Raw genomic sequence first — 223,819 nt, forward strand, 5'->3', positions numbered from 1 at the left:
TACAAATAAATTATTTAATGAATAAGTTTACTTATATTTCAAAATTAATTAAATTTTCAAAAAGGCTGCTTTTAAAATTTTCAAAAACAGATGAACTTCAAAATGTTTCAATTTTAACTTTTATAAAATTTCAACTTTGAATGAATTTAATTAAAAATTTTAAAGAACTTTACTTAGATATTTGAAAATTTTTTTAAGGAATTTAATTAATTTCATAAATATCTAATAAAATCATCGCAGAAATAAAATTATTTTTAGCACAATTTTATTAAATTCGTAAAAAGAATTCAATTGTTTAAAAATTTGTTGATAAAATTCTTTATGAGAATTCAATTTTAAGAAAAATTCAATTGTTCAATAAATTATTTATTTTTGTATTTAAATAATTGAATTCTAATAAAAATTGATTTAAAAATGAATTTCAGTTAAAATTTTAGACAATAATTGAGTATTAAAAGCATTTTATTAAAAATTTTTATAAATAATTGAATTTTGAAAAGGTTTTTAATTAAAGTCTTCGAAAATCGGAATTTTTCATAATGTTAACTAACAATTCTATGCAAATTAATTTTTTTGAAAAAGTTGAATTGATTTTTTTTAAATTGTTTGAAGTTTTTATTTTCTAAATATATTTAATTGAAAAATTTCCGAATAATCAAAATTTCATAAAATTGAATTGTAAACAAATGAATTAAAAAATTCTCTAGAAACTTTTGCAAAAATTATTAAAAATAATTGATAATTGATAATTGATTTCACAAAAATTCAATTATTTACAAATTTTAAAAAAAATTATTTTATTACAATTTTGTATTATTTTTAATACAATTTTATTAAAATTCGTCGAAAGAATTCAATTATTTGAATATTTGTTGATAATATTCTTTATGAGAATTGAATGTTAAGAAAAGTTCAATTATTGAATAAATTATTATTATTTTATTTTTGTATTTAAATAATTGAATACAAATAAAAATTGTTTTAAAAATTAATTTTAGTTTAAATTTCACTGTAGAATTTCCGAATAATCGAAATTTCGTAAAATTAAATTGTATACAAATGGATTTGAAAATTCTCAAAAAAAATTTTCAAAAATTATTAAAAATAATGGATTTATAAAAGAATTGTAGTTAAAAACAATAAAAAAAATTGAATTTTGGAGAAGTTACAAATAATTGCAGAAATTTAATTATTTTCAAAAGTAATAAAATTCTTCGCAAAAATTAAATAATGTTAAAAATTTTTTAAATATTTTTGTCAAAATTTCAATTATCTTTATATTATGTAATAATATTCTTTTACAAAATTCAATTATTTTAAAAAATTTTTATTTAAATAAATAAATAGAGTAAATTGGAATATTTCTTAATATCAGGAAAAAGGAAAAATTTTGTTTGGAAATCAAGGAAAAATAAAATAAAATTTTTATCGTAACCCTGTTAATTTTTATTATCGATAATTTCTGTACAGATCATTTTGTAAATTTGAATTTTCCTGCCGCGAGTGGCGCCAACGCGGAAATTTCATAAACTTAAGGGCGTAGTTGCATGAAAAACTAATATTCAGCCAACCAGAGGCGAGTGATTTTTTACAGTGTCTTATTGGTCAAATAAATCCTAACCGTAAATTAGTTAGCCTTGCGATTTCTCTTTTTGTTCTCCTTGCTTTTCTATAGACGTATATATATTTATAAAAAAAGATTCAATAGTCAGTAGGAAATATTCTAGCTGAAGAAGGTTTTCTTTTGCAAACAAATTATGCTCTTGACGGAATGTGAAACACAAAATCAAAGTAAAAAATAGTTGTGTTTGTAATGATGGTAATTATAATAATTATATCGTCATAATTGAATTAAAATTTGTATAAATAGAAATAAATTCCTGTCAAAGATGATAGTTTAGATAAATTATTCATTGTTGCGACGAACAATTGTTTATTGAAAAAAAGGAAAGCGAATTTTTTGAAAATTTGTAACAAAAGAATTTTGAGCATTCTGTCAAGATTGATAAATTTAATTGGCTGAAGGGAACATGTCTATAATATATCAGTTGTTCTACCAATCGCATAAAGGAATTTCGTCTTTTTTTCCAATTTTCCGCTTGAGATCCGCAGCAATAGATCGCGCTTCGTTCGCACGTGAGGCTTTTTTCCCTCGAGTCGCCCATCTCGTGAACTTGCGTAATTCGAGGTTAATATCCGCGACCACAAGATGGCGTACATTATGCGACGCTACTTTGACGTCCCTGTTTAAAGTTAATATTATCGTTTCTGCTCGAAAAAATGTGAAAAATTACCGTCGGTCAAGTTACATTTGGTCTTCCTACGTTCTTAATGAATAATGTGGTGGACAGAAATTGTGTTAAATCGTTTGTTTGGACCAATCAAGGTATTTGGATCGGTGCACGCACTGTACGCGCGGTAGGCACCGCCGCGATTGGCCAACTTACGAAAGGATGGCTCCGTGAAAGAACATGGCTGCGACACAAGCCGAGAGCCAACAAAACGATGTGAATTTGAGTGAGTCCGTGAAATGCATTCAAAAACGTCCCCAAGTCATTGCGAATAGTTCAAGTGCTAGTGCGAAACAGCAGCTGGATCAGGAGCCGGCCGATAAAGCAGCCACCCGGGGCGCGGCCCAGCTGCTGAACTATGTGAAGCGCGCGGACTCAGGTTTCGAGATGAGTCAATACCGTGAGGACATTGGCGGACACACCGCCGCCGAGGTCAAATCTCCCCGCGAACCCCAACAGAACAACCCCCAGGACCAGCAGCAGTCCGTCAACGACGCCTCTGGTCCTGGCCATCCGGCGAATCATCCCTTTGCGCCCAATCGCGACTACTCCGACGAGTATGCATCAAACAAGAGCAACGAGTTCTCGAAACAACACGCCGACTATCCCGGCAAGCAAATGCCCAGTGAGCCCGAGCGAGGTGGTGTTGTTCATCATCAGAGCGAGATGGAGGAGCACTACAAGATAGAGCCGAGACTCGCTCACATTGGCGCCGGCCCCGGAGCCTTTCCCGGACAGCCCAGGTTCCTCTCGGGCCAGAGTATCTCCCAGGCCACGGGCCCAACCCCTACGCTTAATCAGCTGCTCCAGGCGTCCAGCCCCATGCATCGGTTTCACTCCAACTACCCCGGAATCGGACCCGAGTCCTATCAGCAGCCCTGGCCCATGCAGCGACCCCCCGTCGTTCCTCCTGTTTATCCTCAACCTGGACAACGACCTCCGCAAACGGTAATTATTTCTCAATTCACTCCAAATCTCCCCCTCAACATCCTTCTCTTCATATTTATTTATTTATAATAATCAAAGTTCCTTCATTTCATTGATAATATTAACAAAGTACAAGAAAAATCATTTTTTTCTGCATATTCTCAAAGTCAACAATTTGCTCTTCCTTTTTTCTATTTTTTCGCATTTTTACCATTCACTTCTTTGTTATTGTCATTATTATCCCATCATTGTTCCGGTGTTTCCGAGATGTAAATAATTTTTTCGTTAAAAAATGTAAAAAGGCAAAAAGTAGGAGAAAGTTTTCGAAAAACAATGATACGCTTCAATAGAAATATTTAATGGAATTATTGACGCGGTTTATTTTAAACTAAAATTGAAAGTTATTGAGAAATGCCTTTTTTTAGTGAATAATTAGAAAAAATTTATTTTCGAAAAAGAAAATTTTTTATTAGTTTTGAAATCAAAATCATTTACTAAAAATTAATAGAATTTCAATTTAATTAGTTTTTAGTTTTCTATTTTTTTCTATTTCTATTATTTTGTGCTCAAATTACAATTCGAATTAAAATTAAATTGTGATTGTTTACAAGAATGATGGTTGTCTAATTGTTTATTAAAATAGTTCAATAAAGTTCATCAAAATAGTACAAGAATAAATCCTACGTTTCTTTTTCAGATTTTTTCAATTTAAATTAATTACTATTCTTATTATTTTTATTTATTTTAATTAATTAATTAATTAATTAATTTTCTTTATTCATTTATTTTATTTATTTGTTTATTTGACTTGTTTATTAAATACTCTATGTTACAAGAAGGGGTTACACACAAGACTATCAATAATAAAATGAATACAATAAAAGAATCAACATAATAATAAAATAAACTAAAAATTAGCTATGTGAGCATTAAAAATTATATGCAAAGCATTAACAATTCGCTTGAGAGTTAAATAATTACACGAAGAAAGAAATGACAACCAGGATTCGATTCTAATTATTATATTTATTAATTACTGTTTATTATTGCTTATAATTATTAAAATTATCCAGTATAAATTTCGTTTTTTTTAATAATATTATACTCAACAATTTAATTTTAATTGTTGAGTATAATATTAAAAAGACAAATTTTGTCTTTTGTCTGCATTTGTTTGAATCATTTTCATTAAATTATCAAATTACTTCTTTACTCGACATAATATTTTTGTAATATTAACATTTATTGTTTATTATTTTTTGTAATATGTTAATATTTCATTTAAGGGAGAATCTGCCAAACAATCGGAACAAAAGTTAGTCCAATGTCATAATTTCGTATTTAAAAAAAAAAGTCAAATTAAATTGTAAACTCCTTTTGGTAGAAGCGAAAGGAATTTAATTTACTACATTTTGAAGTTATATTTGATTAAAAATTATAATTTTTTGTCAAAAAAATGATTTAAGTAACATAACCTAAAATTTAACAAATGTTTCTTAATGACAAAATTGTAATTTTTGATCAAATGGAACTTTTAATCATTTTAAATATTCAAAATTAAATTTTTCGCCTTTCCATCAAGACGAATTTAAAATTTAATTTGTGTTTTTCTTTTAAATTACGAAATTATGACATTGGAGTAACTTTTGATTTGACTGTCCGTCAAATTCTTCCTTAACAATTCACTTGAGAGTTGAAAAATTACACGAAGAAAGAAATGACAATCAGGATTCGATTCTAATTACTATTTATTATTGCTTATAATTATTAAAAATATCTAGTATAAATTTTCTTTTTTTTTAATGATATTACTCAACAATTAAATTTAGTTGTCTTTTCTCTCCATTTGTTTGAATCGTTAAATTATGTTTTCATTAAATTATCAAATTACTTTTTTACTCAATATTATATTTTTGTAATATTAACAATTTATTGTTTATTATTTTTTGTAATATTTTAATATTTCATTTAGGGAAGAATCTGACGGACAGTCAAATCAAAAGTTAGTCCAATGTCATGATTTCGTAATTTAAAAGAAAAAGACAAATTAAATTTTCAATTCCTCGTGGTAGAAAGGCGAAGAATTTAATTTTGAATATTTAAAACGATTAAAAGTTGCATTTGAATAAAAGTTACAATTTTCTGTCAATAAAAAAATTTGTTAAATTTTAGGTTATGTTACTTAAATGATTTATTATTGTCAAAAAATTATAATTTTTAGTCAAATATTACTTCGAAATGTAGAAAATTAAATTCTTCGCCTTTCTACCACGAGGAATTGAAAATTTAATTTGACTTTTTTTTTAAAATACGAAATTATGACATTGGACTAACTTTTGTTCCGATTGTTTGTCGGATTCTTCCCTAATATTCAGTATGGTCCTAAAGTTTTGAACGTTCAAATGAATGAAATTTATTTATTTCTAACTCAAATTAAATTTTTATTACAATACTTTTGCATCACTAGAAAGAAAATTCAATTTTTTAATTTTCTAAGTGAAATTTGAATTTTTTTACTTTTATTGCAATCAGTGATTTATGGAAATATTTTTACTAAATAATATTTCCTTCATTTGAACGTTTAAAACTTGTGTATCATTATTCAGTAAAAAAAATTCTATAGGAAAATATATTTCGGGTCAATATTCTATTTTTTTTTCTCCACAAATAATTTGGTTAAAAAATAAAAGCGATTTTTACTCACAATTTCTCTTTTTTTTTAAAAAAAATTGCTAAATTGCACAAAAAGAGAATTCGTTGTTTCTATTTTTTTTAAATTTGTTGAGTCAACCTAACCTTAAAACAATTCCTTTGAATATTGATTATGCTGCTTTGTCAAACTTTGAAAATTACTTAATTTGTTAACTATTCGTTTGACATCTCGTGTAAATGGAAAATAATTGATTTTTAATCGTAAATATTGCGAGGATATGAAAATTTATTGTCTTTCAAAGAAAATTCATTAGAAAGAAGAAAAATGAAAAGACTTGTTTTAATGTTTTTAATGAAAAGAGATGAAAATATCCTTGGAAAAAAAAGATATCGATAACCAATAAACGCTTGCTTTATTGAGAAATTAATTGCTTAATTGAACAATTAGCGCTCTAAAATATTTATATTGAAAATTTCTATTATTATTTTTTTTTATAATGAAATTCTTGACAATTTAGATTTTAGAGTTGGACAATTTTGCAAATAAGAAACAGTCTTTGCAATTTATATATTTTTTAAATAAATTAATTACAAATTTAAATAGTTATTTAGTTTCTTTATTTAAATTTGTAATTTTATTCAAGTGCAAAAAAAAAAATGAAAGAAATTTCGACTGAATTGGTAAATTGGTCTTATTTTGATACATGATGATTAATGTTGTTTTATTTTTTGTCAGGGTTCGCCACGATTGCACCCTGGACCAGGAGGTCCTTCTCCAACTCCCATGCCATATCAACCATACTCTCAACGTTACTCTTCGCCAGCGAGACCACACTCGCCCTATGGTCATCACCAGGTAACAAAACTTTTTCTTTTTTTTTTTTTTTTATTAAATGCACTTTTTTTTGCGAAAGAGAAACTAAATAAATAAATTTTTGTAGATCAACTCCTATACCCAGGGTGGACACCCGTCAAGTATATATTCAGATCAACGAGGATGGAATCAAGCTGGACCACCAAATCCACCACCTCCACCGACAAATCAAACCAACCCATCCAGTCAGTCTCCACAACGTGCTCTTTCACAATCTCCAGCACCGCCACCTTCTGCGTCGCCGCAGCCACAACCAACTGGTCAACCACAGGTACGAATTTACTATTACATTTCTGATAGTAATTTAACGAATATTCGAAAACTAATTTCAACCTAATTACAATATTCACAGAAAAAAATGCGAAAATTCGCAATAATGCCAAAAGTCGATAATTGGGTAAAATTTTGAATTGAGAGGCTTTAGCCTCTCGCAACTTTTCTAAAAACGAAATTCTTTTCAAATTCATCTGTAATTTTCATGTGCTTAGAATTTTAAAAAACTAATATTGTTACTTAAAAAACAATTGGTCAAAAATAACATGAATTTGATGCCAAAATAAATAAATCGTCGGAATATTTTTTCGTTTTTAAAAACGTTGCGGACTTCAGTCTTATTACTTTGAATGAAAAATTGGAGTACAGGTTTTTTTTAAAAACTAAGATCAGGTATATAAATAATGTAAAAAATATACTTCGAAAGTTAATTTTTTTCAAAATTTAATACTGTCTCAAATTTTAAATTTGTATGAAACAATTTTTTTTCTTGATTTTACACAAAGAGAGAATAAATATTAAGGGCATGTGTGGAACCAGACAACTTCAATTGATGCCTGTATTACTTTTTCCACCGGTTTTCTTAATGAAGAATCAGAGAAACAATCGGAACAAAAGTTAATTCGTTTCGTATTTTAAAAGAAAAAGACACTTTAATTTTTAAATTTTTTTGTGAAAGCGTAAAGAACTCAATTTTTAATATTTTGAACAATTTAAAGTTACATTTGAATAAAAATTACAATTTTCTGTTAATAAGAAACGATTTAGATTGCATAACCTAAAAGTTAACAAAACATTTCTTTATTGGCAAAGAATTGTAATTTTTATTCAAACGCAACTTTTAAATGTTTAAAATGTCGGAAATAAAAATACTAACTCTTCCACCAAAATAAATTTAAAATTAAATATATCTTTTTCTGTTAAAAGACGAAATTATGATATTGGACTAACATTTGTTTTGACTGTCCGTCAGAATCTTTCTTAAAAAATATAAACTTAATCTTGATAAAATTAAGGAAAATGTTATTTCAAACTTAAACGCAGACCTCTGGTCCAATTAATTCAAAAATTTATTTTAAAATATTATTTTTCGTTAAATAAAAAGTTTATTTTTCGAGAAGAAAATGCAGTGGAATAAAAATTAACATTCGAAAAATTGAATAAATATATTTTTCTATTTAAACATGAATTATTTTTGACAATTTTCGAAGAGAAATGACAATGGAATACAATTGATATTTAAAACATTTTAAAAAAATGAATGTTTAAATGGAAAAATATAAAGTTATTTAATTTTTTGTATGTTAATTTTTATTCGATTGCCTTTTCTTCTCGAAAAAAAACAAACTTTTTATTTAACGAAAAATAGAAACGAAAAGAAACGAAAAACTTAACGAAAAAATATTTTAAAGCAAATTTTTGAATTAATTGGTCCAGAGATCCATGCGTTTACGTTTGAAATAACATTTTCCTTAATTTTATCAAAAATTTCATATTTTTTAAAGAAACCTAATGAGAATAGTAATACATGTATCAATTGAAGTTAACAAGTTCCAAATGCCCTTAAATTTTGTAAAAGTATTTTACAAAATTTAAGGGAAAAAATGCGACTAAGCAAAATTTTTGATATAAAAAATTCTAAACTTTAAAAAAAACTGATGTGGAATTTTGTAAAGTTATATTAAAATTGAATTAGTATTCTTCATATTTGATATAACTGTACTAAATTTCACGTATATTTTTTTAATTTTTAGTATTTTTTATATCAAAATTTCGCTTTGTTGCATTTTGCCCAAAATTGTAAAATATTTTTACAAAATCTACTCTCTCTGTGTAGTAATTTATTTTTGTAAATTATGAAATTGTATCTTCCTAGTTTTTGACGTTTAAAAAAACGAATTTTTCAATTTTTTTCTTAAAAAATGTTTCTTTATAAATAAAGATGCTTTAATAGTGAAAAGGAATAATTTTATTGATTTAATGGATATTTAGTTTACTTTTCTCATTGACAGTATATAGTAGCTTCTGAAAATTTAAAAAGAAGTTTTCTAAAGTTTTAAACGTTCAAGTGAACGAAATTGTTTTTCTGTTTAAACGTTTTTAAAAATTACTGTACAAAAGAGAAAAATAATAAATAATATTACGAACGGTCAGAACAAAAGTTTGTCGAATGACATAATTTCAAAATTTAAAATCAAAAGACAAATTAAATTTAAAATGTTGAAGATTAAATACTTTATCCTTGAATCAAAAAGAATTTAAAATACTTTTTCTGAAAAATTGTTCAGAGAAAGCAGTTTAGTTTTTTATTTCGTTTAAAAAACGAAATAATGAAATTGGACTAATTTTTGTTTTCATTGTTAAAAAATGGGAAAATTTTGAACATTTAAAGTCAAACATTTACTTATTCAAGAAGTAATTTTTTAATAACAGAAATTTTTTTTTAATACAAATTAAATAAAGGAATTAAAAAAATATCGTCTTTTATTCGAACGTTCAAAACTTTAGGAAAACTATTAAAATCGAAAAAAATTTAAGTCAATAATTTTTTTTTCTGTTTTGAAGAGATTAATTTAAAACAAAAATTGAAATTACCCATTTGGGTTTCTTTTAATGAAAAGAAATAAAAATATTTTAATTAAAAAATATATTATTGTTGGAATTATTATTATTTCAATATTTTTGAATATTATTTTATTATTATTATTATTATTATTATTATTATTATTATTATTATTATTATTATTATTATTGTTGTTATTATTGTTATTATTGTTGCTATTATATTATTTCAATCATTATTTAACATTCTTTTAAATCTTAATATTATAACTATTTCTATATATTTAAGTTCATAAAATCTATATTGAAATTTTTTAATATTAAGAAAATTCGAAAACTGTTTTGAAAGTATTATTATAGGAGAACAAAATTTATTCAATTTTATACTATATATTAATAATTTATGTGAAATTATATTTTCTCTAAATTTTTTATTAGTAAAAATTAGTAAAAAGTAAGAATTAGTAAAAATGTTTACTAATTTGAATCAGTGGCTGACTTTTTGCTTATGAATCAGCAAATTTTCCTAATAAATTAGTAGAAATTACTATTTATTAGTAAAATTTACTATTTTTTAATTAAATTTTGCTAATAAATAGTAATTTCTATTAATTTATTGGTAAATTTCGTTAATTCAAAAGCAAAAAATCAGTATAATTTAAATTAGTAAACATTTTTACTAATTCAAATTTAGAGAGTATTTTATTATGCATTTTAAATGTAAAGTAATAAATTCGATTTGCAAAAATTACGAAACAGCAATAAGAAAGAAAAAAAAAATGGAAATTATTCCAGAATAGAAGTAGTTAATAATTTTTATATTTGTTTAAATTAATTGTTGATAAAATGTAATTAAAAAAAAAAATTTTTGCATAATTTAAAACTAACACACCGAGTATGCGGATACAATCAGTATAATCTAAATTCTGTTATAAAAATTTTGTGTGTGCAGAGTACACATTTGTTTGTCTTTTCTATTCAAAGGCTTTTAAATTTGTTCGCTTTTGTATTCGAAGGCTTTTGACTCTTAAGCTTTATTCATCAGGATGCTTAAAAAAAAAGAAAAAATTGGATGCTTTTTAAAATTCAGGGAGTTTAGAATCGTTAATTGCAAAATTTATTTTTGTATATTTAAGCTTTGTCGCTGATTAATGATTTATAAACATATGTTTTATTCATTATATTCATTGATGATTTCATTTCGTTTCGTTTCTTTTTTCCTTTCTCTTCATTCAATAAATTTTCATAAATGAAAAACTTTTGCAAACTGTAATTAATATTATATGTGTTTGTTAATCTGGTTAAAATTAGAATAGTTAAATAGAATTGAAAAAAATGAATTCAAATATAACAAAACTATTATACTTCAATTTTTTGTTTTTAAATTTACATTATTTAAAATTAATAAATAGAATTTTCTGTTTTTGAAATTATTTTCTATTTTCTGAGAGAAAATTTGTTCTCTCAAAATTGATGATATTAAAAATGAACTTGTTGGAAAATTTCTATTTTTGTTATTAAATTAAAAACTCGGCGAATAAATAAGTAAAAACAAATAGTTATTGAAATACATAAATTTGTGTTGAAAACTAATTTGTTTTTATTTTTTATTTCAGAATTTTCATAGTATGCAGCAACGATCAACAACTCCAAATACTCAAGGAATTGATTCAGGGGTAAGAATCATTTTTGATAATTAACAAACGCGATTTATTTAGAGACAAAGATTGAATTTTTTTTTGACAATAGAAATTGTTGGAAGAAACTTTCGAATTCAAAATAGCGAACATAGGAAATCAGGGTGGCCACATGTCAGTAAAGTCAGGAAAATGTCAGGAAAAATTTTTTTGTCAGGGCAATTAAAGAAATTAAGACGGTCATGCAATACATTTTTTGCTCTAAACAAAAAAATTTTTATCAGGGAAATTCGTTGTTATGTCAGTAAAATGTCAGGGAAATTGATAAAGTCAATCTTGCGGCCACCCTGGAAATAAATAAAAATAGAAGAACTATATAATTTAAAATTAAAGGGATGTCAAAGTAAATGCGATTTTTACGAAGAGCTTTAATGGAAAAATCGTATCTACTTTGCCATTTCCTTAATTAACAAACAAATTTATCGGAAAATTTTTCGAAAGTTAATTCTAATTTATAATAGTGAAAAAAATAATAATAATAACAATAATACTAATAATAATAAAAAATTACCATTTTTCACGAATTACGTAAAAATTTCGAATATTTTTACTAGATTATTATTACATTTATTTTGTTTTTTGGGATGCTTTCCAAGGAAAGAAACCGTACGCGACAAAAAATTGTTGGTTGTGTTCAGGAAAGTTTTTGCTTGATTTAAGATTAATTTCTAATTATCCCAACTTAAAAACAATTCTTATTAATTATTTAGTATACAAAATAGTTATTACAAATTGTTTTTGACTTCAGATAATTAAAAATGAATTTCAAATCTTTTAAATCAAGTAAAAACTTTCCTGAACATAACCTATAAATTTTTGACATACGTAAGGTCCTTTTCAATGGACAGCGACACAAATTATTCGTGAAGAATTTTTTTTTTCATAAAATTGGTAAAAGACTGTCATTTACATTGTAAATGACATTGTGACATTTCAAACCATATTTTTGATTGTTTGCATAAGTAATAATTTAAATTATTACAAATTGTTTGTGAAAAGAAACGTTTTGTTTTAAAGAAGACTATATCCATCATGAATCCAAATAATTTCCTAAATTAAAAGAAAAAGACAAATTAAATTTTAAATTCGTTTTTGTGGAAAGGGGAAAAATTTAATTTTGAAAACGATTGAAAGTTGCATTTGAATAAAAATTAGGTACAATTTTCTGTCAATAAGAAAAGTTTGTTAACCATTGTTATTCAATTTTTTTATTTAGCAATTCACTTGTTTATTTTTCTAAATAATTTCAAATCATAATTTTTTTGAATAAAAAGTATAAAGTACAAAAAAAATAATGATAAAATTATGATTTGAAATTAGTTTGAAAAATAAACAAGTGAATTTCCATAGAAAAAAAGTGAAAAACAATGGTATTTTTCTAGCATTTTCAACCTAAAACACAGTTTTTTTAAATTGCATAAAAAAAATAATAAAAATCATTTTTTTCATTCGCCAATTTTTTTGTGAATACACCGAGAGAAAATTATATTGAAATTTGTAAAAATATTTCACAATTTGGGGAAAAAATGCGACAAAGCGAAATTTTGGGATAAAAAATACTAAACTGTAAAAAAAACTTATGTGAAATTTATTATAATTATATATCAAATATAAGAATTTTGGTTAAATTTTAATATAACTACTAAATTTCATATTATTTCTTTCACTGTTTAGTATTTTCTATGTCAACATTTCGGTTTGTTGTACTTTTTCCTCAAATTGAAAAATACTTTTACAAAATTTAATATATATTTTCTCTAAGTGTATCTCTAAAAATTACTATATAATTAATAACCTTAAATTATTCTCGACAACTGTCACATGTTTTACTTGAGAATTTGGAAAACTAAATTAAAATAATGTAAATGTAAATAACAAAACATGTCCCTCTTGTTAGAGGCATCACGGAGAAAAATATAAAGTAACTTTTACTACTTTTATAGTAAAAAATTCCTGGTAATTTTTACTACTTTTGGAGTAAATTTTGCTACTTTCGAAGTAAATTTTACTAATTTTTACAAATATTTACTTCGAACGTAGCAAAATTTACTCCAAAAGTAGTAAAAATTACCGGAAATTTTTTGCTATAAAAGTAGTAAAAGTTACTTTATATTTTTCTCCGTGATGTTTTTTCTATTTTTATTTTAAAATAATTTTTTACTTTTCAACAAATATTCATTAGATGTAACACCTGAACAGAACACCAACGTTGGCGTTGAAACGTCGTGAAATTTAAAATAAAAATATTTCACTATTATGTCAACAAGAATAATCCTGACATACAATTCATTTATAAAATTAATTTCATGAAAGATTTAAATCATTTTCTTGATATAGTTAAAAATGTAGTTGAAGTCTCTTCTTAAAATGAAAATTTTGACTTAGAGAAAAATTACTTTTTTGATAATTGAATTAGGAACAAATAATAAATTATAAGAACAAAATTAGTGAAATTGTGTTATAAAAAATTTTGTTCAAAGTACCCTATAGTATTTGAAAAAAATGTCCAATAAGAGAAACAATTTAATTTCGTGTACGTGTAATAAAAATAATATTTTTTGAAAGTTTCGAAACGTGATTTTGAAAAAGAAAAACATGAAAAAAACGAATTGCGTTTCCTTGTCACGGGTTAGATATACCAACAAGTAACAAGTAGTGGCGGAAACGATTGTGTTTCTCAAACACATATGCAATCTCTTATCGTGCTTGGGTATTGGTAATCGTTGTTATGTATTGGACTCAGAGACCTAACCTAAAATCGCCTAAAACGTGTGTAAGGTTAGCGCGTATTGTATATGTAATGCATATATATATATAAAAGCCAAAGCCGCGTGGTCACATTGCCTAATTAAAAATGCAAAACAAATACATGTTACATTCAAAACCGTATTTTCCAATTTTCAAACATTACAATTCTCGGACTTTCTATTTCTGACTATTGCTTTTCAAAAAATGCCTTTTTTCAAAAATTAAATCAAAATTATTAAAAAAAAAAACCAACAAATAAATCAATCAAATAAAAAGGAAATTGATTTAGGAAAAAATTCTGTTTTTTTTTTCGCTGAGGGGAATTATCATATTTATGGATAAAACAAAAAAATGTTTATTAGCAATTATAGAAATAATTTTTTTGGTTAAAATTCTTGACTCTGGTTGAGTGTTGAAAATTTTGACGGGTGGCACGACAGGTAATCGAAATACGGTGTTATTTTCAGTTATATATTGAGAGAGAATGGGAAATATTTTTCGAAAATTTTCGAAATAAAAAGAGAGAGAAGGATAGAAAGTTGAAAACAGAATAGAGAATAAGAAATGGGGTGGTTTTGATCGGACGAGAAAGGAGTGGTTGTGGGAGAGAGAGAAGGAGGGAAAAAAGAGAGAAAGAGATGGTGTGGTGGTGCGGGAGGGACGGTAGGGGAGAGGCGACATGTTCGATTAGGGGGCGAGTCGCGCGGCCGCCGGAGCCCCAGATATTAGCGTGCGCCCCCCTCTCCCCTGCCTCTCCACGCTCCCCTTGCCATTGGTTCGCGCTCATTGCACATGGGCGCATGGACAGGTTAGAGTTGTTGTTGGCTTGTGTGCGAGTAAAGAGAGGCATGGCAGGCAACGTTGGTACCGTCATGGCCGGATTAAGGGCCGGCGCAAGCGTACCAAACTGGAGGAGTCCCCGATATATATAAAAGGGGTTCCAAAAATATTTTCCTCGCTTATATACTCGTTGACGGAGAGAGAGAAAATCTAGCTGAATTTCCAGTTTTTCAACGCTTCAGATTTCCGATCGATTCTCTAGTTTCTCTTAACTTTTTTTTCTCTCTCTCTCTCTCTATCTTTCTTCATTCTTTATTCTATATACTTATATACATTTTTCTAACAGTTTTTCTCGAAAAAAAAAGAAATTTTCTCATTTCTTTTCACATTTTTTTTTCCAATTAATAACGGAGCACTTAACTTTTTCATATTTTTTTTTCAAGTTTTCAACGATGTTGAAGCGTCGAGGGTTGAATTATATGGTGGGGATTAATAGAGGGAAATTGTCGGAGAATTAAGGGTGTGAATTTTTAAAGGGAAATTTTGAATTTTTCGATATTAAATATGAATGAGGAAATATTTGGGAAAGGAATTTTAAATATTGGAAAAATTGTTTTCTAGATAGTTCTATTGAATTGAATATTTAGAGTTCTTTTTTTATTGTACTCGGGATTTATATTTACTGTCGAATCGGTTTTCCGCAGTTTTATAGTTTTTATACTTCTGAAAATTGATACTATAGAATTATTTTTCGAATATTTTATTCCTACCTTTTCATCATAATAAAAGTCTTCTTTTTTTATTGATTTTAAATAGTTTGAGATTACACAATTTAAAACACTTTTTTTTAAAACTGTTTTGTTATTTAAAAGAGTTCGGCTTATATTTTCGAGTATATTAAAATTGATTTCAAAAATAGACAATATTAATTTTAATTGTTAATTTTCTTTTTAAATAATACTTCTTAAAACCTAAACTTCATTTGTTTGAAAAATGTGTTTTTACATTAAAAAACATTTGGTGATTCAAAATTTTTATTTTTACTATTATTGTAGCATTCTTTTTAGAAAAAAATGATTTTTCTTTTAAAAATGTATAGTTATATTACTATTTAAAAAGTAACATAAAATATTTTGATTTTTTAAAAATTGTTTTTAAATGAAATTATTAAAAACTTGTATAAATTTTCAAAATTTTAGGTTCTCAATATTTATGGCCATAAAAAGTATTAAAACATGTTTCCATTAATTTAATACGCATTTTATTTTATGGCCACAAAAATTGGAAACCTAAAATTTTGAAAATTTACGAGTTTTAAAATTTTTGTTTCAAAATAAATTTTCAAGAAAAAAACCATCAAACTTATTTTATGTCCAACATATTTTTTTAACTCTCCAGGTAAATGGAAAAATAAAAATTAATTACATTTTCATCTTTGAAAACCGAAAATAATAGTTTTTGTCGCTAAGCGTCAACGCTAACTTTAAAAACAAAAAATGCTTCAAAAATAGTAAATATAAAAATTAAGTCTCCAATTTTCTTAAATATAAATAAAAACACATTTAAAAAAAAATACGTATGGACCTTAAAAAATTCTATTTTTTTCAAAAACAAAAATTATTTTTTAAAAAGATTTTTTTTGACTAATTTTTATTTTATGAACATTTTGAATTCCTTCGCAGAAAATTGCAATAAAAATAATGTCAATTTCTATTAAATAAATCTTCATATAGTTGTTAATATATCTGGACCCCCCCCTTAATTTAAAAAGAATAGGAATTTTTTCCAAAAATTCATAAAAATTACAGTAAATATGAGTAAATATTTAAATAATCGTGGAAAAAATTACTATTTTCTAGAAAAATTTTGAAAATTAAATTTTATTTCTTTATTAAAAATCATAATGAGAATTTTTTCGGTCCTAAAATTAAAAATTAATTTAGCGATAATTTAATAATAATTTAATATTAAATTTAAAATTTCTAAGTAAAGCAAAATTAGGGGAAATTAAATTAATTATTTAATATTTGATTAGGAAATTTGGAAATAGAAGAGGGATTTTTGAATGTACGCTCTACCGTTATCGATTTTTGTATCCTGGCGAACATTTAAGCCTCTATACAGTGCTCGTTTATTATTACTCCAAAGTTTCAGATGTTAAATTAATTTCGTCTCTCATAGTTTTTTTCTACATTTTTTCCTTTTTTTTAAAAAATTTTTATTGCATCGAAATAATTATATTTGTGTTAATATAATTCTTTTTCTAAAATTCAAATAATAAATTCTTCAAAGAAAATTACGATTTTCTTTATTGAAAAAATATAGGTACTATTTTCTCCACTACACTTTGTGAGGCTTTCCTCTTTTGAAAATTCTTTTTCAAAAAATTTTCTAAAAACTTTTATTTGCTGAACGCTAAATTTTCACCTTGAATGTAGAATTTTTTCAAATAACACGTTTTGAAAAGTAATTGATTTTTGTATACATATAATATATTGACAAATGTCTAAGCTCCTTCAGCATCTATTAGTATATCTATTTGAAAATTCTGCAACGTTCTTAAAACTTTTTTTCTTTCTTTCTTTCTTTCCTTTTTTATCGCCTTTGAGAGGAGAATACTTTGAAAAAGTTTCAATATTCATTAAAGTGAAAATTAATAGGATTTCCCCCTCGTTTTTATTATTAATGAACATTAATAGATTCTCTTTATGAGTTTACATTTATGAATTTCTGGATTTAAAAATATATTATGTTGCGAGATTATTGAAATTCAGTGAAAAGTTGATTAGTTATTTATATGTATACACATTTGAAATGAGAACAAAAATCAATTATTGGTTAATTTGGAATACATTTGGTTATTTGTGAAATTTTATATTGAGATGTAGGTCAGGTAGAGGGGTTTTTTTTTCATCTTAATTTTATCGTTAATTTCAAGTATATAAAACTAAAGATAGAGAAAAGTTCATGACACAGGGTTTCAGGTCAAAATCAATTTCATTTTTCGTGTCAATTTAATTAGACGTAGTTTAACAATAAATTATTTACAGACTAACGGGTTTACTAATTATGTTAATTTTTATTAGCTGTATAGTGCTTTTTATGATTCTTTTCAATGAGTGTATTATTTTTTATTTTTTTTTTAATTTAAAGGAACTTTATCTGGTCAAAGATTTAAAAAATAGATTTTTCTTTTATTGCTTTAAAATATTCCTTAGTATCATAAAATTACTGTCCAAAAATATTTTTGAAAAAAACATGTAAAAGAAGAAAAGTTATAGCAATTTTTATGGTCGTTTCTTAACTCACTGTAATACATTATTATATGAAAAGTTTAAAAGCATTTTACTCGAAAACACATTTTTGAAAACAAGGAGACACTTTTCTTGAAATCTACTAAATCGATTTTAAAGAAACCAAACACCATTCGATTTTTTATCTAAGAAACTAGACAACAAACCACAATTTCACATTTTTACCGCCTGTTACTTTCTACAGGGGTAAATTGACCCAAAAACAGCATTTTTTCGAGTTTTTTAGAAAAATGTGTATGAAAAATAATTGTAAAACATTTGAAAAAATTGTTTTCGAGGTTTGTTGTCTAGAAAAAACCCTTATGAAGAGAATTTTTGTCTTCAGTTGCAAAAATGAACTAAAAATTCACAAACAAATTTTTTAATTCTCTTCTTTTAGTATTTAACAATATCCAAAAGGAATTTTTGCAATAACTATAATACATTATTTACAATAAGAGTTTAAAAAAGTGTGTTTTTTTTACCAATTCTGCACCAGAAAGTCTTCTTAGGGACCAGAAACGAGAAAAAATTTTAGGTTGTGTTTGCTAATTTAAAAATGAAAACACGTAAACAGAAATAACTTTCAGTGCAAATTAATGATATTTAAATCTTCATACATCTAAAGTATTCAATAAGAAAAACTTTTGGTTTTACAAAATTTAAGAAATAATTTTTAATGAAGGGAAAATGATCATAAACATAACCTAAAATTTATAAATTTTTGTAATTTTTCTTTTTAATAGTTTCGAAATTTCTCAGATTAATATTATTTTGAAATTCTTAAACTTTTTAGTGAATTTTTTAAAAATTCTGTGGGAAAACATGAAAATTTATTTTTGACGCATGCGTAATATTCAAAATTCTACTGAAACTTTCTGAAAAGTGACCTAAAAACATGTTTTCTAAAAACACTGAAAAAAAAACACGGAAAACCCTGAAAAAATTTGGTTTAAATAATCGATTACTTATCTAAAGTTAGCGTCGACGCTTATCTATTTTTTTTTAGTTTTTAATATTGAAACCGCACTAATTATTTTACTGCTTTTATTTACATAGAATTTTAAAACTTTGCATTCAAATATTTAATAATAAGATTAAGATTTTAATCTTTGAAAAAATCCTTAAAATTCTTTTTTTTTTATTTCGCAAAAAGAAAACAATGTTTTTGACGCTTAATGTCGACGCTAACTTCAAAGACCTTGGAAAACCCGGAATTTTGAATTTGGTTTTTTTTTAAAACCCTGATAATTCAACATTTACTTACAGTTAATAATTAATTTTTTTTAATATAAACAATAACATTATTTTTTAATAAAATATAAATTAAAAGTAGTAACAAAAATATTCTGATACATTTGAACGTTCAAAACATATTTTTATTTCCTTACTTGAACTGTAACGACTATAATTTAATTTAAAAATATAATTTATATAATTTAAATATTTATGTACCTAATAAATAAAATAAATAAATATTTATTTTAAGTAAATAATTTTTATTTTTATTTAGTATTACATTCTGTTTGCTTTTATAATACAAAAAATTGTTTGGTTAACAAAAATATTTATTCAAGTAAATATTTATTTAATAGTCAAGTAATCGATTATTTAAATAAAAAATAAAAAAAAATTTAGTGTAGGAGCAAAGAGATTAGTCATTTTTTACACTATTGAAACTTATCATTTTTTATTATATTTTTCCACTAATTTGAATACAAATAAAATAAATTGAAGTACAACAATTGATAATTGTTTCTAAAATTATATATTTTCTGTAATTTTTTTGTACTTTTTTGCACAAATTTTCATTTGAAAAAAGTGATGAACTTAAAATACCCTTTTCATCTCTGAAATATTAATTAATTTATTTGAAAATTTTATAACAGTTTAAATGAATAATATAAATGAAAAAGAATTTTCTCTTTTCGAAGAAATTTAATTTACCTCTTTCATTTTTAGTATTATTTTTCTCTATTAATAAATTTGAGGGCTGGAATATTATTTCTATTCAAACTCAAATTAAAAAATATTTGAAATTCTCGGAAAGTTTTTTTTTGGGAAATTTGTTTTGTAATTGAATTTGGAATGGAAAAGTATTTGAAAAAAAAGTAAAATTGAAAGTTTCTTTTTAGTTTTGTTTGATATTATTTGCGTTGGAAATTCAAAAACAAAATATTGTATCGATCCGACGGAATATAATGTTTTTGCCTCTAAACGTTAGACTTTTTTTCCGTCTATTCAAATTCAGTTACATGTTTGTTTGATTAATGAAATGCTTTTTTTTTGCTGTGTGGTGGTGGTGGGGTTGAGGAATATTTTTTTACTCCTCTCTCTCTCTCTCTTGCTATATGAAAAATATAAGCAGCAAGGTTGGGAATCAATGTTTCACCTAGGGCACAAATATTCCTGTAGCCAGCTCTGTATTTTGTGCATGAGCGAAGCAGTTGCGCGCGATTCTTTTCAATTGGAAGAGTGGGGATAAAGTTGACGGCTTCTCCCCACTCCTTGACCTTTCGCTCGCTCCTTCGGCTATATTCGGTTTGGCACATTTCGCTGTGTGGATATGTGCTGCCATGCTGTCAAGCTGTGTGTTGGTTCGGTTATACTGTACAACACTCTCTGCTCTGCGAACAGCGAATATGCCTTCAAAACGTGTATCATGTTGATAAATGCAATATTCCATTTCCCAACAGTGACTTCTGTTCACTCACAATCGAGCTTTTCAGACATTATAATAGAGAATGGAGGGATTTACAATTTAACATCTATCTCACTTATTTTCTGTCAGGAATAATTAAACGAATAATTTAGAGCTACTTATAAAACTTTCTCGAGTAGCGCTCACGAAAATAATTCAATATATATGTATATATTCTTGGCTGTGAAAATTGCATTTTCGCCTCGTTACTTGATTAGAAAATTTCATTGCTAGGAAAGCCAACATGGTAGATTCGAGAATTCAACGAATCAATAATACTCGTGATCAAATGCAATATTGTTTGAAGGGCATTTTAATTCATGACAAAGTTTCGAAATTTTCTTTTAATAATACAAAAATCGATACAAAATAATTATTTCTCTTATTTTTTCTTTATTTTTCATGATAAAAATTGTATATTTTTACACTGTTGTGAGAATTTTATTTGAAGCGGAAAATTACATTGGTTCGAGTTTTTCCTCCAAGTCGTTTTCTCTCTGTCCTTTGCCTTCTCTCTATAAACGTGATATTCTGTTTGGGATCTCTCGACTGTCCACGTGACAACGTGACACTTTTCGAGAGGTTTTACGACTCGTGTGAAACAGTCACGTGATCAGCCGCGAAGGCGCCACTGTTTGTACTGTAGATAAATTTTGCCACTCATGCAATCCTATAATTTACTTCGCAGGAGTTATTTGTCTGTTTTGTTAGAAACAAGTTGAAAAACAGGAGCTTTTTCAATTTTACTTTTTTACTGCAAAAAAATATTCTATTACTATTTTTTTTTATTTCTGTACAAAAATTACGCATACTTTTTTTTATCAGATTATCTTTGATAACATCTGTCAAAAAATGTCATACTGATATTTAATTTTTTTTTCAAATATTTATCTAATTTTTATCTCATCTTTTAGACTCGATAATTAGGAATTAAAAAAGTATTCAGTACTTTTTTATAATGTAATTCGAAATATTATGGATTTATTTTTTATTGATTAGTCAGTTGACACGGGTTGCTTCAAATATTACGTTTATTTGAGTAATTATTTAATCACAACAAATAGAATACGAAGAAATGCTCACGTATTTAGTGTAGAAATATTAAATTGACAGAATGTAGATAAACGTCATAGAGATTAATGGAAGTGGTGAAAAAATTTGAAAAAAAAATAGAACTTGAGTGGCAGGATAGCCAACTCGGCGCATGCGTTGTTGCTGAATTGTGATTGGCCAACAATAGCGGGTGATTTCAAAGTAAAAATAGTTTGTTTTAATAAAAATGGTATTTTAGTGGGGGGAAACAAAATAACTTTTCTAAAATAGGGAATTTTTGTTTTAATTGAGTAAATACAGGGTTGCCTCAGATCAGGGAAATCGGGGAAAAGTCAGGGATTTTTATTAAAAGTACTGGAAAAAATTAAATTTTTAGAATTCATTTCAAAATTAAAAATTTTTTTTGTTTGTCTCATAAACTATGAAATTACCACGAATTCTAATAATAATTTCTATTCTATTCTTCTGAAATTAGTTAAAATTTTTAATATTTAATTAGTTATTAAAAATAATGGATTTATAAAATTTTAGTTAAAAATACTAGAAAAAAATTGAATTTTGGATATGTTACAAGTAATTGCAGCAATTCAATTAGTTTCAAAAGTAATAAAAATTTTCTCAAAAATTCAATTATGTTCAAAAAATTTTTTAAATTCTCCTCAAACTTTCAATTATCTTTGTAAATATAATAAAATTCTTTTCCAAAATTCAATTATTTTCAAAAGTTTAATAAAATTCTTGTCAAAATTTAGATTGTTTTCAAAAATTTTCCTCAATTCAATGATTTTCAATATCTACTAATATCTAATCTAATATCTACTATTTAAATAAAATTTTCTAAAAAAATTCAATTTTTTAAAAAATTTTTAATAAAATTCTACTCACAACATTTATTTATTTTCATAAATAATAAAAATTCCACAGAAATCCAATTATTTGCATATTTTTTTACAGAGATTCAATTATTTTCAAAAATAATAAATTTTTTTTAGAAATTCAATTATTTTTCTATAAATAATAAAATTCATAGCAGAATGTAAATTTTAATACAATTTTATTCGAATTCCTTGAAAAATGTAATTATTCTTAAAAATTTTATTAAAATTCGTCGAAAAAATTCAATGTTTGAATTATTTAAAAATTTGTTGATAAAATCCTTTATGGAAATTGAATTTTAAGAAACATTCAATAAATTATTTATTTTTGTAATTAAATAATTGAATTCTCGTAAAATTTCTCATACAAATTGATTTAAAAATGAATTTCAGTCCTAATTTTAAATAACATTTAATATTAAAAGCATTTTGACATGAATAAATTATAATGGAAATAATTGAATTTCAAAAAAGTTTCAAATTATAATCCTTGTAAATTAAAATTTTTAAAAAAAATTATTTGAAGTTTTTATTTTTTAATTTAAATTTAATTGAAGAATTTCAATTATTTTTATAAATAATAAAATTCTTCTCCGAAGTTCAATTATTTTCAATAATTATTTTAAATAATTTTCCTGAATTCAATGATTTTTAATAACTACTATTTTTTAAAATAAAAATTCCAAAAGAATTTAATTATTTAAAAACATTTTGATAAAATTCTACGGAAACATTTAATTATTTTCATAAATAATATAAATTTTGCAAAAATTCAATTATTTTTATAAGTATTAAAATTTTTAACAAGGATTTTTTTTATTTTCATAAATAACACTTATCGAAGAATTATAATTATTTTTATAATACAATTTTGGTCGAATTCCTCGAAAAATGTAATTATCCATAAAAATTTTATTAAAATTTATCAAAAAATTCAATGATAAATAATAACTTTCTTTTTAGGAAGAATTCAATTATTATTTATTTTCGTAAATAAAATAAATTTCTTTTTAGAAATTCGATCAATTATTTTCATAAATAATAAAACTTATCGCAGAATTTCAATTATTTTTAATACAATTATATTAAAATTTGTCAAAAAAATTCAATTATTTTTAAAAAATGTTAATAAAATTCCATGCAAATATTTGGGAATTCAATTATTCACAAATTTTTTATAAATTTCTTCACAATAATTCCTATTATTTTTATAATTAACAAATTTTTTACAGAGATTATTCAATTATTTTTATAATTAACAAATTTTTTACAGAGATTCAAATATTTTCATAAATAATAAATTTCTTTTTAGGAATTCAATTATTTTCATAAATAATAAAACTCATCGCAGAATTTGAATTATTTTTAATACAATTTTTTATTAAAATTCTTCGAAAGAATATTCAATTATTTAAAAATTTGTTCATAACATTCTTTTTGAGAATTGAATTTTCAATAAATTATATTTATTTTTGTATTTAAATAATTGAATTCTTGTCGAATTTTTTAATAACAATTTTTTAAAAAATGATTTTCAGTTAAAATTTTAGATAATAATTGATTATGAAAAGCATTATTGTGCGAATTTTAAGAAATAATTGAATTTTGAAAAGGTTATAAATTAAAATCTTTGAAAATCTGAATTTTTCACAATTTTAACTAACAATCTGTAGAATTAATTTTTTTGAAAAAATTTAATTCCAATTCTTTTAAAATTATTTCTAGTTTTTAATTTCAATAATTATATTTAAAGGAAGAATTACCAATGAATCGAAATTTTGTAAAATTGAATTGTAAACATGGATTTGTAAATTCTCAAAGAACTTTTTAAAAATTATTAAATTTTAAATATTTGATTTAGAGAAGAATTTTACTTGGAAATTCTAGAAAATAATAATTGAATATTATTATTAGAAAACATGAAGAAATTGATTACTCCGAGTCAAAGACTCGGAGTGATCGATTTCTTCACGTTTTCTAATAAGTAATAAGTTCTAATAAGTTGTTGAATTTTAAAAGGTTTGAATTTGGAATTTTTGAAAGTCTTAATTCCTGTGGAAAATGATGATTAAATATTAAATAATTAAATATTTATTTAAAAATAGAAGTTATTAATATTTTTGAAAGCAATTCGTAAATAAATGTCTTAGAACATATTTTGGAGTGTCTAATAATTTTTAGAGTGAATCAGAATATTCTTTAGGGTCAGGAAAAAAGTTAAAATTTAATCTGTGAATAAGGGAAGAAGAAAATAAAATTTTTGTGGCAACCCTGAAATAGATTTAAATTCGTCATTCAGCAGAAAATATTTTTTTGAGTTTTCAAACAGAGCGCGCGTTTTTAAATAGCCAGTGAAATTTCTTCGTTGGTGTATGCGCAGTTGCATTAGAATGGTTAAAATTGAGGATAGTGTTGAAGGAGGCGAAGGGCGCACACAAGTGAATTTCGAACGAAAACGAACAGCAGGCAACGGTGAGTTTTGAATGTACGCGGTTGGAATTCTGGATTTACTTCGTAACATACGGATATTGAGCCGAGGATCAACGGAAATATACGAACGCTTGCCGCGCCACGAAAGAACGCCCTCGGTGAGCCTGTGCTAGACGCGAAATACTGAAATCCAAATGCCCCCAAGTCCGTGAAAAACAGACTTCGATCTTGATTTCCAAGAAACATTCTATTCCACAATAGGGAAAAATTACTCGCATCAATAAGTGACGCGTGAAATTCTCCGAGTGTTGGAAGTGTGTGCTTGTCGCGATCGTCGTTTGTGAAACATGCGAGGATTCGAAGTGAAACAGCCAAGTGAACCAAAGTGACTCTTGCTTTGCGCACAAGTGGGATTCGAGTAGAGAGAGAGTCAGACTGGCAGCGTCGAAATCGACGATGAAAATTCGTGAAAGAATATTGATATTTACGATTTATTTGATAATTTAAGAACGTTGTTGTTGATTAATAAAGTGAAATTTTCACGACATTTGGTTTGACCAGATTGTGCCGGAAAAATGTTTTCGAAAGTGCGTGATCGTGGCCGATGGGCGTAGTGTACTGTAGTGGTTTTTTTTCCAATGTGTATATAACCGCGACGACACGTATCAAGTGTGTGGGCTTACACACACATACACATACACACACACACACATGTATAGATATATATTACCATGAGCATTGAGCGCGTGTAAAATTGTACATGACGCGTGTTGTGTTATTATTCTCGTGGTCGTCGGGATGCATCGAATAAACTTATGGGATCACATTCTACCTAGGATAGGATATTCCTCCCAACAACCACCGGACCATATCAGTTGAATCCTAGTACGTATCTCCACTGTGTTCGCTCCTTTATGTTTCACGTCAATATTATACTGTATTTTACTAGTCACGTCATCTTCTCTGAATTCCTCGTTGAATTTTCACTTTTTTAGACACTAGTTATTATATTCTTGCTTATAAAAAGTGATAGTTGATAATTTCCAACTTGCTGACGTATAATTGTCAAAAAAAGTACTCATGATAATTTTACTCGAAAGGATTTTACCATTTTTCCCACTTATTTTTTTCTATAGCGTTTCTAGGTTAAGGAGGGGGAGTAAATTTCCATTTCTGTGAAAAAAATACTAGACAAGTTTACAATTTTCGTTCGGTATTATATTATTAGATGGGTTTTTGTTTACTTTCAGTTGAACAAATTTAATTTTTAATTAAACAGGGTCTTGTTAAGGGTAAATAATATTATTTTGAGAATAATTCTAGTGTTAAAAAAATATGGTTTAGTCATAAAACTCTAACTAGAATAGAAACAGTTATAATCAATTGTTGGAGAATCTGGCTGAATTTTTGGCTCGTATAAAAATTGTTAACAGTGCCTTGTGTAAATGTGGAAAAAGTAACAAAAACCTTAATCATGTTGTGTGGCAATGTTCATTCTATGTGAGTCAACGGTCAACTTTACCTAGAAAGCTATTTAATATGAAAATTTTCTTGACCCTGTGAATAGAAATATTCCTAAATTTTTTATAATTATAATATTCCCATTTATTATTATTCATTTTATTATTATTATTATTATTTATATTATTATATTATAAATATATAAAATTTATATAAATAAAATAGTTAATTAAAACATAATATAATTAAAATTCGTTATAAAATAATTTTCAGTTTTCATGGTATTTTGAATAAATTTGATAATATTTATGACAGTATTTAAAAAGTTGTAGTAAAATTTAAAAACGTTGCGAAACGAAAAAATTTTTTCTGTTTATTTACTATTAGTAAATGGTTATTAAAATATTAAGTTTTAAAATACATCTTAATTACCTGACACTAGGAGAGTGACCTTTTTTTTGTTTTTTTTTAATGTATATACTTTTCTCATAAACTCTGTGAAGTATACGTAGTACATCAGTTTGCGTAAAGAATAATTATTTCCCACGAATTGAAATTTATCTTGAGAAAATGTGTACAAAATGATGAACACAAGAAGTTAAAAAATTTGATCAAACAATTTTAATTATGGTTTATTTTAGATGGTATATTTTTTTAATTATTAGGCAATTTTTTTTTTTTAAAGCACAATTTAAAAAAAATTTAAAAACCCCAGGCCTCGGATATTATGACTTTCGACTATTATCAAATAATGCGATTTTTATTGACTTAATTTGAAAAATTGCGACTTTTTCGACATTTTTTTAAAAAATTTTGCGACAAAATAACAAATTTTTAGTAAAACTACAACTTATTTCGATTTTTATTAGTATGAAAAGTATAATAGACAAATTTTTGAAAAGTTAATTTGGAATCATTTTTCTAATTAAATTTTCGGAATATACAATTAAAAAGTATGAATAATTGAAATTTTGTAAAATTTAATTGTAAAATAATTGATTTTTTTTCAAGTATTTTATTATAAATTTTGAAAATCAACTTTTGAAGAATTTCAATTTGCAAAATTTTGAAAATAATTTAATTCTAAAAAATTTTAATGAAAAATCTTCAAGTGTAAATTTAATAAAAATGAAAATTAATCAAAATTAATTTCTAAAAGTTATATTTAAAATATTTTTGAAAAAAGTAATTCTCGAAATATTTCATTCTAATTTTTAAAATTCAATTATTTTCAAGATTTTCGATTACCTACATATTTCCGAAAATACAAATACAAAAAAAATTCAAATTCAAATAAATAAAAATAAAATGTAAATAATATTAAAATTTTTTACAATTATTTTTTAACATTTTGGAGATAATAATTATAATTATTCAAAATTTTTAATTAAAATTTTTCAAAAAAAAATAATTAGGTTTTTTTAAATTATACAAAACTTCTTTTTATAAATTCACTTATTTTCGAAAAATGACATTAGAATATTTATAAAAAACTATCAAATTTCAATTATTTTTCAAAGATTTTACCAAATTTCAATTATTTTTCAAAGGTTTTATCAAATTTCAATTATTTTTCAAGAATTTTACCAAATTTCAATTATTTTTCAAAGGTTTTATCACATTTTAATTATTTTATCAAATTTCAATTATTTTTCAAGAATTTTACCAAATTTCAATTATTTTTCAAAGATGTTATCAAATTTCAATTATTTTTCAAAGATTTTACCAAATTTCAATTATTTTTCAAAGGTTTTATCAAATTTCAATTATTTTTCAAGAATTTTACCAAATTTCAATTATTTTTCAAAGGTTTTATCACATTTTAATTATTTTATCAAATTTCAATTATTTTTCAAGAATTTTACCAAATTTCAATTATTTTTCAAAGATTTTATCAAATTTCAATTATTTTTCAAAGATTTTAGCAAATTTCAATTATTCTTCAAAGGTTTTATCACATTTCAATTATTGTTCAAAGATTTTATAAAATTTCAATTATTTTTCAAAGATTTTATCATATTTTAATTATTTTTTATAAGATTTAACCAAATTTCAATTATTTAAAAATATTTTTAAAAAAATTAATATTAAGTATTTGTTTATTAAAATTTTTGAAAATTTTCCTTCTTAAAAATATTTTTAAAAAAATGGACAGTTTCAATTATTATAAAAAATTAAATTTTTGTATTTAAATAATTGAATTCTCGAATAACTTTCGGAAAATTATTAAAAATGAATAGAGATAATTGATTGAGAGATGAAGTTTAGTTAAAGATTGTAGAAAATAATTGAATTTTTGAAGGTTTATAGTTGTGATTTTTAGAAATTATTAAATTTTAGGAGTCGACATTTTAAAAATTTTATTTCTCGTGAAAAAAGAAATAAGAAGTAAGTAACTTGAGATAAAAAAAGAAAGAAGTGTTTTTTTCTACTAGTTGAATTATTAATGTAATGTTTTTATTATGAAATACCGTAAATAAAAATACAATTAAATTTAAATCTCAGATAAGTGTTTTGATAATCATTGCAATGTGTCATTGACTTGTAAATTATTCTTTAAATAAAGTGAAATTCTGTTTTTTGAGAAATTAATTGTCGCTTGAAAAACTACTTCTTTTGTTCATGATTTTCTGTGAGTTAAAGTGCTGTGGCTATCAAATAACTGCTACATTCACTGACTACAATTTTGCAGTTATTGCAGTTTAACAACTGGAAGAAAATTTTTCACTTGTTGCATTTGAGGCACATTATTTTTATTCATTAATATCATTTTTTAGTTCTTCTTTTACGTTAAAAGTGACTATAAAAATTATAGTACGTAAATTTCACTCAAGCAAAAAATATTTTTCCAAAATTTTTAACGTTCAAATGAAAAAAATTTTTTTCTGTTTAAATATTTTTTAAAAATTACTATACAAAAGAGAATAGTAATTAAAATTGAATATTTATTTAATCAATAATTAATTTTTTTTAATATTATATATAATATAATAATAATTATAACAATAATTATATTATATAATATAATATAATAATTAATATTTTTAATATTTTACAAAATTATTTGTTTTACAAAATTAATACAAATTAAAAGAAGCAAAAAAAATTTAGGAACATTAACAAATTTGCTTATGAAGAGTAGATATTTTTGTAATCAAAAGTGTGGAAAAGATTTTATAAAGATTTATTTTATTTATTTATTTTATATGAAAATATTTGTTTATTTTCCAGGAATTGGTTTTTGACTATTGAAATACCATTTAAAAGGAAAAAAAAACTTTGGACAAAAATTAATTCGAGAAGAAAATACTTAATTTTTTTTAAATTCCTTACTTTTAATTAAAATTACGATAATTTATTTTTCCAACGGAATTTTGTTCTTATAATCTTATGACACGTGTATCATGGTTTAAGAATATTTTCATTTTTAATGTAAGATGTTTCTTTGAAAGCATAATAATTATAACATTTTCTAAATAATTTTTTATTTTAAATTGAATTGAAATATATATATATATATATATATATATATGTATATAAAATATATTGTCTAGGCTTAGATTAGCTTTTGACTTTGTATGTTTAAGAGTTGATGTAGGTCATATGAGATTTATTGATATCACAAAAAAATTAAAAATACATAAGGTATTTGTAATCATGTGTGTTACACACCTTGATAATAATTACATAATTTGTGTTTTTAAAGAGATTTCACACGTGCAGGGACAGTCAAACAATTTATTTTTAATTTTATTTCTCGCCTCCATAATTAAACAATATGTTGCGAAGTTCGGTTTTTTTTTTTAATAATTTTCATTTTGTGTACATTTTAGTTTTGTATTTTATTATGTTTAGTGTCCTGAAATTTGGGATTTTTTTTGATAATTTCATTTTTATAAATATTATTTTAGCAATAGAATTAATATTTATAAAAATATAAAATAATAAAAATCTGTCTTGTTTAACATTATTATGAACAATATTTATGAAGTTATAAATTATTGTTATTATTATTATTAAAATTATTATTATTATTACTATTATTACTATTATTGTTATCATTATTATTATTAATATTGTTGTTATTATTATTATTAATATTGTTGTTATTTCTACTTTGAATTTTATGAAAAAATGTAATTTGAAAAGTATAATTTATAATTTGTTTTACTTTGAATTTTAGGAATTATCTGGCCAAAATAGTAACGATAGTTCGAATGGACCTGCTGGTCCTGGAACACCAAATTCCCAGGGGATGAGGCCTACCCCTTCGCCTACAGGGTCCACAGGTTCTCGCTCGATGTCCCCTGCTGTCGGTAAGTTTAATATTATTTTTCGTATTTCGTCAAAAATTTACTTTTTGAGTAAGTCTAAGAATTCAAATATTAAAGTTTTTAGCTTTCACAGTCTCAACAATTTCTAGGATTTTTTATTTAAGAATTGACAAAATTATTGATTCTAAAGCAGAGCTGTTAAAAGTCATGATTCAATTTTTTTTTATTTGAATCAAATTCTTCCTGGAGCTTGGTTTTTTAGTAATGATAATAAGAAATTAATTTTACAATGAAAGCAACAAATAGTAGCTACTTTTATTTTTCTTAAGAAACTATTTAAACGAACACGTTGAAAAAATAAATTACTACCTTATTCAATTTAATTAACAGTTTTTATATTTAATAAGATATATTGGTTTTCTTGTGAGTTTTTTAGTTTTTGAATTTAAAACTTTAAACAAGAGTACTAGCAGAAGGATACAGAATTTAATTTCCAACAATTACAATTTTTTGGCAATAAGAAATATTTGTTAAATATTAGATTATGTTACTTAAATCGTTTCTTATTGATGGAAAATTGTAATTTTTATTCAAATGTAAATTTTAATTGTTTGAAATGTTCAACATTTAATTTTTCATGCTTCCACTAAATCGAATTAATTAATTTATCTTTTTTATATAAAATACGAAATCATGACTAATTTTTGCTATGAAACTGAATTTACCAAATTTTCGTTAACGCAAAAAGTGAAAAAAATATTTTTTAAAACCAAGAAGAAGAAGAAGAAGAAGAAAATTCTGAATTTTGGTGACTTTTGTTTGCCTCATAAACTAGAAAATTACCACTAATTCTGATATGAAACCTTCATTTTTGTCTATTTCTTACAATAATTTATTTCAAATAATTTAATTCTTTAAAAATAAACATAAAATTATTACTTAAAAATTATTTAATGAATAATTTTACTTAAATATTTCAAAACTAATTGACTTTTAAAAAAGTTGGATTTACAATATTTTTCTAAATTAATTATTTTCAAAATGTTTCAATTGGAAATTTTACAAATTATTGCAGAAATTCAATTATATTCAAAAAATTTTATTTTTTAAATTTCTGACAAAATTTCAATTATTTTTATAAATAATAAAATTCTTCTCCGAAATACAATTATTTTCAAAAATTTTAATAAAGTTCTTGTCAAAATTTCAATTATTTTTAAAAATTTTCCTTAATTCAATGATTTTTAATATCTAATATTTAAATAAAATTTTTCGAAAGAATTCAATTATTTAAAAAAATTTTTAATAAAATTCGACGCAATCATTTAATTATTTTCATATAAATAATAAAAATTTCACAGGAATTCAATTATTTACAAAATTTTTTTAAATGTCTTTATAATAATTCAATTATTTTCATAAATAATAAAATTTTTTCCAGGGATTCAATTATTTTTGAAAATAATTTAATTCCTAAAAAGAATTTTATTATTTATGAAAATAATTGAATAATGAATAAATTTTATGTTACAATTTTATTAAACTTCGTCAAAGGAATTCAATTATTTAAAAATTTGTTGATAAAAGTCTTTATGAGAATTCAATTTTGAGAATCATTCAATTATTCAATAAATTATTTGCTTTTGTATTTAAATAACTAAATTCTCCTAAAATTTTGCAATAAAAATTGATTTTAAATAGAATTACAGTTAAAGTTTTAGAAAATAATTTAAGAGAAATAATTAAAAAAGGTTTCAAATTAAAATCTTTGAAAATCCCAATTTTTCATACTTTTAACTAAGAATTCTGTAGAATTAATTTTTTTGAAAAAGTTTAAGGGTCAGTTTTACTAATACTGATTAAAAGTTAATCAATGATTAAATTCTTAATCAACAAATCATGAGCCGTTAAACTGGCTTTAATAATTAATTAACTTTTAATTGAAGTTGGTGGAATTAGCCCTAATTGAATTTTTTTGAAATTATTTGAAGTTTTTATTTTCCATTATATATTTATTTGGAGAATTTCCGAATAATGTAAATTTCGTAAAATTGACTTGTAAATAAATGGATTTGAAAATTCTCAAAAAACTTTTTCAAAACATTAAAAATAATTGAATCTAATTACTTTTAGAGTGAATCAGAATATTCTTTAGGGTCAGGAAAAAAATTAAAATTTTCTCTGGAAATCAGGGAAAAACAAAATTAAATTTTTTGGCAATCCTGTTTAATCTTTTTTTATTTCTTTTTGTCAACGCAAACGTTGGTAATTTTAGTTTCATTCATCTTTTGTTTCGATTTTTCTTTCAAGTTGGTTTAAATCATAACAGCTCTGTTTTAAAGGACTCTGAAGTTGGCGTCGAAGTTTTAAGAATGAAAACTATTTTTCGGGGCTTTTTCAAGGGCACTCTTTAAAACCACACTTGAAAAAATGTTTTCGTTTTTGTAAATTCATGAAAATAATTTTTTTTTTATTTTCCTCGTCGACACCAACTTTTGGGACCTAATTTTAATTCTTCAGAGAATTATATATGTATAAAAATTGTGAATTAATTTCTTGAATTTTGTTCATTAATTACTAATTTGTTGGTTAGTGGAATATTTGTAAAATATCGATACTTATTGTACTTGTCTTGCAGCAGGTCAGCAAAACGTTCAGATGCCTCCACGACCGTCAAGCAGTCAGTCAGATGGAAGTGGACCAGCACGAATGAGTCACTCCCCCATGGCTACTCAAGGTAAGGGAGATTTATCAAAAATTTAATTAGAATTCAGTAGAATTGATAATTAATAATTGATAATTAATAATTAATAATTTATTTGTTTGTTGAAATTAGGAGGATATCAACAACCCCTTGGTCCTTCACCGCACATGCATAGTTACAAAATGAATAGCAGCGGTCCCGGCGTGGTCCAACCAGGACCAGTGCCAACAGGACTTGGCGGTATTAATCCAATGAGTAGCGGAATGGGATATGCAGCAGGTGGGGCTGCCGCGAATCAACCTGGTGGCTACCCTGGACAGGGTGCTTATCCTCCTCCTCGGCCACACATGCAGTTTCCTCAGGGTTACCCGCCGCCAACAAACTCACAACCGCCGCCGAACAACCAATACCAATCAGCTAGATCAAACAATATGGTGCAATACCCTCCTTATCCGGTAAATTTCATTCAGACTTTTATTCACTGGCCAACCACAAAAGTTTCTGTCGTGTCTCCATTTTTTTTGTTTTAATTTTCTTTTTTAGTTTTTAACTTGAAAAACAGTGACAATTGGAAATTTTACGATTCATTTTTCGATTTACAAGAATGTAACTTGGAAAAATTATTGTTAAAATCGTAGAGAAATTACTTGGTAATTTCTGGGGCTGATGGTCCTGGAAAATTTGAAATTGTCTTGGAATTTGATGAAATGGTTTTAAAAATTTATTTCTTGAAAATTGAATTGATCAAATTTCAAATTGCCAATGTTAATATTCTTGCTACTTCTTTCTAATCATACAATTTGGATTAAAATTAAGAGCAGGGATCACAGTTCTCTTTTTTCTAATCTCCTTTATTTCTTCTCTTTTCCTTTTTGATTCCCTTAAATTAATCAAATTTCCCTAAACACCTAAAATCGGAAATATTCTCTCCTAGTTGCCTTTCTTTTAAGAAAAACTTACAAAAATTGACATTTTTTTGTAAGCTAGAAAAATTTTTGATTAAGTTAAGGAACAAAATTTTAACTTTTTGCAAACTTTACAAGGTTGCCTCTTTACTTGTTGCCACAAGGGAAAAGTCAGGAAATTTTATCAAAAGCACTGGAAAAATATTAAGTTTTTAGAATTCATAAGAAAATTTTGGATTTCGTTGTCAAGCAGCCGAATATTTTGAAAATATTGAAAAGATTTAATTCAGGGTGACTGTTGTTTTCTAAAGTTATTGGGTTTTTTGTATTGGAAAAATATTCAATTTCTAGAATTCATAAGAAAATTCTGAATTTTTGTTTCTATAAACTATAAAATTACCACAAATTCTAATACAAAACCTTCAATTTTTTCTACTTCTGCCAATAATCCCTTATAAATAACTTTATTTTTTAATAACTATCATAAAATTATTACTCAAAAATGATTTAATAAATAATTTGACTTAAATATTTCAAAATTAATTGAATTTTAAAAAATTTGCGTTTACAATTTTCATAAATAGATGAACTTGAAAAAGTTTTAATTAGAAATTTTAGAAAACTTCAATTTTCAATGAATTTAATTGGAAAGAACTTAGATTTTTGGAAAATTTTAATAAATCAAATTCTTTTGTAATTAGTTAAAGTTTTTAATATATTATTGAAGTAGTTATTAAAAATAATGAATTTATAAAAGAATTTGAGCTAAAAACACTAAAAAAAAATTGAATTTTGGAGAAGTTACAAATGATTGCAGAAATTAAATTATTAAATCAAAAATAAAATTCTACACAAACGTTTAATTATTTTCATAAACTGTCATAAATATTCAAAATTACACAGAAATTCTGTAACTGTATTTACAAATTTTTGATAAATTCCTTTGCAGTAATTCAAGTATTTAAGAAAATTCAAATTTATTACAGGATTTAATTATTTTTAATACAATTTCAATCATTTTTCTAGAAAAATGAAATTATTTTTAAAAATTTTATAAAAATTCATCAAAAAAATTTAATATTTAAAATTTTTTTAATAAAATTGTTTATTAAAATGCAATATTTTGAGAAACATTCAATTATTCAATTAAATTCTCGTAGAATTTACGAATAAAAATTTATTTAAAAATGAATTTCAGTTAAAATTTGAGATAATAATTGAATATTAAAAGCCTTATAACGTGAATTTTTAGAAATAATTGAATTTTTAAAACATTTCATAATTTTAACTTATTCTGTAGGATTTTTTTTTAAAGTTGAATTGAATTTTTTTGAAACTATTTGAAGTTCTTATTTTTTTATTTATATTTAATTGAAGAGTTTCCTAAAAATCGAAATTTCGTAAAATTGAATTGTAAACAAGTTGATTTGAAAATTCTTAAAGAACATTTTGAAAAATTATTAAAAAATTGATTTAATGAAAAATTTTAGTTTGAAATTCTAGAAAATAATAATTGAATTGAAATAATAAAAATAATTTTGAAGAAGTTATGATAACAATATTCTTGTAACATAAATTGAATTGAAATGATGAAAATAATTTTGATGAAGTTACAGTAATAATATTTTTAGAATATAAAATAATGATTTTATTAAGATTTGAATTTGAATAGATATTTTGAAAATTTTAATTTAATAATAATGATTATATATTTATTTAAAAAAGAAGTTCTTTAGTCAGGGAAAATGTCAAAATTTTGTCCGGATTTCATGAAAAAGTCAGGGTAAAGAAAATAAAATTTTTGTGTCAACCCTAATTATTAAGTAATTTATAAAAATTTATTAGTTATTTAATTTGATAAAAAATAAATATGGTTTTAAAAACCTGGAAAAATTCCGATTTTTAACCTGGAAAAGTCAGGGAATTTCAAATAAGTAAAAGCGTGGCAACCAAAGTTTTGAACAAAATTTTAATTATCCTACGTTTTCCTTTATGTAAAAATTGTTCCTTAGAAACAATATAAAATTTTTACTCAGCAATGCAGAATTTTAAATAATTGAAAAATTTGTTAAAGAGAGAAATTGAAAAAATAGAGAAAGAGAGAGATAAAAATGAGTCAGGGAATTTTGAAAATGAGATTTTGTGGCCGTCATGGTAAATAGAAAACTAATGAATTTTGTGTGAATTGAAATTGTGCCGTATTTACGACAATGATATTTTTTGCAGCATAAAATGGGCTTCAATAGTGTGTCGCCCGGCATGCCACCGAGTCCTGGGCCACCGCAAGTGTACGGCACCAGCGCTCCAGGAAGTATGGTGCCTCCGGGCAATCCGGGAATCGGAGGCATTGGCAATATGGGCCCGCCAACGAGTTCCATGGGACCACCGCCGCCGTCTCCGAATCACGTGAGCAATCAGCCACCGCCAAACGCAGCAGTGCCACATCCACATCCACCGGCAGCAACACCGCCCCTCAATCACGAGGGCAGCCCAATGCCACCACCAAGTACTACTCCAAATTCACATCCAACCCCAGCGCCCACACCTACCAGCCATAGTTCTGCCGATCTCTCAACGGAAACGTCGAATGACAGTGGAATTACTACCACTGCCTCAGGTAGATTTTCAATATTTAAAAATTCAAAATCAACAAAAACACTCGGACAATTAATTTTCAAAAAGTTGGTTTACTCCAACGTTTCGAAATCTGACCGATTTCCTTTTCAGGGAGTCTATAAAAATATTAAATAATATACAAAAAAAATTTTTTAACATTCTTCAATCATTATAAGTAACAGAATATAAATTGTACAATACGAAAATTTTTTAATAAATCAATCTAACATTCATTCATAAATAAGTAAATAGTAAAGGTATCATAATATCTTACCAAAAAATTAATAAAGAAACATTCGTCAACAAGTAAAAGTTAAGAACAATTTACCCTTCAAACGTCAAAAGAAAACATTGAGTTTGGAGTCATAACTAAAATAAATGAGAATCGAAATTATAACTAAACTAGCAAATGATACGCACGCCAATGCGCGGAACGTGGTATTCCATTTTTTATTATTATTATGTAAATTAAAAAATTTTCAAGAATAAACATCAATTCTTGAATGATTACAAATTTAAAATTCTTTAGAGCAATTCAATTATTTACAAAAAATCTAATAAAATGGTTTAAAAAGAATTAAAGTTTCTATGAATAATTTTAATATAATTTAATAGGAAGATCGTTAATTACAATTAACAATAAACACGATTATTTTAAAAACTTAAAAGAAATTTTTCTTAAAATTCAATTATTTTCAAAATTATCAGTCAAAATTATTATAGAAAAAATTTTTTAAAAATTATTATTTACAAGAATATTGAAATAAATTCTTCAAAACAATTCAATTACTTTAAAGAATTTTAATAAAAATGTTTCCAAGAATATAAATTATTTTCAATACCTACAATTTTAATTACATTTTCTTGAAAGAATTCAATTATTGAAAAAAGTGTTGATAAAATTCTTGAAATGAATTCAATTATTTTCAAATTTTTTCATAAATACTTAACAAGAATTCAATGATTTTCAGTACATTAGTTTAAAAATTTTAATCTTCTGAAAAGAAAAATTATTGAAAAGGTTAGATAACAAAAAAGCAAACAGCAACTAACTTCAAACTGTGAACAGATTACCGGACATATTGTTAAATATGTCAGTTACCATCTTTTTGTCCCAAGAAAGCGGAAATAAAATTAGTAAAAAGTCAGCGAATTTTCTTTTAAGAAATTCGGTTTTTTGAATTTTTTGATTATTTTTAATAATTTTTGATTTTCTACCAAAGGGTTGAGACTATTAAATAAGTAAAGTGTTTTTGAAGAGTCCAAAAATAATAAAGCTAAATGCAGTAAAAGGAAAGAAAAAATGTTGAATTTTAAGAAATTCGGTTTTTCGAAATTTTGATTATTTTAGATTTTTTACCAAAGGGTTGGAGACTATTAACTATGAACTGTTATTAACTTATTATTAACTATTAACAGGGTATCTAATAATCAGGGAAGTCAGGGAATGTAAGAGAATATGTCAGTTACTATATTTTAGTCCTAAGAAAGCAGAAATAAAATTAGTAAAAAGTCAGGGAAAGGTCATGGAAAAGTCAGGGAATTATTTTCTCAATCCTTGTTAGACGCCCTGTGAAGAGGAAATCGGTTAGATTTTGAAACGTTGGAGTAAACCAATTTTTAAAAAATTAATTGTCCGAATGTTTTCGTTTAATTTCCTTTATCTATCATTTTTTATAATTATTATCAAACATTTTTTTTTTAATTTAACTTGGAATTTTAATTTTTAAAAAGTTGAGTTCCACGGAAGAAAGTTAGTTTGACGACTGTGAAAACTTTATAAAAAAGCCTGGAAATAATTTTACTAATGAGTCATTCCATTATATTTCGATCAAAGTTAGTGCCGACTTATTTTTAAAAATTATAATACTTTGTAGGAATATTATTTAAGGTCTCAAGATCACGAAATGAAAAAAAATTTTATTAAAATTCTTGTTATTTATTGTCTATTTTTTTGACAATAGAAAATATTTTTAAAAAACTTACTAAGTATTTACTGGAAAATTGTAAAAAAAATTTTTGCAATTTGTCAAGACTGACTAGATTTAGTATTACAAATTATCTAAATTATTGATAAAAGTACATATTAAATGATATGAAAGAATACACAAAATATGATTTTAAATTTTATCTGCAAAATAACCAAATTTTACGAGTTTTGTTTACTAATTATGAGAAAGTAGAATCATTAAATTAAAAAAATACTTACGAAATATAGAGTTCTTGCTATGTTCTTTTAGATTTTCTTTAAACTTTTCTTCTTTTTTTTCTTAAATTTTTGAAGCATTTTTAAAAAAAACCATTGTTATTAAATTTTTTAAATATTTTTTTTATATGTTTATTTTTGTAAATAATTTCAAATCATAATTTTTTAAAATATAAAATACAAAAAAATTTTGTAAAATTATGATTTGAAATTATTTAGAAAAATAATGAAGTAAATTTCCATATTAAAAATGGAATGACTTTAATACAAATTTTTTGATTGATATTTGTTAAAAATAAGCGAATTTATTTGTTTAAATGGATTATTGTGTAAAAATAGAAAAAATAATAGATAAAAATTGGAGTTTACAAACTTACATATGCAATGTCAATTGTCACCACATTTTAATTACATTTTTCTAAAAAGTTTGTAAATTTAAAAAAATTATAGACGTGAAAATTTTGAAAATTCGATTTGATATGAATTTGCATAGAAACGGTTCAAATTGAATTTCTAATCAATGTGAAATTGGAAGTTTTTTTTTACACAGTTCTAGTGCAAATTATTCAATAGATCCAAATTTCTGCTGGACAAAATTTATTTAGTCCGAATTTCAATCAATTTTAATTTACTCTTTGATTTTGAAAGTGGGCGAAGTCGTCTGCTAATTAAAATCAGTAAGAATTTCTACTAATTTCAGAGTTATCACAATTCAGGAAATCAGGGAATTTATGGAAAAGTTAGGAAATTTTATCAAAAGTACTGAAAACATTATTAAATTTCTAAAACTGATGAAAAAGTTTTGATTTTTGTTGTCTAAGCAATTTAATTTTAGAAAAGTTGCGTTTGCAATTTTTATTAAATAATTGAATTTCAATTTTTGAACATCTTAATTTCTATGAAAAAATAATGATAATGCAGTATTGCCACATTCAGGGAATTTTATTGAATATAATTTAATAAAATCAAATTTTAATAGAATTCATAACAAATTTTTGAATTTGTACATTTTTGAACTTTTTAAAATTTATTTTTAAATGAAAAATTTACAAAACTGAAGTTTTATTGCTTACTGCTTGAAAAATAATATGTGTAAGTATTTTTCCAAACGTTGATCATAAATGTGAACTTCACTGACGTTAGAATTCCTCAAAACGAATTAATTTCAATTATCATTTTCTAGGATTTTCATTTATTAGAACTTCTATTTAATTAATCACCCATTACACCATTTTTCATGAATGATTTCTCCTTTAACAGAATTCTTCTTTAAAATAATATTTCCAAAGGCGAATTTTTAATTAGAATTTTTTTTATTTGCTCAAATGGTGTTTTTTTGCTTAATGCCGGTTAAATAAAGTTTGTTTAATTAAATATTCTGTCCTACTTACAAGGTTGCTACAGGTCAGGAAAATGTCGGGAGATTTTTTTTAACAAAAGTACTGGAAAAATATTAAATTTCCGAAATTAATACAAAACTTTTGCATTTTGATTTTCGAAAACGTTTTTCAAAAACTTGGAAAACTTTAATTTTCCTTGAATTTGTTTTCATCTTAAAAACTTTTGAATCACAATGCGAATTTTAAAATAATTTGATTTTTCTTATTTCTGTAAATAATTAAAATTTAGAATAACTTTTTCGAAGTTAGTAATTTTAATTGACATTGAAAGTTTTTAAATTAAAACAGTCGCAATTTTCATAATTAATTACATTTCAAAAGTTTTCAAATTAAAATTTTGAAAATTTTTAATTGATGTGAAGAAAATAATATTTATTTATTTATTTTAAATGTTTCTGAGAAATTTTAATTCAAGTTTTTAAAGGTACTTAAATTTTTTAAAAAAAGTTTATTGAAGAATTATCAAACTGATGCAAATTTTGTGAGAGTGAATTGAAAATAATTAAATTTGTTAAAGAATTTTAAGGTTTTTAAAAAATCGAATTCAGTGTGAATTTCAATTTAATGGTAATTTACAAAGAGTCTTAATCGAATGAATTTATGTTTGTTGGTGTAAAATGCAGCATTAAAGGGTCAAAATTGCATTAAAAATAACTTAGTTTTGAAAGATTTATTAAAAACAATTTTTATGAATTAGTTAATTTTAAAAATACTTATAATTAAAATTTTGTTTAAAAACTAAAGTTTCGAAAAATTGAAAATTTTTTTTTTAAATTCTGAACAATTGGTTTTTAAAATATTTCACTTACATTTTTCAAAGTTTATTGAATTTTTATAAACACGGAATTAAATTTTTTTTAAATAATTCAAATTTCTAAGGTGTCTATAAAAAATAATTGAATTCTTTAATAAATCTACAAAATTTTTTGGAAATGATGAAGGGAAGTTCGCTTCAGTATGACTAATTTTATTTTTAAAATAAATAACTACAAGTTTTAAATCAAAATTTTCTTTTTAAAAGTTATCTCTTTTAACCCTTCAAGTAAAAAACAATAACTTTCCTTGAAAAACATTGTTTAAAAATCAAATTTTAAAAAAATATTTTCCTCAAAGGGTTAATAATTGAACTCCCCCTTGAATTTTTTAAAATGATCAGGGAAAAAATTAAAATTCTGTCTGGAAATCAGAGAAGAACAAAGTCAAATTTTTGTGGCAATCCTGATTTAATAAAAATAACGTTAAATAAAAATGTTTTAAATTCTTTTTTTCACTTTACTGAAAATTTCTCTTAATTGTCATTACATGTGAAAATTTATAAAATTTATAAAAAAAAACATTAATACGAAATAATGATATATAAACTTTTCCTCCAATTTTGAATAGACAATTTGTGTTTCAACAATTTTAGTCTTTTTTTTTGTCGTTTTTTAACTCAAACTAAAAGAAAATATAAAAGTGAAAAAATATTTGGCCAATTTACAAAACATGATATTGTATAAAATGTGAAGCATTCAAAGAAAATAGTTTTGTAATTTATCAATTGAAGTGTTGAATTCTAAAAGGGCGCTTGTATAAACAAGCGTTCCCCTCCTCTTTATGACAAAATAGTTTTTTTTAAGTGGGAGAAGGGGGATTTTATGCGGCGGTCAGGCGTACAGAGCCAGGGGTAAACATTTTCGAGCGAAATTATTTTTTATAACCTTCCATGATTTAGCACGTAGCTCAATTTTTATTAGTCTACATTTTTTCATGATAGTATTTTCAAAATACAAAAAACGTAATTTTTCGAATATTTCGGTTTTTGGGGGAATTTGACAAATTTTGTCAATTTTAAATATTGCTAAATAATTAATTTATTATTCTTTTTTTTGCAAATTTGCATGATTCAAATTAATTTTTTTCGATAAAATAAAACTTCTAGAAAAATTCAGCATTTTTATATTTTATATTATAGTTAATTTTAAAGCATTTTTTGTGAACTTTTCAATTCCAAAACTCTTTTTTCGAAAAAAAATTATTTATTCCCACTTTAAAAAAAACCCTTATTTTTCATCCTTTACAGAAACTGCATATTTTTTATTTTTTTATAATTTTTATTGGAAAGCTGAGATATTTTCCAGTAAATTATGTAAAGATAAAAAATGTAGGCCTCGGATATGAAGACTTTTTCGACTTTTTTCGACTTTTTTCGACTTATCTTCAAAAATTGCGACTTTTTTTTACTTTTCTTTCAAATATTGCAAGAAAATGCCAACATTTTTAGTATAAAATGCAACTTTCTTCGATTTTTATAGTTCGAAAAACAAAATAACTAGACAAATCCTTCAAAAATTATTTTTTAATAATTTTTCTAATTAAATTTTCGAAATATATAATTAAAAAGATTTTGAATAATTGAAATTTTGTAAAATTTAATTGAAAATAATTGATTTTTTAGAAGTATTTTATTAGAATTTTTGAAAATCAACTTTTGCTGAATTTTAATTGCAAATTTTGAAAATAATTGAATTCTCAAAAATTTTAATGAAAAAACCCCAAGTGTAAATTTATGAAAGTGAAAATTAATGAAAATTATCTTCTAAAAATTAGGTATAATATTAAAATATTTTTGAAAAAAGTAATTCTTAGAATTTTTTTATTCTAATTTTTTTAAAATCAAATATTTTTAATTTTTTCAATTACATATTTCCAAACAATCGAATACATGCAAAAAATAATAACATTCAAATTTTTAGAATTATTTTTAACATTTTGGAGGAAACAATCATGTTTAAAATTTTTCAAAAAAATTGGTTTTTTTAATTTATACAAAAATTCTTTTAAGAAATTCAATTATTTTCGAAAAATTACATTAGAATATTAAAAAAAGATTTCTTAAAATTGTTTTATTATGATTTTTTAAGTTTCAATTATCCTCGAACAAAGTAAATTAAAATTTTTAAACATTTACTTCTTTAGATGACTTTTTAAAAATTCGGGGAAATCATGTTCATATTTATAATTAAAATTCTTTAAAAATTTGATTCATTTTTTGTATAGGTATTATCTTTCAAAAATTATTTAAAAATATAGGTATTTATTTATTTAAAAAAATTTATTCAAATTTTGATTAATTGAATTTAGAAATCATTGAGAGGTCAGGAAATACAAAATAAAATTTTTGTGACAACAGTAAATTAAATAAACGATTTTTTGGACCTTTTTGTATTTTTAATCGACTAAAGCGACTTTTTTGCGCTTGTTAAGTCGATCCGAGGCCTGAAAATGGGACAACAATGGGTTTTCAACATAATAAACAAAAAGTGTTTAAAAGGTTGGTTTTTGTTTATTTTCCTGAAAAGCCATTGTTTTTGTCCTAAAAATTTACATAATTTATTGGAAAAAATCTCAACTTTACAATAAAAATGATAAAAATTAAAGAAGATGTAGTTTTTGTGTAAGATAAAAAGTAAGGTTTATTTTTTTTTTTTTTTAAAGGGGTTAAAATTTTTTTTAAAAAAAAGCAGTTTTTGAACCGAAAATTTGACAAGATATGCTTTAAAATTCACTTTAAAAAATTGAAATTTGTCAAGTTTTGTCGAAACTGCATTCTGTTAAATAAATCACTTTAAAAAATCTTTATTAACTATAGTATAAAATTAATAATTTTTTCAATAAAAATTTTAACAATACATTTAAACGTCCATTAAGTGTATAATTAATTATAATGAGTATTGATTATTTTCGCGCAATAATTAAATAATGTTAAGTGAATTACAATAATGTATTCATTATGTTAATTCACTTCTATGAAAGCTTTTTCTATCGAATACAAAATGTCCTTTTTGGTATTTTTTGTGGAAAAATTTTCTTCTCTGTTTCATCAAACATTTTAATCGATTTAATAAAATAACTAATTTTTATCGAATTTTTAAATCAAAAGATCAAACTTTTATCCAAATGAAAATTAAAAAATTTTCTTTTCAAGAGAAACATTTTTTCTAACAATTTTTTGTTTTGACAACATTTTTTATTGCATTCTTTATTGCATTATGAAAATTCAAATCCATGTTTTATTTTTTGAATCATTTTTTGCTTTTGGTTTTCTTTTATTTTGAACATGAATTTTCAGTTATTGAGTATATTTCCATTTTTGAAAATATATTTTTAAAAAACCAAGAAAAGAAGATAGTTTTAGAAAGAAAATATTAAAATTTGATTTTGTTTAAACTTATTACCTTAAAAATAAGTTGTTGTGCAATTAGATTTTTTCATTTGACTTTTTAACATTTCGATATCACTTCAGAAGAAAATAATTATTTACAAGTAGCGAACTAAATTTTATGTTTGTAGTTTTAAATAAAAGGTACTTGTGATAAATTACGGTAAACTTGATTTATTTGATTTATTTTGTTACATAAGAAAGAAAACATAATTTCCAAAATTAATAATTAAACGAATTTTTTCTGAATAAAATTCTATTTCCCCAAATTGAAAAAATAATTTACAATTCGCAGAAAGAGTTATCAAATCTTGATAGAATTTTTTAAACTTATTTTTTAATCTAAAAATGTCACAAAAGTTGAACATAAAAGAAATTTTAAATAAAATGTTAAAAATGAATGGTGAAAATTTAAAAAAAAAATTCCAAGTAAGGAAAATAGAATTTTATTCAGAAGAAATTAAATGAAACGTCAATTTTGGAAATGAAATTTATGCAACGCCTTTGGTAAAAAAGTGAAGAAAAAAAATATTTTCATAATTAGAAAAAGAGGATCGGTTTATAAAAAATAAGTTTCTTTTTTTGCAACAGTAATTTTATTCCTAGAAAACTTTTCTAAATTTATTTGCAATAGATTATATCGACGTTCAATGAATCGTGAAGGTAAAGTTTGTTGTCAAACAAGCAATACAAAATTTAGATTTTACCATTTACCTTCTCCGAATAAAGGAAGACTTAGATTACGTTGAGGAAAGTTTAATTAAAATTCGTAGTACCTTTATCATCGAAGGACTATAATTTACACTTTACAATGAATATTAAGTTGATAATTAAATATGTAATATTTAATGTCAAGTTTAAATTGAAAATAGTTTATAGTTTAGGGCAATATTTCCCCTTTTTATCCTGTAGAAAAATCTTTAATTAAAGTAATAAAAAAAATACTGGACTATCAATTAAATTATTTTCAGCAATTATCAAAAAGGAAGTTGTCAAAAAAAATTTTTTTTTCTTTCTAAAGGACATAAAATATTTTAAAAAAAAAAATTCTAACTCGGTCAGGCAGTGACATCAATTGACAATCACTTGAATCAACAAACCGAGGCAGACATTTTATTCTCTTTTGGCTCACTGTCGTTAGATTTCAATCATTTCAACTCTGGATAGTGCTTGAAACTTATAATCGAATAATCTTCTGAAAAATAATAATTTTACGGCTTATGCTTTTTCTCCATCGATTTACAATTAATCGATTAATTGCTTTAATAATTGATTTAATAAGTGACGTTTTATCATGGTCTATATACCGAGAGGTAGAGGTAGAGGTAGAAAGAAAAAAAACATCACTGAATCAAATTTTTATTTTAAAGGTACTAAATTATTTGTTACATTTATTTATATTTTTATTAATGTATTTTTTAATTTTCTAAGTTTTCTAAAAAAAATTTTAGTGACATTCAGAAATTGACGTGAATCAATTGCAGGAATGGGGACATTTTTTTATTTATAATATTGTGTTTGTTTTGGTGAAATTTTAGTATTTTTAAGTAAAATATTTCTTTGAAATTTGGTGAACTTTGTTTTTATTATATTAATATTTTTTGTTTAAATATAAACTTGTTTCAGCCTTTTTTTAATTAATTTTGTGAAAAATTATGATTCTGTGTAATTATTGAATTTGAAAAAAAGTCCTTAATTTAGAGTATTTTATGTTATTTAAAATGCAAATGAAATATCCTTTATTTATGAGAAACATTTTTGCTTACAGGTACCACATCTATTAATGTTACGTCAACTTCAAGTGGAACAGTAACATCTGTGATAACGACGGGTCCCGATGGCACTTCCCTGGACGAAGGTTCTCAACAATCTACGTTATCGAATGCATCGGCCGGTTAGTATTTACTAATATTTTTTTTATGGCATAAGATGTTAAGGATTGAAGACACAATTTTCATTTATTAATTAGTCAATATATTATTTATTTATTATTATTATTATTTATACTTTGTTTTATAAGTAATATTATTAATTTTGAACAATTTGATTATCAGGGTTGCCACAAATCAAGGAAATGTTAGGAAATTATATTAAAAGTACTGGAAAAATATTAAATTTCTAGAATTAGTACAAAAATTTTGGTTTTTGGTGTATGAAGATATTTTTCAAAAACTTAAAAACCTTTAAATCTCCTTGCATGTTTGCACCTTAAAAACTTTTAATTCGCAATAAATTTTAAAATAAAACCCTGATTTTTTTCTTATTATTGTAAATAATTAATTGTGATTAACTTAGAGAGAAAATTTTAGTTGAAAACTATTCTAATTTACAGAAATAATTAAATTTCAGAAGGTTTTAAACTAAAATTTTCAAAAAGTTCATTTGTGTTGAAGAAATCAATAAAAATTAAGTATTTTAATTGAAAAATAATTTAAAACTGAAATTATTTTATTTAAAATGCTGATTTTGAAGATGCAATTTTTAGAAATAATTGAATTTTAGACGGTTTTGAACTAAAATTTCAATCAGCTGTGAAGGCAGTAATGTTTTTATTATTAAAATTTTGTTTAAAGACTGAAGTCTTGAAAAATTTTATTGAAAATTCCGAAGAAATTGGATTTTAAAATATTTTAATTTTATTTTTACAGATAATTTATTTATTATAAAGAAGGAATTGAAAGTTTTTTAAATAATTGAAATTTTATAAAATTTTGATTCAATTCCTACAATTGCATTTTTATTGAATAATATGTAATTAAAAATTTGTGAAATAATTTAAATTTCCTAAAATTCTATCTATTCAATTACAAAAAAATTTATTTTCCATACAATTCTATAATTGTATTGTTTGTAAAAATAATCGAGGGAAGTTTGCCGTCGTAAAAAATTTTATTTTTAAAATATAGGTAGACATTCTTAAATTTTTTAATCAATTGTTTGCTTCTAGAAACTATCGTTTTTTTAAAATGCATTCTTCTTGAATTATTTTTAATGGGGATGAGGGAAAAATTAAAAATTCTGTCAGGGAAATGACAAGAAAAACAAAATAAAATTTTTGTGGTAACCCTGATTATGATTAATAATACAAAATCAAAATTATATTTTTAGTTTATTATATTTCGGAATATAATATGCTGTCATCTCTACATTTTTTCTACAATTTTAAATATTGACATCTATTTAATCCATTTTGCCATCTATTCACCTTTTTCATGTTTGTTAACTATTCAATTTTTTTAAGAAGTTTTTTTTAAAGTTTTTGGACTTAGATTAATTTATGGATCACAAAATTAGAGATTTTTGTCTTTATTAAAAAATGATTTATTTGATCCAGGCTTTAATTTATCAAAGTTTTTTCATCCAATCAAAATTTACTTCAAATTTCAGTCGATCTTCATTTCAATTTTTTGAAGTATTTATTGGTTAAATTTATATTCAAATTAAATCGATTCAAATTCTACTTTTTTAAATTTCTTTAAACTTTATTTTATTGCTAAAAACATAATTATTAATTAAACTTTTAAAATATTTTAAATTTCACTCATTCAAAATTTTAAATTATCTAAATTTCAATCTATTTAATTATTTCAATCAAAAGAAAATTCTGTTGATCGAAACTTGGAAATATTTATCGAAATTTCAAATCAATCAATTTCAATCAATTTCAAATTTTCAAATCTATTTAAAGATTAATCAATTCAAATCCCAATCTATTAAATTTCGTTTGTTCAAATTTTATTTACTTTACTGGAACTTTACTGGAACAAATTCAACAATCACTAGGACTTAATTCTAAACGATTCAAATTTTCAACTATATATATTTAAGCTTTATTCGTTAATTTAAAGAAATTTTTTAATTTAATAAATTTTAATTTTAATAAACACAAATTTGTTATTTTTGTCCATTCATTTTTATTTGATTGACAGCATATTTTCGGTACTTTTTATTTTTGGTGTAACTTTTTTCATCGTATAATTTTTTATTTTTCGAATATTTTTTGAGGTCTATTCAATTTTTTTGAAGTCTACAATATTTTGAATTGTTGAAATTCTTTGCTTGGTAAATTAAAAAAATTGGTTATTAAAAATGTTGTTTTTTGTACTTTAAACAGCATCCGGAGAAGATCCAGCTTTTACACCAAAGGTTCGAAAAGAGTTACTGGGAGCTTATCACAGTCATTCAACAACTCCACAAAGCACAGTTCCATCTCCTGGTGCTGCTAGCATTAATTCAATCCACGAGGAATATCCAGACATGAATAGTCCAGGCTGGCCGCGCACACCTGCAAGTCCTGTACGTAATTTATCATTCTATTCTTTCACAATTTTCAATTCTTACTGAACGTTTTACGTTGTAACTGTTTGTCTTTTCTTTTTATTCAAAAATATTTCTATGTAGTAGAGACTTTATAATTTGAATTTTTTTTGTCTTTTACAGGTATTTAACAGTCATGTGCCTCAAGACCCTTACAGATCTAAGGTTAAAATTCTTTTTATGTATTACAATTGTGCTAATTTATAGTTTTAAGTATGTAACATGCTTTTCTAGTTTTAGGTTCTTTTACCCGTTAATTTGATTTAATCTACAAGAAAATTACGAGTTTTCAGGTTGATTTTATTACGTTGGTGAATGTGACGACTTTTATAATCAACGATTTAAAGGAAAAAATTTTTCTATTCAAATTTTTGGTTAAAAACTTTTTCTAACAATAATATTCTTCATCGACAATTCAAAAAAGAAAAATTTGGAGACAAAAAATATTGTTTTTTGGGTAAAAAATATTTTTTTCTTTTAATCATTGGAATATAAAAATTGTGAACTTCGTCAAAGTATTTTATCAATAAGTGTGAATTCACTAAGTTAGAGAATCAAAAAATAGATTAAAAAATTAAGTGTATGAAAAATGTTCATCTCTACGTTCAATATTTAATTAATTTTTAAGAAATTTAACTAAAGTAATTTAAAGAAGAATCGGAAGTAAAACTAGTATAACTCTATACTTTCGTAAATTTTTTAAATAAAAGAACTATTTAAGTTTGAATTTGTTGGAGAGAAAGAGATTTAATTTTTAGCATTTTGAACAATAACAGGGATCACAGTTTGTCACCTATTCACTTTTTTTTATCTATTTAAAATTTTGACACCTATTTCACTTATTTTGATAATTTCTTACCTTTTTCACATTTTTCATGATTCGATTAATTTTTATATGTACACCTAGCAGCGGCAATTGTGCGACCCCAATTTTTTTTATGACTATTAAATAACTTTTAACTTGAAAAATATAGTAACTAACATTTTTTTCTTTTTATTTTCAATAAACTAATAAAATTCTGAAAAAAATGACATCTTAACGACAAAAAATTTTAATTTTTCAATCAGATCTTTAACAAAAACCCCATTTTCAGTGATTTGCCTAATTTCTTTATATCTTCCGAAGAAATTAATGTTTTTTAACGTTCATAGGCTCATTTGAATCGTATTTTTTTATAGAATTAAAAATTTTTTATATTACAATTTATTTACGTTTTCTTTAAAAAATGCAAGTCACGAAAGTTGAATCACAAAATTATAAACATTTTTCAGGTACTTTTACAACTGAGAAATAATTTTCAAAACTCAAATATATGCTGAATACAAAACTATATTCGAAGTTTAAACATTTTTTTGAAATAACGCATTTTACTAATTCCTTTTTAGAATTTTAATAGTAATCAGCATTTTTCGAATTTTTTTGATACATTTGAATTTACAATGTGAAACACATAAAAAGCTCAGGATTCGTGAAAAAAATCCATTAGCTTAAAGATAAATTTATTTTAACATTCCTGAGATTAAATTAACTTAAACAATTCATTTAGTAACAGAATTTTGAATTTAATTCATCAAAAAATAAATTATCTAAAATTCAACATATTTTAATTTTAAGCTGGCGGAAATGAAATGAAATTTTATATTAAAATTATCAGAATTTCTATCTGTCTAAAAATTAATCGATTCAACTGTCATATTGTCCAAATTTCAATTTATTTAAGCTTTAATTTTATTGATAAAAAAATTTTATTTTCACTTTTTTCCAATAATTCACCTTTTTTTGACTATTTCTTCTGTGTTCCCAGTTATATTAAAAGTTGCATTTGAATATAAATTACAATTCGCTGTCAATAAGTAAAATTTATAAAATTTGTCGCCTACTTCGTTTCCAAATGACAGAAATTCAAAGTGTGACACAGATCAGGGAAATCAGAGAATGCAGGGAAAAGTTAGAGAATTTATCAAAAGTACTGGAAAAAGTATTGAATTTCTAGAATTGATAAAAAAAATTCTAGTTCTTGGGGTCCAGCGACTTTTGAATAAATTAAGAACATTTAATTCTTTTTGAATTTATTTTGTTCACCTTATAAACTCTAAAGTCACCACGTATTTTAATACAAATCCTTTAATTGTTTCTATTTTTCATAAGAATTGAACTTTAAACAATATGAAATTTGATTTATTTTAAATAACTTAATTCTTAAAGAACTTTCATAAAATTATTATTTGTAAATTATTTAGCGAAATCATTGTACTTGAAAATTTTTAAAATAATTGAATTTTGGAAGAGATGCGTTCGCAGGTTTTGTTGAAATAATTTAATTTCAGAAGGCTTAAAATTTGAAATTTTTGCAAATCTTAATTCCAATGGAAGAATGATAACAATGATTAAATATTTATTTTAAAAAAATTATTGATGTTTCGAATAATTTTACAATTGAATATATTAATTATTCTAGAGTGCTAATTATTCTTAAAGTGAATCAGAATATTCTTTAGGGTCAGGGAAAAAGTTGAAATTCTGTCTGAAAATCACGGAAAAACAAAAACAAATTTTTGTGACAACCCTGATGTTGTAATTTTTACTCAAATGCAATATTTAAATGTTTAAAACGGAAATTTACCCTCTTCCAAAAAGTATATTAAAGTTGACGCTCCTTTTTTTTAAAAATAGAAAAGTAGAATTGGAATAACTTTCGTTTCGAAAATGCGCTCTTTTAAACTTGAAAGATATTTTGATTAATTAAGGTAAAAATGAAAAGAAAACTAGAAAGCAAATGAATTTTAATTGTTAATGGATTTTTCAGAAACCTGATAGTTTAGCAAAACTGTACGAAATGGACGATTCGATAGAGCGAAGATCATGGCTGGATAAATTGGTGACATTTATGGAAGAGAAACGAACACCAATCACCAGTTGTCCCACAATCTCCAAGAACCCCCTCGATTTGTTTCGATTATACCTCTACGTGAAGGAAAGGGGGGGCTTCATGGAGGTATGCAAGGTGCAGTGTAGTTCCATCTAGCCCTCGGTGTCTTATCGTTTTTTATTTGTCTATGTATTGGTTTTTTTACATCTTATACTTCACGCATTTTCAGAGGTTAATCGTGAGCTTTTACCATTTCATTTTATTTTTTTTTTTTACCTTTTGATCTAGTTTCGTGAAACCACAATTTTCACTTCACGTATATCATCTCTATTAATGTCTTTTTTACTGTTTCAGTTAAATTAATATTTTCTTTACTGAAAATAGATTTGTTCATTTAATCATTTATTTTAGTTGTTTAATTTTATTCTTTATTTCAGGCTCTAAGCTGCAGGCCTCGGATAAAATGACTTTTTCAACCATTTTTTAAAAAAATGCGCCTTTCTTCGACTTATTTTAATAAAAGGCGACTTTTTCGACTATTTTTCAAAAATATTTTTCTGTAAAGTCTTACTTTTCTTTGCAAGTCTTAGCGCATAAAACAGGCTTCTTTACTCACTGTAAAGAAATAATTGTCAAATTACAACAATTGGTATTAAATTAGAACAAATTTTGGGTACTAAAGCTTTATTCGTTTTATTTCGATATTTAAAAAAGGCGTTAATTCGAGACCCTTTGTTCTAATTTGACGAATTTATTTACAGTGCTAAAAAGTGAAATTATTATTCCAGGGGGTCCAGCGGTCAGGAAAAAGTTCAGGAAATGTCAGGGAATTTTTTTGAAAGTCAAGGAAAATTTCTTTAAAATTATACAAGTATTAAAATTTTTTATGAAAATGAAAATTTTTAAATTTAACATTTGCTTTAAATTATTTTTTGTCACTTTCATTAGATAGTAATTTATTGTAAAAAATAGTAGTAACCATATTTTTGTCCCAAGAAAGCAAAAAAATAAGATTAGCAAAACGTCTGGGAAAAATCAAGAAAAATCAGGGAATTTTTTCTTAATCCTTGCTGAACACATTCATTAAAAGAAATTTAAAAAATTCAGACTTAAATATTTTTTAAAATTTATTTTTGAGTCGGTCTTATTTTTACACTTTTATAAGTTTTGACAATAAAAGATTTGCCGCAAGTCAAGAAAATCAAAGAAATTAGATCATTTTTGCTAAAGTTGTCAAAAATATCATATTTTTAGAAATTATACAAAAATTCTAGTTTTCGGTGTTCTTTGAGAATTCTGAGAACTTTAAATTGTACCTGAATTTTCTTTATCATCTTAGAAACTCAAAAAAAAATATAAACAGTTTCAGTTCACAATTTTCATTAAAAAATTGAATTTTTGCATTTAAATAACTGAATGCTCAAATAAGTTTCTAAAAATTATTAAAAATACTAAATTTAGAGGAGAATTTTTCTTAAAAATTTCAGAAAATAATTGAGTATTGGAATAGATGGTACAAATGTTTAAAAATTTAATTAAGTTTCAAAAGGTTTCAAATCAAAATTTTTGAAAATTTTAATTAGAAATTCTAAAAGAGTTACTTCTAAAAACTATAGTTGAAATTTTTTTAAAATGAGTTAAATTTTGGAATATCTATTATTCAATTAAAAAAATTCCGAATAATCAAAGTTTTTAATATTGAATTGAAAAGAATTAAATTTTAGACGAATTTTAAGTGAACTTTCTTATTTTTAAAACAATTAAACTCTTGAAGAACTTTCTGAAAATTAAGAAAAATAATTGATTTAGAAAAGAATTGTAGTTAAAAATTTTTGCAAAATAATTGAATTTTCAAGTTACAGTTTTTTGAAATATTTTACTTTAAATTTTTTTGAAAATAGTTGAATGTTCGAATATAAATTTAATTAAAAAATGTTCAAATAATCAAAATTTCGTAAATATGTGATGAAAACAATTGAATTGTAGTCTAATTTTAAGGGAAACTCCTTTTTTGTAAATAATTAAACTCTCGAAGAACTTTCTGACAATTATTAAAAATAATTGATTTAGAAAGAAAAATTTGGTCAAAAGTTCTGTAATATAATTGAATTTTAAAATTATGGTTTTTTGAAAAATTCTACTGTCAATTTATTTTTTAAACTGTTAAATGTTTGAATATAAATTTAATTAAAAAACTTTCGAATAATTGAAGTTCATAATATTAAATTGAAAAGAATTGAATTTTAGACCAATTTCAAGGGAAACTCTTTTTGTAAATAATTAAATTTCAAAAGGTTTCAAATTACAAATTTTTTGAAAATTTCGATTAATGTTTAATAATAAGTACTAGTAATATTTAAATACTTATTTTACAAAATTATTAAACTTTTGAATAAAAGTTATAAAAATTTTAGAAAATAATTGAATTTGAGAAGAATTACAGATTTAAATTTTAGAAATAATTAAGTTTTTATTATTGAAAAAATAAATTTTAGGTTTTTACATATTTTGTTACAGTGTTAAAAAATAATCGTGTTTGTTTATGAAAATGTTTAAGAACATATCAAAAATATAAAAATAAAAATAACAGAATATAAAATATAGAAAAATATGAAACTTAGAATTAAAGTTATTTGTTTAAGAAAAAAGTTGAATATGTATTTTAAGTTGATTTCTAGAAATGAGGGAAAAGTCAGGAAAATAGAAAATTGAATTTTTGTGCCATCTCTGAAAAAATGCCATTTTCGCCTTTTTTCATACTTTGAACCGACTATAACGACTTTTTTTGCGCCTTCGAATCGATCCGAGGCCTGTAAGCTTTTTGAATTTCAAAGCTTTGTGTATTGACTTTTTTCCTTTTCAGATATATATTTTTTTTAAATCATCTTTAAATATTTAAATATTTAGATTTAAGTATTTAAGTGTTTAGAGTTTTCTCAGTTTTTTGGTTTTTATTTAGTTGGTAATTTGTTTTTATTATTATTGAATAGATGTTAATTTTGTTTTGTCAATGTAATTGACAGTGTTTTTTATTAGTAGTTGATTATTTATTTTTAGTGGATATTTAAGTTTCACAATCTAGACTGTATTATAAAAAGAAAAAAAAATGTTCACGATGCCTCTTGTTACACGCTGATCAGTGTTATTTATTTTTGTGCACGATTGTGCATGATTAGTATTTTGATGTCAATCAAGTGTTTTATTTTTTTTTCCTTTTGTGATGTCCGTGTTTAAATCGCATAATCATCATTTCTCTATAAGTAGTCGCTCGTCATAATTTTTGGAAAAGAAAATTGCTCTCTAGGAACCCTGGTGCTATATGGAATTATTCTAATTTTGAGAGGAGAGAAAAAAAAGAGTAATAATATCATTACAATACTGGTAATTTAGATGTACTTATTTCACATAAAAATTTTTCTAATTTTTTTTTTCAAACTTGCATGCTTCGTAATGTTTTTTATATTCTATTTACATAAATATTTTTTTGGGTATTTTTCTTTTTTTCCTTATTCTCGCACAATTTATTTTCGTAGTTTTGTCCGTTTTTGTTTTTAATTATTATCTTATTTCGTAGTTTTGGGTTTATTGTTTTTTTTAAATTGTTTTTTTTTGGGTAGTGTTGTTTTTTGTTACTTATGTGTTTGTTTTTGTTCATTTTGTTTTTTATCATTTTTTTCCAATCATCTTGGCATATTTTTGTACTTTTTTAATTCGAAAGGCTTTTTTCTTTTTGTGTTTTGTGTGTGAAAAAAGTTTACATCTTTTCACAGTTTGTCTTTTTTATGGAAATAAAAAAAAAATGAAAGAAAGAAATGTTTGGAATAGAATTGTAGAATCGAGGTTTTTGAATTTTTCATTCACAGGTGACAAAGAACAAAACATGGAAGGACATTGCTGGACTGCTTGGAATTGGTGCGAGTAGCAGTGCCGCGTACACGTTGCGTAAACATTACACGAAGCATTTGCTGCCGTTCGAGTGTCACTTCGATCGGGGAGGCGTCGATCCACAGCCGATTATTAATCAGGTGGAGGCGGGTTCCAAGAAAAAAGGATCCAAAGGTACAGCATCCGTACCCTCGCCAGGTAGGTCAACGCAGACTTCGAGGCTGAAAGTTTATCGATAAAAAGAATTTTCGGCAACAAGTCGAGCGGTGACACTGGACAATTGTATTAAATGTAACTTTGTTTCCCTCGCTAGGTTCGTCAAACTCGCAGGACTCGTTTCCTGCCGCTGGCTCGAGTAGCACGTCCATGGATGGGTATGGAAGCTACCAAGGTAGCTATCCGGGCGGCGCTCCAGTCGGACCTGGAGGAGATTACACACCGCCACCTCCGAGACCTCCTAGCCAAAGTAGCGCACCTACACCTCATCAAGGTAAATCAAAACTCCTTTCTTATTCACTGTCAGGTCGCAGATAAAATTACTTTTTCAGGGTTATCAAATCGAACAATTCTCGATAAAGTCGAGCATATTGTCAAAATAACAATTAAAGTAATTACATTTTATAGTTTCATCTCACTATTTGCTTGACGTGCATAATTAATTAAAATCTTGGGAAATCAAAATTGCAAATACTTAAATTTGTTAAAGAAATTCTTTAGAAATTTAAAACAAGTACTAATTTTCAAAGAAATTTAATTTATAATTACATAATTAATTAATTTAATTTAATTTATAATAATTATATAATAATAATCGAGATAATCTGTCCTCACATAAATATAGTGTTTTTTGATTCCAAATTGTTTTTTAGTTCTAATTGTTATATCAAAAGTATGACAGTTAATTAATTTGTAAATAATAAAGTAAGTGAAATAAGAAAATTTAACCCAAATTTCAAAAACGCAATAAAGACGTACAGTTGCAATTTATGATTTTGAAAATAATTAAGTATTTTTTATGAATTATTTATTTTTTGTGGTTAGGTGGTTATTTTTTCTAAAAAAATATTTTCTAATCCTTTTTTATCTAAAAAAAAGCGATTTCTACTGAAATCTGTTATTTCTAAAAAAAATTTATGATTTTTAATATTTATTTTCCTAAAATTTGTAAAATTCTATAATTTTGATACAAGTTAGAAAATTGTTAAAAAAAATTAAGATTAAGAAGCAAAAACTATTTTGCGTATTTTCTATTTCTCAATTATAATTCTGTTTGCAAAATTGTAACTTTCTTTTTGAAAAAGATAAAAAAATTTTATAAAATTCATATTTCTTATCACAATTTTTTAACAAAATTCTGTTCTTTGAAGAAAAAGAAACAATAATTTGCATCATTTTTATACCAAAATTAATATATTTATAAAACATTTTTTTTTAGAAAATTTTTAATACTTTTAGGGAAAATTCCCTATAATTCCTATTTGTTAATGACGATTTTTAAGAAGATTATTTTAAAATTTTGTTGAAAAATTTGCATAATTTCTATTTTTTTATTATAATTTTTTTAACTAAATCTGAAGTTACTTTTTAGAATTAAAAAATTTTCATAACTTTTATTTTTTAATCCTACCTATTCATCGTCATTACAAAAATTGAATATTGTTAGAAAATAAATTTTTGAAAATTACCTTTATTAGAATAAGAAATTTCTAGAAAATGACCTTTATTAAGAGAAAGAAAATTAGAAAATCACCGTCATTAAAAACAAGTTTTTTAGAAATTCACCTTTATTAGAAATCGAATTTTTAGAAAATAAAAAATTAGAAAATATGTTTTAGATTTAGTATAAAAATATTAAAATTTTTTTTTTTTAATTATTAATTACATCATTTTCCTTTAAAATTTCTTAAAGTTTTGAATAATTTTAATCCAAAATTCTAAAAAAAAATAATTGAAGTTTGAAAGAATTACAGTTGCAATTTTTAGAAATAATTAAATTTCAATTTTAATTCCTGTGAAAAAGTAAATAAAAATAAGTTTTTAAATTTTTGTTTAACAAAAAGTATTGAAGTTTAGAATCCTAATTTAATTTAGAAATTCCGATAAAGTTTGTTGCTTAGAAAAATGTAATTAAAATTTTCTAAAAATAATTGTATTTCCGAAAATGATTTAAAAAATTGAAACAATTGAAAATTTTGTCAGATTTCATTGAAATTATTTTAATGAATTTTATTTGTTTACTTTTAAAAATTATTTTGAAATATAATCGTATTTTTGAAAAATTCTAAGTGAAAATTTGTTAAATAATTGAATATTCTCCTTTTTTTTTTAATTTAAAGAAAAACTTTTAGAAAAATTATATTTTTTAAAAAATAAAAAATTTTCATTGAATTTCAAAAAGAAAATCTTTTCAAGTAACAACGGGAAAGAAAATTTCATGTGTAGTTAGACTAGTTAGTAAATAATTAAATTTTATAAAGATTCAGAATCGAATGTATTCAAATTTGTCTGTTAGTGTAAAAAGCAGTATTAAAGGATTATGAAAAAAATTAAAATTCTCATTGAATTTTAAGGAAAATTCAGGAGAAACCAATTTAAAATTCTGTGACACACTCTTCTTTTTCGATTTATTTTAATAGAATTCAAATTGAATATCATTTATTAAAACAAATTTAAAAAATTTATAGGTTTCAATGTTTTTCTAAATTTATTTTCGAGTTGAACTTCGTTTTACATTTTCATGAATTTTAACAATAACAAGGTTGTGACAGGTCAAGAAAATAAGGGAAGTCAGTGAAATTTATTTTTAAAGTTGTGAAAAATATAAATTTCTGGAAATGTTACAAAAGTTCTAGTTTTTGGTGACCTTCGAAAATATTAAAAACTTTAAATTGTCATGAAATTTTCTCTTTCACTTTAAAAACTCTATAAGGCAACAACATTTTTGTTAAAAATTATTGACAATTTTTATTAAAAAAAAAAATTATAGTTAAAAATTATTGAAAATAATTGAAAACTGAAAGAGTTATAGAAGAAATTGAATTGCATTTGAAAATGCAATTTTTGAATATATATATTTCATTGAAAAATTTTCGAAAACATATGTAAGTCAAGATAATGTCAAACTATTTGATTGGTATCTGGAAATTAAGATAAGAAAAAAAATTTTTATAGGAGACTCAAATTACTAAAAACTAAAGAAAAACTAATGATATTCCAAATCAAATACTCTGAATTTAAACCCTTCTACTTATCAGAAAATGTTCTAAATAGTCTTATTCTGTTTCTAATTAAGTCTTCTGTAAAATTATGAAATAAAAGGAAAATTCATGTTTTATCCATTTTTTAATTGATTTAGAAAAGAATTTTAGTTAAAAATTCTAGAGAGTTTTTTTGAAATAATCGCGTTTTTTAAGAAAAAAAAATGAAAATAATTGAATTTTTCAAGAACAGAATTAGGGTTATTATCGGGAAAAGAAAAAAAGGTTTAAAATTTGTCTGGATGTTAGGGAAAGAAATATAAATATAAAAAAAATAATTTAATTACTTTGGGTCTTTTTTTAAAATTTAATTTCAATTTCAAAATTTTCGTGATTAATTTTGAATTAAAAGAAAAATGTGTTAATTTGAATGATTTTTTTTCTGTTTTTAGGAATGCAGCAAAGTAATTACCAAAATACTGGCTCCTTTCAAAATTATCCTCAAGAACAATACATTCGACCACAGGGTAGTGGAATGTCGCAGCAGGGAGAGTTCAATCAACCGTACACACCTCGGACGCATTATCCGCCTTACGTACCCGATTCTGAAAGGTTGGTTGGACTCCTTTTCTTTTTTCTTCAATTTACTAATGACTAGTCCACAAAACAGATTAGATTAGATTTCATGAAACTGTTTATCTACAAATTACGCTATTAAGTCGGAGGTAATGCCTCCAACACTTGCCGTAAACTTCTATTCATTGTATAGAGACAGTTCAGTATTTTCTCGTTACTTAGAAATTTCTCAATTCTTTTATTTTTCCAAACATACAGACATCGCACGTTTTTTCTCAATTTTTATTTCTTTTAATTTCGTCCCTACTTTGTCATTTCTTGAGTTTTAAATACAATTTCAAATTTCTTATTTACAATTTATTTTTAACTTTTTTTTTGTATTGAATTAAATTAAATAATTTGAAAGACAAATGTCTTTTTTAAATTTAGAATTTAGATCTTTAAGGTCACGTGTCCTATTTACTTTACCATTGTAAACACGTGACTACTGACTAATTGTTTAATTTCGAATTATTGATTCTACAATTTTAAAATTGTAGAATTTGATTTATTTATTTTCAATAATTTTCTTTGGTATGTTAAGAATTAGAAAATAAGAATTGTGATGACTGTATGTATGGGGATAGAATGAAAAAAAGGTGGACTAGTAAATTAGTTTAGAATAAATATGAATCTCTTGAGTGAAATGATAATAACTTGAAGCATTACAAAAAACGTAAGGTTTGTTCCAAATAGGGGATACTCTGGGGGTAACATGCCGCCGAACAGTGCCGGAAGTCAAGACATGTACAATAGGTATGCTGGCAATCAACAGCCGAGTAGTTATCCAACTGGAACTCCACCCGGTGCTCGCACCAACAATTACCCAGCGACGCCTCAGGGTCATCCGCCGAATGCACAACAACCGCCACCCTCGTGTCAACCATCTTCTTCTTCTTCGGCACAATCATCCGCTTCGTCGACATATTCCTGTCCTCAAGATTACTACAGACAAGAACAGGTGGGTTTCTTTTCCTAATCAAGTAGATTTTTGAAAACTTAATTTTAGTTTGAGAATAAAGTTTAAATAATTTAATTTCTCGCTTGTCTTTCAGAGTGGATATGGAGCTCCAGGTGGAAGTCAAATTTACCCCCCGGCAACAGCAGCTAATAAAAATATGCCGCCACCTCCACCAGGTCCTCAGCAACCAAGGCGACATCCAGACTTTGCCAAAGACCAGCAGTATCCTCAGTATAATCAGCAACGGCCGACCTATCCAGGTAGATTATTTTTTGCTACTGATATCTTTTTTTGATCCTTTTAAGTTAAGACACTTTACAATTGGTATTTTTGTCAGTTAAAAAAAAGTATTGCTAAATCAATTTAAATCATGTGATTTAGTTTAGTTCTTTTTTTTATTAAGTAAATTAAAATTTTTATTGTTAATGAAAGTAAAAGTAAAAAAAGAAAAGTAAAAATAAGTTTTTAAAGTAAAACGAAAATTCCAGTTTACTTTTATGATACAAATAGGCTTCGCACTCTTCTACTAAAACCTACTATTTACTACTTATTTACGATTTAATACTATTAGGATACTTTTTTATATTAGTGACACTAAACGCTACTTTTTTTATTTTGTTTTGAATTTACACTACTTTGAATCCGATAATAATTGAAATAAAGAAATTATTCTCAAAAATTTTACTGAACTTTGTAGAAACACTTCAACAAATTTTAATAAAATTCTTTAAAACAATACAATTATTTTGAAAAATGGTAAGAAAATTTTTCGTAAGAATTCAATTTTTTTTACAAATAATTAAATTCTTCGCTAAAGTTCAATTATTTTAGGAATCACAGTTAGCCCCCTTTTTTATCCCCTTAAATTAATAAAATCCAATAAAACACCTAAAATCATACATTTTCTCCCCTTTTCCCCTTATTTTTAAGAAAAACTTATAAAAATTGTCATTTTTTGTAAGTTAGGAAAATTGTTAGTAATGCTTAAAGAAATAAATTTTACTTTTCGCAAACTTTGGAAAAGTTTTATTTTTTTGAAACTTAAAAATCTTTCTAAATTATTTCTCAGAGTACTTTAAATTTAGAAATTTTTTCACAAAATGTAACAAATATGAAATAACTTTTGCTTCTAAGAAAAATCCAAATTGTTTGGAATTTTTTACAAATTGTATTATTTCCAGAATAAATTTCACTAAATTCAAAGTATATTTTATTAATTTTCAATAAAATTTACGACGGATGTTATAAAATTTTAATGATTTTTAATAAAAAAAATTTTCTATTTTCAATGTTAATTTTCTTATTTAAAAACTATTCAAATATTTATCGAACATTACAATTAACTATTAAAAACTATTTTTAAGTAAATTTTAGGTAGATACTATTTTTAAAGTAAATTTTTCTAATTTTTATCAAAAAAATTGTCTTTGAAAATACTAAAAGTTTCTCTGGAAATAACTATTTTTAATATTAAATTTTACTATTTTTGAAAGAAATTTTTCCAAGCCCCAAGTTAATTTTACTAATTTTTTTTCTGAAATTTACGTCGTATTTATATTAAAATTAATGTAATTTTAAAACAAGTAGGATGGTAATAAAAATTTCGATTAAACATTTAAAGAAAGTTACAGAGTATGGAAAAAGATAAAAAATATCAATATTTAACAGAAAAAGTTTAACAAAAAAAATAATTTGATTTTAAAAAGCTGCAATTAAAAGAAAAAGTAAAAAAAAAATTTTAATAAATTTCATGCGTTATCCTAATTTAATAATTTTTACTTCTTTTGGAAATTCACCCTTTTTTAAACTGAAAAATTTGAATTTTTGAAAAATAAAATCCTCCTTTTTTACCGAATATTACATGGAAAAATCACTGTAATCCCTATTATTTTCAGTATCTACTATTTTAATAAAATTTCACCAAAGAATTCAATTATTTAAAAACAATTTTAATAAAATTCTTTGCAAAAATTCTAATTATTTTCATTAATAATAAAATTTTTCTAGAAATTCAATTATTTGAAATGCAATTTTCATAAAATTGTTTGAAAGAAATTAATTATTTTAAAAAAATGTTGTATAATTCTTCGAAAGAAATCAATTATTTTTAATAAATATGATAAAATTTGTTTACAAGAATTAATTTTATTTTCTTGATACAATTGAAATTATTTTCCTTCAAAGAATTTAATTATTTAAAAAATTTTTAATAACAAATTTTTCAAAAACAAATTCAATTCCTGATTATTTTTAAAAAATTTAATAAAATGGTTTGCAATCATTTAATTATTTTCACAGAAAGTAAATGTTTCACAGGAATTAGATTATTTAAAAAAAATTCAATGTCGTTGCAAGAATTCAATTATTTTCCTGTTTTCAGAAATAATAAAATTCTTCGCAGAATTTTTATTATTTTTATACGTATACAACTTTAAATAGATTTCTCGAAAAACAAAATTATTTTAAAAAAATTTATTAGAACTCGTTGAAATTCAATTATTTTTTAAAATTTTGATAAAATACTTTATAACAATTCAGTGTTAAGAAATAATCAATTATTTAATCAATTTTTTATTTTTGTATTTAAATAATTGAATTCTCGTAGGATTTTCTAACAAAATTTTGTCAAATTTAATTGAAATACGTTTTATATTGTAAAGAATTTTATTTTTTTACTTTTAAAAATTATTTTTAAACATTATCTTATTTTTGAAGAATTCTAACTAAAAATTTGGAAAATAATTGAAGTTTAAAAAACTTTAGAATTGAAGATAAGATAAGGAAAAAATAAATATTTTTGATGGAAATTAGGAAAAAGTCAGGGAAATACTGAATCAAATTTTTGTGAATCGACTAAAACTAGTTTCTTTAGTCATCAAAGTTAATATTTTCGACAGCCACTTAACACTTTTTACTAGTTTTTCTTTATTATTAAAGCAACTTTTTGAAAAGAAACAGGGTGGCCGCAAGTCAGGGAAAAACTGGAAAACAGGGAAAAATCAGAGAATTTTGAAAATGAAATTTTGCGGACACTCTGAGTAATTATCGAGTGCGAAGTCTGTATAAGTTTGACAAAAATCGATGGGAGTTACGAAAAAAAACACAATCAAGTTTTGTGATGAAAAAAACTGAAGAAAATATAACCGAACATACAGTTTTCATTTTAAGTTTCCTGTACAAATAAAAGAGTTTTATCGAATTTTCTCTTTCGTGTTAATAAAACTAATGAAATTAGTTTTTAAAATGAGAAGTTTGTTTTTTCATTTAAAAATCAGGAGTGTTAGCCATTGAAATAATGATTGAGTGAGAAATTAAATTAATAATTCTAAGTAGAGAAAGAATAGAGCGGTTTATTAATTGTTTTGTTGTTTTGAATGAACAGGATGGCCAGGCGCGACAAATCAGTATAACAGTGGCACTGCAGGAGCTAGAGTTCAGTATCCTAGTCAGCAACCTCAACCGCAGTCACAACAACCACAACCACCACCGCCACAACCTCCGGTTGCTGCTGGTGCTCCTGCACCCTCTGTCGTTGCAGGCATTCCTAGCTCTCAGCAATGGGTCGGCCAACAGTCAACCAGGCCCACGGCCCAACCTAGTATCCCCATCTCTCACCCGCCGACACTTTGGGAACGTCACTATTCCAGTCAGCCGTCAACTTTGTATCCACCTCCGGGCTCACATCAGGTAACATTCATTCAATCTTCAATATAAATTCTTTATTTCAATTACTAACAATTGCAAACAATTGCAAAATTACAGGGTCAACTTGGCATAAATCCTATGCTCAATCAACAGCCAGCACCGAAAAGAGAAATTGCATTCCCATCTGACAGCGTTGAAGCGGTCACACCATTATTGTACAAACGACGAAAATTAACGCGCACAGACGTTGCGCCAGTGGAGGCCTGGCGAGTTATGATGGCGTTACGGTCAGGACTTCTCGCTGAGAGCTGTTGGGCACTGGATGTTTTGAACATTCTTTTATTCGACGACTCTTCGGTAGGTGTTCGTTTTTGTAACTTACTCGACATTTTGTTTATTTTACGATTCAAATTTTGAATTTTTTTTGCTTTTCTAACTTTATTTTTCTAATCTTTAATTATTGAGTTCAATCAGGGCTGCTACGGTCCTGGAAAAGCTAGAATTTTCTTAGCCAGGAAAAACCTGTGAAAATCGAAGATTTTTCTGAAATGTTTTTAAAAATTACTTCCTAAACTTGAATTATGCATATTTCGAATTCTCAATATTAAAATTCTTGATATTTATTTCTGATTTTTAAAAGTTCTCTGGAAATCACGAAAATCATAGAAAGGACCTGGAACTTTTAAAAGTTTATACATTTTTCAAGATATCCTTTTTTTTCCTTTGATAATTTCCTCATTTTTCAAACTCACATTTTTGTGAAATTTTAAAACTTTTTAATGCTGTTTTTTAAAGTTTGTGCCAAAAAGCAAAACCTATTTTTCGACTCAAGTACGCGAGGTACTACTGCGTTATAAATTTGAAATTGATTTAAATGTCGTGGAAATTATTCTCAAAATTTCACTGGAATTTTATGAAAAATGACTTGGAAAAAAGCTGGAAAAAGAATGGAATTTTAAACTAGGCTTTTTGTAGGAAACCTTGCAAATTCTTCTTCGAATGTATTGCAATTTGCTATTAAAAATTTTTATTTTCAAAGTAAATTTTATTACTTCTGAAGAACATTTTTTTTTAATTTTCATAGAGAAGTTTCCTTTTTAACTATTAAAGGTTATTATGAAAGTAAGAATTTTTAGTAGCAAATTTTACAACTTTTGGAGAAAATTTTACTAATTTTTACAGAAATTTACTTTGGATATTCTTTGCAAAATTTCAATTATTTTCAAAAAAATTTTCCTCAATTCACTGATTTTCAATATCTACTATTTTAATAAAATTTTTCAAAAGAATTCAATTATTTAAAAAAAATGTTGATAAAAATTCTAAGCAAACATTAAATTATTTTCATAAATAATTAAATTTTTTTCAAAAATTCAATTATTTTCATGAATAATAAAACTCATCATAGAATTTTAATTATTTTTAATACAATTTTAATTGAATTTCTCGAAAAATTTAATTATTCTTGAAAATTTCATTTAAATTCCTCAAAAAAATTTAATTTTGTTGATAAAATTCTTTATGCAGATTCAATTTCGAGAAACATTCATTTATTCAATAAATGATTTATTTTTGTATTTAAATAACTGAATTCTCGTAGAATTTTCCAATAAAAATGGATTTAAAAATGAATATCAGTTAAAATTTTAGATAATTGAATATTAAAAGCATTATGGCATGAATTTTTAAAAATAATTGATAACTAAATTCTTTCGAAGTGTTTTAATAACATTTTTAAAAATAATTACATTTTTCGAAGAATTTACTTAAAATTATATATATAATAATCGTCGTGATTCCAGATTTCCGGATCTCTGTCCACACTTGAAGTTAGTTATAGTTATTCTTTTGTTTTTTATACGTTTTAATAGAAAATAGAAATATACATATACATATACATACATTATAATAATCGTAAGTTTCCTTTCCGTTAGCAAATTACACAGGCCTGCAAATTTTGGCTTAGTTCTGTTACAGAAAAAGAGGTAGGTGATTCTTATAGCTTTTTTGACGTAGAATACGAATCCGATTTCCAAAATGGCCCATCACGTCAGGATTTCTTGTAATATTGCCTTAAATAGCCAAAAAATGGCTATTTTGGCCACTTTTCGGAATTTTTTTTGGTTAACCAAAATTTTTTTTTTTAATTTGCAAAATTGCATCGTATAGTACTATATCTAAGCTTTAAAATCCATTTTTCAAAATTGCTTTACGATTTTCTAAAAAAAAGTTATGTAGATTTGAAATTTTTTTATTTAGAAAAATGTAGGTATAAAGTAGTTCAAAATGGCATTTAATTTTAAATCTACATAACTTTTTTTTAAAAAATCGTAACGCAATTTTGAAAAATGGGTTTTAAAGCTTAGATATAGTACTATACGATGCAATTTTGAAAATTGAAAAAAAAAATTTTGGTTCACCAAAAAAAATTCCGAAAAGTGGCCAAAATAGCCATTTTTTGGCTATTTAAGGCAATATTACAAGAAATCCTGACGTGATGGGCCATTTTGGAAATCGGATTCGTATTCTACGTCAAAAAAGCTATAAGAATCACCTACCACTTTTCTGTAACAGAACTAAGCCAAATTTGCAGGCCTGTGTTATCTGCATTCATTTGTTTGTTTTGAAAATTTAATTTTGTGGGTTAAGTATTGGCATTTTTTATATATTTTTTAATCTCAAACTTTTTAATGTGGAAAATACTTTACTTATTAAATTGTCTCGACTCTTTGGTAAAAAATCAAAAATTATCAAAAATTCGAAAAAATTCAAAAATCCGATTTTCTTAAAATTCAACATTTTTTCTTCTCTTTTATGGGATTTAGCTTCATTATTTTTGTGCCTTTGGAAAATACTTTACTTATTAAATTGTCTCGACTCTTTGGTAAAAAATCTAAAATTATCGAAAATTATCAAAAATTCAAAAATCCGAATTTCTTAAAATTCAACATTTTATCTTCTCTTTTATGGGATTTAGCTTCATTATTTTTGTGCTTTTGGAAAATACTTTACTTATTAAATTGTCTCGACTCTTTGGTAAAAAATCTAAAATTATCGAAAATTATCAAAAATTCAAAAATCCGAATTTCTTAAAATTCAACATTTTTTCCTCTCTTTTATAGAATTTAGCTTCGTTATTTTTGTGCTTTTGGAAAATACTTTACTTATTTAATAGTCTCGAATCTTTGGTAAAAAATCAAAAATTATCAAAAATTCGAAAAAATTCAAAAATCCGATTTTCTTAAAATTCAACATTTTATCTTCTCTTTTATGGGATTTAGCTTCATTATTTTTGTGCTTTTGGAAAATACTTTACTTATTAAATTGTCTCGACTCTTTGGTAAAAAATCTAAAATTATCGAAAATTATCAAAAATTCAAAAATCCGAATTTCTTAAAATTCAACATTTTTTCCTCTCTTTTATAGAATTTAGCTTCGTTATTTTTGTGCTTTTGGAAAATACTTTACTTATTTAATAGTCTCGAATCTTTGGTAAAAAATCAAAAATTATCAAAAATTCGAAAAAATTCAAAAATCCGATTTTCTTAAAATTCAACATTTTTTCTTCTCTTTTATGGGATTTAGCTTCATTATTTTTGTGCTTTTGGAAAATACTTTACTTATTAAATTGTCTCGACTCTTTAGTAAAAAATCTAAAATTATCAAAAATTATCAAAAATTCAAAAATCCAAATTTCTTAAAATTCAACATTTTTTCCTCTCTTTTATAGAATTTAGCTTCGTTATTTTTGTGCTTTTGGAAAATACTTTACTTATTTAATAGTCTCGAATCTTTGGTAAAAAATCAAAAATTATCAAAAATTCGAAAAAATTCAAAAATCCGATTTTCTTAAAATTCAACATTTTTTCTTCTCTTTTATGGGATTTAGCTTTATTATTTTTGTGCTTTTGGAAAATACTTTACTTATTAAATTGTCTCGCCTCTTTAGTAAAAAATCTAAAATTATCAAAAATTCGAAAAAATTCAAAAATCCGTTTTTCTTAAAATTCAACATTTTTTCCTCTCTTTTATAGGATTTAGCTTCATTATTTTTGTGCTTTTGGAAAATACTTTACTTATTAAATTGTCTCGACTCTTTGGTAAAAAATGTGAAATTATCGAAAATTATCAAAAATTCAAAAATCCGATTTTCTTAAAATTCAACATTTTTTCCTCTCTTTTATAGAATTTAGCTTTATTATTTTTGTACTTTTAAAAAATACTTTACTTATTAAATTGTCTCGACTCTTTAGTAAAAAATCTAAAATTATCAAAAATTATCAAAAATTCAAAAATCCGAATTTCTTAAAATTCAACATTTTTTCCTCTCTTTTATAGAATTCAGCTTCGTTATTTTTGTGCTTTTGGAAAATACTTTACTTATTAAATTGTCTCGACTCTTTAGTAAAAAATCTAAAATTATCAAAAATTCGAAAAAATTCAAAAATCCGTTTTTCTTAAAATTCAATATTTTTTCCTCTCTTTTATAGGATTTAGCTTCATTATTTTTGTGCTTTTGGAAAATATTTTACTTATTAAATTGTCTCGACTCTTTGGTAAAAAATCTAAAATTATCAAAAATTCGAAAAAATTCAAAAATCCGATTTTCTTAAAATTCAACATTTTTTCTTCTCTTTTATGGGATTTAGCTTCATTATTTTTGTGCTTTTGGAAAATACTTTATATATTTAATAGTCTCGACTCTTTGGTAAAAAATCTAAAATTATCAAAAATTCGAAAAATTTCAAAAATCCGATTTTCTTAAAATTCAACATTTTTTCTTCTTTTTTATGGGATTTAGCTTCATTATTTTTGTGCTTTTGGAAAATACTTTACTTATTAAATTGTCTCGACTCTTTGGTAAAAAATCTAAAATTATCAAAAATTCGAAAAAATTCAAAAATCCGATTTTCTTAAAATTCAACATTTTTTCTTCTCTTTTATGGGATTTAGCTTCATTATTTTTGTGCTTTTGGAAAATACTTTATATATTTAATAGTCTCGACTCTTTGGTAAAAAATCTAAAATTATCAAAAATTCGAAAAATTTCAAAAATCCGATTTTCTTAAAATTCAACATTTTTTCTTCTCTTTTATGGGATTTAGCTTCATTATTTTTGTGCTTTTGGAAAATACTTTATATATTTAATAGTCTCGACTCTTTGGTAAAAAATCTAAAATTATCAAAAATTCGAAAAATTTCAAAAATCCGTTTTTCTTAAAATTCAACATTTTTTCTTCTTTTTTATGGGATTTAGCTTCATTATTTTTGTGCTTTTGGAAAATACTTTACTTATTAAATTGTCTCGACTCTTTGGTAAAAAATCTAAAATTATCAAAAATTCAAAAATCCGATTTTCTTAAAACTCAACATTTTTTCTTCTCTTTTATGGGATTTAGCTTCATTATTTTTGTGCTTTTGGAAAATACTTTACTTATTAAATTGTCTCGACTCTTTAGTAAAAAATCTAAAATTATCAAAAATTATCAAAAATTCAAAAATCCGAATTTCTTAAAATTCAACATTTTTTCCTCTCTTTTATAGAATTTAGCTTCGTTATTTTTGTGCTTTTGGAAAATACTTTACTTATTTAATAGTCTCGAATCTTTGGTAAAAAATCAAAAATTATCAAAAATTCGAAAAAATTCAAAAATCCGATTTTCTTAAAATTCAACATTTTTTCTTCTCTTTTATGGGATTTAGCTTCATTATTTTTGTGCTTTTAAAAAATACTTTACTTATTAAATTGTCTCGACTCTTTAGTAAAAAATCTAAAATTATCAAAAATTATCAAAAATTCAAAAATCCGAATTTCTTAAAATTCAACATTTTTTCCTCTCTTTTATAGGATTTAGCTTCATTATTTTTGTGCTTTTGGAAAATACTTTACTTATTAAATTGTCTCGACTCTTTGGTAAAAAATGTGAAATTATCGAAAATTATCAAAAATTCAAAAATCCGAATTTCTTAAAATTCAACATTTTTTCTTCTCTCTTATGGGATTTAGCTTCATTATTTTTGTGCTTTTGGAAAATACTTTACTTATTAAATTGTCTCGACTCTTTGGTAAAAAATCTAAAATTATCAAAAATTCGAAAAAATTCAAAAATCCGATTTTCTTAAAACTCAACATTTTTTCTTCTCTTTTATGGGATTTAGCTTCATTATTTTTGTGCTTTTGGAAAATACTTTACTTATTAAATTGTCTCGACTCTTTGGTAAAAAATCTAAAATTATCAAAAATTAGAAAAAATTCAAAAATCCGATTTTCTTAAAATTCAACATTTTTTCTTCTCTTTTATGGGATTTAGCTTCATTATTTTTGTGCTTTTGGAAAATACTTTACTTATTAAATTGTCTCGACTCTTTGGTAAAAAATCTAAAATTATCAAAAATTCGAAAAAATTCAAAAATTTGATTTTCTTAAAATTCAACATTTTTTCTTCTCTTTTATGAGATTTAGCTTCATTATTTTTGTGCTTTTGGAAAATACTTTACTTATTAAATTGTCTCGACTCTTTGGTAAAAAATCTAAAATTATCAAAAATTCGAAAAAATTCAAAAATCCGATTTTCTTAAAATTTAACATTTTTTCTTCTCTTTTATGGGATTTAGCTTTATTATTTTTGTGCCTTTAGAAAATACTTTACTTATTAAATTGTCTCGACTCTTTGGTACAAAATGTGAAATTATCGAAAATTATCAAAAATTCAAAAATCCGATTTTCTTAAAATTCAACATATTTTCTTCTCTTTTACGGGATTTAGCTTCATTATTTTTGTGCTTTTGGAAAATACTTTACTTATTAAATTGTCTCGACTCTTTGGTAAAAAATCTAAAATTATCAAAAATTCGAAAAAATTCAAAAATCCGATTTTCTTAAAATTCAACATTTTTTCTTCTCTTTTATGGGATTTAGCTTCATTATTTTTGTGCTTTTGGAAAATACTTTATATATTTAATAGTCTCGACTCTTTGGTAAAAAATCTAAAATTATCAAAATTTCGAAAAATTTCAAAAATCCGATTTTCTTAAAATTCAACATTTTTTCTTCTCTTTTATGGGATTTAGCTTCATTATTTTTGTGCTTTTGGAAAATACTTTATATATTTAATAGTCTCGACTCTTTGGTAAAAAATCTAAAATTATCAAAAATTCGAAAAATTTCAAAAATCCGTTTTTCTTAAAATTCAACATTTTTTCTTCTTTTTTATGGGATTTAGCTTCATTATTTTTGTGCTTTTGGAAAATACTTTACTTATTAAATTGTCTCGACTCTTTGGTAAAAAATCTAAAATTATCAAAAATTCGAAAAAATTCAAAAATCCGATTTTCTTAAAACTCAACATTTTTTCTTCTCTTTTATGGGATTTAGCTTCATTATTTTTGTGCTTTTGGAAAATACTTTACTTATTAAATTGTCTCGACTCTTTAGTAAAAAATCTAAAATTATCAAAAATTATCAAAAATTCAAAAATCCGAATTTCTTAAAATTCAACATTTTTTCCTCTCTTTTATAGAATTTAGCTTCGTTATTTTTGTGCTTTTGGAAAATACTTTACTTATTTAATAGTCTCGAATCTTTGGTAAAAAATCAAAAATTATCAAAAATTCGAAAAAATTCAAAAATCCGATTTTCTTAAAATTCAACATTTTTTCTTCCCTTTTATGGGATTTAGCTTCATTATTTTTGTGCTTTTGGAAAATACTTTACTTATTAAATTGTCTCGACTCTTTGGTAAAAAATCTAAAATTATCAAAAATTCGAAAAAATTCAAAAATCCGATTTTCTTAAAATTTAACATTTTTTCTTCTCTTTTATGGGATTTAGCTTTATTATTTTTGTGCCTTTAGAAAATACTTTACTTATTAAATTGTCTCGACTCTTTGGTACAAAATGTGAAATTATCGAAAATTATCAAAAATTCAAAAATCCGATTTTCTTAAAATTCAACATATTTTCTTCTCTTTTACGGGATTTAGCTTCATTATTTTTGTGCTTTTGGAAAATACTTTACTTATTAAATTGTCTCGACTCTTTGGTAAAAAATCTAAAATTATCAAAAATTCGAAAAAATTCAAAAATCCGATTTTCTTAAAATTCAACATTTTTTCTTTTCTTTTATGGGATTTAGCTTCATTATTTTTGTGCTTTTGGAAAATACTTTATATATTTAATAGTCTCGACTCTTTGGTAAAAAATCTAAAATTATCAAAAATTCGAAAAATTTCAAAAATCCGATTTTCTTAAAATTCAACATTTTTTCTTCTCTTTTATGGGATTTAGCTTCATTATTTTTGTGCTTTTGGAAAATACTTTATATATTTAATAGTCTCGACTCTTTGGTAAAAAATCTAAAATTATCAAAAATTCGAAAAATTTCAAAAATCCGTTTTTCTTAAAATTCAACATTTTTTCTTCTTTTTTATGGGATTTAGCTTCATTATTTTTGTGCTTTTGGAAAATACTTTACTTATTAAATTGTCTCGACTCTTTGGTAAAAAATCTAAAATTATCAAAAATTCGAAAAAATTCAAAAATCCGATTTTCTTAAAACTCAACATTTTTTCTTCTCTTTTATGGGATTTAGCTTCATTATTTTTGTGCTTTTGGAAAATACTTTACTTATTAAATTGTCTCGACTCTTTAGTAAAAAATCTAAAATTATCAAAAATTATCAAAAATTCAAAAATCCGAATTTCTTAAAATTCAACATTTTTTCCTCTCTTTTATAGAATTTAGCTTCGTTATTTTTGTGCTTTTGGAAAATACTTTACTTATTTAATAGTCTCGAATCTTTGGTAAAAAATCAAAAATTATCAAAAATTCGAAAAAATTCAAAAATCCGATTTTCTTAAAATTCAACATTTTTTCTTCTCTTTTATGGGATTTAGCTTCATTATTTTTGTGCTTTTAAAAAATACTTTACTTATTAAATTGTCTCGACTCTTTAGTAAAAAATCTAAAATTATCAAAAATTCGAAAAAATTCAAAAATCCGTTTTTCTTAAAATTCAACATTTTTTCTTCTTTTTTATGGGATTTAGCTTCATTATTTTTGTGCTTTTGGAAAATACTTTACTTATTAAATTGTCTCGACTCTTTGGAAAAAAATAAAAAATTATTAAAAATTATCAAAAATCCGAAAAATTGAATTTCTTAAAATTCAACATTTTTTTTCTCTTTTATACCATTTAGCTTTATTATTATTTGAATTTTTATTCAAGAGAAAAAATGGAAAACTGAAAAAATTTAGAATTTTTTAAAAATTACAGGCCTTTTCCATGATTTCCCTGATTTCCAGAAGCCTTTTAAAAATTCCTTACCATTTCCATGATTTCCATGATTTCCAGATTCTGTAGGAACCCTGCTTTTGTCTGACTTTCTTGTAAATTATTGAATTCAGTGATTTCTGGGGTGAATTTGGTTAAGTTGTAAATTGATTAATTTCTATTTGAATTCGTTTTTTTTGAATGTAGAAAATGTGATGTTAATTTAATTCTTTTTTCGTTATGCACGGCAAAAAATATTTAGCTGGATGATTTACAGATTTCACTTTAGTAGCGAAATTATTTAGTGCTTCAATTAATACTTTCGTTATTCTCGAGAAACTTATCGCTATTTCAAGTAAAACTTTTTTCAGTGTGTAATAATTATTATTTCTTTAAAAAGTATTTGATTTAAAATTGCTTTATAAAATAAGCAATGCAAAAGATGACCCAGATACTAATTGTAATTGTTCTAACCATAGTTTAAGTCTAGTAATGTAAATTCTATTTAAATTGAGACCATTGAGTGAAATTATTTGAACTTTAGTTAGTTAAATCTCTTTGTTAGGTTATAATAATTATTTCTTTAAAATTTTTTAAATTGTTTAAAATAAGCAGCCCCATATAACATTCCCGCGCGCTTGAGCGCGGATAGTTTGGCTAGTTATATTAAAATAATTGAAATCCTGTGAAGAATTTTATTAATTTATGAAAGTAACTGAATTCTTCCAAGGAATTTTTTCAAATTTTTTTTTAAATAATTGAAATAATGTAAAGAATCTTATTTATGAAAATAATTAAATTCCGGCAACGAATTTTTTCAAATTTTTTTTTAAATAATTGAATTCATGTGAAAAATTTTATTACTTATAAAAATAATTGAATTCCTGCAACGAATTTTATAATAATTTTTTTTGTAAATAATTTAAGTTTTTTTGAAATATTTTATGGAAATTTAAATTTTTGTAAAACATGAAGATATCAATTACTCCGAGTTTTCGACTCGGAGTGATTGATGTCTTCATGTTTTATAATAATATTTTTATAAGTTGTTGAATTTTAAAAATGTTTGAATTTGAATGTTTTGAAGAATTTTAATTCCTGTAGAAAAATAATAATTAAATACTTATTTAAAAATTTAGTTATTGATGTTTGCGAATAATTTTACAATTTAAGAAATTCGTAAGTAAATGTAATAGAATATTTTTTTTATCTGATAATTTTTAAAGTTAATCAGAATATTCTTTAGGGCCAGGGGAAAAGTCAAAATTTTGTCTGTAAATCAGGGAAAACAAAATTAATTTTTTCTGGTAACTCTGATTTTATATTTGGACCTAGAATTTTTCATAATGGTCTGGAAAACTTGAAACTTTGAAACCGTAGCAACCTTGCTCACTGACACAATTCTATTTCTTTTTAAAATTTTTGATTTTTGTATTTTACTAGAAAATATCTACTATTTTGAAAAATTAAATTAATATTTTCTTTTTTCCCCAGGTGAGTTACTTCGGACTGACGCATCTACCTGGACTTCTAGACGTTCTATTAGAGCATTTTTCACGCTCGCTCTCTGACATGTTCGAATCGTCAACGGCAGACGAGGAGCGATACTGGGGTCAGACAGTGGACGGCCCCGAAGTTGATCTTGGCTCAGTGGTTCGGCCCATTGACCCAGAGGATCGTACCAAACTACTCTCGACCTCCAACTACACCTTCCTCTCCAGACGCGGTCGTCCAGTGAAAATGGTGCCCCGGGACGACGAGATATTCGTCCTGGACAGCCGAAGATCCTGGGACCATCAAGACTGCGAGGTGGAAACGGAGCCCTGGCAAGTGGAGAGCAACACCACCAAGTACATCGTCACCTGCTTTCAGTCCGAGACCGGCACTGTACCATTCGCCCGGCACTTGCGAGACGAGAAGCCGCCCCTTCTGCAGAAGGAGGTCGAGAGCATCGACTCGAAGGACGAGATAAAAGTGTCCGAGTCCTCGACCGACAACTCCGAGTCACATCGAAAAACCGAGCAAGTCAGTGACAAGCCAAAGGACACCGGCGAGCGCAAGCAGGAGAAGAAGAAAAAGACGAAATCCATCAGCGACGTTCTTTCCAGGATCAAGAAGGAGCCCGTCGAAATGAATGATCTCACGCGGGAGCTCTTCGAGAAGAAGAACGACAGTTCAAGGAAAGAGTGCGAGGTTGACTCGAGTAAAGCCAACAACAACGTCGGGGAGCATTTTGTCGAGTTGCCGAAAGACGAGGAGGAGTCACTTCCGAATCAAAACGGCCTCAGCGATTCGACGAGCACCCTGGACTCGGAGAAGCGGGAAATCAAGGTCGAGGCCGACGAGGAGGTTAGCGAAGAAAAAGAGGGACCAAGATTGAAGATTAAAGACCCGGCCGGCACGCTGAAGAGGCGGCGAATAAGCGACTACGAGGACGAGAGCTACTCGAGAGACGAGGCGAGTCTCTACCTCGTCACCGAGACGCAGAACAGCCTCGCCCAGCGCTGCGTCTGCCTCTCGACGATCCTCAGGAACATGACCTTCATACCGGGCAACGAGGGCGAGTTCGCCAAGAACGTCACGTTCCTCAGCCTCCTCGGCAAGCTGCTGCTGCTGCACCACGAGCACCCGGTGCGGACACTCAAGACCCGCAACTACGACCGCGAGGAGGACGCCGACTTTGCCGACTCGTGCAGCAGCCTCCAGGGCGAAAGCGAGTGGTGGTGGAACTTCCTGCACCACATCAGGGAGAACGTGCTGGTGATGTCGGCGAACATTGCCGGCCACTTGGATCTCAGTCAGCATCCGGAGGAGATATCGCGGCCGGTGCTCGACGGCCTGCTGCACTGGGCCGTGTGTCCGGCGGCGCACGGCCAGGACCCCTTCCCAACGGTGAGCCTCAACTCGTCCCTCTCGCCGCAGAGGCTCGCGCTCGAGGCCCTCTGCAAGCTCTGCGTCACCGAGAGCAACGTCGACCTCGTCGTGGCGACGCCGCCTTACTCGCGACTCCAGAGACTCTGCTCGGTCCTCACGCGCCTCCTCTGCCGCAGTGAAGAACAATGCCTGCGGGAGTTTAGTGTGAACCTTTTGTATTTCCTGTCGGCGGCCGACAGCGGCGTGGCGCGCAGCATCGCCCTGCAGACGCCGTGCGTCGCCCTCCTCGTGGCGTTCATCGAGCAGGCGGAGAACAGCGCGCTGCAGGTCGCCAACCAGCACGGCCTGCCGGCGCTGCGCGACAACCCCGAGTCGATGGGCACCAGCCTCGACATGCTGCGCCGCGCCGCCGGCACGCTCCTCAACCTCGCGAGGCACCCCGACAATCGGACTTTATTGCTGCAGCACGAGTCGCGAATGCTCGCGCTCGTCATGAGCCAAATCCTCGATCAACAAGTGGCGGCTATAGTAGCGCGAGTTCTTTTCCAGTGCTCGAGGAGCGGTGTCACGTCGTAACTCGAGCGTTACACGCAGCCCCGTTTTATTTTCTTCGTAGAGAAAAAACAGACTATTCGTTTTTGAACATTCAAAAAAAAAAAAAAACTGTGACGCGATTGTAGTTTTATATATAAACAAACAAGTATAAGGAAATAAAAAAAAATAAAATAAATGCTAATTATCGGTGTTAGCGCCATTGGTATACCTTTCAATTTGTGAATTGGAATAATATCGATAGTGTAATGTAAGATATTCAATAGTCGAGAAATATATGAATGGGAGATAGCTAAAAAATGAGAGAATATTGCAGAGTGTTAGATTAGAAAAGAGGGTGGGGGGGGAGAACGGGAAAAAAACTAAAGGATAGGAAAATTTAGAGTGAAGGGGGGAATGTTGAGAATTTGAGAGAGAAAAAAGATTACGAAACAAGAGAGTTGAGAAAGTGTCTGAGAGAACAAAAAAAGAGTGAATGAATAATTCCGAAAAAACAGCAGCTGCATAATAATATATAAAAAAAAGCCACCAATAAAAAAAAAATGCAACTCGCGTCGTGCGATGTGTTATATCGTGGATTACGATTATATATATAAATATATAATAATATAATGCAAATTTTTATATTTGCATGTTTTTGTGCTGTAATTAGCGAGTAATTAAGGTATTTTGTAGATAACACACACTTCCATTGAATCTTATTCGGTTCGTGTCATCAAAAATTGTCTGATGGCACTCCAAATATTATGCGTGGATTAGACCCACAAGTCTCGACATTTAACAAACAAAAAACAGGCAGTAAAATAAAAATTTTTGATGCGATTGATAAGAAAACGTACAAGTGTGAAAGAAATTGAATGAATTTTTTTAAAAACAAATTTGTTACGTGTGATACGTAAATTTGGCCGGGTGTGGGGGAAGGGAGGGAGGGAAACGGAAAAGTAAGGTGTGCGTGGGATTTTTTTTTTGTGGTGTAACGGGGAATTGGGGGACAGGGTCTACCAGACACTAGCTTAAGCGAACTAACGAGTAGTCATTCGCTTGCACTTTAGCAAAAGAATGAAATTCTTCCGTTCTTTATACATATGCATATATTTTATTTTATTTAATATAAAAAAAAACAAAATGATGAAAGAAGGCGATGATTTTTAAAGAAAAAAAAACCCTCTCGTGCGTTAAATACGAGAAAAAAAAGTGGAATAGCGATGATAATTTTGTTTTATAATAATAATATTGCAAATAAAAGGAGCGTCTCGATGTGTAAAAAGTGGACTAATTAGAAATTCCGAGACAAGGGCAAAAGTGCTAAATTTTGAACTCCTGATTAAGATTAATAAAAAAAAAATTATCATCGATTGTACAAACGACGCTAATTTGTAAAAAAAAATAATGATTATGATAATGATGACGATGAATTATGAGAAAGAAAATCATGATTTGATTTTCGAGTATAGGAAAAAAAAAGAGAACGGTTTACGGACGGTCCTTATTAATAATTCGACTTTGGTCGAAGAAAAAAATTTAAAAAAAAAAACTTCTCTCGAAGAAGTGTATTTGAACTATAAGGATGATAAAGAGCACTTCCCTTGAATCCGACATCTCCCCCCAACCCCGAAATATCCTACTCTATAGACATCTTAATACGTGTAGCTCTTAAATTATTTACTTTAGTTCGAGTGAAGATGCCTGTAAGTGTAATTTACTAAGACTTTTTGTAAATAAATTATGAAATAAACTAGACGTACTTTATCCAGTGATCTGCAATCTAACTTCAGAAAAAAAAGCGAATAAATTACGCAATTGTAGGAAGATTTATCGTCTCTCCTTTGCATCGTCTCTTAATAAGATTTATTGTAGAGAATTAGTTGAAATATACATCAATCTGACATAGTTGAGTTTTTTAACATTTTATGAATCATCACGAGGACAAGTACTGCTCTCCATGTTTAGGATCATGGCAATGTTTATCTTACGACAGAGCCACTCCAATATTGCGTTTTCCTTACTTTCCAAGTACCAATCGACCACTGATAACTTCTCGTCCTGGAATTTTCAGAAACAAAAAAAAGCGACATTACTTTCTTTTCTTTTCATCAAAATGACGATTTTTGTTGATCAGTTTCTTTTGTAATTGTTAATAGCGTTTATTATTTCGTTTACTGATTTTTTGTTTCAACTGGTTGTTGAATTCAATTGTAAAATTAAATTGATTTTGTTGCAATTTTCTACTTTAGGGAAACATTGTAATAAGTGTAAATTTTTATTATAAAATATGATTCTACTTCGATATTAATTAATATTGATTCAACGTGTAATATATATAAATATATATTATATATCAGTAATGATTAATTAATATTAATTATTTTAGTATAATTCATATTAAAATTTCGATTACTACTAGGAAATAGTATTTGAGAATGTTTGGCGATTATGTTTCGCTACTAATTAAAATTGACATTTTTGAATTACGTGCGTTGAAAACTTTTTTATAATTTACTAAGAATAGTATTGTTAATTTAATAGAGTAAGATTTTATAGAAATTACAAAGATTAGAAAAATAATGGAAATTTTTATTACGCTGAGTATTTTCAGTAATTCGGAAATTATTTCTATTTTCGAATATTATTTTTATTTTTATTTATTTGTACATTCATTTCCCGTTTTAACTTTTTCTGAACAACAAAAAAATTCTCTTTTCAACTTTTTACGACTTCTGTTAATAAAATGAGACTTTTTCGATTTTTTTTTATATATTGCAACAAAATACCAGTTTTATTGTAAAAAATGCAATTTTCATAATGTGAAAAATAACTAGTGTCAAAAATTGTCCTCTAAAATGTCTTATTTTTTTACAAGCTTAAAAAATCCAAGTCCTACAAAGTGAAATTACCATTAATTAGAATTAATTTAAAAATTTAGGTTTAATTATTTTTTAAAACTTATTTTTAAGTTGGACTTGCTTTTACATTTTATAAATTTCAAAAATAAAAGAGTAGAGGAAAAATATCAAATTTCTAGAAATGATAAAAAAGTTTTGACTTTTAGTGTCTTCTGTAAATAATAAAAACTTTGAAATTGAATTTTATTTACTTTAAATACTCTAAATAAAAGAGTTACAGTTTACAATTTTTACAAAAAAGAAATTGAATTTTTGTATAATTAAATAATTGAATTCTAGAAGAAGCTTCTAAAAATTATTTAAAAAAATAATTGAATTTAGAAAAGAATTTTTGTTAAAAATTCTTGAAAATAATTGACAATTGAAAGAGAAGTTATGGTAGAAATTAGAAAAAGTTAAATTTCGAAAGATCAAAATTATTCCTACGACCAAAGAAAATATTAAAGGATTCATTTTCACTAATTTCTAATTCAAAAGATCTCTGAAATTGAAATTTTTGAAAATTTGCATAATTTTTATTAAAAATTCTGAAAACTAAGTCTTTTTAAATATATTACTTCAAAATTTTTTTTAAATTAGTTGAATTTTTGAATATATTTCATTGAAAAATTTTCCAATAATGGAAATTTTATAAAATTGTTTCAATAAAATTTTATTAACAAATGAATTTCGATGGTATTTTAAGTGAACTTTCTTTTCTTCGAATAATTCAATTTTCAAAAATCTTTCACAAAATGATTCCAAATAATTGATTTTGAGAAGAGTTTTTTTATTTAAAAATTCTAGAAGATTTTCTAAATTTAAAATTCTAAATTAAAAATTCTAGAAGAATTTTGCAGAATTTACAGGAATACCTAATATTTAGAAATATGTCAATAAATTTCAGAAGATTTAAAATTAAAAATTTTCTAAAATTTCAATTCATATGGAAGTTTAATAACATTTAAATATTTATTTTAAAAGATTGTTAAACTTTAGAAAAATTTTAGTAAATAGTAAGTATTTAGAATTGAAGTTATATTCGGAATAAGGGAAAAAGTTAACAGTTTTTCCTCAAATCAGGGAAAAGTCAGAAAAATAGAAAACCAAAATTTTGTGATAATCCTGAATTAATGTGTTTTTTGAATTTTTTTTGTACTTTGAATCGACTACCGAAAACGAATTTCTTTCGTCTTAAAGTAAATCTAAGGCCTGAATTTCGGCACTAACTGAAATTAACATTTATGAATTACGTGTTAAAATTTTTGTTTAATTTACTAAGAATAGTTTTTTACTTCAACAGAATAAATCAGTAAATAAATCATTATTGATTTTATCAAAATTGCAAATAGACTAGAAATAAAATGGAAAGTTTAATTTCGCTCTTGCAAAATATTTCTATTTTTAAATATTAATTTCAATGTTTTAATTTATTTCCCAAAGAAAACATTGTTCTTCATGATTAATAAAAGATACGTATATTTATAAAGCTAAAAGTGTTAAAAAAGGATTATTTTAATATTTTACTTTTTACAAGTCCAAAATTTAGTTTTCTGTTGTTTGGTTTTTGTAAAAATAACAGCTTTTTATTAAATAACAAAAACATGACTAAAAGTCTTATTTCTTTTACGAATGCAATTAATTTTAAAATTGAATTTTTTTATTCAAAGTACAAAAGAAAGTTTTTGTCATTTATTCATTTTTCTGTTTAATATTTTTTCTTTTATGTTTTTTTCTCATTTCTTGGTTTTCTATTATTTAATGCATGAATTACATATTATTGTCGCATATTTTGTTTAGAAAATAAACTAATAAAATGACAATAATTTCTCCTAAAGGCGACAAGAGAGAATTTTTTGCATGTAGCGTTTTACTTCGATTTTTAATGTTTTATGACTGTTTTATTTTTTTACTAAAAAATATTAATATCAACTGATTAGTAATTAATTTTCTCATTACCGGATACTTTTATATGTAATTTGATTAATTTACATTTTTTTTCCTTGTGGATACCTATTATAATATAATTTGAAATCAATTTTTCTAATTTAAATATTTGATTTATTATCAAGTTAATTAGTATATTTAATTATTTATTTATTAATAGATCAACTTTAAAATATTGTTTCCATTTTTTGTGAAAAATGTTTATTTTTATGATAATCTTCTAATTTTTATTTTTAACGTTTCTAAATTGAATAAAATTATTTTTTTCAAACAATTTATCGAAACAATTTTTAGTAAAGGCAAATTGAAATAAATTGAAATAACTGATGTAATATCGTTGAAAAATATTTACCTTATTGATGCGGAGAACAATTTTATTACCCAGTACAACAGGTGGCTCGCAAAGTTGATTGATATCAATGCTCCATTCAATAGTCCAAGGGTCTCCTACACTTCTGTGTTCAATTAGAAATATCCTCCTGGTTTAAAAAAAGAACGTAGGAAATTGTTGAGAATTTTAGACAAAACGAAATGGATTTTAAATATAAAGGTAAGATATTCAATATTATTTACATTCAAAGACTGATTTTATTTTTTTTTTCGTTTGTGCATATAATTTTTGATTAGTTTTAGAGATAAATACCTGAATGTTACAAGAGCAACGTGTTTTCCATCTTGAGAAAGTGCCGAGTGTGCCCAGTATGAATCTTTGTGAGAGTAACAGCTTTTATTTATAACATTCAATAAGTGCAATCCCTTCGCTTTGTGATATGAGTAGAGTTCCACACCCTGAAACGGAAAATTAAATTCTAAAATAAAAGTTTTATTTTTTTCTTTTACAATCTTTAATAATTTGAGATTTTATTTTTTATGAACGAAAAATATAACTGAAAAATTACATTTTTTTGAGGAGGAACAATTTTTTCAAATTTTGTTTTTTGTATCATATTTTTCTTATTTTTATAAAAAATAAAGAAGGTAGATAATTTTTATAAAAAGAAATATTAATAATTTTTTCGACGTTTTAAGTTAGTTGTCTGCTTTTTTGATTCCTAGTTTTTTAATAATTTTTCCTTTTAGATATTTTCAATTTTTAAATTAATCTTATTGGAAATAATTGAATTCTTGCGAAGAATTATATTAAAATTTTTGGAAATCCTAATTAAATTCTTTTGAAGAATTTCTTTAAGTTTTTTGAAAAAAATGTAGTTTTTTTTAATAATTTTAATTGAAAAATTTGAAAATAATTGATTTCCTTTGAAGAATTTCATTATTTATGAAAATTATTGAATTTTTGCTAAGAATTTTATTAAAATTTTTTATAATCCTAATTAAATTCTTTTGAAGAATTTTTTCAAGTTTTTTGAAAAAATCTAGTTTTTTTTAATAATTTTAATTGAAAAATTTGAAAATAATAGAATTGAACAAAGAATTTTTTTCAGCTTTTTAAAGTAATCGTGTCTGTTAACAATTATAATTAAATATTTGATTATTGAAGTTTATTAAAGTTGTACTGAAAATAATTGAATTCCTGCAAAAAATATTTTACTATATATTTTCAAAAATAATTGAATTCTTCCTAAAAAATTTATTAAAAATTTGAAAATAATAAACAGTAAGTAATTTTGTACTTAGTAAGTGAATTTTTTAATTTCTGAGTTTGAATTATTAAAAAATTGAAGTTTATATTTAAAAATAAAAAATTTTGTAATTTACATAATTTCTTAATAAATGTCTTTCTAAATTCTTTCAATTTTTGCTAAAAACCAAATCAACCTTTTAATAAATTAAAAAAAATATTCTTTTCTTAAATTAAAATACTTTCATTTCAAAGTTAATGATCTAATTGAAAATAAAAAATAGTACGAAATTTTATGGCAAAATTGAAATAATTTATAATGAATAGTTCAATATTATAAATGTAATGTAAAATTTAAAAGTCAAGTAATAATTTGGTAAATACTCACGGAATAAGGATCGATGTATCGTGGTAATCTTGCTCTCGCTACGAATTTGTAACCCATTTCTTGAGCTCTGAAACAAAATTAATTTTCTTTTAGTTATAAAAATTTATGTTTGCAGTTAAGAAAATAAGAAAATATTTGTTTAAAGCATAATTGAATTTTACTTTTATTAAATAATTTTTAATTAAGGTGGAAATCGCAACCCATCTAAATTTTTGTTGTTTAAGGGTGGTCAACTTTTAACTGACAATTTTGAGTATTTGAAATTATACTTTAAAAAATTAAAAAACAATTAAATAAAACTCGAGATTTTCGAGAAATTAAAATTTAAACTTTGTAATTTTCAGTATTTCTAATTGTCAATTTTTTTTTATAAAATGTGCTTCTTTCATGATTCTGCAAAATCAATCGTATGGATCTTGAAAAATTTTAAATGTTTGAAAAAATAAAATTTCGAAAATCATCAAAAATATATTTTTTTAAATTTTAATAATAAAGAATAAATTTAGGTCTTAAGTAACGCCCGAGAAAAAATTGCCGCACCTCAATGTAATTATTGAAAGGTTGAAATTTCATCAATTTTTATACAAGTGAAAAATTGTCGTGAAAATTATTTTTAAATTTTCTTCAACGAAAAAAGAACCTTTTAATTGTGTCGGTTATGAGCTCTGGATAAATATGAAAAGTACTGCCTTCCTTCTTGGTTAGTCTCAGTAAACTTTTTCCAATTGTTTTAAAAAAGCATCTCAATTCTTCCTGATGTGTACCTGAAAGAAGTTTTCCAGAAAATTAAAAAGCATTTCATTATAATTAGAAAATGTAAAAATATAGACAAATAAAAGACTTACTGTCAGTCGGCTTTATAATTAAGCCTGAAAGTTGTATTTCCATGTCGACAGAGAAAGAATTATTAATCATAAAAACTTCTAAAGGTTCGTCTTTATTTTCAAAGTATGAATTTCCTGTCTGAAATTACGAATAATTTGATTAAATTTGGAAATCTGTTGAAATATTTATTTATTTATTTAGTAATAATACGAAACTAAAATGCTTCTTTTCGAATATTTAATATGTAGAATTCAAATTTAATTTTTATTAGTATTTAAAAAATTGTACTCACTTTTGTAGTAAAAATATTACTTTCGGCTTCTTGAAAAGTAAAATGGCTAGACTGCATTGTATCTAAAGTTGAATATCCCAAAAGGCACGAGATATCGTAGCTCAATTTTTCCGCGAATTCATCCTCGCATGTCATTATCTTTAAAAATAAAAATAATTATTTTTATCAACTTTAAAAATATTCGTATAATTCATTTCATATCTCAGGAATCACAGTTAGGCCCTTTTTTTATCAATTCCTCTTTTTTCTTCTTTTCCTCTTTTTTATCTCCTTAAATTAATAAAATTCCCGTAAATAACTGAAAATTATGCATATTCTCTCCTATTTCCTTTTTCTTAAAAAAAACTTATAAAAATTGTCTTTTCTTTATAAATTTGAAAACTTGTAGTTTTTTAAAACTTAAAAATCTTTTTAATCTCTAAAAAAAATTCGAAAATTATTTAACAAAATGTAATGTTATGTTTGTACAAATTCTATACATAATATTAAACATGAAAAAATCACTGTGATCCCTGGTTTCTAAAAAAATATGCAACTTACAGAATTCGATTCATAGCTGCTTTCTTCGGGAGATTTAAAATTATATCCATACGGATTCCCTAAAACTGTCACCGAAAGTATTAAAACATTAAATTGTTGCATAATTTTTCCAGTGTAATAATGCCAGATATTTGAAATGCACTGTCTGCTATTTAGTTTTTGAAAATCTGTTTCATAAGCTGGTAATCTGCAAGACAAATTTGATTTTTAGAAATATTTTTAATAGTCACTTAATATTTATTAGGTAATATTTATAAAGAAATAAACCTGAATTCTGCATTTTTCTCGAATGCTCCTTTACAGGCGTAATCGTACATGCATCTTACAAAACTACAATAATCCGATAATTCTCCAATTTGATTGGCATTAAATCCATTAGTGTCGGCCAAAAGTTTCAAATGTATCGTGATCGGCGAAATGTACAAATGCTCAATAATGCCATTCCTTTGGCTCTCAAAGATCTATAAATAAATAATAATTATTACATATTTGAGAATGAAAATAAAAAATTTTTTTAAAATATAATAAATTATATTTAGATTATTTATTATACTTAGATAATTAGTTACCTTTTCCTTGTTACAAAATGGAGACGTGCGAATATTGGAGAGATCCTTTCGTAGTCTTGTAGCAATTGAATGTTTCGTTTCAAGCTTCTTTGGAAACAGATTGTTTATCAAGGATATTAAAAAGCATTCTTGCAAATTCAGACTGAATTCTCTAACAATTAAATTTACTTCCCTGCGAAGGAAAAAATTCAAGTTAATTAAAATTCAAATTTCTACTTACATGTTAAATAATATATTTTAATATTCAAAATAATTTTTATTTTTACTGTTTAAATTAAATGTAGATTAACGATAAACATGAATTTCAAAATCTAGTCGATTTTGAAATCCATGTGGAAAAAATAAAAATTCAAAAATGGTAAAAATTCATTTCATTTTATGACCATTGAATTCCTCAAAAAAATTTCCACAATACTTTTGATGGAATATTTTCTTTCTAAAATTAAAAATATGGTTATACCCTCCACTTAATGTTAAAAATGATGTTTCAAAAAAAAAAAACATTAACTCTTTTTTCAACAAATAAATCATATTTTCTATTTTTTACAAAAATTTGGAAAAAAATGAATTAATCTTTTTAAAAAAAAAAATTGATTCTACAGAATTGTTAGTTAAAATTATGAAAAATTCAGATTTACAAAGATTTTAATTTGAAACCTTTTTAAAATTCAATTATTTCTAAAAATTCATGATATAATGCTTTTAATATCCAATTATTATCTAAAATTTCGATTTTATTGAATAATTGAATGTTTCTCAAAATTTTCTCAACAAATTTTGTAAATAATTGAATTCTTTGACGAATTTTAATAAAAATTTTAAGAATAATTATACATTATTTTCTCGAGAAATCTGATTAAAATTTTATTAAAATTTAGTTTTAGAGAAGAATTTTATTATTTATAAAAATAATGAAGATAATTGAAATTTCAACAAGAAGTTTGAAAAAATTTTTGAACATGTTATGAATTTGGAATTTTTTAAAAATGTTTCTAACTAAAATTATTATTTAAATCCATTATTTTTAATAATCTGAGTTATTCTTTAAAATTTCTAATTAAATTCATTAAAAATTAAGTTTCTAAAATTTCAAATTAAAACCTTTTGGAGTTCATCTATATTTATGACAATTGTAAATGCATTTTTTTTAAAATTCAATTAATTTTGAAATATTTAAGTAAAATTATTCATTAAATAATTTATAAGTTATAATTTTGATAGTTCTTCAAGAATTAAGTTATTTAAAAAGAAATTATTGTCAGAAATAGAAAAAAATTGAAGGTTTTGTATTAGAATTTATGTTTGAGGCAAACAAAAAAAAAAATAAAAATTGAGAATTTTTATATTGAATTCTAAGAATTTAATTTTTTCCAGTACTTTTAATAAAAATCCCGCAGACTTTTTCCTGACCAATTATCAAAATATGTATTTTTATTCTCACTTACTTAAAAATATTGCGCGTAGCTTTGAATTGTTTCAAACAACAAAATTCAATGAAATGCTTCAATTTTCGATTCTCCATTAAACGCGTTAGGGACTTTTGCGAGGACGTATGCAGCATAACTGGGAATGAGACTTTTTGCAATTGATTGTCAATCTGGAAAGAAACAAATTTGTTAAATAATTCATTTGACAATTAATTTTAATAGTAGGTAGGCAGTGGCAGTTTTAGTTTTTCCTTTTTTTTTTGTTAGTAAAAAATCGCACCTGCATTCTGTGAAGATAACCCTGAAGGTACGTGAAGGTTGCTGAATTTCTATAGTGAAACCAAATTCCCGGCGAGTAGGTTCTTCGAAGTTTTCCAAAGAACGGTTTTGTCATGTACATCTTGGAGAGGTCAATCTAAAAAAAGGAAATTTTTAAAGAGTGAACATAATTTCCTTTTCATTTAATTAACGTGTGATTTGCCAAATTTATTTTAAGATAAGTATAGAATAAACTGTAATTTAAATAATTTTTACATCTATAAAGTTTTCAAATTGGGCCTTCTTAGCGTCATTCGTGTATTTTTTCTCGATCCACGCGCTTAATTCCAAAGTAAGCGATTTCCACTTTTGTCCGACGAAAACTTCCCAATGAGCCGCTGAATCCATTATACTTGCAAGTGCCAATTCTCTACAGTCTTCATTCGTATTTGATACCTTTGGATAAAAAAAATTCACAAAAATTTTAACAAAAAATCGAAAATCAAATTTAATGAAAATTAGTTTTAAAAAATTATATTAAAATCTTTTTTAAAAGAGATATGTAAATAAAACTTTGCACAAATATATTTTACAAAAAAAATTTTTTTGAAAAATTGTTGTTCTTTCTTTGAAAGTATTTTTATTTTTAAAGAGTAAATGTGGTGAAATTTTCACTTACGAGACTGAGACCAATTCCTGAAATAGTGAAGAAAATTTCCCTTTCGCTGATTTCGGGATCGACGATACTTCTCACTTTTATGAATATATTTTCATCTTGAGTAAACATTAGGACCCTTTGCTCTCCCTCCGTGTAGCTCACCCAGTAAACTGTTGTTTTACTACTTTGCACTTGGTCCAATTTCAAGGGATCTATCTCAGCATCACTGTCTGTATCCTCATTGCTGCTTCCACCCAAAATCGAGGTCTTTTCCTCTAAGACAAGTTTCTTCGATAGAGATGTCGAGGATCGCTTCAAAGTTCGGAAAAATACAATTTCTTCTCCATATCCATTCTGAAAATTTTTAAAAGGAAAATTAAAATTTTCTTTTTGCAAAGTCACAAAAATTGGATAAATTTTTATTATTTTTTAATAAATAAATAAATTTCTGTAAATTTACATGCTTAAATTTTATTCTTTTTACATTCTCATAAAAAATGAGAAGGTCTTGAATTTGCGCGATTTTAAGCAATGTCTAATTTTTTATAAAAAAAATACATTACTGAAATTTTGTAATTTATATAAATTTGTAAATAGAAAAAAATTATTTAGCCTTAATAGTCGCTTACTTGACTAAATGGAATAGATTTTTTTTAATAACCACAATTTTGAGAACATACAATTTTCAATTTAAGAAAAAATACCAAAAATTGTTAAAATAATAAAAAGTTTTTTTTTTTTTTGAAATGAAAAATTAAAATATAGTGAGACCTTTGAGAACTGAGCGATAAATCCTTTTGTTTTGCTACTGTAGACATTCCAAATAAGCATTCTGTCCTTAGTTGGATTGTCCCAGGTGTAGAGCAAGCTTTGCAGCGGATTCAGAAGAGTCGCTTGTCCCAAATTAATTTGATTAATTTTCAAAAATAATTCAGCGCACAAATTGTCGATTCTCACGGGTGCGTCGCCGTCTTGGAATCTTTCAAACGTTATGTTAAAAGGTGAACTGCTTCCTCCTTCAATAGTAACTGACATCGCCGTCTAAAACATTTCAATAATTTAGATTTTTTTAAATTGAACTAAAAAATTATACATTTGAAATTTAATTTAATTTTAGTTTTGTGTCGGCTGCAAACTAAATTAAACAAACTGAATTTAATGTTGTGTCTATTTTAAACTAAATTAACAAACTGAATTTAATTTCGTGTTGATTCGAAACTGAATTATTAACAAAATGAATTTAATTTCGTGTCGATTTGAAACTAAAGTTTGAAAAACTTAAATATTTAGTGTCAATCACAAAATCATAAAAACTAAATCTTTGCTTGAATACTTTTTCATTTTTAAATTCAGTTTCCTAATTTAGTTTGTGGATTGAGTTTCGAGTCGACACGAAACTTAACTTAATTTAGTTTTTTATCAACTCAGAAACTGAAATGAAACTAGATTTTCGTGACGGTCCTAGATTTAAAAATAAAATTTTTAATTTTTTTTTTTTTTTTTTTTAAATTTAAATAAAATTCTTTAAAGAATAAAATAAATTCAAAAATGAATTTTAAGAAATTTTAAGAATATTAATACATAAATTTAAAAGAAATTCTAAAATCAAAAATTAACAATTTAGTGAAATTTGAAGATCATTGTGTATAAGAAGAGTAGAAATTAAAAGAAGCAAAAATAAATTGCTAACTAGTTAATTCTAATTAATAATTATTATAAACAAATATGCCAAAAGCACGTTTCGCACTCGAAAATTAATCTTAATAAAGTATCAAAAAGTAGTTTTAAAACTGAAAAAAGTAGTAAAAAGTAGTAATCAAAAAATTAAATTTGAAGCCTAAAAAAATTCATTTTTGTTAGTCAATTCACAAAAATTGAATTATTTTCCAAATTTTTGGTTAAAAATAGAATTATATTTAAAAAATAATTTTTTAAAGTAAAAAAATAAAATTCTTTAAAGAATAAAATTTATTTTAATTAAATTTGATAAAATTTGCTTGAAAATTCAATTTAATCTCGATTTTTAAATTGTTTAGGCGAATGTATCTTCAATAAAATTTTAAATATAATTTTTCAAAAGACTAATTTTTTTCATAATTTCTAAATTAAACTATTAAAAACTTAAATAAGTTTTATTCAATAAATATTAAAATTAATAATTTAATTATATTCTTTAAAATAAATAATAAAATTTAAAATTTAATTTTTCTTTAAAATAAGTATTTAAATATTATTAATTTTAGAGCAATTAAAATTTTCAGATTTCAATGTAAAAATCTTTTGAAATTTACTTAAAAATTCGTACAATAACGCTTTTAATATTCAATCATTATATCTAGAATTTAAACGGAAATTCCTATTCAAATCAATTCTTGTCAGAAATGCAAAAATTAATAACTGATTTAATAATTAATTAATTAATAAAATTGAATTCTAATAAGGATTTTTCTCAAAAATGTTATCAAAAATTGAATTCTATCGAAGAATTTTAAGAACATTTTTAAGAATAATTTCATTTTTCGAGAAATTTATATAAAATTGTATTAAAAATAATTGAAATCCTGCGAAGAATTTTATTATTTTAATGAAAATAGATGAATCCTTGCATTGGATTTTATTAAATTTCTTTTAAGTAATTGCATTTCTGTGAAGAATTTTATTATTTGTGAAAATAATTGAATTCTTGCGAAGAAATTTTTATTAGGTACAATTATTTAAAAATAATTGAATCCTTTTGAAAAATTTCTTATTAAAAATTTTGAAAATAATTAAGTTTTTTCAAGCAATTTAATTAATATCTTTCGGTAAATTTTATAAAAACTGTTTTAAAACAACTGATTTCTTTCAAAAAAATTTATGAAAATTTTATTTCAAATAATTGAATTTTTGAAAAGAATTTTATTAAAATTTTAACTGAAATTAATTCTCAAATTAAATCTTGTCAGAAGAATAATTGAATTCTTGCAAAGAATTTTTATTAAAATTGTTAAAAAATAATTGAATCTTTTTAAAAAAAATTTTTGTTAGAAATTTTCACAATAATTAAGTTTTTTCAAGGAATGTAATTAATTTCTTTCGTAAAATTTTATAAAAAAATATTTTAAATAATTAATTTCTTTTTCAACAAATTTTATGAAAATCTTATTTCAAATAATTAAAATTTTTGAAAGAATTTTATTAAATTTTTTTAAAATAATTTCTTTTGTGAAATTTTATTAAAATAGTCGACATTGAAAAAAAAAAATTGGATTTTAGCGAAGAATTTTATTATTTCTGAAAATAATTAAATTCTTGCGAAAAAGTTTCTTAAAATTTTTGAAAATAATTGTATCGTTTTGAAAAATTTTTTAAATAAAATTAAGTTTTTTCAAGCAATCTAATTAATTTTTTTCTGAGAATTTTATAAAAAATTTTTTAAATAATTCATATTCTTGAAAAATTTGTATGAAAATCTTATTTCAAATAATTGAATTTTTGGAAAGAATTATATTAAATATTTTCTTAAATAACTGAATTCTTTTGTAAAATTTTACTAAATTAGTAGGTATTAGAAATAATTGTATGTCAGCAAATAATTTTATTATTTATGAGAATAATTAAATTCTTACGAAAAAGTTTCTTCAAATTTTTGAAAATAATTGAATCGTTTCAATGAATTTTATTAAAGTTTTTTGAATTGTTTCGAAGATGTTTATGAAAATTGGTGAGAATAAATTTTAGTTCAACTATTAGAGGATTTGAAGTGGAAAATGACACTTTTCAAAGTTACCCCATTATCCATTCTGAGAACAGTTTTGCCGACAGTCGTCATGTCAAAGTGTTGAGATACCAATTGACTATTTTTCCATTTGACCCGCATTTTCATTGACTCCGTGTACGGCCAAAATGCCATTCCCTGTCCCGGAAGTAGATCATTCCACAAATCGGCTTCCTCATTTTCCTCCATGAATCGCAGAGCTTTCTTTGTTTTATTATTGCAATAAAAATAGGGCAAGAATGTGACGATTCTCGTGAAAATTGGCGCCAAATGGGAAATTGAACTTTCCGACAGAATGCGATATTTCCTTCGCCTCTCGATGTCTCTGCATAAAATCAACGACATCGAGCTAATCCCATCTAAATTGAACGATGGCGACCATCCTGATTGTTGGGCCTTCAGTCTCACCATTCGTTTTCTTCTTTTTTCTTTTTGCGTGAATACCACGAGTTCATTTTCCGGGATATCGTACATCACATTTGTGTGAGATTCCTGTTTTGGAGAACATTTTTATTATTTTTTATTCTTTTACTTTTGTTGTAAAGTTAAATGGTATTTAAGACAATTTTTTTTAATATTTAGAATAATTTCTGTCAATTTTTGCCAAGAAGTCTCATGTTTTTCTTTTTCTTTTATTTTTTCTGTCTAATTAAACTGAGTTTGAAGAATTAGTATTTTTTTTTTAATTCAAAATTTTCCATTACATTCAAATTTTGTGTGTATTTTCAAAATTGAAAAATTGAAACTAAATTTTTTAAAACTTTTTAAACTCCTGACTTACAAATTTTTGAGTGTTTCTGTTATAATCGTTTGTCGAACTTTTGAATTCAATTTATCAATTTTATGCATAACTTCTTTCCTAAATCAATTTTTGACTATGATTCTTAATGATTTTTAGAAAATTATTCAAGAATTATTATTTAAATACTAAGTTTTAAATTATTTAAATACAAAAATTCATTACTTATGTTTTAATTTTTATTTAATTATTCACAGGCCTCGAAATTAGGATTATTCGAAAGTTTTGCAATTAAATAATATAAACTCAATAATTCAACTAATTTCTAAAAAAAAATTTCTCATTAATCCAAAAATCAAATTTTTAAAAATTTTTATTTCAAACCTTTTGTAGTTTAATTCTTTCAAAAATTTTTTACTGTAACTCTCCTAATATTCAAAAATTTTCTAGAACTTTTCATTAAATTTTTTCTAAATCATAATTAATTTTAATCATTTTTAAAAAGTTAAAATTATTCAAAAGTCAAATTTAAAAAAAAAATTTTACTTGAAACGATTTGAAATTTAATATTATAAAAAGTTTTAACTATAACTCCTTCTAATATTCAATTATTTTCTAGAATTTTGAATTTAAATTCTTTTCTGAATAAATTAATCATTCTTAATGAATGTTAGAAAATTCAATTTTTTTTATAAAAGCAGCAAAAATATCTGTTTATGATTTTTTCTAAACTTTTTAATATAAAATATATAAAATTCAGTGTCAATTTTAGGTTTTTCCGTATTTTTAAAATATATCAAATATTTGAATCATTTCTAGAAATTTTATATTTTTCCACTACTTTGGATAAAGTTTTCTAACTTCTGTAACTTTCCTGACCTGCGACAATACTGTTATTGTCAAAATTCATAGAAATGTTAAAATAAATTTAAATTTCAAAAAAAGTTAAACTCAAAAGTGAAATTTTGAAAATTCTTTAAAACTAAATTTTTTAATTATTGTTTTAATGAACATGTGAAAGAAAAGTCGCATTGCAATGAATTTTATTGCAATTTTTGAAAATAATTGAATTTTATTACTTTTGAAAATAATTGAATTCTTGTGATCAATATTGTTATTTATGAAAATAATTGACTTCCTTCGAATGATTTTTCTATTTATGAAAATAATTAAATCTGATTAAATCCTTAAAGGAATTTTAAAATTTATAAAAATAATTAAATTACTGCGAAGAATTTAATGTCAAATTTTAAAACATTTGATTGTTTCGAAAAAATGTATTCTCAGGAAATTAACATATTTTAATTTTATATGAACTCAATTATTTAAAATAGAAATTTTAAATAGGTAATTGAGTTCCTTTGAAATTTTCATTTTGTTGGAAAATAATTGAATTTTTGTGTAGAATTTTATTAAAATTTTTGTTTAACAATTGAATTCTTTTGAGAAATTTTATTAAAATAGTAGAATATGTATTAAAAATCATTGAATTAAGACAAATTTTTGAAAATAATTGAATTCTTGCGATGAATATTGTTATTTGTGAAAACAATTGAATTTTGCAATGAATTTTATTAAAATTTTTGAATATAATTAAATTTCGACGAAGAATTTTGCAATTTATAAAGATAATTGAAATATCAACGAGTTTTTTTTTAATTTTTGAAAATAATTGAATTTCTGGAAAGAATTATGATATTTATTAAGATAGTTGAATTCTTTCAAAGAATTATGTTAAAATTTTTAAAATTGAAACTAATTTCAACAGAATTGAAATTAAAAGTTTTCAAAAAAAACTTCATTAAATGATTTATAAGTAATAACTTTATGACAGTTCTTCAATAGAATTGAGTTATTTAAAATAAATTATGTCAGAAATAGAAAAAATTTAAGGTTTTTTTTTTAGAATTCGTGGTCATTTCATAGTTTATGGGGCAAACAAAAAGACACAAAAATTCATAAATTTCTTATAAATTCTAAACATTTAATTTTTTCCAGTACTTTTAATAAAAATTCCTGACTTTTCCCTCATTTTCCTGACCAATTCCCTAACTTTTTCCTGAATTCCCTGATTTCTCTGACCAGTGGAATTCCTGAAATTGGGAATTTCATTAAATTGACGTCAATTTTATGTCAATTTCACAAAAAATTGAGATTTAATATACAAGTAAATTAACTTAATAAATTACAATAATAATAATTATTCCAAATAATAAACTCTTAAAAAAATGGTCAAATTTCTGAAAAATTTTGAGTATTGATAATAATAGTAGAAATTGACGATTTCTCTTCGGGTGATAATAAAAAATCTTTCTCTTATGAAATGCTTTTGGCAAAAATTGATATAGAAAAAATGGAAAGTTTTTCTGTTTTTTGAATTATTTACATACCCTGATACTGAGAGGTAGACCAGTCTTATTTACAATCCAATACTGTGCATAAATATCAACAATCCAATTTGTAAGTTTATTCAGTTCGACACACAGCAAAAATGGTTTGGTAAATTCTGATTCACTATCGCTAAACATTTTTATAAATTTCTTCTCTAAACTAGACGTCAACTGAAGCGTTCCACACCACTGAGTACCCAAATAGTTTTGAATCTGAAAAAGATTTCATTGTTAGACAAAAATTCAATATTTTGTCAATATGATTATCAATTATTTATTAAAAATAATTAATTTCAATATTAAATAGACAGAATGTCCAAGAATTCGAGATTTATTGAAATAATTTTGCTGTTTTTTGTTTTAATTTTAATAAAAAAGTTCTGAACTTGTTGGACAATGTCTATGATTATTTATATAGTTTTTTTAGATTCTTTTGGAGTAGAGTGAGTACCTTAAAAATAATCTGTATAGCGCTATTGCATTTTATACAATAAATACTTATTTTCTCCCCGGGCTCGATTCGCATCTCGTAATCCACACTGGGTATACTTATATCTATGACAAAAGGCAACTTATTTTCAAATATAAGAGGCGGTAGCATTCGTATCAGGTACTCTGGAACTTGGCTTTTTGTTTGACTCGATGTCTGACTTTTCGAGCATATCACTTTTACTCCAAACACCGTTGGAGAATTGCTTTCTTTTACTTTACAATAAATATCCTTAGGAACATATAAATCATCACTCAATTCCCTCCAACTTAGTCCTTCGTCACTAACTTCATACTTCTTATCACTGTCAACATTCAAACAGAAAGTATTTTATTTTTAATTAAATATTCCATTTTATTATTTTCATAATTATTTTATTTATTAACCAGCATTAAATACGCGCGTTCTCATTTACAATGTATTTTTATTATTAAAGTTTAAAAAATAATAATTAAAGAAAAAATAGTAAAACAAACATTGTAATTATTAAATAGAAATTATGTCAATTTTTTTCCCGATTTCTAAAAAGTCTAAATTTTCTTAAAAATTGTGATTAAAAAATAAGAAATTATGCAAATTTTTTCAGCTTTTTTTTAATAATACCTGTTTAACATTTTGTTAAATCATTTTCCAATTTTTTAGAAATGGTAATAGAATGAAATGTATAATTACGCTTTGTCAGATAAATTTTTTTAAACAAAACATTCATGTTTTAATAGAAAAAAAATTAAAAAATTTTGCGTAATCTTGATTTGTCAATTATTATTTTTACAATATTACAAGACGATATTTTTTTAGAAAAGGAAAAAAAATGCATAATTTCTCTTTCTCAATGACCATTTTTGAATAATATTAAAAGTTTTCATTAAAAATAAAGAAAAAAGTTTGCTGACTTTCTACTTTATTAATATTTACAATTTCTACCTTATTTCAACACTTGGCACAACAAAGCAAAAAAGATCTATTAATAATAATCGTTGTATTCCGCTAATCTATTCGGAGATTTAAATTAGTTTATGTTTGCTACTTCATTTCCTAAATTTTGTAATAACTTTTCTTTTTAAAAGTTATGAATTTTAAAATTAATCTACTGAATATCATTGAGTTCTTACAAAGAATTTTATAAAAAAAATTAGAAAATATTTAGAGTCTTGTTATTAAAATTTTTGAAAATAATTTAATTCTTGGCAAGAATTTTATTAAATATTTTAGAAAATAATTCTTTGAAACAATTTTGTTACAGTTTTCGTAAATAGTTAAAATTTTGATTAATTTCTTTAAATTTCATGAAAATAATGCAGTTTTTAAAATAATTTTAATTGAAAATTTTGAAATTTACAAAGAATTTTAACAAATCTTTAGAGAATAATTGAATTTTTTAAAAAATTTTTTTTAAATAATTGCATCTATTCGACAAATTTTTATAAAAATTGAATTGAAAATAATTGAATGTTTCCAAGAATTTTATCAAAATTTTAGGAAAGAATTAAATTATCTCTCGAAAAACTGTATTAAAAATTTTTAAAAATAGTTGAATCTTTTCGTGAAATTTTATTAAAATTGTTTTGAAAATAATTTAATGTTTCGAAGAATTTTATGAAAAAACTTTAGGAAATAATTGAATTCTTTGGAAAAAGTTTATTAATAATTTTAAAAAATAGATAATTTGATTACTTTCCTGAAATTTTATTAAAATTGAATTAAAAATAATTGAATGTTTCGAAGAATTTTATCAATACTTTAGGAAATAATTAAATTCCTTCGAAAATTTGTATTAAAATTTTTTTTTAAATAATTGAATCCTTTTGTGAAATTTTATTAAAATTGTTTGGAAAATAATTGAATGTTTAGAAGAATTTTATTAAAACTTTAGGAAATAATTCAATTTTTTCGAAAAATTTTATTAAAATTGTTTTGAAAATAATTGGATTTCTGTGAAGAATTTTATCAAAACTTTGGAAAATAATTAAATTCTTTCAAAAAAATTTTATCAAAAATTAAAATAAAAATTGATTCCTTTCGAGAAATTTTATTTAAATTGTTTTGAAAATAATTGAAGTTCCGCGATGAATTTTACTCAATATAAAAATAACTCTGAATTCTTCCAAAGAATGGTATCATTTATGAGAATAATTGAATTCTTGCATAAAATGTTATTAGAATTTTTTGAATATAATAAACAAGAATAATTCAACTTTTTTTAAAATTAATATTAATTTGAATCTATCACTCGGTGGTAATGGTATTTAATAATATTGATCGCTTGATCAATCACTCCCAGTAAGTCAAAAAAAAAAAAAAAAATTACGTTTCAACGGTTGAAATGTAAAAATTAATTTTCTAATTTTTTATTTTTTTGACTAACTCGGAGTGATCGATCAAGCTATCAATATTATTTTTCAAAATTATTAAAAATTACTAATTAAAATTCAAAACATTCAACAAGAAAAATTAACAAAAAATGAAGAGACAAAAACTGTCTTTAAACTGCGAACATTTATTCGGAACCAGAAGATTATTAATATAGAAGGTAGAAGATTATTAATGTCAGGATTAATAATAAAATAATAAATTGTAATAAATAAGAAAACTCACTCTAAATATGCAGGTAACAAATATATCGGAAAGTGATAAGCAATGAACAAAGGAACATTGTAGGTTTCATCTGGTTCGATAATTGTCATTCTCATATTGTCATCAAATGGATTCAAAGCCTGTCCTATGTGCGCTATTTGTAGTTTTTCCATTAATTGCTTTTTATAATGTAGGCCTATTGCGTAGGAGGTTTCATTGCGTATCTACAAATTTTTAATAATAATTAATAGTATCAAATTTCTTTTAAAAATCTCAAAAATAGAAATTATTCATTTTACCTGTAGTGGAGAGTGAACCGAAATGGTTCTATGTAATTGGCTATCGATCATTGTTTCGACGATTAAATGATATCGAATACCATTTTTAATTGGATGCAATGATATTTGATTGCATCCTCGCCTTCTTGGACAGTAAATTTGAACGTCATCGAAACCTTTCAAAATGCAATGAAAATCAGAAATTAATATTTAAAAAAAAACCAAATATAAAATATTCTTAATTACGAATGATAATTTATCTCTTTCAAGTTTATCTTTTTATTTTTATTTTATTCAGGCTTTTTTATAGCAAAAATTTCTAAAATATTAGAAATGTACCTTCCACCATGATTCGAAGACGCTCAGACGTTATCTTCTTATAAATATTAACTAACGATTCATCGGCAAACGGTGGAAACATTTGCAAAGCACCATCCTGAGAAACTTCATTTTGCTCCAACATTTCACTGTCTATATTCACAATACTAGAGGGGCTTGTTATTTTAGAAAGAGATTCATTTTCCGGACTGCTCGGCACACTCGGCGGGGAATTTGCTTCGTGAAAACTTTTAGCTGCAATTAGGCGTGTCTGATTTTCCGAGTTTTCCTAATTGAACAAAGAACAACAAAATTATAATTTCCAAATTATATTATTTTATCACAATTTTTCGAATTAATTTTTCTGCTTTTTTCAACTTTGGAAGAAATTATGAGCGATATTGAGAAGAGAAAAATGATTACCTTTTCTTTGACAAGAAATTGAACTGTACTTTCACATCCTATATTATTTTGTAAATTAAGTTTTCCACTCTTAGTGACCACTATTGGAATATCGCATTTTGTCTTCAAGTACGTGCTGTAAATTAATTCCATCAGTGCAATTGTATTAGGCGAGACGGTTAAATCTAATTTATCTTTTGCATTTATGATAAAATATGTGGCTCGAGTGTTCCTTTTAATTGGTGTTTCAATGACGGTATTGTCTGCAAAATTAAGTCGCTATTAATTCTCATGCATCTCAAATTACTCTCATTAATAAATAAACATAATAATAATAATAATAACAACAATGTTAATAATAATTATAATAATAACAGGGATCACAGTATTTTTTTCTTTGAAATAGGTGTAAAAGTGAATGATTTTTGAAAAATAGGACAAAAAGGTGAAAAAAAAATTACATAAAATAAACTTCTTGCAAAATAAGTAATTTTTATATATTGAGATTTTGAATAACTTTATTTTTTCTTCAAAATTGAAATTGAAATTTTTTTAAATGTAACAATAAGACTGACAATTTTTTATTAATAAAAGTTAGAAATAAATAAAATTTCGATTGATTGAAATTTAGATTCTTTGAAATTCTTTATGTCCCTAAAGTTTAGAAAATTTAAATTAAAGGAAATTTATTTATTTCCCTTCTAAAGTTCAAATTTATTATAATAACGTTTTACGTTACGTTTGAAAAAAATAATTTACAAACTTTGCAAATATTTAATTCAGTTTTTATTTTTTTATTGAAGTAAATAATTTTTCTAAATATTTATATCATATTTATTTCTTTATTTATTATACCCAAAAGAAAATAGATAAAATAGACCAAAAAAATATAAAATTATATCGAAAAGATGATAGATTTTTCAATTTTATTGTGTAATTGAAAAAGTTTTAAATAATTGAAATTTTGTAAAATTTTTTGAAAAAAACTGAATTTTAAAAAAGAATTTTTTTGAAAAATATTAAAAATTATGAAGTTTTTGAAGATTTTTAATTACAAATATTGAAAATATAAGATTTCTCCAAAATTCTAATCCGAAGCCTAAAAAAAGTAGATTTTTGAAAAATTTCAATTTACTTTTTCTGGAGAAAATTGAAATTTTAAAAATTAATGATAAAAAATTAGTTTTTTTTAAAGATATTAGAATGTTATTTTTAGAAAATAATTCAATTTTTTTTAAAAAGTGTTTGGACAATTTAAAAACCTAAACGATTTTTGAAGAATTTCAGTTAAAATTTTTTAAGAATGATTTTTTTCCCCAAAATTTTAAAAATATTTCTAAAACAGAAATTTTAAAAACAAAGTGAAAGGTAGAAAAAAGTAATTGAAAATTTTAAAAATAATTGAATTTTAAGAAATTATAATGACAAATTCTAAGAATTAATTTGTTAACAAAATATTTTTAATATAATTTTTTAAGTTAATTTTCATTAAATTTAGTTTTTAAATTTTCATTTGAAGATTTTTCATTAAAACTTTTGAGAATTTAATTATTTTCAAAATCTGCAATTAAAATTCTTCAAAATTTAATTTTCAAAAATTTTAATGAAATACTTTCAAAAAATCAAAAGTTTTCAATAAAATTTTAGAAAATTCCAATTATTTAAAAACTTTATGATTATATATTTCGAAAATTGAATTATCTTAAAAGAATATTAAAAAAATGAAAAATAATGAAAGATTAAACTATATTTATTTTTCGTACTATGAAAATCGAAAGAAGTTCCATTTTATACCAAAAAAGTGGTATTTTGTTGTAAAGTTTGGAAGAAAAGTCAAAATTGTCGCATTTTTTGAAAATATGTCGAAAAAGTCTTAAAAAGTCCAAAAAGTAATTTTTTCGAGGCCTGTTTTTATGAATAAAATATATAATTCATAAAAATTATGTTTATAAGAAAATAAAAAAAAAGTTTTTAAACTTTCGCCGAATTGTTTTTAAAATATAAATAAATAAAATAATTTATTATAAACTGTAAATTGAAATGATTGCATCTGAGATTAATTGACTTTAGAGTTTGAAATTTACTTTGTTCAAAAATTTAGATAATTTAAATTTCAATCAACTGAATTTATAGCTGAATTGAAAATAAGATGAATTGAAATTCTAAAGATTAATAATTTTAAATAATTAAATTCAAAGTCAATTTAGATTTTAATCGATGAAAGTTTTGAAAAATTAAGATTAAGATTTATTAAAATGTAAATTAATTAAAAGCTTTATAAACTAAATTTTCGATTGCAAATATTTGTAAAATCTATAAAATAGACCAAATTAGGTAAAAATTAACGAAATAGATGAAAAAATTTTCAAAAGATTTAAAAAGGTGACAGTTTGGGAAAAGTGATTTTTCAATTAATTTACTTGGCTCTGCGAGACATTCAGGTGTCAGTTCCAAGCCCTCGTCTTCGTATTTACTGGACTCGTCGGACTCACTTCCCTCCTCATCGCTTGTGTCCTTATTAAAAAGATGACTAAAGGTCTTTGCCAATTTTTCCGATTCACTATTATTGTCTGAATCCGAATCATCACATTCGAAATTATAATTTAGCTCTGAAAACAATACTTCATGTCAATTTTTTTTCTTTTCATTCTGAATTTAAAAATCTTAAATATTAAATCCTAAATTATACCAGTTATTTTTGATGGAGTTGCATGAGCTGGGGGAATAAAAACCATATCTTCATTATTCTCGTCTTCACTACTATCCATCTCTCGTTTCTTCTTCTTTGAAACTATTTTTCTCAAGGGCTGTTGAGAATAGTTTAGCCAAGAACTTAGTGAATAAGCTTCGTCTTGGTACATCTGAAAAAGAATTTATTTAGTTTATTCGTTAAAAATACAACAATTATATTAATGTAGATTTTGAAAATTAAAAATTGATTAATTATAAAAACGTACCTTAAATGTTAACGTCCATGGTATATATTGACAATTATTTTCTGGACACAGACCAATGAATGGTTCCCACAGCTTAGTATTAACATTAAAACAATAGACATAGATTTTCACACTAGATTGCATTTGGAAATTGGGACTATCCCAATCAGAGACACTTCCACTAATTTCCGAATCTCCTTTTAATAGCGAAATTCGTTCGACGGTCTCTTCCATTTCCAATTGCACGTGAATTGATACAGGTTTTAATTCGAAATATCTTACTTGTCTATCACATTCAGATATATTTAACGAGTGACTAGAGAAATCTGAAAAAAAGAAATTTGTATAAAACAAAATTATTAAATTAAACAAATTCAGAAATTAAATTAATCATTAAAAAAATAAATTAAAATTAAGATATTCGAGAATTTTTTCCAAACCTTTCTCAGTTTCTTTGAATGGAATATGGGACACGGGTTTCGGTGACCAGAGATCGTTGTGTGAATTAGAATCCCTATTGATTGTTTGTGAAGTTAATTCGCAGTCGCTTCTTTTAAAGAAGTTTAAAGTTTCACTAAAAATCTAAAAAAGAGAATTGCATTATTATTTTGTTTTTTCCTATTTTTTTTTTAAATCTACAGGCCTCGAATCAACTTTTTCCAGACTTTTTCATGATTTCTAGAAAAATTCTTAATTTTTTCCGTTATTCCAATAGTAACTTCAATTTTAAGATTTGTAAAATTCAATTATATTCAAATAAGTTATTGAAATTTTTTAACATTATTTTTTTAAAAATAGGTAAATTATAACTTCTCCAAAATTCTATCATTTTCAAAACTTCAATTAATTTCACGAAAATTTCAACTAATATTTTTTAACTGTTAATAAAAGTTAGGATTCAAAATTTTAATTTTCACAAATTTGATATCGAAACCTTTCAAAACGTAATTATTTCTATAAATATACCTATAGATACTATAATTCTTCAAAAATTCAATTATTTTCTCAAATTTTTAGAAATTTTTTAGAAATTTTTTTTTAAAATTCTTATTTTGGATAATTTTGAAAACTTCTTAAAGAATTCAATAATTCAAAAAAAATAGTTAAATAAAAACAATGTTCACTTAAAAATAAAAATCGTCCAAAATTCAATTATTTTTAATTCCATTTTTCGATGTAATGAATAAATTTCATAGACATTTTCTAAGGAAAAAATTAGAAAATATTTTATTTTCCATAATTTGTGTTTTTTTTTAACTTTTACAATTTTAAATCATAATTGAATTATTTCGAAGAATTTTAATAAAAATTTTTGAAAGTAATTGAGTATCTTTAACGAATTTAATTAAAATTGCACTAAAATTAATTGAATTCTTCTAAAGTGTTTTATAAAAATTTTTGAAAATAATTGAATTCTTTCGAGGAATTTTATAAAAATTTTTTAAAAGTATTATTGAATTCTATAAAACCACATTTTATTAAAATTTTATTGAAAATAATTGATTTCCTCTTAAAAGAATTTTATTATTTATGAATTTAGTTAAAATTGTATTGAAAATAAGTGAATTCTTTCGACAAATTTTATTAAAATTTGTAAAAAAAAAATCGAATTTTATTAAAATTGTAATGAAAATAATTAAATTCCTTCGAAGAATTATATTATTTATAAAAATAGTTGAATTCTTGAGAAGAATTTTATTATTTATGAAAATAATTGAATTGTTTCAAAAAATTTTATTAATATTTTTGGAAATAATAAAAAATAATAGGTAATAATTGATTAGTTTTGAAAACAAAATCAATTTTTCAAATTTAATTATTTTTGAAAACAAAATCAATTTTTCAAATTTAATTATTTTTAAAAACTTTTACTATATAACTCTGCCAATATTTAATTGTGTTTAGAATTTTTTGTTTAGAATTTAGAATTTTTAACGAAAATTGTTTTTTAAAATAATTATTTTTAATAATTTTTAGAAAGATAGAACAATAATTTTTCTTTTCAGGACAAAAGTTATTTTTATACGCTTAGAGACTGGAAAAAAATAAACCTCTTTTAAGAAAAATATTTGAGTGTAGTTATTTTTCACCCTGTGAAAATGAAAATAACTTACTTTTTTAATTTTTTAAACCAAAAAAGTGGAATTTTGTTGCAACGTGTGGAGGAAAAATCGAATTTTATCAAAATAAGAAGAAAAAAGACGTAAAGTCATATTATCCGAGGCCTGAATTTGTTTTAAGGACATGTCAATTTTTTCTATTTTAGAGAAAGTTGAACACTACGAAAAGACGTTTTTTTCTGTCATTTATATAAGAAAAAGAACTTTTGTTTATATCCTAAATGTTTATTTTTAAACCACTTCAATAATTATTATATTTTATTTTCTATGTTCAAATTAATTTCATAAAATTATATCATAATTTTGATTAATATTGAATTTTTGAATTACCTCCGTAAAAGTGCAAATTGTCCCAACAGAAAGATGTAAATTAATCGAACTGACAATTGCATTAATTTGAATTTCTTGAATTTTTTCCTTCCGACAGATTTCCACATCACATGGAAGTAAAACCCAGTGCGGTGATTGTCGAAGATATCGTTGCTGACTTTTGCTCTTGGCTCGTACATCCGACAATGTGCAGACAATTGACGAGGAGCCTTTGTGACGACTCGATTCAATCATCAATTCCGCTTGGAACAAAATTGCGTGAGCATTACTTGCACTCAGATCGCCAAACAAAAGCAGCTCCGGCTTTCGAATTCTGATTGAAATCGAAGAACCTTAAATTTAAAAAGAATTTTATTATTATTTATTTTTATATTCAATAGAAACTTATATTTTTTTATTTAATATTTACTAAAAAAATTATTTTTTATATATTTTAGAAATAAATTGACGGTGTAAACTTGCTAAATCACATTCTGGTGATTATTTCATCCCCAGTCTAAAAAGTTTATAAATAAGAAAAACTACGAAGCAAAAAAATAATTTGTTTATTAAGAATCTCTCTTTTTAATAAACAAATTATTTTTTATGTAAGTTGAAGTTTTATTACAACAAATAATAATTTTATTTTTTGCAAGTTTTATTTTAAGTTATTTCTAGGGACAGAAATTTTCCAAAATGCAGATTGGTTTATATTCTAAATCAGCGAAATTATAAATAAATGATAAAAGAAATAGAAATATAAATAAAAGTAGTAAATTTTTAAATAAAATATAATTTTCTAAATCATACTTCCAACTTCTTTTCCTTCAATAAATACCTGTTTGTTCTTCTGCGAATAAAGTGGGATCCAGCGGAGTGTGGGTTTCCTGTTTTATAGCAGTTGTCTGAAAAGTAATTGAAAATTGAAAATAAACTAATTATTTATACAATTAATTTGAAATAAAGCTTATCAATTTTATACAATTATAAATTTGTTTTTTTTTCTTTTATTTGAATTTGTGAAATTTAAAGAAAACTTGATTTTGAAATTATCAATTTTTCTTCAACGTATAAATTTCCCTTTATAAGAAATTTAATTCAAAAAATCATTTTTGTCGCACTTTTAAAATGATTGTTAATTTATTTATTTAAATTAAGAAAATTACTAATCATTATACTTTAAAAGCTAAATTTTGGATTTTGGATTTGACAACAATTTGGAAAAAGAAAAAAAAACAAAAATTTAATAATTTTGTCATATTTTTCCCTTTTTTCTACAAAAACTCGATAATTTTGTTTTTAAATTATTAAAAATAAAAAATTTGTTTTTAAAAAATTCTACGAAATTTCCAGTTGTTTAAAATTTTTTTAATTGTTTTCAAGAATTCAATTATATTCAAAAGTATTTTTTAGAAAAATAAATTTTTTCAGAATTTCTAAATTCACTTATTGAAAATTTTAATTATTTTCCTTACACTTTCCTCTAAATATAACAATTCAACTAATTACAAAAATTTGATGTTAACATTTTTCAAAAAACTAATTTCTTCAGAATGCTAATTAAATTTATTTAAAATTTAGATTTTCAAAAATTTTAATTTTAGATCAAGAATTATTATTTATTTCTACTTTTTTAATTTTAATAAAATTCTTCGAAACAATTTAATTATTTTCAAAAACTTTAATGAGATTCTTTACAGGAATTTAATTATTTTCAATACAATTTTAATCAAACTTTTCAAAAGAATTCAATTTTTATTCTCAAAAAGTTTTGATAAAATTCTGGAAAGAATTTTTTAAAGAAAAATCGAAAAAGTCACAATTTATCAAAATAAGTCGACCAAAGTGACATTTTTGGAAAAAAAATTTTAGAAACTACTATTTTGAATAAACTTGAAAATAATCAAAAAGTCATAATAAAAAATTTTATTGTCAAAAGCAAGCTCCTTTCTCACTGTAAAAAATTGATGAAATATTTATATTTTTTTATATAAAAGGAAAATCATGTAAAACAAAGTTTTTACTTTGTAAAAACAAACTTTTTCGAAAAAAATATTAATTTCCATTTTCGTACTTACAATTTCGTTATCATAGCCCTCGTAACCCTCGTTGATGAGACCCTCGTCAATTTGCTCCGCTGGTATCGAATCCAAGAAGTATTGAACTAAATTTAACAGAAATGGAATACACAAATTGACACGAGATTCTTCAACCAGCATATCGAAGCAAGTATCGCCCGTTGATGTTCTAGCGAAAGAAAAGTCCAATGCTGCAGGCATCGATATGTAAACTCCCGAGTCAGAATTAATTCCCATTCGTTTCGCCGGTGACTGAATAATTCTACAAAAAAAAGCAAAACGAAATATTAAAATTTTTCGAATTTCAAAAATCAATTTTAAACAAATTTTGCATTTTTTATAAAAATGATAATCATACTTTTTAACGATTGCTCCTCGTTTACGCATATCTTCCAATTCACAACTTCGAACCGAAACTTTTATCGTCATACTCTTATTATTAAAAAGCTCGAGTGACGAACTTATTTCTCCAAAAACAAGTTTACACAGTCCATGATTTAAGTCTCTTACAGGTGAACTTAGAACCTAAAAAGATTCAGTTTTTTTTAAAGAAAAGTAAAATTGGAAAGTTACAGGGTTGCCACAAAAATTGGATTAATTTATTTTTCCCTGATTTCTAGGCAGAACTTTGATTTTTTCCCCGACTCTAAAGAATATTTTAATTTACTCTCAAAATTCGGAACATCAACAGTTTTTTTCAAAATATTTAATCATTATCACTTTTCCTTAGGAATTATGATTTTTAAAAGTTTCAAATTTCAAATCTTTTGAAATTCAATAATTTTTAAGAACTACTGTAACTTACAAAAAAATGTTTTCAAGATTTGAATTCAATTGTTTTCTAAAATTTTTAACTAAAATTCCTCTCTAATTAAATTATTATTTTTGATAATTTTTGAGAAAAGTTCTTGAAAATTTAATTATTTATTTAAAAAAAAAGTTCACCTAAAATATTTCTGAAATCCACTTGTTTACAATTCAATTTTATGAAATTTCAATTATTCAAAAATGTTTCCATTAAGTATACATTCTTCAACATTTTTAATTAAAAGCTTTTAAAATTCAACTTTTCCAAAACTTGTTTTATGTAGAACTAAAAAAATTCATTTTTAGAAAATTCATATCACGTTTGTTCTAATTAGTTGAAATTTTTACTAATTCAAATTTACAGAATAAGTTTTGTCATAATATTATTGCAAAAAAATTTAGAAATCAATTTATTTTAACTATTTTGCGTGTTAATATGTGACATTTTTTTATTTTAAAAGATAAAATTTTTGATAACTTTTTATATTAATTTTAGTAATTTTTCAAACTTTTTATAATTTTGTATCTGAAATAATTTAATTTTTACATAGAATTTAATTATAATTTTAGAAAATAATTTAATTGTTTTTAAGTTTTTATGGAAATTTTGATGAAAATAATAACATTTGTGGAATTCAATTAAAATTCTATTGAAAATAATTAAATTCTTAGATATAAAGAATTTTTTAGAAATTTTTAAAAATAATTTGAATCTTTTTGAGTAATTTTATTAAAATTATATTAAAAATAATTGAATTCTTGCAAATTTTTTCGATCAATTTAGTAACAATTGTATTTTAAATAATTTAATTGTTTTGAAGAATTTTATTAAAGTTGAATGTTTTTAAATTTTGAATCTAAAATTATTAAAAAATTGCAGTTGATGCTTGAAAATGAATAATTAAATTTTATTTATAAAAAGTGAAAGCGTAACTCTTATGAAATTCAATTATTTTTTTAACGTTTAAAGAAAAATATTGTTGCTAGACAACAAAATTCAGAATTTTCCTATAAATTTCAGAAATTGAATATTTCTCCAGTACTTTTGAAAAAATTTCCTGACCTGTGGCAACCCTGAATTAGTTATTCGATTTTAACTAATTAGTTAATTAATTATTAATAATTAATTAGATAATAAATTATTTATTAATAAATAGTTAATTAATTATTGATTCATTCGTGAAAAATGTTCAGTTAAAAGCTCTGTGTGTAAAACTAATTAAAATAATTAAATAATATAATAATGATTATTCAGTCGTCAAATAATTAAAAATTAAAGTTAACTTTAATTTTTTAATATTCTTTTTGAATTTTGTCCAATTTTTAATTAAATAAATAATAAACCCGACAAAATTGAAAAAGAAACATTAAAAAATTCCGCAAAATAATTAGAAAAAGTGTAATTAAAAAAAAGCAGAATTAATAAGAGCAGATAACTGAAAGAAATAATAATAATGAAAATAAAAGAAAACTAACGTGCTTCGTGTTTTAATGAAAAGTGTTTTTGTTTTTCTTTAATTGGCTCTCGAGCGAAAAGTACCTCCTCTGTGTCTGAGAATAAATTAAGTTGCAATCCATCTAAATTCACTTTTAGACTTATTTCGCAAACTGGATTTTCATTTTGTGAAAAAAATACTTCCAATTTCTTGACAATTGCATCTTCTGTTTTTGTCGATTTATTTCCCGACGAATCAACATCGTAGCCTAAAAATTTGCGTGCCAAAAATGTCTTCGACAAATTCTCCTCCCATAATGAGAAAATTGATGTTAAATCTTTTTGTCCTAAATTCGTGGTTATCGCATCAATTGAACCTTGAATGTGACATAGACACTGATCGTCCATTTTACGACCAATAATATTGCGATCAATTATTTTTCTTTTTATGTCGAAACGAATTTGAATTGGTTCAACTATTGGTTCCTGTTAATGTAAATTTAATAAATTATTTAAATTATTCTTTAGAAAAAACACTTATTTTCGTTTTTCTATTTTGTATTTTACATTTTTGTATTTTTCATTATTTCTATTTTCTATTTTGTTGCAAAATAAAATTGTGTGAATCTTACTTGAATTTCCAAATTTCCACCAAGTGTCATTATTGCTCTGGACAAAATCATTGCATTCAATTTTATCAAAATATTATCCAGCACACAAAGATTTGATTCGTTATTGACTTTGCTGTGCTTTGTCAATTCACTTATTTTTAGAAAATTTTCTATCGTCAAATTACCTGGAAAGAGAAATTTTTTCAGTAATTTAATCTTTAATAATTATTTATTTTGAATTTCTTTCGTAATTTAAATTTAAATAATATTTTAAAAATATTTTCTTGTTTTATTTTTAATCTGAACTTTAGTTTTCTTTATTTACAAACTTAATTCAATTTAAATTTTTTCATTAAAATTAAAATTAATATCTTGAAATTAAAATGATTTCGGATTTCAAATACTCACCAATATCGAAAACCAAAAGATTTGGATAATCTTTTTTTTGTGGAAGAAGAAATGTAGGTCCTTGAAGATCAATTGAGACTTGAAGTTTAATTTCGCTTTTCATAAATTCCGTGATACTCCAAAAGAATAAATTTTTCAAGTGCCCGGAAACTCGGGAATGGAGAAAATTTACAAATGGATGGAGAAAATTCTGTGGGAAAAATTGAGAGGTTTTTTTTTCAATTTAATTACTTATTATAATAAATAAAATAAAAATTAATAGAATTTTTTTAATATTAGACAGGATTCGTACTTGATAATTTGTTTTTAAAAAGTAGCAAAAAGTATCTTTAAGACTAAAAATTAAAAAAGTTGTAGAAAAAGTAGCTATCGAAAAATAAAATTTGATAGCAAGAAAAACTCGTTTTAGACAATTAGCAAAAATCACAAAAATTTTATTCTGTGTTTTATTTTCCTGACTTTTTTCTAATTTTTGCAAAATTCAATTATTTTCCAAACTTTTATTTTAAATTCTTCAAAAATGCGATTATATTAAAAGAATAATTTTAAAAGTGTAGAAATTAAAATTCTTTAAAATACAAAATTTATTTTAATTAAGTTTGACAAATTTTTCAAGCAATTGGAAATTTAATTCAATCTTTTTAAATTATTCAAGTTTTTCGAAACACTAATTTTTTCCAAAGTTTCTAAATTAAATTACATTCAAAACTTAAAAAACTTTTGTTAAATAAATATTCAAATACTTATTTCTTTTTAGACCGGAATTAAAATATTTTAAGTGATTTCAATGCAAAATCCTTTTGTAATTTAAATATTTCTAAAAATAACAATTCTAATTCTTCCAAAATTAAATCATTTTTTGTTAACATTTTTAAAAAGAATTATTCAATAATAAATTAATAAAGTCCTTAACGTCTTTGTCTAAATGTCTTCGTTTATCTTATTATAAATTAATAATTTTTCAAAATTTAAATATTATAACAGTTTTTCAACACTAAAAATAATTTTCAAAAATTTCGATTTAAAAATTTTTTGAAATAATGAAATTTAATTATTTTTAAAAATAACAAAACTTTTGAATTCAATTATTTAATAGAAAAATAAAAAATTTATTGAATAATTGAATATTTCTAAAAAATAAATTCTTCTAAAGATTTTTGTCAAAAATTCATTTAAAATTGTTTAAAAATAATTGAAATCATGCGATGAATTTTATACTTTATAAAAATAATTGTAATTTTTGCAACGAATTTCATTAAAAATTTTTTAAATAATTTAATTTTTGAAAAAAATAGTAGATATTGAAAATAATAATTGAATTTCGAAAAATTGTTAAAAATTGAATCGTTTTAAGGAAATTTATTACAATTTTTTTTTAATTGTTTCTTAAGGATTTTATGAAATTTTTTGAGAATAATATTTTGATTTCAACTATTAGCGAATTTAAAGTAGTGCAAATTTTTAAAGAAAGAGAAAAAAGTAGCTTTTAGTTACACAAATAAAAAAAAAGTATCCAAAAAGTAGCAAATCGAAAAAAAAAATTGTAAATAGTAAGTTTTTGTAGATTAGACGAAAAATAAAAAATTTTACACTCAAAGTTGAAAAAATAAATATTGAGTAAATTTTACATACCTGACAATCGCAGAGAATTTTAGAAATAAAGACACAATTTATCCTGCCGATGGAAAGTTTGAAACTTCCATCAGACATAATTTTTTCATTTTTTGCATCGAGTTCAGAATATTTGTATAATTTTGGAGTGTGCCTCACGTATTTTAAATCAAATACTTTGTCATCCTCATTGGTTAGAATCTGCAAGTTTTTTTTTTTTTAACGAAAATAATTATCAGAAATGTGAAAAAAATTAATAGTTAACAAAAGAAATCGACATATTTTTTTCTTTTTTAGAAAAGTATCAATCAATTAGTTTATATTTTTTATAGAAGAAATGAAAAATGTTTTAACTATTTTTATAAATAAAATAAAATAAGTAAAATAAAATTTTTTTTAGTTTTTTAAGGGACATTATTTCTAAAATTTTTTCCAATTTTCAATTACCTTCGAAAAAAGAGTAACACTGCTCAAATCCTCAATTGTTAAACTCGTGAGATGTGCTCTTAACATCATTCTTTCATTGGCATTGTAAATACAGTCATTCTCCAAGCCCATAATTTTAAAAATCAAAAAATCTGAATCTTTGCTGCAGAGTTTTAGAACAAAAGTATTGAGTCTGATGGAATAACTCAATTTGATTGCACCTAAAATCAAAAATTAAAAATTAACCATACAATCACAAATATATTGAAACAATTTCGAAAAATTGAATTAAAATATTAATTGGTAAATGAAAAGTGAAAAATTTGCTTACCAGGTGGAATTGGAGGATCGCATTCCGTTTTTATAAAAAGAACAGCGTTGCGCTTAACCATGTCCACAATATTTTGAATATTTTGACTATAACAAATTCTAAAAGAAGAAATAGAAAAATCGTATTTTTCATTATTTAAATTTTATTAAACAATATTTTGAATATTGACTCTAGTTTCCAAATAGTTAATAAAAAAATTGTAATAATTTGCACCTACTTGTATAAATTGGAATAATAATTATTCAATTTCATAAAAGCTTGTCGGTGAAAAACGACATTTAAATTCATAATATTAACAGTTAAAGATCGTTCCACATTGCGAAAATGCGCTTTGAAGTCTGGACAATTGGCTTTAACCTGTGACAAAAAATTACAGAGCAATTAAAAACCTAACTTATTTTTCAATAAAATTAATTAATCAAAATTATTTTCTCCGAAACGTCGTATTCAATTTTTTATTACGTAAATTACAAAAAATCTATTTTTAAAACATCAATTTTAATTTCTACATAATTTCAGATTCAACATTAATTAAATAATTGAATCAATAAATAAAAAGTTAATAAAATATTTTCTTCTCTAATTTTATTTTCTTTTCTATTTTATTTTCCATTCTCTATTTTTTATTTTGGATATACTTTAAGGTGCAAAAAAAGTCGTTTATTTTATTCAGAAATGTCACGAAATTTTCTTTTATTTTCCTGAGTTTTCCCTGATTTTTAGAAAAGTTTTTAACTTTTCCCTAATTCTAACAATTATAATTCAAAGTTTTTGTGAAATTCAATTTCTGTCAAATAATTATTTCATATTTTTTAAACATTTTTCTTCAAAAAACACAATTACTTTTAGAAATTGTAAAAAAAATTTAAAACATAAAATTTAATTCAATAATAAAAATTTAATTATTCCTAAAAATTACTATTGTAACGTCTCCAAAATTCAATTATTTTTTTAAAAAAATGTTATCTGAAATTCTTTTCTAAGTTTGAAATTAGTTGTTTTTGTTTAATTTTTTGTTTTGTAAACTTTTTAAATCATTTTTCTCTTAAATGTTTGGAATGATAAAATTATTGCATTAAAAATAATTGAATTCTTATCAAGTATTTTATTAAAATTTGTGAAAATAATAATTGTCTTCTTACGAAGAATTTTATTAAAATTTTTAAAAAAATTGAATTATTCCGAGAAATTTTATTAAAATTGTAATGAAACTAATTGAATTCCTGTAAAGAATTTTATTAAAATTTTTGAAAATAATTGAATTCTCTCGATAAATTTTATACAAATTGTATTGAAAATAATTGAATTCATGGAAAGAATTTTATTATTGAATTGTGTCGATGCATTTTTTTTTTCAAATTTCTGTAAGTAATTGAATTCTTTCAAGGAATTTAATTAAAAAAATATTGAAAATAATTAAAATCTAATAAACAAATTTTATTAAACTTTTTGTAAATAATAAAATTCTTTCAAAAAATTTCATTAAAAATAAATTAAATTTAAAAGAAATTGAAATAAAATTGAATTCTTTTAAAGAATTTTATTACAATTTTTGAAAATAATTGAAATCTTTCCAAGAATTTCATTAAAATTTTTTAAAATAATTGAATTGTTTAGAAGAATTTTTTTGAATTTTTTAAATAATTATTTTAATTGCAAATTTTTAAAGTATAATTAAATTTTACGAAGACTTTCTTTCAAGTTTTTTTTTAAAAAGTAAAAGTCATTACAAATTTTATTATTTTATAAAATTTTTTTATAAATAATTGAATTCTTTCGAGAAATTTTATATAAATTATACTGTAAATAATTGAATTCTTGTGAAGAATTTCATTAACAATTTTGAAAATAATTGAATTGTTTCAAAGAATTTTTTTTAAATTTCTGTAAATAATTAAATTCTTCCAAGAAATTTAATAAAAAATATACTGAAAGTAAATAATTAAAATCGAATATCTAAAAAAATTTTATTAAAATTTTTGTAAATAATAAAATTTTTACGAGAAATTTCATTTAAAATTTAATTAAATTAAAATTGACTTCTTCTAAAGAATTTTATTAAAATTTTTGAAAATAATTGAATTGCTTCAAAGAAATCTATTATAACTTATGGAAAATAATTAATAATGATTAATTAGTTTATAAGTCAATTTTATAAATTTTTGAATCTGACTTTGTTTAAAAATAGAAGTTTAATTTCAAACTAAAAAATTTTGTAATTTGCATAATAATAATAAAAAATTGTAATTGAGAACTAGAAAATTATTATAATGTATAAAATAAATTTCGTACCTTACGATACGAAACAGAACAAACTTCATACTGTCCATCAGTGGAGACTAGTTCTAAATATGATCCCGTTACACCAGCTTCGGTTTTATCAGCTAAAAGAATGGTACCAATTCCCGATTGAAGGGCAAATCCATATTCCATAATGGCAGACTCAAAATACAAAGTGCAGAATTTCAAAATCAAATAGGGTTTTTGTCTTCCAGTTGTGGTCATGTAACCAAAATGAAAAGAGAGCTGAAAATCATCAAAAGAAAAGTTTCAAAGAAAAGTTCGTAATTTGGATCAAATTTTCTCAAAAAAAATCAATGTTGACAATGCGTCTGCAGACCCAACTGTAAATAGAAAAACAAAGTAAATTAGAAAATTAATAACAAACCTCGCCAATAACGAATCTTAGCAGTAAATTAATTCGATTTTGAGGTGAAACAATGTCATCAAAACCTGATACATTCGTCATTCGGAATAATTGTTCCAAGTCTTCTTCGCTTATTTCAGATGATACAACGCTCCTAGAAAATGGAATTAATTTTAATTAAATCAATTAAATTCTTATTACAAAGTTCTACGAAAATTTTAATGAAATTAATTTTTTTATCATTAAATTGTGAAATTAAAATTTATTGAAATTAATTTTTAAAATCGGATTGAATTAAAATTGAAATGTGCTTGAAATTTACTTTTCCTTCTCCAATTTGGCGAAATTTTGTAAATCTTTCATGATGCAGTGGGACATGTTGTGGGCGACAACAGTCGAAGATAAAGCAACGACTGAACGTACTCTAATTAATTTATCTGTCGTTGATGTGAAATCGGGTTTCGGTTCCTTGACACTTTTCAGATAATCAGTTTTTATGGCGTCAATATCCTCCTGACTGGGTATCGCAAGGAGATTTAGAAAATCTACAAGCGACACCAGTCTATTTTCGGATAAATTAAATTTCAATTGCGACACTGAGACATTTACTTTCATCCTGTAAACAAATTTAATTGACATATTTTCAAATATTCATTTCTAAAAAAAATTCATTAACAGCCTGTGACTGTTAGAAATTTACTGTTCATTTTTCGATTATTTTTCTCTTAAAATAATAAATAAATAAAGTTAGTTTCGTTTGAAAAATTCTAAAAAAAATGAATTTTGTCACAAATTATAATTATAAAGTATTTTATAAAAATTAATTTTAAAAAATGTTAAAACTTTTGCTCATCTTAATTTATTCAATGGATACATTTTTAACTATATCAAAAAAATGATACAAATCTTCAATAAAATTATTTTTATAATAATTTTTTGAGAGGAATTCAATGGTCAGACAATTTTTTACCCCTTTTATTTATTACTAAAAAATGTTACGTGCGCTAGCGAGCGGAACCTGACATTCAATTTATTATTATTATTATTATGCAAATTAAAATTTTTTTTTCAAATATGAATTTTTGAATAATTTCAGATTCAAATTTTAAATAACTTAATTATTAACTAATTTAATAATTAATTATTCTTGTTTATTAATTTCAAAAATTTTAATAAAATCCTTCGAAACAATTCAATTATTTTTTTGAAATGGTACAATTCTTCGAAAAAATTCAATTATATTTATAAATGTAGTAAAATTCCTTGCAAAAATTCAGTTATATTCCAAACATTTTCACGAAAGAATTAAATTTTTTTTTCTTAATTTGTTATAAAATTTTTTAAGAGAATAATTGAATGTTTCTTAAAATTAAATTCTCATAAAAAATTTTAAAAACAAATTTGTAAACAATTAAATTTTTTCGACGAATTATAATGAAATTTTTAAAAATAACTGCATTTTCCGAAAAATTTATTTGAAACTGTTTTAAAAATAATTGAATTATTGCAAAGAAATTTATAAAAAATTTGTAAATAATTGAATTCCTGTGATATTTTTATTATTTATGAAAATAATTAAATGTTTGCGTAGACTTTTATTGAAATTTGTTTTAAATAATTAAATTCGTTTGGAAAATTTTATTAAAATAAATTGAGAATCATTGAATTGTGGAAAAATTTTTGAAAATAATTGAAAGTTTGACAACAATTACATTCAAATTTTTGATGATAATTGAATTTCGGAGAAGAATTTTATTATTTATAAAGATAATTGAAATTTTCAGGAGAATTTTTTTAAAAAATTGCATTTCTGCGAAGAATTTTATTACTTTTGAAAATAATTGAATTTCTATGACGAGTTTTATTATTTGTAAAAATAATTGAGTTCCTAAAAAGAATTTTATAATTTATGAAAAAATAATTGAATGTTTGAGTAAAATTTTATTAATTTTTTTTTTGAAATAATTGAATTCTTTCGGAAAACTTTATTAAAATTGTAAATATTGAAAATCATTAAATTCGGAAAAAGTTTTGTAAAGTATTGAAGAAAAAGAATTTTATTAAAATTTTTGTAAATAATTGAATTTCGGAGAAAAATTTTATTACTTTTGAAAATAATTGAAATTTTGACGAGAATTTTAAAAAAAGTTTTGAACGTAATTGAATTTCTTTGAAATTTGTATTGTTTATTATTAAATGTTTGTGTACAATTTCATCAAACTTTGTTTAAACCTTACAATTTGTTTGGAAAATTTTATTAAAATACATTGAAAATCATTAAATTCAAGAAAATTTATGAAAATAATTGAAATTTTGCCAAGAATTTCATTAAAATTTTTGGAAATAATTGAATTTCCGAGAAAAATTTTATTATTTATAAAGATAACTGAAATTCTGACGAGAATTTTTTTAAAACGTTTTAACATAATTGAATTTCTGCGAAGAAATTTTATAATTTTGAAAATAATTGAATTTCTGTGATTAATTTTATTATTTATAAAAATAATTGAGTTCCTAAACATAATTTTATTATTTATGAAAATAATTAAATTTTTTGCGTAGAATTTTATCAATATTTTTTTTAAATAATTAAATTCTTTTGGAAAATTGTATTAAAATAGATTGAAAATCCAAAATTTCCAAAGATTTTAATTTAAAAATCTTTTAAAATTTAATTACTTCATAAAATTCCCGTTATAATGCTTCTTTTATTCAATTATTATCTAAAATTTGAAGTGAAATTCAATTTTAAATCAATTCTTATTACAAAGTTTTACGAAAATTGAATTATTTAAATAAAAAAATAAATAATTTATTGAATAAGTGAATATTTTTTATAAAAATGAATTCTTATGAAGAACTTTATCGAAATTTTGTTTAAATAATTGAATTCTTTCGAAGAATTTTAATAAAAATTTTTAAGAATTTTGTAGAAATTTGAAGAATTTGAAGAATTCATTAAAAATTTTATTAAAAATAATTGAATTCCTGAGAAAAATTTTATTATTTATAGAAATAATTGAATTTTTCTGAAGAACTTTAAATTTTTTTTTAATAATTTGAATTGTTGCGAAGAATTTTATAAAAATCTTTTTAAATGATAAATTTTTTTCGAAAAATTTTATTATTTATGAAAATATTTGAATATTTGCAGAGAATTTTATAAAAATTGCTTTTAAATAATTCAATTCTTTTGTGAATTTCTTTATTACCTAGATATTGAAAATAATTGAATTTCAAAATATTTTTAATTAAAGTAGTAGATATTGAAAATAGTTGAATTTCAAAAAGTTTTTGAAAATAATTGAATAGTTTGAAAGAATTTTATTAAAATTTTTTGAATTGTTTCTAAGAATTTCATTGTAACTTTTGAGAATAATTTTTTTATTCCTACTATTGGCGAATTTAAAGTAGTGCAAATTCTCAAACATAGAAAAAAGTAGCTTTTAGTGTCACGAATCTAAAAAAATATTCAAATAGTATCAAATCGTAAAAAAAGTAGTAAATAGTAAATTTTAGTAGATGAGTTTCGTACTCATCTACTAAAATTTATTTCTCTCAAAAAATTACTATACAAAATAATAATTTTATGTAAGATTTAAATAATTTTCTTGATATAGTTAAAAATGTAGACGAACCCTCCGTTTAAGAGAAGTAATGGTCGAAAAATTAACATTGAAGATCTAAAAGTCACATGCTGTTAAATCTCTCAATTTCAAAAAAATATCTTTTTAAAAAATAATATGTGAATAATATTACTTAGGCAAAACTCGATATTCGGGTTTAATACTGGAAGAAATGGTGACACTCGCTTGTAATTTCGGTATCAAATGATTTTCCGATTCTTTTCGTCTTCTTATGTCTCGCCAGTCGTCGCCTGTTTTCGATTATTTTTCATTTTAATGCAATTTACGGAAAAAAATTACAAATTGCATTCGTTTTTTTGGAATAATGGGGAGTGGAAAATTTTCTCACCAGTATGACAAAGAAGGACTTGACCATCTGAAAACACCATATGAAGTCTATCAAAAAGTAATTCCTCCAATTCCATGAGTGTCGCATCTTCTAATTGCGTGTCAGCTGCTTGTAATTCAGTTTTCAGCGTCATTCTCCCAGAGTCGAGAAGAAGTACATATCCCTCTCTGTAATTAAAGTTTTTTATTAAATTATTACACAGTTTTCTATATCCCGTCTTTTAAATTAGATTAGAAGCGTTAAATTAAATTAAATTGATTATTAACTTCTCGAGAACGATAAATTAACATTCAATGAAAATTAAAAAAAAAATATTAAATTAAATTTAAATTAAATGTTAAATTAAAAAAAATTCATTTAATTAAAATTATTTTTTAATTTATTTGATTTGAATTCACTTTGAATTAATTTAATTTCAATTAACTTATTCAAATTCGTTTTAATTGAATTAAATTTCAATTTAGATGTTAATAAAAAAAAAGTATAGAATGAAAATAAAAATGAAATGCATAATTAGCAGACAAAATTTGTTACGTACTTTTGCAAGGATCCGTATTGTGGAAAAACAATGTAAGGACCTTTTATGTCGACTTTTAAATTAATCCTCAATTGACGACTTAATATTCGATGGACTAACTTTTCAATTTTATTTTTCGCCCTTGAACACATTTTGTACGTGGATGATGTTGCTTGTTTCATTTGAGCGTCATTTATTTTAAAAAAATTTATTATTTCCGACACCGAGTACTGAAAAATAATTTTTTTAAATTGTTAAAATTTAGTAATAATTGTTTCCATTAAATAATAATTAATAATAGAAAAACTAAAAATTAAGAAACTAATCCCTCCATTATTTTCAAAAATTTCAGTAAAATTATTAAAAAATTCAATTATTTTTGATTGAATTCTAGAAAATTTCTATTAATTAAAAACTTTTCAATTACTTGTTTATAAAAATTCAATAACCTTTAAAAAATAGAATTAAAATATTTAAAAAAACTAATTTTTTGGAATTTTAAATAAAATATTTCGAAACCTCTATATTATTAAAAATAATTTAAAATTTTACTAAATTAATGAAAATTTTAACTGAAACTATTTTGGAATTAAATTATTCTAGATGCAATTTGGATCCTTCAATAATGCTTTTTACACTAAAAAAAATATATGAATTTAACCCTGTTAAATAATTTTTATTGACATTAATTTTATTATTTTATTATTAAATGATAAGCATAAAATATTTGTCAGTAACAATATAAAATGACTAAATAGTAAATAAGAATTAAATTTGCATCTTACGTGGTGATAAGTTACTTCGATGGGTTCCAACGATATGGATATATCGTAATTGAAATCTGAATTTAATGGCTTCTTTTCGAAATCTATGGAGAGAAAATTCGGCGCTGCGCTTCCTGAAAAAAATTAAATTAATTAGGTACATAAAATTAATTATTTTCAAAAGTAATAAAATTCTTCGCAAAAATTCAATTACGTTCAAATTTTTTTTTAAATTCTCGTTAAAATTTTAATTATTTTCAAAAGTAATAACATTTTTCTCCGAAATTAAATTATTTACAAAAATTCAAAATAAAATTCTTATTTTTCAATAAATTTCTTTACAAAACTTTTTCCCAAATTCAATGATTTTCAATATCTACAATTTTCATAAAGTTTTCCAAAAGAATTCAATTATTTCAAAAAAATTTTAATAAAATTTTACTCAAACATTCAATTATTTACATAAATAATAAAATTCTGTTTAGAAATTCAATTATTTTTACAAATAATAAAACTCATCATAGAAATTCAATTATTTTCAAAAGTAATAAAATTCTTCGCAGAAATGCAATTTTTTAAAAAAATTCTCCTGAAAATTTCAATTATCTTTATAAATAATAAAATTCTTCTCCCAAATTTAAATATTTTTAAAAATTTTAATGAAATTGCTGACAAACTTTCAATTATTTTCAAAATTTTTTTTTATAATTCAATGATTCTCAATTTATTTTAATAAAAATTTCCAAAAGAATTCAATTATTTAAAATAAATTTTAATAAAAGTCTACGCAAACATTTAATTATTTTCATAAACAATAAAAACATCACAGGAATTCAATTATTTACCAATTTTTTGTAAATTTCTTTGCAATAATTAAATTATTTTTTATTCTTAATACAATTTTAATCTAATAATTCCTTGAGAAATTGAATTATTATTTTTAAAATTTTCATTAAAATTCGTCGAAAGAATTCAATTATTTGAAAATTTGTTGATAAAATTCTTTATGAGAATGCAATTTTAAGAAACATTCAATTATTTATTAAATTATTTATTTTTGTATTCAAATAATTGAATTCTCGTTGAATTTTCTATTAAAAATTGATTTAAAAATGAATTTCAATTAAAACTTTAAATAATAATTGAATATTAAAAGCAATTTTGAGAAATAATTGAATTTTGAAAAAGTTAAAAAAAAAATAATTTGAATTTTTTATACTTTTAACTAACAATTCTGTAGAATTTTTTTTTTAAATTTTTAAATCCAATTCTTTTGAAATTATTTGATGTTTTTATTTTCTAAAATATATTTAATTGGAGAATTTCCGAAAATTGAAAATTTTAATTTTTCTTACTTTTAACTAACTATTCTGTAGAAGAATTAATTTTTAAAAAAAAATTTATTTCAATTTTACTTGAAATTTTTATTTTCTAATATATATATTTAATTTTAGAATTTCCGATTAATTGAAATTATGTAAAATTGAATTGTAATCAAATAAATTTAAAAATTCTCAAAGAACTTTTTCAAAAATTATTAAAGCAATGGATTTATAGAAGAATTTTTAGTTAAAAACACTAAAAAAATTTAATCTTGGAGAAATTACAAAATTATTGCAGAAATTCAATTATTTTCAAAAGTATGTGATAAAATTCTTCGCAGAAATTTAATAAAATTCTTTTTAGAAATTCAATTATTTTCATAAATAATAAAATTCATCGCAGAATTTCAATTATTTTTAATACAATTTTAATTGAGTTCTTCAAAAAATGTAATCATTCTTAAAAATGTTATTAATATTCGTCAAAAGAATTTAATTATTTAAAATTTTTTTTGATAACATTTTTTATGAGAATTCAATTTTAAAAGAAACATTCAATTATTTAATAAATTTTTTTTTATATTATAATAATTGATTTCTAGTATAATTTTCTAATAAAATAATTGAAATTTCGTAAAATTGAATATTGTAAAGTGTAAACAAATTAATTTGAAAATTCTCAAAGAACTTTTTGCAAAATTATTAATAATAATTTATTTAAAGAAGAATTTTACTTTTAAAAAATTCTAGAAAATAATAATTGAATTGAAGTGATGAAAATAATTTTGAAAAAGTTACAGTAACAATATTCTTGTAAAATAAAATAATGATTTTATCACTCGGTCATTCTTAATTATTATATTCTTCTATGTTGTTGAATTTCAGAAAGGTATTAATTTGAATGTTTTGAAGAATTTTAATTTCTACGGAAAAAGTAATAATGATTAAATATTTATTTAAAAATAAAGTTGTTGATGAAGTTATTGATGTTTTCGAATAATTTTCCAAATAAATGTAATAGAACATTTTTTTGTGTATCTAATCATTTTTAGAGTGAATCAGAATATTCTTTAGAGTAAGGGAAAAGTTAAAATTTTTTCTAGTAATCAGGGAAGAACAAAATATTCATACCTGTTAAAACATTGTCAGCTGTAACTAAAGGAACCAATTCATTCTCGCAAGAAACTCCTTCGATAACAATACTTTCAGCTCGGGTAGAAATTTTATATGTTGATAATTCAGGATGTTTTTCAACACTTGCCAGAAATTGAGTCATTGATAAAACTAGTATTTCTTTGTCGTTGCTTAAAAGACTCAGTGAATAATTTGCTAAAGTAAAATTGTACTTGTGATCTGAAAAATAGAGAAAAAATTAAAATTAGAAAATAATTTATAGATTACAATATTCAATCAGAAGAGAATTTATAGATTACAATATACAATTAGAAAATAATTTAAAATTATAAATTTAAATTATTAATCATTTACAATTTACAAAATTTACAATTAATAATTTACAAAATCTTGAATTATTGTTACCTAAAGGTTTAGTTAGTTTATCGCCTTTTCCCTTTCCATCTAAATCGTTGCAATTGAATCCAAGATACTTTCCATTCTTTTGATCATTGTCTTGCGTTTTTGTTTCGTTTCTAACAACTAATCTAACTGTCGATTCTTCAGCTTCTATGGAAATGAGATCGGGGTTTTTGTTTTTCAATTCAATTTTTGCATGTTCTCGCGCTATGACGATATTCAAAATTGATAATGTGTCTTCGTATTTTTGCAAATCCATTTTTAATTCCGTGTCATTTGGCTTTAAAAGATGTTGCATGTAAACTTCCTTATAACGTTTGTAATTCGCTCTATGGGCTTGAATTCTCCTCCAAGTGTACGGTCGTACATTTTGCTCCAGAACAATACAATGCGTATATTTCCACCAGGCTTTCGCGTTTCCCTTTATCGTGCAATTCGAATGATACTTTTTGTGATGCCTGAAAATGTAAAAATTCTAAATTATTATCACATTTTTTTAATATTGATGACTTTCTTCATCTTCAAGTATTTTCGGGAGCAAAAATCTTTTTAATTCTGAAAAATCAATTTCTCCTTTTAATTAAAACAGATATTTTTAATATTGATAAAAAATATTAACCGATGACTCTTAATTTGCAAAGGGATGAAATTTATTATTTGCTTGAAGTAAAAATTGATTAATTGTAAATTAAAAAAAAAAAAAAAATTCAAATATACTCGCCTACTTATTGTTGCTCGATGCAGTGAATCGTAAAGTCTTAGGAACGTGACGTATTGATCTTTGGAAATTTGCATTGCAACGTCTTGCAAAACAATGTCAACTAACATTCGAGAATCCCTCGTTTCCGTTGCTTTACTGATGATTATCTTTATCTTTGTTGTTAATGGTTTTACCACTTGAATAAAATAACAGTTTATTAAATTTATTCAAATTACCTGCAACAATCTGACAAAATTTAATGCCAGAAATCGAAAAAATTTCCAAAAGAGTTACTCTTGTTTTTTAATTGCTCTTTACAGTAAGAAAATGTTTATTAATTAAAATAATTATTTACAATGACTAATGAATTTTAAGCAATAATTTTCTATTATTTTCTCCAATTCTAGTTATTATTTATTGATCTTATTATTATTCTTTTTATAAATATTTATATTTGTTTTTAAATTAATTAATTAATTTTATTAAATTAAAATAAATACAAAAAATACATATAAATATAAAAATGTTAATACATTTTTATATTTTTTTAAATATTTTTTTAATAGGTAATATTTACAATAATCTCATTTAAATCTTTGCAAATGCTAGCAATAAGTTTTTACAGAAAATTCTGGATAAAATATTCTAAAATTATTATTAAAATTTAATTAGTTAATATTAATTTTGATTCTTCTTTCAATGAATAATTTAGACCAACTTACAAAATTGAAATTCCTGATCGTTTAAACCAAACTTTTGAAGTGATCGTCGCATTGTATCTTTCCAATCGACAATTGATTCAAAGTCCCAAAATGCGGGGTTACTTCTTAATGCGGATTCAGACTGAGGATCCATGTAGATGCAAAATGATTCGACTCTTATTAATTGATAAATTGTTGTTGAATTCGTTGGAGTGACGCCAGGTTTCCATTTACTAAAAATTAATTTTATTAGACGAATAATAAAAATAATAATAATTGTTTATTACAAAAACTTCAATTATTATTATTACTTATTAAAAATTAACTGTTTGTATTTAGAAATTATTTTCCAAATTTTTAGTTACAATTCTTCAAAAAATACAATGATATTTAAAAATAATTTTTTAAAGTGTGAAAATAAAATTCTTTGAAATATAAAATTTAGATATTTTAATGAAAGAGAAAATTTTATAATTTTTCAATTTCGAGGAGTTTTTATGCGAAATGAATGATAATAATTTAACAATTAAAACAATTATTTTCGGGAATTCAAATATTTAAAAAAATTTTTGTAATTTGCATAATAATAATTATTATATAATTAAAGTAAAGAATTGGAAAATTACTTATTTGTTGTGGCCATTGTAAGACTTTGCATACAAATTCCGCAAGCACTTTGCACTTTATTGGCGAATCTCTCCTCATATCTCACGTGCACATTATTCACAGTGATTTGAAAATTTTTTACAAGTGACGATAAAAAATTATCAAATATCCCAGAAGGAAAACCTAAACAAAGAGAATTCAGAAATTTTTATTTTTAACTTTTTAAACTAAAGAGAATTCGAAGATTTCTTTTTTTTTAATAAAAAAATTTGTAGTAAATCGCAAATTGTGTAATGTAATTAAAATTAAAATTTGAAAACCTACCTGGACCTAAAAATGCTTCCCTCTCGAGATCTTCCAATATCTTTTTCTTTGTCGCTCTTATCAATCGCTTGTGTACTTCGGAATCGTAGTTTCCGAAGACTTCGGAAACTGCCACTATATATACATCCTAAAACATTAAATTAGTGAATTAATTCATTAATAATTATCTAAATAAATTAATTAACATAATAACTAACAAAATTATTTATTTAGCAACCTCATCCTGTCACCTCTCAAAGAATATTATTTACTTTAAATAAAAATATAAATTTAAAAAAAATATATAGAATTTTATTGAAACTTTACAAAATAATAAAATATTAGCGAAGAATTTAATTAGAATTCCTTAAGAGAATTAAAATTCTTGCGAAGAATTTTATTAATTATGAAAATACCTAATTCAATTCTAGTAAATAATTTTATCAACATTTTTCAAAGTACCTAATTGAAATTTCTGCTTAGAATTTTATTAAAATTATTTTATTTAAAACAATAAATTATAAATTCCAGACAAAAATTTTATAAATTATGAAAATACCTACCTAATTTGCTAAGGATTTTTAAAAATTTTTCGAAAGTACATAATTGAATTTTTTCGAGGAATTTCAAAAAATTAAATTGAAACTGTTTCAATTCTCATAAAGAACTTAATCACAATTTTTCCAAATAATTTGAATTTGTGCGAAGAATTTTATCAAATTGTTTTAAATAATTGAAATCTTTCAAGAAATGTTATTAATTACGAAAATAATTGAAATCTTAGTAAGAATTTTCTTAAAATTATAAATTAAAAATAAGTGAATTCTTATAAAAAATTTTTTCAAAATTTTTCAAAATAATTGAATTTTTGCGAAAAATTTTATTATCTTTGGAAAAGAATTAAATTTTTTTTTGCTTTATAAAAAATTTTATTGAATCTTTTCAAAGTAATACAATTTTTGCAAAGAATTTTTTTTAAATTCTGTAAAATAATTGAATTTTTGTGAAGAACTTTATTATAATTACGAATATAATTCAATTCTCATTCAAGTATTTTTTTTTTAAATTTTAATTTCAATTCTGTTGAAAATATAGTTTTAATTTTTTAATTTTTAACGCAATTCTTTGAAAAAAATTCAACTACTTTAATAAATATTAAAATTCTTTCTAGAAATTCAATTATTTTCAAAAGGTTAAAAAAAAATTCTCGTCAACATTTCAATTTTTCGCCAAAATTCAATTATATTCAGGAATTTTTATAAAATTCATTGTAAAATTCAATTATTTTAATAAATAACAATATTCAACACAAGAATTCAATTATTTTTTAAAATTAATAAAATTCTTCGCATAAATTCAATTATTTTCAAAAAGTCTAAAAAAATTGTCGTCAACATTTCAATTATCTTTAAAAATAAATAGCAAAATTCTTCGACAAAATTCAATTATTTTCTGGAATTTTAATAAAATCCATTGCAAAATTCAATTATTTTCATAAATAATAGTATTCATCACAAGAATACAATTATTTTCAAAATTAATAAAATTAATTTATTTTCAATAATTTTAATCAAATTTCATGGCAAAATTTCAAAAATTTTTCTTAATTCATTGAAATTATTAAACAAAAATTTTGATAATATTCTACACGAACATTCAATTATTTTACAAAAAAATAAAAATTTCACAGGAATTCAATTATTTAAAATAAAAATTACTTCATAAAATTCTTCGCAATAATTCAATTATTTTCATAAATAATAAAATTCTTTTTAATACAATTTTAATCGAATTTCTCGATATATATCATGATTCTTGAAAATTTTTTTAAAATTCGTCGAAAGAATTCAATTATTTAAAAATTTATTGATACAATTCTTTATGAGAATTCAATTTTAAAAAACATTCAATTATACAATAAATTATATGTTTTTGTATTTAAATAATTGAATTCTCGTAGAATTTAAAAAAAAATTGATTTAAAAATTAATTTCAGTTAAAATTTTGAAAAGGTTTCAAATTGAAATCTTTCAAAATTTAAATTTTTCATATTTTTAATTAACAATTCTGCAGAATTAATTTTTTTGAAAAAATTTAATTGATTTTTTTTAAATTATTTGAAGTTTACATTCTGTAATATATATTTAATTGAAGAATTTCCGAATAATCGAAATTTCAGGTAAAATTGAGTTGTAAACAAATTGATTGGGAAATTCTCAAAGAACTTTTTCAAAAATTATTGAAAATAATTAATTTGAAGAAGAATTTTAGTTACAAATTCTAAAAAATAATTATTAAATTGAAATGATAAACATTATTTTAAAGAAGTTATAATTTAACAATTTTATATTTTTCTTTTGAAATTATTCCAAAATTGAAATTAATAGAGATTTGAAAATAAAAAATTTGTTTAATTTGTATAATAATAAGTGAAATACCGTGTCTTGCGAGTAATATTTTCTAATTAATAAGAATTAATTAATTTTTAATTAATTTTTTAATAACATGTAAATAATTAAATATTATTTGTAATATTGTTTACGAAATTATTATTAACTTTTTCATAAATGTTATTTTTATTATTATTATTTTCATTATCAGAAGATTCTGTATCAAAATAGAGTTTACGAAAAAAACGTCGCATTTTGTCAAAGAGGGGTAACATATTGAACGATTTTTCATTCGAATTTTTAACATTTGCTTCACATTCCAAAGTAATTTAATATCAGAAATTTTCAATTTAATCAAATTCCAATTTATGGGAATTTATTTCTCTATTCTAGATCGATAATCGTAGAAGTTGCGAAATCACTTTTGAATGACAAATATGGAATGATAAAAAATGAAAAAAAAAAAATCACACACCGGTAGAAAAAATAATTGTTGCTTTCCTTTTAAACACTAATTTTAAAATATTTACACTTACCTCGACACAGAGGATAATTGGTTGCGAAAATAATCCGGCCCATGGTATTTTTAATGATATTTTTCCAATTAATCCAAGTTCAACTCTAATTGGTAGGCCAAGTTGATACTTAAAAAAAAATATAAATCTATTTTTATTATAAATTCATAAAAATTAGTAAAAAGAAAAAAAAAATTTTTTTCAAGAAATAAAAAACTTACCAGAGCTTCTGGTTTCAGTCTTAGATCTGACAGGTATGTATCGCCAGAGAAAATACCAACATTAAAATCCTCTGTGTCCAAGTCTTCGACATACTTGCCAAGAAATCGATTAAGAATCGCGGCTACGGCTCCTTCGAACATTTTTTTCTTCTTTTATTATTAAATTTCACTTTTAATCGAATTAGAGATGACAAAACGGAAAATTGAATTTTGATCTAACTATGTATACTACTATTATATATCTGGCACCCTTTTTGATTATAACCTCATTGAATCCTTAGCTGCGATTATTGTAACAATGCGCACATGCGCCGAGAACAACATTACTTTATTGATCTTTTATTTTACAAAATGGTATAAAAGACATACGATACTAAAAAAGCGATGACACCAAAGAGAGAAATATTGCTGAAAGGGTCGTTTAAAATTATTTTCACCCCCTCGTAGTGTTTGATCTGTCACGTTCACTCCATCTGTCAAAATGTCATTTTGTAAACACAGGAAATTTTACACATTTTTCAATATAATTAATCAACTGTCACCACTATTGATTAGAGGCAAAGGGAAGATGATTAAAAATTCTTTGATTCGTTTTCCTTTTTATTGTTTATCAAAACTTCTTTGTTATTTAAAAAAGAAATTAAAAATTCATGTTTTTAAATTGTATGACGAAGGAGGAAATTTCAAACGTTCCCGGTTTGTCGTCTGCTAAAATTGTTTACAGCGCCATCTGTAGTAAATGTGTGTAAAAAAATCTTTTACATGGTGTGTAATACCATGCTGGTGCTGGAGATGTATATTCTAACCTATACATGAAATTTTTTCTTTAATTATTTAACAATTTTTTGTTAATTAATTGTTGTCTTTACAAAATGTTGTCACGAATGTCATTCAGTGTTGCTGCTCAAAATGTTACTAAATCACAATCTTTTATCAAGGTAAATTATATTTTAAAACAACAACAAATTCACACGGTATTTACAAAATTGTTGAATTGACTGACAATTCACAATTTTAAGAAATTAAGTTTGAATTTTGTTATTATTAATTAGTTTGTTAATCTTTAACGTACGAGGCTTTTTATAAAACAAGGTAAATAAAACGAAAACATTCGAACAATGATTCAAATATATTTGAGGAGCAAGTTTTCAAAAGCTGATAAATCCATTTTTTAAAAAAGTCGAGATAAACATAAATTTAATAATTTAAAGACCTCACAGAACGTCCTGTCACTGTTAAATTTAGAAAAAAAAATTCAGAGAGACTATGAAAAAATATAGAAAATTAAAATAGGTAATTAGGTATAAAGAATAATTTAAGAGTCAGAAAAATTATAATAATGAAAGTTAAAAATTAATAAAGTAAAGTAAAACGCAAAAATTGAAAAAATCCAAAGAAATAATTAAATATTTGAAGTTAGGATTACATTAAATTAATAGTTAGGAAGAAAATAAGTATCAATCAATTTTATTCTGCTTTATAAAAAATACATTTTTGTAGCAGGAGATTCCGCCGTTTACATTATAAAGAAAAAAAATAAAAGCTCTCAAAGAAAATAAGTAGATAATAATTATAATAATAAATAATAATCAACTAAAAAAAATAAATATATAAAATTAGTAAAAATTGGAAAATAAAAATAATAAATAATCAATATGGTTTTTAAAAAATGATTACTTCCAATTTAATTTGGGGAAAAATTGTAGGAACCATTTATTTGAATCTATATACTTAAGTAATAATTTTTAAAAACGTTTTGAAAACAAAAATAATGTCTTAATTTTCTTTGAAAATAATTGAAAATTGTAAGAATTATAGATGGAAATTAGAAAAAATTAAATTTTAAATAGTCTAAAATTGAAATTTTTGGAAATTCGAATTTTGAATAATTTAAATTATAAAAATTCTAAAGACAAATTTCACTTCAAATTCTTTTTTTAAATCAATTGAATTTTTGAATGGATTTAATTGAAAAACTTTGGAGTAATTGAAATTTCGTAAAATTGAATTAAAAACAATTGAATTTTAGACTGTATTTTGAGTGAATTTTATTTTTTTTAATAATACAATGTTTTTCAAAAAATCTTCTTAAAAATTATTTAAAATAATTAATTTAGAGAAAAGTTTTAGTTACCAGTTCTAGAAAAGAATTTAATTTTGGAGAATTTAAAATTATCATTTTTAAAAATATTTTAATTAAAGAGTATTTTCTTTTAGTCGATTTTTGGAAGACAGGTGAATAAAACACATTCACTTTTTTAACGACTATTTTTAAAAATAATTAAATTTCAAAAAGGTTTTCGTGAAAAAATTTATATCGATGTAGAAGTTTAATAATATTTTTGAATATTTATTTAAAATTGTTATACTTTTAAAGAATTTTAGTTAATAGTAAATATTAAAATATTCATTAAACAAAATTATAGAAGTTTTCGATTACTTACTGAATTTAGAAATTCTGAAAAAAATTAGGTTTTTGGAAAATTTTAATTAAAATTTGTTGAATATAATTATTAATTCAAAAGTTTTGATACATTTTTTTTTATAAAAATTCAAATATTTTATAAAAATTTAATTTACTCTTTCCTGAGAATTGTACAATTTTTCCAAAGAATTCAAATATTTTCAAAAATTTTAATAAAATACTGGGAAGAACACAATTATTTAAAAAAAAATTTAAAACAAATTTAATAATCATATTTTTCATACAATTATTATTTAACACTATTAAAAAATCGACATTATTTTCAACAAATTTAAAGAAATTCTTTTAATTAATTATTTTTGAAAACTCTCATAAAATTTTTGAAAAAAATTGTAATATTTGTCATAAATTAAAAATAAAATTCTTCGCAGTAATTCAATTATTTTCAATGCAATTTTAATAACATTTCTCGAAAGAATTGAATTATTTAACACATTTTTTGATAAAATTATTAATAAGAGTTCATTTATTTTGAATGTATTAATTTTTAAATTTGAAATCTTATTTTAGAAGAAAAATTATTAAAAAAACTTAAGAAACAAAAAAGCAGACAAGAACAACTACATAACTGCGAATAGATTACCAGAATAAAACGATTTTTAAAGAAGATTTTTGAAAACAATTAAAAATTTTTTAAACCATTGGAAATTTTGTGAAATTTTTTTCAAACAAATTTTATATTTAAAAGAATTTCAAAACAATTTTTAAGAATAATCATATTTTTTTTGTAGAAAAAAATGAAAAGATATGAAAATATTCTTTAAATAATTCAAGTTTACAATTTTAGAATTGATGTTATAATAAGAGGAAAAATTAAAAATTTGTACAGAAATCAGAAAAATGTCAGAGAAATAGAAAATCAAATTTTAATTATAATCTAAAATAAAATAAACGATTTTCTTGAATTTTATTTTCGTACTTTGAATCGACTAAAAAGGGTTTTTTTGCGCCTTGAAGTCGATCCAAGGCCTGGAATTGTTTCATTTTCTACAATAATTATTAACACAAGAATATTAACAAATTTTTTCAGTTTCAGAACAAAACTACAAATCGATCTTTACATTTAATTTGCCGAACACGAATATTACCGGCGCCAAATATTTTCAAGTCTAAAACAAATGTGGAATTAAATTTCATTCGTCATGCAAGTAAAAAAGAGATTGTTGACACTTTTGGTTTTATACCCGAAGCACCAAGTGAGAATAAGAGACATTATTATTTAATAAAATTATGTTTTACAAAATATTAATTACTGACTTGAAAAATAATTATTGCAGTGCCTGAAACGATTATTGAACCTGAAGTGGCTGAAAAAATTAGTGAAATTGCAAGTGCTGGTCTAGGAAGTTACTGGACACCTGTGGGTTGTGTACAAAATACATTAGAATTTTTACACTCAACTTTAGAAATTCCTTGGTGGGCATCTATAATCGCACGTAAATTTTCAAATTATATTTTTTCGTTCAAACAAATTCATTGATTGTATTTTGACTTACTATTAATAATTAATAATTAATAATTATTAATTTATACTTATTAATCTTAAGAAATAAATATGTCAAGTTTCATTAAAAAAAAATTATAATATAATAACTCTTTTATCGAGTTCTTAAATAAAAAAAAATTATTATTATTTCAGTCACTGTTGTTGTGCGATTAGCGTGTTTTCCACTGGTGATAAAGGCACAAAAAGCGACAGCAGAGTTATCTAAATATCTGCCCGAAATTCTAAATATACAAGATAAAATAACGAGAGCTCGGAAAGCAGGAGATAAAGAAGCAGGTGATTTTATAGAATAATATTTTCTTATTCGTTTAATTATATTAACAGGCCTCGGATTTTATGACTTTTTCTATGTTCAAAAAATGCGCCTTTTTTATTTTTTTTCCAAATATTGCAACAAAATATCGCATTTTTAGTATAAAATGTAACTTATTTCGTCTAAAGTTCGGAGGTTTCAGTCAGGGTTGCCACAAATATTTTTATTTTATTTTTCCCTGACTTTTCCCTGATTTCCAGAAAAAAATTTCACTTTTTCCCTGACCCTAAAGAATATTCTGATTCACTCTCAAAATTATTAGATACTCAAAAAAAATGTTCTATTACATTTATTTACAAACTTCTTTAATTGTAAAATTATTTAAAAACATCAATAACTTCTTTCTTAAATAAATATTAAATCATTATTATTTTTCGGTAGGAATTAAAATTCTTCAAAATATTCAAATTTAAACCATTTTGAAATTCAACAACTTATAAGAATATTATTACAAAACATGATTAATTATTTACAAAAATTCTTCGCAAGAATTCAATTATTTTTACAAGAAGTACAATTTCACAAAAAAATTGAATTATTTAAAAAAATGTAATAAAATTCGTTTTGCAAGAATTCAATTATTTTCTTAAATAATAAATCGATTATTCGGTAATTCATTTTTAAATCAACTTTTATTAGAAAATTCTAAAAAAATTCAATTATTTAAATTAAAAAATAAATAATTTATTGAATAATTGAATGATGGTTAAAATTGAATTCTCATAAAGAATTTTATCAATAAAATTTTAAATAATTGAATTCGTTTGACAAATTTTAATAAAATTTTTAAGAATAATTTCATTTATCGAGGAATTTGATTAAAATATTGTATAAAAAATAATTCATAAAAATAATAATAATTAAATAAATAATTAAAATTTTCATAAAATAATTGAATGTTGGAGAAAAATTTTTATTATTTATATAAATAATTGAATTCTTACAACGAATTTTATTCAAGTTTGTAAAAATAATTGAATTTTGGTGAAGAATTTTATTATTTATAAAAATAATTGAATTCTTAAAAAGAACTATGTTAAATTTTTTTAAATAATTAAATTCTTGCGACGAATTTTATAAAAATATTTTTAAATAATTGATAATTTTCGAAAATTTTTATGAAATTAATTATATTTTAACTAATTGAATTCCTGTGAAAATTGTATTACTTATGGAAATAATGGAATTATTTTGAATTGATTTATTAAAAATTGAATAATTGAATTCCTACGAAATTTTGACAAGAATTTTATTAAAATTCTTAAATATAATTGAATTTCGATGAAGAATTTTATTATTTATAAAGATAATTGAAATTTTGACAATATTTCTTTTTTAATTTTTGAACATAATTGAATTTCTGCGAAGAATTTTATTATTTTGAAAATAATTTAATTCTTCCAACGAATTTTATTCAAGTTTATAAAAGTAATTGAATTTCGGTGAAAAATTTTATTATTTATAAAAATAATTGAATTCATGAAAATATTTTATAAAAATCTTTTTATATAATTGATGTTTCGAAAAATTTTATGAAATTTTGTATTTTAAATAATTGAATTCCTGTGAAAATTTTATTACTTATATGAAAATAATTGAATTATTTCAAAGAAATTTATTAAATATTGAATAATTGAATTCCTGTGGAATTTTGACAAGAATTTTATTAAAAGTTTTAAAAATAATTGAATTTCGATGAAGAATTTTATTATTTATAAAGATAATTGAAATTTTGACGAGAATTTTTTTTTAATTTTTGAACATAATTGAAATTTTGCGAAGAATTTTTGTAACTTTTGAAAATAATTGAATTTCTGTACTCATTTGTAACTTTTCCAAAATCCAATTTTTTTCTGTATTTTTAACTGAAATTCTTCTATCAATTTAGTATTTATGAAAATTGTAAAAATTATTTATAAAATAATTTGTAAGTCATAATTTTATGATCGTTTTTGAAAAATTAAGTTATTTAAAAAAAAATTATTGTCAGAAATTGAAAAAATTGAAGGTTTTGTATTAAAATTCGAGGTAATTTCATAATTTACGAGGCAAAAAAGAAAAAAATTCAGAGTTTTCTCATGAATTTTAAAAATTCAATTTTTTCCAGTACTTTTAGTAAAAATCCCTGACTTTTCCCTGATTTCCCTGACCTGTGGCAACCCTGTCAGTGTAATTAAATTTTCGAAATATACCATTATTAAAAAGATTTTGAATAATTGAAATTTTTTTTAATTTAATTGAAAATCATTGATTTCTTTCCAGTATTTTTTATTATAAATTTTGAAAATCAACTTTTGAAGAATTTTAATTCAGAATTTTGAAAATAATTGAATTCTCACAATTTTTAAAAGAAAAACCTTCAAGTGTAAATTAAAAAATGAAAATTAGCTTCTAAAAATTATCTATTATTAAAAAGATCAGAAGAATAAAAAATTAAAGTTTTGTGACGACACTGAATTAAATAAACGACTGTTTCGACTTTTTTTCTATTTTAAATTGACTAAAGCGACTTTTTTTGCACCTTAAAGTCGATCCGAGGCCTTTAATTGATTTAGAGATGAAATTTAGTTTGAAAGTTGTTGAAAATAACTGAATTTTAGAAAGATTAGACTTTTAATTTTTTAAAAATTATTAAATTTCAGAAAGTTTTAAATTGAAATTTTGCAAATTTTTTTTTTGTGGAAAAACAAATAGGTATTTAAATATTTAATTATTTGAATATTAACGCGACAGGTTCGTTAATATATTTAATAAAATTATTTAAGTTTTGAATAATTGAATTTAGAAATCAGCGAAAGGTGAGGGGAGTAGAAAATAAAATTTTTCGACTTTTTTTTGTATTTTCAATTGACTAAAGCGACTTTTTTTTAACCTTAAAGTAGATACGAGGCCTGTATTAATTTTTCTTTTAGTTGAACGATACGCAATTGAATTACACCGTGCGGTGAACGGTAAAGAACTTATTCCTTTTAAACCTTTTGTTCCATCAGTCATACAAGTAAGTTCAGAAAATAATAAATTTAATCAATTCGACAATTTTCTTTTTTTTAAGTCAATAATGCTAAATAATTGTTTACGATTTTCAGGGATCACTTGCTTTGTCAGTATTTTTAGCTCTTCAAGGAATGGCAAAAGTTCCTTTGAAAAGTATGGAGGAAGGGGGTATATTCTGGTTCACAAATCTTTGCGTTAACGATCCTTATTATATATTGCCTTTAATGAGCTGTGCAACGCTAACACTGCTATTGAAAAGTTCTTTAAATACAATGCCAATGGATAAAATAACGAAAAAATTGTTTATATTTGTTATGCCTATTGGCATTCTCTTCTTCATTAAGTCATTCCCAGCGGTGTGTAAATATATTTATAATTTTAATGTTAATCGTAAGCAATGGGGCGCATGAATATTTCTCAAATGTCATTTGAAAATTAATATTTTTGCCCTTTCACAAAAATGAATTTAAAATTTAATTTCTCTTTTTCTTTTAAAATATTGTTCCGATTGTTTGTCGGATTCTTTATATAATTTAATTTATTTTTTGTTGTGTTTAATAAATTATTTTCATTGTTTCTTTAAATTATAAAACTTTTCCCTATTTATATTCGAAGATTATATAAACATTTTTGCAATTTTTTTAAACGAATGTCTTATATTTTTAGAGTACTCTTGTGTACTGGGTGACGACAAATTCTGTTACACTTTTACAACATCACGTGTTAAAAATTCCTTCTGTTAAAAACTATTATGGTCTTCCGAGTTTTGAAAATACTGAAAAAAATGTGGTGTCACCTGGAAATTTTCTAGAAAGTCTTCACAGCAGTAAGTTTCAATTTACTCTCTTAACATTGTGTAAGACTATTTAATATTTTTCTGAAAGTTTTAGATAATATTAATTAGAATGATAATGGCAATACTTTTCTTTGAATTAAATATTTTTTTAGACGTGGAAAACATGAAAGTTACACAACAATTCAATGAGAGAATTTATCTTCAAAATATGGAAAAAACTAAATACAAAAGGCAACAGACTAAAGTTCCTGAACAAAAGAAAATGAAACGTTAAATGTAAATAAATTTGTGAAAATCGTATTGCGTGTTGAAATTGTATTTATATATGATAAATAATGTATAAATTAGAAAAAAGAATTATTAAAATAACATTTGATTTATTATATTTTTAACAACACATTTAAAATTTTTTTAAAAGTATACATTTTAAGCCTTTTGAACTTGGAATAGTTTAGAGGAAAAGTTTACTTATAATTCTACTCGTATACACTGATTAATTACTTCGAGGAGATGATTATTTTCGAGGGCAGCTGCAACACGTTCCTTATCGGCGAGTTGTTTATTTATTGCCAATTCGGAAGCGTGTGTTCCAGGTGTAATTTCAACTGTGACTTTAAATCTTGCTGGTAATGCCCGTAAAAGTTGAACTCTTATTGAAAGGCCGATTAACGTGGCCATACTACAGTGAGGAATTGTTGGTGTGAATTTTACTAAAACTGCATTATTCTTATTGTCCACCTGTGGATAATTTTTCATTTATAGTTTCAAAAATAAATAGTTTGCTAACTAAACATTTTTATTATATATTTTCAGATATTACAAGCCTCGGATCTACTTTCAAACATAAAAAAAGTCTCTTTAGTCGATTAAAAATACAAAAAAAGTCGAAAATAAAATTTAAAAAATTTCAAATTCTGAAAGTACTTCTAAAGAATTCAATTATTTAAATACAAAAATTCAATTTTTATAATAATTGAAACCGTTCATTTTTCTTTTTAAAGATATTAAGGTAGAATATATTCAAAAAATTTTAATAAATAAATTCGTAAAATTAACTTTTTAAAAATATTTCTAAATAATTTTTGAAAGACGCAATAGTTTTACAATTACATAAAAATTAAAAATTTTTTTTTTAAACTTAAATTTGGTAAAATCTTTTTAAAAAATAATTTAAATTTAGTAAAATTTTTGAAAAATAATTAAAATTTGCAATGAATTTTAATTAAATTCCTTAAAATAATTAAATTTGGCAAAAGTTTTAATAAAATTTTTGAAAATAATTGAATCTTGCAAAGAGTTTTATTAAAATTATAGATGAATTAGAATTTTAATAAAATTTCAGAAAAAATTGAATTTTGCAAAGGGGGCCCCGTCCATAAACTACGTCACGCCTTAGAGAGAGGCGGGGTGGAATTCATTTTTTGTGACGTTCTGTAGAAAAAATGGCGCTAAAGCATGTAAAATTTGTGACGTGGGTAGGGGGGGGGGGGTGGAAAAATTAGGCAAAATAGTGTGACGTAGTTTATGAACGGCCCCAAAGAGTTTTATTAAAATTCATGAAAATAATTGAATTTTTCAATAAATTTAAAAAAAATCCTGAAAATTGAATTTAGACAAAAATTTTATTAAAATTCCTGAAAATAATTGAATTTTGCAACGAATTTTAATAAAATTCCCTAAAATAATTAAATTTTGCAAAAAAATTTATTAAGCAAATAAATAATTGAGTTTTTAAATAATATTAAAAAAATAATCAAATTTTTGATGAATTTTAATTATAAATAATTACTTTCTTAAAACTATTTTAATATTTTCATTTTTTAACGAATTTACACTTGAAGATTATTCATTAAAATTTTTAAAAATTCAATTATTTCCAAAATTATCAATAAAATATCTATAATAGTTAATTTTCAAAAATTTTAATAAAATACTTGAAAAAAATGATTTATTTTCAATTAATTTTACTAAATTTCAATTATTCAAAATCTTTTTAATTGTATATTTCAAAAATTTAATTAGAAAAAATTTTCAAAAACAATTTTTGAAACATTTATCTACAGTTTTTTATACTGCGCGTAAAAATCGAAAAAAGTTTTTTAATATAAGTCGATAAAAGTCGCATTATTTAAAAATAGTCGAAAAAGTCGAAAAAATCACAATATCCGAGGCCTGCAATTCTAAGAAATCTTTTTTTTTAAATATTCTAATGTAATTTATTCGAAAATAATTGAATTTCTTAAAAGAATTTTTGTATAAATTTAAAAAAATCTAAGCCATTTTTTTAGAATTTTAATTAAAAATTTTCACAATGATTGTTTTCTCCAAAATGTTAAAAATAATCTTGAAAAATTTTAAATGTTTGTATTATTTTTTGTACCTGTGTATTTGAATTTTCGTAATTATGTTTTTAAAAATATTGATGATTCTTCATTAAATTTTTTGAAAATTTAATTATTTTCAAAAAATTTGCAATTAAACTTCTTCAAAAGTTGATTTTCAAAAATTGTAATAATTGAAAAAAATCAATTATTTAAATTAAATTTTACAAAATTTCAATTATTCCAAATCTTTTTAATTGTATATTTTGAAAATTTAATAAGAAAATTTATTCATAAATAATTTTTGAAAGATTTGTCTATATAGTTATTTTTCACACCTTAAAAATCGAAATTAATTGCAATTTATACTAAAAATATGGTATTTTGTAGCAATATTTGGAAGAAAAGTCGAGAAAGTCGCAATTTTTGAAAATAGTCGAAAAAAGTCGAAAAAGTCAGAATATCCGAGGCCTGATATTATGTTCTCTTACTTCAATAAGATCCTCTTCGACGACTTTTAATTCCTCGAGAGTTAAAGGATGTTCCGGATCGTTTATGTTCCTGACGATGTCTGTGGGCAACGAGAAAATTTATAATAACAATACAGATAAGACTTTTTATTTATTTATTTTATTAGTTAATTTATCTTCAGAAATCTTTATACTAGTCAAAAAAATTTCTTCAGATTTTGGTTATAATTTTTTCTAAAATATAATGACATTAAAATTCACAAACAATTTTAAAGAAAAAAATTAATGTGTTTGAATATGTTCGCACTTTGCAGTTACATAGTTTTTGTTTGCTTAGCTAAATAACTTTTTTAAAAATAATATTTCTTTTTAAATGTTTTAAATTTTAAAATTAATGCACTGAAAATTACTGAATTCTTGCAAAGTTGTTATCAAGAAATTTGAAAATAATTAAAGTCATTTGAAAGGGTTATATTAAAAAATTTTAAATAATTGTATTCTCTCGAGAAAATTTAGTTAAAATTGTATTGAAAATAATTAAATTCTCACAAAAAATCTGGCAGCTCTATTTCTAATTAAAATTTGTAATTATTATTAATTAATTAGCAAATCAAAATAAAATTTTGAATAACAAAATAATTTAACAAATTTTTAATTCAATAATAATTAAATGCAAAAGTAAAAAAAATTGTAAATAGGTAATAGTTTAAAAAATTATTTATGGAACTGTATAGTACACATAAACGACAATGTAATTTTTATTTAAAAAAAAGTAGCTGAATTATTCATACCGAAAACTTCACGTGAGTCGAATTCGTCGACAACGTCTTCATTTTCATCATCAGCTGTCACTTTCCTCTCATCAAGTTTTTTATACAATGTAGGGTTAACATTTTCTAATTGTTCTGCATTGTTTTTGTCACCCGAATAAACAAAATAATTATTCATGGTACAGTGTCAAAATAATGTAAAGACACTTTCATAAATGTAATTTTTAACGAGTGTAAAATTGGCACAATACCAGAGGAAATAATGATTTCATCAATTGTAATCGTTTAATAGCCTTTTAATCACTTTTTATTGTTTGGTAATTAATATTTAATTATTTATTCAAGTTATAGGTTAAAGAGCTACTTTGCTATATCCCCGTCAAGAAGACTATATACAGGAGAACCAACTCGCCTGCTTGTTCATAGAGAGCAGTGGTCCCGTTTTTAACGGACGACTGGGCGTACTACCCCGAGGCGCACTAGTCTTCTGCACATCGCAACACATGCATAACTGTATAAACTCTATCTGTGTATCTTTAAATAATGTGTGTTTGTTTTGTTTACAATTTTCTTGGTTATGTGCAAGTTCTGTGACAGTTGATTTTGAAAACACTAAATGAAATGCCATAAAAGAGTTTGTATCTTCTGAAATATTTTTGCTTGATTTCATCTTTATTAGTTTTTATAATTTATAAATCTCTTTTAAAATCTTTGAAATATCGTAGAGCGTTAAATCCGAAAACTTAGTTCAGTTGGAAAAATTCCTCTTTGGAGGTTATGGTTAACCTCAAATACAATGCTATAACAGAAATAAATATAATTGCAGCAATAATAAATATATAATAAATTATATATTACAATAGGATAGATAATAATTTATAATATAACATACCCTTTTTTTATTGTAAGATAAAAAATGGTTATGAAAATCCCATTACAACTTTTATTATTTAAATTAACACTCTTCATCAATACGAATCATAATTAAAAACACTAGTGTTAAATACACTTCTCACTTTTATTAGAAATTTCTGTATTAAAAATATTAAGTTCACTTAATATTTACACTTATTATTCAATATGAGGGGATAATAAAAACTTGCAGCTGTTACAGCTGTCAGATGGAATATATATAAAATATACACAGTTATGCATGTGTTGAGGTGTGCAGAAGACTAGTGCGCCTCGGGGTAGTACACCCAATCGTCCGTTAAAATCGGGACCATCGGAAATACTCGAGTTGTTCCTCCTGTATATAGTCTTCTTGATCCCCGTCAATACAAAACAGAAAGCTGAACGATGCGCATGCGCAAATTTGGCAGCCATATTGCTGCAGGGAAAACTTCAAAAATAATTTTATTTTTACAATATTCAAGAAAATGTTTATTAACATTTAAAAAAAATTTATTTGTTTTATTTATTATTTATTTTAATTTAAACGGACAGAAAACAAAATTTATGCCCAAATACAAAGTATTAATTACAATAACTATTTCAGTAAACGTAATTAATGTTAAAAAAATTGTCATTATTGAGAAAACGAAATTCTGCAAATTGTTTTCCTTTTTTTTATAAAAAATTAGAACTTTGTAGGTAATGACAAATATAAAATATATATATCCATTTTGCATTATTTCTGTTTATCAATCATAATTTTGTTTTACAAAAAGAAGAAAAATGTTTGCATAATTCTTATTTTTTATAATCACATTTTTTGTACAAAATTCTGTTTCTTTTTAAAAAGGAAATAATTTGCACCATATTCGATTTTTCAATTACAATTTTTTCAAACAAAATTCAAAGATTTCTTAGAAATAAAAAAATAGAATTTTTATAAATTCAAAAAAATTTTTTTTTTAGCAATTTTTTAATTTTTGAAAAAATTGATTTTTGACTGATTCTATTTCAATTTATGCAGGGCAAATAGGTTGAAAATTCTAAATCAATGTTAAAGGTGATTTTTCTTGTTCTGAGCTATGAGTGTTTGAAAATTTTAGGACATATCGTGATTTTAGAGCTAAACAGCTGATGACAAATTATTTTCAAATCTTTCTAGTTTTTGCAAAAATTAATATTTTTCAATTTTTTTTCTTGATTTTAGTAGTATTTTTGATACTTTTTCTTTGCAAACTTGAAAATATGAAAAATTTTGAAAATTAACAAAATGCCGGACATTTTTCGAAAAATCAAAAAAATTATTTTCTCAAAAACATCATTTTTTATTTTTCTTAAAATTTTTGTGTGATTACTAGATGAAAAAAGGAACTATTTTCAAAAGGTTTCATGTCCGCCAAAACTGTTTGGAAGTCGCTATAATTTTAAGATCACAGCACAGAAACTTTCCTAAAAATTTATTAAATATTTACTTGCAATATTCGGAATATTCAATTGCAATGTTTATTGAAAGTTGTGTAAAGATTTAAATGTCCCGATTAAATAAATGTTTAGCGCGAAACTTTCCTGAACATTTAAATGATATTTTCGCCTAATTATAATTATCCCAGAGTTTAATAAAAAATATTTCATTTGTAAAAATATTATTTTTTTTGCCTCTGTAGCTTATCTCCCAAAGATCCTTGAAAAAAAAGTGTCCCGTGGTGAACAAGATAACAATTGATAGAATCATCTGAGATCAAAAAGTTAAATAGATTCTGTTAGTGTATGAAAAAATGTACTCTTTGATCGAAGGAATTAAAAAATTATCACTTTTTGACAAAATGAAAGCCAAAAAAAAGTTCATTTTTATGAAAAAGAAATCGTCTTCAAATGTTGATTAAAATTATGATTTTATTTAAAAAACCTACGATCAAGGACAGCAAAAAGTAGTTGTTGAGCTTGTGTGAAAATTAGAGCTAAATCGGTTTAGCGGTTTTTGAGAAATCGTGTTCACCGACTTGAAAAAAATAGTTTTGATAAAAGCGAGTTTAAAGCGTCATAAACAGTTTACATTGAGTTAAATTTTTTTTTTAAACTTACATTGAATCATCTATTCAAGGCCCATATATTGAGTCTTCCACTCCTGTTGCAGCTTTCAGAAAATGCAAAAAAATCGATTTTTTGAAAATCGTGACTGCATATATAACCCCTTAAAGTGAATTTATACTATTTTTGAAAAATTCATCTAACATTTTGAATTCTTTAAAATCAACACCGTAATTGTAATCAGCAACCCCAAAATCCCAAGTAATAATCATTAACATTTTATTAGTAATAATAAACAATATTTGGACTACATATTCTTAAAGCGTAATTCCTCTTGAAAAAAAGAAGGAATAGTATAAAAGTTTCGTCTCGAAAAACTGAGAGTTTCGCGAGAAAAACAATGAAAAATTGAAAACAATTGAATATTATGTTCTCATCTCTTTTCTTTTATGAAATGACGCAGATTCTCGTTGTGCATCACTAACTCAAAAATACTTAAAAATATTAAATTTTTAAAGGAGATTTATATTTGTCTTATGGGAGTGAAGAAGTTGAGGTGAGTGTCGCAGACTTAAAGGATTTGAGTCTTCATAATAAGACTACAAAAAAATTTAATGAAGAAATTGGTGAAAATATTGATGCAAAATAAAGGAACAGAGTTTTGAACTAATATTACCACTTCGTTGAGAACGCAATTTGGTCTAAATTTGCTAGGGGCTTAGTGAATGTGTATAGACAGAGAACTGATTTACTCTTAAATTATTATCATGATATTATACACTGATCCAATATGTGCAAGTATTCGATTCATAGTGAAGCACCTAGACTTGTATATTAAAGAGAAGGGAGAAAGTGGCATCACTATAAATACTTGACCGTGACTTTGAAAGTATTAAAGATACAGCATCGATTTAAAGTTGTTATTGTGGAGTCAGGTTCTTTGAACCTAATAGTGTCTCTATTTACTACAATCATGAAGGTCCTGGTAAGTAATAATTTTTCGTCAAATAACACGTCCACTTTCCAAAAAGAGAGAAACTACCGTTTACAAAAGCCATGTAAGACTTAAAATTAATTTTTTCTGTAAATAAAAATTATTTGTAATAGAGCATAATGTACTATACAATATCTTTATGATTTCTAAGCAAAGGGTGTTATACTATCCGGTTAATGGAGTTGATGACTTATGGTATATTTTTCCATAAAATGTAATTTTAGATTTAATTTTTTTTTGACAATTGTCAAAACTTAAGTGTACTAAATATTTATAATACGATTTATAATTCTCTCTATGAATATAATTTCCAAAAGTTCATGAAAGAGAAAAAATCTTTATTATTTTATTTCTTTTAACTAAAAAATATGTTTTTATTATGAAAACAAAACAAGTTATATTACGTTATAAAAATATGAACATACCTTTGACCAAAAATTAATTCTCCTGATTATTGAACTCGTTATTAATTAATTAATTGCACAGAAAAACATGAATTATTTTAACTTTTGCATTAATAAGAATATTGAGTCATTTACAAAATGCCACGAAAAAAAAATTTTTCACTCAAATTTGCAATTAGTATCGTTACTGACATGAGAGTTGAAGAAATGGAATAAATATTATATTTTAATAAATTTTTTCGAAGCAAAAAATAGTAAGGTTGGATATTTGATTAATTTCAATTAGTTCTCTTGTCAATCTTTATTGCACCTAGAATTTTAATATGACAAAGTTTACATATATGCTTTTAGTGTTTTTATCTGTCAATTTTCAGATAAATTAAAAAAATCCCCGGGTTCAATTTCCACAATGTAATATTTTGATGAACTGGGTAGCATTGGTATATGACAAATATTACCTTCTACCTGGAAATTTTGCAAATAATTAATAATATTTACAGATATTTGCGTCCTTAGTGGTGGGTATATTTGGAAGTTACGAGAGTGATCATGGGACAACGACTTATCATGAAACGCAAAAGCCTGTCGAGATACCAATTTACAAAAAGTACGCTATTCCAATTCCTCATCCGATACCAGTTGCTGTCCCACAACAAATAAAAGTACCGATTCCTCAACCCTACCAAGTTCAGGTGCCCGTTCCACATCCAGTCCCAGTAGAAGTCGTAAAACGCATCGAAATACCAATAGAGAAGCCGGAGCCTTACATTGTTGAAAAAAAGGTATTATTTTAACTTCTTTAATTAATAAATTTCAAACTTATAGCCAGATTGATTTTTTGAAATTTGTTCTTTTATTACTATTATTGTTATTATCAGTATTGTATTATATATACATTATACTATTATTTTGCGCCATTCAGGTACCTTACATAGTGGAAAAGCCTTATGCTGTGACAGTGGAAAAACATTTTCCGGTGCCAATTCCAAAACCATATCCTGTGCATGTTCCAGTTTATAAACATGTTTTTCACCATCAGAGCAAAGGACACGGCTGGAAGCACTATTAATCTCTAAAATAAGAAAATAATTAGTAGTTGGAAAATAGTAAACCAAAATATATACAACTGACTATGTGTGTACTTCAGAGTGTACACGTACATATTCATTGTTCAAAATGTTTTAAAAAAACTCTTTAATTATATTAAGTTATGAAGCATGTAATTTAAATTTTGTACATAATATTTTAAGATTGATGTAAAGTAAATATAGATTTACTTCCGTTTGGTAATATTAGTATATTAGAGAATTAATCCTTTATAATTTTGGTTAATTTATTCTTGAGGCTTATTTTCAAAAAAAGTTCTATTTAATGACATTTAAAATGTTTAAATAAAATAAATAAATTTGATGTTAATCGAAATTGTCTGAATTTCTCTATAGTTTAGTTAACCCAAAACGTTGCTATAAGTCTTTCATTGAGTGACACGAATGACCGCAGTCGATATTCCCATCACTGCATTCATAGTTTTTTACGTGGTGTCTTCCGTGACTACGCCACATTCACATCTTTTTTCTTAATAAGAGCTTCTTTTTTAGCATCAATAATGTTTTATTGTTATATATTTATTGCGGGATGCATGAATATTCCACAAATTACAAAGAACCAAAAAGTCTTTTAACAGATAAATATTTAACTTAATTGAATAGAATTAGGATTCAACAGAATTAACGTTTAATAGAATTGATACTTAACAGAATGTCATCAACATAATTGTCATGCAACAAAATTAACGTTTAACAGAATTGACACTTAATAGAATTGACATCGAACAGAATTGTCATATAACAGAATTGACATGCACCACCCAGTAAAAAAAAACTAATTCAAATGGATTGAAATGAATTAAGATTTTTGGTAGAAAGCGGGATTCATTCAAGCTCTTTGTATATTCGATTGAATTTAATTATTCAATTTGGCTGAAGTTGTGCAAACGAATTCGCATTCGTAATAAATGACCAAGGCATGCATTGAATTCGAGCTGACGAATTAAAAAAAATTAAAGGCCCCAAAACTTGTCCATTGAATTAGTATATGAATAGAAGGTTTGGAAGTTCAATACAGTTTGACGAATAATTCAGGAAAATTGCAACATAGCTCCAATTCGTATTTGTCACAAAGCGGGATTCACTGAAACTCTTTGTGAATTCTTTTTAATTTATTTCAATTAGTTTTTGTTTACTGGGCAGAGTTGACATTTAACAGAATTGACATTTAATACAATTGACAATTCTGTTAAATGTCAATTTTGTTGCATGACAATTGTGTTAAATATTTTTCTCTTAAACGACTTTTTGGTGTTTTAGAGTCTAATCGGATTGTATCCGATGACATTACGCAGCGTCAATTTGCTATTTTGCATTTTGTTGACAATTCTTTTTCATTATTGTAGTTGTTATCGTCATAATTTTCCGTTAAAACTGTTATCGATCTTTATATTCATTTCTATTAAACGACGATTGAAGTGATTGTCGGTCATTTTTTATATACTGATCTCTTGCACTAAGAGGTTCTGTCATCCACGTCCTCCACTGAAACCGATTCTATAATAACTCGACGATTTTTCATTAACATCTTATGTCTATATTTAATACTTCAGCATCATCAATCTTTTGACGTTTTTGATTAGCACTTTAGATTTCTTTACAGTTGATTATAATTACAAGGACAAAATACAATAAGTTTATCTATCTATATTAATAAAATCAGACTTCTGTGTGTACATTGCTCCAAACTTGAAAATTTTTATATATTTTTTCGTTTTGAGACATTAGATTTCGAAAAATGTAAAAAAAAATTTCTGTCTGTCTGTCTGTATGTAAAACTTTGTTCGCGCATCAATATTGAAAACGGTTTAACTAATTTAAGTCAAATTTGGCATTCTATTAGGTATTAACGTAACTTAAAATCATACCCGAGTCGAAATTTAAGCCCTACTTTCACCCTGAATTTTCAGGGTCTATTGAGTGTTAGGAGTAGTAAAGTAGGGTCTAATTCTAATACAATTAGACCCTACTTTGACTCCCAAAATAGGCGGAAATTTGCCAATCTTCCATTTGGAGAAGCAAAGGAGGGTCTACTTCTAAGAAACCTATACCGTACTTTTAAACCTCGTAGACCCTACTTTCATACTCCTAGACCCTACATTCTAAAAGAAAATTTAGAATTATTTTTTAATGCATTACTTGAAACACTGCAAATGCAAAAAGTACTCCAAATTCATAAATACTGATGTGTTTTATAGCGTCTATATACACTTCGTGTATATAGACGCTATAAAACACATAAAATTCCACTTTTACTCATCCCTAGTGCTTCAATTGAATCTGAGCAAATCTTCAAATTTTTCTTTTTCTAATTGTAGGGTCTAGGAGTATGAAAGTAGGGTCTACGAGGTTTAAAAGTACGGTATAGGTTTCTTAGAAGTAGACCCTCCTTTGCTGCTCCAAATGGAAGATTGGCAAATTTCAGCCTGTTTTGGGAGTCAAAGTAGGGTCTAGTTTTTAAAAATTGTATTGAAATCAGACCCTACTTTACGACTGCTAAACCTGAATAGGCCCTACATTTTCAGAGGCTAAGTAGGGTCTAAATTTCGACTCGGGTAGCCTTATCCGATTAAAAAATATAAACTTGAACGAAAGTTATGACATTTTTCCAAAAAATTCAAAAAATAAAAAAAATGCAAATTTTTTATTTTTTGTAAAATAAATGCAAAACTATCCTTAGCTAACTTTTTCAGATAAATACAACCTATTTCTATAATAAAATTTTTAAAAAAATACGTATTTTGAAATTTTTTTTTTCGATACGGTTTTTTGAATTTTTGATAATTTTTGATAATTTTAGATTTTTTACCAAATTGTGGAGAATATTAAATAAGTAAAGTGTTTTTGAAGAGCACAAAAATAATGAAGCTAAATGCCACGAAAAAGAAGGAAAAATGTTGAATTTTAAGAAATTCGGTTTTTTGAATTTTTGCTAATTTTCCACAATTTTAGATTTTTTACCAAATTGTGGAGAATATTAAATAAGTAAGGTGCTATTCAAGAGCACAAAAATAATGAAGCTGAATGCCATAAAAAAGAAGGAAAAATGTTGAATTTTAAGAAATTCGGTTTTTTGAATTTTTGCTAATTTTCCACAATTTTAGATTTTTTACCAAAGGGTGGACACTATTAAATAAGTAAGGTGCTATTCAAGAGCACAAAAATAATGAAGCTGAATGCCATAAAAAAGAAGGAAAAATGTTGAATTTTAAAAAATTCGGTTTTTTGAATTTTTGCTAATTTTCCAAAATTTTAGATTTTGTACCAAAGGGTGGAGACTATTAAATAAGTAAAGTATTTTTTAAGAGCACAAAAATAATGAAGCTGAATGCCATAAAAAAGAAGGAAAAATGTTGAATTTTAAGAAATTCGGTTTTTCGAAATTTTGACAATTTCTTTTTTCGGAGTAATATCAAAAAAGAAAATAAAACTATGTACCTAAAAATTCAACACCTAATTAACTTCTAAAGTAAAACATTTCTTAAAATATTTTAGGGTGTTAAATGTACTCATATCTACTAAAAATCATACATAACATTGAAAATAGAAGACAAAAAATGATTATTTTACGATGTATTTAATTCACAATATAGCCCTATATTTTTGTTTGACACGTATAATATGTGGAAGGAGGTTAACTGGATGTTTAAGTATTTTGAAAGAGTAAAGTGTTGATCTTAGAGCGGATTAATCGAAGTTTAGGAGTACCCTACTTTTACCAGAGCACTTTATTTACAAACTGAAGCAATTACTTCATTCGTCATAGCAAAAATATTTATAATTGCTCAGCTATCCTTTTCATAACAAATTGTCTACATGGACAAATTCATCAAATTGTATAATTTAATGTTTAAATTAAAAAAATGTTGAAACAACTGTATATATGTTAATATAATCAATTAATTAACATTATCCCAATGGGAAATCGACAAGTTTTTTTATTGGCTAATTTACTAGTTTCCAATAAAAGGCCAATATTAAAATTATATTTTATTTTAATATTTAACATTAATTAACAAAAATTTTCATATTTAGCAATAATTACTTTTTAATTGTCTATGAATAAATGAATTTTTTTTTATAAATTTATATTAAATTTTTTCAATAATTACATTAACAAAGAACGGTAAGAAATAAGGATACTATAATTAATAACTCCTAATTTTTCTAAGAGTGAAAAGGGGATGTTGATCAGCAACTCCAGCGCGAGTTATGTCGTCATTGCTCTTTGCGGTGTTAACATTCAGAAAAAGTTATAGCTTTTAAAATGCGTCTTTTGTTGTGAAGCCGGTTATTTTAAAATGGCATTAATAATAAGGAATAAAACAAACTCTACAACTTTTCAAATGCCCCTTTTCTCTCCATGAAAATAAAAAACATGAAATTGAACATATTTATTTTGATACATAAATTTCATCCTATTTTTTTTATAGGTTTAGTGATATTTAGATGTTTAACTTTTAAAATAATGACATAACCAGAAAAGTAAAAACATAATTTTATATAAAACATTATATTATGTTTTTCAGAACTTTTCCTTTCCTGTATCCTATTTTGACTCATGAATGAAATGAACAACAAATTGCCTATGAACACCTACATTTTTGTTTAAGTCTAAGTTTATTGCCTAGTAGGCACAGGGACATGGGGGTGTCTATTGGATGTCTACGTCTGTTCATAGGACGTTCTGTGTTTGAAAAAAGAATAAATGTGTAGAACTTCTGTGTACCTGACATGGTAACTAATTTTTTTAAACCTTGTTTTTAGTAAAACTTCGTTCTTATAAATAGTTTCTATTTCAACATCCTTCTGTATTTATTCGTTTCGAAACCTATATGTCAAAAGTAAGAGAACTTATTTAAATTAAGGCTCTGACACATTGCGTACACGAAATAATAGTAAAATTCCTTAAAAATTAGATGACAGTAAATTTGTAAATTTAGTAAATTTTTCCAAAAAAGTCCAAAAAAATCTCTACGAAATAACCAGAAAACAGATTTATGCTATTTTCAAAAAATTGATTTTACATAAAACTTTAAAAGACGTATATATCTTGAAAAAAGTTCCATAAAAATTTTAAAATTCGGAAAACAAATGTATCACCCTCAAACTCAGCGCCTGTAGGCTATTACGGCATAATGGAGATTTATTCAGGAAATATCTGGGAGCGACCATTGCATCATATGTATCGACCACTTTTTATACTTCTTAAGGGAATTTCATTAGGCATCGTTGGACTCAACTGAATGAGAAACTTGCTCTATCCAAATGGGGCACAAGTTTATAAATCGAGGAGCAATCACAAAATACTTTTAGTTTCACATGAGCAGCGGATACTAACATTTATTGAATGAAGCATCTAATTTAGTTTATAACCATGCTTAAAATTTCGGTGAGTGAAATATTTTTTTATCGATCTTAATATTTGTTGAAGTTGTTAGACGTTGTTTGCTTCATTACAAAAGTGAACATGGAAAATAAAAATGTTCATCAGAACATTAATAATAATTATTATACAATTCATTTTTAAATACAATTATAAATCTTTAATAATTATCAAATGGTAAACTGGTAAAATTAGGTGGATGATAAATTAACAACTGTTCTAACAAATTTTTTAAAAGTACACATTATTCAAGGATAGAAAATTTATTAATTTATCAAATATTCATTCAGTTAATGTTTCTAATTTTATTTTTTGATGTTATTTTGTAAGGGAAATAACACTGTCCTGCAAATTTAAACTTTTTATCTGCGAATAAAATGGGACAGTGTTTTTGAAATGATTTTTCGTGATAGACACGAAGAAAGGATCAAAAGTATCACCTCAAGTTTTTTAAAAAAGACTTAAAACCTATAAGAGTATAATATTTTTAAATTTTTGAAAAATTGTGCAGCTAAAGTCTGACCCCTTTGTGCAGGGGGTGTGTTTATATATTAGGGTACAAAAAGAAATGTGATTAAGGGTTTTCAGGGTCTTTCTTTTCAAACTTAAATCAAATTTAAAAAATTCAAAATAGTGGTTTTAATATGACGGACATAAAATTTTTGACATTCAGTAAATTAAAATTTTTTTTTATTAAATGTTTCTTTTCAAAATAACAATAGTTTACTTTAATACATAATGTATTTATTATTTTTTTAATGTCAAAATGGTAAAAGGATTACCTTGTGGGCACTGGGACATGGGATGTTTTTAGGACATCATTAGGACGTCTATTTCCTTTATGTTTTTGGGTGTCGCTGAGTTAAAATTCGATATTCATTTTACCCCAACTCGTCAGGCTTTTGACACAATTTCTGAAAGATATTTTAGTTACACAAAAGAAATCTGATTCAGGTTTCGATGTCAGGAAATATTTTATATACGTTTTTGGGATCGCTGAAACCGAATCTTAGGTCCGCTTTACCCTACTTCAAAAGGATTTTGGGATACCCTCAAGAAAGGCATGTTAGTTTAATCATTGATTAACTTTTAATCTGAGTTGGTGAAACTGTCCCTTAGAAGATTTTTATGTTGTTCCATTTTTTATTGGTTTAGCTAGAACTGTTTTTGACGTTATTTCAAAATCCTGATGTGATGGGGGTAAAATGGACTTTGAATTCGGTTTTAACGATTCCAAAAAACGTATAGTGTATTTAACATATGACAGTTGACAGTTTAGTAAATAAGTTGAAACAACTTTTAAAAAATGTTTTTGGAAACCTTAAAAAAAAATTAAAAAATAAGTCATTTGAATAAGAAGTAAAACGTGTCAGTATTTTTGCGAACGATCTGACGAACAGTACTTTAAATAAAAAATTGTATTTCAGATTTTAGTGCTACTGTGTCTCTCCCGTGTCTATTCAGAAACGGTAGAAAAGGTCTCAATAGAGAAAGAAACAGATGTAGAGAAATCGAAAAGACATGCTTCTCATCCAGAACCCTGTCCTCCAGAACACACTAGTTCTCAAATATGGAAACCTGAAATTAAAGTTAGTTTTCAAGCAATGCCTCTTATTATTCATTCGTAAACAACTTTAAACTTAAGCCAATGTTTATTGTTCAAAGCAAGCCATAAATTTTGTGAAACCATTGCCAACTGGATGGCAATCAAAATCTTCTGGATGGGAACAACAAAAATGGCAATCACCTTCTACAGGATGGCAGCCTAAATCTTCAGGATGGGATCAACAAAAATGGCAACCAATGCCATCAGGTTGGCAATCAATGCTAACAAGGAAAGTACAACCCTTATCAAGTGGTTGGGAAAAACAAAAATGGCAGCCAACATCTTCAGGATGGAATCAGCAAAAATGGCAAGCACCTTCCACAGGATGGCAGCCTAAATCATCTGGTTGGGATCAACAAAAATGGCAACCACCAACGACAGGGTGGCAGCCTAAATCTTCTGGTTGGAATCAACAAAAATGGCAACCACCTTCTACAGGATGGCAGCCTAAGTCTTCTGGATGGGATCAACAAAAATGGAAACCAGCGACGACAGGGTGGCAGCCTAAGTCTTCTGGATGGGATCAACAAAAATGGCAACCACCTTCTACAGGATGGCAGCCTAAATCTTCAGGATGGGATCAACAAAAATGGAAACCAGCGACGACAGGGTGGCAGCCTAAATCTTCTGGTTGGGATCAACAAAAATGGCAACCACCCTCTACAGGATGGCAGCCTAAATCTTCAGGATGGGAGCAACAAAAATGGCAACCACCTTCTACAGGATGGCAGCCTAAATCTTCAGGATGGGAGCAACAAAAATGGCAACCATCAACGACAGGGTGGCAGCAACCGAAAGTCAATCTGCACAAACCAATGTTTGAATATGCCCCAATGTACCACCAACCAATGATACATAAATCCTGGGCCTCGAATTGGCAGGAACCATGCCCTGAACAACATGCTCCACTACCACTTATGCATCACATTAAAATACCTCAAATAAATTACATTAAACCTCAAATACAGCCTGTTGTTCATTTGCCACCTGTACAAAATAAGGTTTGGGAGGAGCCTTGTGATTGAAACGTTACTCAAATCTTTTCACTGGCTTCTTCATTACCAATCAAAGTCTTAAGAAAGAATCTTGTCTCATTAAAATAAAATATTCTGTCATTTTGATTTTAACACATCTCTCAAAAATCTTATTGTTTGCAAATGTATTATTTTTGACCCATTCAATGATGTACAACTTAGTTTTAATTTTGTATTTATTTCTACGATACGTATGAAAGTGACCAGGCAACGAGTAAAAAGGTATTCATCATTAAAAGTCTTTTTTCTACCACAAAAAGAAAAACAATTGCAGTTTTATTTAATTCTTTTTATCCTCTCCTTACTACTTCATTTCAAATTAATCGTACATTTTAATAAAATTTATTTGAAGAAATATCTAATTTAAAAAGATACAGAAAAATAATCTGAGCAATACAATAGTTTTGATAAAAAAGTCAAATTAATACTTGATAATCGTGATGACGGCAAAAAATCAAATTCGAAAAAATGCTTTAAACTTTTAAGGATCAGATGTATGCAATATTTGAAGTTTAGAATTATTTTGAACTATTAAGGCGGTGTCAAAGTGAATTGGATTTTTGCATTGAGCTTCAATGGGAAAATCGCATCGACTTTGACATCCAAAAAACAAATATTTTTTGACAAAAACATTTGATAATAGACATATCTTATGGCTTAGGAATCCCTCTTTTAAATAATTTTTGAATTTCTAAATAATCTTACCATGATAATTTTTCTATTATCTTTTCTATTATACAATATTCACATATTTTTATTACTGCCTTTATATAGTAAACGCAACATTGAAAAAGTAACATTTACGAAGTAAATTATTAACAATTTATTAACAATAACAATCTTAATTTTATTCAAAACATAAATAAGAAGTAATAATTTTTATTAAGTAATAATTTATTATCACTAAATATTTATTAATAAGAGTATAAATATTGCAAAACCGTTTTGCACACAGTTTTATGTTTATTATCAATGTTTACAGAGACCAACTCTTGAAGTTGCTCCGTAAATATTGTATATAGTCAATTCTTTCATGCGACTTTACAGAGTGTCTATTTTCTATATATTTATATAATCTAAATTATTTCTTTTTATAACTTAGAAAGAAGTCTCTTTTTACAGTGAAAAATGTCAAATTTTTGGAATTCATCATTAATGGTCTAATGCCAATGCTTTCCTTTTGATGAGTGTTGGTACACATGTTTGTAAATAGGTACATGTACTGTATAAGGCTTTACAACGGGATAAGAGAATTTTTTTTCCACGTAAACAGGATAAGGTTTTTCCACGACGTATGGTACCTGAAAAGGTTATATTTTGTTAATGAAAAATAATAAAAATCTAAAAAAAATAGTGAGAATTAACATTACAGTTTGAACGATAAAACTAATGAAAGCGTTTATTAAACAACTGAAATGTTGTTAGTTTTGATGGCTGTGTATAAATTAAAAAAGATAGGTTGACAATTTTTTTTAAAAGATCTTGAAAATTAAAAAAAATTATGAAAAATTATTATGGGGTGCTGTAACCTACTTGTTAAACTAAATCAGTGCTGCATGACAGTATATAAAAGTTTGATTTGAATTATGCAGATATCAATCATACTTTAGTTGTTAATCCTTTCACTGTTTTTTTAAGATAAACGGTATTCTTTTTCTATTGTATTTTTATTATGGAAAAATAAAGCAATATCAAAACAGCATAGAAGTAATGTTGGCTGCTTAGTTTAGAAAATTTTATTTATCTTAAAGTTGTAAATATAATTTGTAAAATAATTTTGAAAAATACAAATTTTCTATTGTTGCTAATATATTTATTCTGTTTCTAAACTTACGTGCTTTTCCACTACATATGGTTCAGGTTTTTCAACTGGGATTTCTATGTGTTTGATAACTTCAACTGGATATGGTTGAGATATCTCTATTGGCACTTGGTATGGTTGAGGAATTGGTATCCTAATTTCTTGTGGTACTTTGACTATTACAGGATGTGGAATTGGTATAGCTGAAATCAGAATATTTATACTATGCTGTATGAAAGTATTTAAATATTATGAATTTAATCTAGACAAAGTAAATAAAATATCTTTGATTTCCAAATATGTCTTAATTAAGAGAAGTTAAGTTGAATGTTCCTTATCGCAAAGAAATCAGATCACTTTAATTTGTTTTAAGGGAGTAGGACGACCGATATTGTGTATGCTGTTCATTATGGAATAGATGTCCAAAGGTGCCATCAATATATTACGTAACACTATTTTTGATCCCCCTTTTCCCATGCAGTGCCACTAGACTCGATTGTAATGATTGCGGAGGCGGAAGTGCAAGAATGCGGATTTCCATTTGAAAAACGGAATTTTTAAAAATAGATTTTAAAACACTATGCAGTTTTCTAAAAATCAAAACTAGTTATGAAACTTTATTAATTATATTCGACATGAATTTTTTTTACATAAATACTTATTTATGAGCAAAAATTACATTTGTTAAATTGATATTGTTTATTTTTATATAGTAAGTAAAATGAAAATTCTTATAAATTTTTACCTTTTGATTTTGTATTAAATGAATAAACCACATTATTACTTATAGCATATGGCTCTAACTGTTTTAAAATAGTACGTAATAAAATTAAAATTATTTGAAAAAAATTACGACTATAGTCAAAAATATGGAATTTTTCGTTATTCGCATTTGTCAATGCGGATTGCGGATGACGGTCTCATTTTGCGATGTTAAGTGCGGAAATGCGGTATATCTGTCAACACTTGTATACCATGTTACACAGTATTAAGTACATTAACACCATCTTTACTGCAGGTTGTCACACATTGCTTGACACCTCCCCCTTGGTGGGGGAGGTCTATTGATAAATTAAACATTATTCAATGTAAAAAAATTAATAATAAATGCAGTTACGTAAAATTATAAATAATTATAAATCAATAAATTTCAAAACTAAAAAAAAAATATTTTTGCACAAATTTTTTGGTTTTTCAAAATCAAACTTCGTACTAAAATGTTATTCGGGTAGCTATGTAAATACTAATCTGAATTTTGGAGAATTGACCGAAATCGCTTGAAAGTCGTTACTTGGGGGACGCATGATTATTCTCCAAATGTCATTTTTCCGAAATGTCATTTTACCGAACTGCACTTTTGCGAATAGTCATTTTTGCGAGAAGCCAATTTTGCGAAATGTCACTTTTGCGAATTGTCATTTTTGCGAAAAGCTATTTTTGCGAATTGTCATTTTTGCGAATGGCCATTTTTACGAATTGTCAATTTTCTGAAAAGTCATTTTTGCGAATCGTCATTTTTGCGAATTGTCACTTCTGCGAATCGCCATTTTTACGAATAGCCATTTTTGCGAATTGTCATTTTTGCAAACCGACATTTTTACGAATTGTCAATTTTCCGAAAAGTCATTTTTGCGAATCGCCATTTTTACGAATTGTCAATTTTCCGAAAAGTCATTTTTGCGAAAAATACAATAGTGAATTTATAGACCTACAAGTTTTCTATTGTATTTTTCGCAAAAATGACAATTCGCAAAAATGACTTTTCGGAAATTTGACAATTCGTAAAAATGTCGATTCGCAAATATGACTTTTCGGAAAATTGACAATTCGCAAAAATGGCGATTCGCAAAAATGACAATTCGCAAAAATAACAATTCGTAAAAATAACTTTTCGCAAAAATGACTATTCGCAAAAATGACAATTTGTAAAAATGGCAATTTGTAAAAATGGCGATTCGCAAAAGTGACAATTCGCAAAAATGACATTTCTCAAAAATGACAATTCGCAAAAATGTCAATTCGCAAAAATGGCAATTCGTAAAAATGGCGATTCGCAAAAATGACAATTCGCAAAAATAGCTTTTCGATAAAATGACAATTTGCAAAAGTGGCATTTCGCAAAAGTGCAGTTCGGTAAAATGACATTTCGGAAAAATGACATTTGGGGAATAATCATGCGCCCCGTTACTTGGGGGTTTTTGGGGTCGCTGATTACGAATATTAAGTTACTTTTATTTCATTAACATTATTTTCTTAAATAACTGTACCGTCAGCATTGCACGATCGGATTTATTGCATCTTATAGCCCTTAATAAAAAACTGTAATTAATTAAAAATGATTTCAAATTTTTAATCAGCGATTTTGATCAATTCTCAAAAATTTGTCAGCCATATTGGATCGGCCATATTGAATTTTTCACGAACGTTACTATTATTTGTAAAGAGAATAAAAAATTACATAATATACGATTATAATTATTGTTTATTAACAATAGATAAAATATTCAAAAGAAAATATCAAAATTTAATTTTTCAAAATTTCCTCAAATTCGCTTAAAACTTGTTATTTGGGGGTTAATAATGCGCTCTTTTGGTCACTCTATTGACAGAACAATAATTATTTTAAATATGTTTTTGAAAAATTTTGACAACAGGTACAAAATTATGAACACTATCTAATTAATTAAATGTACGTCAAAATCGAATTTCATTGTTTTTTTATTTTAATTTTTTTAATAAACTTTGATCCACACAAGATTAATAAAGTTATTTACTAATACATGAAATCAATAATTTTAAAACTCACCATATTTTTTATATATAGGAATATTTACGGGTTTAGTTTTCTCCTCATACGTTGTATCGACATGATCAGGATAATCAGCAGACACCAAAAAAATGCAAGCGAAGAAAATAATCTGCAATTGAAATCTCCGATATTTAATCTTTCACTTCACGTACACATGAGGAAAATTATTGTCTTTATTCACAATAGACAATAAAAGTGCACTTTAATTACAGTATTTTGCTTTAGAAATTTCCTATTAACATTTTCTTCCTGAATCATATATATGACTGGAAATTTTTATTAAACAATTTTTTTATTTTGCAAAAAAAATTTTTAAATTTTGTGATTCTTTTGTTTAACTTATCCAACACACTTTTTTATTTCTACAAAATAGTTTAATTATTATAATTAATATATATTAATTTGAATCAGTGAAAGTTTCAATTTTTAAATTAAATTTAATTAGTTTTTTGTCTTTTCCTATTTTATATAACAAATAATTGTAAATAAAATTAATAATCAGTAATTCAATTCCGGCTATCTCAGTTAGTAAAATGTTATTAACTCGCAATCCCTTTCACTGTGAATTAGTGCAATTTCACTAATTCAGGTAAATCAGAAATTTTAAATCTAATGAATTAATATTTTGGCTACTTTCTTTTCCCCCATGGTCATTAAAATCAAAATAAATAATTTTCTAATATTTATTTTAATGTATTACTGTATAAGAATCAGTCATTAATTGTTGGAAGTGGAAATTTAATTGCTGTAAATAAATAAATAAATAAATAAATTTAAGAGATTAACATTAAGTTTAATAATGCTTAAAATACTTGGAAAGAATTTTAGTGTGATTTGTTTTTTGTACTTAATATTTCTTGTGTTTTTAAATGTTTATTTAGATTTTAGTGACAATGGGATTAGAAGAAAACGAGATAAAATATTAATTTATTTCGATTTAAAGCTGAAAAGATGTATTGTTGTATTTTCGTTTTGAGAAAATTCTTACGATTTGATTCATGATAGAACTTTTTGGAGGAAGTAGAATATTGACACTGTTTTATGTCCAGTTGAAAGATTGAGTTTATATACACTTCGAATTCTATCACCTTTCACTTGAATCCTCTTTTGTACTATCTCTTCCGCTTGGGATTATTATGGTATTGGTATTACAAATGTTCCAACTGTATAAAAATTTTTAAGTATCTAACTGCACTATGGAAGAACAATTATCGTCACAACAGTTCTTATTGTATTTGGATGATTGTTAATTGATTCAAAACTTGTCTTAGAATTCTGTTAAAGAAGTCAACATTATTTGTTAACTAAAATAATTGCACGCTATTACATCTTTGTAATTAAAAAATTACATCAAATTAGCGAAGATCAAGTAGTACTCTTCAACAATTTTCTCTCTAATTGATAATAATGATTGTATCACAACAATGAAAATAAACTCCTAATCTGAAAACGATTAATAACCAATTAAAAAAATAAAGACAAAATTGAACATAAGAAAATTATTATTCAATTTCATTAACCCTTTGACACAACCATTAAGAAAATAACATACCCCATATACCCCTGTTGAGAGCTGTGCGCGGTAATCATAAATGCACTTTCATTATTTAAATAAACTAATAATTCATTCAAATAAAAACAGTGTAATGAAAAATGTTGTTGAGAACTCATATGCATGCATTACTTTCATTGTGAGATAATTTTTTAATACAAAGAAACAGTGTTTTAGTGCACAATTTCTGAGACTTCTTGCAATACTTTTATTAATTTTGATTTGAAAACGTTTTTTCAGTCGACACTTCTAACAAATATTTAAAGATAATAAAATATGAATATTTTACAACAGAAAATGTAGTAAATCGTAAACACCTTAAGAGAACGTTGATTTACTTGAATAAGAAATTAATTGTTATATGGCTTTTTTAAATATTCTTTTTTCATTTAGAGAATATAGAAGGAAGTAATCAATGCATTTACTTTCGCCTGGACTTTTTTAATTTCGTTCTTTTTCATTAACTATATGCTTTTATATTCTCATACTGTGTGCGCCATTACATTATAGCAATAGCATTATAAATTTTCTCGAGATCTCTTGAAATATTTTGATTGATTTTATTCGACAAATTTTTTATTAATGTAAGATTCAATCACAAGATAAACAAGATAAATGTGCTTATTTGTAACAATGAATACTCTCCCTTCCGTGTTTGAGGTTTCTATTATATAGTTCGCAATTTTAAAAAAATATAAATGATTATGCTAAACTTTAATCTTTTTTTATTATTCCCTCCTGAAAGCTTTGAACGAACTTTTTATCAAAATAAATCTATAAAATATATTTGTTTATTTGCGATTATAAGTAATAATATATAAATTGTTTTTTTTAACTATATGAATAACAAATTTAAATTCATTTTTAAAAAAGTTTATAAATGCATTTCTTTCGTTTCAGATGTATAGTCCATTACGTTTCGATTAAGGTGATTGTGTAATCTGTTTATAGTATGAAATAGAACGAGTTATGATAAAATTTTTATTACTTTTCTCAAAATATGTTTGTAAAATATAGAAAGTGTAGACTAAGTGTTTTAGTGTTAGTTCATTTATATTTTGATTAAAGTGATTCCAGAAGTTTTTAAATTGTTATTATGTGCAATGATTCTGTTTGCTTTCTGCTGCACTAAAGAAATAATAATTTAATAAACTTTTTTAGTTCTATTACCATAAGCTTTAAATTGTTTATCTACATTTTTATTATTACTTTCCGGGGTTTTATAAATCTAAACCTCACTTTTTATTCCCCAGCTAATAAAATTCCCCCCTTTTTGCTGTACGTATAGCCGACTTTTGTTACAAGTACAAGTTCTGTAAATATTAAACAGATTTTTCAATTTATTTCTATTACATGGTCTATTTTCATTGTTTAACACATAATTTAATGTTACTTTATCAAGTTCGCAATAATTAAAATATAAAATATTTTCACGCTTGTCCGGGGCTACCCGACAAATTGTTGAAGGTTAGGATTTTAATACTCGAATGTTTGTCCTTATTTTTCTCTTAAAAGGTTTGATTATTTTACAAATGATTTTATATTCAAGATTGAATGAAGCTTTCTGTTTGATATAAAAAAATTTAATTGATATTACAAAAACATGAAAACAAATTTTATTTACCAAAAAGCTTAAGTGTCCGGGGCTATATATACCATTCTCTTTTTATAAAATGACAAGTTTACATGGATATCTTTGTATTTGCATTCTTCTTTTTGCAAGCTAAACGATTGACATTGATAAACTATCATTTGTTGTGTGAACTTTTGTGATGTAATAATAATTGAGGGCCTCATCAAATATCTGGATATGCGCTCGACGGCACGCGCTTATACCAGTCTGCAAGCAGTGAATGGCCCCAGGGGCACTCACTACTTCTGAAGTTTTTATTGCTTTTAACACGTTGAATATGAACAACTGTCAATGATTTCTAGAAACGGCATAAAACGCTTACTCAGTTATTATAATTGATTTTTATATTCAACGTGCTGAAAGGCAATAAAATTTTTAAAAAAGGATGAGTGTCAATTAAGGTCATTTTTGGATCCTGATAAAATTTTGAATTTTAAAAATCTGATGTCAGATTTGTAATGAGTGACATTTAAATCCCGTGTAATGAGTTTCAAGCGAATCTGACATGATCTGATTAATATTTTAAAAAGTCATCATCATATTTTCATTGAAAAATTCAAAAACCCATGTATTTTGCAATTTCTAAGTTGAGTTATTTTCCTGAGTTCTTCACAAACCAAAAAACAATTTTAGGGGATTTTCAAGCATGCTTGAAAGATCAAATTTTTCATAATATAAGCTGATTTTATCGGGACTTCATATTATTAATATAATATTTTACGATGAACCAACGTAAATATTCATAAGTTAAAATTTCACTGTTCCTTCCGCTTCACATATATTTTTTAAGAAGTATTCCTTGAATTGATTACATTTCTTATAAAATTCGTTTTTTCTTTTTCTTTATATTTACATTGTTTCTCCTAATAAATATAATTAACCTATTAAAAAATAATCGTTTTTAATTAGATAAGTGTAAAGTACATTCATGTGTATATGCATAAATTTTTACATTAACAAAGCAAAATAATCTTTAAACAAAAAACTAATGTTACTTTTCTCATTGTCACTTTTACTTTCTTAATACAAGGTCGAAAGTAGAATCATCTTAAAAAACCAAATAAAAATGTAACTAAAACTGCTTTCTCCAAGTAATTGATATATGAAAGTACTTCTGAATTACGTCAAGTACAAATTTCAGTACCAAAACTAGTTAAAAAGTAATTTAATTCTAATAACTTTCGTACAATATAAAAATATTATTACGGGATATACAGCTAAGTTTAATTATTATACTTTGTATACATTATATTTTGTCTTTTGCAATAAGCGTCTTTTATTACATTAATATACTTTCACGGAAGGCAATCAACAAATTTACAGCAAAAAATTTCAATGGTAGCTTTTAAAGTTTTTAATTTCTTTTCAAATTTTAGATTAGCAATTTAAATACTCCCTCATAGAGAATTGATATACAACAAACGAAAAATCTCAATTGGATTGACAACGCAACAACGCTTATATCCGAACATCAATGAACATGTACAAGAAAATTAATATGTTTATGTACGTGAAAATGAATTTAAAGATTATTACAGTAACATGTGGCTGAACATTCACAAGTCATGTACGTGAAATTGTACATGTTACATGCGCCAAAAAAACAAGCACATGAACATGCATGTATATATAAATTTTGAAACGGGTATGTATGCGTGTGTGTGGATGTTACTTGTGAATATGATAACTTGAAGAGTTTTTTACGAATTAGACTAAAAATAATATCTCAAAATCTTATAATATATCTTATTTTTTATAAAGAATAAAAATTTTTTCGCTGATCGCAAAGATCAAGAAAAATGTTCTTGTTTTAAACATGGTTACTTTCACGAGGAGAGAAATTTAAAAAAAAATCGAATGATTCTAAATATGATATCGTGTTGGTGATGCGTTATATTTTAGAAAACTTGTAATGTGATCCACATAAAATTTGTATTTAAGCAGTGAATCGATTGAGAATCGAACCTTGAAATATAAGTACAAAATGAAATGTGAAAAAGCAAATAGAAAGCATGACAGGTTCTTAAAGCAAAACGAAGATTGGTTTAATTCTAAACGTAATTTAACACTTATAACATAAAATTATCAGTCATATACTACGCAGTGTGAGTATATAAAATCTTACACTGGATTGGTAGTCAGCGACATTAAAAACTCTTATATAGTTTCATTAAATAAAAATAAGTTTTTACATTTTACGTTGTACTGAATGAACCTGGTCTTAAAATGAGTAGCGTAAGCTATTAAAATATAGCATATTTTTGTAGGCATCATTCAGGTTGGGATCCACATTATGATCACAGCTAATTGCCTCTCTTATTTTCTGAAACCAGGAATTCATGTTTTCATCAGTAATGATTTCATCATCGTCTAGAATTCTCTATTGACTCAAGCTCAGGGTAACAAGAGGGATTATCGTGCCACTGTATCTTAGTATCAGTTGCATAATTAAAGTAGTTACGCTTGCTGGGTGTAAAATCATGATACCTCGGATTAGCGTTGAAAAACATGACATATCGTCGTTTGGTTTCTCAAACTATTAATGAAAGTACTCATAAGTACACCGTAGAAGTCAATAATATTGTGAAACTCATTAGCCTCTCTGGTCAGTCTAGCAATCACCGAATTTAATTTTAATTTCTTAACTAATCTGAAGAATGAATTATCAAAATCATCTATTAATGTAAGTATTTTATTCTTTTGTTTTCTTCAAGAGTTGAATTTTCTAACACTATTTGGCATTTGTTTCAAAATTCTTGAAGAGAACTACTATTCAAATTACCAACACTAACAACCAATAATTGTACCGGATTTCGGGGAAAAGATGGTCGACTATAAAATTTCGCTAACATCTTAGAAGGTTCATGTATGAAAGAATGATCCAACGTTGCATTGAAAAATATAACACTGTTAAAAATTTAGGGAGTTATCGGACTCGGGAGTTAGGAGAGAAATTTTTCGAGTTAAAAATCAACTCCAAAAGAGAGTTAATTTACTAACTCCCTTCATCAACACCTGCGCGAGTTATTTATTCCTTGGGGAGTTGGCACTTGGGTGTAAAGTTTTAACTCTCTTTATCCAACTCCCCTGGCATTAACTCCCCAATGGGTGCGACTTTTATAGAATCCCCTGGGAAGTTAAAATTTAACTTCATTTTTTTACAGTGTAGACATTTTATTTATAGTTTAATCAACACATTTCAAATTCGTAATCAAGGTAGTTAAACTATGCCTATGCTTACTATTATACCACTTTCTTTTTATACCGTGTACACATATTTGAAGAAGTAACTAAAGAGGTTCGACATGCTTGGGATACTGATAATGAATCGCTTGAAAAATCTTAAATGTAACGTCGATGGCTCTTACAGGAGATTCTACGTTATATAAAAGGTTGTATACTGAGGTATAATCCTCAGTGATATCCCAGTGGGCAGTAGGATGTCTTAAAGATATCCAAAGAATGTTCTAAAATGTCCAAGTTAACTTTTCATGTCCTTGGGGTATGAAAAATACGACCATAAGCTGTCTATAAGAAGTTCCATGTCTGAACCAGAGACCTCTTTCAAATTTCTCTGGAATGTCCATAAGACATACTTGAAACATTTTTGTGTCATGTTTAGTATTAGTATTAATTAAATGAGCAATTGCAATATTATTGATAAACAAGACCAATAGATGAGATGGAGAAGATTGAGCAAACTTACCAAATGATGATCATTGAATAGCAGCGCAAATATTCTTCTATAAATGATATTCCTAGTGATGGGAACAGCACACTAAATCAAAAATAATTAAAAAGTAAATATTTAATTAACTATAAAGCGCGTTACAACGATGCAAAAGGATGCGTCGAAGCGCAAGAAGCTCACACACACATACACGCGTTGATTTACGTTTACAGAAAGAGATCTCGCAGATCTCTTCGGTGTACGAAGGCACGCTTCTCTCTGATGAGAGAATCGCTCGAGATCGTCATCGTAATCCATGACACGTTTCGTGTGTGACCCGATGACACCCGAATATATAATTCGGTTAATTAGCGAAGGTTGCGGTACCTTATGGGCTATCGCTGGACGGTAAAAGGTACGAAAAGTTTTACCAAATTGAAGTTTTGCATAATGGATCTGGGCTTGGCCAAGCGGTCGCATGTTAACCAGTCCAAAAAGTATCATAAAAGTTTGAGCATTGTTACTGCATCAAAAAACGTGACACACAATGATGAGAGAAAAAGATTATAGTTATAAAAAAATTCAATTCAATTCTCAATATTTTGCTATGCAAATTTGGAAAAATATTGTTCAAATATTGCAGTATTAGTATTATATGAAAAAAAATTAACTCTCTCTGTGTCGCTATATAAAATTTTTTTTGAAAAATATGCATTTCTTTCATCAACTTAACCTTACCCTCTTAATATATTTAAAAGCATATTGATAACTCGTAGAAACAAATTCTCCACTTACCCCACTAGCACACTTCACAAAAAGACTAAGATATTGTTAACAAAACTTAATAATTTAAAAAAAACGAATACAATATTCGTGTGCAAATAAAATACTTTTTCTTAGTGAAATTAAAGAAAAGAAAATATGATTACAAAACCAGGTTTCTGCGAAATGATCTAATGAAAAAAATAATAGATACGTGATGCATACTAGATCTAACATTGTCTAGTCAGTTTGTGACAGTGGGTCTTCTTGGTCGACAGCTAAGTGATTTGAATAATTTGTTTTTAAAATAATACTAATTCGCCACTTAGCCCCACCCTACTCCATTATACTGATAAACAGAAATTTAATAATAGCTGTTAATTCAGAAATTCTAATAAATATGCTATTATAATTATTATTAATTTTTCGTTGTAAAATGGTACATAAATTTCAATTGGCTGAAAATTATAATATTTAACACGAAATAATGATAAAAATTATTTCTCTAATTTTAGTTTATAATTATGTTAATAAAACATTGAATGTAAAAGAGAGATATAGTTTAAACTGAACTACAATAATATATTAAACACCATTTGATTTCATTACCCTGTGATGAATCAACTTTCTCACATTATCAAAACGTTTCAAGATTTAGTCAATTTTTTAGTGAATAAAATATTATTACATTGCCAGAATAGAGAAATAGAGCAATAAATGGTAAAATTAATGTATTACCTGTTAAGTTTTTATAGAGAAATAGATAGTTACAATGCCCTGGTCACTTCCTTTCGCTGAGAAACAATTGCATTATAGCAGCGCACCTCAAAGGAGAATTTCCAAGGGAAGATCTCATTCAATATTAGATTGTCGACAGTGAAAGTTTTCATACTATATTAAGATGAGAAATGCTTCAATATATATCAGTCCCTGAAAACACCTCTCAGCAACAACACATTCGTTACCAATTCTATTGACACGTGTTCAATCATGATTGAACTTGTGAGTAATAATAACAACAACGACGCGTCCTAGGAAAATAATATTAAATTTAATTGTTCTAAAGAAACCTTCTTATTTAAAACAAGTGCCTATAATTGTTCAAATTTGTTACATTTTCAATTATAAATACTGATTCAAAAATTGTTTTAAAAGAACAGAATAAATCAAACTTTTTTGTCTTGAAGCTTGTAATAAATAAGTTGCAAAATAATTTGGTTTTGAGAAATGAGAATTATTTTTTGATTATTGCAGATTTTTTTTACCTTAGTAAGTATGGTAGCAGCTTCTCCAATTACCATTACCGAATTTCAAGGAAGATATTATTTACCATTTTTCAACAATTATCAAAACATCGAAAGATCAGATAGTTATGCTGCAGCCACTGAAACTGAAGGATATAATGATGATGTAACAGGAACAGACCCGCATTATTTTTCTGGGGAAAATTCTGGAGGTCAGATTGAAACCAGTGGTGGTGGCGGCTATGAAGGACAACATGATTATTCTTCCTACGCTGATTACGGAAATTACCACGGTTCTAATGGTAATCCTCATGGCCTTGAAGACCACGGGAACAATTACGTTCACAGTGTTCCTGTGTCCGAACATGTAGAGGTCACTAAACCAATTGCCATTCCAGTTTATAAAGATATTGGTACGTTAAAAATTTTATTATTTAATGTCAATTTTAAAATAAATTAAAACCCATTTCTTTAACAATTATTATTTCATCTACTGAATTTAGTTAGTTTTGCATATTAATTCTTCAGGGTTTAAATTATTTTTGATTTTTTTATGTAAATTATACATTACCATTGGAAATTATCGGTACGGCTCCATGCGCAAGCTCGAAAAACAAACTAATCTTTAAATCACGATTTTTCTGTTAAAACAATGGTCAAAGAATTAATAAGTGTATACCATCTGAAAGCTGTAATATTCTACGGTAAATGATATACAATTGAAAATTTTAATAAATTACACAAAGATTTTAGCAATTGACAAATTAAAAAAAATTAAATAGTCAATAACCATTTAAAATTGACTAAATCAATGCATTTGTCCAAAAACGTGCTCTGACATTTATAATGATATCTAGCGAACCAAATAAGATATTTAAACTTTTTTGGTCTTAAATTAATTATGTGACTTGAAGGACGACCCCTATGTAAGTTTAAAATTTTTTCTGCAATGTTTAAAAAATATGCCAGAGTTTAAAAAAATGTCGAACTTTTTTTTATTTTTTTCAAATTTGTCAATTGCTAAAATTTTTGTGTAATTAATTAAAAATTTTAATTATATATAATTTAATATAGAATATTATAATCTTTTCAGTTGTATGTTTGTTAATTTTCTGACATTTGTTTTTACAGAGACTCACTTTTCGTGCACTTAATATTAAATTTACAATTTTTACAAAAGTGATAGAACAGAGATGTTTGAATATTTCTGAAAGCTTTCTATTTCATTTTAAGTATTAATAAGTATAATAAGCCTAAATTCCTGAAAATTGTATATAATATTTTAATATACCATTTGACTGTAATTTGAGGTTTTACAATGCCAAATATGTTTTATTTTCTAAAATAATCTTCTCAGAGAGTCAATAGTTCACAGGTTTATAATTAATAATTTTTTAATTCCAGAAATATCTACTGATCTATTATAATAAATAACAAATTTACGATTATTCAATTTGCAAAGACTCTATAAATGTCATGGTAAAATGAGGAAACTATATTATGTATTTACAATATATAGATTCACTTAATATGACTACATAAAAGTAAATTGTTTGAAAATAACTCATTTTAATGTTTAAATTGAAAATTTTTCATTTTTGTTGAATGAAAGTTCTCTTTTTCTTCAGTGAATATCTTTTGTAGAAAAAATGAATTCTAATAAATACTTTTGAGCTTAATTTATATTTAAACTAAAATGATAATTAACAAAGTTTTTTTAAAATAAAATTAGCTTACTTTAAGCGTAGGAGATGAAATTAATTAATGTTCAAGTTCAGAATATTCCTAAGTAGGCATTCGTTAATATAAAAAAGAAAATACAATTACAACACATAATCACACTCAATACTTAAATAATTGTTAATGTTTTTATAGCTTTTTTTCAATGAAATAATTATTAGCTGTTGTTGATGCGTGAGCAAAATCTCAGAAAGCTATGAATGTTACCAACATGATTCGATAAATTTAATTAATTCCACCAGGCTAAAAATAAGCTTATCTAATGTAAATAACTTTATTAATAATTAATTAAATATGATAAACATTTCTCGAGAATCACCCATATATTTGAAAATCATATTTTAAGAATAATATGTCACTAATTAGCGATTAACTTACAACGATAACTACTTATCGTTATTTTTATTTATGAATAATTAATTGTTAACAGGAATACCAGTTCCTCAGCCAGTGAAGATCAATGTGCCTCATCCAGTGGCAATTGGCGTTAATCAACCATACCCAGTTGCAGTTCCTGTCGCGAGGCCAGTTCCTATTCAAATTATAAAAACCATAGCTGTTCCTGTTGAAAAGAAGGTTCCTTATCCTGTAGAAAAACATATACCTGTTCCTGTTGAGAAACCTGTACCTATAACAATTGAAAGACACATTCCTGTGCCACTTGTGAAACCTTATCCAATTAAAATTCCTATTTATAAAACAATCTATCATCATGCTAAGGGCCACAGTCATGTTCATAGTCACTAGAAACTTTATTTTTGTTTTAGTATTCAATAAATTTTAAACATCAAAAAGTGACCAAATTTGAGAAATATAAATTTTCTATTTCTGACATTGAGTTAAAATTTTAATGAAAATTTAAATATGAAATTTTTGTGAAAGGTTTAAATTAGATTTCTGAAAATAATACAGAAAATTTTACTAATAATTTTTTTAGAAATATTGAAACAAGAATTCTACAGAAACTGATTTTAAAAAATTGTTTACAGTATTTTTGAACTATTTTGAATTTTCTGTTTATTAAATATGACAAAAAAGGAAATTTTTAAAAATCACTGTTCAATATATTTTTACTACAAATGTCTATTTCTTCTTAAAAGATTTTTTAAATATCGTATACATATACATCCCTCTGGGCACGGAAACGTTTTTGTTCTAGAAACGTTCCTAAAACGTTTTTAGAAAGTTTTGTGTCCGCTACATAACAGCTAAAGAACGTCCAATGTTCTAAAAACGTTTTTAGAACATAAAACGTTTTTAAATCGTTATGTGGAGGAAATAAAACGTTCTAAAAACGTTTTAGGAACGTTTCTAGAACAAAGACATTTCCGTGCCCAGAGGGATTGACACAAAAGAATTACTCAATCTTCGATTACGTCAATGTTTGTTATAGTTATTGATATTGTACATAGTGATATTGTTGATCAACACGTTATATTGTTAAGTTTTTTGTTTATACTACTGAATATTTTTAAATAAACATTCTAAAAAAATAAAAAAAACATGTCTTTTCTTGTAGACTATATTCAGCTCAAAATTATAGGATCAAAATGTTTTATATTATTTGATAAATGCTTACTATAGTAGAGAATACATTTTGCAATCACAATTCTTAACAAAATGAATAAGTATCAAATTTTGTTTTACAGCAAAAATAAACACATAATAAAACCCCGTCTTATGGTACTTTCATGTAATTTGCTTTTTATTATCGTTTTCGATTCCACGCATTCTGTGAAACGTCTGATTATTATAGAATTTGTGACTGATAATAATCAATTAATTATTATCTTGAATTTAGTTTTAAACATATGTGCATTGAATAACAATATTCCTAAAGAATTTGAATCCTACGTGTGGTGACATGTTTTTACCACAATAAATAAATAATAATAATAATTCCGATTTAATATAAATAAATCAATGAAACACAGCTTTTAAATAAACAAAGAATTTATTCCTCGAAGCTGGAATCAGGATACATGAATCGCCAAATTAAATTATATTTTGAGATGCCGAATTCTCAAACAGATAAAGTGCATCTTCACACTTTGGACCCAAAACGGCAACTGCCCAAGTCACCCCTTGGAAAACCGCGCTTTCCTTCGGAGTCGCCAAATTCCTCTCCCTCGCTGTCCCCGACTAGCCTAGATCATATGGTTATCATATGGTCCTTGAACCGCCTAAAACTCAGAGTCTCCTTTGTCCAGTGAAATAAGACCCAAAGTTGTTGTCAAGCCAGTTTAAGACATTTCACAAAAATTTCCTTTCCGACATACGATACACATTTTTCTGAAACTTGGTGTAAATGTAGTGTTGTGTAAGGGAAGAAAGAGGAAAGCTAACAATTTAAATGCTTTATCTTCCCCAGAATATTTTTCAAAAAATATTTATGTCGACTTTGAAACTAACCGAAATATTGAATCTTTTGTCCTGCAGCGCACATCCTTGGACTTAAGTATTACGTAAGCATTTCAGGGTGAGGAGAGGTCTAGCTATTGCTTACTTTCATTAGAAAAAATAATTTGGGAAATTGTTGTCCTAATATGATAAAAAAAAATTTCTAAAATATTATAGCTATATAAAAAAAATTGTAGAAAGTAATGGGGGTTAAAATTTTAAATAACACTGCCATATTCAAATCCATATAACTATTATAAAACTTTATAGATTTTAATTTTTCTTTCATAAATTTAAAGCATTTTTCATGTACTTTCTAAAAGTTTTACAAACAATTTTTTAAAAAAACTTTTAACCCCCTTTTAAAAAGGGTAAAAGCTCTCTGCATTTTACATCCGGTTGAGATTGTCATAAAAAATAATAGAAACATGTTTCTTCACATTGTCATTTGAGAGGAAAAATTTGCATTCGGTTTGATTTCCAAACTTTAAATTTATTAAATGAACAATTATATTAATTATAATACATTTTGTAACACGTGGCTGCTTAGCGTCTCTCCTTGCACGTGGTCGGTAGCCTTCTAACTTGTCCCTTATCTGCGTTCGGGCTGCATTCAGTGCTTCCCTCTATACACTACAATATCCAATGCTATTCAATGGTCGAATCAAACCAGAAAAATATCTTCTTAAAATAATCTTTTGTTTCATAAACATAATTATTAAACTATATAATAAAGTAATATCAACACGGAGAGAAGATAGTTATAGTGGGTAAAACGGAGTCTAGAATGAGAGAGGGTGTGAACTTGTTTTTAATGTTTTAATTAATAATAATTTTATAATCAGATTATTTATCAAAATTATATTATAATAATATGTCATTACAGATTTTTTCTATACTCTTAATTTGTTATTTGTCACAGTTTATCTATTAGTGAATGCGCATTTATAATTTACTTAATTATCAATTCTAACAACATTGAAATAGTCTCACGCAACACTATTTGCTCATGTAGTGCGAGAGAGACACTAAAAACAGCGCGAGTGCTGTTGGGTTAAAGAGTAAAATTGATGCTTACGAACATGAAATATGAAATTTTGGTTAAAATGTGAAAAGAATGAAAGACAACCAGACTGTATACTGTCGATTTACTATACTATATGATTTAGGGTGTTTTAGAAGTTAGTGCTGTGACCACACAAGATTTCATATTTTTGTTCGAAATCGGCATTTTTGAACTTTAAAAACAAATCAGTCTTCTGGATTAGAATGGCAAATCGTGTCAATAAACGATAGTTTAAAAAATTCAGGAGGACAGAATTCACGCTAACAAAATAGAATTCGCCGTAAACTTCCAATATTATGGTTTTTATACGAAAACGTATTGGGTTTAATTTACCACCATTTTTGTTTACTTACGGTCAATACTTTTTTTAGTGGGTACAGAAGATTTTTCTTCTGAACCTGTTTATGGAGTGCGGATTCATTATTATTATTATTATAACTTTACTTTTGATATGGTAAATTAGTGTTTAGATATATATATATATATTTGAATTGGAGAAAATGCAAAGACAACTCAAATAAGTTTATTTCATTCGCAAGTTAAAACTTAAAAGTCTTTAAAATTGACAGGTACATTTAAATATCCGTTATAGCATTGTATTATTGTAAATGCAATTTCATGAAAAGTGATCACTTTCATTTATACGAACATATAAAAAGGATACCTTAAAGAAAGTAAAACAAACTGAATGGGCGTTCACCGGACGTTCACTGAACTTAAATTGGATCGCGTTTATCTAGCTACACTTGTAATTTAGATGCATCTAACAAAATTTGATTGCATCGCATTTCACATATGTATATGCAAGGAATATATGATTTATTTTTAATTCCTTTTTTTCCCGATGATTAGCGAATCGAGCACAAGAGTCTATTAAATCCGGTTTCCAACATGCTGTGCATCTTTCCGGCATGAGTGGGAGAAAGTGTTACCTATAAAAACTGATGCTCTTATTAGTGACATTCATAGTGCCTGATTAACTAATAAGTAACTATTAAACTTCAAATTTACTGATTTCCAAAGAAAATGTTTTTAATTGTAAGTAAAATGCTAAGGTTATATAGTTCGTGACAGTTTGCGTTAAAGTTTGAAGGAAATATATTCAATTGTCATGAATGGTCACGACTATTAAATAGTAAATATTATTTGTTAAAGAAAAGTAATTAAAACTTGATGCATTATAAAGGAATATTTAAGGCAAAAAACTAGGTTTTTGTCATATATATATTAGTGAGAAGTTTAGTGATGCTTTGAAAATTATTTTGAAAGAGAAGAATTTTAAATAATTACACAGTGCTATAGAAAAAAGTTTTTTCATCTTACGTTGGTTATAATCTTTGACGGATTTGGATTTAGGGGAGACCGGTGTGTAATGGATAATTTCAATTTATTTAAAAGCGACAACTTGAAATCATTTTGTAAATAATTTCTAAAAATACAAAATTGAGGATAAGTATTTTTTATTGATTTGATTCTTCTGAATGCGATGGTGTAGTTTATTTTTATATTTTTAAAGTGTTTTAAGAGTTATGTGAAAATGGCGTAGAAAAAAAAACAAAAAGTAAAAAGTGATCCACTGCGACCCGGTCTCCCCTACGTATCTACCTACCTTGGTAGAAATTAAGTACTCAGATAGCACAACTTATAGAAACCGAACCCCTAACTAAGAAGTAAATATTAGAACAAAATTGAAAACGGACAGCGGATTCGTGCTCAGCGGCCCAAAATACATGGGGGTAGATTACTCTTATCTCCTAACCCTGACACTTTTTTATTTTTGTGTGGCTGTGTATTTATATAAAGTATTTTACATTATTTAAATGCTTATAGAATTTATTACTTTATTTCTAGTTAATTATTGGGTCCTTCGTTTCTGAAACAACCTTGGCCAATTACAGAGCAGATTCTCAGTTATATAAATGGCAAACGTAAGTCTATTATAGTTTTTCTGGATTGTTTATGTTTAAAAAAAATTATATTCTGTTTTCTTTCAAACATTGCTATTTAATTTCAATTTTACTTAAATAAATAAATAAATTGAAAAGTTTCAATAACAAAAATTAAATATTCCATGTAATTCTTTAATTAATGTATTATTTTGTTGTTTAGTGTAATAACAAGAAAGGATCAACGTTTAAATAAAGCAAAGAGTTTTCTTTCATCAGCCAACAGTAGAGTCGACAATATGGGGATTTTAAAAAATTCAATCATTCCTACAACACCAACATTATTTAGGGCTTTAAGAAATAGTAATATTAAAGGACATTTTATTAAAAAAGAAAATGATTTAAAAAGAGGTGAGACATCGTATCAAAAACATACCACAAGACCGTATAACCCAACTGTTTTAACGTTGGGACCATCAGGTGACATCAAAAGTCAAGTAAAAGCTTCTGATTTAAAACATGAACCTAATGGATTAACGTATAATCCAACTATTATAACGCTAGGACCAAAAGGTAACATCAAAAGTCAAATAAAGGCTTCTGAGTTAAAATCTGAACTAAATGGATTAAATAAAGGCTACGACTCTGCTATGAAAGTTATGGAATCATCTGATAGTATGAAGAACTATATTCCTGTTTCAACATTTAGAGGTTCTAGTGGACATGATTCGTCAATATCACATGATACCATCAATACCTTTTCGCCTTCATACTATAGCGGTACCAATAAATATGGTTCTCCTCTTTTTAGTGCTACTGGTACCAATGGATATAAATCCTCTAATTCAGAAACAGATGTAAATAATCATGGTTCGTCAATTTCATCAGTTGGTAAATACAATAGTTATGGAAATCTTATTCCTTCGGGAAGTAGTGCCAGTAGCTACGGTTCTCTGAACCCATCAAAACCAATCACGAACAGCTATAATTCATTGTTAATTTCTTCAAAAAATGGTGCTAACAGTTATAGTTCTCCTATTTCATCAGGTAAATGTTCATGGAAATAATTTAATTATCAAATTTTAAAAATTCCGTAAATAAGTCATAATATCTTGACAACAATAATAAATATAGAAAAAAACTTTATTATAAGTATAAAAATTGCAAGATTCTGCATTTTATTGAAATCATATATTCAAATGTAACATCTTAAAATAAATTTTTCAATTTATGAGGAAGTGATACCGGCAAATATGGCTCATCATCATACAGTCATACCAGCAGTTATGGATCTCCGGACTCATCTGAAAAGACGTTAGGTGGGAGTAATACTTACAGTTCTTCTTCTTCTTCTTCTTTATCATCTTCTTTGTCAGACCCATCATATAGTGGTGCCAATAGTTATGGTATTCCTTTAGCACCTACTGGTGCACCTTCAAATACTGTGACTGCTCCTATCTATAAGAACGTTGGTATGTATTAAAAACAAAATTGCTGTTTAAAACATTAATGATTTACTTTTGAGTAATAATTTTTTGAAACGTATCATCCAAAACCCCAAGAATTTTGATTAGTGCACAATAGATATATGGACTTGAACATGACAATATTATTAAAATTTGTGAAATTTCTACTCAATCAGTTGGTGTGAAAATTGAAATTACTCAAAAAGAGATAAAAGTATTCAGTTTCTTTGTTTGATTTTTATAAATTTTATGTGTTTCAGTTCAACAACCGGTAGAAGTTGAAATGGAACATCCAATTGTGTTTGGTGAATCTCAACATTATCCTATTCATGTACCAGTTTCTCATCCGGTTCCAGTGCCCGTAATAAGAACAATAGCTGTTCCTGTGGAAAAGAAGGTTCCGTTTCCAGTTGAAAAAATTGTTCCATATGCTGTTGAAAAACATATTCCATACACAATTGAAAAGAATATTCCGGTACCAGTAGAAAGACCATATCCAATTCATGTTCCTGTTTATAGACATATTTATCATCGGTATAAAGGACATGGCCATCGTATGGGATAAAGGAGTATTAAAAACATATGCTTAATTGAACTTTGTATAATTTTCTACCCAATAAGATAATTTTATTATGAAAATATAAAGCGTTTCTACAACTTCAGAAAAATATTATAGGGTTTAGTAAAAATAAAACGTAATTTTTTCCATTGGCTCAAGAAACTAGTCATTTTAAATTAAATTAATTAAATCTGTGAAAACTACAATTGTAAATTATAATCAGATTAAAATTCATAAAAAATAAAGTCGTTTATTAACCTCTCATATAACTAGAGTACTATTACGACGTAAGTATACAAGACTTGTATCATATACTATAGATGTTCTGGTACTATATCAACCATACAGTACATAAAGTACAGTCTGGTACTGTGCCAGATAGTATACTAGGATTGGGTACATTTCTTCGTAGCGTAACCCATTTTTTAAAAAGGTTTATTTTTTTATGTTTTTTTATTAAAGCAATTAAATGTTAATTTTATTAAACAATTACAATCAATAACAGGAATACAAAGTAAAATAATCTTATTGCAATCAAAAGTAGTACAATTTCGTAGAATATAGATTTTTACAAAATTACAATATGTGCTACCTATTTAAGGTGAGAGTAATAAATAAAAAATCCGTCAAAATTCTGCATGAAGTTTTGTAAATTTATTAAACCTTCTTTGCCACAATGTGTGGTCCGTGAAAAAAGCGCAACAACAGACTCTATGTGTTATTAGTATACAATTTCCCTCTGTGTATCACATGCCAGGTTGCAATTTTTTATATATCGTATTTGCCTTCTAAAATCACTCCTACTACAATTCTCAAGTCATCCATTGCTTTATAGAAATTGGGGATTGGAATTGTTATATTATCTTCTATTTCTACGGCTTTATGAGTTTTATCGGAAATAGCTTCAATTTTTTTTTCCTGTACTTTAAGCTCTTCAGCTGGTCGCATTCTGTTATATGATGTGTTGATGTCTATAATCAATCGAGTTTTTCAAGGATAAACCTAAAATAATTGCAGTTAAATTGTTATTTTTTGAAGTTATTTTCATCTTCACTTATTTCAATATCATATTAGTTTTAGCATTTTTCATTATGTTGTGGAGCTCATCTTCTGTTAAAATGTTTTTTTTTTATCACTTATCTTGCATATTTTTGGACCTAAGCCGAATGTTGAAAAATGTGTAGTGTTTTCGGTATTACGAACTATAAGGTCGGGAAATGAAAATTATCATACATACAGTATTTTATTTAGATATTTTTAAAAAATTGTAATTTTCAATGTTTTATAAAAATTTGAATAACTTCTAAAATAATGAACGCTTTCTAATGATCTTAAGCTTATTTTAAAGGTCATTTTCTGCAGAATAAGAATTACTTATAGGCTTTAACGTGCAATTTTTTCTTAAAAAATGCAGGTCGTTAAATTTGGACCAAAAAAATTCAAAAAATTTGAAATAATCTTATTAACAAAAACATAATTTTTAAAATTCAAACATATTTTTTTTTATTAAATTCTCTTGAAAAATCTTCACCTTATCATGTTTTATATATTTTCTAGAATAGTTTTTAGTACAAAAAAAAAGCATTTCAAATTTTTTGAATTTTCTTATCTAATTTTGACGCGACCTATGCATTTTCTAAGAAAATAATTACAAGTTAATACCTACAATGTTGTCCAAATAAATTCTGAAAGATCTTGTTATTTTCACAATTTTATCTTTTATTATTTTTCTTTTTCTTTCAAAAAATAAAACAAAAAAAATTTTAGTTTCCATAAATTTTATGTTCTAAATAGTTTTTCATTCACCTGCAATTGCGTGGTCTCTCAATTCTTAATGGTAGTGTATTACATGTTATTTAGGCACATTTGAATAAAATTTTGCAAAAAATACTATAACTAAGACGGAAGTATAAATTTTGTTTTTTAAAATCAAAAATTTTCAAATTAAAAATTTAAAAATTTTTTTTAATTACTAAAATTTTTTTAATTATTAAATTTTTTGTGGATTGCCTTTAAACTGTCTATATAATTGAGTATTATACATGTTATTTAGTCATATTTTAGTATACTTTTGTAAAAATTACTATCCTACAAGATTTCAGTACTGAAATGCTTTTAAGGGCATCCGGGAAAAATCGAGCCCAAAAAGTGTTTTCCCGCGTGTCGTCTCACTCCTAAATAATTAGAGATATTTAGTTCGGATTTATCATGATAATTATGGGAATTCATGATGATAAAGAATATTCTCGAAAATTGCAAGTAATTTTTGAAATAAATATTGAAAAACGAAATTACAAAAGTTGGATTTTTGGCGAAAGTGAGAGGCAATATGGCGGCGAGCACACAGACAAGTGGATCTATGTGTCAGTGGTCAAGGAGGTGGCGCCAATTCTCGGAAGTGGTCGCTAGTTGAACTGAGGGAAATGTATTAACCTCAAATTACTCCACTTTCAATCGTTAATAAAATAATTTCCTCGCAAAATTATTGCAAAAACGGAGAGGGCCGCTCCTCGGAGAGTCTTCCTCTATCACCCCTCTAAATATGAACCCGAAATATTTTATCCTCTCAAAATGAGACGTCTATACTGAACCGTTCAAAACCCCCTTTTTCCGTATATTTAAACAATTTTTTTCAATAATTATTTATCAAAATTTCTCTAAAATCCGAGAGGACCGCTGGTCCCAGCGCATTTCTCTATATTTACCAAAAAATCCCGGCTCAAAATATTCTTTTCTTTTCAAATGAGACGTCTATCACGAAACCAGTATTATTTCCCGGATGCCCTTAATATCAAAATATAGAAAAAATTATAATTGTTACCAATTACTGTCAGTCTTAATTTAGTAGTATTTTTGTGGTCTGTGATTAAGATTTTGACGACAAAATATTGCAATTTAGATTTATTTATTTATTCCATTCATCCAATATTTTTTAATTGAAAAAACTTCATAAATATTCAAAATTTCATTTGTTAGTGAAAATGTTTAACTTTCAGTATAATGTTAATACTTATTTTGTATATATTACAAGAATAAAAACCATAACAATTTTTTGTTAAAAAACGCCTTAAGCAAAGCTAATACTAAACTATAAACATCACGAGTGTATCTCTGGTAGTAAGTTTAAGGGGAATGATAGGTGAAATTTTAACTTTTCGATATTTAAGCTGTTAAGATGCAACAATTTTTTTTCTCCTGTTATTTAAGATCTAAATTAATTCTTTATTATTAGAATTAAAAAAATTATTTTCGACCATCTTCAAAATTTTATTTTTGGAAAAAATAAATATTTTTTCAAATCCATATTGAATAATTGTTTAGAATCATAAAATAACGTATGAAACATTTGTCAATGAAGAATTATTAAAAAAGAAGTTAAATTTTTAAAGTTACACCAGTAAAATTTAAACCAATTAAAATTGACCTCATTTTGAGTATCAAATTTTTTTACCTTACTTCAGTATACCTAAAATCATATTATACAACAAAAAATTTTCAAAAGTAACTGCTTGAACTGCTTTAGGAGTTTTTTTATTTTTCAAAAACATTAATTTTGTGAAAAAAAAAATTTTTCAAAATCCATACGATTGATTGTTTACAGTAAAAAGAACAGTAAAAATTTTTCAAAATTCCGAGTTTTATTGTAAAAATATTAACTATTATACTAATCCATACCCTTGATTATCATAAATGAATGAGTGATAATAATTTGAATGTTGTTAGCTAACACATTTTTGCATTTACTTACACACAATGTAAAAATGGAAATTTAAATTATTAAAAAAAAAAATTATTAAAATTAAATTATTAAATTAAATTATTAAAATTTAAATTATTGTTAAGTCTGTAGTTGTAGAAATTGTAAAAATGATGTGTTTGAGATCTTTTGGAAGTTATAACATATTTTACTATTATTATTTTTTTCATCCCATTATTGTATTTTCCGTTGTGTAATATGTATAACTACATGATTATACAATAAATTGTTGTTAGGGATGAAAAAGTCGTCTACATAGTCATCCAGACACTATCATACCGGAAATATACTATTATCAAATTATTTATTGAACTCTAAGATAAAATCATAATTCGAGTGCAATAACATTAACGAATAGAGTGGACACGTAGTAATTGTACTGTGTCAGAGGTTTCGCCTTCAATTGTCATTAGAGAAACAAGACCTGTAATTTAGTCAAACAATCCGGATATTTATCGACAACCGTAATAGTTTTAATTGATTCCATCATTACAGCTCAAAAGTATATAACCTGTGCTCTGACTAGGTTCAGTATCAGAATCATAATCTCCAAGAATCAACGAAGATGAGGGCTTTTCTCTTGGTAACAAAATTCTAAAAATTTATTTATTGTTCTCATTTTACTATTTTTTGAATATTTTATGTTGCTTAATTGTTAATTATTATTAATCCATTATTTAACCCTGAAAGTATTATATATTTCAAAACTATTTTTTCCATTTGCTACCCTGATAGCATCCGAATATTCTGGATGTTCATTAGTCTGAAGAAATTAGGATATTCCTAGGATGTCCCAGAAATCCTAGAATTCTATTAGGGTATAGACATTTTAAACATATTTTAAAATTAATTCCCGAATTAAATTAAATGAATTGTTTTTTTTAACCAAAGTAATTGTTATGTACATAGCTTTGTAATCGTAAGTCTTTGACTCATTTGAGTATTTTTGATAATTTTAAAGCGACTATTCTTAATTTTTGTATTAATTTTTGAAATTAAGTAATTTTCATTTTCATTTAAATTGTATTAATGAAATAATTTTATTTTCGTAGGTCTCTTTATTAGTTGCCTTGATATTGGTAGCAGACTCAAATCCAATTGCAGGATCAAATAAGAAGGCAAAACGAGGAGTATCATTTTTCCCAAGGGGTTACGATATTTATGGGGTTATACCAGCGTTTACCTCTACATGGAATCCCACGAATTACGAACAATCGGCCTGGGATTCTTCTTTAAATTCTGATCTAGCATTAGGACAAATACAACTGCACTCCACGCACAACATTGCTCTTCAAGTATTCTCACTCATTTAATCATATGAATTAATATCTGAATAGCCATTTGATAGAATTTTAGAATTTCTAAATTATCATTTGACCAAAATTGTAAAATAGTCGAATGAACAACCAACAAACACAAGTTCTAAATTTGATCAATAATAAAAAATATCAAGAAAAATGCAATTGATTAATTATTATTGTAGGTAACATGTAATATGACTGTACATGCTTCTTCTTAGTTGCTACTTTAACTATGGCTTAAAATTTGTGTTTATTGATTATTTGTACAGCCATTTGCAGTTTCAATCAAATCACAATTGAGTATTATAAAAATTATATAAATAAAATCAGTTTGGAAAATAAAGAATTGAACAAAGAAGAAAGATATAAAAAAATAAAGCAAAAATCAGTTTATAAGAAAGCGGATAAATGAGGTTTTACAACGAAAAAGAAATAAAGAATTAATTATTATTAAATGTATTAAACACAGGCTTTGAATGATCCTCACCCTGGAACACCGAGCATTGTTTATTCACCGGAAATTTTACGCTCAGTTCAACAGGCAAAAGAAGCAAATTATAATGTTCTTGTGGCTCAACACAGAGTTGAAGAGGCGAAACAAGCAACAATTCTACAGCAAAGATTAGCAATAGCTAGAGAAGCTGCAGCTCGTGAAGCAGCTCACAGGTAAAACAAATCAATATAATACATTTGCATTATTTGTATAAATGTTAATCCCCACTCTGTCATCTAAAAACTAATAGAAAATAGAAAAACTAGTATGAAAATAACTAATGAAATGAAGACTAGTTGCCTTTCAAAAATGTTAATAAATTATAATTATTAACACCTTACTAACAAAAGAATATCCTCAGAATATTTAAAAGGTATACTAAGGATTTTTCTAGGATATCCTGTGAATATCTCTAGGACATCCAAAAGATTGTACATACTAGAGATATTACAATTTTCTCTAGGAGCAATTGCAATTTTAATATACATCGACTCGAAAACTTTATTTAACGCAGATAAAATAATTTGACGTTTTGTTAAAATTGCAGATCAGCAGAAATTTCCGCTCATGCTCAAGAGGAAGCGAGAGCCAGTGCAAAACAATTAGTAGCTCTACAACAAAAATTAGCGACTTTAAAAGATTCTGTAGCTGCAGCACAGAGAGTAGCTGCTGCAAGAGAAGCCGCGGCAGCTGCAGCAATACAACGAAATGCAGCTGACACTGCTGCAGAATTAAGAAAGCAAGATGTAGATAAACAAATCACTACTAGTGAAAGAGAGGCCAAGGTGAGAGAATTTTTTAAACTTGAACTTTAACGTAAAAGATAACAAACTTTTTGTATATATGCAAGTCAGAAACTTATAATCAGTAAATTATATTCTTTGTCATAAATATATATTTTTAGCTGATTTTTTCTATATTGATTGTTTAATGAAGCAAACAATATAAATGCATTCATTAATGCATCAATTCTTTTATAACTTTTTTTACATGTTTATTAGCCCATTTAATTTCCGACCACAAAAGGGCAATAACAATTAAAAATTATTAAATATCAAAGGACGTTAAAGATTATTAATAAAAAAAAGTAATATTCTGACAATTGTTTCGTGAAAAATTCTGGGAAAATTCAAATAATAATATTATTGTTACTCAGGCTCGAGATTTAATTGCGGCTAAGGAAAACGCTATTGCCAACGCTTTACAAAATTCGGCAACAGGAAAACCAGCGCATCGTCCTTGGGGTTAAATTTTTTGTTTTGAAATAATCATTTATGCACATCATATAATCGCAAAATCATAATCAAACATTAATCAAATATCTGACTTATGATTGTGTTATAAAGGCATTTGTATAAGGGTCATATTTAGAATCATTTTATAATATACACTTTTTTTCTATATATTCAAAATATTCGATAAAAGATAGTGTATTTTACTATTATAGAAATAAAAACTAATTGTTTTTAATAAAATTGTGCAGTTTTTTAATATAATTTCCAACTCCTTTTTCAAAAATATTTATTTTATAAGTTGAAAACAGTATTAACACAGTATCATTAACTACTACTTATCAGTAATGTTAATATTAATTATCTAAGTATATGGGCATGAAAATGGTAAGTATAAAAAAAAATTCCTTAACATTGTTTCAAAATTATAAAAGTTCATGGAACACAATTTTAGTAGCTTTCAGCCATAATTTAAAGTTTCTGAAATTTTGTATTTTTTAAACTCTTGAATTTGAAAAATTTCTTTCTCTAACAAGAAAATCCAATACTTGATAAACCAAATTAATGCGAGTTAATTTAATTAATTTTCTATTGATATTCTATCAAGTTTAAATTTTTTGAAAAATTTATTTATAATCTACAAAGATTTGTCTATCTTTATATAATCTTCTAATTCTTATATTTAAAGTTCTTCCTTGTTAAAAAACGTATTTAATTTTGTCTTCAAGTTTTGGTTAAACAGTGCATGTATATTTTATAATTATATTTTAACGTAATTAAATAATTTCAACATATATATTTATAATATATATCAAATTAAAGTTCAGAATCTAACGTTTATTTTTTACTTATATTTGTTTAAAATAAGATAAAAAAAAGTTAATGAAATTATTAATAAAAATAGTATTATCAATGAGAGTAAAAATTCAATTCATCTCCGAAGTCTTGTTTTCTAAATAATAACATCATATTTTTTAACGTTGTAAACATAATATATAAAAAAAAAATAAAAAAAATAAAAATATAATAAAATAAAAAATAATAAAAAAAAAAAATAAAAAATAAATAAAAATAAAAACAATAATAAATAATAATAATAAAAATATTTTATGATTAAAACTAAAAATATTGTTTACAAAAATTGTAATATGTTTAAAATTATAAAAAACGAGAATTTTTCCATTAAATTATCAATTCATCTTCGAAGCCTTTTTATATTTGATAGGCGTTTTCTTTTGTTTTTAATTTTTTAATCATTGATTTGGAATATTTAACCCTCAAATTAAATTATTTATTTAATAAAAATGAAATAGGTAAGCATAAAGTGTAATAAATTAAAACATAACAATTTATTATTTAAAATAAAATATTCCTACCGAGTTTTTTTTTTTTACAAAATAATTAATTCTATTAATATTATAAACTCAACCTCTAGAACACATGATAATAAAATGTTGCTGAAGGTCTTATTTCTGGAAATTAATTTTGCGCAACTTATATTTTTATCTTTAAACATCTTCAAAACTTATTTTTATGAAAAAAAGTAAAAAAAAAGAATAATTTCATTTTTTAGAACTTCAACCAAAAAAGGGTCCCTTTCAGGAGAATCACCCATATATTGTATATATTTTATTCATACGCAATGACATTTATCTGTCTTATGCAACACAAACAATCGCGTAAAAATAAATAAAATAGTTACGTATCGTAAATCACAGCAATAAAGCATTTTCTTAAACTCATTTTTTTCATTTTTTAATAATAAACTTTTTTTTACCTCGCATTTGTATAAAGAGGAGAAACATTGAGTGGAATAAGAAGTGATCGAAACCGTGAATAAGTAAGAATAAGATAATTTCCATAATTTGCTGCAAAGTTTTCACAAACTGAATTCACTTTATAGCCATTTTCGAATATTTTTCAGACTTCGAAAGTAAAGTAAACTTTGGAAATTAAAGGTTATGAAATGTTCAATTGTTTTTACATAATATTTTCTCAATCACAAAATTAATTTAGGAAACAAAGTGGCGTGAGGCAAAACTGGAAAAACTTTTGACTCTCTAAAATACTGTAAAAAAAATTTGTACATAAATTATAGCATTATATGCGTCTATCAGAATACAACAAAGAATAACTGAGAAAAAAATGAGACGCATGATTATTCCCCAAATTTCCCCAAATGTCATTTTACCGAACTGTCATTTTACCAAATTGCATTTATCTGAACTGTCATTTTAACGAAATGTCACTTTTGCGAATCGACATTTTTACGAATTGTCACTTTAGCGAAAAGTCATTTTTGCGAAATATCATTTTTACGAATTGTCATTTTTACGAATTGTCATTTTTACGAATCGTTATTGTTCCGAAATGTCATTTTTTCCAATTATTATTTTTACGAAATATCATTTTTGCGAATCGACATTTTTACGAATTGTCACTTTTGCGAAAAGTCATTTTTTCGAAATATCATTTTTACGAATTGTCACTTTTGCGAAATATCATTTTTACGAATTGTCATTTTTACGAATTATCATTTATGCGAACTGTCATTTTTACGAATTGTCATTTTTACGAAATGTCACTGTTGCGAATTGTCATTTTTGCGAAAATTAATATAGTAAATCTATATATATATATATATGCATACAAGTTTACTATAGCAATTTTCGCAAAAATGACAATTCGCAACAGTGACATTTCGTAAAAATGACAATTCGAAAAAATGACTTTTCGCTAAAGTGACAATTCGTAAAAATGGCGATTCGCAAAAGTGGCATTTCGTTAAAATAACAGTTCGGATAAATGCAATTCGGTAAAATGACAGTTCGGTCAAATGACATTTGGGGAATAATCATGCGCCTTGAAAAAAAATTACATGAAAGCCACTGTTCTAAGCGTTGAAATCTTGAATTTTTGTCTCCTTGGATATCCCTGGATTCTGCCACACTCACTAAATAACGCAGAGAAAAAGAAGATTTTTCTGAAAAAGTATTTTTATTGAATTGTTATTATTATATTTGTTCTTTTTCTAAAATTCTATAAGTGTAATAATTAGATATCAAAAACTTGTTCCAATTTTTTCTCATAAATACAGATATTTTAATTTTGCAATAGTTCATTTAACATTTTTACTGCTACATATATTATACTTATAATTCCTTAATTTTCAGTCACTTTACATTATATTAAATCCATTAAAATAATCACTACGAAATTCGCTTTTAACTTATTTTGAAACTTTCTTATAATAATCCTAAATATTTTACTTTTGAGAAATTTATCAAATTAATTATTAATAATAGATAAATATTTGAATAAATTTTTTGAATTTCTTAAGATTATTTAGGTTTATCAAGAAAATTGTTTATTTAATTCTAATTTTATTCTTTGTGGGGAGAAAAAATTGTAATCATCTTCGGTGACAAATGCTACATTATTTAATGTTTGAGATGGACGAAAAGATTTCTCTGTTATCGCTAATGGCTTAGTTTCCTTTTTTAAAGGAATCTGTTGATGGGAATTGTCTTTTTTGAACCTAGATAAAGAATCAGAGTTTTTTGGAATTTTGTGTCCAAAAGACTTGTCATAAATTTGAAAGTTTAATTTCGATTCTTCTTCCTCATTGTTTCTGGAAATAGGGATTTTTGATCCACCTTTTACAGCACCTTTTATATTTTTGTCACTTTTTGGTGAATTTTTCCTTTTATTGTATTTTAAAATATCTGGAACGCTTGATCGGTCTTGTGCAAATTCTGAAATGTGTAAAATTGTAAATCTTTTAAATAAATTGTATTTATAAGCAATAAAGATATAAAATATTTAATTTGTAAGATTTATAGAATTTTGTTTGAGAAATTTAATTTTTCAAAAATGTTAAATTAAATTGATAACATACTGGTTTTTAGGCCTTCATTCAGGTAGGGAAGATTAAATTTCTGTTGAAACTGCGAATCATAATTTTTTATATTTGGCAGACCTTTATCAGAAGAAAAACTAACATCATCGTCTATTTGTTTTTCAAATTTCTTCGATTCCTCTTCATCGTCACTTTCATCGTATTCAGAACTTGGTGAATTTATAGAAGCGTATTGCTTCGAAGTATAATCATCGTCTTCTGATGAATTCGATTCTACCGAATAACGATTTTCAGGCCTATTATGGTTTACGAATTTGTCAAACATACTGATTTTATCATCAAATGGTTGAAAAACAAATTTGCCCATTGGTGGCATATGTTTAAATTCAGGCTCGTCTAAAGAAAAACTTTCTCTAGAATCTTCATCACTGTTGATCTGTGCTTTTGAATTTTCATTTTCCTCTGAACTACCATATTCTTGTCCAGCAGAGTTGTAGCCTGGAAATAAAAATTTGTTATGCTTACAAGAAATTACTAAATTTTTTTTTTTATATTTTTCTTGTGTTTTTGTGTGTATAAAATGTGTCCAAAAATAGAGGCTTTTGAGATAAATTAAGATAAAGAACCAAAAAATAAAAAAAATAAAATATAAAAAAAATAAAATATTAATAAATATTAATTATATAAAATATAAAATTTATATTCTGGTAATTTTAAATTAACTATAAATTCTACATTAAATTTAATCTTGCCTCATCATTATGTAAAATAATAAAAAATATCCTACACTACCTATCAAAGTTAAGAGACCACCCATTTTCAGATGAATGAAAAACATTTAAAAACATAAAATTTATGGAAACTAAAATTTTTTTCTCTATATTTTTTGAAAAATGATAAAATTTTGAAGAGAACAAGATCTTTCAGAAGTCATTTGTCCAATATTTTATTTAGATATATATTTTTAAAAAATTGTCATTTTCAATGTTTTATAAAAATTCTAATAACTTCTAAAATAATGAACGCTTTTTAATGATTTTAAGCTTATTTTAAAGGTCATTTTCTACAGAATGAGAAATACTTATAGGCATTAACGTGTAATTTTTTTCTTAGAAAATGCAGGTCATCAAAGTTAGACAAAAAAATTGAAGAAATTTGAAATAATTTTTTTGTACTAAAAACTATTCTAGAAAATATATAAAACATGATTTAGTGTAGATTTTTTAAGAGAATTTAATAAAAAAATATATTTGAATGTTAAAAATTATTTTTCTGTTAATAAGAATATTTCAAATTTCTTGAACCTTTTTTGTCTAAATTTGTCGACCTTCATTTTTTAAGAAAAAAATTACACGTTAATGCCTATAAGTAATTCTCATTCTGTAGAAAATTACCTTTAAAATAAACTTCAGATAATTAAAAAGTGTTTAATATTTTAGAAGTTATTCAAATTTTTGTAAAACATTGAAAATGACGATTTTTTAAAAAATATCTAAATAAAATAATGGCCAAATGACTTTTGTAAGGTCTTATTCTTTTCAAAATTTTATCATCTTTAAAAAGTCAATTCATCTTGTGTTGGCATCTGTTCCAAATCTCAGCTCAAATGGCAGGTTTTATAAATTTTTTTTTTTGAAACGGCACGTTTTTCACGACTAGTCTGAATTGGCAGCTTTCTACACCCAACCGACGAAATATAAAAAAAATATCTATTGGGATCCTGGCATGGGGTCTAATAATAATTTTTTATGTTAAAAATTTAAAAAAAATTTTTTTTTTTTAATTTTTTTAAATCATTTGTTATAAACAAATGAATAAAAATTAATTTTCATAAAAACTGATAGCACCATTCGATTCTACGCGAAAAACTACTACGAGATCATATATTACATAATTTTTAAAAAAAGTCCTATTGTTGTAAAAACGTTAAAAATAATGAGCCTGCATTCATACTGCATGAGGTCTAAGAATACTCTTTGACGTTAAAAATTTTGTTTAAAAAAATTTTTAACATCAAAAACTGTCCTAATTAAACTAATTTTGCTTAAAATAAATTTTTAACGTCAAAAACTATCTTTAGACCTCATGCAGTATAAATGCAGACTAATTGTTTATAACATTTTTACAACATTTTTACAACAATAAGCCTTTTTTAAAAAAATTATGTAATATATGTTCTCGTTGTAGTTTTTCTCGTATAGAATCGAATGGCCTTATCAGTTTTTTATGAAAATTAATTTTTATTCATTGTTTATAACAAATTATTTTTAAAAAATTATTTAAAAAAAAATTTTTTTTTTTAAATTTTTAAATAAAAATTTTTAACGTCAAAAATCATTATTAGACCCTATGCCAGGATCCTAATAGTTACTTTTTTATATATGCGTTCCTGTGCTCATGGGAATTAATGGGTTAATAAAAAATTATTAAAAATTTGTAAGACAATTTTTTTGGCGTCTTTATCCCCATTTTTCTTAAGATTCTTTATTTTTTTGTTTTGCACTCATGGTTCTCAAAGTAAACGTTTCATGCTTTTATTTAACACCTTATACAAGTCTCTATCATGTCAGGTTAAACAGAAAAGAATCTTAAAAACCGCCTTTTAATTCCACGTTTTTCAAAATCCTAACGTGCTAGGCAAAATTCGGATCCGTTATCGTGTTATGCGGACGAAAATGCATTGAAAACTTTTCTAACAATTATAAATAAGAAAATTTTGAAAGATATTTAATGCCTTTTCACTTAAAGGTTGTTTTTAAGTGAATTACCTTAAGCAAATTTACCTCAGTATTTTTCGGCCCTACTTTCCTAAAATGATTGATTTTTTATGTCTGCAGACAAATTTTTTACTTTATTGGACAGTATTATTAAAAATACTGATATAAACAATTTTCTAATAATAAATTGTAATGTTAAAATTTGATGGTATAATTTTTTTTAAACTTTTTGTCGTTGCTAACTAATTGTAGCTCCAGCAACATATGTCATACAATTTCTAGGAAAGTACATACAAGATCGAGAATCTAGAGCTAATAGTTTGTATGCAAAATTATTAACTTTTAGAAAAGCTCGAATGTAACTTGATATTTGACATGTTTTTTAAAAAAAAAATCCTGACGTGATAAAGGAAATGTAATTTTTCATTTGGATCGAGTGTACCAAAATATAAATAACTATGGTATTTCATTTTTCGCGAGAGATAGTTTTATATAGGGTTGAATAATTTCTGTTCAATCTATTACAAACCGTCATCTAAATCATCATTTTCCTCCACGCTTTCTTGTGATTCTTCATCATCCTTTCCATCATGCTGTGGTGGAGCAGGTTTCTTTTTATCAATAACCTCAACGTCAGTTCGAATCCTTTCAAAAGGATTGTGTCCAGTTTGAACATGCATCCTATCGACAGGTCCATTATTCGGATTAAAATGTAACTGCGGTTGGTTCGTGAGAAACTGATATGCCCCAGAAGGATGTACAAAGTCACTTCGCGAATGTGCCGGAATACTCGCTCCTTTATATTGCGGAAATTGAGGAGTACTACTTGATGTTTGAACCGGCAGAATCTGACGTTGTTGCTGAAGATCCTGAAGAGTTAAAAACGGTTGATTTCTACTCTCCGTTCCGAAATCAAAAGGAATTCCAAAATTCGGAGCTTGAAAATTAAAGCCATTGTCAGTATTAAATAAAACCGGTTGTGACTCCTGTCCTTCAATGAATCCTGAAAATTGTGTATTGTGTGTTGGCAAGGAAGTAGATAAACTCTCGTAGGATTGAGACGATGGCGGTAAATTGATTTCAGTCTGATGAGTCGGTGAGAATATTTGTTGCGAATTTTGTAAACCCACGTGCTGAGTATTTTCAACTGCATTCTGAGTTGGGGGATTTAATGTTCTAAAAGAATTGCTATTTAGATTTTGAAAGGAATTTTGAGCGAAAGGTCCTTGATCGAATAGGCTATTTTGAAAGGAGCTTTGACCGAATCCTTTGAAAGTTTGATCAGAGGATGTAAACTGTGATCCGCCATCAACGAAAGGAGAATCGAATCTGTCATGAGGTGTTGTAACGTAATTGATTGGTGTTGCTGAACTACCAACGTATTCTACATTTGAGTCACTGTAAATAGGTCCATTTGAGGATAAATCTTTGGAATTACTATTATCCTGATTTTTGGGATATTTATAATTCTCCTTAGAAGGAGAGTCATAAGATTTAGCCCTTGAATTCGATGCCTGGGGTCCATAAACATTGGAAAAATCTCTATATTCCTTATTTCTGCCTGAACTATATGGAGGACTTCTTTTTGCATTACTAAAATCGGGTTCGAAAGAACTTGGCTTTTTTGTTGTTGGCTCATCGCTTTCAAAATTAGAAGGATCAATGTTATATTGAGTATCTTCCTCCTCCTCCTCTTTATTTTGTGTCTCTTCCTCTTCTTCGAAGGATGTGCTCCCGATATTGAAAGCTGTATCATCATTAAAGTTTTCACTGTCAAGACTAAAGGTTGGTGTATCTACATCAAAAGAAGAACTTTCCTTAATCTTAGGACTAACGATACCAAAACTAGGATTATTTTTTATTCCCGAATCTTCAATACCAAAAGAAGTTGATTTGATATCAATGTCATCAATATCAAACTCATCTTTATTTATAGGTCTACTGTCTCTAAATCCTGAAAATGAATCTGCATAAATGCCTCCAGATGGTTCGTCAAAAGTTGAAAGAGAACCGCCAAAGGATGGACTGTCTTGTCTTTTACTGATATCAGTCGGAGTATTAATGGATTGTTTCGATGTTCTTCGATTTAATTTTGATGTTTGTGATTCATTGGTTATTGGTTTCGTTAGATCAATGACTTTTGAAACTGTGTAGGTGATTGGTATTTTTGTTGTTTTATTGTAGGTATATGAAGATACTAGAGATGCTATCGAGAGCAACATTATCTTTAGGATCTGCAAAATATTCATAATCTTTATCAATTATAAAATTCAAACTATAAAAAAATCGAAATGATAAATTAGCCATTTATAAGAATTTAAGAATCAAAAAAATGTATATTGAAAGAATGTGTCTGAATTTTCGGTGATATCAAAGAATTGAATCTGAGTTGTTATTATTGTAGACATGTAACACTTATGCACATAACACATTATTCCAGAATACACTTTTTTAAATCCAGTTGTTCTAAACACTAAACATATGTACAATACGTAATCACTCAAAAATATATAGAATAAAATTTTTAGTTTGTTAAACGAAGGAATAAATTATCAAACTAACAAATTAAAACTTTAAAATTTTAAAAATATATTTAATATTTATTTCTCTTGTAATGGAAAGATAAGTGAAAAATCTTCACGTACTAGCATGGTATTCATTTAGACGAGTTGACAGATACAAAAGTTTAATCCTAACTGTACTGTGCTTAGGTTTCGCTTTCTTTTATATTCTCTGTTTAGTGGTGCGAAACAATTTGAACAAATTACACTTTTCAGAAAGTGACAAAAACCAAGGCAAAGAAAAAAAAAATGCCTAATCTCTTTGCCTCTCTCTTTATGGATGTACGACATAAACCAGCCACGCCATTGGCACCTTTATGCTTTGATTTAAATTTTTTCAGCGAATTAATATTTTATCACCTCCAAAGGTGGTAGACTACTTTAGTCGTGAAAAATGTCTATTATAAAACTATGATTATGGGTGGTTTGTGGTTTACTTTCAACTTCTCCATTATATTTCATAACAAAGTACTTCCTCGACATTAATAATACAATTTTTTTTTTGAAATAACAAGAATAAATGAAAAATAGAACAAATATTTCGTGATAATGTCCGCTACTTTAGATCCGCTATTTTAAAATTTTTAATTTTGCAAAATCGAATATTTCTCAAAGAGTGGCCTATTTTCAAAATATAAAAAATAGTGTTTGATAAATTTTTACTTTCTATCATTTTGACAAGTTTGAAATAAATTTGTGTTTTATAGGAGGAAATTTTCTTTGTTAGTCAAAAGTATCTGCAAAATAAAATCAATCAATATAATAGTTATGTATATTTGAAAGTAACAGTATCACATAATAAAACCTCCCTACTTTCTTCAAAGTTTTTTTTAAATGAGCTATAATATTTTAAAGATTTGTTACCTTCATGTATAAAAACAATTTACTAAAGTTAGAAGCTAACACCAACAGCATCTGGATATTAAGGATTCGTGCATGAAAACTAAATATTTTGCCCTTTGAACTCATATCTCTGTAATTAACTGTTTTAGAGAAATTCCATTTGTGTCAACTGCACTACTTGTCAACCGCACCTAGTCTCCTCTATACGCAAGGATGATGGGTAATGTTTAGAATCGTACCTAAATATGACAATATTATAATACAACAATTTTTAAAGCGTTTACTCTATAGAATGAGTACGAAATATTGAACCCTACCTGACAATTTTAATATCAAACCCCTCAATAAAATACTTTTTAAAACTTCTAATTTTTTAAATTTTTAATAATTTTAAAATTTTAAAATTTTTAATTTTTTTTAAAAATTTTTAATAACTTTTAAATAACTGACCATCATGATGACAGAATGTTGATCATCATATACCAAAGATAAGTCCTTATTAATGTTCATCAAACTTAAAGAAAACCCAAAATAGATATCAACAATTTTTCTAACAAACATGATTTTTGGATTCTTGGTCAGAAACAGAAAATTGAATTTTTAAATATCTAGTAAAACAATGCTTCGCTGAAGAGTAATATAATATTATTATAATACAACAATTAAGTAAAGAATTATTAAAATTTTTTTTTTACACTTTTAGTGTCATAATTTTTTGAAATATAAAAGGCGAAATATTCCAAGTGAATTCTTGCAACGATAATTTGAAATGAACTGGAAATTATAATTTCCTGTTCTATAGTAGCTGCTTTAATTGCTTTTAGAGTTTTAGGATAATAATGAATGATGTAAACGAAATTGTTTTCTAGTTCATGATTAGTTTCGTCAGTGATATTTACTGGTATTGTAATAATATTAGTTTCTGTAGATTAACGGTTCAGGTGTTAAAAATTTCGTGATTTATGAATCGTGCAAGATTCACGGGTAATTAAATTTCGTGAGAATTCATGCGTGACAAATCTATTTCACTAGGTGTAAAAAAAAAGTTTGAATTTATGTGAGGTAACATTGTCAGGACAGAAACCACAAATGTGTCAAATTTATAGATGAGATAGTATTTTTTTTAGTAATCGACCTTTAGTGTTAATTGATTTTAATTTCACTTTCATTTAATTCACAGCATTTGGATTTGTAGCAATATTGATCTCATTACTTCAATCCTAGCAAACATATAGATGCGTCTGTGTATTTTTTTAGTTAAAGTTTATTAAGAAAACTTATTAATAAAATAGTTTAGATTTGTTAAAGTTAAAAGGCTTGAAGAAAGAAATGATCATATATTAAATATAATATTTAATATTAAATAATTTGTCCCCAGGTAAAAATGATTCGTACGAAATTCGTACGTATTTCGTTCCGAAATCCGTCCAGATTCGTACGGAATTCCTATCGAAATTGGTATGAAATTACTAGCGAAATTCGTGTGGCGTTTTGAAACGTTTTTTCGCACGAATATTCGTGCGAATAATACCCGGATTTTTTAAAATGGATTTTCAAGAAATATTTTTGTTCGGAAATCCGTATGGAAATTCGCAGGGAATAATTTTTGACAATTTCTTCAAAAATTTTCGGTCTAATTTCCATACGAAATTCGTACGAAATTCGAGCGAATTACGAACGAATTTATTTTGAAAAACTTTTATAAAATTCTGCTCGGAAATTCGTATGGAATTACGCACGAAATGTCAGCCAAAAATTTCCTCAAAAAATTCGACGAAATTTCCATACGAAATTCGTACGAAATTCAAGCGAAGAATGAACGAGTGTATTTTGAAAATTTTCTATAAAATTCTGCTCGGAAATTCGTATGGAATTCCGCACGAAATGTCACCTAAAAATTCCCTCAAAAATTTTCGACGAAATTTCCATAAGAAATTCGTACAAAATTCGAGCGAAGAACAAACGAATGTATTTTGAAAATTTTTTATAAAATTCTGCTCGGAAATTCGTACGTAATTCCGCACGAAATGTCACCTAAAAATTTCTTTTAAAATTGTCAGCGAAATTTCCATATGAAATTCGTACGAAATTCGAGCGAATTACGAACGAATTTATTTTGGAAATGTGGCCGAAAATTTTAAAAGAAATTTTTGGCTGACATTTCGTGCGGAATTCCGTACGAATTTCCGAGCAGAATTTTATAAAAATTGACTAAAATAAATCCGGTGGTAATTCGCTCGAATTTCATACGAATTTCGTATGGAAATTTCGCCGAAAACTTTTGAGGGAATTTTTAGCTGACATTTCGTGCGGATTCCATACGAATTGCCGAGCAGAATTTTTTAAAAATTTTCCAAAATAAATCTGTTCGTAATTCGATTGAATTTTGTACGAAATTCGTAAGGAAATTTGTCCGAAAATTTTTTTAAGAAATTGTCAAACGAATTTCCGTGTGAATTTCCATACGGATTTCTGAACGAAACATCTTTTTTAAAATCCATTTTAATAAATCCGGGTACTATTCGCACGAATATTCGTGCGAAAAAACGTTTCAAAACGCCACACGAATTTCGCTAGTAATTTCATACGAATTCGATAGGAATTCTGTACGAATCTGGCCGGATATAAAGTGTGAAAATATAATAAGTATAATCTAGACTTTAGTTTTTAAATAAGGAGAATAAAAATAATATTGCCATTAAAAATAATTAATCAAATTAGGGATCTGGATAAAATAACTTGACGGACGCTCATACACACGCTCTAATGTCAGTAGGGAAGCAGTGCCCTGAGGCACTCACTGGTACTTGACTGGCGTTATGTTATCGTGATCATCCGAAAGATAGTTGACTTATTTAATCCAATTGATAATGAAAATATACATATGTGTCAAAATTTTTCAAAAATAGCACTTTGAAAATAGTTTAAAAATTATATTCATGGCATGAACTTTTTTTTTTGTTTTCTTAAGCAGAAATTTGTTTATTATATTAAGGAAGCTAAATGGTCATGAAATGAACAACTTTTGTTTAGAATTAACATAAGATTTATAAATGTTTTAAAAAATTTACAATTTTTACATTACTTGGAGGTTTATTGGGTTTCTGATAATTAGTATACGTCAGATTTCAAGAATTATAATGGCGAATCCGGTATATCGAAAAAAAATTTAAATTTCAATGATTTCTCGAGGATTTTCAAGGTTTCTGATGACAAATATAATGTTAGATTTTAAAAATGGAAAATGGTGAATCGAATACATTGGTTAAAACTTAAAACACCCGAGAAACGAATTTCAATCACATTCATCTAAATTTGATTATTTTTGTCAATCTTATTTGAATTATTTTTTAAATCTGTAGACTGCGTGGAGCGGAAGCCCCAAGAAGAAAATCGTTTTTCAAGAACTGCTCTGACGGCGCCATTTTGTAATAATTTTCAATAAAAAATTTTTTTTAATCTTCAAAACCAAAAAAAATCTTGAAGTTAAACGTTTAATTCAAGCCTCTTGTATTTAATCACAGCAGTCCAAAAAACACTTCAAACAAAATATGTCACTAAAAGTATCAATAAATAAATTCACTTTGTAACAAAGACTGTACTTAAAATAAAAATTTTTACCAAAAATTAACTATTCTTAATCAAAAATCTTTGTTTAAAGACACGCTTAAATTTGAAAGTTCGAGAGTAAAAACTTTTCTGTGCCATATGAGAATGTGATGAAAATTGGGCGTGTTTCTTTTTAAAATCTAGTCGCTTAATGATCAATTAAATATATTAAATTCATAAATGAATTCTTATATTTTAATTAAGAACGAAAAACATTAATCAAATAATAAATAATTTTACATTTAGAAGAATTAAATGCACATTTTTAATTTGAAGAGAAAAGAATAAGCTAATGAGAACACAGGACATCTATTCGTCATAACTAATAGGATAGGTGATAGGTGATCCGCATATCTACAGCTTCTTCTCTTACAGTCCTCAATAATACAAAAAGTATTTAATAATAGAATAAGAATAGTAGTAAAATAGACGATACTAAATTATTATAATTAATTTCATACGATTTTTTAACAATACCAATAAATTTGGTGTAACAAGCAGGCCGGAAAGATAAATTTGGATTAATTTATTAACTCATACTATAATGTTAGTGGAAGAAACCAACCCCGCGTACCTATATATAGGAAAAGCATTTTCAGTGAAAGTAACTATCGGCTTCATTTTATTTCATTTTATTTATTTTAAGCCAATATACAAAGATGAAAGATTTGTAATGATTTGAAGTTAATTTTGCTCTAATTAAACAATTAGCTTAATTTATTTCCTATGTATGTGCATTTTAAAAATAAAACATTATTTAAAATAATAACGTAGTCTTCAAACAATAAATGTCATTTTAAACAAGCGCTCTTTCTATTTTATTTTGTGATTTACTAAGTTTTAAAATAATTGCTCTTGTGAATAATATTTTTTTATTTATAGGAGCCATAAAACTGCCAACGTCAATCGATAATTTGCTTATAATAATTTTATAAATACCTAAACAAAATGCGATACATCTGAACCAATTGGTATTAACAGTTTTTAAAAATTTTACATTTTGTGATAATTTGTTGAAACAACTACTTATTGTTGAACAATTGGAAATTAAAAACAAAACAACAGTTATTTCTTCTTTTCAATTTGCTTATAACTAATGTATTTTTTCTCGTTAATATTAATAAATATTATTAAATAAATTTTAATAAATATATAATAGATAATAAATTAATGAAAAAATTAATAAAACATATAAAATATAAAAATTGAACAAAAAAACTAAAAACAATAAACTATTAATAGCATCATTCATTGTTTATACTTTTCAACCTATTTAGTCTCTAATGTTCAAATGAAAAAAATTTCTTCAATTTAATAATAAAAGACTATCAAATAGGCATGATGCCAGAAAACAATTTTTCAAAATTCAAAATAACATAAAAAAATTCTACTTAACTTTTTTTTTAACTTAAATGCTTCAGTAAAAAAAAGTGATACTATTACAAGAAAAACTATTATTTTCTAATGTTACTTAACAATATTATAAATAATTTACTTTAATAAATTAAAAGCAATGAACCAAAGTAGGTAATAAAATAAAATTATTTTAAGCAATCGTTTTGTTTTTTTGCTATCAGAATTTTATAAACATTTTGTTTAAAAAATTTGCAAACTATCAAGTGCAACAGTAGAAAAATATGATTTTTTATAATATATATTGTCCTCTAATAATCAAAATGTTTATTGATGGTATTAATTTTCATTTAGCATTATTTGGTGATATTTACAATTTTTATCCATTTGTTATTACAACTAAACATATTAATATAATAATTTTTCAAAATTTTAATTTTTACTAATAAATTATTCGTTTAGGACAAAATTAGTATTTTAGTTAGTTAATTAGTTAGTAAGTTAGTTAGTAAATTAGTTAGTAAGTTAGTTAGTAAATTAGTTAGTAAGTTAGTAAGTAAATTAGTAAGTTAGTTAGTAACTAAGTTAGTAAGTTAGTTTAAAACTAAGTTAGTAAGTTAGTTAGTAACTAAGTTAGTCAGTTAGTTAGTTAGTTAGTTAGTTAGTTAGTTAGTAACAAGGTTTTAAGGTTTAACAAAGTTATAAACAATTTTGATAAAGAAAACTGTTCAGAGTAAAAAAAATTGTTCTCTCTTCAACACTAAAATTTTTTGTCATTAAAATAAAAACTAAAGGATCAAGTTTCTTTAAAATTAATAAACCATGTTAAGCAATATTATTAACTAGTTTTATAAACAATTTGCAAACTTTAAAGGACAATCGTAGAAGAAAGGTTTTTTAATTATATATTGCCCTCTTGACTTCAAAAATAGGTGTCTTAAATAAGTGGGACAAAATTGTCTAAGACACTAAAAGTGTCTTACTTTAAAACACTTTCGTATTTTTTGCCTGTGTTGAAATCAAAATGTTTGTTGAAGGTATAAACTTCATTTAAAATTATTTAGCAATATTGATTTTTATGAATTCCTTGAATATTATGGTACAATTCTCAGACAATTTTTTAGGAGTCTACGCAACACAATTTACAATATAGATAATAATTAAGTGTCAGAGCGTCGCTTATTGTAAATCTTAAATTTATAATCTTATATCTTATATTAAGGGCCAGTTTCACTAACTCTAAATTGAAAGTTAATCAATGATTATAAAGTCATTTTAATCACCCATGATTGGTCGGTTAAGGATTTAATCATTGATGAAATTTTAATCGCAGTTGGGTGAAACTGGCCCTAAGTAAATTTTTACGAAAGGACACTGACCATTTATATGTTAAGTAAATAAATATTTAAAAATGTTATAAACAAAATGGAAAACTTTAATTACTCGCTGTATGTGTTTCCCACTGTTTTTAGATTTAATGCATTAATTTTACTTAATTTTAAATGCTAATACCTACACTCATATTTAGCTAAAGACGATGATATTTATTTAATTAAGTATCTAATTTACCACCCAACGAATATTTAGCTAAAAAAACTATATTTTACTTAAAAACAATTTTTAAATTAACACAAAAGTTTATTTAAAAATACCCTATAATTAATTACGGGTTCTTTAAATAAAGTTTGATGAAGTAGAAAAAGAAGTACGTTGAACTTAACGTACTTCCTCTATATCACTTTTCTATCTTCTTATAAACGTATTATTCACGTTTTACTTTTTGCAGCGCGTTATATTATGCTGACAATCCAGGAAAAAAAACGAAATGATTACAAGCAAAAAAGAAATAAAATCCACTAAATTAAGTTTGTCACCTCTTACTTAAAAGTGTGAAAAAAAAAGTTATTTAAGTCTCTCATTGTGAAGACATTGGAGAAATTAGCAAAGAAATTGCATTAAATATTCGATATTTAGTAACCAGTTTATTTGGAGTTGAATTTCTCTTGGGGTTCGATTTGGTCTTTAAGAGCGCGCCACAACTTTTTGGCAAATGCGTCATCTTCTTTTACAAAATCGACAAGAGAATAAGCATTCAACTCGTTGTGCGGTGAAATTATACTGCGTCCTCCTCGCTCACGAGAAACCGAAGGCATATAAGGTGGGATGCTGTTGTCTCTACTTCATCAGTACCAAACATACAAGATTCATCTTCTGAGTCAGCAGGTTTAAGAATTTGTTCACCATGCGGTCCGCCTGGACACATGTAAGTTGCAATTAAATTAATTGTTCCTAATTCGCTTTCTAATCAAACTGTGCGTTCTAATTCCTTTAATTTACATCGCAACTCAATCTCTAATCTACGCGTCTTGATCACCTGTAATTTTCGGACTTTGTTTGCTCACTCTCTATGGACTCATTGTGCAGCCGTTTAGTTCTAACATTATCATTTACTGAATGTCTGACAATCAGCCAAGCATGCCAAACGTTAAGGGAACAACTTATGCATGAAGTTTACATTTTGCCTCGCATTTTGCTGCCATTCTTTTATTGTCAAGTTCACAGCATTCATAGAAAACTTCTCGAATAATCACTTACTAACTAAAACATAATTCAATTGTTTCGCTTTCATTCATAAATAACAATTCACTTAATATTTGAATGTAGATTTATATTCGATACATTAAATTATAATATATTCGATCATATTTGTATTCCTAAATAAATTATCCTAGAGATTAGAATGAAATTTTCAAAATCAGTGCCAATGAAACGTGATTGATTTAATTAAGTTTTATAACTTTATGTCGTTTGATAAAGAGTGTAATTAACTGACATGAATTAGTTGTTGATAATAGTAATCAAGTTTGTTAAAATTGTCGATTTACGGTTGAAATTAGTGCCATATATTACCATGAGAGACAAACTTGTTCAATATGAGTAATCCATTTGTGGGACACTAGGAAATCGCTGTTCCACTTTTGGTTTTTCCTTTCATAAACGAAATTTATGTGGTTTTCTAGTTAACCTGGTTATGATATCAGCCTAGAAATTTAATCTTCTTTTATAAGAATTATTCCTTTGATATTTATAAACAATTTCTTTACAATGAAACATTTCTTTTAGATTGAAACATTTCTGTTAGATTGAAACATTTCTTTTTGATTAAAACATTTCTTTTTTATTAAAACATTTCTTTTTTATTAAAACATTTCTTTTAGATTAAAAATTATTTTAGATTAAAAATTATTTTTCTTTCAGTTTTGTGTTCTTTATATATTTAATGAAATGTTTGTAATCAATAATTCTTTGCATATCAATGTTTCACTTTTTGTTTCTAACCTTTGATTATATTCTTATTATGTTTACTCAAATCTTCATTTTTATTCTCTTACTTTCTCTTCATTCCAGTACTACCATCACCGTTGCTCAAGTTTCTGAAAAACTTGTTTCTCTTTGATTCCCTTATCGCATTCAATCATCCTCTTTTTCGGCTACTATGCCCCACAACTTTTTCTTTCTGCTCATTCTTATAATTTTTTTCGTTATCTTCATTTCTCTATTTTCTTCTTTTTATCCTTCTTTTTATACTTTTAATTTTTATTCTAGTTTTAAATTGTTTCATTTTCTTCAGGTTCTATTATCAACTTCTATAATCTTTATCTTTTTTTCTATTTCTTAACTTTTTCCTTCATTACATTTTTCTTTTTACAATACAACTATACTCTGTTCTTTTTGTCCTTATATACATTTCTTTTCATCCCCTTTTTTTTATTTTTCATTATAGTATCACTACCACTTTGTTTCTTTCTCTTTCTGTTTCTACTTTTTTTAAATAATTGACCCTCAGTTTTTTTTTATTGTATTATTAAATTTTTATCAAATTTAATATGTTCAAATTTAATATGTTCTCCAAAAAATCATTTTTTAAATTCAAGACATTATAAATTTTTAAATATTACAATCTTAATCATAATTAATGGAGTTTATCAAATTAGAAATTTAACAATCTTCTTTATTTTTAATGTTTTATTGTAAATATTACATACATAGCTAATTTTATTATTTATTTTGAATAATATTCGCTCATATAAACGAATATTGCTATATACCTGCAAAATTTTAATATTTATCTATAACATGTATAAAGAAAACAAACAAATAAGAAAGGTGAGATGATATACATTATTAGGAGAAGAGTAAACAACCGTTAAGTTCCAATGCATCAATATTTTAATTACAAATTTAGAATAAGTGTTTGTATACTTTCTTCCACTTGATTAAATTTAGAATAAGTGTCTGTATACTTTCTTTCACTTGATCTGCGCTCTTCCGTTATTGTGCTCCTTTCAAAAATTTTTTATTATCATCTCTTCGACTTGTGCAAGTAATAAACCTAATTTAAATAACTTAAAAATAATCATCCAAGTAGAACGTAATATTACTTTGATATTACTGCAATGTTACATGCAATATTAGTAATGTTACGTGAAATATTAGTAAAGTTACATGTAACATTAGTAATGTTAAAATGTAATATTAGTAATGTTAAAATGTAATATTAGTAATGTTACAATGTAATATTAGTAATGTTACAATACCTACTATATTATTAATAAAAGTAAAATGTAATATTAAAGTATTGTTAGAGGTGATGTTTATGTAATATCTAAGTAATACTTTTGTTGAGACAACATTGACTCAACATTTTATTACATCAAGATTTTATTATATTCTAACTTCAATATTCAAAATTAAAAAAATTTTGTTCAAAGAAATGATTTTTTTGATAAAAATAAAAAAAAAATTTCTTAGGATTTTAAAAATCCTTCTGTCAGTTTTGAGATATTTAGGTATATGATAAATAAAGGTATAAATTTTTATCAAAATTTTTAAATATAATTAGTAATTTTTAAAATAATAGAATTTAAAAATTTTCTAATTTAAATTCATGTTGAAAACACTACAAAAAATCAATTTTAAAATAATTACAAAAAATAATTAAAAAAAAATAAAATTCTTCTTACAAAATTCAACTATGTTCAAAATTTAAAAAAATTCTCGTAAAAATCCCAATTGACTTTATAAATAAAAAAATTCTTCTCCAAATATAAAAAATATTAAAAATTTTTCCTAAGAATTCAATTATTTCCAAAAAATAATAAAATTTTTTAAAAAAATTTCAATTATTTCAAAGATTTTAATCAAAATTTTTTGTAAAGAATGTAATTTTTTTATAAATAATTAAATTTTTCTATAGGTAATTTAATTATTTTTTAAAATTTTAACAAAATTCTTTACAAAAATTCAATTATTTTCATAAATAATAAAATTCTTCTGACGAATTCAAGTATTTCAAAAAAATAATAAAATTTTTGTAAAGAATTAAATTATATTTATAAATAAGTAAATTTTTTTTAGGGGATTTCAATTTTTTTTTATAAATAATTAAATTTTTCAGGGGAATTCAATTATTTTTTAAAATTTTAACAAAATTCTTCATAAAAATTCAATTATTTTCATAAGTAAGAAAATTCTTGTGAGGAATTCAATTATTTCAAAGATCTTAATCAATTTTTTGAAAAGAATTGAATTAATTTCATAAAAATAATAAAATTCTTTTGAGAAATTAAATTATTTTTAACAATAATAAAATTGTTTGCAAAATTTGAATGATTTAAAAGATTTTAATCAATTTTTTGGGCAAGAATTCAATTAATTTTCTAAATAATAACATTTTTCTGAAGAATCTAATTTTTTTTTCAATTAAAATTGATGCAAAAATTTAATTATTTCTGTAAATAATAAAATACAATGTAGAATTTTAATTATTTTTTCATACAATTTTAAATAAATCCGCGAAAAGTGGAATTATTTAAAAAAAAATTTATTAAAATATATTTATAAAATAAAAAATCTGATGTAAAAACAAAATTCATTTTTTCGAAAAAATTTTTGAATAAAAATAATAGAATTTTTTAAATAATTGCAGAAATTCAATTATTTGAAGAAAAAATTCTTGTCCTAATTTCAATAATTTTTAACAAATTTTCTAATTTTAACGATTTTCAATATCTACTATTTTAATAAAATTTCCCAAAAATAATTCAATTATTTAGAAAAAATTGAATGTCTTAATTTCTGTGGAAAATCTTGTTCCAAAAATAAAATTATAAATATAAATTGTGCAAATATTTTTCTTCTTTTTCTAAAACAAAATAATAATTTTGTTCAAAAAATTGTGATTCATAAACAGAAATAATGCAAAATAAATAGATTTTCTATTTCTTAATCACAGTTGTTTAACAATTTTCTAATTTTCTTTAGAAGTAAAGAACAAAAATAATTTCAATTTGACAAAACATAATATTTAAGAAAATTTTAGTCTTTTAATGAAAAGATGTGAAAAAAATTCTGATGATTTCTATTTGTCATTAAAATTTTGAATTAATTATTATAAAATAAAAATAATTATAACATAATAATATAATATGCATACAATCTTTCTAATGTTAACAAAAAATAAAAGTATTTAAATAAAAGACAACTTCAGAGTGTGAGGGACAGAAAAAGTGAATGAATGAAAGAATGAAAGAACATTCAAATTAATATAGTTAATTAGTTGCAGTTGTGTTATATTTTCGATTAATTAGCAGTTTTTAAATATTTTTTTTAATTCCTAAATTTACTAAACTGACTTAGCTGTGAAACTTCCTCACTGAGATAGGGTACTAAAACTATAGTTGGCCATGTATGACAGCACCACGCATAACTTTGAAAAGTTTTCAGTATATGTTTAGACTGTGCTTGTATTATGTGTTTCCTTCTTTACAATTTTGTATTTCCCGCGGGAAACAAGGATCTCTTCGCGTCCGTGTTGGCTATTGTAGCATTTTTCATAGAAGAAGGAAGTCATTAAAACAAACAAATAACAAGTATCAAAGAACTTTTCTTATTTTCGTTGAAACTTGGAACATTATTTCTAAGGTAAGTTAGTTTCCTTAAATATAAATATATGAAAAACAATTTATTATATGTAATATTATTATAAGAAAAACAATTATAATGGTTTCTACTGTTAATGTCAAAATATAAGTTTCAAAGAAGTATTCTTTTACGGTTATATTTTAGTAGTGCAAAGTGTTAAGTATGGCACATTTAATAAAAATTCAAATATTGTTGTACTATTTTTGTATCAGCAATTTCTTTTTTTTTTTTTTTTGCTTGCAATATTTCATTTCATCCTGATTTAGCTTTAGAAAATGTTGATTATACTCACAAGTTGCTTGTCAAATTCTTTAAAAATCAGCCGTCTACTTTACGGAGAAGAACACAAGTCATTAATCATCGTAATCTTATTTATTTACAAGATAATGTTAAATATGCGTAAAAACCCATTTGACTTTTAATTCCGTATTTCTATTTGAAAGTTATTTAGAAAAATTGAAACGCATAATAATATTAATATTAAAGTAATATTAAAGTAAAATGAATTACAAAGTATGATAATTTATAAAACTGATTATATTACAGATTGGCATGAAGAAGAGCATGAATCCCTTATAGTTAAATGAAGATAAAATCCAGTCTGATGTTACTAAATTGGCAAACGCATTTAGTAATGAAAAATATAAACTAACATGTATTCGTATAATTTAAAATTTTTCATTACTTAATCTCGTTTTCTGAGCTTGGAGTTGAAAACAGCAATTCTAGAAGAGGTACTTAATTTAACACTCTGAGAGAAGTGCGAGACTTCAGACGCGCAGCTATATATACCTTAGTCTTTGCTTTTTTGCTGGGTGGAACTAAAGCTGTCTCATATTCTGGTGATTTAACGCCCTTAATGCGACGTCTCAATTTGTAAGCTATTTAAGTACCGCTACGGGGCATCACACGACTCACAAGGGAGCTCAGCGTTCCTGAATCGTTGGTTCATATGAGAACCACAATTAATACTCTCTTTGGAAGTCTGAAGTTCCTTGATTCTCTAACTGTACAGTTTGTAATTTATTTTCTAAAATATTTTTGTCACAGGTAAAGATATAGCAAAGAAATAATTGTCAGTGATTTAATTTAAAAACTCAAAAAAGTTAATTAAGGTAAATTTAGCAAATTAAGGTAAACTTAGCAAATTGTGGTAACGTTTCCAAGATATGTTGACGCAACATTGCATGGTAATTTTAAAATACATTATACTATTATAATAATTATATATTAATATTATATTCATGTATAATATATCGAATTCTTATTGAAATTATATCTTTTTCTTTTAGATGCATTTTATACAAAGAGACCAAACAAAACCACATTTGAAATTATAAGCAGGATGAATGGTTGGCTGTCAAGGGTCATTGATTGAAATGGTGGGCACAGAGAAAAGAACAGGAAGAAAGTTATTGCAAGCGAAACTTTGGACGTCGAACGCGCAAATCTGCTTTGTAAAATGTTAAATGTATTGTAAAAAGAATGTAAAATGTTTGCTTGTCATGCATTAATATCAATAACGTTTTGTTCCTTTTCAAAACTAATACTTTGTTATTGAAAAATAAACAAGAACTTTTTTTTAAAAATTGCAATTCAAGATTTCATGCTAGACCCATACTTGTCACTAAAATTAGTTAAAAGTCACTGTTTAACTGACAATCACTGAGACTGATTTTTAGTTTTTGCAATCTGTAAAAATAACTGATTGTCATGCTTTAATTACCATCAGTTATATTTAACTAAAAGATTGTGAGATAAAAAAATAGTTAAAGAGATTAAAGTTGATGATCATAGTATTGTTAAGGAATTTGGCCATTTGTTCAAAAATACTGAACTACTGAATACTAAATACTACTAAATACTACTAAATACTATGAATACTGTTTTTTTCATGTTCTTAATTAACAAAGTTATAAGTACAATTAGCTAACTTTTGAGCGAGGGATCAATATAAATATGAAGTACAATCACAAAGTATATATGTAACGGGCAGAATTTGTCGAATACTGTTTTTTCCCCCAACAGGACAGATATTTACTGTTACTGGTACGCGTAATTGTGGAGAAAGTGTTTCCGATTTTCTATCATATACGGAACCGTATCTTTGTGATTCACTCAAGTCACTTGGAATACAAGAGACTGAGCAGATGCTTTTAAGCAAAATAGTGAAAGTTTTGTACCCAGAATAACATTTTAAATATCTCAACTCACCTCCGTTTGTTAGATAACCAGCGTCTTCATTCAAGAATCTTTCTTTTTTGATAATCTGACTATATATAAGAAAAAAGGATTCAAAAAGGACACGAATTTTATTGACATATCCTATCTTATTATTACGTATTAATAGACACTTGGGACCTTATTTAGTAGTGGTTAAAACATTTATGTGGATCCTAGGTATAAAATTTGTTATCCATTATAGAAGTTAATCAATAAAGAAAAATACGAAAGATAAAGGAACATATTAAATCTATTATTGAGAAAGCAAGAATAAATTACTATTAATCTCTTTTCCTTTTGATACATCTTAATATTTCAAGGTCCAGTAAAGCTGACATACAATCAGAGTCAAGGCTGCATCATAGTTTCAAAAATTTTTATATTAATACAATGCGAAAGTATTACAATAGTCGAAAATGATTTTTGCTAATTTTATGAAATCTTCACGTATTAAGTTGTCCAGAATTTGGAAATCATACACAAACTAATCTAACTTTTTAATTGTAAATATCTTATTAACATTTGTCAACTAAAAAATCAGATCTCGAACTTTAAACGTTTATTTAAATGTTAAAAATGAATTAAAACTTATATTTAAAGACGTTTCCACTTTTCCTATACAAAAAGTGTTGAAATACATTTTGCACTGATCAAAGCGTAACGGTTGCGTAGATCTGAGTTTGTTCTTTTCAATTTTAATCTAAATATATTATAATACCTCAAGTGATTTCTCTATAATTTTTGTGAACATAATTAAGATGTTTATTAATCATTTACATGTATTCCAGTCTTGGAAAGTAAAATAATGCTTACCGCATATTTGATAAGTTAATTTTGTTAAAGCATTAATGACTAAGTTGAACTTTATTTGCAGGTTATTTGCACGCTACTGGTTGTCGGAAGAACTCAGGCGCTACGATCACAATTGCACGAGAGTGAAAGGAAAGCAGGGGTCGAAGACATCTCGAATCACGATTCTTTACTTGACCTTGATAAAGAACTCAAGTATGACCTCAAGAATAAAAACATTTCCGTTCTGCCTCCGATATTTCTCTTTGAATATACGAACGGTACCAACGTGACAAATGATGATAAATCAAAAAGAACGATAGATGGAGTCCTAGGTTATGGTTTTCAATCAAATAATATTAATTCCGGTCATTATAATTATTATTTTCCCGCTGGTAAGTCCGGAACGTCAGTCAGCATTGAAGAATCCATCAGTCCATTTCTACCAAAAACTATTGTTGAACCTGAAAATAATTCCGAAATTCAATACGACGGTGATAGACAAAAAAATTATTTCGTTAATCAGAAATCGAATAGTAATTCAAATCAGGAATTACCGCATTATGATCAAACACAAGCATTTTTTAGACAGAGGACAAAGTTGCTAAAAACATCGGCTGATTTGGAAACTTATCAAGAAGCTCCAATAATTCCGAATGCTCAATTAAGTACGTATACAACGGAAAGTCCGGGACTTTCGGCCTACAACTCGTTTTCAACAACTGTAAAGTCAAATTTGGAAGTGACCACTTACTCTGGCCAAGAGAATAATGGACTAACAGAGAGTTCAACACCAGAATCACTTTTGGACATCACGCCAGCTGCATATCGAGCGAAATATCGATTCCGTCCTTACAGCAATCCAAGGCCTTCAGCTTCCGAACACAGAAATCCTAGTCTTCAGGAAGATTACTATTCTGAACCCGAGCACGATTTAAGTAGCTATCCCAAATACTCCGTGGAAAATGGTGTCAAATACGAACACAAAATCGTTTGGAAATATCCTGATGGAAGGGTCTCTGATACACCTCCAACTTCCTATGTCACCTACTCGAAACCTACTCCAAAAACGGTTACATCTTCTAATTTTCAAACTAATACTTATAAAGAAAAATCTAACTTTCCACCAATCACACATAATTACAATCCTAGTCAAGCGATATACTCTCAAAAACCAGCACAGTTTCTGAAAGATGACACAAAATTGAAGAGTAATCAATATCCTCAGTCTGCATTTACAGATTCAAATTACGAATCAGGACATGCGGATTCTCCATTACCAACTCATAAGATAGTTTATCAGAATTCCTTCAATATGAAACCAGGCACAAGGCATCGTTTTTCATCAAATTTAGGCCATCGTCTAAATCAGAGAATTTCGTACAATTCCGCGAAAACCGTTAGACCAATTTCCAAGTATGCCATTAATAGTCCAAATCCAGAGTATATTGAGACAACAGAAAATCCTGGAAAAATTGATTCGGAAAAAGTCACAAACGAAGCTCAAGATTATTTCAACAAAATGTATAATGAAGCAAAATTTCCGAAAAATAGTTACGGCCATAAAATTGCCGATCCTCAATATGATGATTTATTGAAGTATAATCCGTCAATTTCACAGTACATCAAGAATCCATCGTCGATATTGAACGCTCAGCCGACATTTGTCCAGGCTGGAAATTCATTGATTCCGGTGATAATTCTTCGTGTTGACGGTGCGCCACCAGTACGACAGAAAGCAACTCCCAATATTAATTTGAAGGCTTTATTGCAACAATATCTAACGCAATATGCACAGAGTCTCAATGAAATGAGTAAGGATTCATCCTACGATTTAGGAAATGATTATGTAAGAACAAAATCTAAGGAAGGAAATCCCATTTCGGATTTGACGGAATTCACTCAGAATTTAAGTCAGTATTCTAATAGTCCGGATATTGCTGCTGGATTTCAAAATAAATTTACCCATAATAATCGTTATGACAGAAGACATTATCAATCTAGTAATTATGTTCCGATTATAAAGCAAGGTCAACGATTCATGGAAGATGAGGCTAAAATGATTGAGACCGTTAACAGATATACGAGTCAGGGTAGGAAAGCTCAGAAAATAAAGAATGTTGAAATTATCGATGATCCGCGATACACAACTTATCATAGAAGCTAAATTTTTCGAGAATGGAAGATTTTAATTTTTTTAAATAGATTAAAACTGAAAGAAATGTTTTTTTATTTAAAAAAGGGACTTCGACGTTTAAAATTTACTGGAAAAATGTTTAATTTGTGAGAGTATTATTTTTCAACTGTTCATATTTTCTTTTAATTTTAAGGCAATCGACAATTCAAACAGATAAATTAGTTCTACTGTCCTAAATTTTTTGATTCAAATAATCAATTACACTGGAGATGGAGTGCTGCTCGAGAGGACACCGCTCGAGTGAATTCACAAGTAAACCTATACCTAATTGTAATTCTACGATTTTAATGAAACTTGGTACTTTCGTAGAACCCACAGAAATAACAGGATCCGTATTTTTTATATCTTCCAATCATAAAAGTTTAAGGGTTGGAAGTACTTCTTGTATTGACGAAAATCTTCAAAAAGAATGAAAATGCGCAACACAATAAGTGAAAATAATTTCCATAATTCTTTTATGTAGGATTTTTCTGGATCATTTATTTTGAACATAAGATCCAAAATCAAAAATTTCAAATAGCGAATCTAAAAAGTTAAGATATGAGAATTATAGAAATTTATTTCTCTAAGTTTTTTACTACACATGTACTTATTTTTAATAATTTTTTTTTGTTTGATCAATTCAGGGGATAGTTTCATAAAAATCGTCGTGTTACATTTGCATTTGTCAGTAAGCAACTTTTTTGACTTAGAAAAATAATTTTGCCTTTAATAAAAATTTAAAGTGTTATTTACTTTTTGTGATAAATTTTTATGTTTTGAATGCATAGAGAATCCCAGACGAGGGTATAGAGGTTTAACTCTCCTGCGCATAAAGCCGAGTACAATCGTCCCAACTAAACTGTAACTGTATGCATAAGGACGAGTGCTGTGTCGCTCAATAACTTTTGCCCACCCTACTGCAATTAAGGGCATTATAGAAAGTTTTATATTTTATTTTCTGTTGAAGTTACGAAAGTCGAAAAAGGTCTCATTAGAAAGCTCATTTTTTGAGCAAACAAACCAATTTAACATGTTATTTATGTAATTGTTTTCAATAATTTTGACTTTCAAATAATTACAAAACTTTTAATTGTTACTATAATGATCATATTTTAATAAGTTTTGACATTAAATCTCAATTTCACAATGATGAATGGAACCATGTGCTTGACTGCAACGTAATTATCTGTAATATTTTTCCTAAATTTAACACTTTTAAGTGTTATAAACACTTTTGAAAGTGTTTATGATTAAAATTTTCAAAGTGTTTATATTAATACTTTTAAGTGTTATTAAAAGGAATGATGATAAAGTTTTGGCCAAATTAACATACTGTATCAACGACCTAGTAAAAAATAAGTGTCAAACTAAAACTTAAGAAAGAAAGTTAAGTTACTCTGATAATACAGTATTCACATTGAAAAAAAATTAATTAACGAAATCAAACTAAATTTTGATGAATTTTAAAATTTAGTTAATGTTCTATTTAGATGAAAATCAATTAGAATTTAAAAAATTGACTTTAGATTGTTTCTAATATTTGATTCATAATTAAATTTCACTGACTAAGAAGTTATAAAAAGTAAGTTACAAATGTATAATTACAGTTATAACTTCTTTATCACAGCGACATCAGAAGCATGTCCTAAAGATTTCTGTCTAATACTCATTTTGATAAGCAGCATAAGCGAGCAAAATTGACCCTACTAGGTATCACTATGTTTTCTGTCATTACAAATTGGTTCAATTTGACACACAACATAAGTAAATCCAAGAATTTTTGTAATTCGGTGCTGAAGAGGTGAAATGAATTTTTAAAAAGTTGTTTATAATGTATATACACGTATGAACAGAATAGTTTCTTCGGTTGAAAATGTAAAGTCGTTCTTTCATCAAAAACTGTTTGTACGATAAATTGTGCACCACAATAGCCATCATGGTAGGATGCACGTCAATAAGACGCAAGGTACCGTTTTTTAAAAAAACCTTTTAGTAAAATATTTTAATAATTATAATTAAGCTATTATGTACTCATCTTATTTATCTATTTTGTGTACCTGAACTCACAGAAACTATTTCCTTACTCTGTTGAAAAAATAAGCATGCAATTACACTTGCAATATTATAATAATGTAATATATCATATCATTAAAAAATACTTGTATCTTCACTTGTAAATCCCGTTTCAAATTCACATGTGTAAAAAAATTTGTAATTTCACGTGCAATTTAACACGTAATTCATCATACAATTCTACATATAATAGCGCATGATATTACATGTGTGATTACATACATATTTTTCAATAGGGTAAAGTTAGTAAAGTATATGATGAATTTTCAAATAACTGACATTTTTGCGATAGATTAAATATTGATAATCTTCTATTTCATACAGAAGACTATATTTAATATTTTATCTCAAAATTTAATCTTTACTGTGCCATGTGAAGTCTAATTCTCATGAATTCAAAAATTTTCTTTTTCTACGTAGAAAATATGAAAATGATAAAAATATTGATTACTTTATGAAAACTGAATATTATATATCTTTAAGCAGAGACTGACATTTTATAATTTATATTTTTTATGGTAATTAACTCAAAAAAATTTCTGTAAGATTTTTAGCATTATGAACATGCAGAAATGATAGTTATTTGTAAATCACCAGTATCTGTGTTAAATTTGTCAACCTCTGTATCTATAATATAAGTATAATTGATAAGGTTTTTAATTTTTGACTACTTTCTAATCACGTATTACAATTTTGTATAACTGTTAATTTTTCTATTTGTTCTACAATTATTTTGCTTAATTAAAAAGATAAATGAAATAAAAAAAGTAGAATAATAAGCAAACTTACATTAGATTTTTTTTATAATAAAATTTTTTAATTATTAAGTTGCTGAAATAAGTGTTTGTGCCATGATGCATAAATTTGAAATTTACAATTAGATGGAATTCACTAATTTTCTTGACTTGTTTTTCATGATTTTAATCAATAAAATTGTATTGAAAATCAGAGAAAATGATAAAATCGTCATTAATTTTCCAATTTTCCACTGATGAAACAATTTACTAAAGCAAATACTTACTAACTTGTAGATTGAAATTGTGAAAAGAGAAAAAGAAATTAGTTTTTCGCTGTTTCAGTTTTAGATAGTATAGAATGGAAATGTGCAATTATAACGAATGTTAAATTATAATGATATTGTTAATTTTATACATTTTTACTGATTAATGATAATCTAGTGAGAAAAAGTTACGGGTACTTCAAGAAGATAACTAAATTTTTTGACATATCAAATTGTTACCTTCTCGAGAATATTTGTTAAAATACCTTTTTTGTATCTTTGCAATGTATATTTTGAATTTAATAATAAAAAATAAAAATGTAAAGAGTTTTTAAGTTTAATATATATTAGTGACATATTCCTCACTCACTAACTCTAATTTAATTACTTATTAAATTACTTATTAAATTATATTAAGAATATTTTTTATACACTGAGAGAAATGGATAGTCAGATTTTGATGTTAAAAAGATGATGTTACACGATACTATCATTATGCTACTGCCAACCATCACAGATGCTAAAAAAAATATAGTTATGCTACCCCTTACTACCAAGATGTTACTCCTGATGATATTGATGGTAACGGTGACTATCTAGATAGCTGTCTGTATACGTAGCATTAAAGATGGTCACCCTAACCACAATTATGTTACCCACTACTATAAATTTCTCTCCGTGTAATTTAATTATAGGTATTAAAGCTATAGATTTATTACAGTTATGTCGATGACACGATTATATGTATACACTATCTGAAGAAAAATTTCATAATGAAAACATGGACATTGCTTTTCGATTATTACAAGAAAATAATTTCCCTTATGACTTCATAAAGAATAATATCGAAAAAAGACTAACCTATTTGACAAATAAAACTAACAATAATACAATTATCCATAATTTCGACTTATCACGATCCTTAGTTTTACCTTAAATATGTTCAATATATTTCACAAGCAATAATCACATTATGCAAAAAATTAAAAATGTCAGTTATTTTCTCCATAAAAAATCAATTACAAAATTCTTCATTACCTTCATCCAAGGACAAAATCCCCAAAATCGAAAGCACAAATATGATCTATAGAGTTCCATGTAAAAATAATTGTAACAGTGTATACATTGGACAAACCAGCAGACAATTAAAAAAGAGAATCTATGAGCATAATTATTCTCAAAATAAAGATCACACAAAAACAGCCTTATGCAAATACCCACATAATTTTAAACATAAATTTGATTTTAATTGTAACAACATTAAAATTTTAGACAGTGCAAAATTGCAAATAATTCTAGAAAAAGAAATATCCTTGAAATGTATCACATTGTAAAAAATAGTAATGCCAAAACTTTAAGAACCGATAAAGAAGGATTATCCGGATTCTCCATAATTTACCACGATGTTATAGGCACTTTAAACTATTTTAATAAACATTCTACGTATATACCCAGATAACAATCGTGCGTCGCATTTAAACGCATGTTTCTTGCACTAACTGCGACTTACCAGATGAGTCGGTTCATATACGCATCTTACTATCGTCTGCGACGCTGGTAATAATGCGAGTGTTGTGAACTGCATTTCGTAAGCGCCTGTGATACAAAATGATAAGCATGTTCCGTTCACAAGTGCGACTTGCTAGAAGAGTCAATCCATACGCATTTTACCATCCACAGTGCGAATGCTGTGAATGCGTGTGCAGTGAACTGCACTTAATACGCACGCAATTAATGATGCGCAACCACCCGTATCGGCAATCACACATTTTATAATGGCGACAGCATTGTTTGTGGTGTGTTATCAAAATAAGTTTTTATTGTGATTTCATTTTTTATTGTTTTTATTGCGATATTATTGTGAGGAATTATTGTGGATTTAATTTTTAGTACTGCAGCAAAATAAGAAAGTTAAATTTAATTTGTTTAAAGTACATATATATTTTTGTTGTATTAGATATAACCTCAAAAAAAGAATTTGGAAGTTTTTAACAATTTCAATTCCAAAATTGTACTGAAATATTAAATTAAAATCGTTTTTATAAATAACATTTTAATTTAAAAAAAATTACTAATGTCAATAATCTTTTCTTTTTATTTAATTCAAATAAGGCTGAAGTATAAATATAATTTATTCGCATTATACCGTCACGCATGTGCCCATCACAATATGCGACAGTTATGGATCGCATATGATGACGCATCTGAGTGGTCCAGTGAACGCGCATAGTGCGGATAAATCGGCACGCGTGCAGATGATATTAGTAGCACACAACGCGCATTTTGTTATCTGGGTACGTTATTTGACTTGGAAAGTTATTTGACCCTTATCGACAAAAATTGTCATTTCGGACGCCCGGTGGGGACTATGGAAGCTATACCTATGTAGAAATTTCACTAAGTTTCCTTATCAAAAATTGAATTCCAGTAAGAATCTTGTAAGGAAAAATGTAGGGAATTGGTTGGGCCCCGGGATTGCAAAAATTTATTTCATCCAAATTTAAGAATTCTAATCATATAAAAATCACCTTAGTTCTAGTAGGGACTGCGGTCTACACATTCCTAAAGGATAAAGAATTTTATTGCAATTTTTAAGTAGAAGAACCCGTACCCGAACGCTATCAGACAATCAACATTTTGGTAAAAAGTCATTAAAAATTTATTTCTTCCAAATTGAATGACTCTAATAATCCAAAAATTACCTGAGTTCTAGTAGGGACTGAGCCCTTCGTAATCCTTAAGAATAGAGAATTTTATTTCAATTTTTTAGTAGTAGCAGGTCCACCCGAACGCCATCAGACAATCAAAATTTGGTAAAAATGAAAATGAAAATTTATTTCTTCCAAATTGAATGACTCTAAAAATCCAAAAATTACCTGAGTTCTAGTAGGGACTAAGCCCTTCGAAATCCTTAAGAATAGAGAATTTTATTTCAATTTTTTAGTAGTAGCAGGTCCACCCGAACGCCATCAGACAATCAAAAATTGGTAAAAATTAAAATAAAAATTTATTTCTTCCAAATTGAATGACTCTAATTATCCAAAAATTACCTGAGTTGTAGTAGGGACTGAGCCCTTCGTAATCCTTAAGAATAGAGAATTTTATTTCAATTTTTTAATAGTAGCACCCTCACCCGAACGCCATCAGACAATCAAAATTTGGTAAAAATGAAAATGAAAATTTATTTCTTCCAAATTGAATGACTCTAAAAATCCAAAAATTACCTGAGTTCTAGTAGGGACTGAGCCCTTCGTAATCCTTAAGAATAGAGAATTTTATTTCAATTTTTTAGTAGTAGCAGGTCCACCCGAACGCCATCAGACAATCAAAATTTGGTAAATATTAAAATAAAAATTTATTTCTTCCAAATTGAATGACTCTAATAATCCAAAAATTACCTGAGTTCTAGTAGGGACTGAGCCCTTCGTAATCCTTAAGAATAGAGAATTTTATTTCAATTTTTAAGTAGTAGCACCCTCACCCGTGTGACAGATATTAATTTAAAGACAATAAATTTGCATCAACTGCACAATAAAATATTAAATAAACAAAGGGGAGATTCCGCTTCGAACCCAAACCGATTGATGCGAAAACGGCGAGACAGAACGACAGGTTTTCTGAGATTAACTTGGACTTACCAAAGTCGAACGACGGCAGCAAAAATGAGACGACACAAAACACAACAATTATTAATAATAAAATTGACACGAATTCAAGTTAATGCTCGTATTTATTAATCACTGAGTTACACTCGAACTTCTAATTTAAATTTACGGCAAAGACAAAGTATTGACTCGTTAATTAATTTGATAAATGGAAACGAACTGTCTTTCAAACAAGCGATTATTATAATGACGCCGGCCGGCTTCCTCTCACGACACTCCCTCGAAGATCCAACGGACGAACTTCTAAAACGCTTCACCCATTGGACGCTGGAACCACCGCACAAGACGAAACCCAAAACCTCCAGCCCAATCACGAAATAACCGCGAATATTCAAATGTCAATAATGACCCAAAAGGAAATTATAACGAAATGCTTCGTTACAATCCCCTCTCCTAGGCCAACAATAATCCAAAAATTGTTGCCGATTAAACCCAAAATTAACAAAGAAAAACTACCAATTAAAGATAAGAAAATAAATGTATTTATTCAAATGAAAAACCTTCCATTAACCAATAATTAACTAATTTTAAATTACAAAAAATAATAAGGATAATTAAATGAAAATAAAATATTTCTTCAAAAATTAGTCAACACTTAACTTAAGAAAACTAATCAAATTAAATTAAAGAATAATGAAAAACCAAAATAATAATAAAAACCAAAAATAATCCTTTTTTACTGGGGCCCCCATTCTATGGGAAACCTCTTCGTTGACGATCCTGCCAAAAGGCAGTGCGAGCCGCAATCGCCAATTCCTGCGGGAGGCCAACCAAAGATGCCTCCAGCAACCTTAAATCGTCCATTAACCCAGTGGCCGAAGGTACTGGATCCGGAACCACCACATCAGCCAATGGCTCAGCCGCTGAGCCATCCAATGGCAACCTTTCAGCCATCGGAACTGAAGCAAGTTGCCCCGGTCCATCAACCTCAGTCTGTACGACCACCGAGGCCACTTTTTTATGAAAGACGGCTCCCTTATTGCCGCCCCTAGTCCCCTGACCTCTTCTTCCTGACTCCGATTGGTCAGATTTCTCCAACGACATCGCTGACCCCGAACGCTTCATCCACAAGCGGTAGGCTCGTGCACAGCGTGGGCAAACCTCCATAGTGACCCCATATCGGCCACAATTTCGGCAGAAAATGTCGATTGACTCCGGACAATAAGCCAACTTATGGGACATACTCCAGCAATTAAAGCATGCCCCCATAGGAGGATCCAACTCCGGATCCGTCGGGATGCGGTCCAAACGACAGAAAATCCGTCCCACAGTCAAAACAGGCCGTGCGAGCCTAGCCTCCTCCCTGAATCGGTCCGCTGGACGAGGAACCACCATTACATTTGGCTCCCGTGGTCGGACCTGAACCTCTGGTTCCTCACGACCACAAGCCTTATGTTTCTTAGCTCCCTCGTTGACCAAAACAGGATCATCCTCTTGGTCCATCAAGATTGAGTCCAATTCCTCAACAGCGTACTGGCTCTCCAAAAACTCACGACTTTCCGCTGAACAAGCTCCACGATCCACACCTGTGCCGGGGCGAGCTGCACAAGCTTGCTCCTCATCCTGCCAGGCGAAAGAAATTCCGCGACCCACAGAACGAACACCAGCTGGAGGCAAGGACACGTCGGACTCCGAGGAACTAGAAACCTCATGGCTTCTCACCACCCGTCTAATGGCACCTCCTGATGCCTGACCAGAGCCTGAAGGGAGTTTGATGCGCCACATATCGCCCATGATGACGATGATCCTTGAAGAATTAAACTTGGCTCGAACAAATCTAAAACATAGAACAAATAAGTAACACATTCAAAATCATTGCCGAGAACGTGGAGGTATAAAACGTTTGAGATCGGACACATGAACCTTAGCCACACGGCGGTTATTACCCGAACCCAATTCGAAAACCGAAGGAGACAATTGCCTAACAATTCCGTAGGGACCTTCAAATTTAGGAGCCAATTTTGCCGAAAACCTATTTGCCGCATTCGACAATTTATGAGTTCTCCATAAAACCTGATCCCCCACATGAAAAGTAGCCTCTCGTTTATTACGGTTATAATAACGACTCTGTTTTTTACGTTTCTCGTCAATAAACCTCGCAACCAAATCTCTCAACGCGTCCAACCTACGCAACCTATCGCACCAAACCTCTGGATCAATCCTCTGAACCGTAACCTTACCTTCAACTTCTCTCCTCAAACTCTTAACCGGTTGAGGTTGACGGCCATAATTCAAAAAGGCCGGTGAAACCTTTGTCGAAGACTGCACGGCCGTATTGACCGCATGTCGGAACTCATGGACATGTTTGTCCCAATTCCGATGATCCTCGCCCACAAAAGTCGCAATCATCGTTTTCAAAGTACGATTACTTCGTTCGACCGGGTTAGCCTGGGGGTGGTATGGCGGCGTTGTTAAATGCCTGACACCATAGTCTTCCAAAATGGATTTGAGGTGTTGGTTGTCAAACTCCTTTCCGTTATCCGTTAACAGAAATTGAGGAGTGTCCCACCTGAAGACTACCAATTCCTCAAATGCCTTCGCAATGGATTTGCCATCAGCCGACCTGATTGGTTTAACCTCAATCCAGCGTGTAAACAAATCCTGGAAAACAACCAAATGCTTACATTGATTCTTGCTGGATGGAAACTTCATAGAGTCCGCTGCAACCACCGTCCACGGTTGTTCCAAAATCCTTTGACCCATTAACCCTTGAGGTCCTTCTTGCGAAACCTTAAACCTTTGACAGTCAGGACACTCTCGAACAAACTTCTGGACATCATGCCAAATGCCTGGCCAGTAATATTCTGCAGCCACCCTAGCATATGTCTTCTCTATTCCCAAATGACCTGCTGCAATTTCAGAATGAGCATTCCTGAGTATTCTACTCCGATGCTCCTCTGGGACAACCAACTTCCAACCCTGTTCCTCGCCCGTGATTTGTAACAATAAAGGATCGTTCCTATGACGATATAACGATAAACGTCACACAAGTCGTAACAGTGCTACTGCTGGCCGAAGCTATTTCGGCACTTCCTACTTGTTGTTCTCTTTCAAAACCCAAAAAGTAATCGTCATTTCTCGACAAAACCTGAGAATCTAGTTCCCCTAACAGGTTGCCCTCATATGAACTTAAATCAATGGCCGCTTCCTGTTCTGTTTCATAACCCGAGTAATCGACCCTTCTTGCCCTACGAGGTGCAAGTGCCTCGCTCAAGAAAACTCTTTGAGAATCTGCCGCATCATACATTTCCAACCATGGAACCGAAATTATTCCCGCTAAAATTTCCTTGGTCCTGAATCGTAATAAGCGTTCCCGTAATACCTGGATTGATCCCTTTGTACTACAATTAGCCTTAACCAATTCTTGAACCACATCATTAACGGGGGTTCTTTGAATTTCCCTCCAAATGACCCTAGCTTGCCGACTTTCCAAAATTTTGAGCATATGCTTTTGATACGAATCCATAATCGACACGTTTTAACCAAAATGCGAAATTTAAATAAATAAATCCACGACAAATCCAAACAATTAATTAACAAAATTATTTGTCAACCAATTTAAAATTTTTCAGCAAACACTACAAACAAATAATATTCAAAAAAATTTCCAAATCCAAAAACAAATTTGTAAAATGTCACTTAAAACAAATCTAAATCCTCATGGATTTACCCAATTTGTTTTGACCTTTACGACCAATCGCCGTGCCAAACCCAAATTATTTATTCGCTAAATCCACAAAAAAAAATTATTGTTCATCAATTAACCATCAATTTGCCATATAAAAATTAAATATCAATTTTTCCAACAAATGATAAAATGATAAACAACCCAAAAATGTCTAGTGACAATTAACCACAATTTTGGAAATTTTTACACTAAAACAAAAACCAAAATTTTATGCTATAACACCAATCAAAAATAAAAATAAAGTTTACACTGTGAAAAATTTCCAAAGTCCTGAAAATTTTACTTTTGAGAAAAAAAAATAATAAATAAAAAAAAAAATTATTTTCCCCACAAAATAGCATAAAATTAAAAATCCAAACACAAACAATAATCACAAAAAATTTCACTCGAAATTCGGGTTAAAATAATAAAAACTTTCAATAATTAAAATTTTTGTTCAAAATTAAAACCACAATATGGCCGCCAGTAACGCTCAAAATTTTCCTACGGCCCAAAATCGCCGTCCTGTAAAATTTTTCAACATTTGTTGGCAACCGCGTCACTGGATTAAATTTCCAGAATTTTGTAAAAAATTATTTTAACCCAAATAATACCCAAAAAACAAAAAATATTTTACAAATTAACACCATAAACGCGACAAAAACCTAAAAAATATTTGACAAAAATACTTGTTGAATTTTAATTAATGTTCATTAATTAAAATGGCCGGGAAACAATTTCGAAAAATCAACCTTTCTTTCCGACGCAATAGTATTGACCACCAATACTCAATCGGCGTCTCTTGCCATGTGCTCGGTGCACTTGCACTCAACCATTGCTTCCTCGAAAATTTGTCAAATTTCCCAAGTTTCCCGAATTTTATTTCCGCCAAAAATATTTTTCCCAATAAAAATAAAAGTCAATTTATCAAATTGCCGTAAAATAAAAATAATTACTCGCGAACAATTTCGAGAAAAATCCACCAAAAGTTCAACTTTTGAACCAACAGCCAAAGTATTGACATTACAATACCAACCCAACACGACAAACACTATGTCAATACTTTTACGGACAAAAAATAATCCGTTCGATTTTTCCCAATTTATTTCATCAATTAAATTCGCGTCACTTGCCCAAAATTTTACCATCAATAAATTCACTGCCAAAAATTTCCACTTATTTCACTAAAATTCCCGAAAAATTAGCCTCACAGAAAAACAATTGTCTCAACTTCGACATTTTTCAACTTTGCTTTTCGCGCCTATTCAAAATGTCTGCCCATATTTCACGAGCACATGTTTTCAGACAAATTTTTCAAACCAACTTTTATCACTTAAAATAATCCCAAATATGGCCAATTCGACCATCACTCAAACCCAAAAAATTCTGTGTCCAAACACAAACCTCTTAGCCTCCAAAAATATTATTTATAAAGCCATAAAATACAAATATTAACCATGTCGCCTTGTCTCTCAGTCCAACGCTTTGCCCCACGTTGGGCGCCAAATTTGTGACAGATATTAATTTAAAGACAATAAATTTGCATCAACTGCACAATAAAATATTAAATAAACAAAGGGGAGATTCCGCTTCGAACCCAAACCGATTGATGCGAAAACGGCGAGACAGAACGACAGGTTTTCTGAGATTAACTTGGACTTACCAAAGTCGAACGACGGCAGCAAAAATGAGACGACACAAAACACAACAATTATTAATAATAAAATTGACACGAATTCAAGTTAATGCTCGTATTTATTAATCACTGAGTTACACTCGAACTTCTAATTTAAATTTACGGCAAAGACAAAGTATTGACTCGTTAATTAATTTGATAAATGGAAACGAACTGTCTTTCAAACAAGTGATTATTATAATGACGCCGGCCGGCTTCCTCTCACGACACTCCCTCGAAGATCCAACGGACGAACTTCTAAAACGCTTCACCCATTGGACGCTGGAACCACCGCACAAGACGAAACCCAAAACCTCCAGCCCAATCACGAAATAACCGCGAATATTCAAATGTCAATAATGACCCAAAAGGAAATTATAACGAAATGCTTCGTTACACCCGAACGCCATCAGACAATCAAAATTTGGTAAAAATGAAAATAAAAATTTATTTCTTCCAAATTGAATGACTCTAATAATCCAAAAATTACCTGACTTGTAGTAGGGACTGAGCCCTTCGTAATCCTTAAGAACAGAGAATTTTATTTCAATTTTTTAGTAGTAGCAGGTCCACCCGAACGCCATCAGACAATCAAGATTTGATAAAAATGAAAATAAAAATTTATTTCTTCCAAATTGAATGATTCTAATAATTAAAAAATGACCTGAGTTCTAGTAGAGACTGAGCCCTTCGTAATCCTTAAGAATAGAGAATTTTATTTCAATTTTTTAGTAGTAGCAGGTCCACCCGAACGCCATCAGACAATCAAAATTTAGTAAAAATGAAAATAAAAATTTATTTCTTCCAAATTGAATGAGTCTATTAATCCAAAAATTACCTGAGTTCTAGTAGGGACTGAGCCCTTCGTAATCCTTAAGAATAGAGAATTTTATTTCAATTTTTAAGTAGTAGCACCCTCACCCGAACGCCATCAGATAATCAAAATTTAGTAAAAATTAAAATAAAAATTTATTTCTTCCAAATTGAATGACTCTAATAATCCAAAAATTACCTGAGTTCTAGTAGGGACTGAGCCCTTCGAAATCCTTAAGAATAGAGAATTTTATTTCAATTTTTAAGTAGTAGCACCCTCACCCGAACGCCATCAGACAATCAAAATTTGGTAAAAATGAAAATAAAAATTTATTTCTTCCAAATTGAATGACTCTATTAATTCAAAAATTACCTGAGTTCTAGAAGGGACTGAGCCCTTCGTAATCCTTAAGAATAGAGAATTTTATTTCAATTTTTTAGTAGTAGCACCCTCACCCGAACGCCATCAGACAATCAAAATTTGGTAAATATTAAAATAAAAATTGATTTCTTCCAAATTAAATGACTCTAATAATCCAAAAATTACCTGAGTTCTAGTAGGGACTGAGCTCTTCGTAATCCTTAAGAAAAGAGAATTTTATTTCAATTTTTTAGTAGTAGCACCCTCCACCCGAACGGC

The 223,819-nt window shown here is 25.4% G+C and overlaps 11 protein-coding genes and 1 long non-coding RNA gene across 27 annotated transcripts; 8 read left to right on the plus strand and 4 right to left on the minus strand.

The window, feature by feature from the left end:
- Positions 1-2,188: 2,188 nt before the first annotated feature.
- On the plus strand, positions 2,189-78,860 carry LOC122501055 (trithorax group protein osa-like). Of its 8 annotated transcripts, none has more exons than XM_043610285.1 (20): positions 2,189-3,239; positions 6,607-6,726; positions 6,812-7,015; positions 11,196-11,255; positions 30,801-30,933; positions 33,530-33,628; positions 33,728-34,050; positions 36,727-37,117; positions 46,692-46,817; positions 49,038-49,219; positions 49,364-49,405; positions 52,048-52,245; positions 55,974-56,193; positions 56,309-56,485; positions 59,645-59,804; positions 60,489-60,768; positions 60,863-61,028; positions 64,151-64,455; positions 64,531-64,770; positions 75,180-78,860. In XM_043610285.1, the coding sequence occupies exons 1-20, from the start codon at positions 2,472-2,474 to the stop codon at positions 77,133-77,135; spliced, it is 6,150 nt and encodes a 2,049-aa protein (XP_043466220.1). In that variant the 5' UTR covers positions 2,189-2,471; the 3' UTR covers positions 77,136-78,860. The 8 variants fall into 8 exon arrangements, with proteins under 8 accessions (XP_043466220.1, XP_043466224.1, XP_043466225.1 ...); XM_043610289.1 differs by having other exon boundaries at positions 60,504-60,768; XM_043610290.1 differs by having other exon boundaries at positions 55,974-56,169.
- An 82-nt stretch (positions 78,861-78,942) lies between these two features.
- LOC122501054 (vacuolar protein sorting-associated protein 13C-like) lies at positions 78,943-129,161 on the minus strand. Its single transcript, XM_043610284.1, has 52 exons — positions 128,691-129,161; positions 128,491-128,598; positions 125,586-125,712; positions 125,282-125,444; positions 124,677-124,888; positions 123,976-124,150; positions 123,261-123,712; positions 122,853-123,074; positions 120,421-120,533; positions 119,657-119,865; positions 119,119-119,285; positions 118,903-119,020; positions 115,466-115,759; positions 115,165-115,297; positions 114,789-115,022; positions 112,714-112,853; positions 112,497-112,594; positions 112,187-112,386; positions 111,761-111,940; positions 110,129-110,318; positions 109,742-109,905; positions 109,215-109,595; positions 107,226-107,392; positions 106,868-107,129; positions 105,628-105,694; positions 104,811-105,142; positions 102,801-102,942; positions 102,382-102,686; positions 102,114-102,285; positions 101,845-102,033; positions 99,446-99,687; positions 99,044-99,311; positions 98,726-98,880; positions 98,448-98,650; positions 95,814-96,156; positions 95,363-95,575; positions 92,246-92,725; positions 89,248-89,517; positions 88,498-88,830; positions 88,095-88,274; positions 87,841-87,975; positions 87,579-87,730; positions 86,134-86,305; positions 85,832-86,025; positions 85,565-85,751; positions 85,025-85,162; positions 84,753-84,870; positions 84,548-84,671; positions 83,908-83,974; positions 82,584-82,729; positions 82,293-82,419; positions 78,943-79,154 (listed from the first exon to the last, which is right to left on the minus strand). The coding sequence occupies exons 1-52, from the start codon at positions 128,829-128,831 to the stop codon at positions 79,020-79,022; spliced, it is 10,239 nt and encodes a 3,412-aa protein (XP_043466219.1). The 5' UTR covers positions 128,832-129,161; the 3' UTR covers positions 78,943-79,019.
- A 284-nt stretch (positions 129,162-129,445) lies between these two features.
- LOC122501025 (mitochondrial inner membrane protein OXA1L-like) lies at positions 129,446-137,168 on the plus strand. The gene is made up of 8 exons (XM_043610238.1): positions 129,446-129,628; positions 132,206-132,371; positions 132,453-132,611; positions 132,815-132,958; positions 135,908-135,993; positions 136,082-136,345; positions 136,656-136,815; positions 136,938-137,168. The coding sequence occupies exons 1-8, from the start codon at positions 129,563-129,565 to the stop codon at positions 137,057-137,059; spliced, it is 1,167 nt and encodes a 388-aa protein (XP_043466173.1). The 5' UTR covers positions 129,446-129,562; the 3' UTR covers positions 137,060-137,168.
- On the minus strand, positions 137,143-141,512 carry LOC122501026 (MIP18 family protein galla-2). Its single transcript, XM_043610239.1, has 4 exons — positions 141,239-141,512; positions 140,368-141,145; positions 139,598-139,677; positions 137,143-137,523 (listed from the first exon to the last, which is right to left on the minus strand). The coding sequence occupies exons 2-4, from the start codon at positions 140,522-140,524 to the stop codon at positions 137,254-137,256; spliced, it is 507 nt and encodes a 168-aa protein (XP_043466174.1). The 5' UTR covers positions 140,525-141,145; positions 141,239-141,512; the 3' UTR covers positions 137,143-137,253.
- A 2,585-nt stretch (positions 141,513-144,097) lies between these two features.
- LOC122501028 (MAGE-like protein 2) lies at positions 144,098-146,020 on the plus strand. Its single transcript, XM_043610242.1, has 3 exons — positions 144,098-144,253; positions 145,167-145,448; positions 145,589-146,020. The coding sequence occupies exons 1-3, from the start codon at positions 144,242-144,244 to the stop codon at positions 145,733-145,735; spliced, it is 441 nt and encodes a 146-aa protein (XP_043466177.1). The 5' UTR covers positions 144,098-144,241; the 3' UTR covers positions 145,736-146,020.
- A 5,078-nt stretch (positions 146,021-151,098) lies between these two features.
- LOC122501027 (trinucleotide repeat-containing gene 6B protein-like) lies at positions 151,099-154,047 on the plus strand. Its single transcript, XM_043610240.1, has 3 exons — positions 151,099-151,164; positions 152,586-152,747; positions 152,824-154,047. The coding sequence occupies exons 1-3, from the start codon at positions 151,150-151,152 to the stop codon at positions 153,787-153,789; spliced, it is 1,143 nt and encodes a 380-aa protein (XP_043466175.1). The 5' UTR covers positions 151,099-151,149; the 3' UTR covers positions 153,790-154,047.
- Positions 154,048-154,124: 77 nt separating this feature from the next.
- On the minus strand, positions 154,125-159,514 carry LOC122501029 (MAGE-like protein 2). Its single transcript, XM_043610243.1, has 4 exons — positions 159,397-159,514; positions 158,406-158,517; positions 155,633-155,802; positions 154,125-155,099 (listed from the first exon to the last, which is right to left on the minus strand). The coding sequence occupies exons 1-4, from the start codon at positions 159,406-159,408 to the stop codon at positions 154,959-154,961; spliced, it is 435 nt and encodes a 144-aa protein (XP_043466178.1). The 5' UTR covers positions 159,409-159,514; the 3' UTR covers positions 154,125-154,958.
- Positions 159,515-166,910: 7,396 nt separating this feature from the next.
- LOC122501052 lies at positions 166,911-176,559 on the plus strand. The gene is made up of 9 exons (XM_043610283.1): positions 166,911-167,027; positions 167,280-167,682; positions 169,440-169,741; positions 170,325-170,391; positions 171,041-171,204; positions 174,327-174,403; positions 174,585-175,408; positions 175,597-175,833; positions 176,088-176,559. Exons 1-9 carry the CDS (start codon positions 167,016-167,018, stop codon positions 176,390-176,392), a joined length of 2,391 nt encoding a protein of 796 aa, XP_043466218.1. The 5' UTR covers positions 166,911-167,015; the 3' UTR covers positions 176,393-176,559.
- Positions 176,560-180,685: 4,126 nt separating this feature from the next.
- LOC122501047 lies at positions 180,686-183,320 on the plus strand. The gene is made up of 5 exons (XM_043610277.1): positions 180,686-180,726; positions 181,196-181,438; positions 181,914-182,110; positions 182,485-182,722; positions 183,094-183,320. The coding sequence occupies exons 1-5, from the start codon at positions 180,709-180,711 to the stop codon at positions 183,184-183,186; spliced, it is 789 nt and encodes a 262-aa protein (XP_043466212.1). The 5' UTR covers positions 180,686-180,708; the 3' UTR covers positions 183,187-183,320.
- A 2,650-nt stretch (positions 183,321-185,970) lies between these two features.
- LOC122501030 lies at positions 185,971-215,360 on the minus strand. Of its 9 annotated transcripts, none has more exons than XM_043610251.1 (5): positions 214,870-215,360; positions 191,625-191,979; positions 190,275-191,540; positions 187,068-187,526; positions 185,971-186,924 (listed from the first exon to the last, which is right to left on the minus strand). In XM_043610251.1, the coding sequence occupies exons 1-5, from the start codon at positions 214,942-214,944 to the stop codon at positions 186,524-186,526; spliced, it is 2,556 nt and encodes an 851-aa protein (XP_043466186.1). In that variant the 5' UTR covers positions 214,945-215,360; the 3' UTR covers positions 185,971-186,523. The 9 variants fall into 9 exon arrangements, with proteins under 9 accessions (XP_043466186.1, XP_043466185.1, XP_043466179.1 ...); XM_043610250.1 differs by lacking the exon at positions 214,870-215,360 and adding exons at positions 201,022-201,153; positions 214,722-214,774 and having other exon boundaries at positions 190,275-191,979; XM_043610244.1 differs by having other exon boundaries at positions 190,275-191,979.
- Positions 199,950-212,694, plus strand: LOC122501032. Its single transcript, XM_043610253.1, has 2 exons — positions 199,950-200,374; positions 208,193-212,694. The coding sequence occupies exons 1-2, from the start codon at positions 200,354-200,356 to the stop codon at positions 210,272-210,274; spliced, it is 2,103 nt and encodes a 700-aa protein (XP_043466188.1). The 5' UTR covers positions 199,950-200,353; the 3' UTR covers positions 210,275-212,694.
- On the plus strand, positions 204,706-206,703 carry LOC122501033. Its single transcript, XR_006301533.1, has 3 exons — positions 204,706-205,095; positions 205,642-206,285; positions 206,388-206,703. It is a non-coding gene; the product is annotated as an uncharacterized LOC122501033 (long non-coding RNA).
- Positions 215,361-223,819: the final 8,459 nt, after the last annotated feature.

The sequence above is a fragment of the Leptopilina heterotoma genome, unplaced genomic scaffold, assembly GCF_015476425.1.
Source record: "Leptopilina heterotoma isolate Lh14 unplaced genomic scaffold, ASM1547642v1 Lhet_198, whole genome shotgun sequence".
NCBI lineage: Eukaryota > Metazoa > Arthropoda > Insecta > Hymenoptera > Figitidae > Leptopilina > Leptopilina heterotoma.

Bases quoted from the DNA above. Each gene is read 5' to 3' on its own strand.
- LOC122501030 (XM_043610244.1), bottom strand. From the start codon at position 214,944: ATGCAGTTCACAACACTCGCATTATTACCAGCGTCGCAGACGATAGTA. The intron at 191,980-214,869 runs GTAAGTCGCAGT...AATATTTTGCAG, and splicing joins TATATGAACCGACTCATCTG to ATCCTAAAGATAATGTTGCT. The intron at 186,925-187,067 runs GTATGTTATCAA...TACACATTTCAG, and splicing joins GAATGAAGGCCTAAAAACCA to AATTTGCACAAGACCGATCA.
- LOC122501052 (XM_043610283.1), top strand. The intron at 169,742-170,324 runs GTTCATAGTCAC...GAACGTTTCTAG, and splicing joins ATGCTAAGGGCCACAGTCAT to AACAAAGACATTTCCGTGCC. The intron at 171,205-174,326 runs GTCTCCTTTGTC...CTTTATTTCTAG, and splicing joins TGAACCGCCTAAAACTCAGA to TTAATTATTGGGTCCTTCGT.
- LOC122501026 (XM_043610239.1), bottom strand. From the start codon at position 140,524: ATGAATAATTATTTTGTTTATTCGGGTGACAAAAACAATGCAGAACAA. The intron at 139,678-140,367 runs GTATGAATAATT...CGTTGCCCACAG, and splicing joins CGACTCACGTGAAGTTTTCG to ACATCGTCAGGAACATAAAC. The intron at 137,524-139,597 runs GTAAGAGAACAT...AATTATCCACAG, and splicing joins TCGAAGAGGATCTTATTGAA to GTGGACAATAAGAATAATGC.
- LOC122501029 (XM_043610243.1), bottom strand. The intron at 155,803-158,405 runs GTGAGTTTTAAA...TTCTGATTTCAG, and splicing joins TCCTATATATAAAAAATATG to CTATACCAATTCCACATCCT. The intron at 155,100-155,632 runs GTAAGTTTAGAA...TAACCTTTTCAG, and splicing joins CATATGTAGTGGAAAAGCAC to GTACCATACGTCGTGGAAAA.
- LOC122501054 (XM_043610284.1), bottom strand. From the start codon at position 128,831: ATGTTCGAAGGAGCCGTAGCCGCGATTCTTAATCGATTTCTTGGCAAG. The intron at 107,130-107,225 runs GTATGATTATCA...TTTTTTTTGTAG, and splicing joins CGAGGAGCAATCGTTAAAAA to AATTATTCAGTCACCGGCGA. The intron at 102,943-104,810 runs GTAATTCAAAAA...TCTCTTTTTTAG, and splicing joins CAATTTGCACTTTTACGGAG to ATTTTTAGTGAAACTTTAAA.
- LOC122501047 (XM_043610277.1), top strand. The intron at 181,439-181,913 runs GTATTCTCACTC...TATTAAACACAG, and splicing joins CGCACAACATTGCTCTTCAA to GCTTTGAATGATCCTCACCC. The intron at 182,723-183,093 runs GTGAGAGAATTT...ATTGTTACTCAG, and splicing joins CTAGTGAAAGAGAGGCCAAG to GCTCGAGATTTAATTGCGGC.
- LOC122501025 (XM_043610238.1), top strand. From the start codon at position 129,563: ATGTTGTCACGAATGTCATTCAGTGTTGCTGCTCAAAATGTTACTAAA. The intron at 132,612-132,814 runs GTAAATTTTCAA...TTATTATTTCAG, and splicing joins GTGGGCATCTATAATCGCAC to TCACTGTTGTTGTGCGATTA. The intron at 132,959-135,907 runs GTGATTTTATAG...TTTTTCTTTTAG, and splicing joins AGCAGGAGATAAAGAAGCAG to TTGAACGATACGCAATTGAA.
- LOC122501028 (XM_043610242.1), top strand. The intron at 145,449-145,588 runs GTATTATTTTAA...TGCGCCATTCAG, and splicing joins CTTACATTGTTGAAAAAAAG to GTACCTTACATAGTGGAAAA.
- LOC122501027 (XM_043610240.1), top strand. The intron at 152,748-152,823 runs GTTAGTTTTCAA...TATTGTTCAAAG, and splicing joins TATGGAAACCTGAAATTAAA to CAAGCCATAAATTTTGTGAA.
- LOC122501055 (XM_043610285.1), top strand. From the start codon at position 2,472: ATGGCTGCGACACAAGCCGAGAGCCAACAAAACGATGTGAATTTGAGT. The intron at 56,194-56,308 runs GTAGGTCAACGC...TTCCCTCGCTAG, and splicing joins AGCATCCGTACCCTCGCCAG to GTTCGTCAAACTCGCAGGAC. The intron at 56,486-59,644 runs GTAAATCAAAAC...TTCTGTTTTTAG, and splicing joins CGCACCTACACCTCATCAAG to GAATGCAGCAAAGTAATTAC.
- LOC122501032 (XM_043610253.1), top strand. From the start codon at position 200,354: ATGCGGTCCGCCTGGACACAT. The intron at 200,375-208,192 runs GTAAGTTGCAAT...CTTTATTTGCAG, and splicing joins TGCGGTCCGCCTGGACACAT to GTTATTTGCACGCTACTGGT.